The sequence below is a fragment of the Pseudoliparis swirei genome, chromosome 1 (genome assembly GCF_029220125.1).
Source record: "Pseudoliparis swirei isolate HS2019 ecotype Mariana Trench chromosome 1, NWPU_hadal_v1, whole genome shotgun sequence".
NCBI classification, from domain to species: Eukaryota; Metazoa; Chordata; class Actinopteri; order Perciformes; family Liparidae; genus Pseudoliparis; species Pseudoliparis swirei.
Window position 1 is genome coordinate 2,009,835 of NC_079388.1, and position 264,406 is coordinate 2,274,240.

Here is a 264,406-nt window from a genome sequence, read left to right on the forward strand (position 1 = left end):
GAAAAGGTTGCTGTCCTCTAAGGAAGAGCATAGAGTACGATTGGACCGCCTGTTTATTCACCCCGAACACCTTACAGCGACATGAGGTCAGTGCATCAGTGCAACGCTGATAACTTGCAGCTCTGAACCTCCATTCCTGCAGCTGGCAGTGAGAACATGGCGGTGTTGGGGTCCTGCTCAACTGGTTCATCCACACATTTGACCATGCACATTGATGTCAGCATTCAATGCTGACGCTCTGTGAATTATTTGACGGAGTTGTCGTTGCACCAGGGTCCGACATTGAGGGAGACGTATGAGAACACTAAAATAAATGACAAACGTCCTCAGTATTTAAAAAGCGTGATTCCTCGTGTTTGAGCTGCGTGATAAGTGTTCACATGGCGGGGCCAGCACCGTCTCCCGTGAGCCACCGTCGGTGATTTATGTGAGCGTGTGATTGGTTGGTTTCCTTCCAGTGTCTTTGAGGCAAATATAGACGTGACGACAAACGGGTACACAGCCAGAGGCGGTGGAAATGCAGCACGCAGCCAGCGGCAGGAGAAAGACATAACCGCAAAATATAAATAAAAGAAATTTAAATAATTGGCGCCAGATTCAAGTCACGGAGCAACAAAAAAAAAAAAAAAAAAAGGCTTCTGGAAAGTGACGTGTATTTCTTCCTCTGGATTGCACACCACTCGTATGGAGTGAACGCACCTCTCAGGTGCTGTGGGGAGTCCGATGATATAAGTGTAGAGAATAATTACTCAACCAAATCGTTCCCTTCTCTGAGATACCAACAGTTTCTGCTGATGACATGAAAACACCGAGTTGCAGAAGTCCATGCTGCTTAATAGTTGTCTGTAGGGATGCACCGATCTGATCGGCGCCGATCCATATCGGCCGATATTCCCATTATCGGTTTTGATCGGCGTTCTCAAAACGGCCGATCAAAACGGCCGATCAGATGACGTAACATCTGCGAGAACTATCAGACGTTTCAATCGCCGCGCGCATAGCGGAGACGATCGCCCGGCGAGGCCGCAGAGTGAGAGGTCAGAGGATCCTCACCACCGGCGGCGTCCCCGTCCCCGGAGTTGAATCTCTGGGTCGACTCAGCCGACTCTCACATGTCTGCCCCTAAAGACTGATGCTCACGGTAAACACATTCGATCGGGAGCAAAGAGGGTTTTGATAAAGTTAGCGGAAGGATTTAAGTGGCAACATCCGGTTTTGCAAAGTTAGCGAAAAGAACCACGTGAAACAACATCCGTTTTTCAAAATAAGATGTCGACAAATCAAACACTAACATATAAAAGTAAACAATTAACTGATTTTGTATCTTTAGAGATCGTTTCTGAGATTTATTTTAAATTATGCTAACATTAAAACATTTTTACTGTACCAAGGAAGAGTTTATAAAAATAAGTCAGACTTTTGTATGTTAAGAAAAGTCCTGTAAATAGATTTCCCCAAGAGTTCCAGGAAATGAATGATGCAGATGTGTTACATACATATCTGAAATCCCCTACAATAGCAATCAAACTATTTTAATGTATCAATTAGGACATTTTTCAAAGTAAAAGTCCTAAATGTTTAAAGAAATCGGTAATTTCTTTAATGTTTGAGGTGCTTTATATATGTATTTCCTCATAGTCCTAGGCAATAATGCTACACAGTAAATAGAATGCTTTAATTGACACCGTGATCGGTGATCGGTATTATCGGATCGGCAGATACTGATTTCAGTGATCAGCACAAAAAACCTGATCGGTGCATCTCTAGTTGTCTGAATCCTTGTTTAACAAATGAAAGATCAATTGATTCGTTGTATATCTCTTGCCAGCCCATTATTCTTTTTCTTCTGGGTGTCAGGTAATAATGGGCAATAGTGGGCGTTCGGTTAATAATTGAACTGTCATATTTGTCTTTGAGTATAAATTAAACTGATCCCTGTATCACCTCCTCATAATGAGCCGAGCCGTGTTGGCGCCACATAACTCTGAATAACGATGTCATTGGCCACTCGGCCCTCCTTCTCGCCGGGTCAGATTCCCACAGCCCGGACAGCTCGTCCGTCTCCTCCCCTCCGTCGGGGCAGCGCTCGCCTCCGCTGGTTCCCTCGCCCGCGGCGTCCATGACCTCGCCGCCTCCCGTCACCACCAGCGGGGTCAACAGCCCCATCAGCAGCATCGGCTCGCCCTTCTCCGTCATCAGCTCTTCGCTGGGCTCGCCCTGCCTCCCCGGCACGCCGTCGGTGGGCTACGGCCCCATCAGCAGCCCGCAGGTAAGGGGGGGGGGGTTGTTGTAGTCATCGTCATCTAAACACACCGTCTCTTCCTACCTGTTCTATCTATCCCACGTCAAATTGAGCTTTTTTTCCCTCGCGGTCTTACAGGAAGATATTTAAATCGTAATACACATTTAAATGACAGAAGACATTTTAAAAGAACAACTTTAAAGATAGAAAGCAATACTTCTCTGGAAGCACGCTTCTGCTTTTTGTTGGGGACAATTCCTAAGATTGTTCTGATTGTTGATGAATCACACGATTCAATGAATGCATGTCTGGATGTCTCTTTAATGCCATACGTTGTCCTTCCTCACAGATTGTTGATGTAACGACCGTCGGCCACGGGACCGTACTACTTAGAATGAGACCACTTAGATCCTTGTTTCTCTGGTTTTGGCCCGTCTCTCCTTCCCTGTTGGATTTGTTCATGGTAGTTGTCAGAAGTCTGAACACATTATCACCTCTGTTCGTTGGAGGGAAGAAACAACCGCTTGCCTCTCACTCTGATGTTTTCTGTTTTCTCTTGCTGAGGTTGTCGACTACGTCCTTTATATTAAGGGTTCCTAATTTTATTATTTATTATTTTTTAATGTTCAGTCGGATGTTTAATTTATTTATCCTAAAAACCCAAAGTCTCCCCCATATCAGAATGGTTTGATCCAACCTGGCACACGCTACTGAAAACATGGAGGGACGAGCCGGCAAAAAAAAAGACACAAGTCCCTTCAAAATAAAATCACAGGCTGAAAAGTAGAACAAAAATTCTAATTTTTATTTGCCCAGGCAGAGGCCCGCGACCCACTGAAAACGTGTCGGTCTCGACCCACCAGTTGAGAATCACTGCGTTACATTCTTACCCCAGTAGAGTGAGAGTCGTGACCTTCTCATCGCCGTGGTTCTGTTCACTTTGCCCTCCAGATCAACTCCACCGTGTCCATGTCCGGGCTCCACGCGGTGAGCAGCTCCGATGACGTGAAGCCCCCGTTGGGCTTGCAGCAGATGTCTCCCCGGAGTCCGGGGCCGATGCTTTCCCAGAAGCGCCTCTGTTCCATCTGCGGAGACCGATCTTCTGGTGACTATCCAACTCCCTTCTGTACCGTTCTTAGAGGCCCTGAGATCGTTAAACATGGAGGCCGTTGCCACTCCTCTCAACTTGTCCTTGCTCTTGACTCACCTCTTTGCTTCTGTTCCCCCCTCCAGGTAAGCACTACGGCGTCTACAGCTGTGAGGGCTGTAAAGGCTTCTTCAAGAGGACGGTGCGCAAAGACCTGAGCTACACCTGCCGGGACAGCAAAGTGTGCATGGTGGACAAGAGGCAGAGGAACCGCTGCCAGTACTGCCGCTACCAGAAGTGCCTGGCCAACGGCATGAAGAGAGAAGGTGAGCACGCCGGGGCTCTTCAGGCCCCCCCGCTCAGGACCCCCACCAATAAGTCCCTTTCACCGTCCAACACACTGGGTTTTAGATGTGAATACTACATGGGGCATCTTCCCAAAACGGTCGTTTGATTTCAGCTTTAAAGTTGCATTTAAAGTTATTTGAAGACCGAAAGCTCTTAAAACCATTTCTTAACTTTCCTTTTGATTGATCTGATTGATCAGAACCTCATATTATGTGTTGTCCTCGCCAAATCTGGTACAAGAATGTCCAACAGTCGTTGAGGGGGAGGGGCCAAACATATTGTACTGCTCCTCATGTAGCGCTCCTCAGTGATGGTGACGTCTGTCTCTGGAGCTGCAACGCGTTGGTTTCTGCAACTGACACTAAAGAGCCCACTACTCATCATAATACCATAGAAGAACATATATCACAAGTTTTGCCAACTTCCCTCTGGCGACTGTTTCCCAGCTCCAGGGTTCAAACTGAACATCGATGCTGGACACCACGAAGTAAATACTATAGTTAATAAGAAAAGAAGTAGTGGCCTTTTTTTGCTCAAAACTGGACAACACGACTAGTTTCCTGTAATCCACTGGATGACACTTGTATAAACGGTATCCTCTGCCCTTCATGTTTTCTTGATGGTTTCACTGACATTTGGAGTCTTTTTGCTGTTGATTTATATCATAGCTCTTCATTATATTCTTGGGGATTTAGGGTTAAAAAATATAGCGTGAAGGTAGGATCAGCAACCAAGATTTATTATGATGATTAACTAACTATTCTGTACTCTAAAATATAACAGGCCCGCAAAGCACTTATATATCTAGATATCTATATATATCTATAGATATATAGATATATATGCAACTCATCTGTATGCTACTAACTGTGTACTTCTACTGAACAGGAATACATTGTAGTACACCATGTACCCAGCTATGTGTTGTCACGGTTATGTTGCAAATTCAGATTGGACAAAAATACTATAACACCCAAATATAATACTTTATTCTTCATTAAACTATGTGGAAGCTTCACATGAACGTCAACAGTAAATGAAAGTACACTGAGCTGCTAACGGCTCTTCCACTTGCAGGACACATCTCAGTGCTGTGTTAATAGTTTTAGATCCTTCTTTATCTGCCAACCCCAACATCACCAATCAAGAGAAAGGAGAAGTAAAGCAAGATGACATTTGCCTCTGAAGAACACTCAACTCTCAGTGACTCGTGGTCAGAGACATCAGTGAAATACACTGGAGGTCATTTCTTTATTAAACCACCACAAAGGCTTATAAAGAGCAGCTGTAATTAGCGGTAACGTTATTATTGTTATAAGTAACCGGGCTAACGCCGTCTTCCACGGCAAAACTTATCCAGGTTGTTCTTTACGCGGCCGGTGAAACACACGCTGGTTTGATTCCGTGTCCAGTGGTCTGTCCGCTGACTCCGGGGAAGTGAAGAAGCGTGTGGTTACAGGGGGAACTGCAGTCTGCCTGAGGCCCTGCCTCCAAACTGCAGTCTGCCTGAGGCCCCGCCTTCAAATTGAGTCTGCTTGAGGCCCCGCCTCCAATCTGCAGTCCACCTTAGGCCCCGCCTCCGAAATGCAGTCTGAGGCCCCGCCTCCAAACAGCAGTCTGCCTGAGGCCCCTCCTCCAAACTGAGTCTGCCTGAGGCCCCTCCTCCAAACTGAGTCTGCCTGAGGCCCCTCCTCCAAACTGCAGTCTATCGAGACATTAGAAGGACGTGCAGACAGATTCCTGTCACAGTTTGAAGTGTAAACTGGGCGTTGGGTCCCGTCGGCAGCGATGCAGCCGGAGCGCGTTAACGCCAGGACGAGTCTGACATCAAACATACAAACGAACAAACTATCATGAGTTTACCATCACGTCTCAGTATATTCTTCTGATGTTAGGACTGCTGGTGAGAGCTCACTGAACTGCGTACCGTGCTTTACCACACGAGTTAGACACACAGCACATTACGACGCGTTATATTTGAGTGCGCTGATGAATCCGTTTATGTTTAATAAGTCGGCGCCTTTGTTTTTAAAGGTCACTGTAGTGTTGCGTCAGTTGAGGGACAGTGAAGCTGCTTCTTGTTAAAGGCTTTTCCTCTGCGAGCTTCCTAAACCTGCGAACGCATCACTCATTACCTTTTGTATTTTATTTTTTAAATTAATTCAACCAGGAAAAGCTTCATTGAGATGAAAACTCTCCTTTACAAGAGAGTCCTGGCCCAGACAGCAGCAGCAGACCATGACTCAAAGTTTCAGACAATGCAACATAAAACAACAGACAGACTATATTTAAAAAAAATAAAGATAATTTGTTTAGATCACAGCATGAATAAAACCAAAACTAAGACTCAAGTCATCATAACTCTGTTCACACAGGAGCACACACCTCCGTCAAAGAGAACATCGACAACCAGATGAACCTCCAACTCTTTCAATCTATTTTTAAAAACACCTGAAGAGAGAACCGGTTCCCGTGGACCGGATCAGTCTGCAGCAAATCCCAAGGAGCAGCAAACCTAAAACCTCTTTGTCCCATTTCTAGACGGACGTTAGGGACGGGGAGCGAGAGGAGGCCTCACGCATACGTCTCCGAGCTCAGAGCTCCGGTTGGTCGTCTTGTGTACGCTAGAGTTAAAAGAAAGGGTCCGCCCCCGCCCGGTGTCCCCGTAGCTCCCTCCAAAGCCACGCCCCCAACACCGTCATACGGAGGGTAAACAACAACACGGCGATGGTTGGGACTCCCCGCTGTCACGGGAGCCTCTTCTCATTCCGCTCTCCCAGAATGAAAGACGGGGCCGGCTCACTGGTCCTGAGGCGAGCTCAGGGGCCCGATGACATTTGTTTTTGTTGATCACTGTTGAGACGTAGAGAGAATATCAACAAAAATATCAAAAATCTCCTTGGAGAAGACGACCGACCCGACCGTTACGCCTCCTCCGTGACTCGTTGTGAATGCCTCGGTACCTGTAGCAGGTGCGATATTCCTCCTGTGCTTTTGAACTAAGGGGGCGGGGCTAGACGGAACGAGTGGTAGAGAGGGAGACGGGGGGTGGTGGGTGAGCCTTGTATACACTAACCCCCTTTCCCCCTCTCTTCCTCTTTTTGTTTCCTCTCGTTCTCTCTCTCCCCCCCCCATCCCTCCTTCTGTAGTGGCCAAGATGAACGACAGATGTAAGGAGAAGAGGGAGGGTGTGTGTGTGTGTGTGTGTGTGCATGAGTGAGCGAGAACAGAGAGAGATGACAGGAGATAGTTTTAAAGACACTCACTCCCCCCCCCCCCCCCACACACACACACCTTTATAGAGTCAGGGAAAGTTAGCCGCGTATGCCCACTCTTTAAATCTCCATGCTATTGTTCTGTAAAGCTTGTTGTTGTTTACGCCCACCTGGTCGGCCCCAGAGCAGTTCCACTTTCGTCCACCGGGGGTTAACTTCCATTTCTGAGGATGCTTTTGATTTGTAGAGGAAGGAGAGATGATCTTTGAATTTCCCACAGAGATATTTTGGGAGCCGGCTCGTGGCAGCTTTCCGCCACGAGCCGGCGTCTCAAAACCCGGCGTGGCGACGCGCACGCCACTTCCTGTTCCCCATTGACCGCGGCGCGGTTTATCAGCGTCTTTGTGTCGCTTGACGTCACGTGAACCCACTAGGACTCAAACAGAGAGCGTTCTTTAAAGGGTTCCCAGTCACGTTATTGATCAACAATGAATTAAAACCACCAACGAATGCATCATTTCTTCTACTCAGGCTTTATTCATTTAAACGGAATCAGAGTCGGTTTATTGCCAAGTGCGCTACACATACAAGGAATGTGTCTCGGTGATTAGTGCATAACAATAAACACGAGACAACAAGACGTCATTTAAAAGTAGAAAACAATCAACAATTAAGACGTGGTGTATTTTAATCATAAACGAAGCGATGACGTCACTTCCAACGGCTGCTCTCCAAGAAACCAGCAACACAATAAACATAAAGTAACTGACCGCCTTCTGGGAGACGCAGATCTGTGGGCCTGCTGGTCGATACGGGGCTTTGTAAACGTCTAAACATCCACAGGTTGAGTTGGGAAACTGTCGGCTCGTATTTGGTGAGCAGGGGGGACTTCAAACCCTCATGGAGAGGACAGGGGAGCGAGTCAGTGGTCCCAAGATGGCCGGTCCTTCTGGGATGTTCTCCATTCAGCAGCCTCAGTCTGCTCATGTCTTTATTTACTTTGTGCAGTTTCATTTGGTCGCCTGCAAAATTCCACACAGTTTGAATTGGACTGAAGGCTCCGCCCTTTTTTTGTTTTGTTAAGGGACAGGACAGCTCCCATAAGACATCTACATGATGGGGGGGGGGGGGCAATAGCAATATGATTGCGTGGGGTAGAATTAATTGGACATGAATGCAAGTTAACAGGGTTGGGTCAAGTGGAACGCCTCGTTAGGGTCAACACAACGACAACTTTATTGTGATGCGTTCTAATGTAGTTTTTGTTAATCCAGAAACATGATTAAAACTAATAATGTTCACACAAAAAGTTTGATTTAACTAAACATTTAAACAGAAATACAAAGTAACCTCTATACTAGGCAATGTGAAGTAAAAAGAACATTTTACTTTATTCTTTTTTCCCAAATCATTATTTATGTTTTCCATCTCACTGAACAGTATAAGTACCAAAATAAATACAAATAAAACAATTAAAACACCCAAGCCAACAAGCTCCAACAAGATTTATTGGACTTCATGGAAATTAGAAAGTGATTTGTACTTAATCTGGATTAGGCGTGAAAAGATCTGGGCAGAATCCCGATTTTCAGATTAAAATCCTACATTTTATTTTGTAATTCCCTCCTTATCGGTGCTTAAAAACAATTAGTTAATATTAATAATGATTTTGTTTCTGCCTTGGAAGTTTAAAAAGCAAGTATGAAAGAGTGAATGAGAGACTTTGGATTCAACATGAATTGTTCACATTTGTCTCTTTTCTATTTTCACATTATTTTGCTCCTACACTTTTATTTCTTTCATTGTTTTTCTCCCTGCACCAAATCGTGTCCCTCATTCCTTCTCTTCACCTTCAATCCTCTCATCCTGTTGGCTGGTGTCCTCTCCCTCCTCCTCCTCCTCATCATTTGCTCTTCCTCTCGTTCTCTTTCTTTTGCTGTGTTATCAAATGATGTCCTCTGAGCCCTTTGCTTCGGTACATTGTCCACCCTTGGCACCTTTCCTGCTTCCTTTCGTCCATCATGCCCCCCCCCCCCACACACACACACAATGTATCCTCCGTGCTGTTCTGACTCTGTTGACTCGTCCTCCCATCTTCTTGTCCTTCATTGTTCTCCTCCTGTGCTTCCTGCAGCCGTCCAAGAGGAGCGTCAGAGGAACCGGGAGCGGGAAGGCGAGGCGGAGTCGACCAGCGTGGTGAACGAGGAGATGCCCGTGGAGAAGATCCTGGAGGCGGAGATGGCCGTGGAGCACAAGACGGAGCTCCACACGGACGAAGGCTCCGGGGGCAGCTCTGTGAGTCGAGGGATTACGAACCGACTCGCCGGCTCCCGCTCGTCTTCATCTTCTGACCGTCTGCCCGTAAATATCTGCTTCCTTCAGCCCAACGATCCCGTCACCAACATCTGCCAGGCGGCCGACAAGCAGCTGTTCACGCTGGTGGAGTGGGCGAAGAGGATCCCTCACTTCTCCGAGCTGGCCCTGGACGACCAGGTCATCCTGCTGCGAGCAGGTGAGTCGTGGCTCGTCCCTCTTCTACATGACGTGTTGTCCGTCTGCCACTCACGACGGCTACTAGCCACTCAGTAGGTTTTATTTTGGCGGGTGAGTGAAGCGAATCTGGCCGACACTTTTTGGCTGAAGGCCGGTGTTGACTTCCAAACCTGGAAGTAACCCGTCGTTGGTTTTCTTTTAATTCATTCAATTCAGCTTATTTTGTACAGCCCAATATCATAAATTACAAACTCTCCTCAGAGGGCTTTACAGTCTGTACACATAGACATCCCTGACCTTTGACCTTTGACCTCACATGGGATCAGGAACAACTCCAAGAAATAGAAAAAACCTTTTCAGGGGAATAAAGGGAAGAACCCTTCAGGAGAGAACAGGAGGATCAATAGATGTCATGTGACCAGATGGACAATAGATGTCATGTGACCAGATGAACAATAGATGTCATGTAACCAGATAAACAATAGATGTCATGTGACCAGATGAACAATAGATGTCATGTGACCAGATGAACAATAGATGTCATGTGACCAGATGAACAATAGATGTCATGTGACCAGATGAACAATAGATGTCATGTGACCAGATGAACAATAGATGTCATGTGACCAGATGAACAATAGATGTCATGTGACCAGATGAACAATAGATGTCATGTGACCAGATGAACAATAGATGTCATGTGACCAGATGAACAATAGATGTCATGTGACCAGATGAACAATAGATGTATGTGACCAGATGAACAATAGATGTCATGTGACCAGATGAACAATAGATGTCATGTGACCAGATGAACAATAGATGTCATGTGACCAGATGAACAATAGATGTCATGTGACCAGATGAACAATAGATGTCATGTGACCAGATGAACAATAGATGTCATGTGACCAGATGAACAATAGATGTCATGTGACCAGATGAACAATAGATGTCATGTGACCAGATGAACAATAGATGTCATGTGACCAGATGAACAATAGATGTCATGTGACCAGATGAACAATAGATGTCATGTGACCAGATGAACAATAGATGTCATGTGACCAGATGAACAATAGATGTCATGTGACCAGATGAACAATAGATGTCATGTGACCAGATGAACAATAGATGTCATGTGACCAGATGAACAATAGATGTCATGTGACCAGATGAACAATAGATGTCATGTGACCAGATGAACAATAGATGTCATGTGACCAGATGAACAATAGATGTCATGTGACCAGATGAACAATAGATGTCATGTGACCAGATGAACAATAGATGTCATGTGACCAGATGAACAATAGATGTCATGTGACCAGATGAACAATAGATGTCATGTGACCAGATGAACAATAGATGTCATGTGACCAGATGAACAATAGATGTCATGTGACCAGATGAACAATAGATGTCATGTGACCAGAAGGAATCATTATAGAGTTCATGATGTCATTTATCTGTAGGCGCCGCACTTTGTCCCATTATCAACATGGAACTGATAAATAGTCGTACCTCTTATCGAGAGAAATCATTTCTAAAGTTTTGCATCGTTGTTGTCGTACGCTTGTGAAAAAGAATCGGCGGTTGGATCCCCGGTTCCGCTAGTCCATGTCGATGTGTCCCCAGAAGGACACCCCACCCCAAATGGCTGCCGCAGGCTGTTCCTGATGCGTGGACGTTAGCTAGCCCTGATGGACATGCGGTGGCTCCTCCCACCAGTGAATGAGTGATGTCATGCAGCGTTAAAGCGATTCGAGTGTCACCGTCCACTTCCATCCACTGAAATGTATCTGTTGTTCTTTTAGTCAACAAATAAAACCCACCTGGCCACTGCCTCCATTGACTGACCTCTTGCAACCCGCCGACAGGCTGGAACGAGCTCCTGATCGCGTCGTTCTCCCATCGCTCCATCTCCGTGAAGGACGGCATCCTGCTGGCCACCGGCCTGCACGTCCACAGGAGCAGCGCTCACAGTGCCGGCGTGGGGGCCATCTTTGACAGGTACTAACAGACACGTGCGCACAGAGCACGACACGCACACCACACCGGAGGCCCGACCGGAGAGGACACGCCCCCAGCGACGATACGTTCAAAGAGCCGAAGAGCGTCCTACTCCTCTGAGAACAGAGCGAGGACCGCCCACCGGACGCAGGCAGCAGACCCCGAGGCGCCGGGCAGAGTCCGCGACGGGCGCCTCTGGACTTCGGTCCTGAGAGCTAGTTAAAGACATAACACGTATGCACATGGATTATTCCGGTGTCGCTGGATTAGTGACGGGGTAATACTTTAGGAAACTGCGTCCTCCTCGCCTTCGGTTGGCTGCAGCTGCTGTGTTCTGCGTCGGCAGTGATTGGCTGAGAGACTTTGCTTCTGTAGTGCTTGTAGGGCGGCGGCTCCCGCTCACCCAGAGACACGTCGACGGATAACGTCCATGACTAACTCGTCCGAGGCAGTCCCTTAAAGTCCTGAGAATCATCTGAATATGATGGCTTCCATCCCTTCGCCGTGGAGAACCTGGCAATGGATCTTCTTTCCTGCTGACTGAAGAATAATGGTCTTGTGATCTCATCTCGTTGTAAAGTAATCACACTCTTGACTTGAACCAGACTCTTCCTGATCGTACGATTCAAATCATCTGTGAGGGCTCGATCTCACCAGACGCGCCTCTCAAAAACGCGTCGCCCGCAAAACCATTGATTCCCTACGGTACGGCGCGACTTTCAGCAGCTTTTTAAACGCCACGCGGCGCGTTTTTTCTTGCGTTTTTCAGGCGCGGTTAAAAGTTAAAATATTCTTAACTTTAAGCGCGAGGCGCGGAGACGCGCAGCTCATCAATGTCACGCTCGGCCAAAGCAGCCAATCGGATCAAGCAGGAGGCGGGCTTTCCTTCCTGTTTTCCCGAGGAGAACCTCATATCAGCGGTATTTAATTACAAAGAGCTTTATAATTCTAAATCTAAACACGACTCAAACTGACTCCCGCTCGGTCGGAAGTGCAACTGAAAGCTTCGCCATCGAGACACAATTCGCGTAATAGATGGTGGTGTTCGCCGAACTCTTTCCTTTCTTTTTAAAAATATCTTGAACCCAAAATGAACGGTTGGTTGCGCACGCAGGTCCGCTCCACAGGCGCACCGCGCTGTTTTGCCCGGCACGTTTTTGACAAGGCGTTTTTGGTGCGGCTGCGCTTTTTAGAGTCGCGTCCGGTGTGATCGAGCCCTGATTCATCGGCCTGAGGCGATCACTGCCAGTCTTTACATCTAAGCTCACACCATTGTACAACTAGAACGGGCACTCGGTAGAGCGCATACCTTCGCATATCACAAGATTGGGCATTAAATTATGAACATTTTGGCATTAGTTGCCAATTGGATACAAATTTACCGTGCTATGGTAAAAAGAAGATGTTGACCTTTCCTTGACCTTTGACCCGATTGATCCCAAAATCTAATCAAATGGTCCCCGGATAATAACCAATCATCACACCAAATTACATGCGATTCGGTTTAAAACTTTTTTTGTAATGCGAGTAACACGCATACAAATAAATAAATACTCGGCGATCAAAACATAACCTTTCGCATTTTCAATGCGAAGGTAATAAGTTATTCAATAGATAATATACAAAGAGTGCCTTATGCGGATATTAAGAAAATCACTACTTCTGACCAAATACCTCAATGTCGATATTCTGAAGATATTGTAGGTTTGAATCTTTATAAAATGTTTTTTTGGAGACATAATCCTCAGTGATGTAATGAGCACGTGGCTAAAGGCCACTGATGGAACCGTGAGGTAGGACAATGACATCACTTTGCTCCCACGCAGTCTTTAAAACAGACTAAAGGTTTTAACTTAGTAAGATATCCAAAGTCACAGATGATAAATAATCCCCATATATTGACCAGCCCTCATTTTGTGTTTGATTAATGGCCGCAGGTCCACACAGTCCAGAGTCATCCAGAATCCCATCTAATCCATCACGAGCCCGTTGGTTTGAGACCCTCAAACACTTATTCCATCATCACTGGAAACCAGAGCGGAACGTGAACTTCCTCTCAACCATCAAAGGTTACCTCCAAAGTCACGAGGAACTAATACTGAGATACCGGAAACCATCGTCTTGTTATTGAGGTTGTTTCACTTAATGAAGACGTGACCCTTAATAATAATAATGCTGGTTGATGCGAGGATGTGGTCCAGAGGTCGTGACACAGTGTCAGTGACACTCAAAGAAATCAAAACGTCATCACAATGTGTCCATTCACTGTTAGTTACACAGTAATTACATTGTTATACGGGATTAATTCAGGTTTACGGCACGCTTCTGGCAGACTGCTCGATGCTTTCCCTCTTCTCGTGGCACTGCTCTCTCCTAGCTTCAGCTTCCGCTTCCTGCTCCGTCCAGGAGGACGAACTAGACGTGTTACGAGGGGAGCCAGACCAGCACTAGTACAACGATTTCACAACAAAATGACAAAAGAGAAGCGGAGTCATTTAACAAACTGTAAAGGTGGGTACCGACGACCAATGCCAGAATAAAGAGTCGGTACCCGTCTTTTCCGTTTTAATGTCTTCTCCGCTTCTCTTTTGTTGATTTCTGTTTAACTTGTTGGTTGTTTGTTGTTTATTTACTTTCTTAAGGGACACATTTAGGTGGATCTATTGTTTTGAAGGAAAACCATTTCTCACCATGTTCTCATGAGAGTAGAATTACCTGAAACGTTGGCTGAGAGCGAGCCCTCCGTTTCTACACAGGGGGCGGGGCCTCTTCACTAGGTCTGTGTGTACAGGAGCCCTGAATGGACAAGTCAAGAAGTCATTCGGTTGGTTGGTTCTAGATATTGTTGCATTTTTGCACGTTCAGCCTCCGTTCTTCACTCGATAGCCACAGTCCAGTGACTCCTTCTCATTTATTCATCTTCATATCGTCAACATGTACCGACGCTGTGTTTTTAAACCCTAATGTTGAGAGTTTTCATCATTAAATGGATGGAATAGGGTTTTTGAATGTGTGTTAGTTAGTTTGAAGACAATGAGACTTGAGGTCGTTGCTCCTGTGGTGGAGTTGGTTGGACGATGAATGAAAACCAATAGAACCAATTCTCCCTTTTGACTCCGATTTAATTTTTCTCTCAAAGGAGAAATACGGGACAAGTATCCAGGCGGACACGGTGTGGATGCTGGAGCAGTGAGGTTCATCTAAATGAGTTAGAGTTCTCGATGTATGCTTAGCGAGGAACAGCTATTGAAGGCTGAGGTCGTTGTTTCCTGAACATGTGTACTAATGATTTTCTGCTGTAATGCATTTGGCTCCTAAGATTGATCATAACTTCCTCCTCTGCTTATCCATGTGAAGACTAGAGTTTATGTCATAAAACAGATCAAATGTTTATCAAAGTACACCTGTAGGAATATCAGTGATAAATCAAACGCGCAATATGTGAACAATCCTCATGCAGACAGTTTGAAAACCCACCAGCTGTGTACCACGACAGTCATTGTGAAGTCCTATGTAAGCACTGACCCTCAGGGCTCAGACAACAGTTCTGTTATAACAATGTAACTGTGTAATGACATTGTAATAACACATTGTGATTGAACACACAGGGCGCACAATGCCGAGGTTGGGGCCATATTTGACAGGTAATTACGCCTCCACACAAACACCTTTCTGAAACCCCTCCTCTCCAAACTCAGCGCTCGCAGGCTGAGGCTCTTCTTGGGCTCCCCTGCAGAAGACACACGAGATGCGAGTCGCTGCGGGTGGTACGACCCGACCCCCCCAGTAGACGTCATGGTTCAGACGGCAAAGAGCAGTTCTGCATTTTTAATTGGACTCCAGTTCCGTGTTTGGTCCGTGGCGTTGGCCGCCAGGATCCTGCAGGGGGCTTTTCGTCTTTTTCTCCCCAAACCAAATGCTTGTCGCGCCTCGAGGAGCCAATGGAGAGCGTTCCCAGAGGGGGGGGGGGGGTCTGTGAACATGTCCGCTTGCGATGACGGAGCAGCAAACACGCTAATGGCCATCGCTTCCTTCACCCCCACTGGCGTCTGCGTAGTCCTCTCCTCCTCACAGGTAGCTACAGGTTCTAAGCTGACCGGTTCATGTCAGACACTCAGGGTTCACACTGACGATGCATGACGACTCGTCACATGACACGTGTCGGTAAGTTGGTGTTGACTCTTTCCTGCTGTTTGCATGAATAACAAGACACGCCTCTTACTTCCTTAGGGTTCAGGGTTTGCGAAGCATAGGGAAGAATGAATGGATGGCATTTAAAGGACAACCCCCCCCCCCCCCTCTCCGTTGTTTCACTTTTCGTTCACCGGGAGGCGCGAGAGAAAAACTTATTTTTTCTTCTTTGAGAATCCATATGAGTCGTGTGCACATCCGAAAGATTATTTAGCGTGTGAAGCTTTCCCATAAAGCACCGCAACCAGATTCCTCTTCACTCCCCCGGCCCTCGAGTCATTGCTCACACCTTCGGCACAGGGGAATTGACTCGTCTGAAACGAGGCATTTACAAATAATCTGTGAAGGAGGCGTCCTGGGTCTAAAATATGAGCTCCGGAGCTCGGAGGATGGAGGCATGTTGAGAGCCGGAGCCTCGGAGTCGTCGGCCGAGCCGGTGGAACACGGGGCGAGAGGAGGTGTAGCCTCACAGGAAACTCCATGAAGTGTTCTCTCTCCAGCCAGCGTCGCTTTTTATCACTCGGCCCGCTCACAGCACTTTTGCACGTTAGCTAACACGTTAGCTAGCACGTTAGCTAGCACGTTAGCTAGCACCGTAAATTACAAACACACCCAACTGGATGATGAGAAGAAGAACATGCCTTATCGTACCGCTTTTGGGTGGCGGCGGTTTTCCTCCTCGCCGGTTTATCCAGCGTTTGTTGTTTGTCTTGCCGTAGAACCTGTAGAACAGGCCACGCCCCCTCTAGATTATACACACAGCCGTATTCCATTGAGCAGTAACCATGACTACAACGTGACGATGGAGTCTGGTTCCTCTCTGTTGTTCTTACTCTCTTATTCCCCCCCCCCTTTTCTTCCTCTTGTTTTTATTGTTTTCTCGCTCTTTTTGTCTCCTCATCGTCATCTCCTTCTTGTCCCCTTCCCTCGTCTCCTTCCTGCTCCCCGATCTGGAATGGCCCCGACCTGGATCTCCCTCCTCTCCGCAGGGTGCTGACGGAGCTGGTGAGCAAGATGAGGGACATGCAGATGGACAAGACGGAGCTGGGCTGCCTGCGGGCCATCATCCTCTTCAACCCGGGTACGTCCTCAGGGCTCAGGGTCATGGAAAACCTGGGAACGGCCTGGAATTTAAAAATGTTTTTTTCCAGGCCTGGAAAAGTCCTGAAAATATGTTCTATTCATATGTTCATTTACGCTGAGTTTTAAGTCTGCCCCAGGGCAGCTGTGGCTACTGATGTAGCTTACCACCAGCGGTATGACTGTGTGTGTGTGTGACTACTGGACTGTAAAGCGACTTCGGGTGCCTTGAGAAGCGCTATATAAAATAAATGATTATTATTATTATTATTATTATTAAATAATTAAAATGCTTTAAAAAATAAGTGAACGCACCTTAACTAAAAAAAAATTATTCTTTAAATGAAACTATTGTCTCATGAATTTTTCATTTAAGGTTTAATACTTTATGCTTTGTAATTCTCATTGTTAGTTTAAATACCACAATTTCTCACTTTTTCATGTTTACACCAAGATAAAAATATAAGTTTGGTCATGGAAATATGATTTAAAGTCCTGGAGATCCATTGGTCATGTGGATGAACCTGTGCATTGGTCACCATGTGGATGAACCTGTTCATTGGTCACCATGTGGATGAACCTGTTCATTGGTCATGTGGATGAACCTGTTCATTGGTCATGTGCAGGGGTCCCCAAACTTTTTCCTAAGAGGGCCACATAACGTTTGCCTTGTCTGCTGGAGGGCCAGCCGGGGGGGGGTGTGCTAGTGAGAATGTGCTCACCTGTGTGCGCGCATCACGGCTGAGCGATGCGCGCGCCACTCGCTGTGAGTGCTACGTGTGCAGACAGCATTTAACGGAGCGAAGCAGCGGGTGCGGTCTGATCGCTCTTTTAATGAAGTATTGATAATAAAAATATGCTAAATCACATCGTTTTTAACGTACGGGTACTTTGTTAGCATCGCTACACCGTGCAGCGTGACAGCAGCAGATGTAGCGGACTAACATTCAAGCTAACCTAACTTCCCAAACGCTGTCGACATCTGAACGCTGATTGGCCGAGACGCGACACGTCCCATCAAAGATGTTCTATTGCGAAGAGCACCACTCCACATTTTCTCCGCGTCTCACTGCAATCTCAACGGCAGCGGGCCAGGTGAAAAAAATAATGAATCGGAACGCGTCTCTGGTATTGTTCAGGGGGCCGGTCCAAATGGGGAGGCGGGCCGGATCCGGCCTGCGGGCCGTAGTTTGGGGACCACTGGTCATGTGGATGAACCTGTTCATTGGTCACCATGTGGATGAACCTGTTCATTGGTCACCATGTGGATGAACCTGTTCATTGGTCATGTGGATGAACCTGTTCATTGGTCATGAGGATGAACCTGTTCATTGGTCATGGATGAACCTGTTCATTGGTCATGTGGATGAACCTGTTCATTGGTCATGAGGATGAACCTGTTCATTGGTCATGTGGATGAACCTGTTCATTGGTCATGAGGATGAACCTGTTCATTGGTCATGTGGATGAACCTGTTCATTGGTCATGTGGATGAACCTGTTCATTGGTCATGTGGATGAACCTGTTCATTGGTCATGGATGAACCTGTTCATTGGTCATGAGGATGAATCTGTTCATTGGTCATGTGGATGAACCTGTTCATTGGTCATGTGGATGAACCTGTTCATTGGTCATGTGGATGAACCTGTTCATTGGTCATGAGGATGAACCTGTTCATTGGTCATGTGGATGAACCTGTTCATTGGTCATGAGGATGAATCTGTTCACTGGTCATGTGGATGAACCTGTTCATTGGTCATGTGGATGAACCTGTTCATTGGTCATGTGGATGAACCTGTTCATTGGTCATGTGGATGAACCTGTTCATTGGTCATGTGGATGAACCTGTTCATTGGTCATGTGGATGAACCTGTTCATTGGTCATGAGGATGAACCTGTTCATTGGTCATGTGGATGAACCCTGTTCATTGGTCATGAGGATGAATCTGTTCACTGGTCATGTGGATGAACCTGTTCATTGGTCATTTGGATGAACCTGTTCATTGGTCATGTGGATGAACCTGTTCATTGGTCATGTGGATGAACCTCTTCATTGGTCATGTGGATGAACCTCTTCATTGGTCATGTGGATGAACCTGTTCTTTGGTCATGTAGATGAACCTGTTCTTTGGTCATGTGGATGAACCTGTTCATTGGTCATGTGGATGAACCTGTTCATTGGTCATGAGGATGAACCTGTTCATTGGTCATGAGGATGAACCTGTTCATTGGTCATGTGGATGAACCTGTTCATTGGTCATGTGGATGAACCTGTTCATTGGTCACCATGTGGATGAACCTGTTCATTGGCAGGCATGAGAATCCCTCACCTTTCGGCGAAATTCGCCGTTTTGAAACCAAAATAGGTGACTTACGTGAATCGTGTAGATCCAAAGAGTTTTTGTTTTGGGGTAGGGGGGGGGGGTCAATTGGCCGGCCGGCGTTTATGAGATTGGAGTGGGACGCGGAGACAGTGTGAAGTGTTGCTCTTCGCAATAAAACATCTTTGATGGGACGTGTCGCGTCTCGGCCAATCAGCGTCAAGATGTCTTCAGCGTTTGGTGATTTAGGTTAGCTTGAATGTTAGACGCTACTTCTGCTGCTGTCGCGCTGCACGGTGGAGCGATGCTAACAAAGTACCCGTACGTTAAGAGCGATGTGATTTAGCATATTTTTAGTCTCAATACTTCATTAAAAGAGCGATCAGAGCTCACACGCTGCTCCGTGTCAAGCTGTTTGCACGCGAAGCGCAGCGCTCACAGCGAGGGGCGTTAAGTGGCGGAATTTTCGGCTTTAAAAATAGAAATAAAAAAAGATGCCAGAAGTGAAATGTTTAAGTTCAGTCTGTAAAGTTCTGTAACTCTACAGCTGCTCTTCCTGATGAACTCTATCCTCTGGTCAGAGACTAACGGCCTCATAGTGTATAATCATTGATCAATGCTATGATGGCTCCATGTAGTTTCATTAATATCTTGCTGTATTAATACTAATATTACTGCTATTTGTTAAGTGTTGAAAAAGTTGGTAAAAAGTGAACCATACAGATATTTTATTTATTACTATTATAGATAAATATACCAGTATCGTATTTATGGTATACTGTTTTTATGGTATTGTATCATGATATTTATGGCAGGTATGGTATAGAAGATCGTGACAACCAGGTAGAGGCAGAACAGACTCGAGGAACAGACTCATGGCTCAGCAGAGCACAAGACTTGAAGACTTGTTCACGCCAACAACAAAAAAAGGAAGTTGGTTCATGAATGACCATATTATACACAATATTACTATTATTATAGTATTATAGGGCCCGATCACTGACTTGGTGTCAGAATGGAGGACCTATAGATTATCATACAACGTCCAACATCGATGTTCGTGGAAGTCACCAGCACCCCACCCCCCTATCCTCCTCACCTTTTTCACCCCTGACCCGTTTTCATGCCTGATTGGTCATGTGGATGAACCTGTTCATTGGTCATGAGGATGATGATAATGTTTAGTCCCCGTGTCACGTAGATGTTTTCTTGTTCCCGTCTGAAGACGCTAAAGGTTTGTCCAGCCCCAGCGAGGTGGAGCAGCTGAGAGAGAGGGTGTACGCCTCGCTCGAGTCCTTCTGCAAGCAGAAGTACCCCAATCAGCAGGGCAGGTAGTCTGCAACACACACACACACACGCACACCGTTCAGGACCAGTCAGCCTCAGCGTGGCCCTGAGGCTCAGCGGGCTGGGTGTGGCGTGAAGAAGCCGTCTCCTGGTCTCCGGCGTTCTCCTCTAACACGTCCGTGGTCGTCTCTCTCCTCCAGGTTTGCTAAGCTCCTCCTCCGGCTGCCGGCGCTGCGCTCCATTGGTCTGAAGTGCCTGGAGCACCTGTTCTTCTTCAAGCTGATCGGCGACACGCCCATTGACACCTTCCTGATGGAGATGCTGGAGGCCCCCCACCAGCTCACCTAGAGGACGCCGCCGGGCTCGGCCCAGTCCGGGTCCCACGCACACCAGGATCGGCCACAAGCCCCCCCCCTCCCCCACGTTGGGCCGCTAGGCCCCTCCCTGCTGGTTTTACTGTTCCGGCTCTGTCACACACACACACACACCACGATTTATCACGACGCTCATGAATTGACATGCAACACGTGGATAACATGGATGAGCAACATGCTAACACACTCTCACACACATGTGGACCGTCTGTTCCCCGAGCCCGCTTCCCCCCCCACAGGGGTAACGACTCAAAGACACGCCCCCTTTTTATCACACACAGTGGCATAAACATCCTAAATCCACCTCCGATGTTCCCGTGTGGCGGTGAGCCAGGCGTACGGCCCCTGGGGGTTTTACATATTCATGTGTGGGCGTGGCTTAAGATCCGGGGCCGTTGGTCCTCCGGCGGACCGGCAGCGCATCCCGGTAACGTCGAAACGCGTTCTGCTTGTGTTTGAATAATCATGCTGAAACTTGTTTTAGTTTCTATTTTTGAAGTACTGTACTCATGAAATGAGAGCTTTTTTTTTTTTTTTTTCAAGGCATTGAAATCCGGGGCAAGGGGAGCGGGAGCACTTTGTTGAACAGACTCCGCCCCCTCCCCCGACCCTGACGCACAGTGGGCTTTGTAAGACGAAGAATGACTTGAATCTTTCTTAATTTCCTTTCTTCTTTCATCACTATTTAGGCAGTTTGTTGGCATGGAAGTAGCGTTTCACGCGAGGGTCTGACAGGAAGTACCGCTTCACGCGAGACACGCCGTCTCCCCGCCGCGCTCCTCCCCCATGCGCCGGTGGTCATTTATGCACTTTTTGTGAGCTGTGGCTGTGTAAATGTTCCCGTCTCCTAGAAATGACCGTGGACTCTCGGAGGCCTCAGAGGACCTGAAGGTACCGACCGTGGGGTTTTCTTATTACTGCGTGGTCGTCCAATCAGATGCGAGGATTTTGTGATGGCACTTGCTCAACGACGGGGGCCACTTCCTGTCCAGAGGAACACGGCGAGGTGTAGCTGGAGGCTGAGGTTTAGAAAAAGCTGAAGCTCAAAGATGTAAGATATTTAAAAGAAAAAGAGCATCTGATATATTTTGACGTGGCAATAATGCAACATGTCAATCAATGTCACATCTAACTCGTCTGCCCCCCCCCCCCCCCCCCCCCCGGCGGCGTTGGCCAACAGAGCGCCGGCGCTCCGTGTCCGTTGTTCCCGTGATGCAATAATGTCCGCTTGGTGCTGTGCGGCGGATGTAAATAGTCCAGGAGGAAAACAGAAGCCTGTGAAACTCGCGGCTCCAACAAACGCTTTGAGAAGCTCCTCCGTGTCGCTGGCCTGCCTCCCGCGTGAGGGCATTGCCATGGCGACGTGATCGAGGCCACGCCCCTCACTTCTGCCCACGCCCCCCCATCAGGCTCATCCTGGGGTACACGGTCGGGTCGGCAGTATTTAAAAGAGCGTAGACGTTCCCAGGCGTGTTCACCTTATTAGTCGGCACATTCAGGAACGGGGAGGAGCTGACGCTCTCCGGGGATGAGGCCCCGCCCTCTCCACCGGGACGAGGCCCCGCCCTCTCCACCGGGACGAGGCCCCGCCCTCTCCACCGGGACGAGGCCCGCCTCCACGGACGAGGCCGCCCTCTCCACCGAGACGAGGCCCCGCCCTCTCCACCGGGACGAGGCCCCGCCCTCTCCACCGAGACGAGGCCCCGTCCTCTACACCAAGACGAGGCCCCGCCCTCTCCACCGGGACGAGGCCCCGCCCTCTCCACCGAGACGAGGCCCCGCCCTCTCCACCGGGACGAGGCCCCGCCCTCTCCACCGAGACGAGGCCCCGCCCTCTCCACCGGGACGAGGCCCCGTCCTCTACACCAAGACGAGGCCCCGTCCTCTACACCAAGACGAGGCCCCGCCCTCTCCACCGGGACGAGGCCCCGCCCTCTCCACCGGACCGGGCTTCATCCCCACGCCGTCTCTCTTGGTCTGTGGAGCGTCAGAGGCAGGAAGTCTCAGTGAGAGACGTGCAGCTGGTTCATTCATATGGTGCTAAGCGGTTGTGTTTTGGGGTCAGCTGACCGGTGACCTCTGTGACCCGATGCTCCACCCTCCTCCTCCTGCTCCAACGTGACCGCCACAGACGCTCGGCCGCGTGGCGCCGGGCTTCGGACCCGGAACACGAATCCTGAGATCCTTGGACTGTTTGGAGAGAGAAGGATGTGACGCTGTGTTGTGGAGGCGGGGTCCCTCCTCGCCACCGGGGCCCCTCCTCGCCGCCTCTCCTTGCCGGCACAGTGGCGTCCGCCCACAGCGAGCCGTGACCTTGTTCTGTTGTCGCCATCTTTGTTACATTTTAAAATGACTCGCTTTCTGAAAATCAATTGATTTTAAACATGTTTTTAATGTGTGTTTGTGTGTGTGTGTGTGTGTGTGTTATGGATCGCAGGCTGTGACTGAATTATTGATCATTGTGTATAGATTAGTTATATTGGGGGGCGGCAGCATTTTGACCAACTGACACGGGGCCCGCTCTGATCCACCTCCCTCACTGGTTTACTGGCCCCGGGGCCCCGGTGCTGCTGGTGTCACCACGTTGTTGTTGTTGTTGTTGGTGCAGAGGGTGAGACGTGCACCCTGAAGGGGTGCAGAGGGGAGGAGTCTATCGGGGCGTGGCCCCTCTTGGTGCTCTTGCTGGACATTGCTTTGTGTTTTTCTTCCATTTGTGTCGGTGATGTCGCATCTCTGACTGAAACGGGGGGCGGAGTCCACAGGTCCGGCTCGTTGGTGGGAGGGGTCAACGTCATGTTGGAGGCTCACTTTAAGAAGGAAGTTGTTTTAGGCTGGAGGAAGTGTGTGTGGGTGTGTGTGGCGGGGTCAGAGAGAGAGAAGCAGGGGAGGGAAGAAGGGCAGGGACCAAAGAAACTCATCAGTGTCACGTCCATCAAGAAGAAAACCCCCGTTCCCCTGAGATCTCGACTCTTCCTTAATTGTTTACTCTTCACCTTGAAAAAGAAAAACAACAATGTCAAACTGTTTATTTGTCTCGTTTCCCGTCTCTTTGCTCTTCACCTTTTTTGTTTATTACAAAGTATTAAACAAGTACAAGAACTGTCAAATCAGACCGGATCGTCCCTCTTGCTTTGTTTACTCCTCTCCTGTTTGTTGTCCTGTTTGTGTCCCGCTCGTCTTCTCGTGGAGGACATCCACCTCTCTGCTCCTGGGTGGAAAGAAGAGGAAAAATAAACCATGAATCCTTTTTTCAGTCATAGTTTCTCTGTCGTGTCGTGTGAGTAAAGGTGTTATTACTGTACGCCGTGTGCTCCGCGTTGATTATTTCTAAACTACTCTCCAGATGGTTTTGTTGTTAAATAAGTTGTGACGTCACTGCGCCTCGTGACGGTGAGCTCAGTCCAGCAGGACCGCAGGGGCCCCGGTGGGTCGCCGGCCCTGCACTCCCCCCGCGCCGCCGCTAGAGGGAGCGCCGACCCCTCCGTCCCACTGCCAACCACCGTGGTCCCGCTCGGCTCCACCTCCGGCCCCGCCCACCTCGCGCGGCCTGGCCAATCGGGATGCAGCAGGACGTTTTCATCGGTACAGGTCTCAGTCCCTGTTATTAAATGTATTTTTACGTCCTCTGTGATGCCGCTCGGCAGTTAGTTCTGCTCACCAGTATTTAAAGGATTTAACTATTTTTGGTCAGATTCTTTATGCAAGTTGGTAGTAATTTCACCATATCTAAAAAAAAATACAAGTCCAATCTCTCAATAGTTCACCCATTAAAGTGTCCCTTCCCCCTGTGTTGGCACAGCCCTCCTGTGGTTCCGCCAGCAGAGGGCGCAGTCACAATGAGGGCGCTGTTCAGGACCAGGAGGCGTCATTCAGAGGAGATCATTAGCAGACGGGAGGTCTGGGTTCAGGTCATTGGGAACAGGCCCACCTCAATGTGTTCAGGATTGGATTAAAAAAATAAAGATTTCCACCAGCACAAAAGTTTAAAGTTTTTCCTCTTTAAAAACAATTTTAAAAGCACAGAATCACTCAAAGCTGCGTCATGATGTCCAGAGATCTCAGAGGAACACATTTCATTATGGTTTATCATTTATTTGAATAGATTCCGTCATGCTCCATCTTCCTCAGGTTCCCTCCTCACCACAACACCGCCTCACCTCCTCCTCACTCTGCCCTCCATCCTCCTGGTTAACCTCTCGGTCTCTCCTCCTGTTTCTCGACCCCAGACTCCCTCTCCCCGTCCGACGTGAGGGCCGAACGCCGCACGCCGGACGCCTTTTATACCCAGGGGCCACTTCGTCCTCTCGATTCCTGAATGTTTTCACTGCGACGTGTTTGGAAGTTGGGGTCGCCGCCAGCGCTTTGATGAACCCTGTGTGGTGGAGATACCCCACACAGGGTGTTCACACACACACACACCAAACGGGGGGAAGTAGGAAGACACTCTGGACGGGTCAGATATACCTCAAAGGTCACTGTTCTTGTCTGTTCTCGTAGCTCCTGTCTGCTTAGATGAACTAAATGCTTTTGGATTTGATGGAATTTGTCGCCCGCCCACTATAAACAAATAAATGAACACACAAGTTCCTTAAAGTCCGACCATTTAGGGTCAGATTATTTAAGTCATGAAGAATCGCGTGTCCGTCCGCTGCTGGCAGCCCGGACTGACGGAGACGACATTGAAAGCAGCTTTTAGTCCGGATGTTGGCATATCCAGTCTCTACGGGGAAAAGGCCCGCTGGAAAGGGCCCGCTGAGGGGCGCAGCTCAGGGTGCAGGTGATGGTGGTGGTGGTGCAGCTCGGGGCCTCCATCAGGCTGTGGGAACTCTGGAATGCCCAGAGACAACATTTAGGGAAGCCAAATTGCTGGTCAGCCACCGGCCCGTGTCCCTCTGTAATGACACGGAGCCACTGTGAGCCGGGCCCGACCCGGCGCCTGCAGAGTGGAGCTGGATCTGGGTGGAGCTGCAGCACCGGGTCCCAGCGGCAGCGTATCATTCTGCCTGCTCCTGCTTTCTAATCACGGGAATGTGGAATGTAAGTGAGACTGAGATGTGCTGAATGTTCCAGAAGGACTCAGCGTGACACAACGGGCCGCTTCAGAGCTAGAGGCCGAACCGGACCACGCTGGAAATGGACTTCTGCATTTCACTTTACCTGTAAAGCTCATGAACGTGAAGTTACCTTCCTGAAGAGGAGTGGGTTGCTGTTATTCTTGTTTAAAGACCTCGGTGCAGATGCTGGTCTCAAACAGGTGACCTTGACCTCTCACCTCCAGGCCTGGGAATGAGTCAATGCTACAGGCCTCGTCTCTATGGAGACGGCGTTTATCATCCCACGCAGTGAGGGGCAAGAACCATGCCGGTTGTTTGCCTAGAGTTTAAATGTCTTTTTAGAATGTTATATTTGTATCGTTTTATGGTCCCTAACGGGAATTACAGACATTGGGTTTGACCAAAAAGACAACATGTTAGTCCCCATGTGTGGGTATGTTAGTCCCCATGTGTAGGTATGTTAGTCCCCATGTGTAGGTGTGTTAGTCCCCATGTGTAGGTGTGTTAGTCCCCATGTGTGGGGGTGTTAGTCCCCATGTGTAGGTATGTTAGTCCCCATGTGTAGGTATGTTAGTCCCCATGTGTGGGTATGTTAGTCCCCATGTGTAGGTATGTTAGTCCCCATGTGTAGGTGTGTTAGTCCCCATGTGTGGGGGTGTTAGTCCCCATGTGTAGGTATGTTAGTCCCCATGTGTAGGTGTGTTAGTCCCCATGTGTGGGGGTGTTAGTCCCCATGTGTAGGTATGTTAGTCCCCATGTGTGGGTGTGTTAGTCCCCATGTGTAGGTATGTTAGTCCCCATGTGTGGGGGTGTTAGTCCCCATGTGTAGGTATGTTAGTCCCCATGTGTGGAGGTGTTAGTCCCCATGTGTAGGTATGTTAGTCCCCATGTGTAGGTATGTTAGTCCCCATGTGTGGGGGTTTTAGTCCCCATGTGTAGATATGTTAGTCCCCATGTGTAGGTATGTTAGTCCCCATGTGTGGGGGTGTTAGTCCCCATGTGTAGGTATGTTAGTCCCCATGTGTGGGTATGTTAGTCCTCATGTGTGTGGGTGTTAGTCCCCATGTGTAGGTATGTTAGTCCCCATGTGTGGGTATGTTAGTCCCCATGTGTAGGTATGTTAGTCCTCATGTGTGTGGGTGTTAGTCCCCATGTGTAGGTATGTTAGTCCCCATGTGTGGGGGTGTTAGTCCCCATGTGTAGGTATGTTAGTCCCCATGTGTAGGTATGTTAGTCCCCATGTGTGGGTATGTTAGTCCCCATGTGTAGTTATGTTAGTCCCCATGTGTGGGTATGTTAGTCCCCATGTGTGGGTATGTTAGTCCCCATGTGTGGGGGTTTTAGTCCCCATGTGTAGGTATGTTAGTCCCCATGTGTGGGTATGTTAGTCCCCATGTGTAGGTATGTTAGTCCCCATGTGTGGGGGTTTTAGTCCCCATGTGTAGGTATGTTAGTCCCCATGTGTAGGTATGTTAGTCCCCATGTGTGGGGGTGTTAGTCCCCATGTGTAGGTATGTTTGTCCCCATGTGTGGGTGTGTTAGTCCCCATGTGTAGGTATGTTAGTCCCCATGTGTGGGGGTGTTAGTCCCCATGTGTAGGTATGTTAGTCCCCATGTGTGGAGGTGTTAGTCCCCATGTGTAGGTATGTTAGTCCTCATGTGTGTGGGTGTTAGTCCCCATGTGTAGGTATGTTAGTCCCCATGTGTAGGTATGTTAGTCCTCATGTGTGTGGGTGTTAGTCCCCATGTGTAGGTATGTTAGTCCCCATGTGTATGTATGTTAGTCCCCATGTGTGGGGGTTTTAGTCCCCATGTGTAAATATGTTAGTCCCCATGTGTGGGTATGTTAGTCCCCATGTGTAGGTATGTTAGTCCTCATGTGTGTGGGTGTTAGTCCCCATGTGTAGGTATGTTAGTCCCCATGTGTGGGTATGTTAGTCCCCATGTGTAGGTATGTTAGTCCTCATGTGTGTGGGTGTTAGTCCCCATGTGTAGGTATGTTAGTCCCCATGTGTAGGTATGTTAGTCCCCATGTGTAGGTATGTTAGTCCCCATGTGTAGGTATGTTAGTCCTCATGTGTGGGTATGTTAGTCCCCATGTGTAGGTATGTTAGTCCCCATGTGTGGGGGTGTTAGTCCTCATGTGTGTGGGTGTTAGTCCCCATGTGTAGGTATGTTAGTCCCCATGTGTGGGTATGTTAGTCCCCATGTGTGGGGGTGTTAGTCCTCATGTGTGTGGGTGTTAGTCCCCATGTGTAGGTATGTTAGTCCCCATGTGTGGGTGTGACCTCTCTCCAGTCACATGACCTCTCTCCGGTCACATGAACACTCTCCGGTCACATGACCACTCTCCAGTCACATGACCTCTGTCCGGTCACATGACCACTCTCCGGTCACATGACCTCTCTCCGGTCACATGACCACTCTCCAGTCACATGACCTCCCTCCAGTCACATGACCACTCGCCAGTCACATGACCACTCTCCAGTCACATGACCTCCCTCCAGTCACATGACCACTCTCCAGTCAGATGACCTCTCTCCAGTCACATGACCACTCTCCAGTCACATGACCACTCTCCAGTCACATGACCTCTCTCCAGTCACATGACCACTCTCCAGTCACATGACCTCTCTCCAGTCACATGACCACTCTCCAGTCACATGACCACTCTCCAGTCACATGACCTCTGTCCGGTCACATGACCACTCTCCGGTCACATGACCTCTCTCCGGTCACATGACCACTCTCCAGTCACATGACCTCCCTCCAGTCACATGACCACTCGCCAGTCACATGACCACTCTCCAGTCACATGACCTCCCTCCAGTCACATGACCTCTCTGCAGTCACATGACCTCTCTCCGGTCACATGACCACTCTCCGGTCACATGACCTCCCTCCGGTCACATGACCTCTCTCCGGTCACATGACCACTCTCCAGTCACATTACCTCTCTCCAGTCACATGACCACTCTCCAGTCACATGACCACTCTCCAGTCACATGACCACTCTCCAGTCACATTACCTCTCTCCAGTCACATGACCTCTCTCCAGTCACATGACCACTCTCCAGTCACATGACCACTCTGCAGTCACATGACCACTCTCCAGTCACATGACCACTCTCCAGTCACATGACCTCTCTCCGGTCACATGACCACTCTGCAGTCACATGACCACTCTCCAGTCACATGACCACTCTCCAGTCACATGACAACTCTCCAGTCACATGACCACTCTCCAGTCACATGACCTCTCTCCAGTCACATGACCACTCTCCAGTCACATGACCTCTCTCCGGTCACATGACCACTCTGCAGTCACATGACCACTCTCCAGTCACATGACCTCTCTCCGGTCACATGACCTCTCTCCAGTCACATGACCACTCTCCGGTCACATGACCTCTCTCTGGTCACATGACCTCTCTCCAGTCACATGACCTCTCTCCAGTCACATGACAACTCTCCAGTCACATGACCTCTCTCCAGTCACATGACAACTCTCCAGTCACATGACCACTCTCCAGTCACATGACCACTCTCCAGTCACATGACCACTCTCCGGTCACATGACCTCTCTCTGGTCACATGACCTCTCTCCAGTCACATGACCGCTCTCCAGTCACATGACCTCTCTCATGACCTCAGTGGACCTGCTGGGCTTCAGTATATTAAAACAATAAATTAAGCAACTCTGATAACAGCTTCGTCAAAATAAACAGGATTACAATTCAAGTCTGAACTTTTTATTGCAGCAACCAATTAATAAATGGGAATTCAAATATAAAATAAAACATAATGTAATGTCCTCCTCATGCAGCAGTTTGTGGTCGTTACTTCTGATACCGTGATCAATCAACCTTTTTTCTTATGGCTGGAGAAGTCGATCGATGGTTCGATTCCCTCTTTCCTTCAAGGTCATAATTCTTGGATCCTTTGCAGGCTGCTGATTGGGGAAACTCTATTGGTGGCCCTTGACCTTTCCTCTTTCTACCATCTCCCAGCATGCTCTCTTCCCTCTCCTCCCTCTCTTCCCTCTCTTCCCTCTCCTCCCTCTCCTCCCTCTCTTCCCTCTCTTCCCTCTCCTCCCTCTCCTTCCTCTCCTCCCTCTCCTCCCTCTCCTCCCTCTCCTCCCTCTCCTTCCTCTCCTCCCTCTCCTCCCTCTCCTTCCTCTCCTCCCTCTCCTCCCTCTCCTCCCTCTCTTCCCTCTCTTCCCTTTCTTCCTCTCCTCCTCTCTTCCTCTCTTCCTCTCCTCCTCTCTTCCTCTCTTCCTCTCCTCCTCTCCTCCTCTCTTCCTCTCTTCCTCTCCTCCTCTCTTCCCTCCTCGTCTCCATCCCCTCCTCTGGCTTCTCTCTGCTCTCCTGTACCCGGAGGGGAGGGCCGGGTCTCGGCAGCTTCCTGTCTCACAAAAGACCCCTCTGTTTCCCCCTCAGTGTTTCCTCCGCTGCCACCCCTCCCCCCCCCCCCCTTCCTCAACACCCCTGTGGTACATTCCCTCCCTCTCCCCCGGTGCATTCCTTATTGACCTCGGCCCTCCGTCAGCTCCGGGGTCTCTGAGAGCGGAGCCTCCGCTGATCTGAAGTCTGCCGTTAAATATCAGACAACTTTATTTCAACTTGATTACAACATGGAGCACAGCGTGTTCATAATAAACTCATATTTGTGGAACACACCAAGTACCACAGGGTCAAGCTCTTTTAAATCTTCACTGCATGGCCTAAAAGATTAGAAGTATACTTTATATGCTTTTAAAAACTGTATTTGGTCCTGAAGTTGTTTGACCCGTCCCACGGAGACAGAGCTGAGCCCCTCCCCAACTCTGTAAATGGTATAAAACAGATTATAATTTCAGAGCACAAAATAAAGTTTTCCGGAGTTATTAGCATCGTGCTAACAGCAGGGCAGCCATTGTTGTCCTACTGATGCTCTGCTGACTGCAGCCTCCTCCTCCTCCTCCTCCTCCTCCTCAGTGCATCACGAAGTGTGAAGGGATGACTTCCATCTGCTCCTGTATTGTAATGCAGGGGAAGTTATTTTCCTCTCAGAATTCTCCCTCAGAACCTCGACAAGCCAGGTCCTTAACACATGTTAGAGATTCCTCCATTCAATTGAGGAGATAGGAGCTCATTATATCCTAAAATGAGGAGATAGGAGCTCAGTGTGTCCTAAAACGAGGAGATAGGAGCTCATTGTATCCTAAACCGAGGAGATAGGAGCTCAGTGTATCCTAAAACAAGGAGATAGGAGCTCAGTGTCTCCTAAAATGAGGATACAGGTGCTCAGTGTATCCTAGAGGAGATAGGTGATCAGTTTATCCTAGAGGAGAGAGGAGCTCAGTGTATCCTAGAGGAGAGAGGAGCTCAGTGTATCCTAGAGGAGAGAGGTGCTCAGTGTATCCTAGAGGAGAGAGGAGCTCAGTGTATCCCAGAGGAGAGAGGAGCTCAGTGTATCCCAGAGGAGAGAGGAGCTCAGAGTATCCTAGAGGAAAGAGGAGCTCAGTGTATCCTAGAGGAGAGAGGTGCTCAGTGTATCCTAGAGGAGAGAGGAGCTCAGGGTATCCCAGAGGAGAGAGGAGCTCAGTGTATCCCAGAGGAGAGAGGTGCTCAGTGTATCCTTGAGGAAAGAGGAGCTCAGTGTATCCTAGAGGAGAGAGGTGCTCAGAATATCCTAGAGGAGAGAGGTGCTCAGTGTCTCCTAGAGGAGAGAGGTGCTCAGTGTCTCCTAGAGGAGAGAGGTGCTCAGTGTTTCCTAGAGGAGAGAGGAGCTCAGTGTATCCTAGAGGAGAGAGGAGCTCAGTGTATCCTAGAGGAGAGAGGTGCTCAGTGTATCCTAGAGGAGAGAGGTGCTCAGTGTCTCCTAGAGGAGAGAGGTGCTCAGTATATCCTAGAGGAGAGAGGTGCTCAGTGTATCCTAGAGGAGAGAGGTGCTCAGTGTCTCCTAGAGGAGAGAGGAGCTCAGTGTTTCCTAGAGGAGAGAGGAGCTCAGTGTATCCGAGAGGAGAGAGGTGCTCAGTGTATCCTAGAGGAGAGAGGAGCTCAGTGTATCCGAGAGGAGAGAGGAGCTCAGTGTATCCGAGAGGAGAGAGGTGCTCAGTGTATCCTAGAGGAGAGAGGTGCTCAGTGTCTCCTAGATGAGAGAGGTGCTCAGTGTTTCCTAGAGGAGAGAGGAGCTCAGTGTATCCGAGAGGAGAGAGGTGCTCAGTGTATCCTAGAGGAGAGAGGTGCTCAGTGTCTCCTAGAGGAGAGAGGAGCTCAGTGTATCCTAGAGGAGAGAGGTGCTCAGTGTATCCTAGAGGAGAGAGGTGCTCAGTGTATCCTAGAGGAGAGAGGAGCTCAGTGTATCCTAGAGGAGAGAGGTGCTCAGTGTATCCTAGAGGAGAGAGGTGCTCAGTTTTTCCTAGAGGAGAGAGGTGCTCAGTGTTTCCTAGAGGAGAGAGGAGCTCAGTGTATCCTAGAGGAGAGAGGTGCTCAGTGTCTCCTAGAGGAGAGAGGTGCTCAGTGTCTCCTAGAGGAGAGAGGTGCTCAGTATATCCTACAGGAGAGAGGTGCTCAGTGTATCCTAGAGGAGAGAGGTGCTCAGTGTATCCTAGAGGAGAGAGGTGCTCAGTGTCTCCTAGAGGAGAGAGGTGCTCAGTGTATCCTAGAGGAGAGAGGTGCTCAGTGTATCCGAGAGGAGAGAGGTGCTCAGTGTCTCCTAGAGGAGATAGGTGCTCAGTGTATCCTAGAGGAGAGAGGTGCTCAGTGTATCCGAGAGGAGAGAGGTGCTCAGTGTCTCCTAGAGGAGATAGGTGCTCAGTGTATCCTAGAGGAAAGAGGAGCTCAGTGTCTCCTAGAGGAGAGAGGAGCTCAGTGTATCCTAGAAGAGAGAGGTGCTCAGTGTATCCTAGAGGAGAGAGGAGTTCAGTGTATCCTAGAAGAGAGAGGTGCTCAGTGTATCCTAGAGGAGAGAGGAGCTCAGTGTATCCTAGAGGAGAGAGGTGCTCAGTGTCTCCTAGAGGAGATAGGTGCTCAGTGTATCCTAGAGGAAAGAGGAGCTCAGTGTCTCCTAGAGGAGAGAGGAGCTCAGTGTATCCTAGAAGAGAGAGGTGCTCAGTGTATCCTAGAGGAGAGAGGAGCTCAGTGTATCCTAGAAGAGAGAGGTGCTCAGTGTATCCTAGAGGAGAGAGGAGCTCAGTGTATCCTAGAGGAGAGAGGAGCTCAGTGTATCCTAGAAGAGAGAGGTGCTCAGTGTATCCTAGAGGAGAGAGGAGCTCAGTGTATCCTAGAAGAGAGAGGTGCTCAGTGTCTCCTAGAGGAGAGAGGTGCTCAGTGTATCCTAGAGGAGAGAGGAGCTCAGTGTATCCTAACGTCCCCCTCAGCCTCTCAGCCTATAGCAGCATCTCTAGGTCTGGACCAGGTGAACCTGGTTCAGGTCTCACTATCAGACCATCAAGAGGAAAGTCTTCAGTCTCCATGAGGTGACGGTGTCTGCCTCCACGACTGAAGGTGAAGCTGGTTCCATAAAAGAGGAGGAGCTTGATATGATTGACATCTCGCCTCCTGAATTCTCTTTCAAGTTGACTTCACGATGCTTATGGGTCAGCTGGTCCAGGTCCAGCGGGCGTGACAGGGTCACAGGGTCTAGACCTCACAGGGTCCAGCTGACCGGTCCGGGGTCACGGCCTCTGTCCCTCCGCGTGACACCGGCTGAATGCCTGTGATGCTTCACACGCTGCGTCTCCTGTTGCAGACGCACTGTCCTCCAGGCTCCTCCCCCTCTAGAGAGGGGCTCCTTCCTAACGCCGACAACACAATGCAATCCACCTTCCACACAGGCACCGATCCGGAGGTCTCAAGGACCCTTAAGGTCTCAAGGACCCTTAAAGGTCACATGAGGTGGTATGTCCCTCCTCTCTACATGACGAGGGACCTTTTGAGCCGAAAGGCGGTCAGCTCCACCCTGACCTGAGGATGCCTTCATCGTCACGTCGTGGTGCAGGTGGAGGTAAAGATGGAGATCTGAGAAGCCGTCGGTGCGAACCGTTTTCGGTCCTCTCGGGACTCGGCAGGTGGACGAGCCGTCAGCCAATCAGAACTCCAGAGACGAGCTCGACTTCCTTCTTCCAACCTCTGTTGGAGACGCCGCCGTCGCTTTGAACCAACAGTCCCCCCCCCCCCCTAGGCCACGCCCCCAGAGCTCCTGGATTGGCTGTGTGACTTGAAGCCGGGCGGCTGGGCGAGACACCGAGTCCACGGCTCTCTCGGTTTTGGACGTGTCGTTAATTTTGTCTCATTGTAACCATGGCGACGCGCCACAGGACGGGTGTTCAGGGCCGCCTTTAAACTGAGGCGACCTCTGCACACTCCGCCCCCTGTGGCCGGCTGAGTGACAGCTGCCGAGGTCCCGCCCCCCCGGTGGTCGGCCGGCGAGGCTTCTGTCCACCCGGCCGTCCGCCGTTCCCCTCGCCGCCTTCGGTTTCTGTTTTTTCTTCTTCTTCTGGAATCTCAGTGTGTAAATAGCGTTTGATCCCCCCCCCCCCTCCCTTCGCCCTCCCCCCCCTCCAACTCCCTCCCTTTTGCTCCCTCTCTCTTTTCTCCCTCCCCTCACCTCCGTCCTCTCCCTCCATCTTTATCAATGGCCCTCATTCATCCCCTCACCCCTCTGCATGCCTGTGCCCCCCACCCCACCACCAGCAGCTCTCTGCCCACCCATCCTCCCCTCACCTCTCTCTCTCTCTCTCTCTCTATCCATTCCTGTGATTTCTTCTGCCTGTACCTTTCCACGGCCCCCCCCCCCTCCCCTCCTGTGCAGCCGTTTCCTCAACCCTTCCTTCCAGCCCTATCTCTCTCCGCCATCGTTGGTCTGTGGGTCTAGATGAGGGTGATATTAAATATTAATTTGCCATCTATGAGGAACAATGTGTGTTTCCTGCCCTCTACAATGACTGTGCTATTTCAGTGTCGGCTAGAAATGGATCTCTTCTGATTTTATTGTGGTTAGTTGATGTTTTTTTAACAGATGAATATCGCGGTCAGGAGAGCTGACGGCTAACGGTCATTACGCAACAGCTGGGCCGTCACGCCTCACGGGGTAATGGGGCTAAATTGAGTGAATCCTGGAGTTCGGCTGTTGCTATTTTTAACGTCAACGGGTGAGGAAGCTGTCCCCAACCCCTCCTCCCCCTCCTCCCCCCATCCCTCCTCAAAGAGAACTGCTATGCGACCAGTGGACCTGTTGCGTTTTTAAGTTTTAGTTTTACTTTGTAGGAATATAGAAAAAAGACTTTAGTAATAATCTGCTGCTACACACACACACACACATTGTCACACACACACTGTCACACACACACACACACACACACACACACTGTCACACTAACTCACTCACACACACACTGTCACACACACACACACACACACACACACACACACACACTGTTGGCCATCAGTTGGCACCCAAACCAGCTCACCCCACTGAGAAGCACACGCCCACTTAGGTGTTCCCCCCCCCCCCCTCGCTATGCCCCTTAGTCACCCCTTGTCCTCTCTCCTCCTCCCTCCTCTCTCCTCCTCTCTCCTCCTCCCTCCTTTCTCTCTCCTCCCTCCCTCCCCCTCCTCCTCCTCCTCCTCCTCCTCCTCTCGTTGTCTATTTCCAGCGGTGTGGTTAGCTGGGTGTTTCCCTCGGTGGCTGCATTCAGAATCACTGACCCTCTCTTTCTAAGTTCCCTTCTTTTTTTCTCCTCTTCTCTTTTTTTACTTTTCACCTGACTCTGCACACCTCCTGCGGCGTCAGTGGGCCGAGCCGAGTGTGTGTACACACACACACACACACACACACCCTTTGACCCCACTGTCCAGAGCATCAGTCCACTCCCTTGCTCCGCTTCCTCCCAGGCGAGAGCCGCCGCTCTGATCTATTTCAGGTGTGTGTGTGTGTGTGTGTGTGTGTGTGTGTGTGTGTGTGTGTGTGTGTGCAGCCCTGCCCAGTAAAATACAGACTTTCCAAGGAAGTCGGCAGTATAATACGGATGCTTTATTGTTAATTACAAGCTTCTCCTTTTGGAAATAGCGCCCGGCGAGCGAGGCGCTGCCCACAGGCCCTCGCCGTGGCTCCGCCTCCGCCTCGCGGCGCCCCGCGGCCTCATCCATCCCTAAAAGTCTCTCTGGCTCGCCTCCACCCAGATGTCACCACACGGCTCTGAAACAGCTGGATACGAGTCAGCCTCTGGCATGGCGGCCGGTGGATGGAGGGTCGGGGATGAGTTCTGGTGGGAGGCCACGCCTCACGGACCTCGTGGTCTCTGGGTTCCTATGACATCACCGCCCGGCATAATTATACGGCTTTATTAATTCAAACGTGGCTGACATTGAAGCTTAATGGTGTAATTGAAGGGTTCACATTGACCTGTTGAGTGGAAGCACCTGTCATCTGGTGTCAGGGTGTTGGACCCCTGTGGTAACCTGGGGGGGGGGGGAGCTCACACTCGGCATACAGGCAGGAAGTCCTGTCCTTCTGGGATCCGTGGCCGCTCAGCAGTGTGTGTGTGTGTCACAGCGTTGCTAAGCTTGTGTCGCGGTGCTTTTGGGTTCAGGGCGTGGGCCGTCGGGGGGAAACAGAGTCGGTACCAAAACTGCACCGGGTAACATTTTGCAGCCAGATTCTTCCGTCTCGCTTGATTTCAAGGTCCATGGAGTAGCATGTGAAGAAGAGATGAGCTAACGTTATCGAGTGAGGAGAGGTCGGTGTTTTGTGTTGCGGCTAACTAGGTGAGGGTGTGAGCGTGACCTCCTAGTGGTGAGGTTACGAGGGCACGGGCACACAGGGATTAATTAGGAAATTTGTGGGGGTTCCTTTTAAAATGCATGAAAATGCTAAAATTCCCTCTATAAAAAGTAATAAAACCTTAAAAGAAACCATAAAAACCTAAAAAGATTAAAATAATAAAACACAGACCACTGGAGCAGAGGCAAGGCGGCCAACAGGAGTCAAAACAAAACAACACCAGAATATCAGAATATCAGAATTATATATTAAAAAGGTAATACAACATTAGGGTTAGGATTAGGGCTGGGATTAGGGTTAGGTTAGGATTAGGGCTGGGGTTAGGGTTAGGTTAGGATTAGGGCTGGGGTTAGGTTGGGAAAAAAGCGGGGTTCCCCAAGGGGAACCAAGAGGGGCACTGGCACAAGGGGGCTCAAGGTTTGTTAGAAGAGGGGGGAGGGGGGGTGGGGGAAATGGATTGTTTATAAAAGAGACAGCAGCAGAAGAGGAGGAGGAGACCAGGGAATATCTTAAAAGAAATGGATGCCTCCCAACCAGTACCGACATTTAATGGGAACCTGTGATGGGGATAAGAACCTGTTAGAGAAGGGGGAACAAAACCCGCCAGAGATAAAATGAATAAATAAGCCACATATAAACAATAAATTGAATGAAATAAAATAAAATAGAAAAAGCAATGCATAAGCAATAAAATAAATGAATAAATAAATAAATAAATAAATAAAAATAGGCATTTAACAATAAAACCACATCAAATAAGAATAAGTGCTGCAATAAAAAAAATTGGAAAACCACATCTAAAAGAAAATAAGTGCTGGAGTGAAGGATGGGTAAAAGGTATTAACTATAAGAAGCCACATCTAGGGAAAATAAGTGCTGGAGGAAAATAAATAAGAGGAAAACTGGATGATAAATTCATGATAGGAGGGAAAACAGAATAATGGAAATTGGAATGAATATATATATAAAAAAGGGACAATTAAATAAATATAGATGGGAATAAAAGGGACCCGTGGTGTGTAAAAGGAGGTTAAAGGTCCGGTGGGAAGCATCCAATAAGTTTATTTAAAATTTCTCGTTCAGCGAAGGACACACAAACACACGCTCACCCTCGATCCACGCTGAATGCAACACAAGAGGTGATTAAAGTCCTTGAACATGAATCCTAGACTCTAAGTGGTCCGACAGGAGGAACGGAACCAGGCTGTTGGTTCTGTTCCTCCTGTCAGAGGTCCAGGAGGAACAGAACCAACCGCCTGTTTCTCTTCAAGAGAACAGGGTGGAAGCCAACGTAGCCCCATGATGAGCGGTGGTGAGAGGCCAGTCTGGCCTGCATTGTTTATCCCTCTGATTCATCCTCTGTTCAGCCTCCTTCACCTCCTCTCTCCTCTTGGTTGTTTTTGGCTATTCCTTTAAAGTGATCTTATGTTCTCTTGTGGATGTTCTATATTCTCTCTGTGGTTTGTTCGTATATAGCTCGCTTCCCTTCTGCTGCCTGATGGGTAATTGTAGATGCAGCCGCTCCTCCTCCTCATTCTAAGGCCGGGCCGATGGTTCTGATGAGAGGGCGCCACACCGATGGACCACGGCCGTCCTCCGCTCAGCGTGTCTCTCTCTTCTTTATCGGGCCTTCAGCACATGGACATGTTTTCCGTGGACGGGGCAGAACTTAAATAAACGACCCGAGAGGCTCCAGACTGAGGCTCACACTACGGCGCAACTATTATAAAAGACGTAAGCTAAATACGAGGCGGATCCACCACAACACAAATAATTAGAATTTACAATCTGACCTTTGACCTCACCCACATCGGAGCAGGAAACAGTGACTGTAGGACCAGGAATGTGTTTCTGATGAATGGAAAGCAAAAACGTCCTGACGTTGTTCTGCTGGAGATATTTATTTTGACATTTGTATTTGGTTTCATTGTAAAGTAATATTGATTATTTATTACTTATTGAGGTTATATTTTTGATATGTCAAAAGAGTTTTTTCTTATGATAGTTTTAGTTTAGTTGTGATTGTTGTTTGAATATATTTAGTTTCAGGGTTCCCTGATTGCGTAACACTGGGGTTACATGTAGGTGTGGGGTGCTTCAGGACCAGCATGCACCTGGGTGGCCGATGGTTTTTACCAGCACACGAGAGGCAGTGTCAGGATTTTGTTTGTTGTTTTTGTTTAGTAAATAAATTATAAGAATAATGACATTCGGAGATGGACTTTACTTTCTTTCTTACTTTCTCAACAACAACAAAAACACTGTGCGTCAGGCGCAACTAGATTTATAGTTTTATTTGATTTGGCCAAATGGCCACGAGCAGCTCAACGGGATCATCTCCACCTCACCGCTCCTTTAACCGACTTCAGCCAACACATTACATATTTAAAAGTGGAATTATTTAAAACTACAATATGTTGTCGTATTACCACAGACCTGAAGTCTCATTGGCTCAACCGGGTTCTGCTCCCCTGATTGGTTCTGGTCCCTGTGTTTCATAGCAGCCGGTTATGGTGTTGAAGCCACTGGTTGTTATTATGGGATGCCTGCCAGTCCTGTGCTGTCCCCCGCCACACGTGTAATGCTCCGGTACCCAGAGCTATACTTCCTAATGTGCACTTGTGGCCTGTTTGTGTTTAGTCTGCCCGGCGACGGCGGCGACGCTGTAAGTGAGGTCCAGTGCGTCTCTGGTGTTCAGAACCCAAACGCACCGTCGCACCGCTCGTCCACTTCAGCGCCGACGCGGGAACACAAACCCGAGTCGTCGTGTGAGACACGTCTGACATGGTCACGGTTAAACTCCTGGGCTTGTAAAGTTTAACGTTTACGCTGAAAACATCGTGAGAGCGAACGACTCAAAAGTACTCAACTCTTATTCTGAAATGTTTCAATCGTATTTTTTCACTTAAAAAAAACTATTTAATTCAATTAATTTCATAATATCACACATTAGGACTTCACCTCAGAGGGCAACGTTTTACATTCATGAAACTTTTCTTTTTCAACTCACATTTTTAGTTTTCTGTTACGAATGAAAGAGTTTAAATGACCCGTGTTTATTTCAGGCAGCTCAGGTGTCACATGACCACCCCTCATGACTCAGGTGTCACAAGACCACCCCTCATGACTCAGGTGTCACATGACCACCCCTCATGACTCAGGTGTCACATGACCACCCCTCATGACTCAGGTGTCACAAGACCACCCCTCATGACTCAGGTGTCACATGACCACCCCTCATGACTCAGGTGTCACATGACCACCCCTCATGACTCAGGTGTCACAAGACCACACCTCATGACTCAGGTGTCACATGACCACCCCTCATGACTCAGGTGTCACATGACAACCCCTCATGACTCAGGTGTCTATGTCCTCCATGTCCTCTATATCCTCCATGTCCTCTATGTCCTCCATGTCCTATATGTCCTCTATGTCCTCTATGTCCTCTATGTCCTCTATGTCCTCCATGTCCTCCATGTACTCTATGTCCTCCATGTCCTCTATGTGCTCCATGTCCTCTATATCCTCCATGTCCTCTATGTCCTCTATATCCTCTATGTCCTCCATGTCCTCTATATCCTCTATGTCCTCTATGTCCTCTATCTCCTCTATGTCCCCCATGTCCTATATGTCCTCTATATCCTCTATGTCCTCCATGTCCTCTATATCCTCCATGTCCTCCATGCCCTCTATATCCTCTATATCCTATATGTCCTCTATGTCCTCTATGTCCTCTATATCCTCTATGTCCTCCATGTCCTCTATATCCTCTATGTCCTCCATGTCCTCTATATCCTCTATGTCCTCCATGTCCTATATGTCCTCTATATCCTCTATGTCCTCTATGTCCTCTATATCCTCTATGTCCTCTATGTCCTCTATGTCCTCCATGTCCTCCATGTACTCTATGTCCTCCATGTCCTCTATGTGCTCCATGTCCTCTATATCCTCCATGTCCTCTATGTCCTCTATATCCTCTATGTCCTCCATGTCCTCTATATCCTCTATGTCCTCTATGTCCTCTATCTCCTCTATGTCCCCCATGTCCTATATGTCCTCTATATCCTCTATGTCCTCCATGTCCTCTATATCCTCCATGTCCTCTATGTCCTCCATGCCCTCTATATCCTCTATATCCTCTATATCCTATATGTCCTCTATGTCCTCTATATCCTCTATGTCCTCCATGTCCTCTATATCCTCTATGTCCTCTATATCCCCCATGTCCTCCATGTCCTCTATGTCCTCCATGTCCTCTATATCCTCTATGTCCTCTATGTCCTCTATATCCTCTATGTCCTCCATGTCCTCTATGTCCTCTATGTCCTCCATGTCCTCTATATCCTCCATGTCCTCCATGTCCTCTATATCCTCTATGTACTCCATGTCCTCTATGTCCTCCATGTCCTCTATGTCCTCTATGTCCTCTATAGCCTCTATGTCCTCTATGTCCTCCATGTCCTCTATATCCTCCATGTCCTCCATGTCCTCTATGTCCTCTATATCCTATATGTCCTCTATGTCCTCTATGTCCTCCATGTCCTCCATGTCCTCTATGTCCTCCATGTCCTCCATGTCCTCTATGTCCTCTATATCCTCCATGTCCTCTATGTCCTCCATGTCCTCCATGTCCTATATGTCCTCTATATCCTCCATGTCCTCTATAGCATCTATGTCCTCTATGTCCTCCATGTCCTTTATGTCCTCCATGTCCTCTATATCCTCCATGTCCTCCATGTCCTCTATGTCCTCCATGTCCTCTATGTCCTCCATGTCCTCCATAACCTATATGTCCTCTATGTCCTCCATGTCCTCCATGTCCTCTATGTCCTCCATGACCTCGATGTCCTCCATGTCCTCTATATCCTCTATGTCCTCCGTGTCCTCTATGTCCTCCATGTCCTCTATAGCCTCTATGTCCTCTATGTCCTCCATGTCCTCCATGTCCTCTATATCCTCCATGTCCTCTATATCCTCTATGTCCTCCATGTCCTCTATAGCCTCTATGTCCTCTATGTCCTCCATGTCCTCCATGTCCTCTATATCCTCCATGTCCTCCATGTCCTCTATGTCCTCCATGTCCTCTATAACCTATATGTCCTCTATGTCCTCTATGTCCTCCATGACCTATATGTCCTCCATGTCCTCTATGTCCTCCATGACCTCTATGTCCTCTATATCCTCTATGTCCTCCGTGTCCTCTATGTCCTCCATGTCCTCCATGTCCTCTATGTCCTCTATATCCTCTATATCCTCCATGTCCTCCATGTCCTCTATAGCCTCTATGTCCTCTATATCCTCCATGTCCTCCATGTCCTCTATGTCCTCTATGTCCTCTATGTCCTCCATGTCCTCTATATCCTCCATGTCCTCTATGTCCTCCATGTCCTCTATATCCTCTATGTCCTCCATGTCCTCTATATCCTATATGTCCTCCGTGTCCTCCATGTCCTCCATGTCCTCTATGTCCTCCATGTCCTCTATATCCTCTATGTCCTCCATGTCCTCTATATCCTCTATATCCTCTATGTCCTCCATGTCCTCTATGTCCTCCATGTCCTCTATGTCCTCCATGTCCTCTATATCGTCTATGTCCTCCATGTCCTCTATGTCCTCCATGTCCTCTATGTCCTCTATGTCCTCCATGTCCTCTATGTCCTCTATGTCCTCCATGTCCTCTATGTCCTCTATGTCCTCCATGTCCTCCATGTCCTCTATATCCTCCATGTCCTCTATGTCCTCCATGTCCTCTATGTCCTCCATGTCCTCTATATCCTCCATGTCCTCCATGTCCTCTATGTCCTCTATATCCTCTATGTCCTCCATGTCCTCTATGTCCTCTATGTCCTCTATGTCCTCTATGTCCTCTATGTCCTCTATGTCCTCCATGTCCTCCATGTCCTCCATGTCCTCTATGTCCTCTATATCCTCTATGTCCTCAATGTCCTCTATGTCCTATATGTCCTCCGTGTCCTCTATGTCCTCCATGTCCTCTATATCCTCTATGTCCTCTATGTCCTCTATGTCCTCCATGTCCTCTATGTCCTCCATGTCCTCTATATCCTCCATGTCCTCTATGTCCTCCATGTCCTCTATATCCTCTCTGTCCTCCATGTCCTCTATGTCCTCTATGTCCTCTATGTCCTCCATGTCCTCTATGTCCTCCATGTCCTCTATATCCTCCATGTCCTCTATGTCCTCCATGTCCTCTATGTCCTCCATGTCCTCCATGTCCTCTATAGCCTCTATGTCCTCCATGTCCTCTATAGCCTCTATGTCCTCTATGTCCTCCATGGCCTCTATATCCTCCATGTCCTCAATGTCCTCTATGTCCTCCATGTCCTCTATGTCCTCTATATCCTCCATGTCCTCTATGTCCTCTATGTCCTCCATGTCCTCTATGTCCTCTATGTCCTCTATGTCCTCTATGTCCTCCATGTCCTCTATATCCTCTATGTCCTCCATGTCCTCTATATCCTCCATGTCCTCCATGGCCTCTATATCCTCTATGTCCTCCATGTCCTCTATATCCTCTATGTCCTCCGTGTCCTCTATGTCCTCCATGTCCTCTATATCCTCTATGTCCTCCATGTCCTCTATGTCCTCTATGTCCTCTATGTCCTCCATGTCCTCTATGTCCTCTATGTCCTCCATGTCCTCCATGTCCTCTATGTCCTCCATATCCTCTATGTCCTCTATGTCCTCCATGTCCTCTATATCCTCTATGTCCTCCATGTCCTCTATGTCCTCTATGTCCTCCATGTCCTCTATGTCCTCCATGTCCTCTATATCCTCTATGTCCTCCATGTCCTCTATGTCCTCCATGTCCTCTATGTCCTCTATGTCCTCTATATCCTCCATGTCCTCTATGTCCTCCATGTCCTCTATATCCTCCATGTCCTCTATATCCTCCATGTCCTCTATGTCCTCCATGTCCTCCATGTCCTCTATATCCTCCATGTCCTCTATGTCCTCCATGTCCTCTATGTCCTCTATATCCTCCATGTCCTCTATGTCCTCTATGTCCTCCATGTCCTCTATGTCCTCCATGTCCTCTATGTCCTCTATGTCCTCTATGTCCTCCATGTCCTCTATGTCCTCTATGTCCTCTATGTCCTCCATGTCCTCTATGTCCTCCATGTCCTCTATATCCTCCATGTCCTCTATATCCTCCATGTCCTCCATGTCCTCTATGTCCTCTATAGCCTCTATGTCCTCCATGTCCTCCATGTCCTCTATAGCCTATATGTCCTCCATGTCCTCCATGTCCTCCATGTCTATATCCTCTATGTCCTCCATGTCCTCTATATCCTCTCTGTCCTCCGTGTCCTCTATGTCCTCCATGTCCTCCGTGTCTTCTATGTCCTCCATGTCCTCTATATCCTCTATGTCCTCCATGTCCTCTATATCCTCTATGTCCTCCATGTCCTCTATATCCTCCATGTCCTCCATGTCCTCTATATCCTCTATGTCCTCCGTGTCCTCTATGTCCTCCATGTCCTCTATATCCTCTATGTCCTCTATGTCCTCCATGTCCTCTATGTCCTCCATGTCCTCCATGTCCTCTATGTCCTCTATATCCTCTATGTCCTCCATGTCCTCCATGTCCTCCATGTCCTCTATATCCTCTATGTCCTCCGTGTCCTCTATGTCCTCCATGTCCTCTATGTCCTCCATGTCCTCTATAACCTCTATATCCTCTATGTCCTCTATGTCCTCTATGTCCTCCATGTCCTCTATATCCTCTATATCCTCCATGTCCTCTATATCCTCTATATCCTCCATGTCCTCTATGTCCTCTATATCCTCCATGTCCTCTATATCCTCCATGTCCTCTATGTCCTCTATGTCCTCCATGTCCTCCATGTCCTCCATGTCCTCTATATCCTATATGTCCTCCATGTCCTCCATGTCCTCTATGTCCTCCATGTCCTCTATATCCTCTATATCCTCCATGTCCTCTATGTCCTCCATGTCCTCTATATCCTCCATGTCCTCTATGTCCTCCATGTCCTCTATAGCATATATGTCCTCTATGTCCTCCATGTCCTTTATGTCCTCCATGTCCTCTATATCCTCTATGTCCTCCATGTCCTCTATAGCATCCATGTCCTCTATATCCTCCATGTCCTCCATGTCCTCTATAACCTCTATGTCCTCTATGTCCTCCATGTCCTCCATGTCCTATATGTCCTCCATGACCTCGATGTCCTCCATGTCCTCTATATCCTCTATGTCCTCCGTGTCCTATATGTCCTCCATGTCCTCTATAGACTCTATGTCCTCTATATCCTCTATGTCCTCCATGTCCTCTATAGCCTATATGTCCTCCATGTCCTCTATGTCCTCCATGTCCTCTATATCCTCCATGTCCTCCATGTCCTCTATGTCCTCCATGTCCTCTATGTCCTCCATGTCCTCTATAACCTCTATGTCCTCTATGTCCTCCATGACCTCTATGTCCTCCATGTCCTCTATATCCTCTATGTCCTCTGTGTCCTCTATGTCCTCTATAGCCTATATGTCCTCTATGTCCTCCATGTCCTCTATATCCTCCATGTCCTCCATGGCCTCTATACCCTCTATGTCCTCCATGTCCTCTATATCCTCTATGTCCTCCGTGTCCTCCGTGTCCTCTATGTCCTCTATGTCCTCCATGTCCTCTATGTCCTCCATGTCCTCCATATCCTCTATGTCCTCCGTGTCCTCTATGTCCTCTATGTCCTCTATGTCCTCCATGTCCTCCATGTCCTCCATGTCCTCTATAGCCTCTATGTCCTCCATGTCCTCTGATGTGGTTCAATGCTCCATAAAGGAGAACCATCACGTCGGGCTCCTGTTCTCCTGGAGATGTTTTTTATTTTAAACTTTTGCTACAAAGCAAAAATGAGAGCGAAGCCAGTGATCATGGAAATACACCACAGAATTCAAACACGTGCCCCTGGGGGGGGAGGGGGGGCGGGGCCAGAGCATAAAGGGATAATTAGGGTTAATTGCTGCTTTTGTGGCTGTGGAGTCTGCATGAAGTTAAGTGAGTAACCGCGAGCTTCAGGACGAGCCTCTAGGAGGCCGGCGGCTCGGCAGCTTCGACGTCCGCGAGATGCGATCCGGTGTTTACGACAGGTGGGACATGAAATATGAAAGCCTCGGGAACTATGAAAGGAATGTCAACTACTAGTCTGAAGTGTCCCTGTGGTCTGAGGCCGCCTCTCTGGGTTTGAGACATGTGAGAACTAATGCAATGTCAGACTCACTTTAACGAGCCGAAGCTCGTGGTGTTCACGTTGTTGTTGTTGTTGTTGTTGTTTACTTTACTTCATCATCTTAATGAGCGGGGTATCTCCTATGGATACGTGTTCCTTATCGTCAATAAATCCCCAAACTGACCTGACTCACCAGCTTCATGCCCAAACTACAAATACTGCCCTTTTTAAGTCAACTCATACATTTTGAGTAATTATAAATCAACACAGTTTTGCTTCAGCTTAATAAAGAATAGCAGCTTTATTACAGGAGCCAATCAGAACACGGTGTGCTCTGTGTTGGTGTTGAGCACGTTTTGTGATTTGTTTATTTAATATTCTAAATATTATAGACATGAATGAATATTATATTAACGACAGTCTCTGCACAGTGGGGTAGACAGTGTACATGGTGTATATGGTGTATATGTTGTATATGGTGTATATGTTGTACATGGTGTATATGTTGTACATGGTGTATATGTTGTATATGTTGTATATGTTGTATATGTTGTATATGGTGTATATGTTGTATATGGTGTATATGGTGTATATGTATATATATATATATATGTTGTATATTGTATATATTATATGTATATATATTATTATTATACATTGTATATATTGTCTATGTTGTATATATGTATATATTGTATATGTTGTATATATTGTATATGGTATATATATTATATATATTGTATATGGTGTATATATTTGTATATTGTATATATATGTATTATATGTATATGTTGTATATATTATATATTGTATAATATATTGTATATGGTGTATATATGTATATATATATAGTGTATATATTATTATATAATTATATATTTGTACATGGTGTATATATTATATATATTGTATATAATGTTATATATTTGTACAGGTGTACATATTGTATATATTGTATATAGTGTATATGTTGTACATGGTGTACATATTGTATATATTGTATATAGTGTATATATTGTACAGGTGTATATATTGTATATGATATGTTATATATATATATATATGAGTACATTTATATTTGTATATTGTATATATATATTTATATGTATATATTGTATATAGTGTATATATATTGTACATATGTATATATATGTATATATTGTATATATTGTACATGTACATATTGTATATATATGTGTATATTATTGTATATAATTATATATTTGTATATATATATTGTATATTTATATTGTATATGTGTATATTTGTATATAATGTATATATTGTACAGGTGTACATATTATTGTATATATTGTATATGTGTATATATTGTATATATGTATATATTATATATTTGTATATGTTGTATATGTTGTATATGTTGTACAGGTGTACATGTTGTATATGGTGTACATGTTGTATATGTTGTATATGGTGTATATGTTGTGTATGTTGTATAGTGTATATGGTGTATATGTTGTATATGTTGTATATGTTGTATATGTTGTACATGTTGTATATGTTGTATATGGTGTATATGTTGTATATGGTGTATATGTTGTACACGTGTATATGTTGTATATGTTGTATATGGTGTATATGTTGTATATGTTGTATATGTTGTATATGGTGTATATGTTGTACACGTGTACACGGTGTCCCTGTAACTCATATTCTTCAGTTGGGTCCCATGTTGCTTGAATATGAAATATATTTCTCATATTTTACAGGTGTGTTCTGTCAATCCGCTCCACGGTGTCTTCAGAGCGCTTTACTCGTATATCATTCACAGAGCCTGACTTACTGTATTATATTATATTATATTATATACTAAAAACGGGACAAAAAGGTCTGTAGACAGTCATTTCTGATATATATGGAGTTATTCAAGGAGTTATCCAAAATTACACCTGTAAAAAAAAGACTCGAAAACAAGATTTTTCAACCTGAGTTTGTCCAATGTTCCCATTTCTGTTCAGGAAATGTATTTAATAACGACATATACCTGAGCTGCCTGCACAACACGGCCACGTGGGGCTGACCAATCAGGACCAGAGGAGAGCTCCACGGACTGGGGGACTTGGGGGAAAGGGGCGTGGTGAGTTGTGCGGACAGAAGCCTGATTGGCTGGCCGACATCTCACTCTTCCCCAAGGTGCTGTCTGTCGAGAGGACGCTCACCTGGCGGCTCCTCGTGCTCCACAAAGGCGTCTCACTGCCTCTCAATCAAAGGCAAGAAAGTGTAGAAGAAGAAAAGGTAAAACGCATCTCTCTCCTCTCTCTCTCTCTCTCTCTCTCTCTCTCTCTCTCTCTCTCTCTCTCTCTCTCTCTTATTGTTTGGAGAGAATCAGGCAGACAAAACGGTTTCACTCTCTCGCTCCCAGTGGAAAAGAAAGAGGTTTGTGTGTGAGGTGAACTATGTGTCATTAAAACAGTCAGCTCACACTCTCAGACGTCGAGGACTGAGTGCGCAATTACTCACGCCCTCGGTCTCCCTCTCCCTCTTTTGCCATTCACTCTCTCTCTCTCCACACACACACACTCTCTCTCTCTCTCCACACACTCTCTCTCTCTCTCTCTCTCTCCGTGGGAGTGAGTGTGTAAGTAAAGAAGGGAAGAGGTAAAGAGAGAGAAGGGAGAGAGAGAGCGTGATTCCAGGTCTCTCTCTGCTGCTCTCTCCACTTTGGGTACTCGGACCCAGTCTGACTAAATGGGGCTCCAGCACTAAGGGGTTAACACATTAACATCAAATATATTTATTCACCCCGAAACCCCCTTTGAGTGTTTCGGTTGTATGCGTTGAGACAGACCGGCGTCGGTAACCCATCAAGGAACGTCTCCGGGAGAGAGGCAGAGACGTCTCCAGAGGCGCGCCCTGCTCCGCGCCCGTTGCCTCGCAGAAGCTCCAGTCGGGTCCCTGTCGGCTGGCCTCCTGCAGAGGAGAACTTGCACCCTCTCCTCCGCCCGCAGCTGCTCCGGCGAACCACCGCGACACTATGGATACCGGAGACTGTCCCTTCCGCAAGAAACGGAGACCGTGGCGCATGGACTTCTCATCCTTCGCCGTGATCACCGTGATGCTCGTCGTGTGCCAAACGACTGTGACTCGGGCAGGTAAGACGGCCACTCTCATCACGTGTGATGTGTATTGTGCGTTTGAGACACTTTTGGGTATTTTTTCCAGTTTCAAACGTCTTCATCTATACGCTGTAAATCTGGATTCCCGTGCGTAAAACCTCATCCATTGTTGGACACATGCGCACCTGACTGATGCTTCTTTGTATTTTAATGGCCAACAACTACCCCACACTATTCCATTATCTCAATCTTTTGTGGGGGGTTTCTTGTATATTTAGAAGTGAATCTGCTTCATTTGAGTCACATTCCAAACGCATCACGTGTGTGTCGTCTCCTCCGGGCCGAAGTGACCGGTACCGAGCAGATGGACCGGGACGTGTCCGACATGAACTATGATCTAAAGCTCTCCGTCTCATAAGAACAAACCAAGATCAATTAATGATGTGTTTATGTGTGTATTGAACACGTGATTGTTCTCATCGGGCAGCTGGAACGTGGCCAGCCTGTCCGATGATGGATGCAACATGGGCACAGAGTTATGAAGTTGTCTTTATGGATTGCTGCTGTAGAAAAAAAAATCAAAACGTATTACTGTGTTTTGAATAAAAGTGTTTTGGTCGCTTCTTTGGACCTCGGCTGTCTCCCAGTCCGTGCGTGCGCGCGCCGCCTGCCGACAGGTGTCCTCTACTGGGCGAATAGTTCAGGAATCCACGTGCTTTTTACATTTTTTAATATGCGTGTTATTCTGAACAACATTTCCAATGTAGACATTCCCCAGTTTATCTTTCTATGAACTTTATTTCCCTCGCGCTGCCGGTTCTGTGGGTCCCTCCCAGCCGCATGCAGTGGGGGGGGGGGCGCCGTGGGGGGGGGCTGCTAAGGCTTCTAATCCACTAAACTACCTGTGTTGTGCTCCCCTGTGTGGCCACTGGTCCGTCCTGTGGGTGGACTGCGTGTTTACCAGCCCAGCCTGTGCACCAGTCAGGAGGAGGGATCTGGGACAATAAGCCTATGGAAAGTTGATTTTCCCGATTTTCAAAAACAATACAAACAAGCTCATGTTTGTATTGTCTTGAATAGTGACCACAGCGACGAGCACGTTGGTGAGCCAGAGGAATGGATTCAGTGGTTGTGGTCTCCCCGGTGAGCAGAGAGGAATGATCTGAATGCGCTGCAGTTCTCCGGCAGGCTGCTAGAGGGCGGGTCTTATTGTGAACACAGAGGATCCATTCATTCACCTGATTGGTTCAGACCTCGATTCACGACACGGAAATGAAGCAGAATGAAAGATGAAGATGGTTCTGGAGGTTTTAATTAACCTTTTTTTAAATTAATTAATTTCTGATTTGTTTTCTGAAGCTAGTTGTAAAAAGTGTATTGATCATTTATGATAATATGAGGATGTAGATGTTGACCAGGTGTAGTTTACACACAGGTGATGGACAGATGTCTCTTTATTCCTCGTGTGCAGAGCTGCGGGCAGCCATGGACCAATGGGGGCTCTTGTGCCATAACTTCTCTCCTCCTGTGTTCTTTGGCCCTGGTTCCTCTCAGATCGCAGGCAGATTCTGCTTCCCGCCGCTCGCGTGTGTACTTTGGAGACTTTTTCTTTTTTTGTGTGCTTTCTATGAATAGGTTATTATGCGGCGCAGCACCTCGGGAGTGAAAGCGTCCAGTGTGTCCGTGTGTGTCCGTGCGTGTGTGTGTGTGTGTGTGTGTGTGTGAGTGTGTGTGCGCACTTTGTACAGTTGTGTTTGTGTATATGCGTCTGTAAGCCCCCCCCCCCCCCCCCAGTCCGGGGTGTGGACATGAATGCCACATGCATTTGAATGTGCCTCTGTGCAGGTTATCACGATCCCTATATGCGTCTTAATATGTGTGGTATTGTAAGATATAACATTTTGTTGTTTTTAAAAGGCCAGAGGCGCTGGCGGACCACTGTGTGCGCGCATGCGCGCTGCTGTGCGGTGCAGCCGCGCAGATGTTAGTGTAAACTCTAACCGAGCCCCACCCAGGCAGTGAAAGACCGATTTAGAGAAGAGAGTGGTCAGAATCCTTCATGTTTATTCTCTGTTCCCTGGGAGAATGAAGACTGGGAGAGGAGGAGGAGGAGGAGGAGGAGGAGCAGTAGCAGGAGGAGGAGCAGCAGCAGGAGGAGGAGGAGGAGGAGGAGGAGGAGGCCTACAGCAAGGCATGAAAGCTGAGTGTTGTTCAAAGGTGGAGGAAAATCAGAGGGCAATATTTTCTTGACATGGATGTTCCTCAACTTCATTTCAAAGCTGAGCGCTCCTCAAAGGGCAGTCTGTCTGGGTCTGGCTACACACAGCCCCCCCCCCCCCTGGTGAATAGAGCTCCTGTGCTCCTCAGCGGCGGGCCTTTGACAGCTCGCGGCTGTGACTGCAGCTTTCACCTGATTTCCTCTTTGTCGTCACTTCCAATGAGCCCTTGTGGCTCTGCTGATCCTGTGTGAGGGGAAGGGGGGGGGTTATGGGCCCCAGTGCGTGCTGGGCAGGCCCCTCATAGGCCCCGTATGAGAAGCACACAGACCATAAACACACAGCGCTTGTAGCTCTTCACCGGTGAAATGATTTGTAACAGACGGTTCACGAACGTTTAAAGACAGTAAAACCCCTCATGGGCCAGACGGGGGGGGGGGGGATTTATTGAACCGCAATACTCAATTTACGGCACTCGTGTTTTTAGTTGACCCCCTAAACCTCAACCCCCCCCCCCCCCTAAACCCAACCGAGGACTCATCATATCAATCACTCCACGAGGACACGTGGCATCGTGAGCCGTGTTCATACTTCAGGATGGAATGAGTTACTGTGGGGAAAGCTCTGTGTGTGTGTGTGTGTGTGTGTGTCGTGGTATCCCGTGGGAGGATGTGGGGAGCAGCTGTTTAGTGTGTAGCCTTCATGTCTCTTCTCCATCGATGAGTCCTGGTACAGTCGTCTCTCTGTTTCATAACTCATCTGAATGTTGCCCGTCCCCCATCAGGACCAGGAGGATGCAGTATTCCGTTGTCCTGCCTCCATCCGTTGGTCCTCTGGCTACAGACCGCTCACTTTCATCAAAGACCTTTTATTAAATATGAAATATACGTTTGCTTGACGTAAAGACGCTGATAGGTGTAGTGAGTCAGTCGGAGTCTGACTCGTCAGCACAGGAAGTGGCCTCTCTGATGTGTGATAGTGGGCCCTGGTGGGCCCTGGTGGGTCCTGGTGGGTCCTGGTGGGCCCTGGTGGGTCCTGGTGGGTCCTGGTGGGCCCTGGTGGGTCCTGGTGGGTCCTGGTGGGCCCTGGTGGGTCCTGGTCCTGGCTCCGTGTCAGCCGCCTGCACCCTCAGGTCCACGGACCACATGGTGGTTCATGGGGGACGGGAGAGGACCTCTTGGACCTGAGCTCCCCGATGCCACCCTCGCCATGTGTGGTCCCCCTGAGAGATGAATATGATGAACTATAAAATATCTTCACACATCTGGATGATGTGAGTGAGATCAACGTACATTCACCCATCATCTCCTGGTGGGGTTCATTGAGGCCTCGTGGCTCACGGCTCGTGGCTCACGGCTCGTAGCTCACGGCTTGTGGCTCGTGGCTCACGGCTCACGGCTCACGGCTCTTTGCTCGTGGCTCGTGGCTCACGTCTCACGGGCCTCTTCCCCACGCTGACAAACCCTCATTTCATACCATATAAATAATGTACGGTCTAATCACGCCTCACGGCGCGGGGACTCATAATGGAGGCTCTGTCTGCGTACAGAAGGCTTTATAAATAAATCCTAACTACAGAGCACCATGTTTAAAATGACTACCTGCAGCAGCTGGTACGCCGAGCCACTGCGGCGGGCTGGGTGGAGGAGCGACGTTTACTCCACGCCTCTCTGGGGCTTTTATATTTAACTTGTTGTAATGTATGATCCTCGCTGGGTCATTTCTTCCCCTCATCTCAGGACTCATCTTGGTTTATTATTAGAGGACACTGGTGTACAGATGAATGTGTGTGTGTGTGTGTGTGTGTGTGTGTGTGTGTGTGTGTGTGTGTGTGTGTGTGTGTGTGTGTGTGTGTGTGTGTGTGTGTGTGTGTGTGTGTGTGTGTGTGTGTGTGTGTGTGTGTGTGTGTGTTCCCAAAGACTGAGTCAGGACCCACAAGTAGCTAAATTAGCAGACATTCTTCCACAGTCTTTTATTTCTTTATATCTGCAGTACATGTTTTAGCCACAAGGGGAGCCTGAATGTTCTGATACTTGAATTCAACTATCATTGAACTTAATATGAAAGGCTGGCATACACTTTGCGAGTTTAACTTTTACACACACACTTCTCGGGGTTCATAGATAAGGCCTGTTGAGGATTGGGTGGCATGGTTGTTGTTGTTGTTGTTGTTGTTGTTGTTGTTGTTGTTTCTTAAAGCCAACGCTCAGGGAAACCCTGTCCACCTGAGGCCTCTGGCTCTGTGTGTCTGACAATGTGGCCGTTGTGTAAAGGGGAGAGGTGAGGGGTCAGCGTGTCAGCTGGAGTGTGTGTCTGGTATTTAGCACCGCTGTACCAAAAGAGGAAACAAACACACACACACACACACACACACACACACATACATCGACGACAGAAAGTCTATGAGAGGAAATAACAGGTTTGCAGTTGTCCCCTCACAGAGACCTCTGAAGAGACCCAGGCTCAGGGAGCTGACAATGTGTGTGTGTGTGTGTGTGTGTGTGTGTGTGTGTGTGTGTGTGTGTGTGTGTGTGTGTGTAAATGTGTGTGTGTTAGTCGAGCCGTTCACTCCGTTAGCTGACAGTGTGCAGACTGTCTTTAATAGTTCAATAAGCATGAGCATTGTGTGTGTGTCACTCCTGTGTGTGTGTGTGTGTGTGTGTGTGTGTGTGTGTGTGTGTGTGTGTGTGTGTGTGTGTGTGTGTGTGTGTGTGTGTGTGTGTGTGTGTGTGTGTGTGTGTGTGTGTGTGTGTGTGTGTGTGTGTGTGTGTGTCTGTGTCTGTTAATAGTTAACGTAATCTGTTCAGCTCCATCTAGTGGCGGCCGTGGAGAACTACAGGCCCCAGGCCTCGGCTCCTGTGTTCAGGGGATCTGGAGGTGTAAACATCACCTCAAGGAAGAATTGTAATCTGATTACTTCAGTAATGATGTGTTTCTAAACTTTTAGCACGATATGAGGTGCAGCATTATCAATAAAGTGTACTATCAATCAGTGTCGCTGCTTTTAGGCTCTGCAGACTTGAAAAAGAACAAATTCAAAGCACACTGACTAGATTTAAACTTAAAGTAAAGCAATTTAATTTAACTTAAAAGAGGTTTCAGAAAGTTAACACTTGTTGAAGAGAGCCCCCAATATCAGAACTATGATCAGATTAAATGAAGACTACTCAGTGACACTCATAGTTTGGATGTTTTACTGTCTCCGTGAGTTCTGAGTGGCCGTTGTCTTCGCAGCCCGCTGCCAGTAGGGGGCGCTGCGCAGCGCGCAGCGGCCATGTTGCCTGTCTCAATGGCTGCCGTGTGATTGGCGTTGGCATCAGGAGGCCGCAGCCATCTGTGAGCGCTTATGGCGAGAAAGAGGGGGGGAGAGAGAGAGAGAGAGAGAGAGAGAGAGAGAGAGAGAGGGAGTTCCTCCTGGCCTTCTGGTTTTATAGCTTGTCTCGTTTCATATTTGCCGCCCTCCGTCTCGAGAGCTGTGTTTTTTATATTTTCCTGTGTGTGTGTGTGTGTGTGTGTGTGTGTGTGTGTGCACCATCTGCGGCCCCCGCGCGTGTGTTATTTCTGTGGGTGTGTATTTGTCGTGATTGTGGTCCTCAAGGCAGGAAGGGCCCCGGCTGGAGGGGGGGGGGGGGGACACACAGAGCGGCACATTGTACACTGGGTGTACTGGGGGAGCTGGGACTGCAATCTGATCCAATAACCTGCCATCACAGAACCACGCTGTCTACTGTCACTGCCTGACCTCCCAAAACACACACACACACACACACACTAACACACACACCTACACACACTCACACACACACACACACACTCACACTAACACACACACACTCACACACACACTCACACTAACACACACACACACACTCACACACACTCACACACTCACACACACACACTCACACACTCCACCGTTGCCTGAACCTCTCTCATTCCCAGCATTCTTGCAAAAGTCGCGAGAAGTTGAGGAAGCAGTTTGGAAATTAAACGCAAAGTCTGCAAAAAATAATAAACAAAATCTCCATTGATTATTATAAATATATATATATATATATTTATATATATATATATTTATGAACGAGTGAAGACTACTCTTTGGGGTCTTTTAGGACTGAAATGAGGTCCTGGTCTCTCATTGGTCGGCTCCTCCTCTCCAGATGTTTCTTCATGACTCTCTGCTTCTGTTTCAGTGGTTAAGGCAGCATCACAGTCCCTCTCTACCTCCTTCCTGCTCACACGCCCTTCCCTTCCTCTCTCTCCCTCCTTCCCTTCCTCTCTCCCCCCCCTCCACTTCACTCTCTCTTGTCTCATGTAGAGTGGGGTAATGAGCCGTGGTCGAGACGCCCCGAGGCAACGTCAACGCTTCATTGGCTCCGTCTAAATAAATCTGTTACACTGTTGCGTTACACTGTTGCGTTACTCTGTTGCATTACACTACTATGCTACACTGTTGTGTTACACTGTTGCATTACACTATTATGTTACACCGTTGCGTTACACTGTTGCATTACACTGTTGTGTTACACTGTTGCATTACGTTACACTATTATGTTACACCGTTGCATTAGACTGTTGTGTTACACTGTTGCATTACACTACTATGCTACACTGTTGTGTTACACTGTTGTGTTACACTGTTGCGTTACACTGTTGCGTTACACTGTTGCATTACACTGTTGTGTTACACTGTTGCGTTACGTTACACTATTATGTTACACTGTTGCGTTACACTTTTGTGTTACACTGTTGTGTTATACTGTTGCGTTACACTGTTGTGTTACACTATTGCGTTACACTATTATGCTACACTGTTGCATTACACTGTTGTGTTACACTGTTGCGTTACACTACTATGCTACACTGTTGCGTTACACTGTTGCGTTACACTGTTGTGTTACTCTGTTGTGTTACACAGTTGCGTTAAACTGTTGCGTTACACTGTTGCGTTACTCTGTTGTGTTACACTGTTGTGTTACACTGTTGTGTTACACTGTTGCGTTACGTTACACTATTATGTTACACTGTTGCGTTACACTGTTGTGTTACACTGTTGTGTTACACTGTTGCGTCACACTATTATGTTACACTGTTGCATTACACTGTTGTGTTACACTGTTGCGTTACACTGTTGCGTTACACTACTATGCTACAGTGTTGTGTTACACTGTTGCATTACACTGTTGTGTTACACAGTTGCGTTACACTATTATGCTACACTGTTGCATTACACTGTTGCGTTACACTGTTGTGTTACACTGTTGCGTTACACTACTATGCTACACTGTTGCGTTACACTGTTGCGTTACTCTGTTGTGTTACACTGTTGCGTTACACTATTATGTTACACTGGTGCGTTACACTACTATGCTACACTGTTGTGTTACACTGTTGTGTTACACTGTTGCGTTACACTATGATGCTACACTGTTGCGTTACACTGTTGTGTTACACTGTTGCGTTACACTACTATGCTACACTGTTGTGTTACACTGTTGCATTACACTGTTGTGTTACACAGTTGCGTTACACTATTATGCTACACTGTTGCATTACACTGTTGCGTTACTCTGTTGTGTTACACTGTTGTGTTACACTGTTGCGTTACACTGTTGCATTACACTGTTGCGTTACTCTGTTGCGTTACACTGTTGCGTTACTCTGTTGCGTTACACTGTTGCGTTACTCTGTTGTGTTACTCTGTTGCATTACACTGTTGTGTTACACTGTTGCGTTACACTGTTGCATTACTCTGTTGTGTTACACTGTTGCATTACACTGTTGTGTTACTCTGTTGCATTACACTGTTGTGTTACACTGTTGCGTTACTCTGTTGTGTTACACTGTTGCGTTACTCTGTTGTGTTACACTGTTGTGTTACTCTGTTGCGTTACACTGTTGTGTTACACTGTTGCGTTACACTATTATGCTACACTGTTGCGTTACACTGTTGCATTACACTGTTGTGTTACACTGTTGCGTTACGTTACACTATTATGTTACACCGTTGCGTTAGACTGTTGTGTTACACTGTTGCGTTACACTGTTGCATTACACTACTATGCTACACTGTTGTGTTACACTGTTGTGTTACACTGTTGCGTTACACTGTTGCGTTACACTGTTGCATTACACTGTTGTGTTACACTGTTGCGTTACGTTACACTATTATGTTACACTGTTGCATTACACTTTTGTGTTATACTGTTGTGTTATACTGTTGCGTTACACTGTTGTGTTACACTATTGCGTTACACTATTATGCTACACTGTTGCGTTACACTACTATGCTACACTGTTGCGTTACACTGTTGCGTTACTCTGTTGTGTTACACTGTTGCGTTACACTGTTGCGTTACTCTGTTGTGTTACACTGTTGCGTTACGTTACACTATTATGTTACACTGTTGTGTTACACTGTTGTGTTACACTGTTGCGTCACACTATTATGTTACACTGTTGCATTACACTGTTGTGTTACACTGTTGCGTTACACTGTTGCGTTACACTACTATGCTACAGTGTTGTGTTACACTGTTGCATTACACTGTTGTGTTACACAGTTGCGTTACACTATTATGCTACACTGTTGCATTACACTGTTGTGTTACACTGTTGCGTTACACTGTTGTGTTACACTGTTGCGTTACACTACTATGCTACACTGTTGCGTTACACTGTTGCGTTACTCTGTTGTGTTACACTGTTGCGTTACACTGTTGCGTTACTCTGTTGCGTTACACTGTTGCGTTACTCTGTTGCGTTACTCTGTTGCATTACACTGTTGTGTTACACTGTTGCGTTACTCTGTTGCATTACACTGTTGCGTTACTCTGTTGCGTTACACTGTTGCGTTACTCTGTTGCGTTACACTGTTGCGTTACTCTGTTGTGTTACTCTGTTGTGTTACACTGTTGTGTTACACTGTTGCGTTACACTGTTGCGTTACTCTGTTGTGTTACTCTGTTGTGTTACACTGTTGTGTTACACTGTTGTGTTACACTGTTGCGTTACTCTGTTGTGTTACACTGTTGTGTTACACTGTTGCGTTACACTGTTGCATTACACTGTTGTGTTACTCTGTTGCATTACACTGTTGCGTTACTCTGTTGTGTTACTCTGTTGTGTTACACTGTTGTGTTACACTGTTGTGTTACACTGTTGCGTTACTCTGTTGTGTTACACTGTTGCGTTACTCTGTTGTGTTACACTGTTGCGTTACACTGTTGTGTTACTCTGTTGCATTACACTGTTGTGTTACACTGTTGCGTTACACTGTTGCGTTACTTTGTTGTGTTACACTGTTGCGTTACTCTGTTGTGTTACACTGTTGCGTTACACTGTTGTGTTACACTGTTGCGTTACACTATTATGCTACACTGTTGCGTTACACTGTTGCGTTAATCTGTTGCATTACACTGTTGTGTTACACTGTTGCGTTACACTGTTGTGTTACTCTGTTGTGTTACACTGTTGCGTTACTCTGTTGTGTTACACTACTATGCTACACTGTTGCGTTACACTGTTGTGTTACACTGTTGTGTTACTCTGTTGCGTTACACTGTTGCGTTACACTATTATGCTACACTGTTGCATTACACTGTTGTGTTACACTGTTGCGTTACACTGTTGTGTTACTCTGTTGTGTTACACTACTATGCTACACTGTTGCGTTACACTGTTGTGTTACACTGTTGCGTTACACTGTTGTGTTACTCTGTTGTGTTACACTACTATGCTACACTGTTGCGTTACACTGTTGTGTTACACTGTTGCGTTACACTGTGTGAGTCTGTGGCTCCTACACTGGTGTTGAATATATAATATATCTTTAGTGGTTGAGCTTCGGTTTTCATCGTTTATGCAGAAATCATATTATTTTTATTTTTTTGGGAAGATCCTAAAAATGAGAGTTTAATAATGGAGCCGTGGAATAAATATATTCAAAAACAGAAGCGTTCTGCAGGCCGCATGACGTCATCGTGACATCAGAGCTTTGCTTTTGACACAATGAGCGAGTCCAGGGCCGGCTGGAGGTGATGAAGACACACGATGAAGATGACGAGGGTGAGGGAGGAGAACGAGAGCAAAGCATACAGGCACGGATGAAGATGTCGTGCCTCAGAGACTCCAGGCTCACATGTGATTGGGTCCGCGTGACACTCAGCACATGCTGTGTGTGTGTGCGTGTGTGTGTGTGTGTGTGTGTCCTGAAGTGCTCGTCTATCCTCTATCCTCTCACATCATCCGCCATTTGTTCCCTGGCCCCTGTGAGCAGAGCGGAGGCGGCTCTCAGCTGAGGCCTCGTGTACCTGCGGGTCACATGACCTGGACCCGCCCACACAGCGCTGCCCGTGGACGCACAGCGGCAGCCGTTGGGCACGTGGGCCCAGAACATTTGAGATCGCCATGCGAGGTTTACTCCGCGGGTCCGTTGAGACGTCTGGAAGGCTTGTTGAGTCAGCAGTTTTTATGATTTTGATATTCAATTAAATTCAGTTCATTTTTAATCGCCCAAAATCACAAATCATCCTCAGAGGGCTTTACAGTCTGAACACATACGACCTCCCTGACCTTTGACCTCACATACAATCAGGAAAAACTCAAGAAATAGAATATCTTGTCTCTGGATTTGAGGTTTTTATGCAAACACAAGCTGCACCTCCAGATCCCAGAGCTGTCATGTCACTCCTCACCTCATCTCCTCCTCTCACTCCTCTCCTCCTCTCACTCCTCACCTCCTCACCTCCTCTCCTCCTCTCCTCCTCTCACTCCTCTCCTCCTCTCCTCCTCACCTCCTCACCTCCTCTCCTCCTCCTCCTCCTCCTCCTCCTCCTCCTCGCCTCCTCTCCTCCTCTCACTCCTCCACACCTCCTCTCCTCCTCTCCTCCTCACCTCCTCTCCTCTCACTCCTCTCCCTCCTCTCCTCCTCTCCTCCTCTCCTCACCTCCTCACCTCCTCACCTCGTCTCCTCTCACCTCCTCACCTCCTCTCGCCTCGTCTCCTCTCTCCTCCTCTCCTCCTCTCCTCATCTCCTCACCTCCTCACCTCCTCCCTCCTCTCCTCCTCCTCCTCCTCCTCCTCTCTCCTCTCAGCTCCTCTCTCTCCTCCTCCTCTCCTCCTCCTCTTCTCCTCTCCTCCTCTCCCTCCTCTCCTCCTCTCACTCCTCCACACCTCCTCTCCTCCTCTCCTCCTCATCTCCTCTCCTCCTCCTCCTCACCTCTCCTCCTCACCTCCTCCTCCTCCTCCTCCTCCTCTCCTCCTCTCCTCCTCCTCCTCTCCTCCTCTCCTCCTCCCTCCCTCTCCTCCTCTCCTTCTCCTCCTCCTCCTCCTTCTCCTCCTCCCCCTCCTTCTCTGTCTCCTCCTCCTCTCCTCCTCTCCTCCTCTCCTCCTCCTCCTCCTCCTCCTCCTCCTCCTCTCCTCCTCCTCCTCCTCCTCCTCCTCCTCACCTCCTCTCCTCCTCTCCTCCTCCCTCCTCTCCTCCCCTCCTCTCCTCCTCACCTCCTCTCCTCTCCTCCTCCTCCTCCTCCTCCCCCTCCTCCTCCTCCTCACCTCCTCCTCCTCCTCCTCCTACTCCTCCTCCTCTCCTCTCTCCTCCTCCCCATCTCCTCCTCTCCTGCTCCTCCTCATCCTCCCCCTCCTCCTCCTCCCCTCCTCCTCCCCTCCTCCTCTCCTCCTCTCCTCCTCCTCCTCCCTCCTCCTCCTCCTCTCCTCCTCTCCTCCTCTCCTCCCCCTCCTCACCTCTCACTCCTCCTCCTCTCTCCCTCCTCCTCCTCCTCCTCTCCTCCTCTCCTCCTCTCCTCTCCTCCTCTCCTCTCCTCTCCTCCTCTCCTCCTCTCTCCTCCCTCCTCTCTCCTCCCTCCTCCTCTCCTCCTCCTCCTCCTCTCCTCCTCTCCTCCTCTCCTCCTCTCCTCCTCTCCTCCTCCTCCTCCTCTCCTCTCCTCCTCCTCCTCCTCCTCCTCCTCTCCTCCTCTCCTCTCCTCCTCTCCTCCTCACCTCTCCTCCTCTCACTCCTCTCCTCCTCTCCTCCTCCCCAGACCCGGTGGACGTTCTGCGGGCTCTGCAGGTTCACTCGCTGCCCGAGGGCGTGAAGAAGGTTCCGGGCTTCTGCTCGTCCCGCCGCTCCGGCAGCCCCGACCACGCCTACCGCATCTCCAAGAAGGCCCAGATCTCGGCCCCCACCAAGCAGCTGTTCTCCGGTAGGCCTCCAGACACATACCATCAAACCCTTTAATATCTAGTGCATACGGATTAAATACCACAGAATGATTTCACTGCTTAAGTAAATACAGAACGTCTAGTGCGGGGCCGTCAAACTCATCTTCACCGAGGGCCACATCAGCATCATGGCCGCCTCTTAAAGGGCCGGTGTACCTGAAGCACCGGATAAACTACTCCTGAACTTACTGTTAGATAACTCTCCTTGCATTTGATTATTGTTTAATTACAGTAGAAATATTGTACACAAGGACATTTCTCTAATATTATAACTCAACCATTTCATTTAAAACCTTCAAAATAAAAGCACAGGATATAAAGGTGATCATATGTCTTTCTAGCCGCCAGGGGCCGCGTAAAATGACGTGGTGGGCCGCATTCAGCCCGCGGGCCTTGTGTTTGACACCTTTGGTCTAGTGCATTATAATTGGGGGTTTTTTCTGTTCTTTTGAACCACAAAAGGTTACTTCAAATGAATAAAGACATCTCAATTCAATTCAGTTCATTTGATACAGCCCAATAGCAGCCATGAGGAAGGTGCCTCCGAGGGCTTTATAGTCTCCGTGTGTTGAGCTGGGGTTCCCAGACTTCCCAGCTTAATATTTGACGGTTTATTCCAGCGAGCAGGAACCTGTAATCAGGGTCTGGTTGTATTTTAAGACGGAGCTCTCTGGGTTTAGCGGTGCCCCGACAGCTCCCTCGCTGCATGGATATCAAGCATAATGATGTGTTGCAGCGGCGCTGTGTGGGAGAGCCATAACAAACGCACCTCAGAAAACGGTCTGACACCCCGGGGTGAGCAGCAGAGGAAGGGAAAGTGGCACTTATGTGGCTGTGGAGGAATCCTTAAAAAAAAAAAAAAGATTTCCAAATTGTTTTCTGAGGTTGAGCTGCGTTCCCTCTCAAGCTCCGCCCACCTGTTACTACGTGTCCTCGTCCTCTGGGACCAACTCTGATCCTCACACTTTAAGTTTCTTACTTTACTCCATGTCTTCATCTCCTTGTCCCCCTTCCTTCCCTTTCTGTTTGTGATCATTCATCATCTCCCCCCCCCCGTCCCTCGCCGACAGGCCGATTCCCGGAGAACTTCTCCATCATGGCGCTGGTGAAGGCCCAGGCCGGCCTCCAGGCCTTCCTCCTGTCCATCTACAGCGAGCAGGGCATCCAGCAGCTGGGCGTGGAGATGGGTCGCTCCCCGGTGTTCCTGTACGAGGACCAGCACGGCAAGCCGGCCCCCGAGGACTACCCGCTGTTCAGAGGCGTCAACCTGGCTGATGGCAAGTCAGTAACCAGCGACAACCAGTTTGTGACTGGTTGACACCACCCCCGCGCGCGTGTGTGTGTGTGTGTGTGTGTGTGTGTTGGCTGCAGCGTGTGTGTGTGTGATAAATCATGGCCTGTCGTCACAGTACACATTTATTCGCCTCCGCTTCCTCCTCCTCCTCCTCCTCCTCCTCCTCTAGGTGGCACCGCATCGCCATCTCCGTGTCCAAGAAGAACGTGACTCTGCTGCTGGACTGCAAGAAGAAGATGACCCGCCCCCTGCCGCGCGGCAACAACGCCGCCGTGGACACCAACGGCATCACGGTGTTCGGAGCGCGCCTGCTCGACGAGGAGGTGTTCCAGGTGAGGGGCTGGTGAGGGAGGGGGGGGGGGGGTTATGGGCAGCAGACCACGAGTCACCGAGGCTGAAACACATCTACGATTAAAAGGACAGCGCGGGACTAGTCACCAGTTGATCGTAAAGGGTTAAAAGGTTCATTTATCATGTAATCTGGACTTTAAGATGTTCCCACAGATGTTACAGCTGTCCAGGTTTTTTTCATCATCTGTCATCCCCCCCCCCTTCCCCCCCATAGGGAGACATCCAGCAACTGCTGATCGCCTCCAACGCCCAGGCCGCCTACGACTTCTGTGAGCACTACAGCCCCGACTGTGACTCCCCGCTGCCCAAGACCCAGGCCCAGGACCCCAACACATACGTGAGTGAGCCGCCACGACACACACGTGTGAAGCCGGCGCAGGGAACTCATGTCTGTGACCTCTTTGACCTCTTTAGTGCAGAATTATCTCTAAAAACCTCCCGACGAGGTGCAGTGACCAGCCTTCACCTTTCGCTCTCTCGCCCACCTCTTATAGAGGTCACTGCGTCACGAGTTCACTCTAAGCCCCTAGTGGATGACCTCAGTACTACGCTCACACGGGTACTAAGCATTCATGACCTCTGTAGCTCCGATGCGGCTGAATCTGTGGACTCGGAGTTGTGTGCGTCTGGAAGAGTTTAGAAGTGGACTGAAGCTCCGCGTCACATGGACGGAGGCGAGAGAGCTTCATCACGACTGACACGTAAACCAGAGTGAATGACTCCTCGTCTTTTCATTGACAAAGAAAAAAAAGAAAGTCAGCCTGAAGATTTGTGTTGAAGCTTCACGACATGAAAATATGGCCTGATGGGGGAAAAAAACCATATTTAAAAAACAAACAATCGCACCAGTCCTCCTGAAGTCCTCAGATTCAGTTTGGGGTCATCTGATGATGTCATCAAAGTGCTGCTCTCCCTCTCTGTCTTCCTCCCGCCTCCCCCCCCCCACCCCAGTTATCAGCCACGTCTTGTATCCATCCACTTTCCTCCCCGTCACGAAAAGGACCGACGGAGGCCTTCTCCTGTCACGCCTTTCCATCGCTGCCCCCCCCCTCCTCTCTCAGGGTTTAGATGTGTTCTGCTGCAATGGAAAGGTCGGGGGAAAGAGGATGATACAAGCCAACGTGTGTGTTCCCCCCAGTACATAATACATGCTGATGAAGCAAAAATCTGATTGTTTTCTTTCTGGTTAAATTGAGACATCGTGCATGAAGACGGCTTTAAAGGCGGAGCCTCTACTGAGACGTGCACATCACCCACAGTATACACTTTGCCTCCCTTCTTCTGTCAAATGCACACTGATATATATATATATATATATATCAGTGTATATATGTATATATATATATATACATATATATATACTGGGAGCTCGACACTGGCCCATTTCACCATCGTTCTGTCCACTCATTCATCGAGGTCATCTTGTATATTTTTAATATCGACCCCTCCTGCAGACTCCTCCCTCATGCATTCCTCTCCTTGCTTCCAACCCGTCCATCCCTCCCACCTTCCCATCCTTCCCCGTCTCTCCCAGTACTTTGATGAGGAGCAGGATGACCATGAATACCCCTATTATTATTATTATTATTATTATTATTACTATTATAATTATTATTATTATTATTATTATTATTATTATTAGAATTACTATAATAATTATTATTATTATTATTATTATTATAATGAGGAAACAGGCGCTCCCTCCTCCTCCTCTGCGCCCCCTCTCCCCAACATGGTGCCCCCAGGCAACAGGTAAAGAAGAGAGGGAAGACACGAGAAGGGAAGGAGAATGAGAGAAAGAGAGAAAGAGAGAGAGAGAGAGAGAGATGTATGACGCATCCATCATCAGCTCGCTAAACAGTCGAGTGTCCTCTGAATCGGCGTCCCCGCTACATGTTATAGAACATCTACGTGGCATTGCACACGGCTCTCTCTCATCCCTCATATCTCCAGACCTCCTTTTCTTTTATTCCCGTCTCATTCCTTCTCTTGAATCCAGCTCGACCTCAGGCGCCTCGTCTCCATCACACCTCTGCTCCCCGTGACGTGTCGTCCCCGTGTCATTGTACATGTCATGTCATATATGTGTGTGTGTGTGTGTGTGTTCAGATGTGGCCAAGGGAAGTGTGTGTGTGTGGGGGGGGGGGGGCACTGGGGGGCCGGTGTAGGTGGGGAAACCGACTCGGTTCAATGTGTTAAACGGTTTCTTTCCATCACGCCTGAGTCCGTTTCACCCCAACTGAGCTCACCTGTCGTGTGTCAGGGAAGCAGATTTTTGTCAAATAGTGTTTGTTCATGAGTTTTGTTTGTGCCTCATCAGCAATAAGTTGACTTCCAAACACTTTCCTGCGACTGTGTGAATTCTTCGTGTCTCCATTCAAATATTTTAATGCACATTTTGGAAGCGTCGCAAAAAAAACCAAACATATATATTCAATAAAACTTCCCAGACTGCGCACCATAAAGTCTTTACGCTCAGTGGCGGGATGCAGAATGGCGTCGCTGAATAAACTTCTTCTTCTGCTGCTCCGTTAACGGCAGATTAACTCGTTTAATTAGCATTTTCGTTTGGCGTCATTTCACGAGTTTAATTCAAATGTGCTTCGGGGTTTGAATGGAAACACGACTTTAATCTCCGTGATGAACTCCTCCTGTTCGCTTCAAGCTGATCACAAACAAACTCCTGTGCGACACCGTCTGACCGGAGCATGGATCTGTTGTGTTGTTCCTCGCATGAGCTCTTCATTGTCGCCGCATGCTCGTACTCCCAGGTCATCGGTTTCCACGGCAACACGGCGGTATCGATGCGCATGTTTCTTGGTGTATGCACTCGTGGTTGGCATACATGACGTATGTATGCCACAGCCTCCCGTCTCCTTTCAGTTGTGTCCTGTATCGCATATTTGAAGAGATTCATGTTTTTTCCTTCACATTGTTGTTATTTACCTGGATGACGTTTGTGTTTGTTACCGTGACAACGTTAACGTGCATGTGACTTCATCGCAGCAGCATGAGACGTAAGAATGATGTGTGCACTGAGCCGTGGTTTGATGGGACTAACGTGCATTCGCATGCTCGTCTGGCATCCACTGTGTTTGCCTGTGTGTGTGTGTGTGTGTGTGTGTGTTCAGCATCAGCTTCACCTGACCAATCACACCCTCGGTGCCTCTGCCCCCAACGACAGGCGCCAGTTGATTTTAGCGCAATAAGATGCTGCTTCGTCATTTAATATTGGGAATGGCATTACTGGAGAAACCAGCCAAACATTCGGTCATAATTTGTCTAAATATGGATTTGGAGTCTGTTGTGTTTTTCAAACGTGTTTTTAATCCTCTGCTGAATCCAGTAATGCCTGTACAGTCTCAGTAAATCATCCACGCCTCGGCCATCTTTATGTCATTGTTTCTCAAAACATCCACTCTTGTCTTTCTCTCTCCTTCTGTCCATCCCTTGTTTGTGCTTTTCACCCCCCTCCCAACCCTTCTACGTATCTCTGTCTTCCTCCACTCTCTCTCTCTTTGTCAATATGCACTTTTACATACTATAAAACACCATCTCAACCAAACATTAATCGCGGATATTAGAAGAAAGCGCCCAATGGAAAAGCCCCCACCACCAAATCCATCCCCGTCAAACCAGCCAAGCCGGCCAAGACCGGGTCGAACAAACTCGTCGTTAAGACCCCGATGCCCAGCAAGGCTCTCAAGTCCTCCACAGCCAAGCCATCCAAAGCCAAGCCCACCGCGGTGCAGATCCTCCTGTCCAAGATCAGACCCATGGCAGCAGCTAAAGCTAAGCCCACCGCGGCGCCGGCTAAGAGCGGTAACGGTAAAGCGGCCGCGGAGAAGAAAGCCAATGGTGCAGCTAAAGCCAACGGCAATGGGAAAGCAGCCGTGACAAAAACAGCTCAGGCCAAGGCGAATGGAAATGGCAATGGAAACGGCAAGGTAGTGGTTGAGAAGAAAGTCAACGGTAATGGGAAATCCTCAGCAGAGAAGAAAGCCAATGGAAATGGAAAATCCCCCGTTGTGTCCAAGACTAACGGCAAAGCCGCAGCAGAGAAGAAAGCCAATGGCAAAGCTACCGTTGAGGTTAAAGAGGTTAAAGTCAAGGTCAACGGCAAAGCTGAGAATAAAGTCACCGGCGAGGCGAAGGCCAACGGCAAAGTGGTTACTGTGGTAGCGAAGAAAGTTGTTCGTAATGGTGAAACCACTTCCAGAGCAAAGACTGTGAGCATCGTGAAAGTAGAAAAGATAGAAAAGGCCGCGGTCACGAAGTCGGCCGCCAGAGTCGACGCTACGAAGGCGCCGAAGCCTACGAAGATGGCCAAGGCTGTGGCCGCCAAGGCTCCGGCAGCCAAAGCTAAACCCGTGGTCACCAAAGTCCCTCTGGTCAAGTCCACGCTGAGCAAAGTCGTGAAGAATGCGATCGAAAAGGTTTCCGTCCAGAAGAAAGTCGCCGCGACGTCCGCCCCCGTCCGGCCCACTCCGCCCAGACCCACCAAAGCCAGGCTGCCGGTGGACATTAATGTCAAATCCTTGCACAAACCCTTCCCTCCCTTTGGCAAGGCAGTGCTGAGTGGAAGTGCGGCGAAGAAAATGACCAACGGTTACCAACAGGTACAAAAAAGACGGCCCATACTCGGGTGTCCAGAGCCGCATGTCCCATCTGTCCCATCCGGGTTGGGGCCGGGTCGGTCCACCATCACGGGGCTGCAGGTCCATGGATGTTTAGGTCCTACCACTAGGGTGGGTCTTCACTTAGATTGTGGAGATGAATTCTTGATGGTGGACCACCTGGTCTTCAGGATGGTCCACCATCAAGGATTCACCTCCACAATCAGATTGAAGACCCACAGGTCTTAAATCTGATTGTGGAGGTGAATCCTTGAATCCAGGGGCTGCAGGCCCATATATTGTTGAGTTCCTTCCACTAGAGTGGGTCTTCACTCAGATTGTGGAGGTGAATCCCTGATGGTGGACCACCTGGTCTCCGGGATGGAAGCTGGTTCATAGCCGGCTTGGTGCCTTCTCCTCTGTTTGTATATCATATGATCTTCTCCGATCACACCTCCATATGATATGACTCAGCGGTGCACATGGAAGCATGGCTACTCGTTCGGTTTTCTTTACTTCACGCTCCTCCTACCTTCAAGCTGAAACTGGATCTCCGAAACCCCGAATACACCCCGGCACTCCGCCTCTTTTCTTTTCGGGGGAATCCATTACCGTGTATAGCGTTGTCCTGAATGAGCATGAGGATTTCTGTGGCACAACAACACACATACACAGAGAACACAAAGCAACCTATTCTATCACTCTGTCACTCTCTCTCTTTGTTTTTGAGTACCTGTGTTTTCCCTCCGACACCTGTCTCGCCGTCTCTGGCCATATTTCGTATATCAAATATGAATAAAGCAGCTTCACAGAAACAAAAAGAGCCAAAAGGAAGTAAAGCATCACGACTACGAAGCTGACGTGAGTCGGTGTAGAGGGGTGTGGAAAGGGGGCGGGGTCATTGGTGGGTTCTGGTTAATTGGAGTTCATTGAGTTCTGTGAGGCTGCTGACCGGGTTGTCTCTCTGTGCTCTGGTCTTGGGTGAAGCTGGACATCCCAAAGCATCGCGCTTCGATGTTTTTCATCCGAAGGGATGGAGAGCGGCTGTCGGTCCTCCTTCCAACAAGAGCAGACCTCCCCCTCTTTCATGAAGTTTGAGTTTAAAAAGCAAAACGTTGTACATTAAAAAAGAAATCTCAGCACAGGGATCTCAATAACTCCCTGAATCTTGCGTGAGGCAATATGTATAGTTATTGAGATTTCTGAAACTACCTGAAATTTCTTTTGTAAAAATGGATCTTTTCGACTTTTAAAGATGTGAGTTGCCAGGTAAGAAGACTCTCGGCCTTCTGGCGACCGCAATTTTATGAAGCGATCCATTTTTTTGCTGTTCCACTTTGAACTCATCATCACTCACAAGCAGACTTTGAGCTAACCGCGCTCTCCGATTCAAAATCTGCTTACTTCCTCCCCCTTGCTCCCCAATTCCTGTCGACTTGACCGATCAGGATGTAAACACTGAATATTCCGAGGCTGGCCACACCCCGACAGAGACTGATTATTACTATGAGGAGACGGTGCCAGAGGGTGAGGTGATTGGACAAGAAGAGATCCCTGAGCAGGTAAAAAAGTCTATTATACACCGCATATAGATCTCTAGATACGATGCATACAGATCTCTAGATATATTTGCTTTAGTTTGCACATTAAAACATAAAGAGACAGAATGGACCAGACAGAACCAGGATGAATCCTCCAGCACAGGATGAGGCCAGTGTAACACCTGTGTGGTGGTGAGCCCAGTCTTCATTAACAGTAGTTCAGTAGCTGTAGCTCCGCCTCCTCCACCTTTCTAACCACACGTCGATGTTTTCAAAGAGAATGCACCGCGTTCATCTGCTGGTCAAACATTGCTGCGTGGCCCCTCCCCCCCTAACAACAAGCTCCCTGTTCTCACCTGAAGACTTCAGATCTTCACGTGAAAACCACACTCTTGTGAAAAGGGATCCGCGTAGGAATATTTGATCCACACTTTTAACAACAAAGGGAGATGAACATAATGCATTCTGGTTTGAAAGAAAAAGATGGAGCTGAACTGCAGAACGCAGCCATGAGAATGTGAGAATGAGTTCCTCACACTTCTGATCTGTTTCTCACAGTTCACTTCTTTTTGTTTAATATTGGCAATAATCCATATTGTCCTCATTACCGTTGTGTCTGTAGAAGCTGACTGATGACTTTGTTTTATTTTGATGCTCAGAATATTGTTAATGATGTAGAAAGGTTCCAGGTATATTATAAATAAGGTATTTGTGTGGACCAAACGTACACGTTACTCACTCTTCATGTTGGTGGTTTAGGATGTTTTTACATGAGTTAATGGTATACGGTATAATTCCACTGGATTCACATGTGTTTTTCCAAACATCCACGGTAAGTGAAATATGAAATAACATACTGTTGGCTTTGCATCGCAGCTGGTTTCCACAAAGTGCTTCATCTCAGCTCCGTGTGACCCAATAATAACATTTAAAACCACACGTTTATGAAGTTGTGTCATTCCTCCAGGAACATTTGGAGTAATCCTCCGGTTACAGGTCACCACACACGAGCTGATGAGGTCACGCTTTGGTGGAAACACACATTATTACATTCTAGACGATTAACAGGAGATTTAAATAATCCATAATTGAGCCGAACCAATCAGACGGGAGGACTGACGCCACAGTCCGCCGGATGTCTTTTTGTTTTCTGTCCCTATGTCACTGTTTATTTACAAAGGTAAGACTCACTTCTTTCTATATATGCCCCTCTCTTCCACTCCCCATCACTCTTTCCTCCTCCACTAACGTTTCCCCATCATACACACCTCTTCTTCTTCTTCCTTCTTCCTCTTCCATCCCCTTTCTCTCCTCGATTCACCCTCTCGTGCCCCCCTCTCTCTGTCCCGTTGCGGCTCTGATCAACCCAACCCAGCCCCAGGTGGAGACGGCGTTGGCGGGCGAGGAGGTAGAGGCCGCCAAGGCAGGCGGTGTGGGCGAGGAGGCCTTCACCGAGGAGTATGTGACTGGGGACGTGGGCCTTAAGGAGTACGACTATTCCTACAGGGACTACAATGAGCCAATGCCGGAGACCGGGGAGGTCGATGCCAACATGGGCCCCGCCCTGTCCGCCGTGAGGGACGAGGGAGGCGTAAGTCTTTTTGCATCAGAGGCAAAAAAAAGATGTAAAGAAAATTCAATTTCAACCAACTCTGAATCCTCGTCTTTTTCCAATCGTATTCAACGTCCTCTCAATTGACTGGTTTGAGTTTGCCATGACGTAGGTGCATCGGTTATTTATGTGCTTCTTACCTGTGGTGGCTAATTTGAATCCACATGGTACTGTAGAGCTTCGCTTCAAGTGATTATACACTCATAAAAACATAATTATAAATACCCCCCCCCCCCTTAAACCCCAACTACTGCTCCTTTAACACATAAGTGGGGATAGATCCACAACTTTAACTACCTATTTAGACTTGACCTCAACAATTAACCTCTCAGTTTCCCTCCAAAAGTGTGACGTATGTAAATTCAAAATGGCCGCCATGCAAGTTAGATATATCCATAGATTCAATGTCCTGCCAGGCAAGCTCAATCAGTCACAGAGACCACGGGAGTTGGATGCATTTCAAAAATGTACAGGACCAAGACGTAGTCCACACGCCGCTGGTTGAAATGGGTTTCATTTTATATGGTGGCGTAGCGAGGAGCTCAGGAACCAGGAGGAATAGCTGAACCACGGTGGAAGTTATCAGAAACAATCATTTGAACATAAAGTGCATAAAGAGGCATCGGGATGGCTGCATCCTCTTCTGGAATGCCCTTTATGTATTGCTTCGTTTAGCGCCGCTTAGCCAGACGATGCTCTGTTCGGAGACGTAATGGACCCACAGTTTGGAGAACCGCTGACTCATCAGAAAGCGTTTTGCTTTTATCACAAGCAAATCAGGTTTTTATGTTATCATTCTATTTTGTAGCACAGTAGTGTTTGATGTAATGTAGCAGACTAACCAAATACGAATGATGTGTGTGTGTGTGTGTGTGTGTGTGTGTGTGTGTGTGTGTGTGTGTGTGTGTGTGTGTGTGTGTGTGTGTGTGTGTGTGTGTGTGTGTGTGTGTGTGTGTGTGTGTGTGTGTGTGTGTGTGTGTGTGTCTCCCTCAATACTGAGTAGGCTGTGTTGTTGGCTACATGTGTGTTTTCCTCAGACCGCCGTCAGAGGCCAGAAGGGAGAGAAAGGAGACCCGGCTGTCCTGGAGCCTGTGAGTTACTGACGGTCTTGCGGCAGATAGTTTCTCTTCCTGGTTTGTTCTGGGACAGAAACAAGAAGCTTTCCCCCGGTGACTTCCTCCAGAAGCTCCAGGGGTTCGCACCAGCAACCTCTCAGTCAAACACTTCTATATCTCTTGTTCGAGATATGTGAACACACACCTTCTAGAACCCGACGTTGGCAGAGGATCCTGATGTGCTGTCTTAAAGGCACAGGACGTATCTAACTGGTCCTGACTGGTTTCAATGGTTGCCAATAAGGCATTAGAGACATGTCAGAGACCTAAACTCCTTTGTACCCCATGTGAAATATGTTGACAGCCAAGTACCCCCTAACCTAAACGATGTAATACACAGCACTGGGCCGTCAGTGTCTGATTTAGAATAGAGTATATCACATTTACATTTATATTTAATTGAATATATATTAAATAAGTACTATTTTAAAGGATTTTCTTTATGGATACTAATTCTAAATATATTTAGAAAAAATGACATACCCCCTGTAGTGCCTTCATGTACCCCCAGGGGTACACGTACCCCTATTTGAGAATCACTGGCTGAGACACCCTGTAGTTGATGCTCATCCAAAAACTGAATGACGAGCTTCTTGAAAACATCTTTTTCTCTTTTCATCTATTTCAAATCCAAAAATGCAAATTCAACCAAACAAGTTATTTGGCCTTAAATGCAGCTTTTGAAAAGAGGCGGATCCCTCCAGTAGGATGCACATGTGTTTCTCACTAACACCATCGTAGCAGTGAAGGTGCATCACAATGGACTCATTGTATCTGATAACATCAGACTCTGATTAATGGAGAAATCTTTGTATTTTTGTATTTTCTGTTCCTTTTGTCTTGGTTTTAAATCATCTGACTCCTGCAGGGCATGCTGATCGAAGGACTTCCGGGACACGAGGGACCTGCTGTAAGTAAACGATGGCTATTCCCTTGTTTTCTATCCGGAAGCCACTTTACTGAAGTCTAATTTTATATGAATAAGTAGTTTGCTCAGAGTATTCTACGGTAGTGGTGTAATCAGCGTGTTGCCAGTATCAGATTCAGATTGCTCCTTACCCAGAACACGTCTCTATAGCAAGGTGGTGTCAATAAATGGTACTTTTAGGATATTCCTTTGCAACACCATTACCAAAATGGCCGACTCAACAAGTCTGTAATCAGAATACTTAAAGCACCCTTTACCGCTTCCTCCAGGGCCCTGCTGGCCCTCCCGGCTCCTCCGGACCCCCTGGCTCTGCCGGGGACGCCGGCGAGAGGGTGAGTGTTTCACTTCATCTGGAGAGCGACGGGTCTGGAGAAACCTCCGGGCCGAACCTGTAGACACACCATTCTGAGACATAGAGGCGCAGTTCCCTTCATCCTCTCCATCCTGCAGGGCCCCACTGGTAGAGCCGGTCTGGCTGGAGCTGATGGAGTCCCTGGACCTCCTGGAACCTCCGTCATGCTGCCTGTGAGTCATCGTTATCTTTTGATCCTTTATTATGCCGTGGGAGTAATATCGTACTCAGTATTCTGTGAAGTTCAGTTCAACTTCCTGTTCTAGTCGAGTTCTGCAGGAGTCCTAAAACCAGGGAGTCAGCTCTGGTGCACTTGCGTCTTGAAGTCAACGAGTTTTTGGTTGAACATCTGAAATAAATCCTTTTTAACGTGTGTTCTATAATATGAAATAGTCAGTAAATACTCCACTCTTAAAAAAGTCATGTGAGCATGGGGGAGTTTTTCTTAAGCCTAATGTTCCATCTCATTGGCTCTTTGTTGAGGTCCGTACGATGCTAACTTATGTTATGCTAACGACCAAATTAGGTCATTCAGAAGCATACAGCTCGATGCCAGACCAAATGACTGTGGCGGTGATATTAGCGAGTAGCTGGAAGTTAGCATCGATTAACTAGCATCACATGTTGATGCGTTAGTCCTTGTTATTCTTATCTGTAGCTCATGTATTTGCTGCTGATCGATTCATCTGGGGAAGCCTCCCCACTAACGTGTTCCTCTCTCTTGTGGTTGCAGTTCCGTTTCGGTCAGAGTGGAGGAGACAAGGGACCTTCTGTTTCTGCTCAGGAAGCTCAGGCAGCGGCCATCTTGTCTCAGGCCAGGGTGAGTCATCACTTTCTCTACCAGGCGGTTCTTTTCATCATGTTTGAGTGGTGGGAAGACTAAAAAAGCACGATACAAGTACAGGCCCATAATAAACATCAATAACAATAAATTTAAAAAAGATTTTAGACATTTAACATTTAAAATAACTGTGAAAGGAGATTCTTCTTTTCGTCATGCATCACCATCATTACAATTCAATTCAGTTGATTTTGCATAGCCCAATATCACAAGTTACGAATTCCCCTCAGAGGGCTTTACAGTCTGTACACATAGACATCCCTGACCTTTGACCTTTGACCTCACATCGGATCAGGAACAACTCCGAAGAAATTGAGAAAAACCCTTTCAGGGGGAAAAAAGGGTAAGAACCCTTCAGGAGAGAACAGAGGAGGATCCCTCTCCAGGATGGACAGGACAATAGATGTCATGTGACCAGAAGGACAGAGTTACAGAGTTACAGAGTTACAGATTTACAGAGTTACTACACATTCAATGAATATGACAGACATTATGAATAATGAGTAGTAGGACCACGATCCAGACCTCCACCATCCATGAAACAGAAGGAGGTAGAGAGGAGGGGGGGGGGCATCATCAGGGCCATGGCAGGAGGCAGGGCCCTTGAGGCAGGAGGCTGGGCCCTTGATGCCCCCATGTCCTCCCTGATTATTGATTTTGAGACATTTCTGTGTGCAGATGGCTCTGAAAGGACCTCCTGGACCAATGGGATTCACTGGGCGCCCCGGACCTCTGGTATGTTGGCCGTCATTTGGACCCTCACCTGTTCACACCAACAGTTTGTTGTTGTCAATGCCGACCGTCAGTTTCACAACACAGCTGACTGTACACAACAAAACGAGTTTGATCTCATGAAAGGTCTTATGAGCTTTTTTGTCAAGTCTCTTAAATGCAAAACGAGTTTGATGATGATGTTGATGATGATGATGATGATGATGATGGTGTATATTTCAGGGAAATCCCGGTAGTAATGGTCTGAATGGAGAGACCGGAGACCCCGGTCCTCAGGTAAAAACACAAAATCAAACTCACAACAAATTCAAATAATTATATTGTATTTAAATCATGCAATCCTTCCTGTTACAGCAGGGCATCGTTAATAAGTAATCTCTGTATCACAAGCCATCTCGTTCCCTTTGCAGGGCTCCAGGGGACCTCAGGGTACGATGGGTCCTCAAGGAAAATCAGGAAGAAGAGTGAGTATGAAGAATGTCTTTGCCGAGCACTTCCTGTCCAGCGTGTCCGGAGAAGCTCCTCCCTGACACGCCGCCCTGTGCTCTCTCCAACAGGGCCGTGCCGGGGCCAATGGGTCCAGAGGCATGCCAGGGGAGTCTGGAACCAAGGTGAGCATCGTCAGCATCAACTCTTGTTTGCCATGTGTGCCTCGACCGGCAATCCAGACCCGTTGGAGATGTAGTGCAGCGCTCTGAGGCAACCGTTTAGAAATAACAAGATAATAAGAAAGAAAGAATACAAAATATAAAAGAATATGGTAATATGTACAACGACAAGAAGTGAGGTGCTAGTGTGTACATTCTGAATATAGTCATTGAAGACGATAACTGCTGCTGGGACAATAAAGTTCACAAAGCCATAAACTAATATATATAGCTGAAGTTTAAACTCAGTGAGTGACGATGTCCATGTCTGTTTGTCTCTCGCAGGGCGACCGTGGTTTTGACGGCCTTCCTGGTTTACCCGGCGACAAAGGACACAGGGTGAGTACATATATACACATATATATAAATGTCACTTACATTTTGTATTCACTTAGACATATTAAGATAAAACAAATACAAAAATGTCAGACATAAACATACAAATATATATACTCCTATATAAATATATATATATATATACACATATACACATAAACATATATATATGTATGTATATATACGTATATATGTATATATATATGTATATATGTATATATACATATATATACATATATATATACATAAATATATATATATATATACACACACATGCACATCCATACATAAAAAACACACATGCATACCCCCCAAAAATTAAAAAATTAAATTTAAAAAAACAGAAAAAGAAAATATATACATATATACATATGTATATATATATATACATATATGTATATATTTTCTTTTTCTGTTTTTATATATCATCCATACATAAAAAACACACATGCATACCCCCCAAAAATTCAATTAAAAAAAACAGAAAAAGAAAATATATACATATATATATATATATATATATGTATATATTTATACATATATATATATATATATATATATATAAATGCTCAGCAGATGATTTGAGGGGGTGAACCTCTCTAGTCGGTGGTTGTAGCCTCTTCTCCTCCGTTGGCTCTTCTTCATCATGTTTATATCTTCCACCATTTGAGGCTCATGTTGCTTCTCATTGTTTCTTTTCAACCGGTTTTGATGCTTGTTCCACTTGGACATCCCATAATCTCTCATGTAGACTCCTGTCTGTCTGCTTCTCTCAGAAATGTGTTTGTTTTTTCCAAAACAATGTCATAGTAGTACTAACAAATAATAGTGATACTTCTTTAATATGCATAACAACTGTAACTATAATAACTATAACTTTATTTATATAGCACCTTTAAACACAGAGTTTACGAAGTGTTCTGCAGAGAATCAAAGCAAAACAAATAGAAAAATAAAACAACACACAAACTGAGTGAGGGGAACCGAAGAGCTGCATAAAGGACGACATCGCTTCAAAGCTGTATGATAAAAACGTTTTTGAAGAAGTGATTTAAGAGAAGTTGCTGATCCTGATTCCTGTGATTCGTGACACATCGTCATCTCTCTCTCCCCAGGGTGACTCGGGACCGCTGGGACCCCCCGGCTTCCAAGGGGAGGACGGAGAGAGGGTACGGAGATACGAGAGACGTCATTTGAAATGATTCCGGGCGTTTATACCACAACGGTTCACCACCGCCATCTTCCCATCTGCTTGTCTGTGTGTGTTTGCAGGGAGACGACGGAGAGGTTGGACCCAGAGGTCTCCCAGGTGAATCAGTGAGTGTTTCCGTGACAACACCATCTGATTTCCACGTCCCTGTAATAAAGAGCATCCCATAATACACCGAGGTTGCTTTCTGATAGCATCTCCTTTCACCTGCACTCATAGCGTGAATACCACGAATCAACGGGAATAAGGAGTAACAAATCATAACATTCAAAATGTTACAGAGTTGTATAATAAGATGAGTTTAGTAATAATCCTTTAATTACACACAGTGGTCATTTTATTGGGTGTGAAATACAATGCAATCTAACACAACAGATATTATAGCTTTTGAACGTTCTATAATGTTCTTGTTTAAATTTTCCAGAATGTGTGTAGAATTATCTTGTGTTATTTTAACCCTAATCCACTTATTTGTAGCTGTTAGAATTTGATTATATTTAAATTCGGAAAAAAGAGGCACGGTTATAGATTTAAAAACACGCTTCTTTAATTAGCCGCTATTAATATATCAACAAACTGTCACAATGAATGTAAGAGCATAGTCAGTGTGCTCCTGCATGATGCTAGTGTTAGCCATGTAGCTGTTGTTGACCTTTGACCTCACATGATGGTTGTGATTTATTATAGAATCCATTAAAAAGGCCGTTAAAAATAATTTAGAACTATGAGTACGGACTGATCTTGGCCTGTGTGTGTGTGTGTGTGTGTGTGTGTGTGTGTGTGTGTGTGTGTGTGTGTGTGTGTGTGTGTGTGTGTGTGTTTGTTTGTGTGTGATTGTAGGGTCCTCGTGGTTTGCTGGGACCCAAAGGTCCTCCTGGAATCTCTGGACCTCCTGTGAGTGCAAACTATTGTTTTTCCCTCTGTGGCTCTGAGCTCCCGAGTCCACAGCCTGTGACCCCACACACAGACGGGATGTCCAGGAATCTAAAAACGTGTGCGCAGCGCTCCCTCCCTCGCCTCAGAAACAAGACCAGGACCAGTGAACCCCGGCTGGAGGCAGCCAAGTCCCACGTCTCCATTCGACACTCGTCTATATTTATTTGTCCTGGAGTTGTTTGTGTACGCTGGTTGAGGTCCGCCCTCTAAAAGAGTCCTCCGCAGACTTAGCATCGCACGACGACAACATGTCTGAGTTTTATTTTGAAGGCTGGAATGCTACCGCACCACATACTCTTCCTCCTTGTTGAACCCATGGTGCCCACATTCATCCCCCACAATGCAACTTTAACCTCCGACAGTTTGGTCTAATATCCAGGTGTGTCATGCTAGTGATTAGCAGCTAATGTAGCTTCAAGCTAACGTCACGCCTCCAGAGTGTTTCATTTCCAACCGACACTACCATTCCTTTGATGTTGTTCTCTTCTTCTTCTTCTTCTTCTTCTTCTTCTTCTCCTCCTCAGGGCGTACGAGGGAATGACGGGCCCCACGGTCCCAAGGGAAACCTGGTCAGTGTCCCTCTCTTACCCGCCATGTTTGTCGTGTGACCTCGTACTTCCAGAATCAGCAGATATTCACGGTGTCACGTAACTTGTATCTTCATCATCCGTCCTGCTCTTCATCACCTGTCCTCTTCTTTGTGTCTCTCAGGGTCCCCAAGGAGAGCCAGGACCTCCAGGTCAGCAGGGAACCTCAGGAACTCAGGTGAGCTGCCCTCAGACATCAGACTCCAGACTTCAGCTTCTTCCCCTCAGCGATTGTGTAGAAGGCAGAAGGCTCCCCGGCTAACGAGAGTCATCGACGTGTATTCATGTGTTCATTCATTCATTCTGCAGGGAATGGCAGGACCTCAAGGAGCCCTCGGACCCCCGGGAGAGAAGGTAAGAAAATAAAACGCAGATATATAAATATATGTATTTTTTGTATGCGTGATTAATTTGACGGATTATATATATTTATATGTATATATATATATATACATTTATATATTAATCTGACTGATAGCATTATTTGACTGGTAGCATAATTATAATACTATCAGTCAAATATATACATACATATTTATATATATATATATATATATGTATATATACTATTATATTATATTGTAAGTATTTGTATATATATTATATTATATATATGTAAATATATATATGTATATATATATTATATGATATATAGACATATATATATACATATATATTTATATATATAATAATAATATTATATTATATATACATATAATATATATATATATATATTGATATATATAATAATATAATTTGTTTTTTGTTTTTTTAGGCAGAAAATATATTCAATTCAATTAAGTTTTTTTTATATAGCCCAATATCACAAATTACGAATTTGCTTTACAATCTCTACTCATATAGAATCGATATATATATATATATTTAAATTCATCAATTAAAGTGCAAGTAAATCTGCTATTACATTGTAATAACACATGTCTCTCTGTATGACAGAAAGTTACTTCTTCACGGTGCTCTTCATGTTTAAGTTACCAAGCTGGTTCAGGTGCAGACGGTTCTGGACTCTCATTCATGACCACATGTCTTCTCCTCCAGGGTCCCACAGGGAAACCAGGTCTACCAGGAATGCCGGGAGCCGACGGCCCTCCAGTACGTTGGCCTCTTCCTTTCTTTCTTGGTTTATGTCATTAAAAGTTGAATGGAGCTGAACCCAACCTGAGCTGTCTGTCCTACCTTCTCAGGGCCACCCAGGGAAGGAGGGGCCTTCTGGCACCAAAGGAAACCTGGTGGGTGTCAATCACACGCCTCCTTCCCTTCCATCTAAGCGTCTGATTGAAAGTACTTACTTTAAGCTATTTATGGTGTTAACTCCTCTATCTTTGACCTTCTCCAGGGTCCTAACGGCCCTCAGGGTTCTCTCGGCTATCCCGGCCCCCGAGGCATCAAGGTCAGTACAGTATACATCACTTCCTGCTCTGTACAAATAAACTGAACCGGCACATGGATTAAATATTCCTGAGCATATGATTGTATTGATAATCTGACGCTTTAACTGCAGGGAGGTCAAGGAATCCGTGGACTGAAGGGCCACAAGGGGGAGAAGGTAGGTGATCCACTACAGTGTAATAACTTAAATCACTATTTCTTAGTGTCCATTTTGAGCAATATGTAAAATACAATGTTCACAACTTTGAAAAAGAAAACAAGGTTTCTATATAATGTTGGATGTTTTTCTTTCTAGGGAGAAGATGGTTTCCCTGGAATTAAGGGAGATTTTGGTGTCAAGGGAGAGAGGGTAAGATGGATTGATGGAGTGACCAAAAGAATGGTTGATGGGTGAAGGGCTGATTGATTTATTAATGGCTCTTTAAATGGTTTCTTTTGACAGGGCGAGCTTGGAGTGTCAGGGCCCAGAGGAGAGGACGGCCCCGAGGGGCCAAAGGGTCGCTTCGGACCCCCCGGTGAGCTCGGACCACTCGGACTGGTTGGAGAGAAGGTACGACACGAGGTCACTTAGCCTTGTGGGATAGGTCACGGGTTATTGTTAATGAAAGGTTTTTGGGGTTTTGAAAATGCTGATATGTCCCCTCAGATATCCCAATGTTCTTAAAAAATAGGGTACGACCTCATCTTTAGATATTAGCCAGAAATATTGCCATGTTGTGCTTGAACGTGCACTTGAGTGAAACGTGAGATTTTCACATGGAATTTACAGTATTTTCTATATATTGCATTTAATATCTGCCTCAGTGTTTTATTTGTTTTTGTGCTAAACCTTTTACATTTTGCCTTTATTATATTTAATGTTGTTAATATGACTGCAGCACACCTGTTCTCACCATATTCTCGTTTACTCTTCATATTCTGACACATTTCTGACTATCGAGCACATTGTTTAATGTTGTTTAGCAGGTTGGTAAAATGTAAACAATTACAGACGTTAATTTAGGATTAATGTGCTGATCGTGTGATTTCAGGGTAAACTTGGTGTTCCTGGACTTCCTGGATATCCCGGGAGACAAGGACCGAAGGTAGGAGGAACACACACCCGAGCACACACAGGCTCCTTTATTCATCCTGGTGCTGATGCTGAGATGTTGATTTTTTTTTTTTTAGGGATCTCTTGGATTCCCAGGATTCCCCGGCACCAACGGCGAGAAGGGAACGAGGGTACGTCGGCGGTCCTGAGGAAGATCTTTCTCCTCTAGTCAATCTTTTTAAAGCTTTTAGTTATCAAGTGTTCAAGGCAGATGCTTCCTTATCTCCTACCAGATACCTTGGACTGGTACATTAAGTTATAGTCAGTAATGCACAATTTATTTTTGTGTCTTTTTTTTCAGGGTCTTGGTGGCAAATCAGGACCAAGAGGACAAAGAGGACCAACGGTACTATTTCATGTTTATTTATCCGTTCTTTCAGGGTGTGTGTACACCAGTGCATCACTGCAGGGTGTGTGTACACCTGTACGTCACTACAGGGTGTGTGTACACCTGTGCATCACTGCATAGTTAGTGGTGTGTAGCTGCGACTGTGCATCACACTGAGCTTCAAGATTCACATCAGAATTAAAAACTGTACAATACTGTAGTACACAGACGAAAGTATTCGACATATACAAACATTTATATTTCGACGTCATATAGAATCGAGCGAAAATGTGTCACGAAATGTCCAACAGAGTTTTTGATGACGCCTTTTTGAAACGTCTGTTTGCCGATGAGTTCATTGTCTGAAACTTTCCAGTTGAGAAATCCCATTCGCTCCAGACGACGTCGCCCCTGCAGCACTCTGTTGGGCCAATTATACAATTACACTCACTCTTTTGCAAAAGTGTGCAAAAGAAATTGTCTGAATGTATAAATACGAAATGAACAGCAAACGAATAATCCCGAGATTTGAAGTCATTGTTTTGAATAAAAGATAGGTCATGCGCAAAAAGTATGAGCCAAAGCAAAAGAGAGAAACATTTGAAACCAGGCTGCTTTACTTTCCACTAATTCTGCTTCCTGTTGGCACCATCAGGGTCCCCGAGGCCAGAGAGGACCGAGGGGCTCGACGGGGAAATCCGGCGCAAAGGTTTGTCCTCGCGGTGAATTCACCCCGAGACACCGTGTCCACGTGGATGTCTACAATAACGTGCGGCCCGTAAACCATCGCGTGTTGTTCACCGTGCTGTTGTCTTGTCGCCTGTCAGGGAACTTCAGGAAGTGACGGCCCTCATGGTCCTCTTGGGGAGAGGGTGAGCGCTCCATTTACATCACAGTGAAAAAGCATGTCCAGTTCAAATGTGTTGTGTGAGACACTGAATGTTATATGCAATATGTTGTGATGACATCATATGTTGTTGATGCCTCACCAGGGATTGCCCGGACCTCAGGGAGCTCATGGTTTCCCCGGACCAAAGGGACCTCCGGTATGGAAAATGATTCCATCCCAGTTTTATGAATACCAGATTGCATCTACTGTATAGAAGTCAGGGTGGCTTGTGGGTAAAATGAGGGGAAGCTCTCTTAAGGTGGAGATTTAATTGATTTATGACGGTTGATTGATCCTTACAGGGACCACCAGGAAAAGACGGGCTGCCTGGACACCCTGGCCAGAGAGGAGAAGTTGTAAGTCGTTTACTCCTTTCTTCTATTTGTGTCTGAAGATTTCTCCTAAATTCTCTCAAAGTTAAAATTGGGTAATGCCCAAAGTTTCGGGAAAACTTCATTATCTTAATACGAGTAACTGGTGCCGAGTCTCCTCTTAAAGATGGCCGACCGGTTTGAACCGATGAGCTTTAGACTTCTTCTCTGATTCCAGTCACCGACTCTAAAATATACCCAATGAGGATTTGGTGTGAATACGTTTTTTTCATGGATGCAGTCACACCACTTCAGATATGTTCAGATCATTTCTCATACTTTAGGAGGATACGTGGGATTTATATGTTTGATAACATGTCCTGTTGACTTCAAACCAGAGAGACATGCGCTGCAGTTCTAGGAATGTACCCATCAAACCTCCTGTTGATATCCATATGCAGTGGATCTGTTTGCTCACTGACTCGCTCTCCTCCAGGGTTTCCAAGGTAAAATGGGTCCACCTGGACCTCCTGGAGTCGTCGGACCTCAGGTGAGTTTGTCCAATCAATCAGCAGACTTGAATCTCCACGGATACGCTGGACCTCATCAGTTTCAACTGGTCCTCTTGTCTCTTCTCCCAACATCCTCTTCCCCTCTGTGCCCCCTCCATCCTCATCCTCTCAGGGTCCATCAGGAGAGACCGGCCCCATCGGCGAGCGTGGCCACCCCGGACCCTCAGGTCCACCTGGAGAGCAGGGACTCTCTGGTCCCTCAGGGAAGGAGGGCACCAAGGGAGACCCTGGACCCTCCGGAGGCCCCGGCAAAAACGGGCCCCCAGGACTGAGAGGCTTCCCCGGGGAGAGAGGCCTTCCTGGAACCCCTGTGAGTAGGACCAAGACATTTAGATCTTCTTTCTTATCTTGATTGACCTCTGGAGAAAAGTGTTTGGTAGAGGTCAAAGGTCACTGATTCATCCTTTCTTATCTGTTGTTGCAGGGAGGTGGAGGACTGAAGGGAAGTGAAGGACCTGCCGGACCTCCTGGACCCGCTGTACGTATCAAACATTAATATCTAGCCAGCCCTATCAAAATAGTTTACTTTGTAATAACCGTATCAGTCCTTAATGAAGTCATGAGTCAATGAATCCCTGCTTTGTGTCTTTGTGATGCTGTTCCTCTCTAGGGGTCTCCTGGTGAGAGGGGGCTAGCTGGTACTGCTGGACCTGTTGGACCTCCTGGAAGACCAGGGCCTCAGGGTCCTCCTGGATCATCTGGAGAGAAGGGAGTTCTTGTGAGTATTCTTGGAAACGTCTATCCGATGTGCTGTAGTGCATTTGACCCATCATGTCGAACAACTATCGATTCTCCTCGTTGTTCTTGTTCTCACCGTGAAGGGGGAGAAAGGTCCTATCGGCTTGGCCGGTCGGGATGGAGTTCAGGGTCCCGTGGGTCTACCTGGCCCTGCCGGATCACCTGGAGTACCCGGAGAGGACGGAGACAAGGCCAGTAACTCTTCATCACCCCAACATGTCCTTTGAAGCCTTATCCTGTACATCAGGGGGGGAAAGGATGGGGGATGGCGATCCTTCACTTCAGGGCTTTGTAGACGTCTGGGCTGTAACGTGATGTTTCTTGCAGGGCGAGGTCGGAGAGCACGGGCAGAAGGGCGGCAAGGGAGGAAAAGGAGAGCACGTGAGTGAAGACCTGGAAATGAGACGACGCTGTGTGTCTGCTTATCGCCATCTCCATGTTGTGCTCATCGTTTGTTCGCCTGCTTCTCGTTTGTCGGTAGGGTCCTCCGGGTCCACCAGGGCCCATGGGGCCAGTCGGTCAGCCTGGACCTGCTGTAAGTACAAACCCTTTGAAGACTGATTGTAAGAACTTGCACTTATTCCTGATTGTAAGAACTTGTACTAATTCCTGATTGTATGGACTTGTAAGTATTCCTGATTGTACGGACTTGTAGTTGGTTGCAATCGGTACCGGATGACTTTCTAGTTCTACTCTTTATTGGTTCAGATATAGTGTCACTGCTCACGCTAGAAACTCTGTTCTTTATTCTAAACTAGGATATAAAACACACAAGAAAGAAAGCTGCATGTCGTATCGTACAGGAGCTGCTAATCAGATAAAGGGTTTAGCTATCTCGACATGACATGATCACTAGTCGCTATCGATTTATCTCTCGTCTTCATTTCCGCTCGGCTTCTCCTGTGGCTCAGGGTGCTGATGGAGAGCTCGGACCGAGAGGCCAGCAGGGGCCATTTGGAGCTAAAGGTGACGAAGGAACCAGAGGATTCCCAGGAGCCCCGGGACCCATCGGACTGCAGGTACAAGAAAGACATTATTTCAGACTTTGTTCTGAATATTCAGAGAAGGTTTGAGCTCCCGTCTTGTGCCAAGTTGCTCTGCTTAACTAAACGTTGTCCACTGCTCTGCAGGGGTTGCCAGGACCACCAGGTGAGAAGGGCGAGACAGGAGATGTTGGACCTCTGGTGAGTCTCAAATACACATGACATCAGTGATAATGACTCGGTGACTTATTTCATCCTAATGAAATCATAAAAGATGACTAAAGCGAGAGCATCTTTGTGTTTCCAGGGTCCTCCAGGTCCCCCAGGACCCCGTGGCCCCGCTGGATCCAGTGGTGCTGACGTGAGTGACCACAGCTCCTATTAGTACTTAGTAGAATGTTAAAGTCCCACAAAGCACCACTCTGACATGATCGGGTTGTTAAACATGTTCTGCTAAATGATTCCATAAAGTCACTTGAAGTTGTGATCTAGCATTATTTTTGGGTCGGTATGTGAAAGAAGTAAAGTAGCTCCTTTTATTATGACAATAACCAATTTGATGTGACATATCTGATTGTTTTGCCTCACTTGTTTTTTGTGTTGTTGTTCTTTTCAGGGTCCTCAAGGTCCTCACGGTGGTTTGGGTAATCCTGGACTTATTGGAGAGAAGGTGATGAATACATTTATTTCTGCTAAAGTCGTTGCACTTTGATGGTGTTTGAGTTTGATGGCGTCCGCAAGAACTACAGACTTTCTGAAACTAGAAGAAATCCTGTTTGCTCCACAGGGAGAACCTGGGGAGGGCGGACCACCTGGAATCGTAGGGGAGGCGGGAAAGAAGGTGAGTGGCTGAGTGAGCGACCATGAGCAACCCTCTATCAGCTGGTAGACTAACCCTCTACCGGCTGGTAGACTAACCCTCTACCGGCTGGTAGACCAACCCTCTACCTGCTGGTAGACCAACCCTCTGCCGGCTGGTAGACTAACCCTCTACCTGCTGGTAGACCAACCCTCTGCCGGCTGGTAGACCAACCCTCTACCGGCTGGTAGACCAAACCTCTACCTGCTGGAAGACCAACCCTCTACCGGCTGGTAGACCAACCCTCTACCGGCTGGTAGACTAACCCTCTATCGGCTGGTAGACTAACCCTCTACCGGCTGGTAGACTAACCCTCTACCGGCTGGTAGACCAACCCTCTACCGGCTAGTAGACCAACCCTTTACCGGCTGGTAGACCAACCCTCTGCCGGCTGGATCATGGCGTCCCTGAGTTCACGTCCTGTGCTCCTGTCGGCAGGGTCCTCGTGGAGAGCACGGAGAGAAGGGAGAATCCGGACAACCTGGAACTGCTGGACCTGCTGGAGGACGAGGAGGACCTGGAGATGACGGACCCAAAGGAAACCCTGTATGACGCCCACAATGACATGCACACAAACACACACACAAAGACTGCAGACGGAACTCGTCGATGAATCTCTAAATTCTTCTGACTCCTAATCTTATTGGCATTTATTCAGACAAGTTTTGTTTTTGTCTCTAACTTCAGGGTCCAGTTGGTTTCCCTGGTGATCCTGGTCCCACTGGCGAGGTCGGACCCAGAGTGAGTACCCTTTATTGAAAAGTACACGTCAGCATTATTACATTGCTGATGCTGATACATTTCCCCACTGTGTAGGATTGGGCAAGATGTTGGCATATTGCGTTGTCTTTACCGGTCTTTTTTAAAGGCTGCACTACGTCTGCTTTCAGGGTCTCGATGGCGCCAAGGGAGAGAGAGGAGAAGATGGTGAACAAGGAGAATCTGTAAGTCAACAATGCAGAAATGTGAGTGATGTAAAAGTGCCTCAGTGTTCTCAACCCACTCCCTCTGGCTCCTGCTGCAGGGCTCCCCCGGACCTTCTGGTGAGAACGGACCCCCCGGCCCCCTAGGAAAGAGGGTAAGGTCACCATCCTCATTGGGTATGCACAATGGACGAGAACCACAAAACGCTTCAGAATGCTTACGGGAAGCCTGGTCCGCCTCTAGATCTGTACGCATTAAGTTAAACTAGGCATTCTCCTCTCGGTTTTATTTCTGGTTGCAAAAAGAAACCAAGATGGCAGTGGCCACCAACCAATGGGTGACATCACGGTGACTACTACCACTTCTCATATGCAGTCTACCCTCTTTGTGGAAGAACTGTAACCAAACTTCTCAAAAGCGATCCTACTCTTCAGTTTCAGGAGGGCTCCTGTCCTAATGGACAGATGAGTGCCTCACCAAACCCTTGGCCAGTAACAATATAACAAAAAAGAGATCGATTAAAAAGGGAAAGATTGAAATGACTATTGCCGGGAGAAACTTTCTACAGATGCCAGAAGCAGACCCCAGCTGGTTTCAGTCCTTGTTGTTCTCGTTATATTTTTCCTTTTTCCTCCTTCTATACCTTTCACTGAGCCATCTCATGTGTTCCTTTGTGTTTATCGGCTTCTTGTCCGGGTTGCCCCGCTCTATCTTAACACTATACAAGCGTTGTCTATGTTAGTAGAACTTGGTATGATACAGCCATCTGATTTAACTATATTATATGTTTAATTTTCCAGGGCCCTGCTGGAACAAGAGGACCCGAGGGACGTCAAGGAGGAAAGGGAACCAAGGTGAGCCCCGAGCTTTGTAGAACAAAGGCTGAAGGCGTGGCCTACAGTCCCAAAGTGCTATGAATCCACTGACATAGACTTCCTGGTGATGACACCTTCCAGGAACGATCTCAGGATAAAAGACTAACTCATCATCATTTACAGGGAAACTCGGGTGCTGTCGGCCCCCCAGGAAAGACCGGCCCCGTCGGCCTCCAGGGTCAACCAGGAAAGCCAGGAACAGAAGGCCTCAGAGGACTCCCGGGATCAGTGGTCAGTCAAGATGTTGATCGTATTTGTTCATTTGACAATATGTAATACTTCAGGAGGAACTCGTTATATATTCATACTGTGTCCCTGGCCGTGTTTCAGGGTGAACAAGGATCTCCAGGACTTGCTGGACAGAAAGGACCATCTGGACCCCTTGTAAGATGACAATGCGTGTATACATACTGCAGTCTGTAAATCCTGCTATCAGCTCATCTCTCTCTCTCTCTCTCTCTCTCTCGCTACCTCCATCATAATCTCCTGTTCATCCCGGTTTCTCATCTCCACCACCGCCTCCTCGCTGTCTTCCTCATCTTCCTCTTCTTCTCCTCCTGCAGGGACCTCCTGGTTTGCCCGGTCTGCGTGGAGACCCCGGTGGTAAGGGAGAGAAGGGCCACCCGGGTCTCATCGGTCTCATTGGACCCCCAGGAGAGCAGGGAGAGAAGGGAGACAGAGGTTTCCCCGGGCCTCAAGGATCCTTTGGATCTAAAGGAGATTCTGTAAGTCTGACCCTGTCTACTCCACCGCCGTGACTCTCATTCACCTGACCATCTGTTCTCATGGATGACATGCATCGTGTTGCATTCCAGGGAATGTCTGGAGGCACCGGACCCCTCGGCCCCGCTGGTCCTCCTGGTCTGCCTGTGAGTGCCGTTTTATCCCGTCGTTGCCAGCTCACTTTCATATTCCTCCTGACTCCAGAGATGTTAGTCGGTACCTTGATGATGGTCCCCATCCCTAAACTAAAGCCTCATCTCTGTTTCAGGGTCCTCAAGGTGTCAAGGGAGCGAAGGGCTCTTCTGTGAGTCTACTTTGAGAGTGTTTGTACCTTAATGAATAGATGAAAGGCATCAGCTCGGATCTGATGCAGTAATGCGTCTTCCTCTTTGTGTTGTGTTCAGGGTGGATCTGGTCCAAAGGGAGAAAAGGGTGTACAAGGACCTGCTGGACCTCCTGTAAGTCCTCCGCTGTTTTGTGAAGTCCCGCTTATTTCTTGCACTTCACTATTCATCAGCTCCTTGTTTCAAACGTATGTTCTTGCTCCCCAGGGCCCACCAGGCGAGGTCATTCAGCCGCTGCCCATCCAGAGGAGTCCCAAGTCCAAGCGCTCCATCGACGCCAGCCAGCTGCTCCCCGACTCCGAAATGCCCGCGTCCGACGGCACCGGCACCGAGTTCCTGATCGGCACCGAAGGCATGGAGGAGATCTTCGGCTCGCTCAACTCACTGCGACAGGAGATCGAGACCATGCGTTTCCCTCTTGGCACCCAGGACAGCCCTGCACGCACCTGCCAAGACCTGCACCTCAGCAAGCCTGACCTCAAAGACGGTAAGGCCGTCGACCTAAACATGCGGAGGCCACCTGCTCCGAGTTACGCTCCCGCCAATCATCGGGTTTTCCACCGTGTTTCACCTCTCTGTCGCCCTCTGCAGGAGAATACTGGATTGACCCCAACCAGGGCTGCTCCAGAGACTCCTTCAAGGTCTTCTGTAATTTCACCAGCGGAGCAGAGACCTGCCTGTATCCCAGCAAGAACATCAACACGGTTGGTGTTTCGCCACACAAGCTGTGTTTATCTATTCGTCCACACGTGAACATGGAACTAATATGTCGTGGATCATTCTTGTGGCAGGTGAAGATGAGTTCCTGGGATGGCGAGACTCCTGGATCCTGGTACAGCCAGTTCACCACTGGCAGTAAGGTTAGTAAAACTCTTTACTTTACTGAATCACCCTTTATTTAGTGTTCATCTATTTCCTCTTTCCGACCCTTGTTCATCATGCCTTTCCCCTCCATTTTGTCCTCCTCTATTACCTCCTGGTACTTCCTCCAAATCCCATTGTACTACCTCCTCCTCCCAGTTCTCCTACGTGGACTCTACCGGTGAGCCCGTGGGCGTGGTCCAGCTGGGCTTCCTGCGTCTCCTCAGCGTCCAGGCCCGCCAGAACCTCACCTACCACTGCCACCGCTCCGTGGCCTGGGCCGACCGCAGCGCCAAGAACAACTACAACAGGGCGCTGCACCTCCAGGGGGCCAACGGCGAGAAGCTGAGCTACGAGACCAACCCGTACATCAAGGCCTTGGTCGACGGCTGCTCTGTGAGTTTGAGATCATGACAATGAGAATGATAAACATGATGTCTGCTTTACATGACCACCCGACATCCAGCCGGTGAAGCCAACCCCTCAATGCTATGCCCCACCACGAGAGGGTTCCTCGCCTTCCTCTACAACCAGTCAACCTGCTCTAGATATTCACTGAATATGTTCTCTGCTCACACTCTGACGTCACATGGTACAAAGTACAGTTGTTAAATTACACATACTACAAGACAAGACCAAATGCCACTGCAAGGCACAGGAGAACCACACCACTGAGACTTTAAAAGGCCCACTGAGAGCTTCCAGAGCTCTGCTGGTGTCGTTGGCATGTACAGGATGAAATGTAAAAGTATTTAGCTAAAGACTCTTGAGAATCTTCTTCATATAGGACGCAAGAAGATCTGTTTTCACTGGTTTGAAATGGGAAAGGTGAATGATAATTAAGGAGGCCTGATGCTAAGATGATGACTCTAGCTCTCTTTCCAGGGTGGTTTTAATTTCCATGTTGAGCTGCAGAGTTTAAAGATATGTACATGAAGCTGGCTGACACGACTCTCTCTCTCTCTCTCTCTCTCTCTCTCTGCAGTATCGTAAGGGCTTCGACAGGACAGTCCTGGAGGTCAACACACCTCAGGTGGAGCATCTCCCTCTGCTGGATATCAAGGTGTCAGACTTTGGGGAGAGAAACCAGCAGTTTGGCTTTGAAGTGGGACCTGTCTGTTTCCAAGGCTAAAACACACACACGCGCACACACACACACACACTCATACATCCACGCATCATGCAAAGAAACAACACATGCAAATACTCACACGCACACACATGCACTTAGAGACACACCGATATATATGTAAGAAACATACACGCCCAGTAATTTGTAAATGAACTTGTAAATGATATGAAACACACACGCACACAAACCCAAGGATACACACACACACACACACACATTTACACACGCAGATGCTTTTTGTGAGACAGACACTCACTCTCAAGCACGTGCCTGGGGGAAGAGACATCCTCCCAACAATTAACGGACGTCACCAAAGAAAAAAAAGAAAAGCAAAGAGGAGAGAGAGGACAAAAAGGAACTTGCGGCGAGGAGAAAGAAAGAAACCCAGGAGCGAGTTCTCTGGAATAAAACGTGTTTTCTTGACCAGCAGCGAAAGGGGCCGGCCTGGGAAATAGGCCACGCCCCCCCCGTCTCTGATACCCCCCCCCCTCTCACTCGTCTCTCCTCCCCACCGTCTCTCTTGTATCTTCCACTCATCTCGCCTGCTCTACCTCCCCCCACCTCTTCTCAAACATCGATCACGCTTGGACACTCTTTCCGTTTCTTGTTCACACTGCGGGCAACATGGCCGACAGTCACCCTCTCATTGGCCAATCACCCTCAAATGGCCGACAGTCACCCTCTCATTGGCCGACAGGTTCGTTAGCCAGTGGCTTTGGGCCGCCGTCGTCATTCAGATGAAAGGCTGTTCAGAATGGACTTTCACCTGCTCTGCACTTTGAAGTCCTGACATCCAACCAGACGAGTAGAACCTCGTCAGCGAGTTCTGTAGGAACCGACTGGTCAGTCGTGTTGTTCCCGTTTCCTTCTCGTTTCCTTCTCTCTCGACACTAGATGATCTCTCCTCAGTCCGAGAGCTTGTTCGCTTGTCACCGCTGAACAAACCCTGCAGCCAGGTGGGACGGCAGATCCTGGATCAGTGAATTTAAAAGAAGCCATTCCTCTTCTCTGTGAGCTGTGCTGAGCTCCACGCGGTGATGCTCGGTGGGACCGGATCCTTTTCTCTTTTTAAAAGGTGCTGAAGCTTCTTCTTCAGGTCACCAGGGGTCGCCTCCACGCACCAGTCCAGTATCTGCTTGAGTCACTTTCTGGCTACTTTTGATTGTTGATTTCCATCCCCCCCTTTTCCATACAGCAGTGAATAAAACGCATGCTTTATGAAAGAAACTATTTCATGAAGCTTTTTACTGGGGAAAATGTGCATTACATTCCATTTGTACAGAGATAGTGATATTCTATTGTATTTATTTAAAACAAACAGGGTGCTTTGAGATTGAATAATACACGGACCGCCAAATATTCCAGTCAAATGTGGTATGTTCCATTTGTATTTATTTCCTGTCGCTGACACTCGGAGGTCAAGTGGAGCGAGTGACTCTGGGACTTCTGTCCAGACTCCTTATGTAGACCCAAAGAATCTGAGGCCATTTCTTATTGTAACTTCCCCTCGTAGTGTTCCAACACCTGTACTGTGCTGTTCAATGTTGCTTCCTCTGTCCTGATTAAATGGTGACTCTCCAGTTCTGGTGACTCTCCAGTTTCCTTGTCGTCGCCGTACTGTTTGACCTTCGAGGTTCGGGTTAACGGAATTTATATCCGAGACCACCAAGAGGGAGGAGACGGCCACCGCGGGGTTAAAGGGATGAACATTGTTGTTGGTACACTGTGGCTGTGGGGTGAGGTCAGACTAGAGTCCTGTTTTTTATTGTTTCTCTTTTTTATGATTACAATAGCAGGGAAATGGGGGCAGCGTGACTAAACCTCTACAAACAAATAGAAATATCACAAATCTGACCGTGAGAGTGACCTCAAATATGTGTCTGCTTTTATGGCGCCGACAGCAAAACACAAACATGGGGCTGGAAAGAGAGAAAAAAAGTATTATTTTAGAATGTGTGTAAGTAATTTCTTCTTTTTTTTTATAATTGTCTCTGTAATATATAATCTTCTAAAAAGAGCTGCTTGACTCTTGTTTTTCTTCCCAACGCCGTCAGTAATTCCTCATTGGTTCAGTTAAGAGAGGCAAACACACTTTAATGTGGGAGGGATGTTTATTTATTGGGTTCCTTTGGGAATCTGGCTTCTAGTCGGAAGATATTATAATAATTGTTTATTCATTCATCTCAAATTCTAATGTCATAATGTGTCTGGTTGTTGTTGCTGCTACTTCCTACAGTGCGGCCGCGTTAGCTGCTAGCATGATAGCAATTTAGTTTATTTTGTATAGCCCAGAATCACAAATTACAAATGCAGTGTGCTTTACAGTCAGTACACATAGACATCCCTGACCTTTGACCTTTGACCTTTGACCTCACATCGGATCAGGAACAACTCCCAAAGAAATAGAAATAACCCTTTCAGGGGGAAAATGTGAAGAACCCTTCAGGAGAGAACAGAGGAGGATCCCTCTCCAGGATGGACAGAACAATAGATGTCATGTGACCAGAGTTACTACACATTCAATGAATATGACATAGTGTATGAATAATATTAATTAGTAGTCGTCATGGACCATGTGATTCTTGATTTTAAGGGGACCCAGTGCAGAGCAGTTAATACAAGAGTCATGTGATCTCAAAGAGAACAGAGATTCTTTACAGTGGTGTTGGATGCTAGAGCAATGCCGTCTACAGAAACCACATCACCAGATAATTGATCTCTGAGGTGCTCAGGGCCGAGTAAAATTACTTCGGTTTTGTCTGAGTTTAACATCAAGAAGTTGCAGGTCATCCATGTTTTTATGTCTTTAAGACATGCTTGAATTTTACTGAGTTGGTTGGTTTCCTCTGGTTTTATCGATAGATATAGTTGAGTATCATCTGCATAGCAATGAAAGTTTATGGAGTGTTTCCTGATAATATTGCCCAAAGGAAGCATGTATAAGGTAAATAAAATTGGTCCAAGCACAGAACCTTGTGGAACTCCGTGACTAACGTTGGTGGTTAACGAGGCGTCATCGTTTACAAATACAAACTGAGATCGATCTGATAAATAGGATTTAAACCAACTTAGTGCCGTGCCTGAAATGCCAATCGACTGCTCCAGTCTCTGTAACAGGATGTCATGGTCAATGGTGTCGAATGCAGCACTAAGGTCTAACAAGACCAGGACAGAGATGAGTCCTCTATCAGCACTAAGGTCTAACAAGACCAGTACAGAGATGAGTCCTCTATCTGCACTAAGGTCTAACAAGACCAGTACAGAGATGAGTCCTCTATCAGCACTAAGGTCTAACAAGACCAGAACAGAGAGGAGTCCTTTATCAGCACTAAGGTCTAACAAGACCAGTACAGAGATGAGTCCTCTATCAGCACTAAGGTCTAACAAGACCAGTACAGAGATGAGTCCTCTATCTGCACTAAGGTCTAACAAGACCAGTACAGAGATGAGTCCTCTATCAGCACTAAGGTCTAACAAGACCAGTACAGAGATGAGTCCTCTATCAGCACTAAGGTCTAACAAGACCAGTACAGAGAGGAGTCCTCTATCTGCACTAAGGTCTAACAAGACCAGTACAGAGATGAGTCCTCTATCAGCACTAAGGTCTAACAAGACCAGTACAGAGATGAGTCCTCTATCAGCACTAAGGTCTAACAAGACCAGGACAGAGAGGAGTCCTCTATCAGCACTAAGGTCTAACAAGACCAGGACAGAGATGAGTCCTTTATCAGCACTAAGGTCTAACAAGACCAGGACAGAGATGAGTCCTCTATCTGCACTAAGGTCTAACAAGACCAGTACAGAGAGGAGTCCTCTATCAGCACTAAGGTCTAACAAGACCAGTACAGAGATGAGTCCTCTATCAGGACTAAGGTCTAACAAGACCAGTACAGAGAGGAGTCCTCTATCAGCACTAAGGTCTAACAAGACCAGTACAGAGATGAGTCCTCTATCAGCACTAAGGTCTAACAAGACCAGTACAGAGATGAGTCCTCTATCTGCACTAAGGTCTAACAAGACCAGTACAGAGATGAGTCCTCTATCAGCACTAAGGTCTAACAAGACCAGGACAGAGATGAGTCCTCTATCAGCACTAAGGTCTAACAAGACCAGTACAGAGATGAGTCCTCTATCAGCACTAAGGTCTAACAAGACCAGTACAGAGATGAGTCCTCTATCAGCACTAAGGTCTAACAAGACCAGTACAGAGAGGAGTCCTCTATCTGCACTAAGGTCTAACAAGACCAGTACAGAGATGAGTCCTCTATCAGCACTAAGGTCTAACAAGACCAGTACAGAGATGAGTCCTCTATCAGCACTAAGGTCTAACAAGACCAGGACAGAGAGGAGTCCTCTATCAGCACTAAGGTCTAACAAGACCAGGACAGAGATGAGTCCTCTATCTGCACTAAGGTCTAACAAGACCAGGACAGAGAGGAGTCCTCTATCAGCACTAAGGTCTAACAAGACCAGTACAGAGATGAGTCCTTTATCAGCACTAAGGTCTAACAAGACCAGGACAGAGAGGAGTCCTCTATCAGCACTAAGGTCTAACAAGACCAGTACAGAGAGGAGTCCTCTATCAGCATTAAGGTCTAACAAGACCAGGACAGAGAGGAGTCCTCTATCAGCACTAAGGTCTAACAAGACCAGTACAGAGAGGAGTTCTCTATCAGGACTAAGGTCTAACAAGACCAGGACAGAGAGGAGTCCTCTATCAGCACTAAGGTCTAACAAGACCAGTACAGAGAGGAGTTCTCTATCAGGACTAAGGTCTAACAAGACCAGTCCAGAGATGAGTCCTCTATCAGCACTAAGGTCTAACAAGACCAGTACAGAGATGAGTCCTCTATCAGCACTAAGGTCTAACCAGACCAGTACAGAGATGAGTCCTTTATCAGGACTAAGGTCTAACAAGACCAGTACAGAGATGAGTCCTCTATCAGCACTAAGGTCTAACAAGACCAGTACAGAGATGAGTCCTCTATCTGCACTAAGGTCTAACAAGACCAGTACAGAGATGAGTCCTCTATCAGCACTAAGGTCTAACAAGACCAGTACAGAGATGAGTCCTCTATCAGCACTAAGGTCTAACAAGACCAGGACAGAGAGGAGTCCTCTATCAGCACTAAGGTCTAACAAGACCAGGACAGAGATGAGTCCTCTATCTGCACTAAGGTCTAACAAGACCAGTACAGAGATGAGTCCTCTATCAGCACTAAGGTCTAACAAGACCAGTACAGAGATGAGTCCTCTATCAGCACTAAGGTCTAACAAGACCAGGACAGAGAGGAGTCCTCTATCAGCACTAAGGTCTAACAAGACCAGGACAGAGATGAGTCCTCTATCTGCACTAAGGTCTAACAAGACCAGGACAGAGAGGAGTCCTCTATCAGCACTAAGGTCTAACAAGACCAGTACAGAGATGAGTCCTTTATCAGCACTAAGGTCTAACAAGACCAGGACAGAGAGGAGTCCTCTATCAGCACTAAGGTCTAACAAGACCAGTACAGAGAGGAGTTCTCTATCAGGACTAAGGTCTAACAAGACCAGTCCAGAGATGAGTCCTCTATCAGCACTAAGGTCTAACAAGACCAGTACAGAGATGAGTCCTCTATCAGCACTAAGGTCTAACCAGACCAGTACAGAGATGAGTCCTTTATCAGGACTAAGGTCTAACAAGACCAGTACAGAGATGAGTCCTCTATCAGCACTAAGGTCTAACAAGACCAGTACAGAGATGAGTCCTCTATCTGCACTAAGGTCTAACAAGACCAGTACAGAGATGAGTCCTCTATCAGCACTAAGGTCTAACAAGACCAGTACAGAGATGAGTCCTCTATCAGCACTAAGGTCTAACAAGACCAGGACAGAGATGAGTCCTCTATCAGCACTAAGGTCTAACAAGACCAGGACAGAGATGAGTCCTCTATCTGCACTAAGGTCTAACAAGACCAGTACAGAGATGAGTCCTCTATCAGCACTAAGGTCTAACAAGACCAGTACAGAGATGAGTCCTTTATCAGCACTAAGGTCTAACAAGACCAGGACAGAGATGAGTCCTCTATCAGCACTAAGGTCTAACAAGACCAGTACAGAGATGAGTCCTCTATCAGCACTAAGGTCTAACAAGACCAGGACAGAGATGAGTCCTCTATCAGCACTAAGGTCTAACAAGACCAGGACAGAGATGAGTCCTCTATCAGCACTAAGGTCTAACAAGACCAGGACAGAGATGAGTCCTCTATCAGCACTAAGGTCTAACAAGACCAGTACAGAGATGAGTCCTCTATCAGCACTAAGGTCTAACAAGACCAGTACAGAGATGAGTCCTCTATCAGGACTAAGGTCTAACAAGACCAGTACAGAGATGAGTCCTCTATCAGCACTAAGGTCTAACAAGACCAGTACAGAGATGAGTCCTCTATCAGCACTAAGGTCTAACAAGACCAGTACAGAGATGAGTCCTCTATCAGCACTAAGGTCTAACAAGACCAGTACAGAGATGAGTCCTCTATCAGCACTAAGGTCTAACAAGACCAGGACAGAGATGAGTCCTCTATCAGCACTAAGGTCTAACAAGACCAGTACAGAGATGAGTCCTCTATCAGCACTAAGGTCTAACAAGACCAGTACAGAGATGAGTCCTCTATCAGCACTAAGGTCTAACAAGACCAGTACAGAGATGAGTCCTCTATCTGCACTAAGGTCTAACAAGACCAGTACAGAGATGAGTCCTCTATCAGCACTAAGGTCTAACAAGACCAGTACAGAGATGAGTCCTCTATCAGCACTAAGGTCTAACAAGACCAGGACAGAGATGAGTCCTCTATCAGCACTAAGGTCTAACAAGACCAGGACAGAGATGAGTCCTCTATCAGCACTAAGGTCTAACAAGACCAGGACAGAGATGAGTCCTCTATCAGCACTAAGGTCTAACAAGACCAGTACAGAGATGAGTCCTCTATCAGCACTAAGGTCTAACAAGACCAGGACAGAGAGGAGTCCTCTATCAGCACTAAGGTCTAACAAGACCAGTACAGAGAGGAGTCCTCTATCAGCACTAAGGTCTAACAAGACCAGGACAGAGAGGAGTCCTCTATCAGCACTAAGGTCTAACAAGACCAGTACAGAGATGAGTCCTCTATCAGCACTAAGGTCTAACAAGACCAGGACAGAGAGGAGTCCTCTATCAGCACTAAGGTCTAACAAGACCAGTACAGAGATGAGTCCTCTATCAGCACTAAGGTCTAACAAGACCAGTACAGAGATGAGTCCTCTATCAGCACTAAGGTCTAACAAGACCAGTACAGAGATGAGTCCTCTATCAGCACTAAGGTCTAACAAGACCAGTACAGAGATGAGTCCTCTATCAGCACTAAGGTCTAACAAGACCAGTACAGAGATGAGTCCTCTATCAGCACTAAGGTCTAACAAGACCAGTACAGAGATGAGTCCTCTATCAGCACTAAGGTCTAACAAGACCAGTACAGAGATGAGTCCTCTATCAGCACTAAGGTCTAACAAGACCAGTACAGAGATGAGTCCTCTATCAGCACTAAGGTCTAACAAGACCAGTACAGAGATGAGTCCTCTATCAGCACTAAGGTCTAACAAGACCAGGACAGAGATGAGTCCTCTATCTGCACTAAGGTCTAACAAGACCAGTACAGAGATGAGTCCTCTATCAGCACTAAGGTCTAACAAGACCAGTACAGAGATGAGTCCTCTATCAGCACTAAGGTCTAACAAGACCAGTACAGAGATGAGTCCTCTATCAGCACTAAGGTCTAACAAGACCAGGACAGAGATGAGTCCTCTATCTGCACTAAGGTCTAACAAGACCAGGACAGAGATGAGTCCTCTATCAGCACTAAGGTCTAACAAGACCAGTACAGAGATGAGTCCTCTATCAGCACTAAGGTCTAACAAGACCAGTACAGAGATGAGTCCTCTATCAGCACTAAGGTCTAACAAGACCAGGACAGAGAGTCCTCTATCAGCACTAAGGTCTAACAAGACCAGTACAGAGATGAGTCCTCTATCAGCACTAAGGTCTAACAAGACCAGTACAGAGATGAGTCCTCTATCAGCACTAAGGTCTAACAAGACCAGTACAGAGATGAGTCCTCTATCAGGACTAAGGTCTAACAAGACCAGTACAGAGATGAGTCCTCTATCAGCACTAAGGTCTAACAAGACCAGTACAGAGATGAGTCCTCTATCAGCACTAAGGTCTAACAAGACCAGTACAGAGATGAGTCCTCTATCAGCACTAAGGTCTAACAAGACCAGTACAGAGATGAGTCCTCTATCAGCACTAAGGTCTAACAAGACCAGTACAGAGATGAGTCCTCTATCAGCACTAAGGTCTAACAAGACCAGGACAGAGATGAGTCCTCTATCAGCACTAAGGTCTAACAAGACCAGTACAGAGATGAGTCCTCTATCAGCACTAAGGTCTAACAAGACCAGTACAGAGATGAGTCCTCTATCAGCACTAAGGTCTAACAAGACCAGGACAGAGATGAGTCCTCTATCAGCACTAAGGTCTAACAAGACCAGGACAGAGATGAGTCCTCTATCTGCACTAAGGTCTAACAAGACCAGTACAGAGATGAGTCCTCTATCAGCACTAAGGTCTAACAAGACCAGTACAGAGATGAGTCCTTTATCAGCACTAAGGTCTAACAAGACCAGTACAGAGATGAGTCCTCTATCAGCACTAAGGTCTAACAAGACCAGTACAGAGATGAGTCCTCTATCAGCACTAAGGTCTAACAAGACCAGTACAGAGATGAGTCCTCTATCAGCACTAAGGTCTAACAAGACCAGTACAGAGATGAGTCCTCTATCAGCACTAAGGTCTAACAAGACCAGTACAGAGATGAGTCCTCTATCAGCACTAAGGTCTAACAAGACCAGTACAGAGATGAGTCCTCTATCAGGACTAAGGTCTAACAAGACCAGTACAGAGATGAGTCCTCTATCAGCACTAAGGTCTAACAAGACCAGTACAGAGATGAGTCCTCTATCAGCACTAAGGTCTAACAAGACCAGTACAGAGAGGAGTCCTCTATCAGCACTGGGTCTAACAAGACCAGTACAGAGAGGTCCTCTATCAGGACTAAGGTCTAACAAGACCAGTACAGAGAGTCCTCTATCAGCACTAAGGTCTAACAAGACCAGTACAGAGATGAGTCCTCTATCAGCACTAAGGTCTAACCAGACCAGTACAGAGATGAGTCCTCTATCAGGACTAAGGTCTAACAAGACCAGTACAGAGATGAGTCCTCTATCAGCACTAAGGTCTAACAAGACCAGTACAGAGATGAGTCCTCTATCTGCACTAAGGTCTAACAAGACCAGTACAGAGATGAGTCCTCTATCAGCACTAAGGTCTAACAAGACCAGTACAGAGATGAGTCCTCTATCAGCACTAAGGTCTAACAAGACCAGGACAGAGATGAGTCCTCTATCAGCACTAAGGTCTAACAAGACCAGGACAGAGATGAGTCCTCTATCTGCACTAAGGTCTAACAAGACCAGTACAGAGATGAGTCCTCTATCAGCACTAAGGTCTAACAAGACCAGGACAGAGAGGAGTCCTCTATCAGCACTAAGGTCTAACAAGACCAGTACAGAGATGAGTCCTTTATCAGCACTAAGGTCTAACAAGACCAGGACAGAGATGAGTCCTCTATCAGGACTAAGGTCTAACAAGACCAGTACAGAGATGAGTCCTCTATCAGCACTAAGGTCTAACAAGACCAGTACAGAGATGAGTCCTTTATCAGCACTAAGGTCTAACAAGACCAGTACAGAGATGAGTCCTTTATCAGCACTAAGGTCTAACAAGACCAGTACAGAGATGAGTCCTCTATCAGCACTAAGGTCTAACAAGACCAGTACAGAGAGGAGTCCTCTATCAGCACTAAGGTCTAACAAGACCAGTACAGAGAGGAGTCCTCTATCAGCACTAAGGTCTAACAAGACCAGTCCAGAGATGAGTCCTCTATCAGGACTAAGGTCTAACTAGACCAGTACAGAGATGAGTCCTCTATCAGGACTAAGGTCTAACAAGACCAGTACAGAGATGAGTCCTTTATCTGCACTAAGGTCTAACAAGACCAGTACAGAGATGAGTCCTTTATCAGCACTAAGGTCTAACAAGACCAGTACAGAGATGAGTCCTTTATCAGCACTAAGGTCTAACAAGACCAGGACAGAGATGAGTCCTTTATCTGCACTAAGGTCTAACAAGACCAGTACAGAGATGAGTCCTTTATCAGCACTAAGGTCTAACAAGACCAGTAGAGAGATGAGTCCTCTATCAGCACTAAGGTCTAACAAGACCAGGACAGAGATCAGTCCTTTATCTGCACTAAGGTCTAACAAGACCAGTACAGAGATGAGTCCTTTATCAGCACTAAGGTCTAACAAGACCAGTACAGAGATGAGTCCTTTATCAGCACTAAGGTCTAACAAGACCAGTACAGAGATGAGTCCTTTATCAGCACTAAGGTCTAACAAGACCAGGACAGAGATGAGTCCTTTATCTGCACTAAGGTCTAACAAGACCAGTACAGAGATGAGTCCTTTATCAGCACTAAGGTCTAACAAGACCAGTACAGAGATGAGTCCTCTATCAGGACTAAGGTCTAACAAGACCAGTACAGAGATGAGTCCTTTATCTGCACTAAGGTCTAACAAGACCAGTACAGAGATGAGTCCTCTATCAGGACTAAGGTCTAACAAGACCAGTACAGAGATAAGTCCTTTATCTGCACTAAGGTCTAACAAGACCAGTACAGAGATGAGTCCTTTATCAGCACTAAGGTCTAACAAGACCAGTACAGAGATGAGTCCTTTATCAGCACTAAGGTCTAACAAGACCAGGACAGAGATGAGTCCTTTATCTGCACTAAGGTCTAACAAGACCAGTACAGAGATGAGTCCTTTATCAGCACTAAGGTCTAACAAGACCAGTAGAGATGAGTCCTCTATCAGCACTAAGGTCTAACAAGACCAGGACAGAGATCAGTCCTTTATCTGCACTAAGGTCTAACAAGACCAGTACAGAGATGAGTCCTTTATCAGCACTAAGGTCTAACAAGACCAGTACAGAGATGAGTCCTTTATCAGCACTAAGGTCTAACAAGACCAGTACAGAGATGAGTCCTTTATCAGCACTAAGGTCTAACAAGACCAGGACAGAGATGAGTCCTTTATCTGCACTAAGGTCTAACAAGACCAGTACAGAGATGAGTCCTTTATCAGCACTAAGGTCTAACAAGACCAGTACAGAGATGAGTCCTCTATCAGGACTAAGGTCTAACAAGACCAGTACAGAGATGAGTCCTCTATCAGCACTAAGGTCTAACAAGACCAGGACAGAGATGAGTCCTTTATCTGCACTAAGGTCTAACAAGACCAGTACAGAGATGAGTCCTCTATCAGCACTAAGGTCTAACAAGACCAGTACAGAGATGAGTCCTCTATCAGCACAAAGGTCTAACAAGACCAGTACAGAGAGGAGTCCTCTATCAGCACTAAGGTCTAACAAGACCAGTACAGAGAGGAGTCCTCTATCAGCACTAAGGTCTAACAAGACCAGTACAGAGAGGAGTCCTCTATCAGCACTAAGGTCTAACAAGACCAGTACAGAGATGAGTCCTCTATCAGCACTAAGGTCTAACTAGACCAGTACAGAGATGAGTCCTCTATCAGCACTAAGGTCTAACAAGACCAGTACAGAGAGGAGTCCTCTATCAGCACTAAGGTCTAACAAGACCAGTACATCTATTATATTTTTCATTTTAATAAAAAGTGTAATTGTTAACACTATGATACGGTGGAGCAGTGACACCTAGTGGCCGTTGGATATTACTACCCCTCTGGACTCATGCAGATGTTATTGTATCACGTGATGCATACATCTACGTGTGTGTGTGTGACGAAGTGTTAACATGCAACACAACTGACAAACACACACACACAACAATAACACACTCATAGTCCACAAATACGTAATGGCTGATGATGTCATAATAAACACGCTGAATGTTTTGGAGGTGTAGTTCAGAGTGTCCTTTGGTGGAGTTTCAGTCACATGACGGGTTTGACCCCTGACCCCTGGTGACCCCTGGGGTGCTCATGCTGTTGTTTGTTTACTCGCTGTGGGTCAAACTAACGACCTCGAGACTCCTGCAGCCACAACGACACGACGTCCGCCTGGGTCAGGAATGATCAAAGAGAAACAGAGGATGAGGAAAGGTGTTCGGGAGCTCTGAGGTACCGAGTGTTCTGAAATACAGCTTTTATAAAGTCTCATTTATTAATTATTCAAATAGCAGCAAACTTTGTTTTTATGTTCTGTGTTTATAGCTCATTAAAATGATTCATTAGTATTAGCTATCGGAGCTGATTATCAGTGTTTGGGTTCTGTTCTGACAACAGACAACAACCAGTTGTTTACATCGTTTTAATCACATCTTATTCTGAGCTGCAGTGAAGGAGTGAAAGACTCACAGAGCAGTTCAGATGCAGCTTTCACTTCTAGATTTAATCTTTAAAACTACAAAAGATTCCCCCGACACAACGATCTGCTGCTCTTTACTGCTCTGTACTTTATTTTGAAGTCACTACTTTAGTTCCTGTCGGGATCCTAAAGGAACGGCGACTGCTTTTTCCAAGCGAGCTGATTGGTCAGTGGGCTGTTGAAGTGAACCTGCAGCGTAGGTTACCATGGTTACAATGGTGATCCATCCCAAGTTTAAAGAGCAGCGGACGAAAACATTGCTGCTCGTTTCAGGAATATGAAGCATCATTGTTTAGAGGAGAGGAACTGTCTGCGTGTATCTGTTATATCTGTTCAGGACAAGGTCAATCAAGGTCAATGGGGGTCAATCAAGGTCAATCAAGGTAATATTTGATCCTTTTAATTAGCCGAGAGATTCAGGAGGTTCAGGCCCAGAGGTAAAGTAAATAATTATATGAATATGTGTATATAAAACAATACTAATAAAATATGTTTTATATATATATAGATAAATATATACATGTTTATGTATATATACAAAAATATTTAAAACATATTTATGTGTATATATATGTGTATATATATATATATATGTGTATATAAAAATATGTTTTAAACTTATTTATTATGTGTATATATTTGTGTGTATATATATATACAAAACCATTTTAAAAATATGTTGTATGTATATATATATATAAAGTATATTAAAAAATATATAAAACATATTTATAATGGGTATATACATGTGTGTGTATATATATGTAAATGGTTATATAAAAATACTGGAGCGTTGCTCTGTCGCTGTAGTGACGCTATGCGACCACCGGGTGGCAGTGTACAGTAGCGTTGCTCTCTCACCAGCTCTCAATTCTTCCAACGTACAGAGACGATGGCATACGAGTGCTTCCGGTACACACTATCAAAATAAAACATGTTTCCTTCACAGCACAGGTGTGTCGTTAACACCCGATTACTTTCTTACTCTACAACTATTACAGCTTGTAAGGAGGCTTCTGAAACGTAGAGACCTCTATTTTCGGTTCTCAAAACAAACATAACTAAACGTTATAACAATATAAACATCTTAAAAAGAGAAGAAGAAAATACACCGACATGTGTGTACTTGTCGGCTTATATTGAGATCAACCGTTTGACTAAGCAGGCTTTGAGTCCTCCACATATGTGTAAAATAAATTTAATAAGTTTTAAATAAATGTCCACACAGCGCCGGTTTTTAAAGGTCCCGACAACAGCCTGGAACCACATTATCAAGCAAAGTGAAAACAAACGTCAATAAACTCTGTTTTCCTCCGTGACTTCTCTTATTTTGGTTTCCTCCATTGATAGTGTGGTATGTGGTGAGAATATATACCACATTACGAGCGTTAGTTGCTTTATTCGACCTTAACAAAACTCTAAGTTCGTACTGCGCATGCGCGCTACAGTTACTCAGCAGTACATTCAACCATTTAACTGAATGTAATCGATACACCACCGATAGTTTATTGAGGGCGGGCACTGGGAATCATGAAGAGCCACCTGCAGTACACTGTGGCCCACACCCACAGACTGATGGTTACACTCAAACGACCCGGATGTGGAGCGAGCGACGGATTTAGTGGAGTTAGTGGAAAGATCCACGTGCACAACATCCGGCTGTCACAATAACATGTCAACCAATCGTATACTTATATGAAAATTAGATTAAATAAATGATAATCACATTAAGTATAAAACATATGACCTCCTGATTGACTCTATGATTATAATCATATATGTCTTATGTGTATCAGACATTGTCAAAGTTTACAACACCTCAAATATTAAGAAATGATCGGCTTCCTGTACAAGTGAAGGACTTTAACTTTGAACAACCTCTTACTTGGTAAAGTATGAATTTCTCTTTTCCACTATGGGTGGAGTCAGAGATATAATTCAATTCATTATTCAGTTTCAACTTTATTGTCAATGCACAGACTGCAGGTACTGAGACCACGACATGTAGTTTACATCTAACCAGAGCACCTGGGCAGTATGAACCACCCTTAAATCAAACAATAAATACATGTTTATCTTTAACTCACTATTTAAAGGTCACACGTTTTATACTTAATGTGAATATAATTCATTGAATCTCATTTCCATATATGCGTATATATCTTATTTTGAAAACCGGATGTTGTGTAACGTGGATCTTTCTGCTAACTTTGCAAAATCCCGCAAGTGGTGTCACGTGAATCTTTTGGCTAACTTTGCAGAAACCGGATGTTGTGACACGTCACGTTGTTTAACTTCGCTCAACCCGCCGCTCGCTCCCGCTCCCGGTGGCGTGAACGTGAACGTGTTTCCCATGAATGTCCGTCTGCAGGTGCTCAACACGCCCAGTGTCGGGTCCGCAGGGAAAGGCGCGTGACAGCCACGTAACCGGAAGTGACGCTCGATATTGGTTTTAATGATTGATTTCAGGGACACAGAATCACCTTAAATTCCAAGATCAGAGCTGGTTCCTCTGAAAGATAGCCCCCTGAAAAAAAATAAAACCAGGATAACCGATATGTAGTATGTCCCTGTTATCTTAGCGGGAGCACTGAGGTTAAACTAGAACCAAACGCTTTGTATTGTTTTATGTATCCATAGAACATATACGCGATCTACATCTGCATTATTATGATGCTTATTGAATCATAATTGACTTGATGTGATTCATGTTGTTTTATTATAGTCATTTTAACAGCCATCTCCGTCCCTGTACTCACGTCGTGTAGATCACGCAGTGAAGCGTTTCAGTTATTCTTGTCACGTCTTTTTCTCGACTTCATGTTTGCATTGTTTGTTCCTGATGCATCCGACATTTAAAAGACTTTACATCATAATTACTAACAAAACGGGACAAATAGTCCGATGCCTGGACTTTATTAATCTGTTGGAAAAGTATGAATACATTCTTGAAGTGTGAAACAGCCTCCTCCAAATGAGATATATATATATATATGTATATATATTGTTAATATGACATAATATATATTATATATATAGTTAATATTAAAACATATATTACATATATAAATTATATATATTGTTAATATTATATAATATTGCTAATAAAAAATATATATATTACATATATCCATTTATGTCTTACATATATATTATATATATTACATATATATTAATTATATATATCATATATATAAATTACATAAATATTCATAACATATATTTATATTATATATTCAATTATATATATATACATTATATTATATATACACAAACATTACATATTTATATATAAATACACAATATAGTCAGTGGAAACAGGAACATGTTTCAGTTTATTTATGTACAGATGTCCAGAAGAAAGTACAGAGGCATTTTGATTGCTGACAAACCAGAAAAGGTTAAGTAAAAAGTATTTTATTTTTACAACTGAAGTCACAAGGAAAGGAAAAAGGAAGCTTGACTATATTTAATAAAGGAAAAACCAACCCATGCTCAGAGATTGAGACTATAAAATATGTACTTCTGACAGTTAATCAGTGAATATGTACAGGAGACTTCAAGCTTTTGATTACTTTCAGTATTATATAAATAAATCTTAAAATTCCTTCTAAATAAATCACTTTCAAACATACAGTATTCCAATCTCAAGCCAGAGGATTTTCAAACATGGACCCGGCTCTCAGAGGTTTAGTAGCGGCCCCACAAACGTGCACTGGTAGTAGACCTGGGATCCCCACCCGGCTGCTGGGGCCCAACATCCAACACGCCTTCGTCCCGCTGCCCCTCGGCCCGGCCTCACCGAGGTCTGTAAACCTCACGGCGGCGTGACCTCAAGGTCACAACACGCAACCTGAAGCTGCCACTGAGCGGCCAAGTGTGAAGAAACAGCCGTTTTTCTTTTAGTGACACCGTGGTGATGGACCATGGACAAATGAAAACGCCAAGATAAAACATTTTAAAATTAAAAGAATTTTAAATTTAAGCTAAATTCAAATAAATAATAAATAAAAAAATCCACCTAAAATGCTTCACTTACTCTTTTCTTGAAAACAGAATCCGAACACCAGAATAAATCAGAAGAACTGGAAGTTATTTGGGCACAGTTGAGTGGACAAGACGCGTCCTCACAATTTATTAGCAGATTGGTCACAAGAAGGGAAAAAAAGCAACAAGTTTACAGAGAAATTGAAACGGATGAGAAGAACAAAAATGCAGCCGCCGGCACACAGGTACATGTTTGTATCGCGATGTCACGTTTCTGCAGCGGCCTTCAACAGGTACATGAGTCGTCTGGATGCCGGTGTCTCTGTATTGCATGCGTTGAGTTTTCTACTGATCCAAGGTGCTTCTGCGTGCAGACCGATTTTCAACGCCTGCGTCAAAACTATGAGGATTTCACACTCGCACATGCAAGCGACACATTCATACGTTCACACTCACTCACGCCTTTCCCCTCTCACCCTCTTTGTCACTCTAGGAAGAAGAAAAATAAAGAACCTAGACAAAACCTAAAACACAGCTCCGCCTGCACCAGTTCCCAGAATGAGGGAATAAATTACTCCATAAAATGCTTCTTTATAAAAGAAAAATAGATATTTATAGAACTGTACACCGCGGCTATACAGCGTGAAGACAGGGAGGCACGGGAAGAAGGGAAATTATCTCCAGAAATAAGACAGATTCTGGCTCTAGCACCCATCTCCCCCCCCCCCCCCACATGCTTCGCTCTCCTCCCGTCTTCTCAGGAGATGGAGCAGAGCGGCCCTCGCTCTGCCCGCCAAGGCCAGTTCACCAGAGAGCGCCAGGACTCTGGTCTCCTCCATTCCATCCCTGCACGACCTTTCGGCGTCCAGGACAGGATTGGATGAACGAGCGGAGCGCAGGGAGCCCCGTCTCTCTCTCTCTCGGTTTCACACTGGTGGAGTCGGACCAGTTCTGCCTAGTGCTGGTCTCGTCCGATCCTCCTGCGGCTCCGTCGTAGCTTTACTGCAGTCCAGTCCGCTCTCTGGGAAGTGAAACACCCGGGGCCCCTCACGTGACCCTTGACACACAGAGACACCGCCCGCCTCTCAGCCAGAGTCAGAGTCGCTTGTGTCCGAGGATGAGGAGGAAGAAGACGATGAAGAGGAGTCCGAGGAGGAGCTGCTGGCGCTGAGGCGTGACGGCTGCGTGTGCTTCTCAGTCGCTGGTTTCTCTGCTGGCGAAAAGACACGAAAGCTGCTTACAACACGCCATCTCCTCTCAACAGAAAGACGGTGCACTTATCTCACAACATTATAGATATATGTACAGATAGAAAGTGATTCTTCAACACGAAAACTGTTGACCGTGTAAAAAGGTCAAAATAAAGTTTATTTTAAAAAGTATTTGTGTGCATGAGCCAGAAGCAGAGAGAAAAACAACAATTTGCAAAAACTCTGCCGTCATAACCGCCATCGTGAAAACTTCTCTGGAGGACTCACGTTTGGTCTTCGTGGGCTTCTTGCCCGAGTTGAGCTGCCCGCTGACGTCCATCAGCCTCCTCTCCAGCTCCAGCTGCTTCTCCAGAGCGAGCTCCTCCCGGGATTTGCCAGAGACGTTGTTTTTACTTGCTGCAACAGAAAGGTTAACAGCCATAAGATCAGGCACAGCACCAAAGGTCCACGGACCCTGAAGACCACACGTTTAAGAGAACGTCAACGTGACGGGCCTGAGCGTACCGTATGGCTTGCGAGGCTTCTTCCTCAGACACGTCATCACGTATCTCTCCAGCTCCCGCAACGTCGAGGGCTTCAGGGTCTCGAAGTCGATCTCGATCTCCTCCGGGTTGGTGTCTCGGAGCGAGGGCTCGCGGGACTGGATGATGTAGACGACGCGGCCCAGCTTCTCCCCGGGGAGCTTGTTGATGTCCAGGCTGAGTTGGCGCTTCTCGTCGTACGACATGGGCGCCGTCTCCTCCTCCTCGTCCGAGTCGTAGTGACTCACGATGGACTCGTGGACCGGCGGAGGCATGCCGAACGCCATGCCGCCCTTTTTGGATCTGACGGGAGACGGAGGGGGAGACGGTTAGAAGCTGCTGGAACCCACAACGTGCCGTAAACACAGGAGCTTCAGGAACAGCGAGCAGACGTCACATTATAAAGAATAATTAGTTTTATTATTAAAAACTATTTCTATAGAAATCTTATGAAGCAATCTGTTTGATTTTTTTGTTCAAAGCCAGGTCCTTGTGTGGGTATCCTTCACAAGCCCCCTAAGCAAGTACAGCATACAATACCAACACCGTCCAGCAGGTGTCAGTACTCACTTGCTCTTGTTGTTTTTCTTGCTCGCCGCCTTCTTGGTCGGCGCCAAAGACCCAGCCGCTCCTCGGTTGCTCTTGGCTTTTGGAGTCTTGGCGATCTTGGGAGCCTTGGGCGGTCGAATGGGGGTTAGCTCCTCCTCGATCTTCCGGTGCTTCTCCTTTTCTACCTTCTTTTTCTTTTTCTTGTCTTTCTTGTCCTTCTTTTTCTTGGATTTGACAATGGGGCCCTGTGAGAGTGCCGTGAGCTGCTCGTGGACAGCTTTGAGCTGATGGGAGAGAGAGAGACCGGTGTGTGAGACAACATCACAGCTATGAACCAATTAAATATGATACGAGGATCTCGAGAGCTGCGGTACAGACCTGCTCCTGCAGCTCGGCCAGCCGGTTGGCCCGCTCCTCCTCAGAGTCGGAGCTAGGGCTGCTCTCGCTCTCCTCACTTTCGCTGCTGAGCTCACTCTCAGAGGACGACGACGAGGAGGAGGACGACGATGAGGAGCTGGGTGGCGCTGGAGCCTCGTCCGGCATCTTCGCAAAGCAGAACTCAAAGACGTCCTAAACGGAGTAAACAGAAGGGTGAGTGAAGCAGATAAAGAACAACATGTGGGGGACACTTTAGACTTGAATTATGGAATCAATAGAAATGGAATAATTGCCCGAAAATTACCTGCAGTTTTCTGGCCATGCCCACCACGTCGTGATCAGGGGGATTGTACTTGTAGCAGTTTGAGAACATCAATCTAACATCGGCAGAGAACTGCTGGGCGTCACGATACTCTCTGCCGTCCATCTTACGCTGAAGAGAGTAAGAAGTGGGAGATGTGAGCTAAACTGAATCCAAAGGCATCTGAAACCTCATTCTCCTTCAGAGAAAACATTGTGTGCATGTGTGTGTGCGTGTCTGAGGCCCCCTACCTTGATGCTGTTGAGGTCCATGGGCTGCTTGATGATGTCATGGTAGTCGTGAAGGCCGAGCAGCGAGGCGTCGACGGGCTTGTAGAAGGGCCAGGCGTACGCCGCATGCTTCTTCGACAGCAGCTCCTTCAGGACCCCGTTGCAGTAGCGGAGCTGGGGGTTCAGCTTGCTGCGGCGCACTGGCGGCGCAACCAAGGAATCTGGTAAATCCTTCTTGGGAGGTTTGATGGCTCGGCCACTCACACCTCTCCTGCCCCCCGCTGATTTGGTACCCATCATCACTGGTCCGCAACCCATGCCCATCCCCATGCCCTGGCCGAGGCCTTGGTTCATCCCCAGCGTGGAGTTGTGGTCCACTCCGAGAGACGTGAGGGTGAGCGGGGAGTCGTGCCCACCGCCCATCCCCAGGCTGATGCCGCTGACGCCCATGGTGCTCATGATGGGCATGGCTACCGTTGTTGGCGTGGTTGTGTCCGCTTTCCTCTTCACTCCTTTTTTCTGTGGATGGAGGGGAGGGTAGGAGAGGAGGGGGGGGGGGGGGGGTTTAGTCTATGACCTTACTTACAGTTAATCAAAATATTCTCACACTCCGGCCACACTGATGCAACAGCTGATGTGTAATACATTACCTTGGTGGAGGGCTGTGTGGGGGGCAGCCCAGTAAGGGTAGGGATGCTTGGTTCTGTCAGGATGGGGGGCAGGCTCTTCGTCACGTGTGACTGGGGGGGGGTCGAGAGAATGGAGTCGGGTGTTTCCGGCGTGGGGGGCGAGTACGCCGACTGGGACACAGCGGGGACCTGGTGCGCTGTGGTCACTCCTCCGGTGACTGCGGGGGGGGGGGGGGGGGGGGGCAAACATGTGCATTGAGGAAGATTACACGCGTGCACCGTACGTTGGACGCGTGCAGACTTGATACGACCGGCTGTATGAGCGCGACACGCCACGAGCATTACCTCGGCCCTTTCTACCAAGCTTGGCTTGTTTGACTCGCGGAGGGGGGGGCGGCAGCTCCAGCTCCTCCTGGGGCATCTGAGCCACTTTCTGCAGAAAGGCCTTCTCCAGAGACTGAGCCATGAGCACGATGTCGTCCGTCGGCTGCAGAGGACAACGTTTGTAAATATCAGGGTTCATCTATACTTTTACTAAATTAAAACTACTTGGACACCTTTCAAAATAATAGACATAATCTTCCCATAGTACCTCCGGCTCACATGTTTTCAGACAGAAGCTTACCTTGTTATAAATGTAGCAATTGGTAAACATGGTGTTGAAGTCCTGCATACACTCGCTGGCGCTGCGGTAGAAGTTATTTTCGAGTCTCTTCTTGATGGAGCCCATGTCCATGGGGGTTTTGATGATCTTATGATAGTCCTAAAGGGAGACGGAGACACGTTCAGGGTTGTAAACAGTGGCAAAATTAGCTTTTGACCAACTAAGCCATTTAAAAAAGGAAAAGACAAACAAAAGTCTAAAAACTTTGTATTAGTGGCTATCAAATAGAATACAATATATACTATTGGAAAGTGGCTGACAGGACTGGTGTCTACTATAACCACACTGTGCTCTCCTTGAACTACTTTAATGGTTAGGATGTAAAACCTGACACAGTAGGGCGATACAATGGAGGAGAGTATCTAGGTGTTTTACGACAAACAGTGATGACCTTTGGCATGTTGAGCTCTCATTATATTGACTACCATGTTGTTTCTAAAGTTATATATATATATATGGATGGTCACTACAAGTTATTTCCAACAGTCTTGTTTTCACACTCACCGGCAGGCTGAGCTTGGTGGCATCGACAGGTTCGTGGAAGGGCCAGGCGAAGTGGTGCCTCCACAACGACTTGAGCAGGACTTTCTGTAGGAACTGGAGTTGGTTGGTCATCCTCCCCTGTCGGCTGGGGTCTCTCACCGGGGGCTGCGGGGGTCCCGAAGGGGCCATATGATTGAGGAGCGGCATCCCGGGACTCTCAAAGCCCTCAAAGAGCAGGGACGGTTTTCTGATGCGTTTCCCGGCCGTGCCAGAACTCTGGTCCATCGCTGTGACTCCCATAATGCCAACCTCAACCCCGAGAAGGGAGCTGTAGAGAGCGATTGAAAGACCAATTAACTCGGTGGCAGTTTGTCTGGGGTTGTAGAAGTCACTTGAGACCAACACACGGTTAGAACATGTATACGTCTACAAGTCTCCCATGGAAATGCTAAACCAGGTTTGCTCTTCACATCAACAAAATAAACACATTGTACGTATACTAATGTGCATGTATTGTCTCAGGTGACCGTGCCTTTGCAGGAGCTGCAACCGGAAACCTTCGTTGCTCATTGCCTCTCGAGTATGGAATATTAAGAGAATGCTCCCCCCCCCCTCCATTACTGGCAGCATTAACGCCATATATATGACATACATTAAACGCCATTTTTATTCATCGTGATTCCCTAACCACACACACTGGGTACAGAGTAAATCCCCTTTACAAGGCACACAGGCAGCCACTGGAGAAGCACGCATTAGACTTGGAATTTAGCCCTGCCAAATCAGCACTCCCGTTCCCAGCAGGACTTTCACTTCCTCCTCTCTACATCCACCTCACAGATCAGACTGGAGCACACCCCATTTCCATGAGGGGAAATTATCCTAAAACGACGTTTCAGATGCCAGGTTACAGTACCGACTAGACTATTTTAAAAGTAGTTTCTAGCCAGCAAGGCTCTACAGAATGAGTGATGCCGCTGCCCTAAAGCGGTGAATGTCGCTGTGTAGCAGAGGGATGTTTTGGTAACTTCTCAGCGGCAGTAAGTCACATCCAGCGTCTCTACTTGTTCACACTAGAATGTTAAGAATCCTAAAAATTCCTGAGCAATTTAAACTTCCCAGACTGCAGCTATGGACCACGGTAAGAAAGCAGCATCCTTTCTACCATGCTGAAATTAGGCAATGCCCCGAGCCCTGGTTTACAGCCCAGGTCAACACGCCAGCCCAGTTACTAGGTAACCTGAAATAGTCCAGGATGTCAAATACTGTGCTCAAAAAGATATACCCAACATCAGCTGAGGCTTGTACCACTGCAATAACCAAAAGGGCATAACAATCAGCAAAACAATACCAGCACAGCAAACGTTGATGTCGTGGAACGTTAAGAGTCTGTCAACAGCTCACCATGTGCCATCTCCTCTGGCCAAATGACACCGACCACTCAACAGTGAGGCCAAAGGGGCAACCTGTAGTCATCTGACGGGGAATTATTTCCTGTCAAACACATATGGTACTTTCATATCACAAAAGGACGCCGGCACAATAATGTCCTGTCAGTCATTGACGCTTACAGAGCTGGAGTTATGCTGTAAAATAGATGCATGCTTTTAGAGCTGTTTGCACTAATCACCCCCCCACTCAAGTACACCTACCACAAATAGTGGATAATTTAGCGCCCGTGACAAAATTAATTGTTACATATTAAGTGTACAGACATAAATAAGTTATGTGTATAACTGAGCAATATAAGTAAATATTTACATTTTTACATATTTGTTTTGGCAATCTGTTTTGAATGATACAACTTTTGGAAACACATTTGACAGTTAGTGTACTTTATTATTTTTTTTAAAAAGGAAATAATCATGTACATAACATTATGAACGCTAAACAAAAACATATTTTCACGTTAGCTGTAAATTGGATTAACATATAACTAAAGAGGTAAATTGGGTATGGGAGCCCAGAAAGAAAAAAAAGGAAATTAATACTGAAGAAATAAAAACAAATTGAACTAAAATTAATTAGACTCACAATCAAAGTTGCTACCGTCACATAACTTGAGTTTGAGTGACATGAGCTTTGTAACCTGGCAACCAACTGAAACACCCAACACAGATAGCTAGAGCCCGAGCCTGCAGCGTAACGTTGTACCAGTGATCACAACAACCCCACATGGCTACAATAACAACCCCCGCGGACCACGCAGAGACACCGGGGTGGTCCTCTGCCGCCTCCGCGTTATCTGGTGTAATGCAGCTTATTATCGTCAACAAGTCTGGTTAGCCGCCAGTATATATATAGATAGATATATATATCTATCTATACGATAACGTATCTGTGCCGTTAACATACCGTCAGGGACTGGAGAACACAGGTTACATTAGCACCCTAAGCACAAGAAGCGCCAGTCAAGCTCCTGGTAGAGACGGTAAAGCTTGCATTTGTGGCGCTAATGCTAGCAATGCTAACAGAACTGCCAGGCAGCGGGAGAGAGCGGCCAGCGGCAGAGGCGCTCCGAAGATGGCGCCGGCGGAGTGCGAACAACAGTCGCAGCTCCTACAGCCCACAAAAACACATTTAATTTCCTCAACGTGACTGTTGTTACCACTTATTTTACCGCCCGCGTTACACTTATTTCTGTAGCACTCGGTCTACTTCCTTCTCCCGCTCGCATCACGGCAAACACACAGGCCGCCAGCAACGATATTTTGAATAAAACTCATGAGAAATATGTACAATAATCCCCGTGATGGAAAGCTGAGTATCGATTTTACCAGTAGATACCTGTCAAGGAGCGGGTTAACAGCCATATCCATCAGGATGGATCCGGATTCTGTTTATAGCTAGACTCAGACCTGGATCGTCAGCTTTCCGCTCCCCGCCACGGCGAACTCCTTCAATCTGCTTCGTTGAAATGGCGACGATGCGACTACACCCTCGGCTTTATAGACCGGCCGAGCGTCCTATTGGCTGGACTACTTCAGACAGTCCACACCCCCCGAGTTTCTATTGGCTGTTGAACGTGTCGGTACAAGTCACCACACCCCTAGAAACAGAAACTGCACTGACAATCTTTCGGGCCGACCTATTCGCATGTTTTTGCTGCCGGTCAGGGAAGTTGCCCAACACTGTTGGCCTCGCCTATTCAGTAACACAGATATGCGTCTGTAACGGGTTCCTCCATTTAATCCTGTACAAAACGCGAGCGCACCGAACCAACCCCCCCGCGTATCTTTTTACATTACGTCAACGTGTGCAAAGCGACGGCGGTGATTGGTCAATATAGTTTTAACGCGGGCTTTCAGAGCAGATATCAAGAAGCCCATTGGTTCATCCACCGAATCACGTGCGAGCCTCGCCCCACGAGCTCTCTCTTGCCGACCATCATGTCCGCATTTCAGAAACAGTTTACAGCCGCCATCTTTAAGTATACTGTGACAAGAGTGTAATAATATAAATATCTTCAATGTATCCGATAAAACGTAAAGCAAAACATACAAAACGCTGCGTGTTTCGCGTACAAACACAGGAATCAAGTAGCGTTCGTCTGGCGCTGAAGAAAGGCCACCATTTGAGAGGACAAAGCCAACCGAGGCCTTCGTGTCACACACACACCAGTACCGTACACGGGTAAAGTCCACTTCAATCTGCAAGTGTGTATAACGACAAGTCTGTAGAGACTTTGCTTCGACGGAAGAAAATGCCAACTGGGTCAGAACTACAAGACAATCCTCCACTGAATGACACAGCAGTTTTCCTCACTGACCTCAGGCTGCATCGATGTAAACACTGCTTTAGTCCAGCATAACTCAAGTTAAATAAGACGACCGCCCTGACAATAATCTAAGTAAAAGTATTAGGAAACCGAAAAGAAAATGAATCTCGTCTGAAAATGCCAACGCCATACATAGTACGTTTACACAATATAATTAACCACAACTATAAACCATGGAATTACATAACTACTACTAAATCTACACAATACTTCATACTAATCTTTTGAAATCGACTGACAGTCTAGAAATAAAACAACCAGACAAAATGGTTACCTAACCACATGCGCCCATCCCCCACACCAAGGTTACAAATTCCCCACAATGTCACTCTAATAAGCGGTGGACGGTCAAACTGGATCCATACAACATTACTAATAAAGTTTTAACAACTTAACGCTGTTAAAAAAATAAACTCAAACGTAGACTGCGGTTCAAAACGAAAAGAAGAAAAAAAATGATTTCAACAAAAAAAATCATAAAGATATGACAAAAAAACCTTGAATTTAAAATAAATACAAATGTTGACTGGTAAATCCCATAACAATGCGAAACCGTTCTTGAAATAATCTTCGTCTTCCACCTCGATACTTTTTAACCAGCACATTTCCCTCAAACATGTCCGCCTTCTTCCCCATTCCCTGCGCCGGGTGGGGGAGGGGAATCATGTGATGAGATTGGGCTGAGCACTGTTTATCAAAACTTCGACACGTGGCGTTCCGCCAAAACTGACATAAAACGTGTCCGCGGCGTCTCCTTCGTACAAAAACGTCCATGAAGATACACATCCGGGCCTTTCTTTTTTTCAAAGCATTAAGCGCAGATTTGGGCATAGAGTTGGCAAAATATCCGAACAAAGAGCATACTTTCCGATGGCTTTGGTTCGCTCCAATTGGTCTTCCTTGACCACGTGACGAAAAACGATTTACGTGTTACTTCTCGTGCTTTTTCCTAAACTTCCTCTTGTGTAATCCGTGCATGGTCGCGGTAATCCCACACACCCCGCGTGTAGTTCCTCAGTTAGAGTCAAAGGGCTTTAGTAATGTCTGTTTTCTCCAGGTTACCATTGCCGTCGAGCTCTGTTGTGTTGCAACACACGGCATTGCGCATGCGCCCCCCTCACGATGAAGACACATCGACACCGATGCACGGGGAATGGGAGAGGCTGATCTAAGAGCAGTTTTTTCTTTCCGGCAAGTGCGCAGATCCCGCAGTTGTTCCCAGGAAAGGAGGTGGGATCCGGCCCAGGACCGACGAGCGTTGGTTTACAAATTAAAGCAGGAAGAAGTAGAAAGACACGTGGTGATTCACGCTTTTTAATAAAATACTCTTTTTGCATATGATAGTTGTCTATACTTATCGATTAGATAGTTATCTATCAGGGAATTGAGAACCAAATAGAATAACTTTAGTTTAGTTTGGGGTGTTTTTCTCTGAGAATATTGAACATTATTCTATTGGGATTATGTCTATGTCATGACACAGCTGTATTGCTCTCCGGATGTTTGTTTATGAACATCCTTGCAGCCAGTCCTGCATGTCTCTCACACACACCTCTACTCACATAGAAGCTCTGTGTAGTTGAACACAATATATACAACATGAAAAGTATTTCTCATATATGAAGTGACTCATAGCTGCCAATAATTGATGTTATAGTAGTTTATTCTTTCTGGGCCTTGAGATGATATTATGTTTGTTTCTATTATCTCTAATTCTGTTGTTATAAAAATAGAAATACATTTTTAAACTACTTAAGTAGTATGACCATAACTTTCTCACAAATTCAACATGAATGGGTGTGCTAATCATTCTCCGATCTGTGACATGATAGAATGCCCAACATGTCGTCTTACAGGTTGTATGTGTCTGTGTTTAGTGGGGAAAACAGGCTCTGACCTGAATATCCAGGGAACAGCCATGTAGGCAGAGGAACGGGAGACAGGGAGGGGTTGGTATATTACATCAGAATCAGCCTGCTCTGACTCATCAGCATGCTCTCTCTCCCCCCCCCTCTCCCTCCCTCCGAGTGAGTCACATGATCGGTCCACACATGGTTGCCAGGGAGGCTCTCTCCTTCACAACCCTGAGTCAGGTTGCCAGAGTTCTACAGATCCACGTCATGCTCCTCGTATGCGCCGGCTGTCATAAATGAGCTGAAACAGAATAAAAGAGTGCATGGGGCATATCGTTGTGTATTTGCACACTTCTGTATGTCCAGTCCATTCACTTCCTCTCATTAAGCCTTCCCTAGCAACAACGGCCTCTTTGTCAACAGATGTGAGCGGTACAGAAGAGCCTGTGTGTCCAAGGTTTCCTCCATGAAGGACGTGTCCGTCAGCCCTCACATCGTCTCGGTATCTCCCCTGAACAGGTTTTAGACATGCAGTCACAGTATTTGGCAGGCAGCTTGCTGATCTTTCCATTCACAGCTTTTTTAAATTTTCCTTTCCATGTGTTATTGTTCGTTTTCAAAAGCACACCTGTGTTGTTCTCCTTTGTGTTATTACTGCAAATATCTCTACTTTCTCTTTTTTCAACTCTGCTGTCATAGTATTATTGAGTTATTTCTCAGAAGGACACAACTTATTATTATTATTGCGATAGAGAAAATAAACTAATAATGCATCAGTCAAATTCATCTTTACTTTTCTTTATCGGGCGTTCTGCCTCTTTGTCTGCAAATTAATTACATTCAAAATACAAGTGTAGGGAGATGGAAAGAGAGTGATGGTTAATAACAAAGGGACATTTTAAGAGGATCAGCGTTATTCAAGTCAATTCAGTTTATTTCATTTTGCACAATATCACAAATTACAAATTTGCCTCAGAGGGCTTTACAATCTGTACACATAGACATCCCTGACCTTTGACCTCACATTGGATCAGGAACAACTCCCAGGAAATAGAAAAAAACCTTTCAGGTAAGAACCCTTCAGGAGAGCAACAGAGGAGGATCCCTCTCCAGGATGGACAGAACAATAGATGACATGTGAACAGATGAACAATAGATGGCATGTGACCAGATGAACAATAGATGTCATGTGACCAGAAGGAATCATTACAGAGTTACAACACATTCAATGAATATGACAGAGTGTATAATAGTTGGGAGTAGGCATGGACCACGATCCAGACCTCCATGATCTATCAGGCAGATGGAGGTAGAGGAGGAGTGGGCGGGGCATCAGCAGCGCCATGGACCCTATATTATATTATATTATATATAAGGGGCCAGAATGCCAGCTTTACATTCTTCCTTCAAAGGGACAGTGTGTAAAGTTTATTGGAATCTAGCGGTGAGGCTGCAGATTGAAAGTAACCCATAATGAGAACGTTGCTTTGCACGTGGATTTGTTATCCAGTGATGCTTTTTATCCTTTACATCGTCAAACTGAAGGTTACATTTTGGGCCTCCAGTAGTTTCCAGTTCACACCCTCAGGGCGTTCCATAGAACCATGCCATGAGCTTCACTAAAAACACATATTTATTTTGAGGATATGCACCATTTCAGCACAGCATCACCTCAACTAATTTATTTTGGACAAGGCCTGTCGATGAGGAAGTGGTGCATGGGACTAATCTTTAGCTTTTTCAGTTCACAAAATACTTTAAATTGTACAAAATTCCCAAAGAGTACATCACTCCCTCCAGGAAATTCATGACACCTTAGTTTTTCGCTTACTGATGGATTAATTCATCTCAAGTGTCTCAATCCACCGTCGAACTCGCTGTCTGCACAACTGAGAGGGAAGTGGCTCTACTGAGAAAACAATCATCTTTAAGGAACCAACACTTTGTTGTCACTTAAATTTCTTTAACTAAAATATTGTAGCCGAGTTCAAAACTTCTACCGCTGCACGTGTCTTCAGGAGGATGATCACAACTAACTGTGTCCCAGCACAACGTGCACACAGTTCCTATCAAGTGTAAATACAAACAGAATCAACATTCAAGAAACAAGTTGTACAAATAATAATATGTAGACAAGCCTATTAAATAATGACATAAATAATATTTAAAGATTAGGAGAACAGGATGTGCAATAAATTAAATGACAGTAAAACAAAACAAAACGCAGTGAGCAGAAAAATTCATCAGTTTTATAAGTTTAAAGACAGTTTTAAAGACACGAGTGGAGGGCGTGTCCCCAGACACAGAGGGAGATTTCAGAGTGTATCGTGGGAACAGATAGTGTCTCGCTACTGTGAGGGAGAAAGGGCGTCACGCGGTAGGTGTAGATCACATTGAGCGACGCTGTGACAACGGGGCTTGGAGCACTTGTCCCCATGTTGGGATGGCAATCGTATGAAGGTAGATATAGTGCGCTCTCGAAAAAATACCTGTTCTCAAGAAGGAGTCTTGCGTCAAGAACGTTGAAAAGATCAGGGAAAACAGAATTTCCACTCTTCGCATGAAGAACGGGATTCATCAGTCTGCAGAGGTCAATTCTGCCCAGACCGAAAATAACCAAACCTATCTGAGGAAACAGTGCCTGGGACAGGGAGAGCGCCCACAACAAGTGGCTCAGAACGCTCGTGGCGGTAAACAAGCCGGTAGACGGGCTACCCAGCAGAGAATTGAGCCCACTAAGCCACAAAGGATACCTCGCCAGAGGAAAGGAAGAACCATCCCCACCCCGGTGGCCCCAGAACCCATGAAGGACCTTGAAGAGAAGGTAGACGAGATATATGGAGATCTCAACAGCTCGCATAAATGGAGCATCAGCAAAGACTTTGGACACTTGGGTCAACATTGCTGATTCTTTGAAAAATATGCTGTAGATGTGTGCTATAGCCCCTTACTTCTAATTACCTTCGTATTGAAAATGCGGAAGGTTATGATTTGATCGCCGTGTATTTATTTATTTGTTTGTATGCGTGTTACTCGCATAACTAAAAAAGTATTAAACCGAATCGCATAAAATTTGCTGGGATGATTGGTTATTATCCGGGAACCATTTGATTCGATTTTGGGATCGATCGGGTCAAAGGTCAAGGTCATGAAAAGGTCAACATCTTCTTGAATCGCATGACATTTGCTGGGATGATTGGTTATTATCCGGGGACCATTTGATTCGATTTTGAGATCGATCGGGTCAAAGGTCAAGGTCATGAAAAGGTCAAAATCTTCTTTTTACCATAGTGCGGTCAATTTGTATTCAATTGGCATGCAACTAATGCCAACATGTTCATAATTCAATGCCCATTCTTGTGATATGCGAAGGTATGCGCTCTACCGAGTGCCCATTCTAGTTACCTTCGCATTGAAATTGCGGAAGGTAATGTTTTGATCGCCGTGTATTTATTTAGTTATTTATTTATTTATTTATTTGTATGTGTGTTATTCGCGTAACAAAAAAAGTTGTAAACCGAATCGCATGAAATTTGGTGGGATGATTGGTTATTATCCTGGGACCATTTGATTAGACTTTGGGATCGATCGGGTCAAAGGTCAAGGTCAAGGTCATGAAAAAGATCAACATCTTATTGAATCGCATGAAATTTGGTGGGATGATTGGTTATTATCCGGGGACCATTTGATTAGACTTTGGGATCGATCGGGTCAAAGGTCAAGGTCAAGGTCATGAAAAGGTCAACATCTTCTTTTTACCATAGCGCGGTCAATTTATATCCAATTGGCATGCAACTAATGCCAAAATGTTCATAATTCAATGCCCAATCTTGTGATATGCGAAGGTATGCGCTCTACCGAGTGCCCGTTCTAGTTGTGCATGTGTTTGGTCCCTGTCAATGTTATTTGTCTGTCTATCTCTTGTGTTGTGTGTATATGTATGCCCCCCCCCCCCATCTTTCCTCTCTGTTTTATGTTTCCGCGAGACTCCTTTTGTCTCAGCATATTGTTTGTAATTTGAAAGGGCACCATGTCTTGGTGTTCCGCCATCCTGTGTGATTATGCTAAATAAAAACATTTGATCGCAAAAAAAAGAGAAGGTAGACGAGGGCACCAGCCGGCTCCTCTTGATGAAAGATAATGCCATTCTGAGAGGTCAAGTGGAGGTTTTAGAAACGGCGGCCAAACTAAATGAGGCTCTCCAGAAAGAGTCTCGCCTCAAGAACATTGAAGAGATTATTGAAATAGAGCGTGAACTAGCATCAAAGAAGGTCCCTGAAGCTGAGACCAGACACACATTAAAGCAGTTGGGGGAGGCAGTTGGAGGAGGCCCTTCAGGTGCAAAAGGAGGGCCAGAGGGAGGCTGGAGTGAACCTGGCCCAGACCCTTCAGTTACTAAAGGAGAGCCAGGAAGACGCAGAAATGAACCTGGCTCACCAAAGAGAGATAAGCAATCAGCTGCAGGCTGCGCTGACCGAGGCATTGACTCAATCCAACAGTCACTAGCTCCAGTGGCAAGAACAAAAGGGCCATCTCCTCCAGGCCATGAGCGAATTAAACGCAGCCTGGAGGAGACGAGAGTGGTCCAAAGGCCCGAAAGACTCTTAGCGGAAAAGATTCCTTCAGTTCTTCAGGCGTGCTGGAGGACAATAAACACGCTCGAGAAAAGTCGCGACCACGACATTTTCTCTATAGCTTTCCTGTGAGGTGTGGAGTTTGCACATTCCATGCTTAAGTTGTTTTTTTTCCTCCGGGTGATCCGGTTCTCCCAACATAAAATGTCGTTTTTCAATGCTCGGGGGGGAAACCTACAGGTGACAGCCTGGAACCTGTTACACTCTTCTACACCACCACTGAGTTCATCCTCTGCTCCTCCATCAGCGTCTGGTATCATGCTGAGAGGGGGATCGGCTGGATCTGCCTCCCCTCAAAGACTCTGTCACCTGGAGACTCTCTTCCCTCTGCGGCCCATCAGGACCAAGACCTCATGCCTCAAGATCTCTTTCCAGCTGCAGTTCAAGGTTCAAGGTTCAAGGTTTTTTATTTGCCATCTGTGCCTAGACCAGCAGTCCAGACACATCGGAATTATTTTTGCAGGGTTTAGTTGGGTTCATCAACAAAGACCAAGACCCACTAACTCTGACTCTCACACCAGGACTATACAGACCAGGACCCCCTGACTCTGACTCTCACATCAGGACTATAAAGACCAGGACCCCCTGATCCTGACTCTTATATCAGGACTATAAAGACCAGGACCCCCTGATCCTGACTCTCACATCAGGACTATAAAGACCAGGACCCCCTGACTCTCACATCAGGACTTTAAAGACCAGGACCCCCTGATCCTGACTCTTATATCAGGACTATAAAGACCAGGACCCCCTGACTCTCACATCAGGACTTTAAAGACCAGGACCCCCTGATCCTGACTCTTACATCAGGACTATAAAGACCAGGACCCCCTGACTCTCACATCAGGACTTTAAAGACCAGGACCCCCTGATCCTGACTCTTATATCAGGACTATAAAGACCAGGACCCCCTGACTCTCACATCAGGACTTTAAAGACCAGGACCCCCTGATCCTGACTCTTACATCAGGACTATAAAGACCAGGACCCCCTGACTCTTCCATCAGGACTATAAAGACCAGGACCCCTTGACTCTGACTCTCACATTTCAAACATTTTGCACATCTTTTCAATTTTGTTCTTAATAATATACAGTACATTTGTCACATTTATTTTAAAATGTAGTTAATCTAAAGTACTGTTTTGTTTATTGTTTTCATTATATTTATATTTTTACTGTTTTATTCTATGTCTGTGTTTATTGTTATGCACCTTTCAACAAGTCAAATTCCTTGTGGCCAACGTACTTGGCCGATACATTATTCAGATTTTCATAAAGTGAAAACACAAGGAAGAAGAAGACAGCAGAAGAAGTTAACAGATGGGAGCAGGAACTACGAAGGGGGTGAAGGTCATCTTGATGGAGACATCTTTCAAATAGAGAAGTCTGAATGTGATTGCAGTGCGGCGGCTCCAGGAGATGCTCAACGTGGGTGAATCAACAAAGATGATCACCAAGCATGAAACGAGATTATCATGCTTCCTAATCCTACATGTGTAATCCCTCTCGGAGCATATGTCTCGGAGCCTTTGTAGTTTTGTGAAAAGGGTGTGGTGAGACTGTTGTTGTTGTTGTTGTTGTTGACGCACACTGTTTTTGGTGAAAATATATTCTCTGTGACATTGATGCCAATATATGCCAAGAATATCCAAAGCAGAATACAAAAGAAAGAGGGACAGTGGGGAAGGTAGGAGGAAAAGAAGAGAGGTAGGAAAAACAAGGGACACGAAAGAGAGGGCGAGATTGATCTGTGTGTGTGTGTGTGTGTGTGTGTGTGTGTGTGTGTGTGTGTGTGTGTGTGTGTGTGTGTGTGTGTGTGTGTGTGTGTGTGTGTGTGTGTGTGTGTGTGTAAAAACGGGCTCAGGTGTGAAAGTCTGGCTAGTTGTCCCACTGTGCCTCCTTGATTATCAGGAGGATGTGCAAAACAACCTCAGAGGAAACTCTTCAAGGGTTAAACGTCTCATATCCAGAATGGACCTATAGAGAAAAGATGCAGATCGTTAATAATAATATTAATAATACAGATCGAATAAGTAATCATAACGAATATCTTGTACAACTGTCCACTGTGAGGAATATATTTCCCATTTGAGATGATGGTTTGAGATTGTATGTGTGTGCATGTTGTGTATTTGTGTGCAGCCATTGACTACGAGTGTCTTTCAGGATGGATGTCGATTCGTCACAATGTGAGCCAGGTGCAGCGAGCATGCTGCCAGAGATGACTGGGTCAGGATTGAGAGACAAATATATCAAATACTGCCTCTGAGACAATGAGATGATCAGAGACCGTGTCCTGGAATCAAGAGTGCTTTTACCTAGAGATGATCTTGTGATTGGAGATTAGTCCTAATTAGCAAATAGCCAGGGGGGGAAGAACATCTTCCCACATGGTAAAGATGAGGAGTTCAATTGTACCGACTGTCCAATGGGGTCCCGTGAGAATACTAAGAAAGAAAATACCATTTTAATTTTTAGCAGAAGCCATGTGTGTACAATCTACCATCCAGATCTACTATGCAGATCCACTATCCAGATCTAATATATAGATCCACTATCCAGCTCTACTATAGAAATCTACTATCCAGATATACTATCCAGATCTACTATACTGTCATGACTCTGAGTTTCTGCCTTGTTTTGTGTCTTATTTTGAAGTCCTTGTGTCATCTGTCACGCCTGACGTCACAGGTAGCGAGGTGCAGGAGCTCATGCGCAGAGGAATTGAGAGGACACAGTGTAGATTAACAAAAAACATTTTACTGAGGCCAAAAGGGTAACAACAAAGTCCAAAAGGGGCAGGCAGAGGATCAGCGGTCAGGGTAGGCAGGGTCGAAACAGGCAGGATCCACGATAGGAACATACAACACTGGACGACGGGACAAAGACAGCAATCCAGCAACAGACAAGGGAAATAGTGACACAATATAGGGGAGAGACAGGTGTACGACATGGAAACAGGTGTACGACATGAGACAGTAACGAGACAAGAGTGGCTGAGGGCAGGTGCAGGGAATGACACAATCAAGGAGACAAGAGGCAGAGAAGACAAAGTAGACACAGAGTGGACACAGAGTAGACACAGAACAGGACCTTACATATACAGATCCACTATCCAGATATACGATCCAGATCTACTATATAGATCCACTACCCAGATCTACTATCCAGATCAACTATATAGATCCACTATCCAGATCTACTATCCAGATCTACTATCCAGATCTACTATCCAGATCCACTATCCAGATCTACTGTCCAGATCAACTATATAGATCCACTATCCAGATCTACTATCCAGATCTACTATCCAGCTCTACTATACAGATCCACTATCCAGATCTACTATCTATATATACTATATAGATCCACTATCCAGATCTACTATCCAGATCCACTATACAGATCTACTATACAGATCCACTATCCAGATCCACTATCCAGATCTACTGTCCAGATCAACTATATAGATCCACTATCCAGATCTACTATCCAGATCTACTATCCAGATCTACTATCCAGATCCACTATCCAGATCTACTGTCCAGATCAACTATATAGATCCACTATCCAGATCTACTATCCAGCTCTACTATCCAAATCTACTATATAAATCTACTATACAGATCTACTATCTATATATACTATATAGATCCACTATCCAGATCTGCTATCCAGCTCTACTATCCAGATCTACTATAGGAATCTACAATACAGATCTATTATCTAGATCTACTATCCAGATCTACAATCCAGATCCACTATACAGATCTACTATCCGGACCTACTATAGAAATCTACTATACAGATCTACTATCCAGATCCACTATCCAGATCTACTATCTATATCTACTATCCGGATCCACTATCCAGATCTACTATCTAGATCTACGATCCAGATCTACTATCTATATCTACTATCCAGATCTACTATCTAGTAGCTAATACTACCTCTGAGGGAGTACCTGGCATGTGTTGTGTTATGTCGTTATGTTGTGGCCCCTCGGAAAGAAAGAAATTAATGTTTGACGTGTAGTTTGTTAGATTTAGTTTGATTCAAAGTGCTTTACAGTGGGCCTCTAATTCTCCCATCCACACACACAGCCACACACACACACACACACACACACACACACACACACACACACACACACACACCACGTGTTAGATTATTTTATATTGTGGTCCATGCCTACTACCAACTATGCCATGGCCCTGCTGAGACTCCGCCCACTCCTCCTCTACCTCCATCTGCCTGATGGATCATGGCGGTCTGGATCGTGGAATATGCCGACTACCAACTATTCATAGGGGCGGCTTTAGCTCAGTGGGGTAAGAGGGCCGTCCTGCAACCGCAGGGTTGTGGGTTCGATCCCCGCTCTCCCCATTAGTTGCAAGTCGAAGTGTCTTTGAGCAAGGCACTGAAACCCCAGTTGCTTCCCGGGCGCTTCACCGCAGCCCACTGCTCCTTAATAACTAAGGATGGGTTAAATGCAGAGAACTAATTTCCCCTTGGGGATTAATAAAAGTGTATATTCTATATTCTATTCCATACACTCTGTCATATTCATTGATTGTGTTGTTTTTGTGTCTGTAATGATTCCATCTGGTCACATGACATCTGTTGTTCTGTCCATCCTGGAGAGGGATCCTCCTCTGTTGCTCTCCTGAAGGGTTCTCACTTTTTTTTTCCCTGAAGGGTTATTTGGGAGTTTTTCCTGAACCGATGTGAGGTCAAAGGTCAAAGGTCAGGGATGTCTATATATGTACAGATTGTAAAGCACTCTGAGACTAATTTGTAATTTGTGAGAATGGGCTATACAAAATAAACTGAATTGAATTGAATAGTTATCCGGTGTCATCTTGCCTCATCTCTTCTTTCAATGCATTTCAGGCATTTTATTCACGTTTTCATTTCCTCCCACTAGGGGGCGCTCAAGTTCTATCATATCTGGAAAAGACTGGCATCCAGTTTACAGTGGCCAGGTCACCTGAGTGACGTGAAATCACCTGCGTGTGTGGTTGCACAGGGGGGCTGCTCTAATGTTCTTCATCACCAGGATAACAATGCCATAATAAAACACCTATTAAACTTGATCTGTTGTCAAATGATATCCAGAGTGATGGGAACACTGATTGTCGCAAAAATGTTGGGAAGCTGTGAATATATACTAAGGTGTCACTCTTAATGTGTAATGTGTATACTGTTAGTACATAGAGTACTGTTAGTAGTATTGTTAGTACATATAGTCCTGTTAGTATAGAATAGAATATTGTTAGTACATAGATTATTGTTAGTATAGAGTATTGTTAGAACATAAAGTACTGTTACTACATATAGTACTGTTATACTGTTACTAATGGCTTCATTTGGGGTCTTCCTCCATGTGTCTCTGTCTTCAGGTGTCCCTGTCCCCTCTCTGCTTTGATCCACCAGGCCAGCAGTGAGCTGAGTCCACTGGGTGATGGAGCTGGTGGAGACAGGAGCTCCGGCCCTGATGGACCCCCCCCCCCCCCCTCACCCCACCCCACCAGCAACTCCTACACTCTCGTTGTACATTTACATGACATTTACTAGTTTACAAAGCTGAGCTCGGTAGACCACAAAACACTTCAACCTGCGCAACATACAGTTTAGACACTGTGTAAAGTAGTTATATGCATCATGCCTGTATATATAATAATCTTATTGTGGATTCTTACTGCTATTACAGTTTTTTTAATTTTATTGTTTATTATTTACTTTCTTTTAGTTTTGAATATGTCTCGTGCACTTTTCACGTTTGCTGCTGTAAATCCTGTAAATGTCCCCGTAATGAAGGATTATCTCCTTTTATCTCCACTGAGAATACCACACAGCAGTACCGCCCTGTGGGAACCATGGTAACGGCTCGTTGGGGTGTTTTCGGTTTCTTCTCCGGGACTGTGTGTTGCTCCGCAGGTTTCCATGAAGTCACATGTCACAAGAGTGCCCAATAGCACGGACAGGTTCCACCGCCTCCAGGCACTCGGCCGGGACGCGGTTTCCTTCACCTGCTCACACCTCATGATCATGACTCACCTGAAGCTGTGAGCTTCATGTTACACCGGGTTTCTCACCCCTCCACTTCTAATCTCATTAAACTGTCAAAGGAAAGGAGACGAGGTGTGGAAAAGGAGCTATATCGGTGCTTTATTACGGCATCAGTTTATTATTTTATTTTATTTATTTATTTTGCACAATTCAAACAAAATAAAATAAAAATCACAACAGATATAAATCAATATATCACAGTGCAGGACGAGAGAAAAAGAAAACCGGCTTATTTGAAGTCTCTACGTATATCATATTTAACATTTTACAAAATTACAAACATAAAATGAAAAATGCACGAGGTAGACAACAAAAGAGAAAAGAAAGAAAGAAAATAAAGAGTGTGAGTGCATGTGAAAATACGCATGGCTTGTGTTTGTTCAGGGAAATATATATATATATATATATATATATATATATATATTGATTGTCCCCCTGTGGCATTATAAGCAATGGCTCCTTGTCCCCATGAGTGAAACCGCTCAACATTTTGATATAACAGCTAACACAAGAAAGACATAAACACTAATCCATAAAAAACTCTTAAAAACAGCAATTAGACTTTCTTTTAGGCAATTTTCAAACATTTTATTGACGGCCATTTCTTTGTTAGGTGGTAAAAGTTATAAAGTCCATAAAGAAGAGAGGAGCTTTGAAGAGGAGGAGTATGATGTCACAGTGGAGCCGGCCTGTCAGGTGGCTCTCTGGCAACTCCTTCTTGATTTGCATTTCCTTTTCTCTGTGTTGTGTTGTAGCCACCAGGCACAGCAACTACAACACAACAGATACAATAGTTATTTATCTTGTATAAGAAGTCATTTCTCTGATCGATGTGAGGTGGGAAGTCTCTGTATAATACTCTAGTACTTGATGGTCTTCATGACAACAAACGTGCATGCAGCTCAGTTTCAGATGTGGCTGGCAGTGTGGCAAATGTTTTGCATCATACCAAATATGTACACGTGACAACCAGCTGCACCTGGAAGCTAGAGGAGTGGCCCTCACCAGAGCTCGGGGCCTGGCTGTGGTTGTCTGAGTCACACGTTACAGAAAAAGGAAGCAAGGAGAGGAGGGGCCCTCCGGCTCGGCGCCGTCGTCCTGGTGCAGAAGTGTTTAGGCACCGAATACAGTAAATACAGTAAATACAGTGTGAGGACGCACAGGACTCTTCTCAATGCAGCCACAGACACAACCGTCATGCTTTCTAGGGTTATTCAATTCAATTCAGTTTATTCTGTAGAGCCCAATATCACAAATTACAAACTCCCCTCAGAGGGCTTTACAATCTGTACACATAGATATCCCTGACCTTTGACCTTTGACCTCACATCGGATCAGGAACAACTCCCAAGAAATAGAAAAAACCCTTTCAGGGGGAAAAAAGTGAAGAGCCCTTCAGAGAGAACAGAGGAGGATCGCTCTCCAGGATGGACAGAACAATAGATGTCATGTGTATGAGAAGTAGATTCAGGTTCTACTAACTCAACCAGGATGAAGGAGTTTGACTCCACAGCAGATTGTGATGGTTCAGTTAATGTCGGCGCAGGTAAGTTCATCTGAAGTTGGGTCGGCAAGGAAGTACGTGAATAATCAGTTGTTGAGCGTGACATATTTAAGATGTGAGTGTAAACTGTGGTTGAGGTCTGCATAACTCCATGTAGGTTGTGTACAACAAGAGTTTTATGATCTCTTGTTGTAGTTTGGGTTCGAACGCTGGCAGCAGCTTTCTGATTGGTCCGTAGCTTTCGGGTGGCCAGAATGAAAAGAGTTACAGAAGTCAAGACGACTAGAAACGAGTCTTTACAACAGAAGTCCACATCCGGGGTTTCTGACTTGTGGCCGTGTCTGCAGTGGATCTTATTCCCGGGGCTCAGCGTTATCTTCCTCTGGCGTTGTGAGCTTCTCTCATCCCTCAGTGATGACACACAGATCAGTCAGAGGTGCTGGGTCACACACAGCGGGAGAAGGACTTCATCCGGATGCGACACAAGGCTTGGAAAACATCTTACAAACGGAAAGAAATGTGGTTTGAAATATAAATCTTTTATTTATTACGAACACACGAGGCAACCTTTGGTATTGCATCGACTGATGGCTGTCAAACGTTTATCCACCGCTACCTAATGGGGCAGGAATTATGAAACACACAACCAATTAATTTACAATGTCCAATGTCAATTTGACCAAATAAATAAGAGCAGAAGAACACGACTAGAGCTGAGGAGGTTCCACATGTTTGAGCTTTTCTGTCCGGCTTCAATTGTAATACTTAGAAAACAATATATACAAAATATTTCATCAGGTATGTGTGTCCATATGTTCAGTATATACATGTGTGTGTGTGTGTGTGTGTGGCCATTGTCTTCAGTTTATTTTGTATAGCCCAATATCACAAATTACGAATTATCCTCAGTCTGTACACACACAACATCCCTGACCTTTGACCTTTGACCTCACATCGGATCAGGAACAACTACCAAGAAATAGAAAAAAACCTTTAAGGGGGAAAAAAGTGAAGAACCCTTCAGGAGAGAACAGAGGAGGATCCCTCTCCAGGATGGAGAGAACAATATATGTCATGTGACCAGATGAACAATAGATGTCATGTGACCAGAGGAACAATAGATGTCATGTGACCAGATGAACACTATATGTCATGTGACCAGATGAACAATAGATGTCATGTGACCAGATGAACAATAGATGTCATGTGACCAGTTGAACTCTCGATGTCATGTGACCAGAATGAAGTGTTACAGAGTTACTACACATTCAATGAATATGACAGATTGTATGACACATGTCACATGACACACGTGTGTGTTCCATGAACACCACCTCCTCTAGCGTGTGTCGCTCCACAGCTTGTAGTAGCTCCCCTGCAGCTGCATCAGCTCCCGGTGAGTCCCTCGCTCCCGGATTCGGCCGTCCTCCATCACGGCGATCTGATCCGCCGCCTCCACGTTCTTCAGCTTGTGAGAGACGAGCAGCCGGGTCTGGGTGGGACAGCCGGCCAGGGTCTGCAGAATCTGTGCAGCCAAAGAGAGATGTGAAAACATTTAGATGCATTGTATTGTTGTTATTATTAGAGATATCGCCATGAAACTTCCCCATTTAAATAACTTGAATACCATTAACTTCCAAAACACAGATGTGAACGTTGGATAAAGACAGGTTCAACATTATTGTCTCACTTTATTGAGGAATTAAGAGTCAAAGGTTGAGAAAAAACCTCCTTTAAATATGTTTATTGTAAAATAACAGATGTTTAGAAGAAACAATCACTAATAAATATCACCATGAACCTCACCACTTGATTACTTACATTAGGTAAATTATATCAGAAATGTTATGTTTAAATATGTTTATATTACTGCATTCCTGTCGTCCTCATTTGGGAGTTTAAAAGAGTAAACATGCAAAACTGAACTGTGCAAAACAATTACTGAGAATGAAGATGACTGTATGTCAGGAACAGACACCCGGAAACAGACAAACAATAAAGACAAACAATAAAGACAACAATAAGGACAAATAATACAGACAAACTATAAAGACAAACAATAAAGACACAATAAAGACAAACAATAAAGACAAAATAATAATGACAAACAATAAAGACAAATAATACAGACAAATAATAAAGACAACAATAAAGACAAATAATAAAGACAACAATAAAGGCAAACAATAAAGACAACAATAAGGACAAATAATACAGACAAACTATAAAGACAACAATAAAGACACAATAAAGACAAACAATAAAGACAAAATAATAATGACAAACAATAAAGACAAATAATACAGACAAATAATAAAGACAACAATAAAGACAAATAATAAAGACAACAATAAAGGCAAACAATAAAGACAACAATAAGGACAAATAATAGACAAACTATAAAGACAACAATAAAGACACAATAAAGACAAACAATAAAGACAAAATAATAATGACAAACAATAAAGACAAATAATACAGACAAATAATAAAGACAACAATAAAGACAAATAATAAAGACAATAATACAGACTGTATGTCAGTAACATGCAGGACCAGTGAAGAATCAGGTTAAATCTAATTCCTTACTGGTTATTAATAATACAGTTTCTCATGATTAAGTTTTTACAGAACATCAATTTCCTGACACATTTTTCTCTTTAACTGCGATGTCAATGTTCTCATGTACACAAATTAATAATAAGGATCTTTTTTTTTTGTAGACCTTTGAGCTCCGAAGATTTTATTTCTCATCATCGCTCAATTCTCACCAATTGAGCGATGATGCGTCATTATACCGTATATATCTATAAAATACTGTATATTTACTGTATGGAACGTATCTGAAATACAAGCCCAGAGACTTCTGGAGGAAAGTCGCCACAAACCTTTTTTTCACTGTCCGTGTCCAGAGAGCTGGTGACTTCATCCAGGATGAGGACCCGCGGCTGCCTCACCAGAGCCCGAGCGAGGGCGATCTGCTGCCTCCCGCTCTTGGTCAGATGGCCGCCGCCCTCGCCCACCTCTGAGAAATGAACAGCGTTATAAAACCGGACAGGACGGAGGTCCGAGGTGTGACGGCGTCACTCCCTCCCAGAGGCTGTGCATTTAGAATTAGTAGCTTTCATATTAATAAATACAAAGTGAATCCATCTAATAATAATACGTTTGATATCCTCAAAGACACGGTGGTACCTGCATCGTAGCCCTCCTCCAGCCTCATGATGAAGTCATGGGCGTCGGCTTTGCGCGCCGCTTCCTGGATCTCCTCCAATGAGCATTCAGCGAGCCCGTAGGCGATGTTGTCTCTGATGGAGCCGGAGAAGAGCTCCGGCTCCTGGCTCACCACCGCAACCTGCCGAACACACACACACACACACACACACACACACACACACACACACACACACACACACACACACACACACACACACACACACACACACACACACACACACACACACACACACACACCCATCAGCCACAGAGGAGGACCAGCAACAAGGACCACAGAGGAGTAAATAACCAGTTGGCAGCTGGTCAGCGCTGCACTCGTGGAGCACAATGATTACAGCTCGCATTACTTACTTTTAATAGTTTCTATTACTTTATTTTAAGAGTATTTATTACTTACTTTTAATGTGCTGTACTGCATTGTGTGTATTTTGTGTTCTTATTACCACAAATACTGTTGTGTCTCATCCTGGACTATTTATTATTGTTTTTTTAAATCATTGTTTTATGTTATTATTGTTTTATGTTTGTTATTGTTTTGTTTATTAATGTTTATATTTGTCATTGTTTTGTTTGTTATTACCTTCGCATTGAAAATGCCGGAAGGTTATGTTTTGATCGCCGTGTATTTATTTATTTATTTATTTATTTGTATGCGTGTTATTCGCAAATCTCAAAAAGTATTGAACCGAATCGCATGAAATTTGGTAGGATGATTGTTTATTATCCGGGGACCAGTTGATTAGATTTTGGGATCGATCAGGTCAAAGGTCAAAGGTCATGAACAGGTCAAAATCTTTCGCAGAACTCAAAAAGTATTGAACCGAATCGCATGAAATTTGGTGGGATGATTGTTTATTATCCGGGGACCAGTTGATTAGATTTTGGGATCGATCGGGTCAAAGGTCAAAGGTCATGAACAGGTCAAAATCTTTCGCAGAACTCAAAAAGTATTGAACCGAATCGCATGAAATTTGGTGGGATGATTGTTTATTATCCGGGGACCAGTTGACTAGATTTTGGGATCGATCGGGTCAAAGGTCAAGGTCAAAGGTCATGAACAGGTCAAAATGTTCTTGAATCGCATGAAATTTGGTGGGATGATTGGTTATTATCCGGGGACCATTTGATTAGATTTTGGGATCAATCGGGTCAAAGGTCAAGGTCATGGAAAGGTCAAACTCTTTTTTTACCATAGCACGATACATTTTTGTCCAATTGGCATGCAACTAATGCCAAAATGTTCATAATTCAATGCCCAATCTTGTGATATGCGAAGGTATGCGCTCTACCGAGTGCCCATTCTAGTTTTATGTTTGTTTTTGTATGCTTATTATGGTCTGTGAAGGGACTACAGATGCTAATCAGCTGTAGCTACAATCTGTAGCTACAGCTGATTAGCATGTGCATGGTTCTATGAAATAAAGCTAATAATAATGTTGTGTTTGCACTGCATTCTGGTCCAAACAGGCAAGTAATAGAAACACAATAGATGTATCTTCCATAGGATTGTCAACTGTTGGATTTGAAACTATGAAAACTATCTAAATCCAGAAAAGAGACGGACATGATGCGAGACGGGGTCACAACTAGAGAGCGGTGTGCGTCGGTGACGATGGAGGACCTTCTGGTGCAGGAAGCGGTGGTCGTAGGACGCCAGCGGTCGGCCGTCCAGGAGGACGTCTCCGTGCTGCTGCTCGTAGAAGCGCTGCAGCAGACTCACACAGGTGCTTTTTCCTTCTCCAGACCGACCCACTAGTGCCGTCATCTGACCCGCCTTCAGCTCCAGAGAGAAGTCCTGGAGCGCAGGGAGAACAATGGAAACAGAACAATAGAGTCGTGTGTCACGTGGGTTTATAAGGAGCAGTAAATGGACGTTTTAGGAGACGCTGAGCTCCTATCTCCTCTTCTCTCTCTCCTTATGGATGAATGTTCATCTCTCCATCACACATTACTAACTCTGCTTCCTCCCCAGAGTCCTTGTGACTTCACGTCTCAGAGGGTCCATTGGACCTGCTGGGTCTGATGTCATTGCGCTGCTGATGCCCCGCCCACTCCTCCTCTCTACCTCCATCTGTTTCATAGATCGTGGAGGTCTAGATCGTGGTCCATGCCGACTACTCATTGTGTTTATGTAACTCTGTTCATCTGGTGACATGACATCTATTGTTCATCTGGTCACATGATATCTATTGTTCATCTGGTCACATGATATCTATTGTTCTTCTGGTCACATGACATCTATTGTTCATCTGGTCACATGACATATATTATTCATCTGGTCACATGACATCTATTGTTCATCTGGTCACATGACATCTATTGTTCATCTGGTCACATGACATCTATTGTTCATCTGGTCACATGACATCTATTGTTCATCTGGTCTCATGACATCTATTGTTCATCTGGTCACATGATATCTATTGTTCATCTGGTCACATGACATCTATTGTTCATCTGGTCACATGACATCTATTGTTCTGTCCATCCTGGAGAGGGATCCTCCTGTTCTCTCCTGAAGGGTTCTTCACCTGAAAGGGTTTTATCTATTTCTTGTGAGTTGTTCCTGATCTGATGTGAGGTCAAAGGTCAAAGGTCAGGGATGTCTATATGTACAGATTGTAAAGCCCTCTGAGGATAATTCGTAATTTGTGATATTGGGCTATACAAAATAAACGTAATTTAATTAAATACTTAGGAGAGAACGCCTGGTCACTTTCTAAACCTTCCTGTTTTTTCCACTATTCATTTCAATATTACTTTCCCCCGTGAACGGTTCACGTTCCGGCTACGTTCCCCTTGTCTACCTGACCTCACCTGCAGCACTGCTTTGTTGGGAGATGTAGGATAGGCAAAGTTGAGCTTGTGGAAGATCACGTGACCGGTCAGCTGATCCGGTTTCAGTGTCCCCTCCATGCAGACCTCAGGTTTTCGGTCCAGGTACTCAAACACTTTCCCGGCCGCCCCCACCGAGTTCAGCATGTCGCCAAAGATGAAGGTCAGTGTCTAAAGAAATGTCATAAAACTGAGCACTTAATGCCATCATGTTTTCATTTATAGAGCCAGAGGCGCGGGAAATTAAATATGAATACTGTTGCATGCAATAAAATATTTCAGAGTGTGTGCAACAGGCATGTCTGGTTATGCTTCGATGTTATAAATACACTCCTGAGGACTTCTTCTTTTTAAAGAAACTACAGAAAGTGTTTTTTTCTATCATCTTTCAATCAAATGTCGTAAAACCGACAGTTAGATACCCTGAAGTTGTCTCCCAGATCGGACTGGTAGAGGAGGAAGGAAACCAGGTTGCCAGTGGTCATCTGTCCACTCTGGATGAGCAGCCTGCTGTAGTACAACATGATGACCTTCATGGCCAACCCTGTCAACTACACACACACACACACACACACACAGGAAGAACTACTGTTAAATGAGGTGGTAGACAATCCTATGCTCAGGACTGTACCCGTTATCCAAAAAAAGGAAGTTTTGCTAAAAGGCACAAAGGTCTCACCCTCCGTGCGAGAAGGTAAACCGCCTTGAGGGAGCTCTGCCGGGCCTTGAGGACGTGTGTGTCCATCAAGCGGTCGTCATAGCGACGGGCCTCGTGTTTTTCCGTGTTGAAGCTGCGCACCGCCCGAATACCGGACACCACCTCGTTCACCACGTCGGCCGCCCGGGCCGTCGAGTCCTGCACCGCCAGGGACAGCCGCTGAGAGGGGGATTCACAAAGAGCCAATGGAGGTCATGAAGTACTCTTAAAGCTGCGTTCACAACTGAAGCGTTGCGGATTGTTCACACGAGTAGATCCCATGAGCAGAGTCAACCGGCGTTTCTCAATTCAAAGTACACGAGTACAGACTTGTGTTCTTTTGGAGTCTGGTCTTGGGAGTCCAGACTCGGGAGGACGAGAGGACGGTCTTTCTGCGATTGGACCAGCAGCTGACTTGATGACGTCACCACATCAGCTGTTCTTGCTCCTGGGTTTACTCTAATTATTCACTGTAAATTATTTTTTACAGTCAAATAAACAAAACATCCTAAAATGACATTCCGTGACTCAACAACAGTAGTATTTATAAAAAGTCAACTGTCAGTAGTTTATTTTCTCCTCCGCTACTGTTTCCGGTTGCTGGTGAAATGCATTCTGGGATATCTGCTGGCCAGAGTACGCACAAGTCTCCTCTGATGCATCCTGGGTAAAGTGGGAGGATCAAGTCACATCCGGGCATTTTGACCGTGCTTTGCGAGAAGCGGACTTTGAATGTGAACATGTACTCGGGCTGAGACTGATGACGAGACACGAGAACACAAGTAGAGGAAAGTAGCACAAGTACGCTGATTGAGAAACGCCGAACGTACAGACACGAGTGGTTGCAATAGACGCGATTGGACTGCTGCTCTAGTGGAGCTGAAGAGACATTCAGACTAGAGGTGAAGGTCACCGAGCTGGGTGAGCCTACGGGTGATGTCATGTATAAATATATTATATATATATATATATATAATATATATATTAATGTTATGAACCCAAACACCAGGGCGTTACAGACGTTTGTGGGACGTCCTCAACAAGTATGAAGCAGAACTAGACGGCAGTTCTTCATGGTGGATGAAGGAGATGATAACGGTTTCTATGGAGATAAGCCCCGCCCCTTGTGAAGATTCGCAACTCTTCTGGTGTGAGCGCGGCATAATGGTCGGGTAGGTAATGTATTTGAGAATCAATTTTTTTTTTGCTGAGATTCACAACAGCTAATTTTGCAACTCTTGCGCGTCTTTAAAAAGATGCCAACGTGTCTAAAGGAGACGTGACTACAAAAACACAGCATCCCGTTCACGAAAGTAAAGTTCCACATATTAGCTTTAAGTTGAATAAGTACGGGTGAACCAGAACCCTATACATTAGTAAGGGGGAAATAATAATATTTAAATCTGTAAAATGAAATGTCATCAGAGACACAGAAGATGGGCCAATGGTTTTGTTTGTTTGTTTGTTTTTGAGCTTCATTGATTGATTAACATGTCTAACTAAAGCTTTATGGGATGGAAATCATGCTTCAACATGACTTCACGGATCTCAATTCCACATTCCTCGTGGCCTCTCACCTGGTTGCGTGTGTCGTGGAGGTTCTGGATCAGGACGATGATGGGCGCCTCCATCAGCACCAGCAGGCTGAGCCTCCACGAGAGGCCGGCCATCAGGCCCAGCGCCCCCAGCGTCATGACGGAGGTCCGCAGCAGCACGTTGACGTTCAGACACACGGCCCGGCCCACCAGGGGCGTGTCCCTGGACAACCTGGAGGTGATCTCACCTGACGGGACAGAGACAGGACGTTCTGCCACGTTCTGTTACGTGTACTTTATACGTGTACTTTATAAGTGTACTTTATAAGTGTACTTTATAAGTTTACTTTATATGTGTACTTTATATGTGTACTTTATACGTGCACTTTATAAGTGTACTTTATAAGTGAACTTTATGTGTACTTTATACGTGAACTTTATATGTGAACTTTATACGTGTACTTTATACGTGTACTTTATACGTGTACTTTATAAGTGTACTTTATAAGTGTACTTTATAAGTTTACTTTATATGTGTACTTTATATGTGTACTTTATACGTGAACTTTATACGTGAACTTTATACGTGTACTTTATATGTGTACTTTATATGTGTACTTTATACGTGTACTTTATATGTGTACTTTATATGTGTAGTTTATGTGTACTTTATAAGTGAACTTTATACGTGTACTTTATAAGTGTACTTTATATGTGAACTTTATAAGTGTACTTTATATGTGTACTTTATAAGTGTATTTTATAAGTGTACTTTATACATGTACTTTATATGTGAACTTTATATGTGTACTTTATAAGTGTACTTTATACGTGAACTTTATAAGTGTACTTTATACGTTAACTTTATAAGTGAACTTTATAAGTGAACTTTATACATGAACTTTATAAGTGTACTTTATATGTGAACTTTATAAGTGTACTTTATAAGTGTACTTTATAAGTGTACTTTATACATGTACTTTATACATGTACTTTATGTGAACTTTATATGTGTACTTTATAAGTGTACTTTATACGTGAACTTTATAAGTGTACTTTATACGTGAACTTTATAAGTGAACTTTATAAGTGTACTTTATACGTGAACTTTATAAGTGTACTTTAAACGTGAACTTTATAAGTGTACTTTATACGTGAACGTTATAAGTGTACTTTATACGTGAACTTTATAAGTGTACTTTATACGTGAACTTTATAAGTGAACTTTATAAGTGTACTTTAAACGTGAACTTTATATGTGTACTGGTTCTGACTGGTTCTGCTGGGTTCTGACTGGTTCTGACGGGTTCTGACTGGTTCCATCCGTCATGTCCATGACGCTTGGCCCTACAGCTGCAGGTCGTACTTACCTGTCTTTGTGGTCTCAAAGAATCCGATATCCTGTCGGGTCAGAGCCTCAAACAGCTTGATTTTCATTCTGCATGTGAAGGAGCTGATGGCACACATCAGGACCCCCCCCCTGCCGCCGGCCCCCAGGGAGCTGACACAGGTATGAGGAGAGCAGGTGAGATATGCACTACCAGGTGAGCCACAGCAGAGTGGAGGACAGGAGGTCCGTACCTGCCCAGAGAGAACAGGCCCAGGAGGAGGAGCGCCGAGAAGAACTCATCTGGCCGGTACCGAGCGGCGACGATGTCGATGACTCTCCCCGTGTAGAACGGGATGAACATCTCACCTGGGGGGGGGGGGGGGGGGATGCACATAGTGAGACACATACTCTGGGAGATGAAGATGCACCAGCCAGGCCAATCATCATCATCATCGTCATCATCATCATCGTCATCATCATCATCATGATACCAGCTCCTCCATGTTTCAGTTCCTACACTGAGACCTGGAAGTCTGTGCAAATAATGACAACGAAAGTATTTTAATAAACTGAGTCCACCGTGTTCATAGTTCATAACTGTCCATCACTTATGGACTGAAATCATCATCATCATCAGCAGCAGCAGCAGCATATTCATCCTCATTATCACCCTCGTCCTTGTCATCCTCATCATCCTCATCATCATAATATTCCTCCTCATCCTCATAATCATCCTCCTCCTCCCCATCATCCTCATCCCCATCCTCATCATCATCATCCTCCTCCTCATCTTCATCCCCATCCTCCTCCTCATCTTCATCCTCATCTTCATCTTCATCCTCATCATACTTACAGGAAGCAGCCATCGTCAGCATCGCCAGGCCCCCGAGCAGCAGCGGGTATTCGGGTCGGAACATGCGCAGAACCCTCACCAACAGAACTCTGGCCTTCTGCTTCCTCTCCCGCACGGTGACCGCGTCACCCTCGGTGTCCCGCACGGTGACCCGCACGATGACCTCCCAGAACAGCGCGGCGGCCAGCGACGCGGCGGCGCACGTGAGCCAGCGGCGCGCATCCAGCGACGAGCCGCGCGCGCTGTCCTCGCCGTAGAGCGCGTGGCTGCCGGTCTCAAACACCGCGGGCAGCAGGCCGTGCGCCGCCACCACGCGAGTCAGCACCGGGTCGAGGTGTCCGAGGAAGAGCAGCGCGACGGCCGTCAGCGCCGAACACCGGAGAGCCGCGTGCGCCCAGGCGCGCGCCAAGTGGCCGAGCGGGCTGCGTGTCTCCACGAGCCCCGCCGCGTAACACAAGGACAGGTCGAGGCAGACGGCCACGAGCAGAGCGGCGGCTCCGCGGCTCGCAGCGGCTGTGCGTCCCGCCATGTTGCAGCTCCGGTCGTCTTGTGCTGATGTTTTCTTTCACTTTCATTTCCCCGGTCTGGCTCGGGGCCAGAGGTTTATCACCGGAGTCCCAACCGCTGCGTACTGGACGATATTCAGGAGACAGCGTTCCCCATGATGACGTAACATATCACGGGATGTATCGTGAAGAAAGGAGAAGTAAACATATGGAATTCAATTTCAATTTCAATTTAATTCAGTTTATTTTGTATAGCCCAATATCACAAATAAAAAAACTCCCCTCAGAGGGCTTTACAATCTGTACACATAGACATCCCTGACCTTTGACCTCACATCGGATCAGGAACAACTCCCAAGAAAATAGAAAAAAACCTTTCAGGGAGAAAAAGTGACAGAGGAGGATCCCTCTGCAGGATGGACAGAACAATAGATGTCATGTACACAATGATAATGTATATTAATTTAAGCAGGCTTTAAATTATGTTTGCAGGTCATTCTGTCAATCAACTAATTGTTAGAAGTTGTTTTTCAATGTTAACAACGCACAATATCATTAACCTCTTAAAACAATAGAATTAAAATCGACACTAGTCTAAAATGAACATCTCCTAATAAAATGAGTAACTGATGAGACGCTTAATAATCCCATTTCACTCTAATGAAGCATGCAATCTTCAGTTTCTAAAGTAGAATAAATCAGAGCTTTGTATTACTACTTCTTTTTTTTAAACAAAAATGATTTTCTGGTAAGGGGTACTTTGATGGAAAAAAATTCACAGGTGGAAAAAAGGTCATAAACCACTATACTATGTGGGCATAATAATACATATATAGGACAGTTGATTTAGAGGAGCAACACAACTAGAGAAGTTCCTGACATCCGTCATCAGTTGCCAGGCAGATTTCAGTGCAACAGGTTTTTACTGGGGAAAACTAAAGGGCCACACGAGTAGTCTGAAGAAGAGCACACACACACACACACACACACACACACACACACACACACACACACACACACACACACACACACACACACACACACACACGCGCGCGCGGACACAAACACACGCACACAATGAGAAATGAGAAATAACATGAACAATCAAAATAAAAAATCCTAGATACTAAAATAATACTAAATATTAAATTCATGGTAGCTACTAGAATCACCACCTGGAGAATAACGGGTTAACAATAATCTGTTATCTTGTCTTCCGGTGGTATTAGTGTCATTAGTATGTTTTCAGAATAATGAAGTTCACGTGAGGACACATCATGGTAAGTCAAAGACCTGATGCATTATTGTGTGGCTAAGGGCGCCATCTAGCGGCCGAGCTGAAGAACTGCATATGACAAAATTCGACCTATTTCCTTATTGTCATTATTAAGCTCTCAACAGCTTATCTTTAAGTTTTCAGCTCATTTCATTTTCAGTTATAACTAAACCCATGATGTCGCCGGATGTGGATGACGGCAGCTTTATTTTGAAAGCATGATCTGATGTGAATTGTTTCCCCAGCAGCTCGTAAGTGAAAGTAAAACTAGAAGCAGTTGAAGCGGCTCCTGAGAGAGAGACAGCAGCTACGCGGCGCCATGGCGGACCTCTCCACCGCCTACACACTGTGCCTGGTGGCGGCGGCCTGCTACATCAAAGGTAAGCTGCGCGAGGCTACCTGTCGTTTTTTATTTAAACATTAATACAACATGTCTGTCGATGTTTTGCCTCATACTGTACACACGAAATACAGCCACCTGAATGCACGCGCTGTGTCGCACACCTGTGGCCCGGTGCGCGCGCCCTCACGTAATGACGCGAATTCCGTGGACAACGTGGACTAACAGCTCGTTAATAACATGCGCATGTCGGTAATGGCAGATATGATGTTGTCTGTATGTATAGTGATATTAGAGAAAGCCCACCCCGAGAGCAACACGTCTGTCTATGAGTAGAACGTGATGTAAACAGACTGGCTCGTGTGTTTCTGTATATGTCCCTTCCGACTTGCCGTAGAGAGGAAAAGTCACTAGAGGGAAGCCGTTGGCTGAACGACATGTCTGATCCCCCGACTCCGTTTATTAAAGTATAGGTATATGTGCTTCTTTATCTGCCGAATTAAACATGACTTCCATTCGCGTAATATAAGGTGTTACGTTTCCTGTCTATTCACGTACTTTACACTTAAACAATGACGGTACATTTCCGAAGCGTTCAGCTCAGCAGCGCCCTCTGGTGGCCGAGACTAGTAACGCCCAGCATCAAGAGAGGAAACAAGTACTCGAGGTCTCAGTTCGGGTTTGATTCCTTCCGGCAATAATGCTTGTCATCATTGCCTCTGTAGTTTGTATTCATGTGACATAAACTACTGCAACATGCCTTATTTTACATGCATAGTAGATCAATTCCATAACAGATTATGGAAGGATATGGTGATGTTTTGTTGGTAAATATTAAGGGTTGAATTGATGCCTCTGAATAATATAAAATGCTATGGATTATATTATCAGAATAGAGTGTAATCTGACATATTACAGCTCGCTGTGTTTTTATATATTGTTGTTGTTCATGTCTTGTTGCTGCGGTCCACAGCGTGCAGCAGCAGCAGCTGTGCGGTGTTGGAGTGCTGGTTCGTGCGGGAGCAGACGGGTCGAGGAGGTTTGTCTGCAACTTCGAGCCATGAGACGTCGCTGCTGCACATCAGAACCGACCGCCACGCCGCAGAGAGCCGGCCGGCTCCCCCCGACAGCCCCCCCGACAGGGTCTACTTTATCACCGGTCAGTCCAAACCGGCACGCGGAGAGGGAGTGTGCCTTGTGTATACACTGGGTGTAATGCAGCATGTGTGTGTGTGTGTAGGTTCATGTGTGTGTAGGTGTTTGTGTGTTTAGGTGTGTGTAGGTTCATGTGTGTAGGTTTGTGTGTGTGTGTGTGTTTGTGTAGGGAGTGTGCCTTGTGTCTACACTGGGTGTAATCCAGCGTGTTTGTAGGTTCATGTGTGTGTAGGTTCGTGTGTGTGTGTGTAGGTGTGTGTTTCTGTCGGTGTGTTTGTGTGTGTGCACTATTCCCTAGATGGCGCCTAGATGGCGCCTCGGTGTCTTGGTGCGCGATTCTTGCACCTTCCGCCAAAAAAAGTTCCTCGTTTGTTTGTGAAAACATTCTTTGGCAATAAACCTGTTTCTGATTCTGATTCTGATTCTGATTCAATAGAAATGGAGAGCAATCCCCTAATTCCCTAGCTATGTATTCTCTCCATCCTATACTTTTCTTTACTTATTTTTCTTGTTTTGTATTGCATCAATAATACAGATATATGGGTTTAATGGTCCTTAATTCCAAAAATTTTTTTTTTTTCAGGCTTAAAACTTGTGTTTCTCAGCCAGGTATTCCGTAATTGATTCAGAAACGGGGAAAACTAATGAAATGAAAACCTTTTGGACCCGACCTAGTATTCATCTCCCTCCTGATGTCCTGATGTCGTTCCGTTGAGGCAGAGTGAGCATGTGATCCACATGTGACCCGTCTCACTCCTCTCCTCAGACCCATCTGCCACGCTGTGCCACCGCTCTCTCACGCCCCCTAGCGGCTCGGTGGAGAAGCCCCGCTGTGAGATCATCCCCTTCCTGCCACACCTCTCCGCCCTCAAATGGGTCGCTCCCCTCACAGACTCCGCCTCCAGCCCCATTTACCTGCAGGCCGATTGGTTCTCCACCAGCCTCCAGGGCCTCGACGGACAGCTGGCCGTGTCCACCATCACGCGTGCTGCCACGGCAACCACAGAGCACGACGGTAACGACGACCTGTCGCCCTCGCGGTCCGACACGCGAGACGCGCACGTGTAACCGGCGCGGCGCTCTGTCTCCTCAGCGGTCCTGAGCGTGACCAGCACGACCGTCTCGGTGCGGTCCAGACTCGGGGAACCGGTGCTGCTGGATTGCGGCTTCTGGGTCGACCCGTCCTCGCCGCTGTCCGGCTCCGGCTTCGCCGTGGAGTGGCGCTACCAGTTCAGAGGCGACGGCCGCTTGGTTCTGGCCTACGACGGCAAAGCGGACCGCGTGACCGAAGCCCGGGGGGAGGAAGGGGCCACGCTGGACTTCGAGGCCCTGCACCGGAGAGGGAACGCGTCCCTGATGCTGCCCAAGGCCGAGCTGCGCCACTCTGGGCTGTACATCTGCACGGTGTACCTGCCGTACCTCGTGGCCCAGGTGACGGTGGAGCTGGAGGTGGTCGGTGAGCCGTCAGTTTATATCTGATGTCAGAAACATTATTCCGGGCACTTAAACTCCAGAAGAGCCCGGATTTGTCGTTCACTTTTTTTCTTCCCCTCTTCTCCCCAGAACCCCCGTCCCTCTCCATCCACCCGTCCCCGCTGCCGCTCGCTGTTGCCGGGCAGACTCTGGCGGTCCAGTGTGACGCGTCGGGCTTCGCCCCGCTCTCCCTGGAGCTGAGCTGGGAGTTTAAAGGCAGCGACGGGGAGGCCAGGCCTCTGGGGCCGGGCAGCGTGACGGGCCACCGGCAGGCCTGGGACGGGACCTACAGCCAGAGCAGCCGGCTGGAGCTCGACCCGGCGGCACTGGGCCCGGGAGGGGAGGTCACCTGCGTGGCCGGCCACCTCGGAGGCCCGCGGCGGGCCAGCGTGACCCTCAACGTCGTCGGTAAGGCTGAAGAACTTGAGCGAAGTGGAGGACCGGAGGGATTGTTCTGCTCATCGGCGGACATGGTGGAATTAGAAAGGGCTCCAATGTAAAACTGACCCGATACTATTTGGGATTTTGGTGATTCTAATATACTTTATGTTGCGTTCTCCTGGTTTTAAAGGAAGCGCCTCAGTCATGTGAGGGTCAACGTGTGAGATCTGGACATTTCAGTGTGGAACATTATACAGTTACCAATGGAAGCATGGAGACGTAAAAAAAGGAAGGAAAAGATAAACAAACACATTAAATCAGAAGAATTCAAGCAGAAATTATATATACTGTATATATACAGGACTGTCTCAGAAAATTAGAATATTGTGATGAAGTTCTTTATTTTCTGTAATGCAATTAAAAAAACAAAAATGTCATGCATTCTGGATTCATTACAAATCAACTGAAATATTGCAAGCCTTTTATTCTGATTTATTGCTGATTATGGCTTACAGCTTAAGAAAACTCAAATATCCTATCTCTAAATATTAGAATATCATGAAAAAGTATACTAGTAGGGTATTAAACAAATCACTTGAATTGTCTAATTAACTCGGTTTCCTGAGCCTTGACAAACACTCAGCTGTTATAAATCTTTTTTTTTACTTGGTCTGAGGAAATATTAAAATTTTATGAGATAGGATTTTAGAGTTTTCTTAAGCTGTAAGCCATAATCAGCAATATAAAAAAAAAAAAAAGGCTTGCAATATTTCAGTTGATTTGTAATGAATCCAGAATGCATGACGTTTTTGTTTTTTTAATTGCATTACAGAAAATAAAGAACTTTATCACAATATTCTAATTTTCTGAGACAGTCCTGTATATACATATATATATATATATATATGTATTTGACACATCTGCTATATGTGATGGCAGATGGATTATGTAACTGTGTGTAGGTGTGTGTAGGTATGTGTGTTTGTGTGTAGGTGTAAGTTTGTGTGTGTGTGTGTAGGTGTAAGTGTGTGTGTTTGTGTGTGTGTGGGGGGGGATGTGCAAGTGTGTGTGTGTGGATGTTTGTGTGTGTCGGTGTAAGTGTATGTGTGTGTAGGTGTAAGTGTGTTTATGTAGGTGCGTATGTAGTAATAATATAATTCTAATAAACAGCCCAATATATTACATTTAACCACATTAAGGATTAAAGATGGAACATAAAAAACACATGAAATCAGTGGGATGCACGCATAAATTATATATCATATTATATTTGACACGTGCTATATGTGGTGGCAGGTGTATTCTGTAACTCTTCAAATGACCCTTAGGGGTCAGCTCGCCCTCCATTGAGGACTCCATGGCGATGGTGGGCGTGGCCCTGGCGCTCTACGGCCTCATCCAGTTGGTCTCGTGGAGCTTCAGCAGCTCAGGTAACGAATCCTCCCCGAAGAAGGCTTCACTGACTAATATAAAATACATCATAAATCTGCACCTGATTAATTATTAAAATGGCCAGACAGTTTGATGCCGTCGCCCCATTTGAGTTCAAACAGATCCAACCGCTCAGCATTCCTATATTTGACTTTTCATCTTTTCCCAGGCGAGGCCGTCCCACAAGGCAAGGTGAGGTTCACAGAGTGTGTAGTTCTGAAGGTCTTTGTTATCACCCTGCAGCCGAGCCCTGGGGGTCTGGCGTCTCTCCTTCCAGTCATAACTCTCCACCTCCTCCTCTTCCAGAAGGACGAGTGAAGGAGGGGAACTGAAGCGTGACCTGAACCTCATGTCTGTTGGTATCTGGGACGTGGCTCCAGAAGAGACCCTCCTCCTCTTCAGTCAGCGGGCAGCAGGTCCGTCTCTCAATCAGGGGGTTGGCGGTTCAACCCCCGCCCTCATCCACGTGTCCTTGAGCAAGACACTTCACCCTGAGTTGCTCCCTGTAGCTGTGTCTACGGTGTATGGATGTAAAATGGTGCTTTGGATAAAGCTCAACATTAATTTCATGTATTTTTATTTAAAGCTATCGTGGTAAATCTTCCACAACTTAAAATGTATTTTTCACAGGTTCTGCCGGGGTATCGGTGAGAGGGATTATTATTTTGTGATATTTCTTTCACTCTAAAGCAAAACAGCTGTTCTATCTTATCGGTCTCCAGACTGAATCTTGTAGAGGTGCCAGAAACCTCGAGGAATTTTGAAATAGTTTTGATAAATCAGATGTTAGTGCTTCCATATGATACTGTTGATCCAGGACAGTAAACTTAATATTACATTAAACTGTCCAAACAAAGACAATACTGTTTGTGTAAATATAGAAACAATAATGTATATATATATATTCTGAGGTTTTTGTTACGTGTGTGTTCCTGGGATAATTAATTAAACTCATAATCAAATTATATGATGTGTTAGATCCAACATTAATAATTTATATAACTTTAATATCGGTTTTAATCCGCTGTTATATTGGTTTTAATGCACTTCCTGGATATTAAAAAATACAAATAAAAAAGGCCCAATCCCCTCCACCCTCACTGACTCACTGACTAAGAGGGGAACCGGGGCGCCCTCCCGGAGCCAGACCCAGGAGGGGAGCTCGCCGGTGGCCAGGCCTTCGCCTATGGGGCCCATCCACAGGGACCGGCATCGGGGTCGGGTGCCATGTCGACCGGGCGGGGGTCGCACCAGTATCCCTGGAAGAGGCCGCTAAGGTTGTCAAGAAGCTACTTGTCGGCGCTGGGGGGACGAGATCCGCCCAGAGAGGCTGAAGACGCTGGACACTGTGGACTGTCTTGGCTGAGGGTCAGAGACATGAGGGTCAGGAACATGAGGGTCAGGGACATGAGGGTCAGAGGCATGAGGGTCAGAGACATGAGGGTCAGGGACATGGGGGTCAGGAACATGAGGGTCAGAGACATGAGGGTCAGGGACATGAGGGTCAGAGACATGAGGGTCAGGGACATGAGGGTCAGAGGCATGAGGGTCAGGAACATGAGGGTCAGGGACATGAGGGTCAGAGGCATGAGGGTCAGAGACATGAGGGTCAGGGACATGGGGGTCAGGAACATGAGGGTCAGAGACATGAGGGTCAGGGACATGAGGGTCAGAGGCATGAGGGTCAGAGACATGAGGGTCAGGGACATGAGGGTCAGAGGCATGAGGGTCAGAGACATGAGGGTCAGGGACATGAGGGTCAGAGACATGAGGGTCAGAGACATGAGGGTCAGGGACATGAGGATGAGGGTCAGAGGCATGAGGGTCAGAGACATGAGGGTCAGGGACATGGGGGTCAGGAACATGAGGGTCAGAGACATGAGGGTCAGGGACATGAGGGTCAGAGGCATGAGGGTCAGAGACATGAGGGTCAGGGACATGAGGGTCAGAGACATGAGGGTCAGGGACATGAGGATGAGGGACATGAGGGTCAGGGACATGAGGGTCAGAGACATGAGGGTCAGGAACATGGGGGTCAGGGACATGAGAGTCAGGGACATGAGGGTCAGAAACATGGGGGTCAGAAACATGAGGGTCAGGAACATGAGGGTCAGGGACATGAGGGTCAGGATCATGAGGGTCAGAGACATGGGGGTCAGGGACATGAGGGTCAGGGACATGGGGGTCAGAGACATGAGGGTCAGGAACATGAGGGTCAGAGACATGGGGGTCAGAGACATGAGGGTCAGGAACATGAGGGTCAGAGACATGAGGGTCAGAGACATGAGGGTCAGGAACATGAGGGTCAGAGACATGAGGACAGAGACATGAGGACAGAGACATGAGGGACAGGAACATGAGGGTCAGGAACATTAGGGTCAGAGACATGAGGGTCAGGAACATGAGGGTCAGAGACATGGGGGTCAGAGACATGGGGGTCAGGGACATGAGGGTCAGGGACATGAGGGTCAGAGACATGAGGTCAGAGACATGGGGTCAGAGACATGAGGGTCAGGAACATGAGGTCAGAGACATGGGGTCAGAGACATGAGGGTCAGAGACATGAGGGTCAGAGACATGAGGTCAGAGACATGAGGGTCAGAGACATGGGGGTCAGAGACATGAGGGTCAGAGACATGAGGGTCAGGGACATGAGGGTCAGAGACATGAGGGTCAGGGACATGAGGGTCAGAGACATGGGGGTCAGGGACATGAGGTCGGGGACATGAGGGTCAGGGACATGAGGGTCAGAGACATGAGGGTCAGGGACATGGGGTCAGAGACATGAGGGTCAGGGACATGAGGGTCAGAGACATGAGGGTCAGAGATATGAGGGGCAGAGACATGAGGGTCAGGACATGGGGTCAGAGGCATGAGGGTCAGAGACATGAGGATGAGGGACATGAGGGTCAGAGACATGGGGGTCAGGGACATGAGGGTCAGAGACATGAGGACAGAGACATGAGGACAGAGACATGAGGACAGAGACATGAGGACAGAGACATGAGGACAGAGACATGAGGTCAGAGACATGAGGGTCAGAGACATGAGGGTCAGGGACATGAGGGTCAGAGACATGAGGGTCAGAGACATGAGGGTCAGAGACATGAGGACAGAGACATGAGGGTCAGAGACATGAGGGTCAGAGACATGAGGGTCAGAGACATGAGGTCAGAGACACATGAGGTCAGAGACATGGGGGTCAGAGACATGAGGGTCAGGGACATGAGGGTCAGAGACATGGGGGTCAGGGACATGAGGGTCAGAGACATGAGGGTCAGGGACATGAGGGTCAGAGGCATGAGGGTCAGAGACATGAGGGTCAGGGACATGAGGGTCAGGGACATGAGGGTCAGGAACATGAGGGTCAGAGACATGAGGGTCAGAGACATGAGGGTCAGAGACATGAGGGTCAGAGACATGAGGGTCAGGAACATGAGGGTCAGAGACATGGGGGTCAGAGACATGAGGGTCAGGAACATGAGGGTCAGAGACATGAGGGTCAGAGACATGGGGGTCAGAGACATGAGGGTCAGAGACATGAGGGTCAGGAACATGAGGGTCAGAGACATGGGGGTCAGGGACATGGGGGTCAGAGACATGAGGGTCAGGGACATGAGGGTCAGAGACATGGGGGTCAGGGACATGAGGGTCAGAGACATGAGGGTCAGGGACATGAGGGTCAGAGACATGAGGGTCAGAGACATGAGGGTCAGGGACATGGGGGTCAAGGACATGAGGGTCAGAGACATGGGGGTCAGGGACATGAGGGTCAGAGACATGAGGGTCAGAGACATGAGGGTCAGGGACATGGGGGTCAGAGACATGGGGGTCAGGGACATGGGGTCAGAGACATGAGGGTCAGGGACATGAGGGTCAGAGACATGGGGGTCAGGGACATGAGGGTCAGAGACATGAGGGTCAGAGACATAAGGGTCAGGGACATGAGGGTCAGAGACATGGGGGTCAGGGACATGAGGGTCAGAGACATGGGGGTCAGGGACATGAGGGTCAGGGACATGAGGGTCAGAGACATGGGGGTCAGAGACATGAGGGTCAGGGACATGAGGGTCAGAGACATGGGGGTCAGGAACATGAGGGTGAGGGACATGAGGGTCAGAGACATGGGGGTCAGAGACATGAGGGTCAGGGACATGAGGGTCAGAGACATGGGGGTCAGGGACATGAGGGTGAGGGACATGAGGGTCAGAGACGTGAGGGACATGAGGGTCAGGGACATGAGGGTCAGGAACATGAGGGTCAGAGACATGAGGGTCAGAGACATGGGGGTCAGGGACATGGGGGTCAGAGACATGGGGGTCAGGGACATGGGGGTCAGGGACATGAGGGTCAGAGACATGAGGGTCAGAGACATGGGGGTCAGAGACATGGGGGTCAGGGACATGAGGGTCAGGGACATGAGGGTCAGGGACATGGGGGTCAGAGACATGAGGGTCAGAGACATGGGGGTCAGAGACATGAGGGTCAGAGACATGAGGGTCAGGGACATGGGGGTCAGAGACATGAGGGTCAGAGACATGGGGTCACAGACATGGGGGTCAGGAACATGGGGGTCAGAGACATGAGGGTCAGGGACATGGGGGTCACAGACATGGGGGTCAGGGACATGAGGGTCAGGAACATGGGGGTCAGAGACATGAGGGTCACAGACATGGGGGTCAGGAACATGGGGGTCAGAGACATGAGGGTCAGGGACATGGGGGTCACAGACATGGGGGTCAGGGACATGAGGGTCAGGGACATGAGGGTCACAGACATGGGGGTCAGGGACATGAGGGTCAGGAACATGGGGGTCAGAGACATGGGGGTCACAGACATGGGGGTCAGAGACATGGGGGTCAGGGACATGGGGGTCAGGGACATGGGGGTCAGGGACATGAGGGTCAGGGACATGAGGGTCACAGACATGAGGGTCAGGGACATGAGGGTCAGAGACATGAGGGTCAGAGACATGAGGGTCAGAGACATGAGGGTCAGAGACATGGGGGTCAGGGACATGAGGGTCACAGACATGGGGGTCAGAGACATGAGGGTCAGAGACATGAGAGTCAGGGACATGGGGGTCAGGGACATGAGGGTCAGGAACATGGGGGTCAGGAACATGGGGGTCACAGACATGGGGGTCAGGAACAGTGCCCATGGACTGGCATACCATTTTTAAAAAGGGGGACCGGAGAGTGTGCTCGAACTATGGTGGTATGATATCACACTACTCAGCCTCCCGGGGAAAGCTTATGCCAACCAGGGTGCTGGAGAGGAGGCTCCGACCATTGGTCCAACCTTCAAGACCAGCAGAGCGGATTTCCGTGGCCTCCGGCATTCACTGGGGTCAACGTTCCAACCCTCACCGATGGTCACGAACTTTGGGTAGTGACCGAAAGAACGAGGTTCCTCCGTAGGGTGGCCGGGCTCAGCCTTAGAGAGAGGGTAAGGAGCCCGGGCATCAGGAGGGAGCTTGGAGTCGAGCTGCGACTCCTTCGCGTCGAAAGGAGTCAGCTGAGGTGGTTCGGGCCTCCTGGACGCCTCCCTTTAGAGGTTTTACAGGCGTCCATCTGGGAGGAGACCCCGGGGAAGACCCAGGACACGCTGGAGGGACTACATCTCCCAGCTGGCCTGGGAACGCCTCGGGATCCCCCAGAGTGAGCGGGAACGTGTTGCAGGTGAGAGGGGAGTCTGGGTCAGCCCGCTTATGTTTTTACACAGATTTATTGATCAAATCAAATTTAGTTTTGTAATTTAAACTGTTTTGACCAAAACGAGTAAATAGATCAATTGTAATAAAGTCTCATTTCGTGAGAAAAGAGCCTGAAGATGTTGAATTCAGGGAATAAAAAGTATAAAATAAATACCCACAATAGTACACAATATTTCTGTACGTTGTCATGGTCACGGGGTATGCTGTCCCACTCACATTTACATAATTTCAAGCCCCTCACAGCCTCTCACACTCAATCATTGAACAGATGACGTCAGTAAGTCCCTGAGGGTTCAGGGGTTGAGGATCTAGGGGGATCTGGGATTGGGCCAACACGTCGATGGTACTCAACGGCGGCCCGTCAGCCAATGACGAACGACTTTACTGGCCGTCCGCCATCCACGAGCCAATCACAGCCGTTGGTGCTGGTGCGACTTTAGCGGGTACACTTTCGACCAGACTTGCGATTTCGAGTCAACGGCAGACCGAAGTTGATGAGCTTTGTTTTGGTCGAAAGAAAGTCTGTCGGATGAATACATCTGTTTTTTAGTAGTACCGTGGATTTGTTTGTCTAGTGACGTCGGCTTGTGTCCTAAACAACAACACGCCGGCTCTCCTTCCGGCTCGATTTTTCTTACTTCGCGCACTTAACGCCACTTGTCACAATGCTAACTAACTAGCTCGCTAATGCTAACCAACGTTAGCCGAACCGAACACAGCATTTAAATGGTGTATTGAGGCGACGTGCTATCTTTCCCCCCGCTGCCACGTCCAACGGCCTGTAAACAAGAGGTAAGGTGTGTGTGAGCGGGCTGTTTGTGTTGTGGGGCCAACGGGTATTTCTGAGTGATCGCTTTCTGTCTGTTGGCCGTCTGTAACCGAGCTAACCGTCCGCGCGTCATGCGTCCGTCGCGTCGCTGTTCTCGATCACTGCTGCTCGCCTGACTGTCATGAGTCACACACAACGCTGCGTTAACGAGTCCAGAGTCGTGGCTAAATTCACAAACGTGTGTCCTGTGTGTTGTACTGTGTGTGTGAAGTAGCCTATAGCTACACCTGTCGAGAGGAAAGGGAGGGAGAACCTCACACGGACTGGGACCGGTAACAGCAAGTCCGGAGCCCCTGAAGACTCGTCGTCAACACTCTGACGAGGCGAGTCACACAAGTTGTCTTTCTTTTGTTTCACGTCACAAACGCCAAAAACCCCCCTGCATGTCCCTTCTGGTTCTCCGTACTTGCCCCACACCGACCACTAAAGTTACTCTCCAAGTGGTCTCGCGCAGTTCCGTGTTTACAATGACGTGACCTCTGAGGAGACGAGAGGCATGCATTACTACATAGTGCTTAATAGAATAATTAGACCGGGTGGTCGCAGTTTTAACGTCGTCAAGTTGGCACTTGGTACTTTATTTTACTAAAATATTGAAATACTTGTATAAGTGTTTCCATTTAATGCTGCTTTATAATGCCTCTACATGTTGGAAGCCAATATTGTTCTTACTACTTCACTACATGTTATGATATATACCTTTATTTGTCCCACAGTGGGGACATTTCAAAAATCACAGCAGCGGTGCACATCAGAGCATCAAAATAAATATAAAACACAAAACTAAATACTAAATACTAATACTAAATATACAGGGGAAAAACAAAGTAAAGTGCTGAGTTTGCCAGGATCTCAGTCTTGGGCTTCTTTAGTTACCGGCTTATTTAGATTATTAATACAAAGTATACGTACATCACATATACAACACCCGCCTCACCCGCAAAGCGACCTCGATTGTGAGTGACCCCTGCCACCCCTCACACGGTCTCTTCAGCCTCCTGCCCTCTGGGAGGAGATACCGGAGCCTCCGGGCTCACACCGCCAGGCTGTCCAACAGCTTCATCCACCAGGCGGTCAGGAAGCTGAACTCTCTCCCCATCCTCCCACTCCGTCCTCTCTCAGACTCACATGTCTGAATGCTGCTAGCACAATTTATGTTGTCTATATGTTTACATGTTTTTTACTATTTTTGCACTTTATGTTGTCTATGCACTTTATGCTGTCTATATGTTTACATGTTTTTTACTATTTTTGCACTCTATGTTGTCTATATGTTGCACAATTCACTTTATGTTGGACAGAAGAGAAACGCAATTTCGATTTTCTGTATGTTTGCACATATGGAAAATTGACAAATAAAACTGACTTTGACTTTGACTTTGACGTCAGTCATCTGTTGTTAAACTCAACACGTTCCTCGCTGCATGTTTCATATTGCTTGATCCTCAACATCCTTGTGTTTATTTGACGTATCGTACCGTCAGTTGCCCTGATCGGCGTTCTCCGTGTTTTTATTGTTGTCTGAGAGCAGAAACCGACCGGCGTTTTGGATGGCCGTGGCTCCCGCTTCGATGGCCGATAAGATTATCGTCCTCGACGATGACGACGACGAAGAGGAGAGTCCTCGACCCTCCTGCTCTGCCTACGCCTCGCCCGCTCGTCAACAAGCCAAGAAGTTCTTTCCACTCCGAGCTCCGCAGCCCGCCCCCACCCACATCACCCAGTCGCCTTTTGCCTCCACCAAGAAGCACACGCATGTGCTGCAGGCGGAGAACCAGAGGCTGTTCACCGAGGTGAGCGCAGTCACGACTCGAGGTTTCATTGGCCATCTGTGTCCAGAGCCGTTGGAACTGTAGTGCAGGGCTCTCCGGGTCAACGGTTTAGAAATAACACGATAATAAGAGAGAAAAAATACAAAATCTAAAAGAATACACTATCCTGAAGGTGGTAATATGTACTAGAACAAGATACCTAGAGTTTTGGATACAGTATATTATGGTTCAGGGGCACAACTGACACAACATCTGTTCCCTCAGTGTGAATAACTGTTGGCTTTCTGCTATAACAGTGGTACAGCTCTAGACACGTATACATGTCCACTATGTTAGCCTTTAAGTGGGAGCTGTGTTTATGTCTCTTCTTGGTGATATTGTATGAATTGAGAAGGAATATACACGCTGGAGCGGAAACCTCCCTTTTCATTTCATTGATCTCTGTACCTCATGATATCTTTGTACTTCAATTCAGTTTATTTTGTATAGCTCAATATTACAAATTCACCTCAGAGGGCTTTACAATCTGTACACATAGACATCCCTGACCTTTGACCTCACTTCAGATCAGGAACAACTCCCAAAAAATAGAAAAAAACCTTTCAGGGGGGAAAAAGGGAAGAACCCTTCAGGAGAGAACAGAGGAGGATCGCTGTCCAGGATGGAGAGAACAATAGATGTCATGTGACCAGATGAACAATAGATGTCATGTGACCAGATGAACAATAGATGTCATGTGACCAGATGAACAATAGATGTCATGTGACCAGATGAACAATAGATGTCATGTGACCAGATGAACAATAGATGTCAGGTGACCAGATGAACAGTAGATGTCATGTGACCAGATGAACAATAGATGTCATGTGACCAGACGTTTGGAGACATGCAGCCTCCATTGTAACCATTGAGGATAAGTATGAATCCCAGAGAGTTGTAATCATATTGACACGTTGCATTTCTTTAAATTGTGTGTGAACTGGAACACACCTGAAGGACCAGGCGCTGCTGAACCTGTTCTCATTCACCTTTTTACACTTTGTAAAACTGACGGCATACGGAATGCGATCACGCATCAGACGCCAAAGGAAAGTCCTGCGGTGACTTGTTAACTCAAACACCTGTTGAGTCAGATGTTGTAAAACTGATTCTAATCACAGAACATGAGACCACCAGACATTTTGATGCCGTTATTAAAAATGAAGTAAGTTTCAAGCTCGCTTCCTTGTCTGGACGGCGGGGCTAAATGAAAGTATCTCCGTGTCCCTCCTCTGTCGCCTCCTCATCACTCGTGTGTCCTCCTCTCCTTCCTCCTAGTTCGTGGACCACTGCGCCACCATAACCCAGGACTGCCCAGAGGTGTTGGACTTCCTCCGAACCAAGCACGCCAAGTCCTCCCCGGAGTACCTCTCGTCCGTGGAGTTCAGGAACACCGTGGGCCGCTGTTTGACTCACACTCAGGCCAAGCGCTCCAAAGCCTACGTCTACATCAGTGAACTTTGCACGGCGCTCCGGCAGCACGCCGTGAAGCGGCGCCAGACCCTCACCAAGGTCGAGCCCGGCGCTTCTACCTCAGCATCAGGTTTCGCCCGGTGTAACTCCGACTTGCCCGAAGGGGAAGGCGCGGGTAACGGTCCGATGAACGAGGGCGACAATCAGCCGGAGGTGGAGAAGAAGGCAAAGAGGGCGTCCAAGAGACAGGTGAGTGAGGAACAGGTGGGGGTGGTGAGCGGGGTTTATTAGCCCTAAACGTCACTAACACGGTGCCTAAACGTCCTTCGTGGGTTCACGTTCATGTGTTTGATGAATCATGAACTAATATAATGATACTGTATACCAAATGAAATGGAACATTCTGACCTATGAACCTATGTACTCGATGGTTTTTTGGAGGATTAAAAGTTCTGTCGGTCTGATTTTTATTCCCAAAGGCTCTCGATTTAAAGGAGTGTTCTTCGGCTAAAATCATTTTGAGAATGTAATTATATATGCGCCAGTATTTCATGATGATCTGAGGGCACGGAGCAGTATTTTGGTTTATTTAGTGCAGGGGTGCTCAATACGTCGATCGCGACCTACCAGTCGATCGCGGCGTCGTATTGGTAGATCGCATGACATTAAAATAAATTGCCCCGCCCCCCTGTAATTTTCTCTATAACGCCAGATTACAGCAGAAGTAATTTAAGGTCCTTTTCTTTAAGACGTCTTTGTTCTTTTATTAAACTAAACGTCTGTTATTGATCGTCTCCACAGCAGCATGTCATTCTGTCTCTACGTGTCGCGTTAACACTTCTCGGCTCGCCGTCTCGCGCGGATCATTTTGACTTGGTCATTTTATAAGAAGCTCGCATGATGAAAACGTGTGAGCACCCCTGATTTAGTGCGTGTTGCTGCTGTGTGTGGATGTATTGAACACCATTAGTGATCTAAAAGTGAAATAAATAGTGTGTTACATAAGAAAAAGGCAATATCAAACACACACCAGCAACGCTCCAGTTGAAGTTTTGAGTGAACTGTTCGTACTAAAACCTCTAAATCAGTGAAGACTTGCAGAGAGACTGTTAACACGTTGTGTTGGATAGGAAAGCGTTCAGCTGCGCCATTTTAGGGAAATATGCATCCTGGAAATTGTGTTCCGTCATAAATAACTTTAAACCAGCAACACGTTTACTGCTATGTGAACAGCTGAACTTACCTTTACGTTAAACACTAACATGATGCACATAGCCCTCGTTGTGATGAACGGCTTGGGCTTCTGACCTTTTAAATAAAAATAGTTGAGACTAATAGTTAGAAATGTTCTGCGAAAAAGATCCGGTTAGAGGGCATAAAGGTACCGATGATAAACGAGGTTAATGAGGTCAAGGACATTGAGGTGGTGAATAAAGTTGTTATAAAAGGATGACGGTTAAACCACCTGACCGGGGTAAGTGTTTGTAAGGATGGGTTGGTCCATTCCTCCAGTTCTCTGCAGTAAAAGCGTTTGAGATGTTTTTATAATTGTTTTTAATGGACAGACGAAGATGTTCATGTTCATCAGGGTTGATTTGATGCTGTTCGTACCTCGTGACGGTGTCGAGAGAACCCATGAACCCATTCTTCTCTTGCCTTTCATCCCGACGTTCGGCCTGCTGCAGCCGTCTGGAACACGCCTAACCGCCACGCCTGTTCTCTCAGATCGCGTACCTGGAGAACCTGCTGAAGGTGTACAACGACGAGATCTCCCGCCTGCAGCAGACCGAGCTGAACATGGACGACATGGGAGCCGAGGACTCCATCTACATCCAGGAACACCGGCTGAAGCGCAAGGTGGGCCTGGCGTCTGATTGGGTCTGACGTCTGATTGGACCTGGCGTCTGATTGGGCCTGGGGCTCCACTGGTTATGAACCCCGTTGGGCCAGGGCGTGTGACCACTACTCACACCTCTTTGTGTCTGTCCTCCCCCTCGTTCCTCCCAGATGATGAAGATCTATGAGACGCTGTGTGAACTGAAGAACTGCAGCACGCTGACGGGCCGCGTCATCGAGCAGAGGCTCTCCTACACCGGCACTCGCTACCCGGAGATCAACAGGAAGGTGAGCGGCCGGCCGGTCCCGGAGAGCCACTGTGTGTTCTGGTGGTTTTATCTTCAGCCCGGCTCCCGGAGCAGATATTGGTCGTGACCTCTGACCCTCTCAGGCATATCTAAAGCTCCGGAGTATTTATTTAATTTGAGCTGACCCTCTAGCACTGACCCCAGGTTGGGCCGACCAGCTACCACGTTCCACCAGTGGCGTGCCGTGGGCCTGGGGCCTGGGCCTTCAGTGAGGTCCTACACAGTCCCACCCGAATTAATCCACCTCTCTTTACATCATTATGATGCCATAGTTAGACAGAGACGCAGGATAACCAGGCGTTGCGTCACCTTGAAATTGACATTTTTATTCAGAGAATTGCAGGGGAAGAGTACAATACAGTACAGTTCAACTAATAGGAAAGAACATAGTCGAGTGCAACAGAGTTATATTAATATTCTTCTTCTATCCATTTCTGGTCCACAAACTTTGAGCTTTAAGTCCAACTTTTTTTGACAGTGTGTTCACTAAACAGCGCATTGTCACCAGAGCAGTTTCACCGTGATGATGAAGATGAAAGTTCCTGTTTACCCAAACACATGACACAATAATGAGTCTTTTCAATATTTCCCTATTTTTCTTCACCTTTTCATTGTGCAGATCGGTTGCCCTGCGCGCTTGTTCGTTGATCTGTAGATCCGCTCCGTGTCCCCAAAAGTTTTCAAAGCACCGTTGCTTGTAGGTGCCGAGCCGTACTTTGGTGTCTCGTTGCTGCCTCGGTTAGACAACTCAAGTTTGCAAAGCCAGTGTGGCTCCCAACACCAAATCGATCACTTGCAACAGGCATTCCCAGCAGTCCGGTGTGCAGAGCGTCTCGGAGCCTGTGAGCCGTTGATATCGCTCGTAGTTGGAACTTTGAAAGTGGCGAACGAACCTCTTCCCCGCCTGTGACGGGCTTTGTAGCGTCGGCGTCGGTCTTAAAGTTCGTCTTGAGAATGCCGTTATAATTATATCCTCGACCAAATCCATATCTTCTCCTCCTTCCGCCATTGTGGGTTGAAAAAACAGCTTAGTAGTATGCAAATTAATTCGTTTATCAAATTCAGTTTCCTAGTTCTGAGGTTCTGCATATACCTGCCCATAGGCCCCGCCTCTCAATATTGGTAATCCAATCAAAAGACGTGCACGCCCTCCGCCTGCTCGCTGCTCCTGTGCCGGTTCCGGGGCCAGCTAGCTGGCCTTCAGGAGCCAACTCTAAAGCTGATTGGTTGACACGAAATTGTCATTCCCATTCACTTGAAGCTACCAGCGCCCGCAATGTTGATTCTGAAGGCCTAAGGGCAGATTTTAGCCCCCTGGCAACACACGATGGCTGAATATGATTGGATAAAAGATCTAACATAAAGACCAGCCCTCCAAATCTCAACCTGGGGCTGGAAGCAGTGCAACCAAGAGGAACGCTATGAAATGAAGAGTATAACTCTTATTCTGGGGAATAATTGAATACATATTTGTGGGAACATTTATTTAAAAAAATATATATATTCTGATGATGTTTAGGCCAGCAGAGAAGGCCTTGCTGGCCCTGACGGCCCACCACTGCGTTCCACTCATGTTGGCATGAACAGGGTTATTCCTGCTTCAGACAGATTTTATTACTATGACTCTTTATATTTAGGTCTTCAAAAACATCGAAAGCACAATAACACAACAGAACATTACAGAACCTCAAAATGAGCCGAGTTGAACTTTCGTACAGGGTTCCTATGCTCATGGAAAACCTGGAAAAGTCTGTGAATTTGTAAATGGTTATTTCTAAGCCTGGAAAAGTCCTGGAGAAGAAAAAAAATCCCAAAAGTTTTGAAAAAGTCCTGGAAATGTTTTATATTCATATGTTCAATTATGGAGAATTTTTATATAATTAATAGGCTTTTAAAATAATGACGCTCAAACTATAAGCCGGCAGAAGCTCTTTCATACTTAACTGAAAAAACATACATGTTTGTTATTTTCCTCAAGTCATTGTCTCTCATCAGGGCTCCAGACTGCGACCAAATGGTCGCATTATGCGCCTAAAATTAGACACAGTGCGAGTAAAATTTTCATCAACTCGCGCATGCGCGACCAGTAAATTAGCAGATTTCTTTTTTTTGTTATTAAATATTTTTGTTGCTTACAAACTTGTTCTACACTTCAGCCCACTACAGTTAGCGATAATGCCTGAATGACTGGTTTGCTAACCGACATTAACTCCAGAAGAAGAAGAAAGGAGACGAAAACCGTTAACAACAACACCGTTAACAACAAAACCGTTAACAACAAACCGTTAACAACAAAACCGTTAACAACAACACCGTTAACAACAACACCGTTAGCGTAGCCGAGGTGAGTTCTACCGCTGGGGATGAACACACACTCTCTGTGACCGAGCACAGTGTGAGGAGGGCTCTGTTGAGGGTGAACACCAGGAAAGCTGCAGGTCCAGATGGCATATCTGGGCGAGTACTGAAGACCTGTGCTAACCAGCTAGCTCCAGTGTTCACCACAATATTCAACCTCTCCCTGGCTGAGTCCGTGGTCCCCGCCTGCTTCAAGAGATCCACTATTGTCCCTGTGCCCAAGAATGCTTCTCCAGCATGTATGAATGACTACCGACCGGTGGCCCTCACCTCGGTGGTCATGAAATGCTTTGAGAGGCTGATAAAGGACTACATCTGCACCTTCCTCCCTTCCTCCATGGACCCGCTGCAGTTTGCTTATCGCCCAAACAGATCCACGGATGATGCTGTCTCCCAGGTACTGCACACCACACTCTCTCATCTGGACAGCCAGAGGGGGGGGCTATGTGAGACTGCTGTTCATTGATTATAGTTCAGCTTTCAACACCATAGTCCCCTCCAGACTGGCCGGCAAGCTGATTGAGCTGGGACTGAACACCCGTCTGTGTGCCTGGATCCTGGACTTCCTGTCCGCCAGGCCACAGGTGGTCAGGGTGGGCAGACACACCTCAAATCCTCACCCTGAACACAGGATCCCCCAGGGTTGCGTCCTCAGCCCCTACTGTACTCCCTGTACACACATGACTGTGTGGCCAGGTTCAGCTCAACACCATCATCAAGTTTGCGGATGACACAGTGGTGGTGGGCCTGATCTCCGACAACGACGAGAAGGCCTACCTGGAGGAAGTTGCTGATCTGTCACTCTGGTGCCAGGACAACAGCCTCATCATGAATGTCACCAAAACTAAGGAGCTGATTGTGGACTTTAGGAGGGTACAACAACAGAGGACGTACTCACCACTGGGGATTAACGGGACTACTGTGGAGAGGGTGAGCGGGTATAAATACCTGGGAGTCCACATCACCGAGGATCTGACATGGTCAACAAACACAGACACTCTGGTGAGAAAGGCAAGGCAGCGCCTCTACCACCTCAGGCAGCTGAGGAAATTTAAAGTTTCCCAGAGGATCCTTCAGTCCTTCTACTCTGGAGCTGTAGAGAGCGTCCTGACAGGAAGCATCACAGCCTGGTTTGGCAACTGCTCCGCTCAGGACAGGAAGGCTCTGCAGAGAGTAGTGCGTTCGGCTGAACGCACTATTGAACTACACTCCCACCCTGCAGGACTTGTACACCAGGAGGTGCAGAACCAGAGCCGGCAGGATCATGAAGGATCCTCACCACCCCAACAACAGACTGTTTCAGCTGCTGCGGTCAGGCAGGCGCCTCCGTAGTCACGCTGCAAGAACAGAGAGACTGAGACGGAGTTTCTTTCCTCAGGCCATCAGGACTGTGAACTCCGACCTCACCAGGACCCCCACATAGACCCACACAACTGCCCCTCTTAGGCACACACACACACACACACACACACACACACACACTTACTGTAAATATTGTGTTGTTTTTTATTGTAAATAGTGTGTACTTGTTGCCCTTGCACATTCCTGCTGAGCATTGCCACTTTCATTTCACTGCACACCCTGTGTGTGTATGTGACAAATAAAACATCTTGAATCTTGAATCTTGAAACCGAAGAAGAAGGCAGGCCTGTGTGTGTGTGGGGGGGGGGGGGGGGGCTAATGTGTGAAAAGAGGCGCACCGCAACGGAGACGCAACGAGGCGGGGCAGAGTGAGAGGTCAGAGGGGATCCTCACCACCGAGCGGCGTCCCCGTCCCCCGAGTTGAATCTCTGGGTCAACTCAGCCGACTCTCACATGTCTGCCCCTATAGACTGATGCTCACGGTAAACACATTCGATCGGGAGCGCGCGAGGATTTTGATAAAGTTAGCGGAAGGATTTAAGTGACAACATCCGGTTTTGCAAAGTTAGCGGAAAGAACCACGTGAAACAACATCCGTTTATCAAAATAAGATGTCGACAAATCATACACGAACATATAAAAGTAAACAATGAACTGATGTATCTTTATAGATCATTTCTGAGATTTAGCTTAAATTATGCTAACATTTTTACTGGACCAAGGAAGAGTTTATAAAAATTAGTCAGACTTTTGTATGTTAAGAAAAGTCCTGTATATAGATTTCCCAAGAGTTCCAGGAAATGAATAATGCAGATGTGTTCCATACATATCTGAAATCTACAATAGCAATCAAACAATTTTAATGTATCAATTAGGACATTTTCAAAGTAAAGTCCTAAATGTTTAAAGAAATCGGTAATTTCTTTAATGTTTGAGTTGCTTTATATATGTATTTCCTCAGTCCTAGGCAATAATGCTACACAATAAATAGAATGCTTCAATCGACTCGGTGATCGGTATTATCGGTGATCGGCAGATACTGATTTCAGTGATCGGTGATCGGCACCAAAAACCTGATCGGTGCATCTCTAATCATAACATCATCAAACCCTAGATGGTATTGAAAAGAGAACGTGCTGCATAGTAATATTTATTTTTGATTCTGTTTCCTAAAAGAAACAGCTTTCTATGAATGCATTCAATCAATGGGTGGGGGGTGGTGAGAGTGTGCTCACCCGTGTGCACGCATCACGGCAGAACTTCGATGTCGGCGCGCGCATCGCTCTGTCACGCGAGCCGAGAATTGTTGACGGGGGGGGGGGGGTAGACGAAAATTACAGAGTGGCGGGTGGAGATTTTAACCTGTTATAATGGTAGGGGAAACACTGGAGTTGATAAGCGTGTCTTCTTGTCTGATCAATACACAACTGAGGTGCGTGAATGGACAGAGTGGCCAGCTGCTGATCACTCACTCAACAGTTCGACCTGCACGAACAGACGGTGCGCGCGTAGCGCGGCAACATTTTTTTTGGGGAGCACCGAAGACCCATTTTGACCCAGGAAAAACCCTGTGTGCGCCCCTAAATGTTCTGCTTGCGCCCCTAAAATTTTAAGTTAGGGGCCACTGTGCTCCTAGTAAAAAAAGTTAGTCTGGAGCCCTGCTCATTCATGAGTCATTTAAGGTTATTTACTGTATGCTTTAGAATCCTCATTGTTAGATTAAATACAACATCTTCTCACTTTTTCATGTTATACACTGAGATTTCACAAAATGTTTGGTCATGGACATTTGGTTGGAAGTCCTGGAACCTTGTTTACATTCATCATATCAATAGTTCCACATGTCAAAACCTCCCAGAGGAGCAAAGTGACATGAGGACGTGAGGTCCCGATCTCACCAGACGCCTCTCAACAACGCATCGCGAGCAAAACCGTTGATTCCCTACGGCGCCGCGCCCTTTAGACGCGTCTTTTAAACGGCGCGCGGCGCGTTTTTCAGGCGCGGTTAAAAGTTAAAATATACTCAACTTTAAGCGCGAGGCGCATACCGCTCATCAATGTCACACTCAGCCAAGGCAGCCAATAGGATCAAGCAGGAGGCCCAAGGCAGCCAATAGGATCAAGCGAGAGGCCCAAGGCAGCCAATAGGATCAAGCAGGAGGCCCAAGGCAGCCAATAGGATCAAGCGAGAGGCCCAAGGCAGCCAATAGGATCAAGCGAGAGGCCCAAGGCAGCCAATAGGATCAAGCAGGAGGCCCAAGGCAGCCAATAGGATCAAGCAGGAGGCCCAAGGCAGCCAATAGGATCAAGCAGGAGGCCCAAGGCAGCCAATAGGATCAAGCGAGGCTTTCCTTCCTGTTTTCCCGGCTGAGAACCTCATATTAGCGTTATTTAATAACGAAGAGCTTTATAATTCTAAATCTAAACACGACTCAAACTGACTCCTGCTCGGTCGGAAGTAAAACTGAAAGCCTCGCCATCGAGACACAATTGGCGGAATAGATGTTGGTCTCGTCTGGTGTGATCGCGCCCTACGTGTGTCGCCGGGCCACGGCCGGGTGATGTTGGGGGAACCGCTTCATCCCTCCCCCTCCTTCCCCTCCGGTCAGATCGAGCGGTACATCAACAGCCCCGAGGCGCACCAGAACCCTCCGGACTACCAGGACATCCACCACCAGGTGCTGCGCGCCAACGAGCGCCACAACCTGTGCCTGAGCGCGAGGCAGCTGTCCCAGATCGCCCAGGAGGTCTTCACGGAGACCGGCAGCAGCCTGCAGGAGCGGCGCCACCAGGACCTGGTCTACAACTTCGGCTCGCGCCTCACCGACAACTACAAGACCGGTAAGGCTTCTGGTCACGTGACTCTGGGAACGAATCGCTCTGAACGGAACACAAAGGTCACAGGGTCACGACACCAACAGTAGGACTTCGATACGACACGTGCCATAAATATCATGATACCCGACACTTACCATACGATACCACAAACACGACACTGGTATATTGATGTTTAATAGTGATAAGTAAATCCTCTGTATTGATCCTGCCCAGCTCTTTTAATATTAATGTAACATGTGGTCTATAAAGAGCACCCTTTAATACACCGCATCGACTAGATAAAACAAAGTATTACATCTTAACCCTCCTGTTAACTTCACATTTACTAACATATTTTACCCTCGGAGTCAATTTGACCCCAGCAATTAAAACCTCCAGAAAATTATTAGAATTAATATTGCTTCCCAAGTTTAAGTGTGAGGTACTTTATGTTTGTTTGTCGACTACCTAAATAGCCCTTTAAATAAATAAAAAAGTTGATATTTCTTATATGTTTGACAGTGAAAAACAGCCTGGGGTCAAATTGACCCGAAAGAACACTGACATTAAACATTGAATGGGGTCAAATGGACCCTAAAGGTAACAGGAGGGTTAAACAAGCCGCCTCTGATTTAGCATTACCTGACCGCCTCTCAGGAAGCCCCGCCCCCTTGCAGTCGATGCGTGCTGACAGCAGGACAGTGAGGGTGACATTCTAATGAAGTGTGAAGACTAGAAATATGCAAACTCGTATGTTTTTTAACGTACGGGTACCGCGGGACCTTCTCAGTACCGATACACCGAGCAGCACGAGCTGGTTCTGAACACTGATCATCATAAAAACAACTTTTATTGTCTGGTTTGAAGAAACCTTGAAGGGCGATCCCACCTCAACACGCCGGTGTCCTGTGCAGCTCTTGCAGCGGTTGTGTTGACGCTCTTTTGGTCTGTTAGTGAAACCAAAAAGATGAACGAAGGACCAGAGCGGCCCCAGCTCCTCGTTCACAGCGCCGTGCTCCTCCAGTCTTCCTTCAAGTGCAATTCCTTCCACCCTTGTTCCTAAAACATGGACTTTCCTCCCAAGTCATTGGCGTGAAGAAACGTTTGGACACTTTCTGTTTGTTTCAAGTAAAACTAGGGCTGTGAAACGATTACAATTTTTAATCAAATTAATTACAGGTTTCTGTGGATTAATCATGATTAATCACATATTACCGATATTCTCGGTATATTTTTGTGAGAACATAAAGATTTATGACAAAAGACGGATATATACATTTATACACAGGGGTGCACATAACTTTCTCAGTGAGTTGCTCAGGTGAGTACCGGGAGATGGTGTTTGGTACTCACGCCATTTGTAACGTCAGCTTTTGTGACGTCCACCTACGGGGGGGGGAGGGGGTGCTAGTGAGAGTGTGCTCACCAGTGTGCGCGCTTTCATTGTTCTAAGTTACTTGGAGGCCTCCCTGTCTTTTAAGAACTACCATGCCTTAGCATTTTACTCGGTTGAAGACGACTCCAGGGCCACTGGTGCAAAACCTCTTATTCGACTCTTCACTTATTGTCCATGCCCTCATCCATCCCTTCTCCCCCCCTCCCCACCCTAAAGCCACCGACCCGGCCCTGGCCGACCCTTCACTGCTGCGGCAGCTCCGGCAGAACAGAGAAGTGGCTCTGGCCCGCCTCAAGGAGGTCGTCACCACCTACGCCGTCCGACAGGAGGACATGGAGGAGGAGGACCGGGCCCGGCGGCTGGACAGAGACAGCCGGGACAAGGAGGTACGAGGAGCCGTGTTCCTGGGACGGTTCACCCCGATCATAAATATGATGACCTGCAGACGGAACTCGACATCAGAGCAGGAGATTCTGATGCGGAGGACCGGCTTCTGCTTTCATCCCGTCTTCCCCGTTTCTCCCTCTCTCTCCGTCTCCTCACACTTCTTATCGCCCCTTTTCAGACACACAAAGCAGAAAATGGAGAAGGGCACAAAGTGGTGAACGGCGTGGCCCCGGTGGAGGAGGAGGGGGAGGAGGAGGAGGAGGAGGATGATGAATCGTCAGACCCAGACATTGAGGAGGAGATCGAGGCGAGCACCCAGCAAGATGGACCCGGTACCTCCAGCTTCCCGCTGCTTTCACACAGCATATTTTGCTTTAGTTTTTGGAGTAATTCTCTCTGAAGAGGAGTCGCTCATTGCATTAACTTCCCTTTTGTTGTAGACGGTGACGAGGACGCCGACGCCAACGAGGCGGAGCCGGCGTGTGGCGCTGCCAACGCGGGGGACCCCGCCGATCAGCTGGCAGCCGGGGCTTCCGCAGGGGAGGAGGAGGAATGCGCGAGGGATGAAGAGGAGGAGCCCGCCAGTGGACTCAGTCCTCTGTCTGATGAAAGCAAGCCCCGAATCTCCCCGCCGTCCGACCTCCCCTCCCCGAGGCAGAGCCCCAGCCAATCGGAGCCGGCGTGGGCCGACGCCCCGCCGCCGCTGTCCAACGGTAACCACGCGGGCCTGGAGGAGCCCAACCGCGTGTCTGCGGTGCCGGTCAGCACCAGCAACGTCGCCAAGGCCCCCGGGGCCGTCTCCCCGGCGACGGCCAACGGGGGGGGGGCTCTGCCCGCGGTCGGCGTGGAAAGTTGCGACACGCAGACGACGAACGGCACGTCGCCGCCGCCCAGCCTCCGGACCTCGAGGAAGAGGAAGAGGGAGAGGGAGGACGTGATGTCAGAGAACTCCCGGAACAACAAGCACATACTCATCCACGACAGGTAAGGAAAGGTATTCCTAGCTATGAATCTGTTGAAGGACACTTCCCGTGCCTCTGGGGGTTCTGGACTCAAGCCGGTCGGGTCATGAACCACAGAACCTCCTGAGGAGCATCCACCGGCCACACAGCTGCTTCAGTTCCCCCACACGATGGATCTTTTTAGTCCGCATGTTTAGCATCAACACCTCCTGAGAGGAGGAGGAGATGAAGTCAGTCTGGCATTCATCAGACAGCAGTACAGCACGAGCGAGTTACTAATAATACTGTTGCTCTGGATTCATTGATCTGTGTGTGACCCTTGTGTTCTGCCTCAGTGAGGCGGACATCCCTCTGGACATGGGCGTGTTCAGCTGCAGCTCTCCGCAGCGGGCCGAGTCCCACCAGGTCAGCAGCTCCCAGTCGACGCCGCCGCCCAAGAAGAACAAGGTGGACCCCTTTGTCTCTTTCATAAACGTTATGTCATCACGTGGTTCTTCATCGTGTTTCTCATCCTTTAAGGGCACATCAACTACATCAGTTTGTTTTGTTTTGACTGATTTGTCTTTTTACCTCAAATGACAAATTCCCCCCCAAAAAAAAGTATTCAAAGAAGAACCAGTCAGTTTAAACTGACTTTCTCTCAGATGTAATGTTCCTGTATTCTTCAAACAAACAAGTAAGCCCTCTGAGGCACTTTTGTAATTTGTGATATTGGGCGATACAAAATAAACTGAATTGAGTTTAATTGAATTGAAGAACGTATGAGCAACACGGCTCCAGCCAATGACATTCAAATTAAGAATAACATGAATGACCTTGAGAGAATCTTTTAGAAATATAATTTCCATAAATATCGGATTCAAGAATTTATTTATTTAAGTTAGATTTCCTTTAAACCAAGAAAGGAGCGCCATGAGCCCCGAGCCGTGATCCCTGATCCATGATCCGTGATCCCACTGTGTTCACGGGCTGTGTTTGTTTCCAGGTCAACGTGGCCACGCAGTGTGACCCGGATGAGGTCATCGTGCTGTCAGACTCCGAGTGACCTTTGACCTCGCCGTGCCGCAGCATTGGTCCACAGCCGTGTGGTCGGTCACTGTTCCCCCTGGAAGGTGCATTTTAAGCACCGCCGGCGTTCAGCGAGAGGAAAACGGCCGCTGAGTCCGTGGTACCAAACAGACAATATCAGGTTCACCCGACACACAGCCAACCGTCACCACGGAGACGACCATGAACTGAGAACTCGATGACGGAACCAAACAGAAGAGTGTTTTTGTAAAAGACTTGAATAAAAAGAATTTAAACCTGACATTGAAATAGCGCTGTTTGACCAGGACACGGTTTTGTTTTGGGGGGGGAAATCATGAAGTCCTCGTGTTCCGCTGCGAGCGCCGCAGAGAGCACGGCGCCGTCCTCACACCAGAGAGGCGGCGGCCTCGGTGAAGACGGCCCGGTGGGAATCCATCGGTCCACGCAGCCAGACCGCTGTCGCCGTGTTTCCTGCCGCGCGGTGCATCCAACGGAACGACGAGAACTTTTGTTTGAGGGATTTCGGTAAGAGACCAGTGCCTGGAAATATGGAGGCGTGGCCTGATGGGGGGGGGGGGGGGCACTCAACTGGTGCAGGCTTCACTGCCAGTTTGTTTACATTTTTATATCTCAATCGTGTTTTCCTTTCATGAAGCAAGTAGTGGGCTGTATGCGATGACTTTTGAGTGCTATTCTGTTACTTGCTATATTTATGCCGTGCGTTGACGGCCAGGAGCGCTTTGCTTTGTGGTTTGATAAGAGAACAATTTAAAGATTTTATGCTTGTTTTTTTCCTCTCCAAACACTTTTTATTTTTAGGTTTGTAATAAAGTAAGTTTTTTAAAAATTCAGACCAATGTCTGCAATAGTTTCCGGGTAGTTCTTGGTTTAAATGTCCCTGCATCCTTCTGATGAGCCGGGACTCGTGTGACTCACACACACATGACCTGCTGCGCCACCCCACGTGTGTGTTCATCCTCAGCTGAAAATAGTCCCAAACTGATGCACTTTTTGCTCGTCGAGTAATGTTTGCATCGTGAACCCTCCGGTGTCGAGGCGTTTGGGGAAAGAGGAGCTAATGGAGCCGAGAGCGGGCCGTGAAGGGAGTGAGAGTGACACGAAGAGAAAGATGTGACGTTCAGATTGAAGAGATTCTTGAGTTGAGTTCCACCGCGATGACACTGATGAATTCAACTACAATAACTGCATCTATCCACCCGGTCCCCACAGTTTACGAACCCACCACGCGAGCATCTGTCTGAATCCGTAGATTTGTTTATTTGAGATACACCAGGACGAGTTATGGATCCTAAACTCCTGAGTCTTGGTCTGAAGGACATTTTATTCTGATGCTTTCCTGCAGAAAGTCATTTGTTTGCGCAGCTTCTCCATCTGTGTCCTGTCCCCCCCCCCCGGTCCAGACACTGGTCTTCAGACCATCGAGCATCACAGTCCCTGCTGTGTTTAAAATACTGTTGTTTCTGTCAGAGCTCCGTTCCTGTGGCCTCTCTCGCTGAGGGGTTGTTTTTCATCCAACAATCCTCCTGTGTGTTTTTTTCCAGCTGTTTTCTTCCCACACAGGTGAAACAACATTTTGGGTCTTTTCAGACTCCATCGAATGTAGAACCTGGAATACAGTTGTCATAGCGACGATCTATAGGGCCTCATTTATGCAGCGGAGTGATCCATAAAAAAACTGTGATTTCTTTTATTTGTCTTTATTTTTCATTTTTGATAAATAAATGATACTTTTTTATAAATATATATATATACGCTGCTTTTGTGTTGCTTTTCTTTGTTTAGATTTTAACTTGTGTCTTGTAACATGAATATACAAAAAGTATTGAATACATTTGCACAGTATAAAAACAATGTATTCTGCGAAGGCTGCAGCGGAATATTTGTGTTAATTGGCAAAGTAAGTTAAACATAATACAATTGATATCCTCACAGATCAAACGCAAGTTTCAACCTGCACTTGTAGTTCTAGCTATAGCTCCACTGATCCTGGCTTTACTAGTTAATCTGGCATCAGCATTGATGTGACTGATCGACAAAACACACACATTATTTATTAAAGTTACTGGTTCAAGGCAACTCCAAGCAATCCCAATGTTACACCATGCAAATATCCTTATATATATATAAGGATATGTATATATATATATACTTATTATATATATATGTCTAATATATATATCTTATAAATGTATTATATATTTATAATATATATTTTATATATAATTATAATATATATATATAATAAATATATATATTTATATATATAATATCTAATTATAATATATATATGTATAATATGTATATCTTATAAATATAAATAATATATTCTAAATATATATAATATATTCTAAATATATATATATGATGTATAATTATAATATGTATATAATATATATTTATTTATTATATCTAATTTTAATATTTATAATATCTAATTATAATAGATATATTTATGTTATATATATAATATCTAATTATTATAATATTAAATATATATATATAATGCGCACACATTAAAAATAAATGTAAAATAAATCGACAAATAAATGTATTTCAAAAGGATAAAAACATTTCATAATCATATTTTGATACTTTTCGCCATTTACTTGCATTGGGAAAGAGACGTGTGTAACATATTTTTTAATATATTTTAAAAGTCCAAACACATTAATAGTCCTTACTTAAATCAGGAGAGCCTAAACAGTGACCTGAACTCAACAACTTTCGGGTTGTAAATAAAGCGCCAGTGCGCATGCTCAATGGGCACACGGATGCGGAACATCCGGTGAGACGCTTCATTTCAAACTTGTTCCGTGTCACGTGACGCAGGGCGACCTTCTGGGGAGCCGTTGGGCCGCTGCCTTCACTCCTCCTGCCTCCCGGCCCAACAGCCGCCGTCTCCTGCGGCGCCGCTCGCTACAAACTACAAACTTCAAACTACAAACGCTGTCATGGCGGCCGCCACCAGGCTCAGGTCGAGGTTGGCCCTGGTCACGGGTACGTTTCCGTTACCCCCCCGGTGGTCTCTCCGTGGTCCCGGTGGAACCGACTAACAGGCTGAGGCCCTCTGGCTCGTGAACGTCCATTGTCGAGTAGCCGTGTACAGTTCAGGGTCGTACGGGAAGAATGAGCTCTGAGACGTGACACCTGTAGTGGCACCAGGACTGAGCACAGGTGTTATTAACTGGAGCTAATATATGTGTGTATATATATATATATATATATGTATGTGTGTGTACGTATATATATATATATCATCCATCCATTATCAATACCGCTCATCCTCATTAGGGTCGCGGGGGCGCTGGAGCCGATCCCAGCTGACATAGGGCGAAGGCATATATATACATATATGTGTGTGTATATATATATATATATGTGTGTGTGTATATATATGTATGTATGTATGTGTGTGTGTGTATATATATATATATATACACACACACACAGATGATAAGATAGAGGATGGTCTGATAGTTAGACCTGAACCAGGTTCACCTGGTCCAGACCTAGAGACGCTGCTATAGGCTGAGGGGGACGTTAGGATACACTGAGCTCCTCTCTCCTCTAGGAGACACAGCTCCTCTCTCATCTAGGAGACACTGAGCTCCTCTCTCCTCTAGGATACACTGAGCTCCTCTCTCCTCTAGGATACACTGAGCTCCTCCCTCCTCTAGGAGACACAGCTCCTCTCTCATCTAGGAGACACTGAGCTCCTCTCTCCTCTAGGATACACTGAGCTCCTCCCTCCTCTAGGAGACACTGAGCTCCTCTCTCCTCTAGGAGACACTGAGCACCTCTCTCCTCTAGGAGACACTGAGCTCCTCTCTCCTCTAGGATACACTGAGCTCCTCCCTCCTCTAGGAGACACTGAGCTCCTCGCTCCTCTAGGATACACTGAGCTCCTCCCTCCTCTAGGAGACACAGCTCCTCTCTCATCTAGGAGACACTGAGCTCCTCTCTCCTCTAGGATACACTGAGCTCCTCTCTCCTTATGGATGAATGTTCATCTCTCCATCACACATTACTAACTCTGCTTCCTCCCTGAATTGAATGTAATTCTTGTCTGGTAACTGCACATGGAGGCCTGAACCTCTGGGCCAATCAAAAGGATCCACGATGACCTTGATTGACCTTGTCCTGGACAGACACGCCCACTCATGCCGCTCTCTCCCCGCCAGGAGGAGGCAGTGGGATCGGTCGGGCGGTGTGTCAGCGCCTCGCCTCCGAGGGCGCCTCCGTGGTGGTCGCCGACATCAGCCCGGAGTCGGCCGGCGAGACCCTCGGGGGGCTGCCGGGCGCCCTCGCCGGACAAGGCCACATGGCGGCGGCGGTGGACGTGTCGTCGAAGGAGAGCGTGACGAAGCTGCTCACCGGGATTCAGGCGCGTGGTCGAGGCGGAGCGTCGGAGTCTGAATCTGAAGTCTGAATCTCCGGGCCGCTGCTGACGGCCGTGTCCTCCTCTCCCCCTGCAGACGCACTACTTCCAGCCTCCCTCGCTGTGCGTGAACGCAGCGGGCATCACGCAGGACGACTTCCTGCTCCGCATGTCGGAGGACCAGTTTGACCGGGTCCTCCAGGTCAACCTGAAGGTAGGCGGCCATGACGCCCGGAGCCTGTAGGGCGGCTCTCGTTCCGCTCGGCGCTGACTTGCTTTAAACCTGGGATGGATCGTCACGGTAACCTACAGCCCGCCCACCGACCAATCAGCTCGCTGGGAGAAAAAAGCAGTCGCCGTTCCTTTAAGATCCCGACAGGAACTAAAGTAGTGACTTCAAAATAAAGTGCAGAGCAGTAAAGAGCAGCAGAGCTCTGTGTCAGGGGAATCTTTTGTAGTTTTAAAGATAAAAATATAGAAGCTGCATTTAAACTGCTCTGTTTTACATCTTTTACTCTCTGACTCCTTCAGCAGCTCAGAACAACAACGTTGTGACAACATCTATGTAAACAACTCGTTTGTTGTCTAATCAGAACAGAAGCTCTACACTGATGATCAGCTCCGTTAATATCAACGCAACGACCGGATCAGAGCGACGTCCTCTGACGCTTAGCTCCGCCTCTCTTCTTTGAAGGGTGTTCATTCAGCCCTCTCCTCTCTCCTCCCTCTCTCTCTTCTCTCTCTCCTCCTGCTCCTCCCAGGGTTCCTTCCTGGTCCTCCAGGCCGTGGCTCAGGCTCTAGTGGCCTGTGGAGCACCCAAAGGATCCATCGTCACCGTGGGCAGCATCGTGGGAAAGGTCCGTTTCACACCAAGTGTTGAGCTTTAGAGTCTGTATCCAGAAGATTGTCCCCAACTGTCTCCTTGTGTCCTTGTCTCCTTGTCTCCTTGTGTCCGGGTTCCCGTCCGCAGGTGGGAAACATCGGTCAGGCCAACTACGGCGCCTCTAAAGCCGGAGTGGAGGGTCTCACCAGGACGGCCGCCAAGGAGCTCAGCAGGTGAGGAGAGAAGCACCACACACACACACACACACACACACTCTCTTTCATTCACTGGGGATTCTCCTGCAGGTTTGGGATTCGGTGTAATTGTGTGCTGCCGGGTTTCATATCGACTCCGATGACGGATAAAGTTCCAGAGAGGGTTCTTATCAAGGTAACACACACACACACTCGCACAACACACTCTGTCAACTCCACCAAAGGAACCCGTCCCCACCAGTTGACTGGGCGTCGTGTGTCTGTTCTCCCAGATGAAGTCCTTGGTGCCCATGGGGAGGATGGGTGAGCCCGCAGGTCAGTGAACGCATCACGCCGGTTGGTTTTCCCTGCAGACCTCCGTCCTCAGAGCGGAAATGAGGAGAACAAAAAACCCTCCGATCGACACGCGCCCTCCAGCGCGTCGCTGACCTCTCCGTTCAGCGTGACCTCTCACTTTCTAAATGTTATTTAAAAGTTACCCTTGCGGGTCGGAGGTCGGCGAGCGTCTGGCGGGCTGCGCTCCCAGAACCTCCTCACACTCTGGACTCCTTCTCCTCCAGAGGTCGCCGACGTCTGCGCCTTCCTGGTCTCGGATGACTCTCGCTACATCACCGGGGCCAGCGTGGAGGTGACGGGTAGGTACGCCTCCGCCCTGCCGCTCCGTCCAGACGCTCTGTGCTCACCTGTGCTCTTCCCTCAGGTGGACTGTTCATGGGCTGACTGGGGGAGCAGCGGGAGGCCGGCTCCTTCGCCTTTGAATTCTTTATTTGCTCCTTATTACATTTAATTGTGCTTTATAAATGGGGCTGACGACAGGTACGACAGTGTGAAGCCACTTTGGTGCCAATAAACAGCCGTTTGTAATATTTCTGTACAGAATGGAATATTTTAATCTGAATTAAAACTACTTTACTTCAGGTGTCCGTGAAGCTTTCTTTTCCTCTCCTGATCCACCCTCACCTTTAGGAAACGGCCGGATGGAATTAGCTCCTAAAACATTTGCAGAGACTTAGTTTTAAAATAAATACGTTTTTGATATTCAGATTTAATATGTAACCGCCACAAAAGATCGGTGTGGTTTTCTTCACCTTATTTTTGCCGTTGGGCAGAATCATTATATTCATCAATTTCATGACACTTGGATGTCCTTCCTTGAGTGGACTTGACACTCAAGGTTAGGGTTACGCCCCACCCCCACCTTTTGAAATAAACTACAAATGTTGGTCTTAACCACTGTGAAAAATACAGCCCACAATGTATTCATATTTTTAGGTTTGAACGCAGATTAAAGAAAGTCCAACAATTCGCACCAAATAATTTATTAGTCAGTTACGTTGATACAGGGCAGAGGTGAATGTTGATTACTGGAGGTCATTACATCATCAGGACCAACAAGTCGGGGAACACGGTTTGTGGAATGTACAAAACACTCAAACAGCTTTTCAGCAGCAACACAGAGCGATCGGTCCGGATCCTTCACTCTAAAAATAAATGAAGAGGGAACGTGATGCTCTGGTGATGAGCAACATACGGCTGGAGCGCAGTGTGTTGCTGGTGCAGATGGAGACACATGCAATATATATATATATAATATATATTATACAACCACCATACAGGGCCCCACCACGATTTAGTGGATTTTCTTTTGTCGTCATTTTTAAGAGACACCTTGCCGATTAAGCCCATTCTCTGAAAAGCCGTTTGTGTGTAGAAGATGTTCACTTCACAGAACCACGCTGAGGTTTTATTGATTATTTGAGGGAGTGTAAGTGCAGTCCACGTCACAAAGCCAATGAACTGAAATTAACCTGAAGCGAGCAGCGACCTCTGACATCGTCTGGAGCTACTCAGGAGGAGGCGGAGCTCTTCCTCCACGCGCTTGCAGAGGAACAGAAGCGTACGATTCCCTTCAACTACATGTTGAAACACACACGCCACATTCGTGTCTCACACATTCTGCTGTCTCACATTCTCTCTGGCCGGCAGCAGACAGGTCGCCACAAACAGGCCGAAGGAGGAGGAGCCACCCGAGGTCACTGAATACGTAATAAAAAGCATATAAAAATATCCAGACTCGACCTTCACAGAAGGTCAAACGAGCCGATGATCTCCTCAGCTCCACGTTACAGGAAATGAAGAAAAAAAAACCTGTCCCATGCCGTAGAAGTATTATGTGGATTAAATATGCAGGAGCGAAGCAGTAATAACACAGCTCCATAAACACACATTGTTTTCACATTGAGAGTGTTTCCATGACCACCATCTTCTGAAGAGGATTTCCATTTTATCACAAATAATGATGCATTTTTCTCTTATAGCAGCATTTTCATCCACACTTCTGACTTACATAGTTAAACAAAATATATGTATTATATCTATATAAATTAGGGCTGTCAATCGATTAAAAAAAATTAACTAATTAATCGCACATTTTGCAATTCATTAATCGCGATTAATCGCAATTAAAAGTTCATTCTTTTTAAAGACCAAACTTCCCACAGAGCTGTGTTTTCAAAGAGAGGCTCCTACCTCTAAAGTGCCAGCGAGGTATTTAATATCGTGGATGATAAATTGTTTCTTCAGTGAAACATCAGATTAGTAAAAAAAAAGAAGTATATTGAGACCCTATTGGTCCTGTCAACTTTAACACTGAACAACAGCAGAACCAGTGGCCTTGGTAACTGACTGACATTCAAATATGTCACGTTAACCCTCTGGAGGCTGGGCTCATTTTATACATTTTACAACAACAACAAAATTCACCTTTTAAAGGCGTTTTCATATGACACATACCCACGTGTTATACATCAAACATTCCAGAACAATCTCAGCTCTATTCAATGAGGCTCATTGTCCTCCTGCCGTGTTCTCTGCTCTTGTGATTTACTGAGTGTTCATTGGTTGTTTTTTTCCCCAAAATGTTGACAGACAAACGGATTGACCAATCACGGTGAAGGTTTCGTGTGTCGAGTTCTTTCCGCGCCGCGTCCCCCGACACGTCGCCCCTCCGTTCCTCTGTGTATCAGAGGGGGAGACGGGAGGAAGGAGGCGCAGGAGGAAACACGACTGATTCATCCACGAGTTTAAACTTATGGTACTTTTGTAGTTCGACTATGTTGAGGAAATGTTACTTCCTGTATTCTTGTTGTTCTTAGTTTGTACTCTAGGTTGAAATGCACTTATTGTAAGTCGCTTTGGATAAAAGCGTCTGCTAAATGACATGTAATGTAATAATGTAAACTCATTTATGATCCTTATTTTCGCGGAGAAATAATTGTTTTAAAAACGGAAACAGTGTCAAACCGTACTGCCGCGGTTTGACACTCGGTTTCAGTGTAAAAACGTCAACGAACACCGGAAGTAAACAAAGTTGCGTTAATTGCGTTAAAATATTTTAGTGCATTAACGCGGCCAAATTAATCGCATAGATTAACGCGTTAACGCTGACAGCCCTAATATAAATACATATTTATATATATAATACATACATATAATATTGTATATATAATACATATCAAAATATTATTTTATATATACTGTATATATATATCTAATACATATAAATATACTTTTTGATATATATTATATACATATATAATAAATTAATTTATAATATTATAAATATATACTTATAATATTATATATATATACACACACACACACACACACACACGATGTGTTAAATTCTCAACAATGCGACGATGGAGAACTTGAAAACACGAAGCAGTGTGTGGCTGAATCCGTTGATTTACCTTCACTCGTTAAAATAACTCAACCCGTCACTGATACATTATTTGTCTATCCATTAATCACTTAGAAGTTTAACAATCCCCAAAACTACCTCTGAAACGACATCCAGGAGGTGCGCTGCGGCCTCAGGTAGGTGAGACGACCGGGCCTGTCGGTCCAGACGGTCACCGGTCACATGACACGGTCTGCTCCCGGTCCTGGTGAGTAAAAAACAACATATATCTCTATATATTTACAGGAGTAATATACTTCTCAAAGCCGTGACAGCAGGAGGAGGAGGAGGAGGAGGAGGAGGGACGGCTCGGGTTTCTTCACGCTCGCTGTTCTCTTGCAGGTTTCTGTGTTTCTCTTTTTTACGGACCGTGTAGCAGAAGCACAACAACACAACACTGCAGAACGGCCATTTTGTTTCTCCTCCGATACCGACCGTGTCCGTGGCGGCCGGCGGGTGAAGCGCCGAGTCCTCCTCGTCGTTTCCTCGGAGACGATAGGTCCGTTTTTTTATTACATTTTTTTAAAAATGAAGCCACCTTTTCCCCAAAGAACTGCGACTGGACCCTGAAGCGTTTCCCCCCCCGAGCGCTCGCCACACGAGGTCCGCACTTCCTGTTTGGGGGTCCGAGGCGGTTCTGAGGTTCCGGGTTGGACACGTTGTGTAAAAACAAAGCGGCGGGGCGGAGGACCGGCCCGCCGGCTCAGGCCCGCTGGACGGAACTCGGGTTCAGGTCGTCGGCGCCGACTTCGCACGCGTCCTCGCCGCACGCGCTTCGGCTCAGACCCGGAGCGCCGAACATCCCCGAGCCCGGAGCGGCGCCGAGGAGCGGCCCCGCGGCGGCCATGCTGCTGCCGGGAAGAAGTGGCGAGGAAGCAGACATCCCTCCTCCTCCTCCTCCTCCTCCTCCTCCTCCTCCCAGAGCACCGCCATCACCCCCAGAGAGGAGGAGGTGAGGGGAGGCCATCATCTCCTCTCCTCCTCCTCCTCCTCCTCCTCCTCGCCTCTCGCAGTGCGAGCGGTGGCGCATGAAGCTGTCGCGCCACATGAACTTCTTGCCGCAGCCGAGGCAGTCGTAGGGCTTGAGGCCCGTGTGCGTCTTCATGTGCTCCGTCAGGTGGTGCTTCATCTTGAACTTCTTGGCGCACACGGGGCAGTGGAAGGGCCGCAGGTCCAGGTGCATGTTGACGTGCCGGTCCCTCATGCTCTTGTGGGTGAAGGTCTTGCCGCAGTGGCACATGAACACTTTGCCCGGACCCCCGGCGCCGCCCGCCCCCCCGCCGTCGGCGCCGTCGACCCCCGGGCCGCCCGGCGCCGACAGGTGGACGGCGCCGTGCTCCAGCCCGGGGCCTCTGAAGGAGGCTCCTCCCATCATGCCGAGAGGAGCGCCCCCGTCCAGCGAGAGTCCGGCGGCCTGGCCGTAGAGGAGGATCTGGTTCCCCTGCATGTCCAGGGGGAAGAGCTGCGCCCGGGCCGCGGCCGCCGACTGGACCTGGCCCAGCAGCGCCGACGCGGCGCGGCCGGAGCTCTGGCCCGCGGCGCCGTCGTGGAGGTGGGCCAAGGTCTGGTCCATCAAACCGCCTTCAAACTTCAGGTAGTCTTCTGACGACTGGCAGTAGTCCACCTGGAGGCAGACAGAGACGCGTGAGGACGCTGTTCTTGGTCACCAGCGACGCCGTTACCTCTCTGGTAACACCCTGTCCATCACCTTTAGCCCCGCCCCTAAAGCGCCCCCTGCTTCATGGCCTGTGTGACTCTAAAGGACCATAAAGTATAAATGATGACATCACGCTGTATAGAAGAAGACTTGAAACTAGAGACTGAGACATGAATCATGTTTACAATGTTTACTGAGGGAATACATCAAGAGAGAAGAAGAGTCACTATATAGACTTCTATACAACCAGAGGAGCCCCCTGGTGGTCAGGAGAGAGAATGCAGCTTCAACACATGAAGCATAGACTTCTATACAACCAGAGGAACCCCCTGGTGGTCAGGAGAGAGAATGCCGCTTCAACACATGATGCATAGACTTCTATACAACCAGAGGAACCCCCTGGTGGTCAGGAGAGAGAATGCCGCTTCAACACATGAAGCATAGACTTCTATACAACCAGAGGAGCCCCCTGGTGGTCAGGAGAGAGAATGCCAACACATGAAGTATAGACTTCTATACAACCAGAGGAGCCCCCTGGTGGTCAGGAGAGAGGATGCAGCTTCAACAGGCCTCACCTGAGAGTCCATGTCGCTCTCGGCTCGGCCTCCCAGATCGGCTGAAAGGCTCCGCACGTTGGAGATGTTGAAGTCGTTCCTCTGCCTCTCTCTGGCCAGCTCCATCTCCCGCTCGTCTTCGTCGTCCTCGTCTTCTCCGTCCTCCTCCCCGGACACGACGATGAGGTCGTCGTCGTCCTCCATGCGTTCGGTTTTCACCACCACCCACTGCTTGCGGGGCATGATGCTGGGCTGGCTGTAGGTCGGACGCTTCAGCAGCGCAGAGTGCTCCCCGTCCTTCAGGTGAGACGGTTATTTAGGGGGTTTCGAGTCTCGGAAACGCAGCTTCACTCGTAGTAATTGTGGAGGTTCAAAACGGTGAAGATTTTATTATTTAATGGAAGATATAATACGACGTTTCCTTCATGACTGAGAATGTTCTGCACACGGCAACGACATTACATCGGGTCAATAATGAGGAAATTGCTCCGTATCAAATTAAAAAAGGTTTTATTTCCAAATAAAAGGATTCATTTCCAAATAAAAAGGTTTTATTTCCAAGTAAAAAGGTTATATTCCAAAATAAAAGGATTTATTTATCAAAGGATTTATTTCAAAATAAAAAGGTTTTGTTTCGAAATCAAAAAGATTTATTTCAAAATAAAAGGAATTATTTCAAAATTAAAATGTTTTATTTCAAAATAAAATTTTATTTCAAAATACAATGTTTTATTTCGAAATAAAAGATTTATAGAGTAGTTCAAAAGTGCACAGCTCACCTGATAAGAGGACACACCAAAGCTGTCGCTGACCCCGACCTCCTGCTCCGACACTGAGCTCATTTTCTTCCTCCTCCCACTGCCGCCTCCTCCTCCTCCTCTTCCTCTCTTCCTTTGGTGGTACAACGCTTCCTCCTCCACTTCCTCCTCCTCCTCATCCTCCTCCTCAATGAGGAAGGCTCCCTCTCCTCCCGACGGGGTGCAGTAGCTGGGGGTGTTGCTGGCCCCGCCTCCGTCCCTCGACGCCCCGGCCGCGGCCCCGCCTCCTCCTCCGAAGCCGCTCCCGTCCCTGGGGCTGAAGTAGTTGGTGCTGCTGGGCGACTGGCTCTCGCTCACTGGCGGGCGGCTGGGAGGCAGGGAGGCTCTCTGGGGCTCGTTGGACCCGTCCACCTGGGCTCGGCCGCCACCGCCGCCGTCCCTGCCGGCTCCATTACCGCCGCCTGCAACGCCGCCGCCGTCGCCAATGTTACTGCTGCTGCATCCGAGGTTGGCCGACCCTCCTCCTCCGACCGTCGCTCCATCCTGCACCCCGCCTCCTCCTCCCACGCTGCTCCCTCTTCCCGCCCCAGCCCGGCCCTCCTTCAGCAGCTCGGTGCATTTGTCCACGATGTGCCACATCTGCAGGACGCTGCCCACCGTGAGGTAGTTGACGATGTCCTCGCGCAGCATCCGCAGCTGGCCGGTGTAGGCGCAGCTCAGCACGCTCTCGAACGCCAGCGGGTCCATCGCTGCCGGGATGGAGACGGTGGACATGTTCTTCAGCAGCACCTGGCGGTGGGTGGGGATGGACACCACAGTAAGACACGACACACTCGCTCCCCTCAATGCCTCGTCTCCTTTTTGTTAAGACTAGGGATGCTCCGATCTGATCGGCGCCGATCCATATCGGCCGATATTCCCATTATCAGATTTTGAGAAAGTTAGCGGAAGGATTCACGTGACACAACATCCGGTTTTGCAAAGTTAGCGGAAAGAACCACGTGAAACAACATCCGTTTTTCAAAATAAGATGTCGACAAATCATACACTAACATATAAGAGTAAACAATGAACTGATTTTGTATCTTTATAGATCGTTTCTGAGATTTAGCTTAAATTATGCTAAAATTAAAACATTTTTACTGTACCAAGGAAGAGTTTATAAAAATAAAGGTCAGACTTTTGTATGTTAAAAAAGCACATTTCTGATTATTTGAAGTCCTGTATATAGATTTCCCCAAGAGTTCCAGGAAATGACTGATGCAGATGTGTTCCATACATATCTGAAATCCCCTACAATAGCAATCAAACAATTTTAATGTACTAAACTTACATTTAAATTGTAAATACTTAAAATACAAAACCAATGTTGTTAATAATAATTCATTTCATAAATAATGCTACACAATAAATAGAATGCTTCAATCGACACCGTGATCGGTATTATCGGATCGGCAGATACTGATTTCAGTGATCGGTGATCGGCACCAAAAAACCTGATCGGAGCATCTCTCGTTAAGACGCTTAAAGACGCCTCCCACCTGGTCGTGGAAGTAGGGCGAGGAGGCGGCCAGGACGCAGCGGTGGGCTTTGAACACTCGTCCCTGGACGTGGATGGAGAGGTCACACAGCCGGCCGTCTTCCCTCTGCCGGTTCAGGCCGTCCAGCACCGAGCTCTGAGCGCCGGGGAAGCGCACCTGCACCGCCGGGCCGGACGTGTCGCCGGGGGCGGAGCTGCTGCTGCTGCTGCCCACTTCCATGGACAGGGACTGCATCTAGGGGGAGGAGAGCGCTCATGACTGGGAATTCAATCAGGATGAAGTCGGACTGCAACATCCCGACATGATCAGGCCATGTCGGGATGTGATGGAAGTACCATGGCAACCAGAGGGCATTGTCCTGGTATCCAGATATCACCGTATCTGTTCAGGTATGGAACACATACATCCCCTGGGTGAGTGGCACCATCCTCAACGCATATCGTGTGGTGTATGCAATACCATGAATTCAAGGTTGACTCCTGCTTGACTCCTAGTTGACTCGTCCACTTCGAGCTCATCACTCTAAATCCAGACTGGTTGCTGTCCTGGCTCCTCAGTGGTGGAACGAGCTCCCCACTGACATCAGGACAGAAGAATGAATATACACTTTTATTAATCCCCAAGGGGAAATTAGTTCTCTGCATTTAACCCATCCTTAGTTATTAAGGAGCAGTGGGCTGCGGTGAAGCGCCCGGGAAGCAACTGGGGTTCAGTGCCTTGCTCAAGGACACTTCGACTTGCAACTAATGGGGAGAGCGGGGATCGAACCCACAACCCTGCGGTTGCAGGACGGCCCTCTTACCCCACTGAGCTAAAGCCGCCCCTTTTTTTTTTTTTTTTTTTAAGAATATACACTTTTATTAATCAGCAGGAAGTCTCTACAGCTTCACCCGGAAACTAAAAACACATCTTTTCCGACTATATCTGGATTAAAACACAGATTTGCACTTTAGTGGCACTTAAATTGCTCTTATTATGGTACTTTTGTAGTTTGACTATGTTGAGGAAATGTTACTTTCTGTATTCTTGTTGTTCTTAGTTAGTACTCTAGGTTGATGCACTTATTGTAAGACGCTTTGGATAAAAGAGTCTGCTAAATGACATGTGATGTAATGTAAAGTAAAAGGTCTTTTTTTATTATTTCCAAAATACAGAAATCTAGATACTCAGTTTATTATGTAACAGTCCTGCAATAAGTTATACGCTCGTAAACAATGTTGTTATCAAATGTTTTTAAGAGAGATGAGTGCCATCATGACGACTGTCAAGTGTTTCCTTGTTCTAAAATATCAGAAACCAGGAGAAACGTCTTCCCGGAGTCAGAGGTGAAGTCTTCAAATGTCTTGTTGGATCAGACCAGCGGAGGAAAACCACGAAGACCTTTAGATGACCTCCTCTCCTCGGAGGCTCTGAGCCCAGAGCGTGTTCGGCATCGTCTTTTGTCTTAGAAAATGACTCAATAACAAATAAACTCATCGAAACAGCTGCAGATTCACTGCCTGTCAATCATCCTGTGGAACCACTTGATGGAGGCCGCGGCTGGCGGCGTACGTGCACGCGCCCATACGCCTCTAACAACCCGAAGAGTGCCGTGTGCAATCACGTCTCTATCTGCCTGGCAGTTGACTTGATTGGCCATGTCGTTGCTTGAGAAACGCGATTAATTTACCCACAATGCACTGCAAATTAGTCACGCTCGAGACAGCCCGTGCAACTGAAAACCTCAAGTGTCTTTCTGAAGTGTCTTTGTTAGAGACCCCCCTCCCCCCCTCTCACGCACGAGCGTCGTTGTCCGTGCACGCGCTGCCTGTTGTATGGAGACACCGCGCGGGTCGCGTGAGGCCGTTAGGCGGCATGGTGGTCGTGGAGGCTGGTGGAGCCCTTCGCGTCCTCGGAGCATGAACGCACCACTCTGTTGCTGTGTTGTTAGCGGGGATTCAACAGCTTGTAGCAGGCGGACCTTTAGTTGACAAGCTACACGTAAAAAGAAGCGCCGGCGGGGGCTGATAATCCGCCCGGCTCGGGAGTGTCTTCCGCTCCCAGACAGCGGTGGTAACCGCCGGAGAGCCGAGCCCTCGGTCCGGCCGTTACAGGTGTGCCCGTTAGCCTGCTAGCTAGCTAGCGCTCGCGACAAGGAGCGGGGGAAAAGAGCCGCGAACCGCTGCGGGCATCGAACTCACGGTTTCAGTTGGCACCGCAGCCCTCCGCAGGGCGCTCTGTGTCCGGGCAGACGGCAGTGGGTGCTGCCGGGTTATCCAGGCCCCGGAGTTTGGGGACCATTTTTGTGAAATGTTCTTCCCATCGGATCGCTCCTGCAGACAGACGCGTCTCCTTTAAGAGGACCCAGACAGACGAGCCAGACTCCACGGGAACATCCAATAAACAATGGCGCTGACAGGAGAAACAGCTTCAAGATCACTGAGGGGTTTAAAACACTGACACCGCTCTTGTCTTGTTGTAGGATATTTCCCCTCTGATTTATGCATACAAACGAATTACCACCATTTATTTAATAAATCTCCCTTCATGAACTATTTAAATACTAGGTACAATTATGAAATATTTAAATACTAGGTACATTTATGAAATATTTAAATATTAGGTACAATTATGAAATATTTAAATACTAGAAAGTAGGAACATTTATGAAATATTAGGTACATTTATGAAATAGTTAAATACTAGGTACATTTATGAAATATTTAAATACTAGAAAGTAGGGAAATTTATGAAATATTAGGTACATTTGTGAAATATTTAAATACTAGAAAGTAGGATAATTTATGAAATATTTAAATATAAGACATTTATGAAATATTTAAATACTAGGGGGAAAAAATTAATATTTAAATACTAGGTAAATTTATGAAATATTGAAATGCTAGAAAGTAGGATAACTTATGAAATATTTAAATACTAGAAAGTAGGAACATTTATGAAATATTTAGGTACATTTATGAAATATTTAAATACTAGGTACATTTATGAAATGCTGTCAATCAAAAAGTAACTGAAGTAAAGGATGATTATATGAAATTGCTTCATGTCAAATGTTCACAACCTGAAGCTAATGTGAGTGATAAAGGTTTTGATGCAATTAACATTAATCCTTTCCCATGAAAATCCTTTTTAGAATAGTCAGGCCTGTTGTGGCTGGAAAGAAGAACAAGGGACATCAAATGTATTTAATAAAAACATGTATTGTTTCTAAAAGCATTGGCAACACATAAACAAGCAGCACAGGGAATATAAGTAGCCCATCAAATGACTGTCTTTATTCAATTAAGAACACTACATTTATATGCGACTATTATGCAATTTATACAAAACACACATTTAAATTTGAAAAAACCTGGTCCTATTAATATAGGACATGTTTGATGGAGATAAAATATGTCCTCATAAATCAAGAAACCTTGAGATGTATAGGTATTTAAAAAAGACTAGAAACATCCATCCATAGCCACTGGAATAAATGTTTAAAAGGCTTTATTGGTGACCACTAACGAAAGCACGAGAATACACAAACACGTTTCAGTTTCTGGGCTTCAACGTTAACCAGGCATCAGCTTCTTCTTCCAAAAACAGAAACTATGGTTGCTATACACTAGTCACCTTATATTTAGAGGAATTAAGATACTATGCAGTAATAATTCAAATGTGACGTAAAATAATAACAGCTTTATTACAGTCAGCAATCAGAACTCTGTATGTTGGTGTTTGATCAGATATACGTTACAGGCTTTGATAGTGTGATCCACACATCCCTCAGAAATGAATACAGCAAGTCACTGACTGACTGCTCAGCAGACGGCAAACAAACAAACAAACATCACCTGCTTCCGGGTTGTTTTTATTTACAGGTGCTCGGTTTGCAGTTTCTATTTCATATATATACGTTCAAAGAATTGTTTGAAGAATGTCAACCTGGCAACCCCCGAGCCCCGGCTTACTGGTTCGCACCGGAATGTTCCAAAACAGCACAAAGCACAAGCCAAGAGTCCAAAAACACTCACAGGGTCAGTGAGATCGCTCCATAAATAATGCTAAAAATATTAAAATGGAGCATTAAATAAATGCTAAAGATGTTTCTTTTTCTTCTTCCTCCAAGCACTTTGCTCTACTTCCTGTTGGCGCTTGCCGTCCCGATCACACAGTCGTTCACCTGGAGAGAGAGTAACAGGTCAAAAACCAGTCGCTGTTACAGGAAGTGGCAAAAACAACAACGAGTCAAGAGGTAATAACAACATGCTGGGAAATCAAGCTGCGGGTCAAGGAAACAGAAGATTTAATATAAGCTAGCTGGAGCATTATTGTATATCCGTTATCTGAAGGAGCTTCCTCCTGCACCCTCTCAGTGAGTACATCTACAGTGTCACATCGGGAGTCGTGCTGTCACCTTGCTGGCGAACCTCAAGGAATTTAGGGTTTCTCCAAAGCTGTCCGTCTCGGGGGAAATGTTCACAAACATCAGGCTGGGATGAGAACAGCAGAAAAATATAGTAATTAGAATGAAGACATTAAATAATGGATAAAACCACTTCCTGTAGATCAATGAGTTGCTGCTGCGAGCCCAAAGGACACAACGCAGCCTCAGGGCGCCGAGGCCACTCGTGTCCGGAGGCGGTTTTGGCGACGGAGCTCACGTTTTGCTGTTTCCTCCCAGGCACCCCTGCAGCAGATAGGTCAGCTTGGAGTTCCTGTACGGCACGTAGCTCTCCTGGAAACCCAAATACGTATTAAAGTCATGCCACGGAGAAAAAAAGAGATAAGAATCTGGAGGCGCGGCGTCTCTGAGCTCGGCCCCGTGCCGACTGACCTTGTTGGCCAGCGCGGTGATGACGATGCCGAGGTTGGACAGGGAGCCGTTGATGGACGTCATCTCCTTGAAGCGCTCGCCCTGAGACTGACTCTTCAGCATTCGCTCGCTGCCGGCCAAGTCCACCAGGCACAGAGTGGCTGAGCGAATAAATGAACGCACAAGCGGGTTTAACGGAGATAAAGAAACGCAGAACTCGGGTTCTAAAATGAGTCGTCTCAACCCGAACCACAGAGCTGTATTCTGGGTAATGCGTGGGAGTATACGCACACTTGCACTTGACATCCCGGCCAACGTTCACTCCCTCGATGTCCAGCTGGAACACCGAATGGGAGCGGGAGGAGCGGTCGTTCTGGGTCGTCTGGGCCGTGGAGCGATTCTGATTGGCCAACATTATGAGGCCCAGAACCTGGCGGGTGGGGGGTGTCAAACGGAGCATTGAGGCGTGAGGACATGACACGGATCGTCGTTTACCCATGGAGGTCTGCCGTGGACGGGTCCGTACCTGATCCTCGTTGCAGACGCGCTCGTACGTGAGGTTGGTGATGGTCACCTCGTTGCTGGAGGACTTCCGGATCTCGTGCTCGGGCCTCTTGCTGGCCTTGCCGGAGTACAGGAGGTCTCGCAGGCTCTCGTTGTAAATTTCCACAAAGCTCGCCGTGAAGGTGAACTGAGACAAACGGACACAGACAGGCTGAGTGCCGAGGCAGAGCACGGTGGTGGTGGGACATGCAGCGGCTGTGCTGGGTGGTGCTGGGATCACTGTGTGAGTCTACACCAGAGACTTCTTTTCCCCAAAGCTACAGACTGGGCTGCCGCCGATGCACCTGTCTCTGGGACATCGTGTTGTCCTATTGATGTGTCCGACGGTACTTTAGTAATAATAATAATAATAATACACATGTATCTGAATCAGTTTAAATTCCACGTCCTGAGTTTTTGTTTAGTTGAATAAGTTGTGCCGATGTCCAGTAAGAGATCAACTTTGTTCCTGGAAGTCACAATATTGCTGACATCCTCTACAGCGACAATACTAGAATATTTAATAAAAATATCCTGAAGTAAAATGACTTGTCTGCAGCCATTGTCTGCACAATTAATAAAGTTTACACATTTTGAGTCGCACATAACGAACAGAGTTCGCCGTAGACGTTTCCCTCAGGACCAGAAAGACTCACACAGTGAAGGTTGGCCTTGCGTCGGCAAGATGGCCACGAACACGGCTGGAAGTGTCATTTGCTGGTTCCCCATACCAACTTAAAAAGGCGATGATGCACGTGTTCACATGTTTCTACTGAAGTGGCCAGAATTCTTTTTAATTATGGCCGTTTTAAAATGCTTTTGGCGAGTCATAATAACGACCCGCGGGTGAAATAAACAACGGTTCACTTTGAATACAGCGGCCTCTTTTCCTTGGATGTGTTCCCCTGCAGCCCACTGGTCCCTCACGACTAAGGATGGGTGAAAAGCAGAGAAGATCTTCAACGTGTACACTCCTCTTCCTCCTCCACTGACCTCCCAGCCCTGCGCCGCTAGTTTCTCTGCCGCTCTGAAGATCTGCTTCACGGCTCTGGGAATGACGCCTCTGGACTCGTCACACTCGTCCCCCTCCATGGTGTACGTCTTGCCGCTGCCCGTCTGGCCGTAAGCGAAGCAGCAGACGTTGTAGCCGTCCAACGCCGACTGCACCAGCAGCGAGATCTCCTCGAAGACCTGGAAGCGACAAAAGCATCAGGACTTCGCCGCTCTGGTGGGGAAAACGGATGGATTTTATACTTTAAATGTTTTCACGATAACGTGAAGAATCTTTCACGTCCCGTTTTGATGCATGTTGTTTACCTCCTGCTGCAAAGACTGGGGGCCAAACACGCGGTCAAAATTGAAGTTGTAGTTCTTCTGAGTGTCAGCAGCTTTGCCTGTGTGGGACTAAAACACAGAATTAAGTTTTAGTCAAATCAAAGCAAAGAATTAACATGTCTGACGGAGCCCGACAACACGTTTGTTATGTTAACTGTGGCATCCAATTCATTAAAGTAATTTCTTATCTATGATGCAACTGGCTCAGAACAGGGTTCTTACACATGTTGACAAATGGATTTCCATGACTTTAAACCACATTTCCATGACCAAACTGAAATCTCGGTATAAACATGAAGAATTTAGAACATGTTGCGTATTAAAGGCGTACGCCGGCTTATATTGTGAGCGTCTTTCTTTAAAAAACATATTAATTATTTTAAACTCTGCATGAATGAACATGTGATTATAACAAATTTCCATGACTTTAACAAAACTTTTACGATTTACGTTTTTTCCAGGCCTGGAAATGACCATTTTAAAATTCCATGACTTTTCCAGGTTTTCCATGACTGTACGAACCCTGTCAGAATCATCCTGGAAACTGTGGCTACCACCTGTTCCTGTGGCTGCAGAGGACAACAACGCCTTGATGGATCTATTTATTCACATGTCCGAAGTGGCTCGGCCCCTGGAGTCTCACCTCCTCTGTTTTAGCCAGCGTTATCGTGGTGCTGTCGCTGGCCGCCAGCTGGATGTGCTTGCTGAGGCCTCCCTCCACCAGAGGGCGCACCCGGCAAAAGACCCGAATGTTGCCCTGCAAGAAAAAAGGGCGATGAGAAAAATTCATCTCTCGGCAGCGTTTCCCTCGGGACGGTGAGAACAGAAATAAAGTGTCCTCACCTTCAGCTCCTGGATGGCGTTGTGGAGCCGCCGGCGCTCCATCTCCCCGGCGTGCAGCTCGTCCTTCTGCTGGACCACAGTGTCCTTGAGAGAGCTGACCTCTTCCTCCGTGTCTCTGAGGGTCACCTGCAGGCGGGCCAGAGTCGACTCCTGGACCGACAGCTTCATCTGGAGAGGAGACATTGATAAAGATCCGGGTCACACTTCACCTCCTTCATGCTCAGTAGTTTGAGTGAATAATAGTCAGGGTTCTTACACATTTTGACCAGTGGATTTCCAGGACTTTCGCAGGACTTTAAAACAAATTTCCATGACCAAACTGAAATCTCGGTATAAACATTAAAAATATAGAACATTTTGCGTATTGAGAGCGTACGCCGGCTTATATTTTGAGCGTCTTTCTTTAAAAAACATATTAATTATTTCAAACTCGGCGTAAATGAACATGTGATTATAACACATTTCCATGACTTTTCCAAAACTTTGATGATTTAAGTTTTTTCCATGACTTCTCCAGGCCTGGAAATGACCATTTTAAAATTCGATGACTTTTCCAGGTTTTCCATGACCGTACGAACCCTGAATAGTCCTGTGGTAGCGCACTAGTTCTATTAAGGCTATACAATACTTGCCAGTATTGGCTGGTATTCCAGCCACAGACTTCCTACCTTGAGAGTTTGCAGCTCCGTCTCCTGGCTCTCCCGCAGAGTCTCCATGACCTTGTGTTTGCTCTCAAAGTTAGAGAGCTCCTTTTCAAGAGTGCTCTTATCACTGGACACCATCTCCAGCTCATCCCGCACCCCTGACAGCACCTGCAGCTCCGCCTCATACTCACTGGAACCACAGCAGACGGGACATTTAGCGGCGTCAGAATGAACCGCCGTTATGATGACGTAACGCTCTTTTACAAATGGAACGGTCCTCGGCACCTGATCTGGCTCCTCTGACGAGCTACAGTTTTCTCCACTTCAGCGACTCTCGACTGACTCTGGACCATCGTGCCTTTCAGCGTCTCGTTCTCCTGGCTGGTCGCTTTGACCTTGGTCTGGTAGTTACGGATCTTACCCTCCATGTCGATGACCTTGCCCTTCAGGTCCCATGGTTGACGCTTGGAGCCCCCGACCACACCTGTGCACAACGAGCGTGAACAACAGGCGTGACAGGTCCATTCAGACCACAACGGAACAAGACTGGTCTACACACGCCTCTTTGGAATTGTGCAGCAGAGCTCTGAATAAAACTCATCTCAGATTAAATAAACTTGTGTTGATGCAACGCCGCCTTAAACTCAAAACACTGTTTTTCAAGTAGCTCAATAATCAATTCACTTGATTTGACATCATTCGCTGAGGAACAATAACCACGTGGAAATGATTCATTCACCTGTTTTGGGGCATGCCGGTGCAACAGTTGGTTTCGCGTTGCCTCCCTTTGCTGCAGTTGAAGCTATAGATTGTTTCAGGACGCCTGAAGGGGAAAACAACCCAATAAAGAAGAATGTCCAAATCAGTCAGTTGTTACCGTAATAACACGATGGATCCACATCTCTTCGATAGTAATACATCTAGTCCTGCAATCCTGACACAACAGAACACGGCTCAGCGTATTCCCTTAGCTCGTCTTACCTCTGGAAGGACCAACCGCCACGGTGGCAGCGCCCACGCCTCTGACTGGCCGTGCTGTGTGGGAGGCAACGTGGGACGGAGAGGTTGATGTTTTGTAACAAGACAATAACCTCACAAATTAAAACACACAAGCTTGATGTTTTCCTCAAATTATCTCATACAGTCGTACAGAAAAAACAAAGACTCTGAAACTCTCAGCTCGCTTACAAATGGGTGCCCTGGTTGCTGCGGCAGGAAGCCGCCGGCCGCCGATGATCGTAGCCGCTGCTTGTGGTTTGACGGGCTCGGGGTCTTTGCGAATCTTCTTCTGCAAATACAAGAAACACCACCAGCGTGAGGCGCCAGCAGTGATTCAGCCTCTAGCACACCTATCATCACAATCAGAAGTATTTATTTGCTACGTATGACACACAAAGAATTTGCCTTGGCGGCTGGTGTGTACACGTTAGACAGACAAACAAAACAACAACAATCAAAAACAGTCAACATATGAATCTGTTCATGAGGGTCAGTGGGGGACCCAAGCTGTGTTCATGAAATGATCATTATCGGGACTCAGTATGGAGGTTTAATCAAAACCTTGTTTGAACTACCGCAGCGAGAACTTTAACATGTGAGACATTATAATCGGCTTCATGGCAGAGAGAGAAACTGATATTTAATGTGAAGAACGTGCGATAGAGCCACACCTGGGTGCTGTGAGCTGGATAACGGGTTGCATGAGGTGCAGCAGCAGAATAAAAGTGACAAAAGATGGAGAGGGTTTTAGTACAAACCTGAGCAGGCTCAACATCTTGTCCATTCTCTGAGCTGCTGCTGCTCGCCAGCAGGACCCTCTTGCTTGAACTGACTGGCAAGCGGGACATGTTCTGATGAGGGGAGAGAGGGAAGACATGACGCAAACAGACCAGCGCAGAACAAGATATCCATCAGGAGCATATGATGTGTGTATGTGAGCAGTACAGTCGGGCTGGCTACTTTCTCCAGACCTCCATGATGGCAGACTGGGAAATGTCTGAGTCTTTATTGACCATCTTTATTTTAACTCGACTCAAAGTTGACACCATGGTCAAATCTGCCCGGCCTGAGGACATCCAACATCAGCTGTTATCTGCCCTTTTTTAAAGCGGCCACTTTGACATGTCATTTCAAGGTAAACACAGGTGTAAAGCATAAAGAAACACACACACACACACACACACACACAGAAACAACACACCCCTTCTAGGCTTCCATAGTACCTCTGTTGTTTCTCTGAGTATGTTGTAACGTTATAGCGAAACAAACTAATTTATACATTAACGTTATGCTTATTAATTTACTCAAAATCGCCGTCTCAATGAGGCCTAACGTTACATAGTAAACAGACGTTTAACACTTGTAGCTAAAGTTCACAATAGTTTTGGTTGATAAACATTTTTTACAACATTAGGTGATAATATATGTATTATTATTATTCATCATCTATGATGAGAAAGTCATTTATGACCGCAACACAACATTATGTGACGCTAATATGAAGCTAACATGTCAGGAGGACTGCGTCAGCTTCCACCAGAGGGCTGTTTGCTCGCGTGACGTTAGCGGCTAGGTTACCCGTTACCTTGGGCATAAAAGGTAAATAGCCACATTTGACTTCCGGAACTAGTCTCTAAGCAGGCTTTGTGGACCCTCCTTAAAATACGAAATGAAAGAAACAATAAGCTTTGAGTTATTAAACCATTTACCTTGACTATCGCTGAGTTTTCGTAAAGGTTGACTCCAACTCGCTGTTTCCGCTCGTTTGAATTTCAAATTGAACTGTTTTGGTGGCGCTCCGGACCAGCGGCCGTGATTGGTTGAGCCAGAGTAAATCCCGCCCGTTTTTACGTATGCTTGGTAAGAAGCACGGAGTGTCCCGCTCGGGCGGGATAGACGCTGTTTGTACAGTGAAGACAAGTCCAGACTAGTCTAGCGACCAGTGATCAAACACATCCCATGCTATACTACAATGTAGCTACGTTAGTGGGGCAGATAACAGCATTTTTTGATGAAGAATCGTTCAAATGTGGATACAAGCACCAACATTGGCACAATTACTCTATGGATACTGCTCTTCCAATAAAGAACGTTAGCCAACGCAAAAAAAGCTCATGTCGGCCGCGGCGGCCATTTTATTTCCCGCCATTATCAAAATATGCGTTTTCCATGATATCTCCTGAAAAAAACATCAAAGTACATATAAGATGATGTCAACCCCTATGTTTTGATGGTCAAGGATTGCAATGATACCATAGACAGCATCATTGAATGCTTTGTGGCATTCATGGCCACCATTTTGCCTTCCTCCATAACCAAATTCTGTATTTTGCGTCGTATCTTTTCAGCCAAACACAATAAATGAAAAGTGGTAATGTATACCCCTATGTTTTGATGGTCAAGGATTACAATGATACACAACACCATACACTTTATAAATCTAAAGATAAGTCTAATTGTGAGGTATAATAAACTGCCTTGAGTGATGGTGGGAGGCTCCACACTGTTCAAAAAGCTCAGTTGGCAGCCATACTTGAGTCTCTTGTCAAAATCTATGATACCAAACCAGAAGTAGAAACCATTATCATTGATGGCTCAGCACTCAACAGTTTGCCCCCACGGAGCTCTAAGACATTTGACGACTATGCATCATTTGAGTTTCTCCCAAAAGTACAGGCATACTCTGCGAAATACAAGAGAACAGACATAGTCTTTGACGTGTACCAGCAATCAAGTCTGAAAGCAGAGACCAGGTCTAAGAGAGGACATGGAGCCAGAAGGAAAGTGACCAGCAATGGCAAAATACCAACTAACTGGCGGAACTTTCTTAGAAATGACAACAATAAAACTGAGTTGTTCCACTTCCTTGCTGACAAGGTTGCACAAACATTGACACCAAATGTGCTTATAGTGACCAAAGAGGAGCAAGCTGTCAGCAATCAGTCCATCAACCTAGATGAAGTCAGTTCATGCCCACATGAGGAAGCGGACACCAGGATCTTTGTCCATGCCAAGCATGCAGTCCAAAATGGCAGCAAAAACATCATGATCAAAGCCAGTGATAGACGTCCTTGTTATAGCAGTCAGTGCTTTACCAGTTTTTCAAGCAGCAGGTCTACAACAGTTATGGATTGCTTTTGGTCAAGGAGTGAACATGAGGTGGATCCCTGTACATGACCTCTGTCAGTGTATAGGAAGAGAGAGGAGAAGAGGAATCCTTTTCTTCCATGCCTTTACAGGCTGTGATGTTGTTTCAGCCTTCCGTGGCAAAGGGAAGAAGACTGCTTGGCAAACGTGGGGTGTATTTGATGAAGCCTCTGAAGTCTTCACCAAACTCAGCCACTATCCACCAAGAATAGATGACAGTGACCTGAAGACTTTAGAAAGGTTTGTGGTCATGATGTCTGACAAATCCAGTGAAGCAGCAGGAGTGGATGATGCCAGGTTGGACTTGTTTGCTTAGAAAACAGCGGTCATACGAAGCCATTCCTCTGACTAAAGCGGCATTGCTTCAGCATGTAAAGCGTGCAGCCTACCAGGCAGGCTGCATTTGGAGTCAGGCAACAGCATTTCAACCAGAACCAGAGAGTCCTTCTGAGTGGGGATGGACCAAGAAAGATGATCAGTGGCAGGTCCTCTGGACAGAGCTATCACCAATAGCAGAGAGTTGCCAGCAGCTGACCAAATGTGGATGCAAGGTAGAATGCAAAGGAAGATGCAAATGTTACCAGTTTGGTCTTACCTGTACAGCTCTGTGCAGCTGTAGGTGTCTGGACTAGAAAAAACTGCAATGAACTTTCAAACATTTTAGATGTCTCAGAAAAACTAAATAGATCTAACCTCCTCAATAACATGATACATTCTGTTTATTAAACATTCTTCATATTAAATCATTTTTCTGTCTTTTTCCATGTTATTTACTAGATGTCACCAATTACGATCTTTTACATTATTGATGTTCCAAGGGCAAATAATAGAGGATTTAATGGTAAAAATGTCCCATGGGTACAATTCTGTGGCAGAATATGTCTGTCAAGCAGCAAAATTGGCAGCCATCTTGGAAAATGGGGGCCATTTTTGAAATTTAAGTGGCTAACGTTCTTTATTTAATTAATGACCCCAGAGGGATACATATACCAAATTTGGTGCTTGTATCCACTTTTGAACGATTGTTACAGTTATCTGCCCCACTACGTCTGAACTTCTTAATATTATGTTTTACCCTCTCAAAATGTGGCTCAGGCTGCCCTGCGATGACACCAACTGTCATCACTGCATCTCCCCGCCCATCCGAACCTCTAGGGGTTTGTGGAGTATCTTCGATGGTTGGTGGTGTGCTTTTATTTCAGTGGTCCCAGCAGATGATCAATTCTACATTATAATAAGGGGAGATGAAATCAAGCGTTCTGATTGGTTGAGAGTGAGTCACGGGGTGATGATCTATTCTACAGTAAAGAATTGATGACTAGCAATCCCACACACATGTACTGCACGTGTATGGTAGACTAACACACACACACACACACATCTACATATATATAATATATATATTTAATATATATTAAATAATATATATAATATATATCTAATATAGATATAATATGATATATATATTATGTATATATATAATATAATATATAGATATCATATATATTTTGTATAATATATATATTATATAATATATATTGTATGTGTATATATATATACACAATATTATTATATATACAATTTCCAAACAACAACTGTAATTGTGGGAGCTATTCTCTTCAACTTTTACACATTGTAAACTGTCAGTCAACCACTGGAAAAACATCAAACATTACATAATCATGCATTCTCACCACAGAGTCTGGACTGTAATCAAATAAATAAAGACAAATAACATTCTATTTTTCTTTCTTTTTTTTCATCATAAAACTTTTTTTTCCGAACTTTATTCTCCTTAAGGGAAGAAACTGACTGTTCAGATGAGCAAGAGGTGAAACGGTGCATACAATATGCGAGAGTGTAGCATATAAGAGAGCCGTTAATAACTGTACTATTATCAGGAGCATCAGTAATAACATTAACAGGAATATTGAGAATCTTTTTTTTTTTTTATAAGAAGACACGTTAAAATACCAGGAGGAGCGTAGATGAGGAGGAGTCAGGCTGCTGGGACTCTGATAGGCTAAGAGACAGCTTGTGCACAAAGACAGCACTGTGTCCCAGGTCCCCGAGACGTGTTTCATGTCATGTGATCAGAAGGACATATACATATATATATATAGATATATATATACATCCTCCAATTCTCCGTGTGACCGTGACCCGGGACACAGCCGATGCTTTGCCACGTTGATTTGGGGTTCCTATAGTTTCCATATATGCTTTACACGGGACAAACTTTCCCTTTTTACAGATGAAAAACTTCTTTCTATCTATTTTATGTACAGCATACTGCAATACAATAATGCCCTCATGCTTATAATAACGTGGAGAACATTTGCAATGGTTATATTGAAAGTAGTTATATGTATGAAAAAAAAAGAAGAGATTGATAACAGTACCAGTCAGCCATTTTTTTGTATCACACAATCATTATTCCCCCAATAACCGACTGCGATGCGTCGGCCGTCTTTACGACTATTGGAGAATAGTTGATTATTTGAGAAGTCACAAACAAAGGGGACTTAAAACGCTCTGTGAGGATTCTCCTGACATTCATGCATCACTTTGCTTTCTCTCCTAGTTTGTTCACACGTTCCTCTGTTGGTAGAAAAATACATACATATGATATAGATTTATAGATATATATACACTACCGTTCAAAAGTTTGGGATCACTTAGAAATGTCCTTATTTTTCAAAGAAAAGCATTGTTTTTTTCAATGAAGATAACATTAAATCAATCAGAAATACACTCTATACATTGTTAATGTGGTAAATGACTATTCTAGGTGGAAACGTCTGGTTTCTAATGAAATATCTCCAGAGGTGTATAGAGGCCCATTTCCATCAACGATCACTCCAGTGTTCTAATGGTACATTGTGTTTGCTAATCGCCTTAGAAGACTAATGGATGATTAGAAAACCCTTGTGCAATTATGTTAGCACAGCTGAAAACTGTTTTGCTGATGAGAGAAGCTATAAAACTGGCCTTCCTTTGAGCTAGTTGATTATCTGGAGCATCACATTTGTGGGTTCGATAAGACTCTCAAAATGGCCAGAAAAAAATAACTTTCATGTGAAACTCGCCAGTCTATTCTTGTTCTTAGAAATGAAGGCTATTCCATGCGAGAACTTGCAAAGAAACTGAAAATGTCCTACAGCGGTGTGTACTACTCCCTTAACCAGAGCAGAAAGAGAAGTGGGAGGCCCCGGTGCACAACTCAGCAAGAAGACAAGTACATTAGAGTCTCTAGTTTGAGAAATAGACGCCTCACAGGTCCTCAACTGGCAGCTTCTTTAAATGGTACCCGCAAAACGCCAGTGTCAACGTCGACAGTGAAGAGGCGACTCCGGGATGCTGGCCTTCTAGGCAGAGTGGCAAAGAAAAAGCCATATCTGAGACTGGCCAATAAAAAGAAAAGATTGGTATGGGCAAAAGAACACAGGCATTGGACAGAGGAAGATTGGAAAAAGGTGTTATGGACAGATGAATCCATCTGACACCATCTGTCAAGCATGGTGGAGGTCATGTGATGGTCTGGGGCTGCTTTGGTGCTGGTAAAGTGGGAGATTTGTACCAGGTAAAAGGGATTTTAAATAAGGAAGGCTATCACTCCATTTTGCAACGCCATGCCATACCCTGTGGTCAGCGCTTGATTGGAGCCAATTTCCTCCTCCAACAGGACAATGACCCAAAGCACACCTCCACATTGTGCAAGAACTATTTAGGGAAGAAGCAGGCAGCTGGTATGCTGTCTGTAATGGAGTGGCCAGCACAGTCACCAGATCTCAACCCCATTGAGCTGTTGTGGGAGCAGCTTGACCGTATGGTCCGCAAGAAGTGCCCATCAAGCCAATCCAACTTGTGGAGGTGCTTCAGGAGGCGTGGGGTGACATTTCAACAGATTACCTCAACAAATTAACAGCTAGAATGCCAAAGGTCTGCAATGCTGTCATTGCTGCAAAAGGAGCATTCTTTGGACAAGCAAAGTTTGAAGAAAAAAATTAATACTTCAAATACAAATCATTATTTCTAACCTTGTCAATGTCTTGACTATATTTTCTATACATTTTGCAACTCATTTGATAAATAAAAGTGTGAGTTTTCATGGAAAACACGAAATTGTCTGGGTGATCCCAAACTTTTGAACGGTAGTGTATAAATTAAAAAAAGAAGTAAAACAATGGCAAACATAGACATGAAGTAGACGCTTCATCAAGTGCTTTCTTCACGACCCCTCGCACCTCTTCTTCTCTCTGCGGGGTCGTTTTAAAACTCACACTAAGTATTCACTCAGTCCGTCCCGGCCGGCGTTGATCTTGGATTCCTCGTTTCCTTCTTTCCTTGCCCTTGTTCTGTCTGGAACAAAAATAATGGAGGATGTTCAGATTAATATGATCCAATTGTGTTTAAAATAACACCATTCTCTAGACATGTGCAGAGAGTCGTGTGATTTTCTCTTTTTTTGGGGGGTGTATTTGGCAGATATTTGACATCTTCATCCTCCGATAGTGCCCATTGCAAACAACGCAATACAAAAAGAGAGGGGACACCAGTGAGCCTCTCTTATCGAGCTCCTCGGACTCGGACTGCTGGTTTAGCAGGTGAACTAGACTCCACATACTTCAGGTCTGGATGTCATCAGCATCTCATTCGTCATGTTCTAGAAGCCCAAAGTGATGTGGGATCAGGGTTCTGTTCAGCGTGGCTCCAGCCTGAAGGATGGACCAGCAGTTCTACTCGGAGAGACTGGGCACACTGGGCTCAGGAATCGAGAAGCACATTGTAGAATATCTGAGTTCTGACCGGTGATGTAATGCTTCTTAAAAAGGAGGAAAACAAACGTCGTTGGGGAAGCGCCCCGTGAGCCGCGTCTTCTTCCTCCAGGAAACGATGAGAGTGAAATGTTCTTGTGGACCTTTGTACACGGCAAACACAATAAGAAAAGTCTCCAGTGGAGTGGGGATCGCCTCCTACGAGTCCATGTGCTCCACCTGGATGGCCGAGGTGGAGACGGTGAGGCAGAGGTTCTTGTGGACCACCGGCAGGTCCGCCACGGAGACCGGTTTGTACTGGATGTCGCCGGCTGACACTGTCTTGTACTGGTGCAGGTCGAAGGGGCACTGGACCACGGCCTGCTGCTGCTGGGTGGGCTGGTAGCTGCCTGGCGGCCCGGGGCTCTGGGTGTTGTTGTTGTTGGCCTGGCTTTGGAGCTGGCCCGCTCTGCCCCTCCCCCGCCCGCGGCCTCGGCCCGGTGTGAGGCCCCGGGCCTGCTGAGCGGCTAGCGTGGCCGCCACTGTCAGCGGGTCGGGGTTGTGCTTCCCCATGTGTTTCATTAGATACGTCTCCTAGGGAGAGAGAGAGGAGATGAGGGCGGAGCTACAAACAGAACTACAAACAGAACTACAAACAGAGCTACAAACAGAGCTACAAACAGAACTACAAACAGAGCTACAAACAGAACTACAAACAGAGCTACAAACAGAGCTACAAACAGAACTACAAACAGAGCTACAAACAGAACTACAAACAGAGCTACAAACAGAACTAAAAACAGAACTACAAACAGAACTACAAACAGAACTACAAACAGAGCTACAAACAGAACTACAAACAGAACTACAAACAGAACTACAAACAGAGCTACAAACAGAACTACAAACAGAGCTACAAACAGAACTAAAAACAGAACTACAAACAGAACTACAAACAGAACTACAAACAGAACTACAAACAGAACTAAAAACAGAACTACAAACAGAACTACAAACAGAACTACAAACAGAGCTACAAACAGAACTACAAACAGAACTACAAACAGAACTACAAACAGAACTACAAACAGAACTACAAACAGAGCTACAAACAGAACTAAAAACAGAACTACAAACAGAACTACAAACAGAGCTACAAACAGAACTACAAACAGAACTAAAAACAGAACTACAAACAGAACTACAAACAGAGCTACAAACAGAACTAAAAACAGAACTACAAACAGAACTACAAACAGAGCTACAAACAGAGCTACAAACAGAACTACAAACAGAGCACAAACAGAGCTACAAACAGAGCTACAAACAGAACTACAAACAGAGCACAAACAGAACTACAAACAGAGCTACAAACAGAACTACAAACAGAACTACAAACAGAACTACAAACAGAACTACAAACAGAGCTACAAACAGAACTACAAACAGAGCTACAAACAGAACTACAAACAGAACTACAAACAGAACTACAAACAGAGCTACAAACAGAACTACAAACAGAACTACAAACAGAGCTACAAACAGAACTAAAAACAGAACTACAAACAGAACTACAAACAGAGCTACAAACAGAGCTACAAACAGAGCTACAAACAGAACTACAAACAGAACTACAAACAGCGCACAAACAGAGCTACAAACAGAACTACAAACAGAGCACAAACAGAGCTACAAACAGAGCTACAAACAGAACTACAAACAGAGCTACAAACAGAACTACAAACAGAACTACAAACAGAGCTACAAACAGAACTACAAACAGAACTACAAACAGAGCTACAAACAGAACTAAAAACAGAACTACAAACAGAACTACAAACAGAACTACAAACAGAGCTACAAACAGAACTACAAACAGAACTACAAACAGAGCTACAAACAGAACTAAAAACAGAACTACAAACAGAGCTACAAACAGGGCTACAAACAGAACTACAAACAGAGCTACAAACAGAACTACAAACAGAACTACAAACAGAGCTACAAACAGAACTACAAACAGCGCTACAAACAGAGCTACAAACAGAACTACAAACAGAGCTACAAACAGAACTACAAACAGAGCTACAAACAGAGCTACAAACAGAGCTACAAACAGAACTACAAACAGAACTACAAACAGAGCTACAAACAGAGCTACAAACAGAGCTACAAACAGAACTACAAACAGAACTACAAACAGAACTACAAACAGAGCTACAAACAGAACTACAAACAGAACTAAAAACAGAGCTACAAACAGAGCTACAAACAGAGCTACAAACAGAACTACAAACAGAACTACAAACAGAGCTACAAACAGAACTACAAACAGAACTACAAACAGAGCTACAAACAGAACTAAAAACAGAACTACAAACAGAACTACAAACAGAACTACAAACAGAGCTACAAACAGAGCTACAAACAGAACTACAAACAGAGCTACAAACAGAACTACAAACAGAGCTACAAACAGAACTACAAACAGCGCTACAAACAGAGCTACAAACAGAACTACAAACAGAGCTACAAACAGAACTACAAACAGAACTAAAAACAGAGCTACAAACAGAGCTACAAACAGAGCTACAAACAGAACTACAAACAGAACTACAAACAGAACTACAAACAGAGCTACAAACAGAGCTACAAACAGAACTACAAACAGAACTACAAACAGAGCTACAAACAGAGCTACAAACAGAGCTACAAACAGAGCTACAAACAGAACTACAAACAGAACTACAAACAGAACTACAAACAGAGCTACAAACAGAACTACAAACAGTGTGCTCACCGAGGTGTAGGACCGGTTGCAGAGGCCGCAGGAGAACAGCTTGGCGTGTTTGACGGTGTGTGTGGACAGGTGCACCTCCAGGCTGGCAGCGTCGCTGTAACCACGGTTACAGTTGTGGCACTTGAACGGCTTGTCTTTGTTGTGCTGCCGGCGGTGAGACTGTGGAAGAAATCAACAACACCATTTAACTTGATTTTGACTAAACTGTAAACCCCCCCAATCTGGATCGTGGTCCATGTCTACTTCTAATTATTCATAATTCCTGTCATATTCATTGAATGTTTATGTAACTCTGTTCATCTGGTGTCATGACATCTATTGTTCATCTGGTCACATGACATCTATTGTTCATCTGGTCACATGACATCTATTGTTCATCTGGTCACATGACATCTATTGTTCATCTGGTCACATGACATCTACTGTTCATCTGGTCACATGACATCTATTGTTCATCTGGTCACATGACATCTATTGTTCAACTGGTCACCTGACATCTATTGTTCATCTGGTCACATGACATCTATTGTTATTCTGGTCACATGACATCTATTGTTCATTTGGTCACATGACATCTATTGTTCATCTGGTCACATGACATCTATTGTTCATCTGGTCACATGACATCTATTGTTCATCTGGTCACATGACATCTATTGTTCATCTCTCTCCAGGATGGACAGAACAATAGATGTCATGTGACCAGATGAACAATAGATGTCATGAGACCAGATGTCCTCCTCTGTTGCTCTCCTGAAGGGTTCTTCCCTTTTTCTATATTTTTGATCCGATGTGAGGTCAAAGGTCAAAGGTCAGGGATGTCTATGTCTACAGACTGTAAAGGGGAGTTTGTAATTCGTGATGTTGGGCAACACAAAATAAACTGAACTGAATCTCTCTTCTAATGTGATCTACTTTTGACGTGTACGTTCTTGTTCCCACCAACACACACAGAGAGAGGACAGCACACCAAAGTGTTGTGATGATGTCATCAGGTCAGACGCGAGCATCAAACCGGTTCTTTTACCTGGAGGTTGGACAACTGAGTGAAAGCCTTTTCACAGCCAGGGTGGTTACACTTATACGGCCGGTCACCGGTGTGAATCCTGAAGAAATCACAGGGAGAAACACCGTTGGTTAATCAAACACTGAAGCACGATGAAGTGTCGAGTGTCTTCTGGTATTCAAAGCCACACGTCTACAACGCCGCGAAGAGGCGATTCCTTTTGGTGCGTGATGTTGAGTATTAGTTTGAGTTATTTGAACCCCTTTGACTGGTTCTCACTTTACCCGTCACCACTGTAGGGTGAGGCATGAAGCTGTGGAACAAGTCTTTTGGACATCATAAACAATGTACTGTCTCTTTAAGGGGTTGTTTGACGGCAGTATGAGGGTCAGACAGGGCAGGAGCACCAGCAGCGGAGCAAAGACATTCACACGCCGAAAGAAATAATCATGAGAATCATTTTTAGATATAGCGTCCGCTTGAACTGACAATTGTATTTCTTAATACATTGCAGTGCGTTGCTTCGCTCCCCTGCTGGTTGGTAATAGCCTCGCACTGAAGGCAGGAAGTCACCACGAGCCGCTCTTGGCTCGAGGCTGATGGGCAACCTACTTTCAAATTAAAGTCCAATTAATCGTGACCCCCCTTAACGGCTTCGTTTGGCAACTCTTGATTGGGTTTATAAAAACAATAGGAACCCAGCTGACAACACGGCATGTTACAAACACACGACAGCCACCACAACGCCACGACTCTCTACAGGGTTCTTACACATTTTGACCAGTGGATTTCCAGGACTTTTCCAGGACTTTAAACCAAATTTCCATGACCAAACTGAATTCTCGGTATCAACATGAAAATTTTTGAAAATTGTGCGTATTGAGAGCGTACGCCGGCTTATATTCTGAGCGTCTTTCTTTAAAAAACGTATTAATTATTTCAAACTCGGCGTAAATGATGTGATTCTAACAAATTTCCATGACTTTTCCCCAACTTTTATGATTTAAGTTTTTTCCATGACTTTTCCAGGCCTGGAAATGACCATTTTAAAATTCCATGACTTTTCCAGGTTTTCCATGACCGTACGAATCCTGTCTCTACACACCTGCCCCCCCCCCCCCCCCCTGTACCGTACATGCACACATCAAGAACATCACAAGCCGGCCACTCGAACCCGCCCAGTACCGTGTGTGCTGCTGCAGGTGGCTGAGCTGCCTGAATGTTTTCTGGCAGTAGGAGCAGGTGTAGGGCTTGGCCCCGGTGTGGATGCGGATGTGCTGGGACAGGTAGCTGGAGTTGGCGAAGGACTTGGAGCAGTGGGGGCACTTGTGGGGCTTGGCCTCCGTGTGGTTTCTAACGCGGGGGGGGGGGGGGGGGGAACCGGGATTGAGGAGGTGGAGAGAGAGAGAGAGAGACAGAGAGAGAAACAGAGAGAGGTTTTTAAGCTACAGCATGACCAACGACTTCACCGTGAGCTGAGGACCAAATCATGCGTTAACGTCGGCGGGATCGGCGATCAATAGTCACGCCTCTCTCTCCTCTCTCTCTCCCTCTCTCTCTCCATCAGTGTGCCCTGCTCTGGGTGGAGTGTGTCTATGAGTGTGAGGCCGGTGGAACGCATCCTTCGGCTTAAAGTACGCGGCCTGAGACCCAGTGCACGGCCAAACGAGGTCAAACAACGAGGTCAAACGTAACATGTAAACCACAGGTGTCAAACATAAGGCCCGCGGGCCAAATCTGGCCCGCCACATCATTCTATGTGGCCCTCTGGTGGCTTGAAAGACATACGATCACCTTTTCTTAAAGAAATGTAAGAAAAATATCCTGCGCTTCTATTTTGAAGGTTTCAAATGAAATGGATTTATGTTATAATATTAGAGAAATGTTCTTATGTACAATTTTTCTACACTCCAAAAAACAATAATCAAATGCAAAGAGAGTTATTTAACAACATGTTGGAGTAGTTCATACTGAAATATCCTGTGCTTTTATTTTGAAGGTTTCAAATTAAAAGGATTTTTGTTATAGTATTAGAGAAATGTTCTTATGTACATTATTTCTATGTTTCGGTTACACCGGCCCTTTAAGAGGCAGCCATGATGCTGATGTGGCTCACGGTGAAGATGAGTTTGACACCCCTGATGTAAACAGTCATCATGAGGGCGTGAACGGGTGCGTGCATCACAAATATCAGAGCACGTTCACAGGAAATAAAAGAGAAAACCAGCCTGTGTTTTATCTGTGGTGTAAATATGATCATACAGGCGTAATAAACACGCGGGCGCCGTAAAACAATCGCCAACAAAGAGCGTGCGTTGTGTTGAGGTTAGGATACAAAGTGAACGCAACCAGGACACGTTGAACATCGCGGGACGGCGGAAGGTCTCCGCGTGTCGCCTGAACGCAACACGAAGGACGGGATGCTCGAAAGTAGAGTGACGATGATAGAGCAGCATGCGGAGGGGGGGAGGGGGGGGTGAGGATAACTCCAACCGCCTCCTACATGAAGGCAACTGGTACCCGACCAACACGGGGGGGAGCATGCATCCAGCCGGAGAGCTCAGCTTGGACGTGGTCAGCCGTGAGATGTGGGGATGAGGAGACGTCCAGGAACCAATCGCCAGATATCACACGAACATCAAGAGCGGAGCACTTTGATTTAAAAAAATACGTCTGGTTCAAAAGTGCAAAAAATGACTGAAACGTCGACGCAAACTCACCGTCCCCATCCTCCCTCACACACACACACACACACCGCCCAGTGTCGTACCGTGTGTGCTGCTGCAGGTGGCTGAGCTGCCTGAAGGTCTTCTGGCAGTAGGAGCAGGTGTAGGGCTTGGCCCCGCTGTGGATGCGGATGTGCTGGGACAGGTAGCTGGAGTTGGCGAAGGACTTGGAGCAGTGGGGGCACTTGTGGGGCTTGGCCTCCGTGTGCGACTTGGCGTGGATCTGCATGTCCGACTTGCTGAAGAACGTCAACGGGCACATGCGACACCTTGGGCGAGTGAGGGGCAGGAGAGAGAGGGGGAAGACGACCTTTAATGTCGGCTCACGCGGGGAGTCGGTGGTGTCGCAATAATCACCAACAAATCTGAATGAGTTCCCAGTACCTGTAGGATTTGGGCCCGTCTCTGCTGGCATGATCATCCTCATCATTTGACAGGTCGTATGGGTCAGCAGTGTGGTGCTAGCACAACAACAACAACAACATATAAGTGATGCTGACGGGCACAAACACGAACAACCCGCCATGCTGTGTAGAAGAGCAGCATCAAAGAACACGAGAGGCACACACCTGTCCAGCCGCGGCCAGGTGTGCTAGTATTAAAGCATCACTTCCTGGGGGGAGGACCACGCCCATCCCGGCCACTCGGGCCAACATCTGTTTGCTCTTCCTGCCCCGCTTGGATGGCATCGGCATGACGACCGCCGGAGGCAGAGACATGTTCTCCTTCTTGTCTGGAAACAAGAGGAAAAGAAAAGAAAGAAGTTTAGTTTCATTTATTTTGATCAGCAAAATATACAAAAATCAAAATTCAACAAAAGAAGGAAGTGGCTGACCGAAAGGGTCGAGGCTGAAGCTATCGAGCTAATAAGAGCCCTAACCTATGATTTCACGAAAAAAACTTATTTCAGAGAACCATATATATATACCTATATATAGAGAGAGAAGAAGAAGAAGAAGAAGAAGAAGAAGAAGAAGAAGAAGAAGAAGAAGAAGAAGAAGAAAGGAAGGGACAGTTGTGTGAAAACAGCAATAAGACGCAATAGGACCAAGAGTTACACAACATGATGCCTACACACACACATGTGTGTGTAGGCATGTTGTGTATTGATGTCACAAAGTAGAAAAGGTAGGAAAACACTAAAATCTCTTATTTAAATGAAATTATATTTGTGTTTCTGGCCTTAAAGCTGCATTTGGTCGCTTTTAACTTCATAACTTTCCATCCTATAATCTCAAACTGCCACTCCAGCCTGACAGCAACACATGAACCATCAGGTGACGTCACGCTGCCGCCCAACGGAAGACAACCAATCAGAGCCGAGGACTCGGTAACACAGCCGGCGAAACTCTTGAACCAAACGGCGCTCGAAAAAGAGATTTCTAATCTCAACCAGGTGAAACCCATCGAGATTAAACATCTCTTATTCGAGGGAGACCTGGACAAGACAGGCAGCAACATCAGGAACACATTTTAATAAAGGTGTAATCATTCTTTGTTATAACTATACAGGGTTCATACGTGTTGACCAATGGACTTCCAGGACTTTTCAAGGACTGTGAAATCTCTAGTATATCTTAAATGAGAGACAATAGTTTGATTAAAAGTATAAATATTTAGATAAATGTTTATTCTTTTAATGAAACTGAGTAAATGAACATATGAATATAACAAATCTCCATCAAGACTTTTTCCAGGCCTGGAAATAACAATGTGTTATCTCCCAGGACGTTTCCATGTTGAGGGCGTTCCCGCCCTGCGTGCATTCGTCCTGACGGGACGCCGTCGAACACAGACAACCAGACGATGTGAGAACGGCGAGGAAAGAAGACGCGCCGCTGACTCACCGGCGGTCATGATGCCCGTTGAGGGCACCGGCACCACGGTGATGTTCTGGGTGGCGAGCGACTGGTGCAGGTGTCCCCCGAGCGCGCTCATGCCGCCGCCTCCTTCCTGTTTGGGGACCAGCCGCATGCCGGGCCCCCCCGCCTCCACCGAGCCGTGGATGGCGAGCACGGCCGTGGGGTAGTGGGGGGAGGAGGTGGAAGACGCCGAGGCGTGAGGGAAGGAGTGCACGTTGGCCTTCTCCTGGCCCAGCTGCTCCTTCGCCTTGTTCAGGAACATGGCGTTCTCGATCTGGACGGCGATGGAGTGGAGCGAGGGAAGGAGGAAAGGAGGATAAGGGGATAGGAGACAAAGGAATAAAGGGAGGTGAGAGGTGAGGGAAAGTGGGGATGGTTTGGTGAAGTGTGTGAGGCCGGGCGGATTTAAGAAGATGACAAGGGGACATGGAGGGGGAGGGAGGGAGGGGGGGGGGGGAATAAAGGAGAGGTTGGAGGAGGAGAAGAGGAGTCAGGGAGAGAAAGCACAGGAGCAGAAGATGAGGCAATAACGGCGTGTGATGCCGGGACAGTGAGGAGAATGAAGAGAGAGGGAGGGGAGCAAGGATGGAGGAGGGAGGTAGTGAAGGAAGCGAGCAGTGGAACGGGAGAGTGAAGGAAGCGAGTAGAGAATGAGTTCAAAGGCGGCGGAGGAGACGAAGGAGGCGGGAGAGAGGAGCGACCGGACCGGAGGCGAAGAGAGATGCAGAAGGGCGATGAAGGAAGGACCAAAGGTGGGTTGAGGAGAGGAGAGAGGAGAGAGGGACAGGAGTCATCACATGATGGAGTGAACCCCGCCCATGGAAACAACTTCACCCGACTCGGCCAGTGGTTCTAATCATTGTTGTGTTGTGTCACAGCATAACATGTCCTCCGGGCATCACCATGTGTATTAAAGAGTGTTCCAACAATAAGATTGCCTCTACCTGTCCTTGCACAGTGGGGACGGGACACCAAAAGTATGATGAGTTGAAATGGGAATCGTCCATTATTTCTGTAATTAAAAAGCAACACTTAGACAAAACACCGGCCCTCTCTCCCTCCTCCTCCTCCTCCCACCGATGCTGTTTCTTCCTTTCTATTTGTTGTTTGTTTTCAGTGTCATGTGAAACGACACCATGCACGGCCGCGTTTCAAATCATCTTAGTTTGTTTCCTTTCCTTGTATCCTCTCCTCCATCGGTTGTCTCGCTGCACAGGGTTCAGTGTGCAGTGCCGGCATCGGCCAGCAGGGCGGCGGTGTTTCATCTGTGGCTGCGTGAGGCGAGCCGCCTTCGTTCTGGAAGGATCCAGGTCCAATAAGACGTGTAAGATGGCCGTTACACATCTCATTGGTTGAAGGGAAATGATTTAAGTGTTTAATGCTGTTCGTTATTTTAAATGTATAAATATATATATGTGTGTATTTCAGATTTACAGAGAAGAGGATGTGAAAGGAATCAGGCAAAGATGTTCAATCCCCAGGGGGATGGAAACAAATATATAGAAAAAAAGAAGATGTAAGAAAAACATAACTGATAATGATCTTTTGAGGCTGTTGATAAAGTTGTGTAACACATGCACCTCTAGTCTCTCACAACAGTTTGTATTGCTACTAAACAAATGACGCAATCTCAGAGCGGTGGATCATCAGTGCTAATGAGTCTGGTTTTGGAGTGCAGCCCAATGCTGTGTCAAGATGTTGGGACCATTTATTGCCTGGGGGGGTACCACAGGGCACCCCACTGGACACCACTACAGTGTGTGTAAAGAACATCCTTTCTAAGAGTGCATGACTTGGGTTTCTTTCTTTTCTTTTTTTGAAGACATCACCTACTGATTTAAAAAAAAGACTACTGTCTGTCTTTTCATCATCTAACCTCCAATCTTCTGTTTCCCGATCATCTCCCACTGACACATAGGCAACATGTTTTCTGAAGCACAAAGAAGGAAGTTTCATAGTTTCATTGTTCTAAGTTTACTCTTTTTTTGCCATGCAATTGCACTTTTTTTAAAATTTCCACACACTTTGCTAACTGTTACAGACCGATGGGAAAAAGACGTTTTTGAGGGTTAGTTTTTCTGTTTGCATGTGGAGATTGAGAATGCTATGCAGCCATAATCCCACATGCCAAGAAAAGCAAGCAAGTTATTAGCACGCAAGTAGAAACGGCATGACATTTAGTATCAAAAGGGGTTTAAGCCCTGTAGCCGAGTGTCAGCCCATACAAAAAAAACATAACTTCAACATTACGAACTCAAATAACTAAAGGGAAGAGAAATATTGTCCATGAAAAAGATCTGCAACGCATAACCTGAAGCATGTATCTACTCGTGAACGACGGGGCGCGTTACGCCGATACGTTCCTTCTTTCATCTTCATCTTTCTAGCCGTAATTAGTCGGTGTTACGGTCTAACAGGCGACCGTGTTAACTGGCGACTTTTTAGCCGAACGCGTCCATTGTTGTCGAAGTTACGGAGGCCGTTAGAGAACACGTATAGCTGTCCTCGTGAATGCCTCTTTGTTTAATTGTGTAATACAGTGTCAAACCCTCTAAGATACATAATAATATATACTATAAAATCTAAACAATGCGGCATCCGCGAGGACAGCTATAGGTGTTCTCTTCGTGTTTTCAACAGCGGTCTGTAACGACAACGGACGCGTTCGGTTGAAAGTCGCCAGTTAACACGGTCGCTTCTTTGACCGTAACACCGTGGCGCTGCTAGCTGCGGGCTGACGTTAGCCGTGAATAACACATTATTGTCAATAAGTGTTATAAGTAGTTTACACCAGAAAGCCCTCGTTGTGTATGTGTTAATGTTACAGTGCAGCTAACCAGCTGCGATGGGGCATCTGGGCAACAAAAAACATGGCTAGCGCTAGCTGGCTAGCGCAAGAAGACGAGGGGCTAGCTAACTTGCCTCCATTAATGTCCTCCTTTTGTTCGCTGCTCTAGCAACAAGGAGGCCCGTGTATTCACATGCCCATTAGCCCGCTAGCCACTGTGACAACACAACCGCCGTCGCTCGCCATTTCTCACTCTGCTTGTCTCGCTGAGAGAAAATAAAAAAAGAGAAAAAAAAGTCTGGAATTTAAAAAAAAAAGGAAACCGGGGAGATAAAAAACCCGTCTCTTCTGAGGGAGACGCAGCTTCATGCAGACTTCCGGCGGTCGGGACGACGGTGCTCTCAGACACACCGAACAGAACAGTTAATTAACAACGGACTGATAACTCCTGTGTTCATTACCGGTGAAATCGACTCCCCGTCAACCCCCCCGGAGCCTCTTCGGGTCGGGACAGTTGGGAAAGTTTGTCCAAATCCGCCCCTCAAAACCCTCAGATGTGCCTTTTTTTCCCTCGGATTTCTTTCCCTTTTTTCCCCTCCAGCTCGCCCAGCAGAGTCAAGTCAGAGGCAACCCGCTGCGTTTCCGGTCACGGCTTTACAAAATAAAAGCCAGGTGGATTTCTTGTTTAAAAAAGTACCAATGTCACATTAAAAAATGTATTCACGCACAGGTGGAAATTGTAATGAATTACAACCCATTGTAATGCATTGTTATAAACTACGATACATTTTTATAAAATACAACACATTGTAATACACTACAACACATTGTAATAAACTACAACACATTGTAATGAACTACAATACATTGTTATAAAATACAACACATTTTAATAAACTACAACACATTGTAATAAACTACAATACATTGTAAAAAATGACAACACATTGTAATAAACTACAAAACATTGTGAAAAATGACAACACATTGTAAGAAACTACAACACATTGTAATAAACTACAAAACATTGTAATAAACTACAACACATTGTAATAAACTACAACACATTTTAATAAACTACAACACATTGTAATAAACTACAATACATTGTGAAAAATGACAACACATTTTAATAAACTACAACACATTGTAATAAACTACAACACATTGTAATAAACTACAATACATTGTAAAAAATGATAACACATTGTAATAAACTACAATACATTGTAAAAAATGACAACACATTGTAATAAACTACAATACATTGTGAAAAATGACAACACATTGTAATAAACTACAAAACATTGTAATGAACTACAACACATTGTAATAAACTACAATACATTGTAAAAAATGACAACACATTTTAATAAACTACAAAACATTGTTATAAAATACAACACATTTTAATAAACTACAACACATTGTAATAAACTACAATACATTGTGAAAAATGACAACACATTGTAATAAACTACAACACATTGTAATAAACTATAATACATTGTTATAAAATACAACACATTTTAATAAACTACAACACATTGTAATAAACTACAATACATTGTGAAAAATGACAACACATTTTAATAAACTACAACACATTGTAATAAACTACAATACATTGTGAAAAATGACAACACATTTTAATAAACTACAAAACATTGTAATAAACTACAATACATTGTAAAAAATGACAACACATTGTAATAAACTACAATACATTGTGAAAAATGACAACACATTGTAATAAACTACAAAACATTGTAATAAACTACAAAACATTGTAATAAACTACAACACATTGTAATAAACTACAATACATTGTAAAAAATGACAACACACTGTAATAAACTACAATACATTGTAAAAAAGCCACATTGTCTTTTTTATATTTTTCCTGTTATTTGTAAATTCCGTGTTAAATGACATGTATGTACGACGAGAGCGTATTAACCAGTCAACTTCTGCGTTCATGGTCAATAAAGCTGATTCTGATAATGTGCTGACTGCTTGGCAGCTGGGCGCTGCTCTCCACACGTGACGGAGCGGTCCCAGGTGCCACTGGGTGTACATCTGCTACTCCCTGCTGCTCTCGGGAGGCTCACGTCTTAATTCTTCCAGCACTTTATTTAATTTTTTAGAATCAATTGAGCAAACATAGTATCAAAAGTAAACATCAGAATCCCTCACATAGAGATTAAGTATTGAGAGAATAAAGGAAAAAGGACAGGAATAAAAATAAATAAAAAGTAAAATAAATAATTTATGTTTGTAAATGATTGACTAGAATTAAAAAAATGTAAGATTGTAAAATGTATAAACGTGTTTGTCTTACTTCCTGCAGTCGACCGTCTCTCTGTGGTGAACTAGAGTAAACAGTTCAATCTCTGTGTTTAGTCTTCTTCTTACCACGAATACTGTTGTAGTGTGGACTGTTTGTTATTGTTTTATATTTGTTATTGTTTTATGTTTGTTATTGTTTTGTGATTGGTATTGCTTTACGTTTGCTATTGTTTTATGTTTATTATTGTTTTATGATTGGTATTGCTTTACGTTTGCTTTTGTTTTATGTTTATTATTGTTTTGTTTGTTATTGTTTTATATTAGTGTTCTATGTATTTTTTTGTTTTATGTTGGTTATTGTGTTATGTTTATTATGGTCTGTCAAGGGACGACATATGCAAATGAGCCGAAGCTACAATCTGGTGCAGAGCATCACATGGTGACATTTATGTTTTAATTGGTCTATTTTAAATATAGAAAAAAAACACAAATATTCAGTGAGAGATCAAAAGGGAATAAGGAAAGACTTTAGAAATATTTAGGAAAAAAACTTTATTCAGACCGTTGCAGTTACAATGCAAAAGCGGCACATTGATAACAATGCAAAGCTCAAAGCATCACATATGTAAACAGAAGTAACACATGCATGAAGACGAATAAGAAACATGATATACCATTTTCATGATTATGTTTTCAGAAGAAGAATACGCTTCCTGTAAATTAAAGTAAATAAAAGTGATTTGAAACCACAGAATTCGACTGCCGTTAGTACGAGTCAGTACAGAGGTTAGTGGACTATCTCCTCTCAAATATATACTGTATATAAACTAGGGCTGTCAGCGTTAACGCGTTAATCTATGTGATTAATTTGGCCTCGTTAATGCACTAAAATATTTTAACGCAATTAACGCAACTTTGTTTACTTCCGGTCTTCGTTGAAGTTTTTACACTCAAACCGAGTGTCAAACCGCGGCAGTGCGGTTTAACACTGTTTCCGTTTTTAAAACAATTATTTCTCCGCTAAAATAAGGAGCAGAAATCAGTTTTAACTCGTGGATGAATCAGTCGGGTTTCCTCCTCCGCTCCTTCCTCCCGTATCCCCCTCTGATACACAGAGGAACGGAGGGGCGACGTGTCGGGTGACGCGGCGCCGAAATAACTCGTCACACGAAACCTTCACCGTGATTGGTCAATCCGTTTGTCTGTCAACATTTTGGGGGGGAAAAACCCAATGAACACTCAGTAAATTACAAAGGACCTCCCACCTCACATGTGAACCTCATTAGCAGCCTGTTTTGCCTTTAATTGGCGGCTCTCTATTAGATATTATCAATGTGTCTCTGCTAACAGGCCACGTACCACACTCCTTCAAAGTGGCTGTTATTAAACCTCTCCTGAAGAAGCCCACTCTGGATCCAGAGGTGTTGGCTAACTACAGACCGATCTCTAACCTCCCCTTCCTCTCCAAGATCCTTGAGAAAGTGGTCGCAAATCAGTTGTGCGACTTTCTACATCATAATAGTTTATTTGAGAAATTTCAATCAGGATTTAGAAAACACTACAGCACCGAGACGGCACTGGTGAAAATTACAAATGACCTCTTAATGGCAGCAGATAAAGGACTCCTCTCTGTCCTGGTCTTGTTAGACCTTAGTGCTGCATTCGACACCATTGACCATGACATCCTGTTACAGAGACTGGAGCAGTCGATTGGCATTTCAGGCACGGCACTAATTTGGTTTAAATCCTATTTATCAGATCGATCTCAGTTTGTATTTGTAAACGATGATGCCTCGATAACCACCAACGTTAATCACGGAGTTCCACAAGGTTCTGTGCTTGGACCAATTTTATTTACCTTATACATGCTTCCTTTGGGCAATATTATCAGGAAACACTCCATAAACTTTCATTGTTATGCAGATGATACTCAACTATATTTATCGATAAAACCAGAGGAGAGCAACCAACTCTGTAAAATTCAAGCATGTCTTAAAGACATAAAAACATGGATGACCTGCAACTTCTTGATGTTAAACTCAGACAAAACCGAAGTAATTTTAATCGGCCCTGAGCACCTCAGAGATCAATTATCTGGTGATGTGGATTCTGTAGACGGCATTGCCCTGGCATCCAACACCACTGTAAAGAATCTTGGCGTTATCTTTGATCGGGACTTGTCCTTTAACTCCCACGTAAAGCAAATCTCAAGGACTGCATTCTTTCATCTACGTAATATTTCAAAAATCAGGCACATCTTGTCTCAAAAAGATGCAGAAAAATTGGTTCACGCGTTCGTTACTTCGAGACTGGATTACTGCAACTCCTTATTAGCAGGCTGCTCTAATAAATCTCTTAGGTCCCTCCAGTTGATCCAGAATGCTGCAGCTCGTGTTCTCACTAAAACTAAGAAAAGAGATCACATCACTCCTGCACTAGCTGCTCTGCACTGGCTCCCAGTAAAATCAAGAATCACTTTTAAAATTCTTCTCTTAACCTACAAAGCCTTGATTGGTGATGCTCCATCATATCTTAAGGAGCTTGTCGTACCATATTGCCCACTAGAGAGCTACGCTCACTAAATGCGGGACTACTTGTAGTTCCTAGAGTCTTACAAAGTAGAATGGGAGCCAGAGCCTTTAGTTATCAAGCTCCTCTTTTATGGAACCAGCTTCCAATTTCAGTCCGGGAGGCAGACACAGTCACCTCGTTTAAGAGTAGACTTAAGACCTTCCTCTTTGACAGAGCTTATAGTTAGGGCTGAATCAGGTTCACCTGGTCCAGCCCCTTGATATGCTGCTATAGGCTTATAGCTGCCCGGGGACGTTCTAGGATGCACTGAGTACCTATCTCCTCTTTTTTCTCGCCTTAAGGATGAATTTTCATCTCTCAATCACACGTTACTAACTCTGCTTTCTCCCCGGAAGTCCTTTTGACTTCACGTCTCATGGGGTCATCGGACCCTATGAGACGGCATAGATCCTATCTGCCTGATGGATCGTCTGGGTCGTGGAATTCCTGCTCCTGACTACGCCACTGTCCTGTTGAGACTCCGCCCACTGTTGAGACTCCGCCCACTCCTCCTCCCCACCGCCATCTGCCTGATGGATCGTGGAGGTCTCCATCGTGGAATATGCCTACTATGAACTATTCATACACTCTGTCATATTCATTGAATGTATTTTAACTCTAAATCTGTCCTTCTGTACACATTACATCTATCGCATCTGTCCATCCTAGGAGAGGGATCCTCCTCTGTTGCTCTCCTGCAGGTTTCTTCCCTTTTTTTCCCCCCTGAAGGGTTATTTGGGAGTTTTTCCTGGTCCGATGTGAGGTTTTGGGGCAGGGATGTCTATGTGTACAGATTGTAAAGCACTCCGAGACAAATTTGTAATTTGTGAAATTGGGCTATACAAATAAACTGAATTGAATTGAATTGTCAGTCAGAGAGCAGAGAACACAGCACCAGGACAACTGAGCCTCATTGAATAGAGCTGAGATTGTTCTGGAATGTTTGATGTATAACACGTGGGTATGTGTCATATGAAAACGCCTTTAAAAGGTGAATTTTGTTGTTGTTGTAAAATGTATAAAATGAGCCCAGCCTCCAGAGGGTGAACAGGACATATTTGAATGTCAGTCAGTTACCAAGGCCACTGGTTCTGCTGCTGTTTAATGTTAAAGATGACAGGACCAATGGGGTCTCAATATACTTTTTTTTTTTTTACTAATCTGATGTTTCACTGAAAAAACAATTTATCATCCACGATATTAAATACCTCGCTGGCACTTTATAGGTAGGAGCCTCTTTGAAACACAGCTCTGTGTGAAGTTTGGTCTTTAAAAAGAATGAACTTTTAACTTTTAATTGCGATTAATCGCGATTAATGAATTTCAAAATGTGCGATTAATTAGTTAATTTTTTTAAATCGATTGACAGCCCTAATATAAACACATCTATACCCACATGTAGTGCACATCATGACACGCAACATCCTATTAAAGGGGACTAACGACACAAGAGCTTTCCAATGAAGCTCCTCCTACTTATTCACACGACTGAAAACCAACTAGAATGAAGTGTTGCAGGGTGCATGCACAGTATGTGGGATCACCGTCATCACTTACATGTCGAAGTATCTTTTAAGGCCATAAAATGCATGTTGATGCAAGAATAAATATGAGTACCCGTGGGTGGAGTGGGACAGTGTGAGGGGGTTATGAGGCCATAACTCAACCCTGTTGATCCATTTCTCTCTCTGCTCTCTCTGGTGTTCTCTCCTGCGTTTAGGACTCGAGAACAAGTGAAAGAAAGGTGTTGCCAGGTGAACCCCCCTGTGAGCCTGACGCTTCGTCTTTCACCTGCAAAGACAGGTGAAGAAAGAAGTTCTGTGTCAGGCGTTGTTGTTGCTGAATAGTTTTAAAGATTTAAAGTGACGGTCAAGTCAAACATGATTAAGATTTGAATGAAAAATATCCCAAAACTAAGAAGAAAAGATATAAATAAAAATAATTGAAAATTAATAAAGCAATGAGGAACATGGAGAAATAATCGCAAATTGACTAATAAACAAAGCAAGTGGTAAGAAACGTCGTGCTAACTATCCCACATGGCAAAGGGGGCGGAGCTATAAAAAAAACACCAGGTGTAAAAATTAGGGCTGTCAGCGTTAACGCGTTAATCTATGCGATTAATTTGGCCGCGTTAACGCACTAAAATATTTTAACGCAATTAACGCAAGTTTTTTTTTTTTTTTTTTAACCGCGGCAGTACGGTTTGACACTGTTTCCGTTTTTAAAACAATAATTTCTCCGCGAAAATAAGGAGCAGAAATCAGTTTAAACTCGTGGATGAATCAGTCGGGTTTCCTCCTGCTCCTCCTTCCTCCCGTCTCCCCCTCTGATACACAGAGGAACGGAGGGCGACGTGTCGGGGACGCGGCGCGGAAAGAACGCGACACACGAAACCTTCAACGTGATTGGTCAATCCGTTTGTCTGTCAACATTTCGGGGGGAAAAAAACCAATGAACACTCAGTAAATCACAAAGGACCTCCCACCTCACAGGTGAGGCTCATTTAGCAGCCTGTCAGTCAGAGAACCAGAGGACACGGCGCGAGGACAATGAGGCTCATTTCAGAGCTGAGATTGTTCTGGAATGTTTGATGTATAACACGTGGGGGTGTGTCACATGCAAAAGACTTTAAACGGTGAATTTAATTTATTTTGTAAAATGTATAAAATGCCCCCAGCCTCCAGAGGGTTAACGTGACATATGTGAATGTCAGTCAGTTACCAAGGCCACTGGTTCTGCTGCTGTTCAATGTTAAAGATGACAGGACCAATGGGGTCTCAATATACTTCTTTTTTACTAATCTGATGTTTCACTGAAGAAACAATTTATCATCCACGATATTAAATACCTCGCTGGCACTTTATATGTAGGAGCCTCTTTGAAAACACAGCTCTGTGTGAAGTTTTGTCTTTAAAAGAAGGAAACACTTTTAACCCTTGTGTTGCCTTGGTCATTTTGACCCGATTAAATATTAACCCTCCCCGCCTTTGGGTCATTTTGACCCGATTCAATGTTTCACCCTCCTGTTACCTTTATATTTACTAACATATTTTACCCTTTGGGTTCAATTTGACGCCAGCAATTAAAACCTCCAGAAAATTATTAGAATTAATATTGTTTTCCAAGTTTAAGTGTGAGGCACTTTATGTTTGTTTGTTGACTACCGAAAGAACACCGACATTAAACATTGAATGGGGTCAAATTAACCCAAAGGCGGCAGGAGGGTGTAATATTGATTCGGGTCAAAATGACCCGAAGGCAACACAAGGGTTAAACGGTGAATTTTGTTGTTGTTGTAAAATGTATAGAATGAGCCCAGCCTCCAGAGGGTTAACGTGACATATGTGAATGTCAGTCAGTTATCAAGGCCACTGGTTCTGCTGTTCAGTGTTAAAGATGACAGGACCAATGGGGTCTCAATATATTTTTTTTTTTTACTAATCTGATGTTTCACTGAAGAAACAATTTATCATCCACGATATTAAATACCTCGCTGGCACTGTATATGTAGGAGCCTCTTTGAAAACACAGCTCTGTGTGAAGTTTTGTCTTTAAAAAGAATGAACTTTTAACTTTTAACTGCGATTAATCGCGATTAATTAATCGCAATTTCAAAATGTGCGATTAATTAGTTAATTTTTTTTAATCGATTGACAGCCCTAGTAAAAATGTAATGCTTTGTGTTTATGCCGAGGGGGGGTGGGGGAGGGGAGGTCACGGAGCATTTTGTTCTTTCCATTAATACGACCGAAGTCTGCAGCTCGACGAGCCCCACACGATTATCCACACGAGCCTCGTGAGGCGTTCAGTGACCCCACGGATGAAGGCCATCTCAACATTGAGTCAGTTGGCAACTGGGAAACACTTTCCCCAAATACGAGTGTTTACAGATTCACAAGTTTTAGCCAGTTTCCCCCGTTAATATCAAATAGATTAAGATACATATCTTAACATGTGAATGTGCTTCTCTGAAAGTTATGCAACATGTGTGAGGTTATGTTTATGACATGGAGGATGTGTGTCAGCTTGTTTTTCACTTCTTCTGCCCCCATAGAGGCAACAAATAAATAAATCAGTGACTACAGCTCTAGCGATGCTCTACATATTTCGATCCTCCACATGCATCAGCCACGGGTCAGCGCTCTGCGGGGGGGCGTTACCTGGGAGGCGTTGACTCCGGTCAGCGTCTCCACGGCGGCGGGGAGGCGGACCATGATGTCCAGCACCTCTGCGGTCAGCCGGGCGGCGCCCACCTCCCCTCCCCTCCCCTGCTGGACACCATGGTGACCTTGTTGGCCGCACACAGAGGGCTGTTGATCTCCTCCGCCATCTGGTAGAGACCGGTATTACACAATGTCAGCGCCTTCACGGACCGGAAGACCAAAAACTAAAAGTTGTCTTTGTTTGATACTGGCCTATAGTTTTTATATTATTTGGAGACCTAAACCAGTCTTCTTTAATGTTGTTTAATAACTGCCGTTTTTAGGGCTTGTGGGGAAACAGCTGAGAGGAAGGGATGTGTTCACAATGTGTGAAAGATCAGTGGTCATGCAGTGGGAAATATTATTTTTTAAAGTGAATAAATGAACCAAATGAACCAAAATTAATGTTATTAATCCAGAGTTTTATAGTCCATACAGGATTTCTTAATAAATGTAAATATGCGCAATATTGTAAATATTTGGCAAAATGTTTTTTTGTTTAAAGTGTATATCTATTTCATTTTAATGACCTTTTCCGAATCGACTGAAGGGAAAGTCGTGCTGCCACTCGCTATCCAAATCAAGAAAATCAACACTGATATATATATATATATTTTCCTTCATATGTTTGTGTTAATGTTGAACAGTCTTAAAGGTCACTGAATAGATGACGAGCCCTAACTCAAACAATAACTACCCACAGCAGTGTCGTATAAATGGCAGTCATGTAACCGCATGTCGTCTCTCACCAGAGGCAGTTTCTCCAGCAGCATGTCCACCATGGCGCCGTCCTTGTTCTGCTCGAAGGCCTCGGCCTTCTTCGCCATCTGCTCGGCCTCGGCGCGACCTTTGGCCTCCACAGCGAACGCCTCGGCCTCGCCTCGAATCTGAAGGAGGCAAGAGGTCGGAAACACTAAGGGGAAACCCCCATCAGTTTCAAGTTTCAAGTTTCAAGTTTTTATTGTCACATCCCCTTTTATACAAGTATAATCGGTTCGTGAAATTCTTATGTGCAAAACACCCGACAGCAGTAGCAGACTAAAAAAAGAATAAGAATGAGAATAAACTATACAATATCCACACAAAAAAAAGAAGAAAGTATTAACAATATATATATAAAACAATGTAATAGAATATACATCATGGCAATATATATATATAAAACAATGTAATAAAATATAAAATATACACTTTTTTTGAGACTATATATATATATATGTATATACATACAATATATATATACAATATATATATATATAAACAATGTAATAAAATATACACCATGGCCATAGATATTCACAGAATATGTTCTGGTGTGTAGTGTTAATGAGGGTCTCAGTCCTTGTTCAGCAGCCTGATGGCCTGACTGAAGATACTTTGGAGATACTTTGTGAATAGGAAACACACACACACACACACACACATCACACTCACACACATCACTAACACACACACACACACAATCAGCTTAACTCACCCTGATGGACTCGGCATCGGCCTCCGCCTCCATGATCATCTTAAGACAAAGAGAAAGAGAGAGAGAAACCAGATTATTGAACTATATCTAGAACAATACGACACGTGAGTCATGGCTAGTGGTCTCCATCATAATATACTGACTTCACTCTGTCTGTGATACATTGGGTTTTATTTAAAACAACTTGCCATTGGCTGTGAAAAAGTAGGAAAGTAACCAAGTACATTTACTTAAATTCTGTAACTCAGTACCATGTACTACACTTCATAGGAAAATATGGTTGAAATACGGTTTCAGATGAATAGTACAACATATGATCAACAAATGAATGATGGTAAGGACTTACTTATTTTATTTATTTTATTTTTAAAATGCATTTAATTAATTTAATAAATTTAATAATTGTATAAGTAATTTATTCATAATTCTATTAATTTTAATTCAAAAACAGAACATTGCTATACTGTGGATGAAAACAGTGAAATAAAAAAGACAAATGAATGGTCAAATGGACTTCAGTGACAGGACCAGATGAACCGGAGGTCTGGGCCAGCTGCTCCAGGCGGTACCGCTCACCCTGGCCTCCAGCTTCCTTCTCCCTGCGGGTGACCTCCTGCTCCTGCAGCACGATCTGCTGCGTGCGCTCCACCACCTGCACCTGCATGCGCTCCTCCTCGAGGCGCTGCCTCGTCTTCGCCACCTGGAAAGATGCGGGAGGTCAGAACCACATCGGACCCGGTCGGTACACGTGTCGCGGACCAGCCGGTTCTTCTTCACGCTGGCGTACCTGCAGCTGATAGGCCATCTCTGACTCCGCCCTCTTGGTGTTGACCTCGATGTCGTAGGTGGCCTTCTTCAGCTCGTAGTCCCTCTGGGCCTTCGCCACGTCGATCTCATTCCTGTACTGAGCCGAGACTTTCTCCTGCAGCGCATGGGCCTCCTGCGGGGAGGGAGAGGGGGGGGGAGAGAGAGGAGAGGAGAGAGAAAGAGAGAGAGAGAGATAGAGAAAGAGAGGGGGGAGAGAGAGAGGGGAGAGAGAGAGAGAGAGAGAGAGGAGAGAGAGAGAGAGGAGAGAGAGGGAGGGAGAGAGAGAGGGGAGCGAGAGGGAGATGAGAGAGGAGAGAGAGAGAGAGGAGAGAGAGGGAGGGGGAGAGAGAGAGGAGAGAGAGGGAGGAGAGAGAGGGAGAGGAGAGAGTAGAGAGGGAGAGAGAGAGGAGAGAGGGATCAATAGAAATATGGACAAGAGTTTAGTAAAACAGACCGAGGAAAATTTGGAGAATGTGCAACTTGAAAAACAAAACAAGATGGTGGAAACAACAAGATGGTGATTTGTAAATGTGACGGCGGTCTGAAGCGCTAACGGCTGCAGCTAGCTTAGTATTTCCATGTCAGCATTCCTAAGGATTTCTTTAGCTTTAGCTAACTTCTCCATCAGCTGCTAGCGAGCTAAAGAAGTTAGCCAAGGCTCGCTAACACAACACTGCACAGCTTTTTGCCGTACACGTCCGTTAGCTTCACTCCAGACATAACGTTAGCCGAGACGCTCCTGAACATCTTTACGGTTCTTTTGTTTCGGCAGTTTATAAAAACGTAGTTCTGATTGATTGTAGTCATGTTTCTGTTGTTAGCTAGCAGTCGAAAGTGACAAGGAGGCACCTTCAAGTCAACGGGGGATGGGCGTGAGCAAACACTTTGATGATGATACTTTACTTACCGGAGGTTTTGTTAATAGACAAAAATATTCACATCCAAATTCTAGACCATAAACGAAGTACACCCCGATCACATGACCTCACCACCGCGAAGCTGAAGGAGGTTCATTGTTCTGAGACGTTAGCCTCTTGTTAGCAACTAAACTCTTCGGCTCACGTGAACCACAGACCCGGTTTCAGGCATGTAACCAGCAACCCCTTCAGGGAACTCCCCGAGTTTGAAAAGACACCAGAAGTGAGAACATGCTGACTCAGCTCTGGCAACACTCTTGAAAATAGGACAAACAAAAGGCTAAAAATACAGAAAGAAGTTGAGAAAGATAAGACGCGACACAGATCAGGACCAGGACTACTTTAACAGAAGACGTGTAGGTGTTGGAACACAATCCAAAGTGCGTTGAGGTAAGACAGGTTCTCAGGACTAGCCGCGTCCCTGAGGGGTGAGACGGCGTGGCCGGAGGTCTCACCCTGATCACCCTCTCTTGTTCCTGGCCTCTCCGATGCGAGAGTCCTTCTGAACCTGGGCCGTCTGGGCCTTGCCCAGCGAGTGCAGATAATCCTGCGTAGCCACAAAGAGAAGCCCGGGTCAGCTGAGCGATCGATGGCCTGCGATCGACCGATCGATGGCCAGGGACCCACGAAACCCCCAAATACCAACATGTGTGACATGTTCCTCTTTTGAAATGACTGATTCCAACGTATTTATTTTTATTTTTATTTCGTCCCAGGTTTCGTTTTATTTCCGTTCGACGTTGACGCGCGCGCGAATACTGGCTGCTGCGCTTGACACGGCACGTCAGAGAAGGTGAGCGGCGCGGGGATCAATCAAACCGCGTTTCTGCCGCCACCTGGTGGCGAGGTGGCGACCTTCCATAAATACAGCTCAGCTTCTCGATGAATCAGCTCTCTTGCAGGAGAAGTATACGATCTTTGATCTCAGTTAAAGTAGTAATATCACAGCGTTGAAATATTCTAAAGCCAATATAATGGATTAAAAGTTATACTAAAGTAAAAGCGTCAAAGTCGGCCCATCAGCATGAAAATATACTTAAAAAGTAAAAGTATTAAAATATAAATCATTAAAATCATCGAAGTGGAGGTCCCTCAGATCCATTCATATTTGTGCTCATGGGGTCTAAACCGAAAGATTTACGGGACACGATCTGAGATGTTTTTTTCATATTCTTTTAATGATCGCCAGGAAATGATAACTGAACTGGAAGGAATGAAAACCACCAGCCATAACTCAGGAATGTCACGGTGCTATTAGAGTGGACCCAAAAGCACGACTCAGACAGGAGTAACAAAGATACATCCTTAGTTGAAAACCGGGAGATCAGTCCAAGAAACAAACAAGTCCAAAAAGGGGCGGGGCAGAGAGTCAGAGGTCAGAACAGGCAGGTCAGGAAGATACTCTAATAACGCTGAGAACTTGGCACGAAAACACAAGACAATCTGGCAGAGGACAAGTGCAAGTGAGGGAACATAAGTAGACAGGGACTACCGAGGGAATGGGCAACAGGTGAGACGGGCATGATGACCAGGTGAAGGTAATGAGGGACTAACGAGGGAGTGATCAGAGGCAGGTGAAGGGAGTTGGACTGACGAGATGGGAAGCAGGATCTGGAATGACATGATAGTTAGAGACAGGATGAAAACTACTAATAATAAAAGGAAGGTGTGGAGGTAAACTGTTACAAGGAGATTACATCAGGTGGAAAAAACTACTGCAAAATGACAAATGACTATAGATATCTTCACAAGAAGATGGACTTGTGTTACATTATACTAGTGTCGACATTAAATCTAAATACGACAACTGATAACAAACCGAGCTGTATCCCTAACTACTCAACAGATGTGTAAATCCAGGCCTGTATCAGTGTGTTATCTCCATTTGAATGTCTTTACAGAAATTATGAATAATGAGTATTCTATTGTGTTCTGTACTAATCAATTCTATTCTATTCTGTTGTGTTATATTCTATTGTGTTCAGTTCAGTACTGGTAAATTACATTCTATTCTGTCATATTCTGTTATGTTCTATTCTGTTATGTTATATTCTATTGTGTTATGCCCTATACAATTCTATTATGTTCAGTTCTGTACTGGTCAATTCTATTCTATTGTGTTATTTTATATTCTATTGTGTTATGTTACATTCTATTGTGTTATTTTATATTCTATTGTGTTATGTTACAGTTAGTGCTGTGAAAAATAACGCGTTAACTCAGTTAATTAAATGACAGGATTTTTTTTTTTTTACGCATTTAACACATGCGCAGAATGAGCTTCCAATCCATCTGTTGTTGGTCTTCTCTCCAGCAGCATGTCATTCTGTCTCTACGTGTCGCGTTAACACGACTCCGATCTCCGTCTCGCGCGCCGCAGAGCTCGGATGCGGGCGTGTGCGCGCACATCGGGACGAAAAAAAGTCACTTGCATCAACATGTCCACTAGCTGTCCATCAACATGTCCATCAACATGTCCACCAACATGTCCACCAGCTGTCCATCAACATGTCCACCAACATGTCCACCAGCTGTCCATCAACATGTCCATAAACATGTCCATCAACATGTCCACCAGCTGTCCATCAACATGTCCATCAACATGTCCACCAACATGTCCATCAACATGTCCATCAACATGTCCACCAGCTGTCCATCAACATGTCCATCAACATGTCCACCAACATGTCCATCAACATGTCCACCAGCTGTCCATCAACATGTCCACCAACATGTCCATCAACATGTCCATCAACATGTCCACCAGCTGTCCATCAACATGTCCATCAACATGTCCAACAACATGTCCATCAACATGTCCATCAACATGTCCATCAACATGTCCATCAACATGTCCACCAGCTGTCCATCAACATGTCCATCAACATGTCCACCAGCTGTCCATCAACATGTCCATCAACATGTCCACCAACATGTCCATCAACATGTCCATCAACATGTCCATCAACATGTCCATCAACATGTCCATCAACATGTCCATCAACATGTCCACCAGCTGTCCATCAACATGTCCATCAACATGTCCACCAACATGTCCATCAACATGTCCACCAGCTGTCCATCAACATGTCCATCAACATGTCCATCAACATGTCCATCAACATGTCCACCAGCTGTCCATCAACATGTCCATCAACATGTCCATCAACATGTCCATCAACATGTCCATCAACATGTCCACCAACATGTCCATCAACATGTCCATCAACATGTCCACCAGCTGTCCATCAACATGTCCATCAACATGTCCACCAGCTGTCCATCAACATGTCCATCAACATGTCCATCAACATGTCCATCAACATGTCCACCAGCTGTCCATCAACATGTCCATCAACATGTCCACCAACATGTCCATCAACATGTCCACCAGCTGTCCATCAACATGTCCATCAACATGTCCATCAACATGTCCATCAACATGTCTATCAACATGTCCATCAACATGTCCACCATCATCATGTCCACCAACATGTCCACCAACATGTCCACCAGCTGTCCATCAACATGTCCATCAACATGTCCATCAACATGTCCACCAACATGTCCACCAACATGTCCATCAACATGTCCACCAACATGTCCATCAACATGTCCACTAACATGTCCACCAACATGTCCATCAACATGTCCATCAACATGTCCATCAACATGTCCATCAACATGTCCATCAACATGTCCACCAGCTGTCCATCAACATGTACATCAACATGTCCATCAACATGTCCATCAACATGTCCACCAGCTGTCCATCAACATGTCCATCAACATGTCCACCAACATGTCCACCAGCTGTCCATCAACATGTCCATCAACATGTCCAACAACATGTCCACCAACATGTCCATCAACATGTCCATCAACATGTCCACCAACATGTCCATCAACATGTCCATCAACATGTCCACCAACATGTCCACCAACATGTCCACCAACATGTCCACCAGCTGTCCATCAACATGTCCATCAACATGTCCACCAACATGTCCATCAACATGTCCATCAACATGTCCATCAACATGTCCACCAACATGTCCATCAACATGTCCACCAGCTGTCCATCAACATGTCCACCAACATGTCCATCAACATGTCCACCAGCTGTCCATCAACATGTCCATCAACATATCCACCAGCTGTCCATCAACATGTCCATCAACATGTCCATCAACATGTCCACCAGCTGTCCATCAACATGTCCATCAACATGTCCACCAGCTGTCCATCAACATGTCCATCAACATGTCCATCAACATGTCCATCAACATGTCCACCAACATGTCCATCAACATGTCCATCAACATGTCCATCAACATGTCCATCAACATGTCCATCAACATGTCCACCAACATGTCCATCAACATGTCCACCAGCTGTCCATCAACATGTCCATCAACATGTCCATCAACATGTCCATCAACATGTCCACCAACATATCCATCAGGATGTCCATCAACATGTCCATCAGGATGTCCATCAACATGTCCATCAACATATCCACCAGCTGTCCATCAACATGTCCATCAACATGTCCATCAACATGTCCACCAGCTGTCCATCAACATGTCCATCAACATGTCCACCAGCTGTCCATCAACATGTCCATCAACATGTCCATCAACATGTCCACCAGCTGTCCATCAACATGTCCATCAACATGTCCACCAGCTGTCCATCAACATGTCCATCAACATGTCCACCAACATATCCATCAGGATGTCCATCAACATGTCCATCAGGATGTCCATCAACATGTCCACCAGCTGTCCATCAACATGTCCATCAACATATCCACCAGCTGTCCATCAACATGTCCATCAACATGTCCATCAACATGTCCACCAGCTGTCCATCAACATGTCCATCAACATGTCCACCAGCTGTCCATCAACATGTCCATCAACATGTCCACCAGCTGTCCATCAACATGTCCATCAACATGTCCACCAACATGTCCATCAACATTTCCACCAGCTGTCCATCAACATGTCCACCAACATGTCCATCAGGATGTCCATCAACATGTCCATCAACATGTCCATCAGGATGTCCATTACTCCAGCACCAGATGGAGAGATGGAGCGGAAAGGTGACCAGAGGTGATACACACACACACACACACACACACACACACACACACACACACACACACCGAGCTCTATGTTGACCACAGGAGGAGGAAAGCGTGGAAGAGGACGCTCACGAAATGGACCTAAACAGTTGGAACAGTTTAACTTTAGATCCCAGTGACTGTGAAATGAAAAGAGGAACATCCTGTTGTTGTTGTTGACAAACAGCTTCTAGTTTTTCCTTTATTTCTTCTCAGTATGAGTTTCCAGGAATCCGTTGCACTTCTTTTATATGACAACACAGAGTGAGAGTGCAGAGTGAACACAAGGGATGTTCTCCTGACCAGAGTGATGATGATATGAGTCATGCGTCAACAGTCTGACCAACACAACAATAACAACAACAACAACAACACTAGAGCAACACTAGGGTTTTAAACAAAGTCCATTCATCATTTCATCTGATTCTTTCTTAAAATGTAAAGATTTATTTAAATCCACAGGTTTAATAAATATGCTCATTATATTTGATCTTATCATATTGAGTATACTTGAAGCCATAATCATAAATACACTTGAAGTGTGTTATTTTGGAACAACTCATGTTGTACTTAATATATTTAATTTGTAAGAATATTTTAATATACACTACCGTTCAAAAGTTTGGGATCACCCAGACAATTTCGTGTTTTCCATGAAAACTCACACTTTTATTTATCAAATGAGTTGCAAAATGTATAGAAAATATAGTCAAGACATTGACAAGGTTAGAAATAATGATTTGTATTTGAAGTATTAATTTTTTTCTTCAAACTTGGCTTTCGTCAAAGAATGCTCCTTTTGCAGCAATTACAGCATTGCAGACCTTTGGCATTCTAGCTGTTAATTTGTTGAGGTAATCTGTTGAAATGTCACCCCACGCTTCCTGAAGCACCTCCACAAGTTGGATTGGCTTGATGGGCACTTCTTGCGGACCATACGGTCAAGCTGCTCCCACAACAGCTCAATGGGGTTGAGATCTGGTGACTGTGATGGCCACTCCATTACAGACAGCATACCAGCTGCCTGCTTCTTCCCTCAATAGTTCTTGCACAATGTGGAGGTGTGCTTTGGGTCATTGTCCTGTTGGAGGAGGAAATTGGCTCCAATCAAGCGCTGCCCACAGGGTATGGCATGGCGTTGCAAAATGGAGTGATAGCCTTCCTTATTTAAAATCCCTTTTACCTGGTACAAATCTCCCACTTTACCAGCACCAAAGCAGCCCCAGACCATCACATGACCTCCACCATGCTTGACAGATGGTGTCAGGCACTCTTCCAGCATCTTTTCACCTGTTCTGCGTCTCACAAATGTTCTTCTGTGTGATCCAAACACCTCAAACTTGGATTCATCTGTCCATAACACCTTTTTCCAATCTTCCTCTGTCCAATGCCTGTGTTCTTTTGCCCATACCAATCTTTTCTTTTATTGGCCAGTCTCAGATATGGCTTTTCTTTGCCACTCTGCCTAGAAGGCCAGCATCCCGAGTCGCCTCTTCACTGTCGACGTTGACACTGGCGTTTTGGGTACCATTTAAAGAAGCTGCCAGTTGAGGACCTGTGAGGCGTCTATTTCTCAAACTAGAGACTCTAATGTACTTGTCTTCTTGCTGAGTTGTGCACCGGGGCCTCCCACTTCTCTTTCTGCTCTGGTTAGAGCCCATTTGTGCTGTTCTCTGAAGGGAGTAGTACACACCGCTGTAGGAAATTTTCAGTTTCTTTGCAATTTCTCGCATGGAATAGCCTTCATTTCTAAGAACAAGAATAGACTGGCGAATTTCACATGAAAGTTCTTTTTTTCTGGCCATTTTGAGAGTCTTATCGAACCCACAAATGTGATGCTCCAGATAATCAACTAGCTCAAAGGAAGGCCAGTTGTATAGCTTATATCTCCACCATAACTGTTTTTAGCTGTGCTAACATAATTGCACAAGGGTTTTCAAGGGTTTTCTAATCACCCATTAGTCTTCTAAGGCGATTAGCAAACACAATGTACCATTAGAACACTGGAGTGATCGTTGATGGAAATGGGCCTCTATACACCTATGGAGATATTTCATTAGAAACCAGACGTTTCCACCTAGAATAGTCATTTACCACATTAACAATGTATAAAGTGTATTTCTGATTGATTTAATGTTATCTTCATTGAAAAAAACAATGCTTTTCTTTGAAAAATAAGGACATTTCTAAGTGATCCCAAACTTTTGAACGGTAGTGTACATTAAAGTAGGTATTTGTTTCACCTGGGTCGTTATTATAAATTGGAACGTGGTAGAGAATAAACCCTCATCACGTGACACTCTTTCTTTTGAGATGTTCATCACAGAATAAATTATTACAAATATATGAAATTCTGAAAAAAAGAAAAAAACATTATGCTACACGTCACGAGCAAGGAAGGAGTTTTCCATTTGTCCATCACTTGGCCAGGACTCGTGCACGGGGGAAGTCGTGCGCGTGTAACACTCCAAACTGCGGCTGCATCTCGTGCTGGTAGCTCCGAGCCAGAATTGAAAACGACTCTTTCCGGAAACTCCCGAGCGCCGCAGAGCCCGACGTGAGCCGAACGTGTTCCGCTGCTGTATAGTCGCCGGGCTGGGGGAGATGGGGTGGACGAGATTCACCAAATAAAGAGGAGAGGAAGAAGAAGAAGAGGAAGAAGGAGAAGGAGAAAGAGGAGCATCTCCACGAGCAGCACGTGCGCCCCTCCCATCCGGTGCGTTTAGGATCCGGGCTTGACGAAGGTAATTCCCATAATCAGTTATACTTGTTTATTAGAGATAGTGCTCCTCCAGACCCTCCGAGGGAGGGAGCGGGTTAAATCCTGCAGCGTTCCCTCCGCCGGTACGACTCCGTGCTCGCGCTGCACGGTCCGGTGGGTTTATTTTGGGGCCGGTAACAACAGGGTCTTTCGGGGGATTGCCCGTTAACCATCCCCGGTGTTCCTACAGGAACCCTGAGCACCGCTCCGACGAGCCGCACGCGCCCAACGGCCTCCTGCGCGTCCCCGCTGCGGCGGACAGCGGCACCGGCATTACGCGTCTGACTGCCGGTAATAAGAATCGGTGCCCCGGTGGGAGGGGTGCCCCGTCCCGTGTGCGGGATGGACCCCCGTCTGAATTAAAATGAGGGGGGGGGGGGATATCTTCTGGTCCATCCCGTTTGGGGAGGATTACGCAATGTCCTCGGGCGCTGCGCGGCGCGCGTCGGAGCGCCCGAGGACTCAAAGTGTGTGAGATGTCTCTGAAGAGACGAGCGTCCCTGACGCCGCAGAGGAGTTCTGCTCCTACTGGGCTCCTTCTGTGGTGGAGGAGAGAGCTGATGTCTGTCAGGGGGAGAATGCATCCTCTATGGATATCAACTAATAACGTAATGCTCTCACTCCGGCATCTGAGAGGTGATACCCCCCCCCCCCCTCAACTACTCTTTCATTCCGCATTCTCCCTTATCTCACCATCTTCCCCATCTCCCATCCTTAATGCCAGTCGTGACACACCCTCGGCTGCACCAGCAGCTGCTCCACTATATGGGGCTGCAGGAGGGGAGGGAGGGGGTGCAGGGGGGACAGGTGTAGAGAGAGGGGAGGTGGGGGGGGGGGTCTTTAAGGTGGCATTGATCTCAGTATATTCAGGTGTTAGTATTGAAATCACTTAAACTGACTGATGAATAGAAACATGAGAGATGTTGGACTAATGGATCTGAAACTCTCGTGAACAAAATGCTTCATGGGATTACAAGGAAGAGACCGCATCACACCAGCTGTGGCTGCTGAGTGTTAGGGCAATACCAGTATACCAGCAGAGCGGCTCATCCGTCCCACTGACCATGGGATCAGGATCATTAGGCTGAGAGACAACAAAGAGAAGATAAGGCGGCACACGGGAGAAGAGGAGGGGGAGACAACCAGAGACAGGGAGCAGCAGAGCGATGGGAGAGACAACGCTGTAACACAAGGAGGATGGAGGTGGGATGCTGCGCCCTCCTGGTGTGTGTGGGCGGGGGGGCAGCACGGTGGCTCAGTGGTTAGCACTGTCGCCTCACAGCAAGAAGGCCCTGGGTTCGAATCCCGGTCGTTCCAGGTCCTTTCTGTGTGGAGTTTGCATGTTCTCCTCGTGTCTGCGTGGTTTTACCCCGGGTACTCCGGTTTCCCCCACCATCATAAAGACATGCACCGCAGCCTCACCCCGGTCGTATGGATGTGAATGAATGTTGGTGGTGGTCGGAGGGGCCGTAGGCGCTGATTGGCTGCCACGCTTCCGTCAGTCTGCCCCAGGGCAGCTGTGGCTACTGATGCAGCTTACCACCACCGGGATGACTGTGTGTGTGTAGGACTACTGGACTCTGGACTCTGTAAAGCGACTTCGGGTGCCTTGAGAAGCGCGATATAAAATAAATGATTATTATTATTATTATTAAGTCCGTCAGCCTGGATGGATGTCGGGCTCATGAGATCAGCCGGAAACACGTAACCTCCGCTCCTCTGCCGCTGATGTGTTACACGGCGTCCAGAGAGCGCCGCTCCTTCTCCGGCCAACGGCCCCCCGGGGGGCAGGGCCCCACCTCCACCGTTAAACAAGGCCGCGGGTACTTCCTCCTCTCAGGCTCCTTAGTGAGGCTTCTATCCAGGGCCCCCAGTGGGGAGACAGACGTGATGCAGACTGGACACCTTTCAATTACAGCCCCTCCCCCCCCACACACACACAGCTATGTTGTGTCTCTTTGTATAGCTACAGTTTGTTTCTTTGTAGCGATGTTGTGTCTCTTTGGAGCTATTATGTGTCTCTTTGTAGCTATGTTGTATCTCTTTGTAGCTTTGTTGTGTCTCTTTGTAGCTATGTTCTGTCTCTTTGTAGATATGTTGTGTCTCTTTGTAGCTATGTTGTGTCTCTTTGTAGCTATGTTCTGTCTCTTTGTAGCTATGTTGTGTCTCTTTGGAGCTATTATGTGTCTCTTTGGAGCTATTATGTGTCTCTTTGTAGCTATGTTGTGTCTCTTTGTAGCTATGTTGTGTCTCTTTGTAGCTATGTTGTGTCTCTTTGTAGCTATGTTGTGTCTCTTTGTAGCTATGTTGTGTCTCTTTGTAGCTTTGTTGTGTCTCTTTGTAGCTATGTTGTGTCCCTTTGTAGCTATGTTGTGTCCCTTTGTAGCTATGTTGTGTCTCTTTGTAGCTATGTTGTGTCTCTTTGTAGCGATGTGGTGTCTCCTTGTAGATAAGTTGTGTCTCTTTATAGTTGTTTTGTATCTTTCCGTCACCACGTTGTATCTATGTGTAGTCCTTTTGAGTGTCTTTCCATGCTGTGTCTTTGTAGCTATGTTGTGTCTCTTTGTAGTTTTGTGTGGTTCTATGTTTTCTTGTTGTATGTCTTTGTCGTCAGTTTGAGTTTGATGAAGTCTTCTCTGTCGTGGTTTCTTGTGTCTTGTTTAGTCCCGTGCTGCTTGATACCTGTCTTCTTCTGTAGGGAAAGGCCAAGGGGGTCGCCAAGACTTAGGACCCCGGGCCCGGCTCTTTCAGGGGCCCGGCTCTTTCAGAAAGCTCTCTCCATCAATGCACCAACCTGTGCTCAGTCCCAGCACACATGCACACGGCTAATGGTTCTGCAGCCGCTGATTCAAAGTGGCTTCACAAGACACTAATTAGAACATTTGCTCTGATCGCCGTGTTGTGCTGTGGGCTGAGAGCCTCTCGAGCCGCGGGCCCCGCCCACTTTACGGCCGGGCGTCTTTCGGAAGTGACTGTGTGTTGATGTGAACGGTTGATGGGCGTTCTCCCTTTTTGCACTCTAATGCCTCATCTGACGAAGATGGATGAAATGCAATGGCTTTCTAATCGTCTTTCAGAGTCTAAGTGGTTCACTCTGTTCCATGACGCGACAAATATGTTGTGACAAGTAAAAGCTTTGCATTTAAAATCAAACTACAAGCTCCTGTGTCGATATGAACGTCTCTCTCTGGGTTTGTTTTAATGTGTTGACCTCTTTAATAATGCAGCCGGTAAACGGCTGAACTCATTTGAATGACTTTATAAACCGATGAGTGTTGAATAGCCTGTGATCATGTGTTTTAATCGTAATCTAGATCTGCAAAGTAACTAAAGTTATCAAAGAAAGAATAGAAAGTATATAATTGACCTTTTTAAGATGTAGTGGAGTAGAATTATTAAGTATCAGAAAATTTGAATCCTCAAGTAAAGTACATCATTTTTGTTTTTAAATGCAGTGCTTAGTTGATTTCCTGCACTGGGCCTTACATATAGGAGGACACAACAAGTAGAAAGCAGAAATAGCAGGCACGTGCACAGATAGAGCCCTAGTGGTGCTCAAGCTCCTCCCCCTTTGCCCTGGATGAGTAAAGTGCCCTTTTTGCTGGAGCCACTTTTTCTTCATTCATCAGTATTTAAGAATAAAAGTTACTCTCTCTGTCATCAAGTCCCCCAAATGTGTTTTAATATCCGACGGGGCATTTATTTGAGTTCTTGTGAGAATTTCGCCCCGACATGCTCCGCGACGCTCACGAGCCCCCCCCCCCCTCCTCCCTCCTCCCTCCTCCTCCTCCTCCTCCACTTAGTGCTCGCGCAGGTCTCCTCGCGCCACCAAGCGGCTGCACCTCCTTCTCCTCTGACGCGCAGCACCAGACACACAGGTCATGACGTGTTCGTCCCCGGACGTTGTTTCTGATAAATCAACCACAACATTACGCTGCTGAAAACATGACGTCACAACTGGTCCGACGTTTCCTAAACAAATAAACAAACAAAAACTCACGAAATCCGTGATTTCAAAGCCTTGCAGCTGTTTACTGACGTTAGTTATGTTTAGAGAATATAGAGAGAGAGAGAGAGAGAAGAGAGAGAGAGAGATAATTCTTATTCCGTTCTATTTAACAGGGGCTAGTCTAGGATTTTCGTGGCCAGACTGAAAAAAAAATCATAAGGCCTCTGGTATTGTTCAGAGGGCCGGGTCAAATGTGGAGGCGGGCTGTATCCGGCCCTCGGGCCTTAGTTTGAGGACCACTGCTCTTGGCTGTTGATGTCTATCAATTTCGCTCATTTTGAAAATGACGTAAGAGGGCAATACGGATCCGTATCAGACCAGCGAGGAGGGCAATACGTGGCTGGCATGACGACCCATTAGCCAATCAGAACGCTTGTAATGTTGTTGCTATATAATAATTCATCTTTATTCATAAAGAACATGTAAGCTAGTGGTCTGATGCTGCCAGAGGAGACGCAGGTCGAGGACAGCATCATCAGTGTAATGCTGCTAATGCTTAAACTTTGTCAGAGTTTTTTTTTGGCATTGGGTGCCCTTTTTTTGGTTTGAGCACCTGCCCCCCAAAATGTCTGTGCACGTGCCTGAGAAATAGTATCATAAAGTATAACTGTTTCCACGGCGTAAAGCTACAGAAATAAGCCACGCCCCCTCTATGGCACGAATGACGCGAATAAACCACAAATGGTCGGGAGTAAATTCATTCGAATTAAACGAATATTCGAAAAGCTTTTGTTGTGCCTAGAAAAACCGGCAGAGAAAAAAAAGCTTAAACATACATTCTCTTTGCTGGCCAGCAGGGGGCAACGAACGAAAAAAAAGTCCGATTGTATGGAAGTCTATGAGAAAACCAGGTTTTTCTCTACAACAAACTGACATGCGACTTCCACGTTGTGGGTTTAGTGAGTAATATATGTCCCTCTTGTACAAGTATTATACTAAAATACGTTAAACTAGTTTTATGTCACAGAAAAGCAAATAATATCTACTTGTAAAAGAGACAATTGAGAAAATTCAATTCAATTCCCTTTCACAGGGAAAAAAGGCAAGAACCCTTCAGGGGAGCAACAGAGGAGGATCCCTCTGCAGGATGTCATGTGACCAGATGAACAATAGATGTCATGTGACCAGATGAACAATAGATGTCATGTGACCAGATGAACAGAGTTACATAAACATTCAATGAATATGACATCACTATGACTGTACATAGTGATGTCATTCTTGATGCCTTGTTGTGGTCTTGTTCGGAAATGTATTTATCATCCATAATTCATAGTTTTTACTTGTAGCTAGTTAAGCCGGCTCAACAAGGACCACAGCACTTAACGGTGGTCCGGAGCACGTCTGTTGTTTCCACGAGGCTCACAGCGAAGCGGCGGGTGAGCCGGCAGCTAGCGGCTAACGGCGCCGTCAGAGTTCACAGCGCTGCTCCACTAAAGCTCTGAGTGTCGCACACAGAACCTTCAACAGAGACACCATGACGGCTTCTCTCCCTGGCTCCAGTAATTATTCCACCCATGTAGCCACCAGTGCGTAGTCTAATCCAGAGCAGCTGTCCACGTACTCTAGCATGCACATAGGTCTCCTGCTCTCTCTCTGGTGTACCTCCTCCTTCACTGCCTCCCGGCCTAGAGTCCCTCTCTGGTCTGTGGTTGTGAGTGGGGCGGCTGATTGACTCGTCTCTGGCTCGATGGTCACTTTACATCCCACCACCACAGAGTGCTGGAGGGATGCTGTGTAGCGGTGTGGGAGGAGAGAGGGGGGAGAGAGGGAGGAGAGAGGGGGGGAGAGGGAGGAGAGCGGGAGGAGAAAGGGGGGAGAGAGGGAGGAGGGAGGAGAGAGGGGGGGAGAGGGAGGAGAGAGGGGGAGAGGGAGGAGAGATGAGGAGAGGAGGAGAGAGGGAGGAGAGAGGAGGAGAGAGGGGGAGAGGGAGGAAAGGGGGAGAGAGGGAGGAGAAAGGGAGGAGATCCCTCTGCAGATGTCATGTGACCAGATGAACAATAGATGTCATGTGACCAGATGAACAGAGTTACATAAACATTCAATGAATATGACATCACTATGACTGTACATAGTGATGTCATTCTTGATGCCTTGTTGTGGTCTTGTTCGGAAATGTATTTATCATCCATAATTCATAGTTTTTACTTGTAGCTAGTTAAGCCGGCTCAACAAGGACCACAGCACTTAACGGTGGTCCGGAGCACGTCTGTTGTTTCCACGAGGCTCACAGCGAAGCGGCGGGTGAGCCGGCAGCTAGCGGCTAACGGCTAGGGATGGGCATCGAGAACCGGTTCTGTTTTAGAACCGGTTCCCAGTGAACCGATTGTTTGGGATCGTTAGCCAAATTCTTTAACGGTTCTGCTAACGGTCCTCTGTGGCGTTAACGCCGAACTTTTAGTTTCTTCAGACTCCAGCTAACATGGCAACGAGGCAGAAGCGCTCTAAAGCTTGGCTGTATTTGACACGACAAAATGACAACTACGCCACTTGTAACGTGTGTCAAAATCTATTTCGTCGAAGGAGAATACAACTAATATGAATAAGCATTTGAACACAGCGTGGAATTAAATGACAGGAACGTTATGTGTTCGATGCAGCAGCTCAGCTAACGCGGCTTCATCTCTTTCTGTCAGGTAAACTCCTCCGAAGTGATCACAACCACTCACTGTGTGAAGCCATTTGCCTTTATTGTGTGGAGTCGATCAAGTTATCTTCTGTCCTTCGTTTGAAGCACACATTTGAGCTCCGGCATTGGTCTCCCATTATCGATCACTTCACGTTTGGATTGAAAGTCCAGTTTTGAGAAATGTTTGATCGTAACGGTATTAATTATTGGAGGGCGTGTGTTATCAGCAAACGTTCGCGTTGTCGTGTTAACCCATTATTAAACTGAGCATATCGATTTTTAATCCATTATTAAATTTAGCATATAGCTACGCTAGCTTAGCTACAGAATCTTCCATTGTCACCCTACATTGAGGCGAGGTCGTGTTTGCCTCCCCTCTTAATGTGGCTTTATGTCAGCTCAGCAAATTCAGCGATTTTGTTAGTGCCATTTGTTTCATTGTGTAAACCAGCTTTCACTATATAAATAATCTCCATTGCCATCCCATTCATCTGATGAGGTTCAGAGTCAGACCGGTTCAGAGGCTGGTCGTCTGTCTGGGTCACAGGCTACAGCACGTCTTGTACACCTCCTCATATCTTTGTGTTCATCCTCCAGCTGAGAGCGTGTTCTCCACGGCTGGAGACACAATAAGTCCTGAGAGATCGCGTATCCTCCCGGAGAAAGCAGACATGCTTATTTTTCTGCACAAGAATTGTTGATGATCCATACAATTGATGGTGCACACTTGGTATTTGCCACTGCTAGTTTCATTTTTGGCAGCTCAGTTCATATACCCTTTAAAAAAAAGGAAGGAGCACTGTAATTTCTAGGAACATGTTTAAATTAAACAGAATACATTTTATTTAAGTTATGTAAGTTTTATTTTAAGTTCAAGAGTAATATCGTATAAATGTTTTTGCTTATTTAAAAAAAGTAAATGTGTATGTATACATACTGTGTGTGCAGCATTATATAAAAGAAAATTAATGTGAATAAACCCGTTTGTGCTCTTTTTTTCACCCCTTGCCCAAAAGAATCGATAAGAGAATCGATAAGGAATCGAATCGATAAGCAGGAATCGATAAGGTATCGGAATCGTTAAAATCTTATCAATTCTCATCCCTACTAACGGCGCCGTCAGAGTTCACAGCGCTGCTCCACTAAAGCTCTGAGTGTCGCACACAGAACCTTCAACAGAGACACCATGACGGCTTCTCTCCCTGGCTCCAGTAATTATTCCACCCATGTAGCCACCAGTGCGTAGTCTAATCCAGAGCAGCTGTCCACGTACTCTAGCATGCACATAGGTCTCCTGCTCTCTCTGGTGTACCTCCTCCTTCACTGCCCCCCCGGCCTAGAGTCCCTCTCTGGTCTGTGGTTGTGAGTGGGGCGGCTGATTGACTCGTCTCTGGCTCGATGGTCACTTTACATCCCACCACCACAGAGTGCTGGAGGGATGCTGTGTAGCGGTGTGGGAGGAGAGAGGGGGGAGAGGGAGGAGGCGAGGAGAAGGGGAGAGGAGGAGGGAGGTGAGAGGGGGAGAGAGGGAGGAGAGAGGGAGGAGAGAGGGAGGAGAGAGGGAGGAGAGAGGGAGGAGAGAAGGAGAAAGGGGGAGAGGGAGGAGAAAGGGGGGAGAGAGGGAGGAGAAAGGGAGGAGAGAGGGAGGAGAAAGGGAGGACAGAGGGGGGACAGAGGGAGGAGAAAGGGAGGACAGAGGGGGGAGAGAGGGAGGAGAAAGGGGGAGAGGGAGGACAGAGGTGGGAGAGAAAGGGAGGAGAGAGGGAGGAGAAAGGGAGGAGAGAGGGAGGAGAAAGGGGGGAGAGAGGGAGGAGAAAGGGAGGACAGAGGGGGGAGAGGGAGGAGAAAGGGAGGACAGAGGGGGGAGAGAGGGAGAAGAAAGGGGGGAGAGAGGGAGGAGAGAGGGAGGAGAAAGGGAGGACAGAGGGGGGAGAGAGGGAGAAGAAAGGGGGGAGAGAGGGAGGAGAGAGGGAGGACAGAGGTGGGAGAGAGGGAGGAGAGGGAGGAGAGAGGGAGGAGAAAGGGGGGAGAGAGGGAGGAGAGAGGGAGGACAGAGGTGGGAGAGAGGGAGGAGAGAGGGAGGATAGAGGGGGGAGAGAGGGAGGACAGAGGTGGGAGAGAGGGAGGAGAGAGAGGGAGGAGAGAGGGAGGAGAGAGGGAGGAGAGAGGGAGGAGAGAGGGGAGAGGGAGGAGAGAGGGGAGAGGGAGGAGAGAGGGGGAGAGAGAGAGGGAGGTTGTTCTTTTCAACTCCACAACACAGATTCAAAGTGGCTGCTCGGTACTTTGCAGAAGTGATTGTTTTTTCCTCCTTTAATTGGAACACCCAAATAAGATGCATATGTCGGATGTCCCCTTTTAGGAAGTTGTGATTTGCTCCTCTGGAGCTGTAATCGTGCTCTAAAGAGCGTTTTTTCCTTATTTATATGTTTTCTTTCTTTCCAGAGACCATTCAAGATGAAGGTGATCGGCGCTGCAGTGCTGTTCTGCACCGGTAAGCACAAACTAATCCGTCAGTCGGGAGCGGGTCTGGATGAAGGAGCGGCTTCCTGCAGAGCAGAGGCTGTTTCAAATGAGTCACGTCGACGCTAACACTCATCAATGCTGTTGGGATCTCTTTCATTTACGTGTATTCTTCTATTTCTAGCTGTCATTAGGCGACACATTTACATTTCAAATGCTCTTGTACTATATGGGGATGTTTTGCCAATCAGAACAATTAAATAAAATACAGTTCAGTTTATTTTGTATAGCCCAATATCACAAATAACAAATTGACCTCAGAGGGCTTTACAATCTGTACACATAGACATCCCTGCCCTTTGACCTTTGACCTCACATTGGATCAGGAACAACTCCCAAAGAAACAGAAACAAACTTTTCAGGAGGAAGAAAATAGTGTTTCTGAGACCATGTGTTTGATTGGTTAACTGATTCAATTCAGTTTATTTTGTATATCCCAATATCACAAAATACAAATTATCCTCAGAGGGATTTACAATCTGTACAGATAGACATCCCTGACCTTTGACCTCAAGAAATTAAAACCCCCCTCAGGAACTTGTCTAGATCAGCAGATGACTAAGATGTATTTTAAAGTTTCTCTCTCTCCCCTCTCCACAGTGGTGTCGGCGTCTTTGAAAGGTACGTTGTTTGAGGAAAGCTTTTTGAGAACGAGCCGGTGATGACGAGCGGGAACCATCTAATCCCACGCCGCGGTTTTCTCTCCCAGTCAAAGAGGAGCGCAGGACGGCGTTCTTCGGGGAGGACATCCACATCGACGTCCCGCCCGAGAACCTCGGAGAGGTGGTGTTCAGGTCCAGGACCAACCGCCTCTCTGAGGTGGTGCTGCTGCGAGAGGGCCAGGTGGTGCATCCACGGGGCAGCATCAACGCCCGGGGCCACCTGCTGCTGGAGGACGTGCAGGAGGAAGACGAGGGGCTGTACATCATCAAGAACAGCAACAGCCCCAACACGGCCAACCACCTCATCCTCATCGTCAGGGGTAAGGTGAAAGGTCGGATCCGGAGGCGTCAGAGAGCTGGAGGTCCTCTGTCTAAAGCAGTGGCTCTCGCACTGCGACCCCTCTAGTGGGGCGCAGTGGTACTACAGGTGGGGCGCAAGAGGAAATGCAGAAAGACCTTTATTGAGAACTTCACAAACAACTAAAACGGCTTTAGTAATGAAACCATGAAGGGGGAGAAAAAGTCTAAAAGCTAATTCATCAGTTTGAGAACAAGAGAAAGAAAGATCTGAATCCTGAGATAGGTAACAAGAAATAATGCTGGGAAATTAAATCAAAAGCCACAGAAACTCTTGTTCAACGTACACGGACATAGAAGTCATGAATAAGTACATGTTGTAGTGCCGGTACCTTCGTCTACATGTTTACGTTACGTTGTTAACAGTTTACACTTCCAAAACGGCCAAGATTATTGCTGTTTTGCCAAAATGTGTCCTTCAAAACAAGAGCTCAACATTGATCATGAATTGAGATCAGCTTTTTCGCTGTTATCCTTCAAAACAAGAGCTCAACATTGAGCATGAATTGAGATTGGCTTTTAGAGCCAGGGAGGAGGAGCCAACTTTAATAGTTGTGTTTACAAACCGCAGTCGAAAAATCCGAATCATCCTGCCTTTAAATCTCATCTTTCCATTGGAATAATTTCTTCGCTGCTCTTGTGTTGCTCTGAACCCCGTATGTAGATCCTTCTAAAGAATTATACAACCGACAATGAAACCGTGTTCACCATTTGTATCCCTGCTCAACACCTGAGTGGATTTGTACATACTGACTTTGACCTTTGACCTCTGTCACAAAGACCCCCGCTTTGACCTTTATTTCCCCATTGATCAGATTGCGCTGTGGAGCAGGTGGTGAAGTACGGAGATACTTACCACATCCATCTCAACCGCGTGGAGATGCCCATCACCTTGGAGTTCAGGTAAGAGGCAGACAGGATTACGTCATCAAGATTCAAGGTTTCGTGTCCCATGTGTCCAGACCAGCAGTCACATGGGACACGTAGAGCAGGGCTCTCCGAGTCTACAGGTTAGACATAGATACCTCTACAAGTAGAGGGCTCCACAAGTAGAGGGCGCTACAAGTAGAAGGCAGGACAAGTAGAGGGCGCTACAGGTAGAGGGCTCCACAAGTAGAAGGCGCTACAGGTAGAGGGCTCCACAAGTAGAGGGCGCTACAGGTAGAGGGCTCCACAAGTAGAAGGCGCTACAGGTAGAGGGCTCCACAAGTAGAGGCCGCTACAGGTAGAGGGCTCCACAAGTAGAAGGCGCGACAGGTAGAGGGCTCCACAAGTAGAGGCCACTACAGGTAGAGGGCTCCACAAGTAGAGGGCGCTACAGGTAGAGGGCTCCACAAGTAGAGGGCGCTACAGGTAGAGGGCTCCACAAGTAGAGGGCGCTACAAGTAGAAGGCAGGACAAGTAGAGGGCGCTACAGGTAGAGGGCTCCACAAGTAGAAGGCGCTACAGGTAGAGGGCTCCACAAGTAGAGGGCGCTACAGGTAGAGGGCTCCACAAGTAGAAGGTGCTACAGGTAGAGGGCTCCACAAGTAGAGGGCGCTACAGGTAGAGGGCTCCACAAGTAGAGGGCGCTACAGGTAGAGGGCTCCACAAGTAGAGGGCGCTACAGGTAGAGGGCTCCACAAGTAGAGGCCACTACAGGTAGAGGGCTCCACAAGTAGAGGGCGCTACAGGTAGAGGGCTCCACAAGTAGAGGGCTCCACAAGTAGAGGGCGCTACAGGTAGAGGGCTCCACAAGTAGAGGGCGCTACAGGTAGAGGGCTCCACAAGTAGAGGGCGCTACAGGTAGAGGGCTCCACAAGTAGAGGCTCCAGGAGGCGCTCCTGGAAGAGGGCGCTACAGGTAGAGGGCTCCACAAGTAGAGGGCGCTACAGGCTCTGTACAGGAATAAGAAAGGGGCTAATCTGTCTAATCTGTGTTCAGCATGGAGATTGTTTGTATAGTATTGTGTACATAGGACATATAAACGCTGTCTCTGCGGACTCTTGACCACACCCCCATCAACGATGTCCCGCCAGGTGTTTTCAACGAGCAGTTAGAGACGTCCCTGACTGGGTTGAGCGTGGCTCTGGTTCTGTTAACTCTCCTTCTCTCTCAAGGCCCGGTCTGATTCAGGCCAATCACACGGAGATACATCACGCCGCAACGGAGGCGCCGGCCGTGGTGCTGTTCAACCAGACGGCGGTGCTGGCCGAGGGGTACGTGGGGCGTCTCAGCGTGTCGGCGAAGCGGGTGACGCTGCACGCCGTCAGGATGAAGGACGAGGGCAGCTTCACGGTTCTGGACCGCGACGGCAAAATCCGGAGGAGGAACTGTCTGAATGTCCGAGGTGAGGACGAGAGAGCGGCGCCTCGCTGCTTCCTCTCAGCTTCGATCGATTCGGCAATTTCGTCGTGCGGGCGTTATTCTTTGGAGTGTGACGCTCGCTGTCGTCGCCTGCAAAGTAATTTGATGAGAAACGTGATGCATCAGGTGACAATATACATCTTCGCGGTTACAGTCAGTCAGCGTTAGCTGCGTAGACCTTCGTCATCGAGATGCCGACGGGGCTTTTTGTGTTCATTAAATCGCAAATTTTAATCTGGGCCTTAAAGAACTGCATCTGCATTATTGAATTCACGAGAATATTACCTGTGAGAAGTCCAGAAGCCTGAATCCCCGAGTGGGTCATAAGTGTTTTATGAGGCTTGCTGGGATACTTGACCGCGGCAGCAATAAAGAATATAGATGTAGATCCAAATATATCAAGAGGGCAATTACTTTCATGCAGGTTGGGGAAAAAAATATGAATTATAAATGAAAATCGATGTACGTCTTGTGAACGAGTCCCGGTGCTGTCATTCAAAACATCATCCCGCTCGCTGCCTCTGTTAGCTAAAGAAGGAGCGCGCGTGGAGCTGCTCCGGGACACAGTTTAACAACATGCCTGACTCTGGCTCAGATCTGTATCTGTGTGTTCATCGTGCATCACGCCATGTGCACTGGATATGCAGCGTGGTAGCTGTTTATGCTATCAGCGCTAACAGTGAGTAGCGAGTGTCTACTTGCTATTAGCTGTCCACGCTAATAGAACATGTGGCACAGAAAACCTTGAAAACATGATCAGAAACGTTGCTAGTGTACAATAAGATGTGTTGAGGAAGATTTGTTTGTACATTTTGTACATATTGTGTAACTGAAGCTCGAGAAGGATCTACATCACACGGGTCCCCCTTACCGGTAGCCTCTTGTTAGCCGTGACGAGGTGATGTATCACATTTGTCGTTCTTATTCAGTTATCCGACTGTGAAGAAGAACATTGGAGGAGACCATGTTATCCTAAATACCTTATTCATGTGTTCGGAAAGTATCTTTAGTTCAGAACCAACGGCCGAGCAGTTCTTCTGTTAAACTGAGTCAGTATCCTCGTGAGAGTTAAAGCAGCTGTCTTTACCAATCTTTATCAACAAGTCACCGTCTGACAGACGAGTTGTGTCTGATATTCTGGGAATGTACTGGTGCAGAGATAATTCAATTCAATTCAGTTTATTTGTATAGCCCATTTTCACAAATTAGAAATTTGTCTCGGAGTGCTTTACAATCTGTACACATAGACATCCCTGACCTTTGACCTCACATCGGATCAGGAAAAACTCCCAAATAACCCTTCAGGGGGAGAAAAAGGTAAGAACCCTTCAGGAGAGAACAGAGGAGGATCCCTCTCCAGGATGGACAGAACAATAGATGTCATGTGACCAGAAGGAATCATTACACACAAATCAAAATCAAAATAATGACTCCATTGTTCAGACCAGTGCTTCCCCACCCGTTGGTTTCATCGCCCCGTACGCGAGTCCTTCCTTGTGTTCTGGTGTTCAGGTCACTGAGTCCCATCCAAGGGAGACTGAGAGGCTGTGTTCCCCTCAGCTCCATCATGATGGATATGTTTACTCTTCTCAACGTCAGTCTGAGGGATTCGACTCTGTGGAATGGCCACTCATTGTGGAAGAAACCTCTTTCAGAGACCCCTACCCGACCCCGCCCATTACGCCACGAGCAGACATTACAGGAATTTAAACATTGTGAATGTTTTGCTGCCAGCGTTTTTTTTAACATTCAAGTTAACCGTTAATTCCCAGCTAGCTAAGATGCTACACCTGTTCCCATTGCTCTCCGCAGAGCACCAAGACTTCGCCGACCTCTCCCACGGAGAAAACCTGAAGATGAAACTCTACCTGAACCACTCCGACGTCAGCATCGTCTACCGGCGCAAGTCGGACAATCGGGACCGGGTCATCCTGGACCGGGGGGTCCTGGTGACGCCGCTGGACCCTCTGCTGGACGGCAGGCTGATCGTGGAGGGGTCACAGCTCGTCCTGAAGAAGCTCCACGTGGCCGACACGGGTGTCTTCAAAGTGACGGACCTGGAGGGGTTTCCCGTGGTCCACTCCCACATTGAGGTGCAAGGTAAGAAGAGACATTTATATCAAGGTAGTGGATTTAGTTACCACCTGTGAGCTGATATACGTTCCTCAAGTGATTTCTGTATGTAAAGAGTCACTATAGACTATTTATTGAAGGAGTTGCCATCATAGGCAGTCAATCAGAGTAATGCAACTCTAACTAGAACGGGCACTCGGTAGAGCGCATACCTTCGCATATCACAAGATTGGGCATTGAATTATGAACATTTTGGCATTAGTTGCATGCCAATTGGATTAAAAATTGACCGTGCTATGGTAAAAAGAAGATTTTCTACCTTTTCATGACCTTGACCTTGACCTTTGACCCGATTGATCCCAAAATCGAATCAAATGGTCCCCGGATAATAACCAATCATCCCACCAAATTTCATGCGGTTCGGATTCATACTTTTTGTGTTATGCGAGTAACACGCATACAAATAAATAAATAAATACACCAAAACATAACCTTCCGCATTTTCAATGCGAAGGTAATAAAACATGTGATGAAGCATATGGAGGCGGGCCCCTCCTGTGTGCCAATCAAAGCTTGTGTATATTCATAACATCTCTTAAAATAGAACTCTACAGATTTATCCCTGTACTCGTTAACATGGTTGGATGGTAGACGGCATCAAAATCAATGCAGCAGAACCAGAGATTTTGTCCAATCCCCACCGAAGACTTGAGACAACTCAGTGATAATTACTTCATAGGATGAAAGTAAAGGACCGAGCCACCATGTGGCCCGCATCAGACTCGGTGAGGCTAACACAGCTCGGTCAGTGCTGGGCGACATACGACACTGACGTATATTACGGGGCGGGGCCGCTGGAGTGATTTAAAGAGTGAGACAGTCCACATGGAGTGAGCGGGCAGGATGGGAGCTGGTAACATCCGCCTCACTCTTTTCCTGTAAAGACATCGTGTGATTTCTACGCCTTGTATTGGCACTATTGGTCCCCTCACTGCTGTGAGAGCGTGTAGCTAGTGCTGCGTTCACGCCAAAAGCGTTGCGAATATTCGAGTTTACTCGCGTGACAAGTTGTGGTTTATTCCCGTCATTCCCGTTATACGCTTCATAAGCTTAACTAGCGCCTTAGAGGGGGCGGGGCTTATCTCTGTGGCTGTACTCCGTGGAAACAGTTATCATCTCCTTCATCCACCATGAAGAACTAACCACTTCATACGTGTTGAGGACGTCCCACAAACGTCTGAACATCTAACGCCCTCGTGTTTGGGTTCATAACATTAATATATAGATATATATATATTTATTTATACATGACATCCCCCGTAGGCTCACACAGCTCGGTGACCTTCACCTCTAGTCTGAATGTCTCTTCAGCTCCACTAGAGCAGCAGTTAAATTCACCAACGGAGGAGCAGTTCAACGCTGATTGGCTCTCGCAACTCGGCGTCGGGACAATTTTTCCCCAAAGTTGAAATATTTCAAGTTGAGGCGAAAGACGCGAATGTTCCGCTTCACTCAATTTGCGTCTTTCGCGCGGCCCGGTGGACGATCATGGGATCTACTCGCCCGAAAAATGTGCAACGCTTTTGGTGTGAACGCAGCTGATTGAGGCTCATTTCCAGTTAGCAGGCAATGACGGTAACAAAATTGTCAATACAATTTCTCCCAAAATTGTGAACTACTAAAGGCCTTTGAGCGTACATTCAATGCATGGATTCATACAATGAGCACAATCCGATGGGTCCAGTAGTGTGCGAGATCAGCCGTGGACAGACACACACACGACCTCCTCACAGGTTGATAATGAGGCGATGTTGACATTTTTGTTTACATTTTACCTCTGCCCTTAAAAAAACCCCAGAAAAGATAAATGCAAGAATTTGAAAGAACTCTAAGTACTTTCTCTACTGTAGTTCTGCTTCATGCGGCCAATTCACACAATGGAAACGGTCAAATATGAGATTGCCACGCTTTAGACATCCTGAACTGGAGGAGGAGGGCGACAGGGACGTCAGGTGAGCAGCTGCTCGGGGAAGGCCGGTCATCGCGGTTCTCTGCGTCTCCCCCTCAGCCTCCAAGCTGCCTCCGCTGACCGTGGCCGTCCTCTGCCTGCTGGGCGTGATCGCCTTCATGCTGCTGCTGTGCCTGCTGTCCTGCGTCTACAGGATGCACGAGAGGAAGGAGAAGAGCAAGAAGCTGACGCTGCTCGCCCAGCAGGCCGACAAGGGAGGCGGCGAGGCCTTCAGACAGGTAACCTCCACCCAGTGCACCACCGCCACCGTGACGGAGGAACGATCGGGCGGGCCCCGAGGCATAACTAGCAGTTGTGTGTGTGCATGTTAAAAAGTAGAGGAGGGCTCTTTCCCTGCTGGTCGGGGTGGTCAGCTGTCCACCTCGTCCCCCGCAGTGCTGGCCCTGTCACACACGGCTACAGCCAAATGAAGAACATGGCGGAGGACGACTCACAGGAAGCTCCTTGTGGCGCTGCTCCCCGCGTTGCTCTTCTCTCACACTCACGGTTCATTTACAGGAACTACTAGAGGCCACACAGTGTGTCTAATGCTGCTGTGAAGGTCAGTGTGAATCACGTTAGCTCAATACGTAGCTTCAGTTAGCGGAGCTGCAACTAGCATTCATAACACTGGTTATGCTAGCGGTGACAGCTAACCGCTAACTGGAGCTACGTATTGAGCTAACGCCAAAAGAGGGGACCAAAACCTCCGACGTGGTCGACAGCTCGGTTCAGAATGTTAGTTCATGTTTTATTTTTGTTTTAAACTCAGTGTTGAGTCCTTAGCTCTGTTAGCACATGGAATAACACCGTGGAGGCGCCGTGGATATGTGTCTCGTGGCCGTACACGAAAAACTCATGACACTAGTTGACAAATGAAGTGCTTCTAATTACAGTCATTTGGATCGTTTCCTGATTGTAGAGAACGCCGTGCTGTCACACAAAGACTCATTGTTATTTATTCAGATTTATTGTCACGTTGAGCCATTAATCATTTCTTTCGGGTTGGATTATTTCTTTATTTTTAAGTGGTTGATTTACTCCAAAAAGCCTTTGAGACCATTTCTCGACCTTCTTAAAAGGTCTTTTTTTGTAATAAGACTCAATAAAAATTGTAATTAGGAATTAATTGTGAGTGTCCTGACCTCTAAAGAGTGTGCTGAGCATAAGAACAAAAAATAACACAAAGACTTAATAAACACTGATTGTTTTCCAATTTGCAATTAGAAGTGTTAGTTGACTTGCTCCATTCTGGCATTAACTGACCAATTGGATGATTTAGAGAACAACGATCCACTCGGTTAAACCAAATTAATTTACGGACCAATTAAAACCCTGTTACGAGCAGACGACTCGCCCGTAGAGAACGACTGCTTTCAGGAGACGTGGCTCAATACGAGCAACCAAGTGGTAATACATGTGTCCAGATCAACTAGGATCACTGAGTAACTGGATTTAGAAATAAATCTGCCAAATTAATAAAACATAGCTGCGACTCCTTTATTCATATTCATCTATTTCGCAAATGTAATTATCTTTACATTGTTTTTGCCAAACTAATAATCAGAGGGTTGGTTTACCAAATGAATGACGGACTTAATGAATGGACTTGTTTGAAATAGAGATAAACGGATGAGCCTCTCCTCCCAGCATCCGCACTAAATCATCTGATAACAGATTAAACACAATTAACCCAACGCAGACAGATGACTGAAGGGTTTTATGACAATATGTCATGTGGAAAAGCTCCATCTCAAAGAGAGGGAATTATAAATGTTTATTAATCAAACTATATGCTTATACCCCTTTGAAATCCAGCTCTCGTGGAAAACCTATATCGAACATACAGTATACTCATTTATTATAGTTATAACCCAGTCACCAAGTTAGTTAGTTTTTTACTTCCTGTTCACACTGGAAGTTATAATTCAGTTCTCATGTTTCTCTGATGAAATCATGGCGACGGGCCACAATGTGCTGGTGCTAATGCTGTTAATATAATGCCATAAAAATATGTTGTCATAACATAAAGTGTCTGATTGTGGCCATTGAAACCGTGTGTTTAAAATAATAATAATTCATCCAAAAACCACAAAGTACACAGTAGTTTATTATTGTTTAACGAGCTGATTGTGTACCAGTCAAATATACAGTATATTATACAATACACAGGTAGAAAAGTTGTATTTTAAGTCATTTTTCTGAATTGTTTGTTTTTGAGAAATAATGTAAATCACTTAATCAATAATGTACAATTTGAACACAGCTGATTGGGTGTCGTCAGGTCACATGACCTCTTCATAAACCTGGCCATATAAAGTAGTCTGGTAGAACCAGGAATTCTAATTATTATTTTTAATTATTTGAAGGTTTTTTGTGTGTGATGTCCCGTTAATGTTCCCTCTGTTTGTCTCTCTCCTAAATACAAACCGTAGGGTTGTGTGTCTGTTGTGTGTCTGTCTACACCGTTGATGTGTTGTCATGTGAGTGGTGTGTACCGCTGTTGGACGGTGTGAGCCTCAGCCTCGTGTCTCGGCTAACGCGGTTCCTCTGCGTTGCGTTTCTCCCTCTCAGCCTCAAGCGGAGCCTCTTCTTGGTGAGAGAACCGAGTGGCCTCTTGTTCTTCTCCTCCTTTGGTGTCTAGAGAAGTTTCCTTCCTTCCTTCGTTGAGTCTTTTTTGTTGTTGGGCAAACGGGTTCCTTGATCAACTTGCTGTGCTCATTGGTGGCAGTTTCAGAAACGTGTGCTCAGTGTTTTTAAAATGCTTGGTACCAATCCAAAGAACACGGAGCAGCGGAGACCTCCAGGACACGGAGGAGAAACTGCGATCAATCCTAATGAATAGACAGAAGTTGATTGAAGACCTAATTTGACAAAAAGTCAATGAATTACTTTAAGTGGGTCTGGCACCACAACCTGGGACAAGCTGTCTGTGATTCTGACTGGTCCACTATAAGAATGCATTAGTGTATTATTATGTAAGGAGTAGACGTCATGTTACTGTGGAAGAGAGAAGCTGTCAAAACTACACATCAATAAATGACTAAACTAATATGACACTAAATGTACCCATAAACAAACTTTGTTTACTTGTATTTATTATATTTATGTATTTATTTCTCCAAACATATTTACAATGACATTTCTTTCTTTTTATAAATTTCTTCTTCACGAGTGTAAATAAGGCGGTTGTCATTCTTAATGAAAATAAATCGATAAACTGGAAGATTATTAGTTAAAAGTGTTTTTGCTGAATTTAATGTCATAATATTGTCTTTATACATCAGGTCATTTATCTACCTATTTATGATTTTGGCATCTTCTCTTCCTCCACTGTAGGAAACCAATAGCGACGAGAAAATCAGGAAATCAATCTAAAAATATGTACTTTTATGAATAATATAATGAAAAACACCAGTATTATATATTTTAACATCTTATTCATGTGATGAGGGATCAATATGAGGGGCGGGGGGGCATTGTGGGCCACATGGCAGCACCGCATGCTACTCGCTGTGTGACGAGCCGACTCAGGATCCTGGACTCAGCTTGAACCAGGTCGGGGTGCACGCTGCAAACATGTCCGCTTCCAGTAATTCAATCCAGTATTTCCTCTTGAAGTCTCAGGTTTCTGAAAGCGAGTCGGGGAGCGAGCCGCTCGCTCGCTTTGAGAACGACTGAGAAGATCAGGAACTGAAGAACGGAGACCGATGCTGCGCTCACAACAGAAATGTGCAACACTCGCGTGAGTTCACTCGCTTGACTCTTTGCGGTTTATTCGCGTCTTTTGCGCCTTAGAGGGGGCGGGGCGTAGAGGGGGCGGGGCTTATCTCTGTGGCTTTTACTGGAAACAGTTATCCTCTCCTTCATCCACAATGAAGAACTAACCACTAGTTCTGCTTCATACTTGTTGAGGACGTCCCACAAACGTCTGAACATCTAACGCCCTCGTTCATTAATATAATATAAATATATATTTATATATATATATATATATGTATATATATTTATACATGACATCACCCGTAGGCTCACACAGCTCGGTGACTTTCACCTCTAGGTCTTAATTTTTTGCCATGCTCAATCCGCTCAACACTGATTGGCGTCGGGCGAATTTTTCGGCAAAGTTGACATTTTTCAACTTGAGGCAAATTTTTCGCTTCGCGGCGCCCGATCTACTTGCGTGAAAAGTTCTGAACGCTTTTGGTGTGAACGCAGCATCAGGGTCCCGTTGGGATGGTGCAGGCCTCCTCTGTGTTGACGTGTGTCACTGAACACCGACAACAGAGGAAGTCACACCGACGCCATGTGTGCCACACATGCCTCTCTCTCTCTCTCTCTCTCGCCCTCGCTCTCTCTCTCTCGCCCTCTCTCTCTCTCTCGCCCTCGCCCTCGCTCTCTCTCTCTCGCCCTCTCTCTCGCCCTCGCCCTCGCTCTCTCTCTCTCGGCTGATGAGCGACCTGCAGTTCCTCATCAACATTCTCTAACACGCAGTGTGTGGCGGTTTACACACATGCACACGTTTCCTTCTTCTGTGTCGTTTTTTATCGTGTGGTGTGAATCATAAGGTGAGTATACGTGTGTACCTGTGTGTAGTGTACCTGTGTGTAGTGTATCATGTGGTGTGAATTACAAGGTCAGTGTATCTGTGTGTTGTGTATCGTGTGTGGTAAGGGCCGTAGTGATGAGCTAATCCACGACTGCGGCGTGTTGTGTTTAAATGTGTGCGTTCGTCTCGACGTGGTTGTGTTCATATTCACGTTTTCACAGCAACAGATCGACACACGTCACATGACGTGGACACACCTCCCCAGTGGCCTGCTGGTTGTACATTCCCCCCCCACTGTAGAATACCCCGTTGCTCACCTCTCCCTCACGTACGCTCCAGAAGCTGCTAAAGAATGACATGGAAACAAACAACGTCTCATTGAGATTAGTAAGAAGTTAATGAAACGCCACCGGTTTCATGTCATTACCAGTCAAAGCGCTAGAGTCACTACTAATAGGCACCAGTGGGCGGTGTGCAGTCAATGTAGAAGCAGCAGGTCCCCCCCCCCCCTGGTGTATCTGCTTCTGTATATGCTGACATAACAACGTGTAAAAAAAATTATAATGTGCCTGTACAAAAATATATATATAAATGTTCATGTGCGTTTGTGGCAGCGGAGGTTGAGATGACAGCAGAGCAACGTGTGTGAGAGGATGCCTTCAGGGACCCCGTCCACCAAACCCCTCCACGCTTCTCTCTCCACCAGGCTTCATTTTTAATTTCTTCTTCTTGTTCTCATCCATTCTCTTGAGGTGTGGTGTTTTGCTTGCGCTCTCTTCCTCATGTGCACCGTCTCTCCCTGACAGGAAGATGGGGACTCGTGCTTCCCGCTCTCCTTTAATTCAACATACCGGATCTCTAAAATAAGACGTTCATTTTGTGTGGCTTTGGATGGTTAACCAAAAGAAGAAAAGAAAAACACACAGGGCCCATGAAGCAGGAGGCAAAGCCAAGGAAGCAGGGCAAGGAGTCAGGGGGCAGGAAGCAGGGGCAATGAGTTAGGGGGCAGGATGCAGGAAGCAGGGGCAAGGAGTCCAGGGGCAGGAAGCAGGGGCAAGGAGTCAGGGGGCAGGAAGCAGGGGCAAGGAGTCAGTGGGTAGGAAGCAGAGGCAAGGAGTCAGTGGGCAGGAAGCAGGGGCAAGGAGTCAGGGGGCAGGAAGCAGGGGCAATGAGTCAGGGGGCAGGAAGCAGGGGCAAGGAGTCCAGGGGCAGGAAGCAGGGGCAAGGAGTCCAGGGGCAGGAAGTAGGGGCAATGAGTCAGGGGGCAGGAAGCAGGGGCAATGAGTCAGTGGGTAGGAAGCAGGAAGCAGGGGCAAGGAGTCCAGGGGCAGGAAGCAGGGGCAAGGAGTCAGGTGGCAGGAGGAAGGACTCCAGACACTCACTCTCTCCGACCTGTCTCTCTATTCACTTCCAATATTCCAGCCGCTGATCCCCCTCTTTTCTCCATCGTATCTTGGTCTTCCCTCTCTTCCTCTTCCCTCTCTTCCTCTTCCCTCTCTTCCCCCCTTCGGCTCGGCTTCCTCTCAACCTCCGGCCTGAAGACCTCCGCTCGCCTCGCTCGTGTCACACAAGCTTCAGTTTCTTATCCGTGTGTTTAGTTTATTCTGTGTAGTTCTGCGTGCCTTGTGTGGGTCAGTGTGTGTCAATGTGTGTGTGTTAGTGTGTGTGTGTCCTCTCTGGCAGTGTCCATTTGTACTTGATGACTCGTTGCTCAGCTACCGGGGTATTACGGTGTTGTGGCCACATGTTGAGGCGTCTCCTGCCTGTGTGTGTGTGTGCGTGTGTGTGTGTATCGTACCAAAGGCTCAAAATGGTTGTATTTGGAGGATAATTATCGTGTATCTGGCAACCCTGAGATCGGTCGACCAATGACTGCTCTCTATTCTGTCAGCTCACGCAAGAAGGTGGAACGTAAGGGAGATACCATTTCCAAAACGTGTAAGGGGTAAATACTAGTTCATGAAAACCCAGAGAAACACAAATATCCGACGAAGCAAAATCCCGACGTTTTTGGAATCCCTGCCGGACGCATCTTTTAGGTCTCAAAAGCAGGACATGTCCGGGGGAAACCGGACGTCTGGTCACCCTCACTAATCGGCCTGCAGTCTGTAGCTATCCACTTCGCGATGTGTGTGTGTGCGTGTGCAGGTGGTCCATGACGCCTACACCAGGTTCGCTGAGGACTCCCTGATGCAGTCTGTGTGTGAGCAGCCCACGGAGAGCACAGAGGTCACCATCAAGGTCAGTGGCGACGCAGATAAGTGTGTGTTCAACACGAGGAGACCACGCCTACTTTCACACACAAACAACCGAGCTCCAACTATTCATCTCTTTTCAAAGCATAATTAGGACACGCATGCAGTTTTATTAAACAGGGACTCACTTTTGTTTTGTTCTTGTGCGTCACGTTCAACACGCTTAGTAAACAAGCTCAGTAAAAAAGCTCAGTAAACACGCTTAGTAAACAACAGGAATGTTAGGCTGTGTACTTTTACATCCCTGTTTGGTCCTTGACTGTAAACGAGATTAAAGCTCCTCAAACAAGCTTCCATAGAATAACCAGAGTTCTGCTCTCAGGGAGAATCACAGATACAGATTCTAACGCAGGAGAAACATCCATCGTGTGTTTAGATGACTCGGCAGAATAAAGTCCAGAGTAATTAAAAGCCTGGAGACTCATCAGAGCATCAGATTAAAGTGGAAGCTTTACGGGATGAATAAATGAAGAAGACGAGTGAAGAAGTCAAGGTTTGGGCTCCAGGCCCAGATCCAGTAGAGACCAGTCCACTGTAGACGGACCCAGATCCAGTAGAGACCAGTCCACTGCAGAGAGACCCAGATCCAGTAGAGACCAGTCCACTGCAGAGAGACCCAGATCCAGTAGAGACCAGTCCACTGTAGACAGACCCAGATCCAGTAGAGACCAGTCCACTGTAGAGAGACCCAGATCCAGTAGAGACCAGTCCACTGTAGACGGACCCAGATCCAGTAGAGACCAGTCCACTGTAGACAGACCCAGATCCAGTAGAGACCAGTCCACTGTAGACAGACCCAGATCCAGTAGAGACCAGTCCACTGTAGAGAGACCCAGATCCAGTAGAGACCAGTCCACTGTAGACGGACCCAGATCCAGTAGAGACCAGTCCACTGCAGAGAGACCCAGATCCAGTAGAGACCAGTCCACTGTAGACGGACCCAGATCCAGTAGAGACCAGTCCACTGTAGACGGACCCAGATCCAGTCGAGACCAGTCCACTGTAGACAGACCCAGATCCAGTAGAGACCAGTCCACTGTAGACAGACCCAGATCCAGTAGAGACCTGTCTACTGTAGACAGACCCAGATCCAGTAGAGACCAGTCCACTGTAGAGAGACCCAGATCCAGTAGAGACCAGTCCACTGTAGAGAGACCCAGATCCAGTAGAGACCAGTCCACTGTAGAGAGACCCAGATCCAGTAGAGACCAGTCCACTGTAGACAGACCCAGATCCAGTAGAGACCAGTCCACTGCAGAGAGACCCAGATCCAGTAGAGACCAGTCCACTGTAGACGGACCCAGATCCAGTAGAGACCAGTCCACTGTAGAGAGACCCAGATCCAGTAGAGACCAGTCCACTGTAGAGAGACCCAGATCCAGTAGAGACCAGTCCACTGTAGACAGACCTAGATCCAGTAGAGACCAGTCCACTGTAGAGAGACCCAGATCCAGTAGAGACCAGTCCACTGTAGAGAGACCCAGATCCAGTAGAGACCAGTCCACTGTAGAGAGACCCAGATCCAGTAGAGACCAGTCCACTGCAGAGAGACCCAGATCCAGTAGAGACCAGTCCACTGTAGACAGACCCAGATCCAGTAGAGACCAGTCCACTGCAGACAGACCCAGATCCAGTAGAGACCAGTCCACTGCAGACAGACCCAGATCCAGTAGAGACCAGTCCACTGTAGACAGACCCAGATCCAGTAGAGACCAGTCCACTGTAGAGAGACCCAGATCCAGTAGAGACCAGTCCACTGTAGACAGACCCAGATCCAGTGGAGACCAGTCCACTGCAGACAGACCCAGATCCAGCAGAGACCAGTCCACTGCAGAGAGACCCAGATCCAGTAGAGACCAGTCCACTGTAGAGAGACCCAGATCCAGTAGAGACCAGTCCACTGTAGACGGACCCAGATCCAGTAGAGACCAGTCCACTGTAGACAGACCCAGATCCAGTAGAGACCAGTCCACTGTAGAGAGACCCAGATCTAGTAGAGACCAGTCCACTGTAGACAGACCCAGATCCAGTAGAGACCAGTCCACTGTAGACAGACCCAGATCCAGTAGAGACCAGTCCACTGTAGACAGACCCAGATCCAGTAGAGACCAGTCCACTGCAGACGGACCCAGATCCAGTAGAGACCAGTCCACTGCAGACAGACCTCAATGCTGGAGACCCAGGTCATACTGGAGGGGGTCCAGAACCAGGACTGAGGGGGCAGACTGTCAGAACCTGCTGAGGGTTTCTGAAGTCTGTGAAACAGAAACACTTCCGTTTGTGACCACAGGGGGCGCCGAAATACACACACAATTATATATTTATATGTATGTTATATAATATTCAAACATGTTAATAAAAATATAATAGGACAATTTGGGCTACAGGAGAAAGAGTTAAAAAATTATATTTTTAAGGAACATATACACACAGAAAGTATGTAAAATATGTGAAATATATTTAAGTGCAAGCAAGAAAGGGGGCGGGGCATGTGGCGGTCATGTGTCCAGCATCCTGCCTCCATGGGAGATGATCATAGCTATGTTGTTTCTACACGGGGAAGGTACATCTATTCATATGTTGTTGGAGCATGAGCAGGAATTATTCACGCTGCTTCTTCCTGACCTCAATTCTTTACCTCCTCCTCCTCCTCCTCCTCCTCCTCCTCCTCCTCTATCTCTTCCGCTCTGTTGGCTCCTCCTCTCCTCCTCCTAACGCTTCCTTGTTGTGTTTTTCTCCTCTGACTTCCTCTTGTCTCACATTCCCTGTTGCTCTCCTCTCTTTGAACTCCCTCCCTCCTCGTCTCCTCCCTCCTTCTCCTCAGGGCCTTGAGGTGTCCAAACCGGGCCGCTACCACACTCTTTCCTCCGACAACTTCCCGGAGATGAGCGACTCCGGGGTGGAGTTCGCCATCTCCGGCCTCCCGCTGGACAGCGACACCGACGGGGGGACGACCTACGCATCCCACAAGCCCCTCCTGAACGCCGTCTCCCCGACGGCCGTGAGCGACGACCTCCCCCCCGACTACGTGGAGGCCATGGCGGCCCCCCGTGGCGCCGGCCGAAGCCCCGCCTCCCGCCCGCGCTCGCTCGCGGCCGCCACTCCGGACGGCGACGTGTTGCCAGGAACGGCCTCCGGGGGCGCCGGCGGGTCAGATTCGGCCAAGACGGAGGGAGGAGGGGCTGAGAGCGGCGGCGGCGGGGGGGTCGTGCAGGAGGAGGAGGAGTCAGCTCAGAGCACCTGAGGACTGTTTTTATTCGCTCACACAGCAACGACACCCACGACAAACCCGGCTCTGGCCATCATATCCGAAACACCACCGAGTCACGGCAACTTCACACACCTGATATTCACCACGCCGGTTTAGCCGACGAGAAAAAAGAAAATGGCAGCCGCACAACATGCAGATACAAAAATGAAATGCACCGCCAAATTAGAAGAAAAGATGAACAGCGAGCTGCATCGGAGGAGGAACACAACATGCGGGTGTTCGGAGCATGCGCGCCTTAAAAGACACGTTCACGTAGATCCTCGTTCAGGTGACCGCATGAAGCTTCACCCAGAAGACGCTCCGACGCCGAAGGGAGAACACAAAGACACAGAGGTGGACTCACATGTTTTGGTTGTCAAAAAAAGAAGAATAAAGAAATGACAGAAGTTTGAAGACTCCACGGCCACTAACAGCAAAGAGCTTCTCCGGTATCGACGGCGCTCCGACCGCTCTCGCGTCTTCACCGACTCCATCATCGACATTACAGACATTTTCTCGGAGACGTCTCTCCGCCTCGCCGACAGAAGCGCTCGCTCAGCAACTCGTTCGTCAAGATGCCGGGAAAAGAAGAAAAGACACACAAAAAATCCCCCCTCAACGTTTCCTTTCTGCAAAACCACAAGCTGTGGAGACTGGATATGGAATACCGCCAATACTAACCTCTCTCTCTCTCTCTCTCTCATATCTTTTTGGTTTCAAATCCGCCATATTTGGAGGAACCTGTTGGAACGTGGGCCCCTCATCTCAGAATCCCAGAGGAAATCAGAGCAAGAACGACAGCTGACTAGAAACAATCCTCATCGGTGTTTTGTTTTATCCCCCCCCCAGCCCCCCCGAGTGAGCTTTTCACGAGCCCTGTCGAAGCGAAACATTAAATTGAGAGAGGGCTGCGCAACACTTCTGGGACTATTGGAACGGCTCCCGCCGACATAATTGGATTCTTGTTCTCTTTTGGGAAAGGAGTGATTTACGGGCGCCGTGGAGGGGGAACAAGAGACGGCAGAGCGGGAACAGGGAGCCCATAGAGAGCGTGCACGACTCAAAGCGCGCTCCTTTCATCTCGGCTCCCATCCGGCGGACGGAGCTCTGATTATTGCGGCCCAGTTGTTTGCCAAAATGAAGTCTCTGGAAAGCAGTGAAATCAATTTGAGATAACGATGCAGCCCACAGCCCCGACGGAATGAGGCCCAATATCGATTATGAGGTGTGTGTGTGTGTGATATTCCTTTTAGATCATGAAAGATGGGATGTGAAAAAGACGAGGGCGTTTAATCAGAATCCTGAATTAATGGATGCTATCAAAGAGTTTAGCTGCGCTATGAATCCAAACACACTAAATGTGCGACACACAATTGACCCTTTGCTAAGTCCCGCCCCTCGAGTGCAGACTGGCCAAACAACAGCGTAGCATTGGCTAACACCTATATAGCGTAGCATTGGCTAACACCTATTCCGCTGCAGGAAGTCGTCGGAGACTTCCCTCATTGTCAGTTTATTTATTTATTTGTATCTAGTCACGGTTAAGCGTTTGTTAAAAGGTGACACGGGGAGGTTGTCAGTTCTACTTAAAATCCTGTTTAGCTAACGTTAGCAGAGTACGTTAGCACGGCATTAACTAGCGTTCGCATAACCGGCGTTGCAGAAACAGCGTTGTTTATTAATTTCATTGTCTTGTCCTTAATTCTCCCCCTGTTGTCTCTGCTCCACCAGTTTGACTTCCTGGTTATTTCCCTCAACACAGACCAGTAATGGAGCGTTTGTATCGGACCGTCAAATGTTTACGACCACTCGGTGTATTCAGCTAACGCGTGACCGGGTTACGCCTTTGATTGAGTCAAAGACATTCTAGTCCTAAGAGCTGATAGTGTGGAAGTGTTGACTGCAAAGAGCTCCAAAGCATGTGTGAGTTTAAAAAGGGGCAGATGGTGGTGGTGGAGATGCACCGCAGACGGCTTCTAGACGACACCCCGCAAAAAGACTCAAGCGACGGCTCACAGAGGAGGAGACGACGGAGGGGAGGCGGTGGCACGAGTTCAAACCAGGAGGAGCTTGAATAGAATCAATTAGCTCGAGTTCCCGCGGCCGGCACGACTTCTTTTGACTAATTGGCTCCCGTTCCGCGCAGCGCGAGGAGCCGCTGAGCTAACGCAACAAAGACATTTCACAGAGCGAGAGCCAGACGCCTGGCCGAGGAAACTCTGTCACTCTTAAAGAGTGCAGCCCTTTCACACCTTTAGGGGGTCAGCGCGGTACCCGTGGCGGCTCGGATCACACGCTCGACCTTCGGCGCAGCAGGGCTCCGATTCGTTGTCGCGGTTACCGTTGCCTCTGACAGCTGTTAGAAGTGTGGAATGAATGGCAACCGAGGGAGGTTGAGATTTAAAGACTTGTTTTTTTATTTGATCTCTCAGGGTTTCTAAAAGCAGGCGCACACAGATGTTTAGTGTCTGGACAGGCAAAGCACAACATGAGATCCTTTTGAAACAGGAAGAAAGAGGTTCACATACGTTGCAGCTACTGTAGAAATAGAGCAGTTCCCTTCTTATTCAGGAACATGGAGTTTGGATTGAGTCTTTATTTCCTGCAGAGGTAACTGGACCTGCTCTTCTAGTCTTCCGACCACTCAAGGCGCTTTCACACGACTTGTTCACCCGTTCATACACTGAGGGGAGGAGCTAAGGTTCCACCTGCCAATCAGGACTAAGTGACATTCATACACACATTCACACACTGTAGACACGGCTAATTTGGGGTGAAGTGTCTTGTCCACAGATGAACTGTTAAAAACACGAATCACTTGCATAACCCCACTTGTCATTGAATTATTGATTTTGTATAGACTCCAGACAAAAAGATGCAAGGCTAAGTTGAACTTTCCGTGGGGATGGTCGCTCTGACGTGAGCCGAGCGTTGTTTGGAACTTCCTGTTTCTAATCCCGGCAACCCGACATTCCCGACGTTCGACCATCTTTTCCACCTATCCACGTCCGAAAATGGTGTAAATCAAGCGTGAATTTGATTTTGATGTAAATATCAGGTTCATACGCTCTGATAACACGGTTAGGTGGACTCCAGTGTCAAAGCATCGACCGGTTCTCGTAAAGCAATATTCATCACAAGGGCACCGAGACATCCCGACCACCCGCAGAGGAACCTCAACGTCACTCACTGGTAACCGTGCGGTTTGATTTTCTCCACTGTTGTAAATATAAAGATAAGTGAATCTGCATGAGTATAGGGGTAAACATGTCCTACTGCAATCAGAGCGCTGCATCGATCCTTTAACCACACGTCCACACAGGGAACTCATCACGTTGGGCTGAACCCCTCTCCGGTGGTGGAGTCCGTTTGCTAAGCAACGAGCTGACGACCGACCCGGTGGACACTGATGTCAAACACTGAACTACACAGTGAAGTAGCTGGTGTGAAGAAATAACCTTTCAAGTTGGAATAGCGTGAGATTTTCCTGTTCTGCCAACAACGCTTGAATGCCCGAATAATGCTTTAGAAACTCTTTAGACCCATTTCACTTCAGCAGGGTGAACCCAGTCAGATGCACAGAGCAACCAGGACATGAGTGAGTCGCGTTGGATTTAACCTGAAACTATGTCAACACATTTGTTTGCGATTCCAGAGACTGTGTGGGTTTTAGAGGCCGGCTGGAATAAGATCTCTTGTGGATATATATATGTATATCATCTTAAAGGGACAGTTCTCCCCAAAATAAAGAAAAAGCACATTTGTCCTCTTACCTGTAGCAGTATTTATCAATCAAGCTAGTTCTGATGAGTGTTGGGATGTCGGCCACAGAGAGAAGTCGGTTCTCGGTGGCACTCAAGGTGTCGTTGTAGTTTTTACGTCATGTGCCGAACTACACCCGCTAACCACGCCACCGCACACAAGATCTGTACGCGCTACTGCTAGCTCACATAGCACCCTGAGCTAGCTAACGCGCAACAAGGTTTGTGGATCATCTTCTTCAGTAGCTGGGTTGCATTATATTTGAGAGGAGGCCGACGTGTTTGTAACGCCCTTCAGAACAATCCAGATTGGTAAAGTAGAGGACTACTAAATGAATGTTTGATTTTGGGGTGAACTGTCCCGTTAACATCCACCACAACGCCTCCGCCGAGCGACTTGCAGGGCGAAGGTGCGCGCAACACGCGCAAGAAGGTGGACCGTAAGGGAGATACCATTTCCAAAACTTGTAAGGGGTAATAACTAGTTTGTGAAAGACCCAGAGAAACACAAATATCCGACGAAGCAAATTTTTAGGTCTCAAAAAGAGGACGTGTCCGGGGAAAACCGGACGTCTGGTCACCCTAGATAATGACATCAGCGAACGCAGCCGACGACGTTTCTGGGAAAGGATTTTCACTTCTCCGTCTTTCCCCCTTGTGTTGTGTGTTTTCATTGCGCGTCAGAGCCGCCATCAGCCCTTTCAGAACAGAAGTGCTGATCCGGGCGTGGGCAGAGATGTAATCTTCTGTTAATCTGCGATTCTCTCCGCCAATCCAAAAACATGAAAGGGTATCTGCAGTGTCGCAGGGTGCTGGTTCCGTCTGATCACAGCAGGATTTAGTGATCACAAGAAACTTAGATCAAATCATTTGAATTTTCCTCCAGTGCAACAACTGGCTTTTTGGGGATTTAGTTTGATCTTTGAACCTGTTCATTGGTCATGAGGATGAACCTGTTCATTGGTCATGAGGATGAACCTGTTCATTGGTCATGAGGATGAACCCTGTTCATTGGTCATGTAGATGAACCTGTTCATTGGTCATGAGGATGAACCTGTTCATTGGTCATGAGGATGAACCTGTTCTTTGGTCATGTGGATGAACCTGTTCATTGGTCATGTGGATGAACCTGTTCATTGGTCATGTGGATGAACCTGTTCATTGGTCATGAGGATGAACCTGTTCATTGGTCACCATGTGGATGAACCTGTTCATTGGTCATGTGGATGAACCTGTTCATTGGTCATGTGGATGAACCCTGTTCATTGGTCATGAGGTTGAACCTGTTCATTGGTCATGAGGATGAACCCTGTTCATTGGTCATGTAGATGAACCTGTTCATTGGTCATGTGGATGAACCTGTCCATTGGTCATGAGGATGAACCTGTCCATTGGTCATGTGGATGAACCCTGTGTTTCTCAGAGTGCGTATAAGGATCATCCCACATCGGTTCAGCTCCTATATGCATTGAGAATTATTCAGAAATACATCGAACTCTTGCTGGAAAAAACAAACAAACATATTTTGTACGTCTGTCCCCATCATGAGCACCTGAGAATGTTTGTTTTTATTATGATTTTTTTTCTCCTAAATATAACTTTCATATAACTTTGGGACTAATATAGCTCGTCCCAAACCAGTGCATTCACTGAAAAAAAGAACATGCTTGATGTCAGAACCTTTTGTAGCATCACTTTTAGCACCACAAAGACTAATATATATATATATCAATATCGCTACTAATGCGCTAACTATAACTCCTTACTCTGATATTATAACCTATATCTGCTGTCTCAATGCATCCCGAAGAGTTAGCCTCGCTGCTGCATGCTGAGTGTAGATCGCTTGAGGGTTAGAGCCGTGGTGCTGAACGCTCAGAGCGATAGTCACAATATGAATGTCACGTTCAGCTGGTGAGTCCATCTGAGGCGGGGTCCTGGTTCCTCGTGACCCTCGTGGTCCTGGTCCTCGTGACCCTCGTGACCCTGGTCCTCGTGACCCTCTCCTCACGTTCACTGCTGCGTTCCGCTGAGGGCGGTGAGGAGAGCACCTGTAAAGGTGTCTGCGCGTCTCGTTGGCGCAACAATATATATTCTCCGTTTTATTGCGGTCTGATGGCATCTGAGTGTGTTTGATGTTACGCACTAATTCCGGAGGCGGATATAAAAGTTTACACCAAAACAAATTGTTAAAATGTTTGACACTAACACTTTTATCTGCATTGTTAAAATGTTTTGTTTTATTTTGTGTGCATGAAAAAGCATTGAGCTCCTCAGAAATGCTCACTAGAGACCAAATGTGTATCAATCCGCTGCTGAAAGTAGTCCCGTATAGACGAGCAATATTCTTCCAGTTTGAGTCATATTTGGTAAAGACTACGAGGACCGGATATTTTATGAAATTACTTTAGCCCTTTTGGAGCATTAAATAAATAAAAAAATCTTGGAAGATATTTAAAATATGTACATCTTCAGTCGGCCTTCGTCTAGACGCCGGTGTTCTCCTCTCACATCACCTCTCACCGAATATGCAAAGACTTCTCCCAGTCAAACGTCTCATTAAGGGGCTTTCGAGGTTTACATTGAAGTGACATCATATATAGTCACACGGAGTGTTTTGATAGGAGTCACAGGCTGCATGCTGCTTTTCATTGTGAAAACAGATCAATCACGGCTTCACATTTAATTTGGGTAATCGTCGATGCTCGGCGTGCTGAGCCGAGCCCACGCCCCCTCTTTTGCTTGAAGGATGAATCAATGATTATTTATATGCCGCCACTATAGACTTTTGGCATCCTGCGAATACTTTTATAACGCTTCTGTTTTCTGTAATGAATGAACAATTAAATGAATTTTCAACAGGGAGTGAAACGTTGTGTGTTTTTTTGTGCGCCTCCGCTGAAGTCATAAGTATTGATTTTCTCATTAGTTTTGTTCTAGAGGAAATTTGAAA

At 46.3% G+C, this 264,406-nt stretch overlaps 10 protein-coding genes and 1 pseudogene across 24 annotated transcripts in view; 5 read left to right on the forward strand and 6 right to left on the reverse strand.

The window, feature by feature from the left end:
* Positions 1–21,789, forward strand: part of rxrba (retinoid x receptor, beta a) — a 23,425-nt gene extending 1,636 nt beyond the window's left edge. For 2 of the 5 annotated variants that reach the window (XM_056418502.1, XM_056418493.1), the window contains exons 3-13: positions 2,034–2,269; positions 3,194–3,347; positions 3,476–3,655; positions 6,827–6,847; positions 9,027–9,187; positions 9,275–9,404; positions 11,266–11,398; positions 15,007–15,042; positions 16,579–16,670; positions 20,216–20,321; positions 20,478–21,789. In XM_056418502.1, coding sequence (XP_056274477.1) covers positions 2,034–2,269; positions 3,194–3,347; positions 3,476–3,655; positions 6,827–6,847; positions 9,027–9,187; positions 9,275–9,404; positions 11,266–11,398; positions 15,007–15,042; positions 16,579–16,670; positions 20,216–20,321; positions 20,478–20,625 — 1,397 coding nt within the window. In that variant the 3' untranslated portion in view covers positions 20,626–21,789. The remainder of the gene's footprint in view (positions 1–2,033; positions 2,270–3,193; positions 3,348–3,475; positions 3,656–6,826; positions 6,848–9,026; positions 9,188–9,274; positions 9,405–11,265; positions 11,399–15,006; positions 15,043–16,578; positions 16,671–20,215; positions 20,322–20,477) is intronic. The other 3 variants (XM_056418515.1, XM_056418508.1, XM_056418526.1) reach the window with 3 other exon arrangements.
* Positions 21,790–48,583: 26,794 nt separating this feature from the next.
* On the forward strand, positions 48,584–92,347 carry col11a2 (collagen, type XI, alpha 2). Of its 3 annotated transcripts, XM_056418433.1 has the most exons (64): positions 48,584–48,791; positions 61,009–61,170; positions 62,260–62,470; positions 62,653–62,815; positions 63,049–63,171; positions 68,899–69,012; positions 70,367–70,582; positions 71,641–71,694; positions 72,587–72,628; positions 72,916–72,978; positions 73,097–73,171; positions 73,732–73,818; positions 74,518–74,574; positions 74,794–74,847; positions 74,982–75,035; positions 75,129–75,182; positions 75,504–75,557; positions 76,670–76,723; positions 76,827–76,871; positions 77,605–77,658; positions 78,225–78,269; positions 78,412–78,465; positions 78,597–78,641; positions 79,347–79,400; positions 79,493–79,537; positions 79,645–79,698; positions 79,810–79,854; positions 79,993–80,046; positions 80,140–80,247; positions 80,729–80,782; positions 80,868–80,921; positions 81,092–81,136; positions 81,774–81,827; positions 81,946–81,990; positions 82,111–82,164; positions 82,310–82,363; positions 82,815–82,868; positions 83,003–83,200; positions 83,315–83,368; positions 83,501–83,608; positions 83,712–83,819; positions 83,956–84,009; positions 84,110–84,163; positions 84,540–84,647; positions 84,759–84,812; positions 84,919–84,972; positions 85,228–85,281; positions 85,399–85,452; positions 85,909–86,016; positions 86,158–86,211; positions 86,361–86,414; positions 86,495–86,548; positions 87,195–87,248; positions 87,393–87,500; positions 87,600–87,653; positions 87,833–87,994; positions 88,085–88,138; positions 88,261–88,296; positions 88,397–88,450; positions 88,544–88,823; positions 88,928–89,040; positions 89,128–89,196; positions 89,357–89,593; positions 90,183–92,347. In XM_056418433.1, exons 1-64 carry the CDS (start codon positions 48,674–48,676, stop codon positions 90,327–90,329), a joined length of 5,310 nt encoding a protein of 1,769 aa, XP_056274408.1. In that variant the 5' UTR covers positions 48,584–48,673; the 3' UTR covers positions 90,330–92,347. The 3 variants fall into 3 exon arrangements, with proteins under 3 accessions (XP_056274408.1, XP_056274417.1, XP_056274426.1); XM_056418442.1 differs by lacking the exons at positions 48,584–48,791; positions 61,009–61,170; positions 62,260–62,470; positions 62,653–62,815; positions 63,049–63,171 and adding an exon at positions 66,910–67,453; XM_056418451.1 differs by lacking the exons at positions 48,584–48,791; positions 61,009–61,170; positions 62,260–62,470; ... (1 more) ...; positions 63,049–63,171; positions 68,899–69,012 and adding an exon at positions 66,910–67,453.
* Positions 92,348–106,184: 13,837 nt separating this feature from the next.
* brd2a (bromodomain containing 2a) lies at positions 106,185–116,738 on the reverse strand. 3 transcript variants are annotated; one of them, XM_056418483.1, is made up of 12 exons: positions 116,466–116,738; positions 111,845–112,151; positions 111,302–111,439; positions 111,022–111,163; positions 110,698–110,894; positions 110,069–110,566; positions 109,821–109,949; positions 109,517–109,708; positions 109,160–109,422; positions 108,573–108,892; positions 108,336–108,464; positions 106,185–108,070 (listed from the first exon to the last, which is right to left on the reverse strand). In XM_056418483.1, exons 2-12 carry the CDS (start codon positions 112,121–112,123, stop codon positions 107,943–107,945), a joined length of 2,415 nt encoding a protein of 804 aa, XP_056274458.1. In that variant the 5' UTR covers positions 112,124–112,151; positions 116,466–116,738; the 3' UTR covers positions 106,185–107,942. The 3 variants fall into 3 exon arrangements, with proteins under 3 accessions (XP_056274458.1, XP_056274447.1, XP_056274438.1); XM_056418472.1 differs by lacking the exon at positions 116,466–116,738 and adding an exon at positions 114,611–115,987 and having other exon boundaries at positions 106,185–108,067; XM_056418463.1 differs by lacking the exon at positions 116,466–116,738 and adding an exon at positions 114,611–115,987.
* Positions 116,739–130,184: 13,446 nt separating this feature from the next.
* Positions 130,185–140,760, reverse strand: tap2a (transporter associated with antigen processing, subunit type a). Its single transcript, XM_056419504.1, has 11 exons — positions 140,154–140,760; positions 139,552–139,666; positions 139,341–139,471; positions 138,013–138,218; positions 136,418–136,615; positions 136,161–136,289; positions 135,721–135,909; positions 134,525–134,698; positions 132,862–133,021; positions 132,555–132,691; positions 130,185–131,191 (listed from the first exon to the last, which is right to left on the reverse strand). The coding sequence occupies exons 1-11, from the start codon at positions 140,680–140,682 to the stop codon at positions 131,006–131,008; spliced, it is 2,154 nt and encodes a 717-aa protein (XP_056275479.1). The 5' UTR covers positions 140,683–140,760; the 3' UTR covers positions 130,185–131,005.
* A 1,326-nt stretch (positions 140,761–142,086) lies between these two features.
* On the forward strand, positions 142,087–147,809 carry LOC130192611 (tapasin-like). Its single transcript, XM_056412705.1, has 8 exons — positions 142,087–142,315; positions 143,249–143,434; positions 144,197–144,445; positions 144,524–144,886; positions 144,994–145,311; positions 146,613–146,714; positions 146,885–146,907; positions 147,022–147,809. Exons 1-8 carry the CDS (start codon positions 142,255–142,257, stop codon positions 147,031–147,033), a joined length of 1,314 nt encoding a protein of 437 aa, XP_056268680.1. The 5' UTR covers positions 142,087–142,254; the 3' UTR covers positions 147,034–147,809.
* Positions 147,810–151,942: 4,133 nt separating this feature from the next.
* daxx (death-domain associated protein) lies at positions 151,943–170,703 on the forward strand. Of its 4 annotated transcripts, none has more exons than XM_056415179.1 (12): positions 151,943–153,223; positions 153,472–153,583; positions 154,792–155,053; positions 156,350–156,733; positions 158,210–158,341; positions 158,492–158,608; positions 164,958–165,189; positions 166,778–166,947; positions 167,127–167,280; positions 167,389–167,932; positions 168,246–168,357; positions 168,896–170,703. In XM_056415179.1, the coding sequence occupies exons 3-12, from the start codon at positions 154,811–154,813 to the stop codon at positions 168,953–168,955; spliced, it is 2,148 nt and encodes a 715-aa protein (XP_056271154.1). In that variant the 5' UTR covers positions 151,943–153,223; positions 153,472–153,583; positions 154,792–154,810; the 3' UTR covers positions 168,956–170,703. The 4 variants fall into 4 exon arrangements, with proteins under 4 accessions (XP_056271154.1, XP_056271171.1, XP_056271178.1 ...); XM_056415196.1 differs by having other exon boundaries at positions 153,475–153,583; XM_056415203.1 differs by lacking the exon at positions 153,472–153,583.
* A 1,053-nt stretch (positions 170,704–171,756) lies between these two features.
* hsd17b8 (hydroxysteroid (17-beta) dehydrogenase 8) lies at positions 171,757–175,293 on the forward strand. The gene is made up of 9 exons (XM_056414300.1): positions 171,757–171,957; positions 173,142–173,344; positions 173,436–173,552; positions 174,100–174,195; positions 174,309–174,394; positions 174,467–174,551; positions 174,649–174,691; positions 174,937–175,011; positions 175,077–175,293. The coding sequence occupies exons 1-9, from the start codon at positions 171,912–171,914 to the stop codon at positions 175,094–175,096; spliced, it is 771 nt and encodes a 256-aa protein (XP_056270275.1). The 5' UTR covers positions 171,757–171,911; the 3' UTR covers positions 175,097–175,293.
* A 386-nt stretch (positions 175,294–175,679) lies between these two features.
* Positions 175,680–184,929, reverse strand: zbtb22b (zinc finger and BTB domain containing 22b). 2 transcript variants are annotated; one of them, XM_056419303.1, is made up of 6 exons: positions 184,809–184,929; positions 183,088–183,204; positions 182,629–182,862; positions 181,109–181,876; positions 180,351–180,626; positions 175,680–179,742 (listed from the first exon to the last, which is right to left on the reverse strand). In XM_056419303.1, the coding sequence occupies exons 2-6, from the start codon at positions 183,088–183,090 to the stop codon at positions 178,822–178,824; spliced, it is 2,202 nt and encodes a 733-aa protein (XP_056275278.1). In that variant the 5' UTR covers positions 183,091–183,204; positions 184,809–184,929; the 3' UTR covers positions 175,680–178,821. The 2 variants fall into 2 exon arrangements, with proteins under 2 accessions (XP_056275278.1, XP_056275282.1); XM_056419307.1 differs by lacking the exon at positions 183,088–183,204.
* A 946-nt stretch (positions 184,930–185,875) lies between these two features.
* On the reverse strand, positions 185,876–196,405 carry kifc1 (kinesin family member C1). Of its 2 annotated transcripts, none has more exons than XM_056419410.1 (17): positions 196,013–196,405; positions 192,549–192,641; positions 191,980–192,079; positions 191,773–191,826; positions 191,531–191,614; positions 191,077–191,275; positions 190,816–190,981; positions 190,148–190,315; positions 189,948–190,061; positions 189,287–189,373; positions 188,963–189,160; positions 187,953–188,117; positions 187,718–187,856; positions 187,448–187,587; positions 187,275–187,348; positions 187,028–187,103; positions 185,876–186,793 (listed from the first exon to the last, which is right to left on the reverse strand). In XM_056419410.1, the coding sequence occupies exons 1-17, from the start codon at positions 196,058–196,060 to the stop codon at positions 186,749–186,751; spliced, it is 1,950 nt and encodes a 649-aa protein (XP_056275385.1). In that variant the 5' UTR covers positions 196,061–196,405; the 3' UTR covers positions 185,876–186,748. The 2 variants fall into 2 exon arrangements, with proteins under 2 accessions (XP_056275385.1, XP_056275394.1); XM_056419419.1 differs by lacking the exon at positions 196,013–196,405 and adding an exon at positions 193,500–193,537.
* A 264-nt stretch (positions 196,406–196,669) lies between these two features.
* znf384a (zinc finger protein 384 a) lies at positions 196,670–211,437 on the reverse strand. Of its 2 annotated transcripts, XM_056417687.1 has the most exons (10): positions 211,338–211,437; positions 209,033–209,100; positions 208,074–208,362; positions 206,796–206,959; positions 206,611–206,687; positions 206,271–206,495; positions 204,686–204,853; positions 203,522–203,600; positions 202,495–202,653; positions 196,670–200,288 (listed from the first exon to the last, which is right to left on the reverse strand). In XM_056417687.1, exons 2-10 carry the CDS (start codon positions 209,093–209,095, stop codon positions 199,914–199,916), a joined length of 1,599 nt encoding a protein of 532 aa, XP_056273662.1. In that variant the 5' UTR covers positions 209,096–209,100; positions 211,338–211,437; the 3' UTR covers positions 196,670–199,913. The 2 variants fall into 2 exon arrangements, with proteins under 2 accessions (XP_056273662.1, XP_056273670.1); XM_056417695.1 differs by lacking the exon at positions 204,686–204,853.
* Positions 211,438–217,152: 5,715 nt separating this feature from the next.
* Positions 217,153–231,739, reverse strand: LOC130197650 (flotillin-1-like; annotated as a pseudogene).
* Between the last annotated feature and the right edge of the window lie 32,667 nt (positions 231,740–264,406).

Excerpts from the sequence above, each read along its gene's own strand:
- kifc1 (XM_056419410.1), bottom strand. The coding sequence starts at position 196,060 with ATGACAGTTGGTGTCATCGCAGGGCAGCCTGAGCCACATTTTGAGAGG. Across the intron at positions 187,857-187,952 it reads GCGTCTGCAACGAGGATCAG|GTTCTGGGCCTCATAATGTT; the intron begins GTACGGACCCGT and ends CCCACCCGCCAG. Across the intron at positions 187,349-187,447 it reads TCACCGCGCTGGCCAACAAG|GAGAGCTACGTGCCGTACAG; the intron begins GTCAGTCGGCAC and ends TTGGGTTTCCAG.
- LOC130192611 (XM_056412705.1), top strand. The coding sequence starts at position 142,255 with ATGGCGGACCTCTCCACCGCCTACACACTGTGCCTGGTGGCGGCGGCC. Across the intron at positions 144,887-144,993 it reads GGTGGAGCTGGAGGTGGTCG|AACCCCCGTCCCTCTCCATC; the intron begins GTGAGCCGTCAG and ends TCTTCTCCCCAG. Across the intron at positions 145,312-146,612 it reads CGTGACCCTCAACGTCGTCG|GGGTCAGCTCGCCCTCCATT; the intron begins GTAAGGCTGAAG and ends AATGACCCTTAG.
- hsd17b8 (XM_056414300.1), top strand. The coding sequence starts at position 171,912 with ATGGCGGCCGCCACCAGGCTCAGGTCGAGGTTGGCCCTGGTCACGG. Across the intron at positions 174,552-174,648 it reads CAGAGAGGGTTCTTATCAAG|ATGAAGTCCTTGGTGCCCAT; the intron begins GTAACACACACA and ends CTGTTCTCCCAG. Across the intron at positions 174,692-174,936 it reads GAGGATGGGTGAGCCCGCAG|AGGTCGCCGACGTCTGCGCC; the intron begins GTCAGTGAACGC and ends CTTCTCCTCCAG.
- znf384a (XM_056417687.1), bottom strand. The coding sequence starts at position 209,095 with ATGGACGATTCCCATTTCAACTCATCATACTTTTGGTGTCCCGTCCCC. Across the intron at positions 206,496-206,610 it reads GACGGGCCCAAATCCTACAG|GTGTCGCATGTGCCCGTTGA; the intron begins GTACTGGGAACT and ends CACTCGCCCAAG. Across the intron at positions 204,854-206,270 it reads CACCTGCAGCAGCACACACG|AAACCACACGGAGGCCAAGC; the intron begins GTACGACACTGG and ends CCCCCGCGTTAG.
- daxx (XM_056415179.1), top strand. The coding sequence starts at position 154,811 with ATGGCCGTGGCTCCCGCTTCGATGGCCGATAAGATTATCGTCCTCGAC. Across the intron at positions 155,054-156,349 it reads ACCAGAGGCTGTTCACCGAG|TTCGTGGACCACTGCGCCAC; the intron begins GTGAGCGCAGTC and ends CCTTCCTCCTAG. Across the intron at positions 158,342-158,491 it reads AACACCGGCTGAAGCGCAAG|ATGATGAAGATCTATGAGAC; the intron begins GTGGGCCTGGCG and ends CGTTCCTCCCAG.
- brd2a (XM_056418463.1), bottom strand. The coding sequence starts at position 114,642 with ATGGATATGGCTGTTAACCCGCTCCTTGACAG. Across the intron at positions 112,152-114,610 it reads GTTAACCCGCTCCTTGACAG|CTCCCTTCTCGGGGTTGAGG; the intron begins GTATCTACTGGT and ends CGCTCTCTACAG. Across the intron at positions 109,709-109,820 it reads GCATGGCCAGAAAACTGCAG|GACGTCTTTGAGTTCTGCTT; the intron begins GTAATTTTCGGG and ends TACTCCGTTTAG.
- col11a2 (XM_056418433.1), top strand. The coding sequence starts at position 48,674 with ATGGATACCGGAGACTGTCCCTTCCGCAAGAAACGGAGACCGTGGCGC. Across the intron at positions 79,699-79,809 it reads CCGGCCCCCGAGGCATCAAG|GGAGGTCAAGGAATCCGTGG; the intron begins GTCAGTACAGTA and ends CTTTAACTGCAG. Across the intron at positions 86,415-86,494 it reads ATGGTGAACAAGGAGAATCT|GGCTCCCCCGGACCTTCTGG; the intron begins GTAAGTCAACAA and ends CTCCTGCTGCAG.
- tap2a (XM_056419504.1), bottom strand. The coding sequence starts at position 140,682 with ATGGCGGGACGCACAGCCGCTGCGAGCCGCGGAGCCGCCGCTCTGCTC. Across the intron at positions 138,219-139,340 it reads CTTTGAGACCACAAAGACAG|GTGAGATCACCTCCAGGTTG; the intron begins GTAAGTACGACC and ends CTGTCCCGTCAG. Across the intron at positions 136,616-138,012 it reads TCCACGACACACGCAACCAG|CGGCTGTCCCTGGCGGTGCA; the intron begins GTGAGAGGCCAC and ends TCCCCCTCTCAG.
- zbtb22b (XM_056419303.1), bottom strand. Across the intron at positions 181,877-182,628 it reads CGCCCTACTTCCACGACCAG|GTGCTGCTGAAGAACATGTC; the intron begins GTGGGAGGCGTC and ends ACCCACCGCCAG. Across the intron at positions 180,627-181,108 it reads TTGGTGTGTCCTCTTATCAG|GACGGGGAGCACTCTGCGCT; the intron begins GTGAGCTGTGCA and ends TCTCACCTGAAG.